The sequence below is a fragment of the Vipera ursinii genome (genome assembly GCF_947247035.1).
Source record: "Vipera ursinii genome assembly, chromosome: 3".
NCBI classification, from domain to species: domain Eukaryota; kingdom Metazoa; phylum Chordata; class Lepidosauria; order Squamata; family Viperidae; genus Vipera; species Vipera ursinii.
Window position 1 is genome coordinate 166,144,736 of NC_139516.1, and position 277,065 is coordinate 166,421,800.

General features: G+C 37.8%; 6 protein-coding genes and 1 long non-coding RNA gene across 22 annotated transcripts; 4 read left to right on the forward strand and 3 right to left on the reverse strand.

The window, feature by feature from the left end:
- Positions 1 to 2,285: 2,285 nt before the first annotated feature.
- RBBP8 (RB binding protein 8, endonuclease) lies at positions 2,286 to 53,491 on the forward strand. 9 transcript variants are annotated; one of them, XR_014492044.1, is made up of 20 exons: positions 12,431 to 12,682; positions 14,693 to 14,911; positions 20,573 to 20,615; positions 23,239 to 23,334; positions 28,818 to 28,930; positions 29,799 to 29,874; positions 30,981 to 31,138; positions 34,133 to 34,183; positions 37,095 to 37,180; positions 38,655 to 38,734; positions 39,247 to 40,060; positions 40,304 to 40,427; positions 41,933 to 42,024; positions 44,747 to 44,861; positions 45,924 to 46,076; positions 46,321 to 46,390; positions 47,529 to 47,625; positions 49,674 to 49,829; positions 51,730 to 51,857; positions 52,946 to 53,037. XR_014492044.1 is itself a non-coding variant. In XM_083358932.1 (19 exons), the coding sequence occupies exons 2-19, from the start codon at positions 14,800 to 14,802 to the stop codon at positions 53,041 to 53,043; spliced, it is 2,520 nt and encodes an 839-aa protein (XP_083215058.1). In that variant the 5' UTR covers positions 2,286 to 2,444; positions 14,693 to 14,799; the 3' UTR covers positions 53,044 to 53,491. The 9 variants fall into 9 exon arrangements, 6 of the variants coding, with proteins under 6 accessions (XP_083215058.1, XP_083215057.1, XP_083215059.1 ...); XR_014492045.1 differs by having other exon boundaries at positions 49,688 to 49,829; XM_083358932.1 differs by lacking the exons at positions 12,431 to 12,682; positions 51,730 to 51,857 and adding an exon at positions 2,286 to 2,444 and having other exon boundaries at positions 49,688 to 49,829; positions 52,946 to 53,491.
- Positions 53,492 to 61,645: 8,154 nt separating this feature from the next.
- On the reverse strand, positions 61,646 to 62,936 carry LOC310638143. The gene is made up of 3 exons (XR_014492048.1): positions 62,867 to 62,936; positions 62,156 to 62,225; positions 61,646 to 61,656 (listed from the first exon to the last, which is right to left on the reverse strand). It is a non-coding gene; the product is annotated as an uncharacterized lncRNA (long non-coding RNA).
- A 1,816-nt stretch (positions 62,937 to 64,752) lies between these two features.
- CABLES1 (Cdk5 and Abl enzyme substrate 1) lies at positions 64,753 to 131,637 on the forward strand. Of its 3 annotated transcripts, XR_014492046.1 has the most exons (11): positions 64,753 to 65,617; positions 86,249 to 86,320; positions 99,311 to 99,403; positions 102,801 to 102,878; positions 108,811 to 108,913; positions 109,221 to 109,377; positions 110,056 to 110,159; positions 115,747 to 115,853; positions 118,430 to 118,637; positions 119,409 to 121,006; positions 129,013 to 131,637. XR_014492046.1 is itself a non-coding variant. In XM_083358938.1 (10 exons), the coding sequence occupies exons 1-10, from the start codon at positions 64,911 to 64,913 to the stop codon at positions 119,547 to 119,549; spliced, it is 1,770 nt and encodes a 589-aa protein (XP_083215064.1). In that variant the 5' UTR covers positions 64,753 to 64,910; the 3' UTR covers positions 119,550 to 121,509. The 3 variants fall into 3 exon arrangements, 2 of the variants coding, with proteins under 2 accessions (XP_083215064.1, XP_083215065.1); XM_083358938.1 differs by lacking the exon at positions 129,013 to 131,637 and having other exon boundaries at positions 119,409 to 121,509; XM_083358939.1 differs by lacking the exons at positions 102,801 to 102,878; positions 129,013 to 131,637 and having other exon boundaries at positions 119,409 to 121,508.
- TMEM241 (transmembrane protein 241) lies at positions 130,355 to 171,120 on the reverse strand. 2 transcript variants are annotated; one of them, XR_014492047.1, is made up of 16 exons: positions 170,980 to 171,120; positions 167,177 to 167,223; positions 164,955 to 165,032; positions 160,764 to 160,845; positions 159,059 to 159,136; positions 157,667 to 157,692; positions 154,994 to 155,045; positions 154,220 to 154,268; positions 153,506 to 153,551; positions 151,888 to 151,923; positions 151,271 to 151,305; positions 149,044 to 149,113; positions 146,857 to 146,950; positions 141,032 to 141,114; positions 134,532 to 136,428; positions 130,383 to 130,564 (listed from the first exon to the last, which is right to left on the reverse strand). XR_014492047.1 is itself a non-coding variant. In XM_083358940.1 (15 exons), the coding sequence occupies exons 1-15, from the start codon at positions 171,049 to 171,051 to the stop codon at positions 130,504 to 130,506; spliced, it is 891 nt and encodes a 296-aa protein (XP_083215066.1). In that variant the 5' UTR covers positions 171,052 to 171,120; the 3' UTR covers positions 130,355 to 130,503. The 2 variants fall into 2 exon arrangements, 1 of the variants encoding a protein (XP_083215066.1); XM_083358940.1 differs by lacking the exon at positions 141,032 to 141,114 and having other exon boundaries at positions 130,355 to 130,564; positions 134,532 to 134,596.
- A 1,890-nt stretch (positions 171,121 to 173,010) lies between these two features.
- RIOK3 (RIO kinase 3) lies at positions 173,011 to 195,164 on the forward strand. 4 transcript variants are annotated; one of them, XR_014491889.1, is made up of 14 exons: positions 173,011 to 173,217; positions 177,385 to 177,506; positions 179,120 to 179,265; positions 179,397 to 179,504; positions 180,081 to 180,190; positions 181,072 to 181,215; positions 182,172 to 182,299; positions 182,633 to 182,821; positions 183,521 to 183,680; positions 186,693 to 186,773; positions 186,862 to 186,951; positions 187,476 to 187,563; positions 193,113 to 193,220; positions 193,797 to 195,164. XR_014491889.1 is itself a non-coding variant. In XM_083357589.1 (14 exons), the coding sequence occupies exons 3-14, from the start codon at positions 177,439 to 177,441 to the stop codon at positions 193,902 to 193,904; spliced, it is 1,440 nt and encodes a 479-aa protein (XP_083213715.1). In that variant the 5' UTR covers positions 173,023 to 173,217; positions 174,484 to 174,599; positions 177,385 to 177,438; the 3' UTR covers positions 193,905 to 195,164. The 4 variants fall into 4 exon arrangements, 3 of the variants coding, with proteins under 3 accessions (XP_083213714.1, XP_083213716.1, XP_083213715.1); XM_083357589.1 differs by lacking the exon at positions 187,476 to 187,563 and adding an exon at positions 174,484 to 174,599 and having other exon boundaries at positions 173,023 to 173,217; XM_083357588.1 differs by lacking the exon at positions 187,476 to 187,563.
- A 6,990-nt stretch (positions 195,165 to 202,154) lies between these two features.
- Positions 202,155 to 228,432, forward strand: RMC1 (regulator of MON1-CCZ1). The gene is made up of 20 exons (XM_083357593.1): positions 202,155 to 202,430; positions 204,453 to 204,529; positions 207,682 to 207,766; positions 209,322 to 209,378; positions 210,178 to 210,264; positions 212,750 to 212,890; positions 213,295 to 213,398; positions 216,068 to 216,157; positions 216,269 to 216,374; positions 217,876 to 217,987; positions 219,698 to 219,742; positions 220,693 to 220,746; positions 221,455 to 221,583; positions 222,037 to 222,143; positions 222,851 to 222,970; positions 223,173 to 223,250; positions 224,914 to 225,018; positions 225,498 to 225,566; positions 226,618 to 226,843; positions 228,242 to 228,432. Exons 1-20 carry the CDS (start codon positions 202,320 to 202,322, stop codon positions 228,319 to 228,321), a joined length of 1,983 nt encoding a protein of 660 aa, XP_083213719.1. The 5' UTR covers positions 202,155 to 202,319; the 3' UTR covers positions 228,322 to 228,432.
- A 260-nt stretch (positions 228,433 to 228,692) lies between these two features.
- Positions 228,693 to 272,039, reverse strand: NPC1 (NPC intracellular cholesterol transporter 1). 2 transcript variants are annotated; one of them, XM_083357592.1, is made up of 25 exons: positions 271,688 to 271,925; positions 259,513 to 259,635; positions 258,224 to 258,330; positions 257,449 to 257,624; positions 255,345 to 255,512; positions 253,569 to 253,818; positions 252,335 to 252,411; positions 251,487 to 251,857; positions 250,619 to 250,845; positions 249,710 to 249,810; positions 249,205 to 249,307; positions 247,580 to 247,769; positions 246,804 to 246,986; positions 245,414 to 245,528; positions 244,446 to 244,573; positions 244,220 to 244,360; positions 243,729 to 243,818; positions 243,211 to 243,401; positions 237,763 to 237,878; positions 237,522 to 237,651; positions 235,852 to 236,052; positions 232,689 to 232,920; positions 231,360 to 231,473; positions 230,487 to 230,649; positions 228,693 to 228,954 (listed from the first exon to the last, which is right to left on the reverse strand). In XM_083357592.1, the coding sequence occupies exons 1-25, from the start codon at positions 271,778 to 271,780 to the stop codon at positions 228,872 to 228,874; spliced, it is 3,873 nt and encodes a 1,290-aa protein (XP_083213718.1). In that variant the 5' UTR covers positions 271,781 to 271,925; the 3' UTR covers positions 228,693 to 228,871. The 2 variants fall into 2 exon arrangements, 1 of the variants encoding a protein (XP_083213718.1); XR_014491890.1 differs by lacking the exons at positions 228,693 to 228,954; positions 230,487 to 230,649 and having other exon boundaries at positions 231,358 to 231,473; positions 232,689 to 232,831; positions 271,688 to 272,039.
- Between the last annotated feature and the right edge of the window lie 5,026 nt (positions 272,040 to 277,065).

The following is a 277,065-nucleotide window of genomic DNA, read 5'->3' on the forward strand; positions in this document are numbered from 1 at the left end:
ATTTTCCCGTGGTTTGCTTCTGCAAATCACTTGAATGTGGCCGGTTTTCCCGCAGTTTCTGCATTTCGTGTTTCGGAACCTGCAGCCTGTGCGGGGGTGATTTCCCCCACAGCTTCCGCATTTGGACTCAGAGTCCCTTTGCCTGTTGGGTCCCTCCCTCAGCGATTTGGCCGGCTGGGACGTTGGTGGTCTTCTCTACTGGTCTGTGTTGTCGGGGCGGTTGGTTCTCAAGGTTGCTCTTCCGAATCAATGGGTGACTTCATTGATGTTGGTCTTGTATTGATAATCCTCCACTCCACCGTCCACAAGGGACCCTTGGTGCATGGATCCGACCGCGCCGTTGCTGTTGTGGGGGGGTCGCATTGTCCGGTGGCTTTGAAAGTTAGTAGCTTGTCCAGGACCTCTTGCAGGGTTCCTGTGGGTTTGGCGATAATTCTGTTCTGCAATTGCTCATATTGGAGCCCTAGGACCACTTGGTCCCTGATCCGCACCTCCAAGTTGTTGTATTTGCATCAGAGTGCGGCTTCCCTCACGGCGGCCACGAAATCCATTATGGACTCCCCTTGTTTCTGGTTCCTGCATTCGAAAATCCTCCTCCAGAAAAGCTTGGATCGTTTGGGTGTGAAGTGCTCCCTTAGCTTTCCCGTGAGGTCTGCATACGACACGCTGGCGACTGTTGCCGGCTGGAATAACCCCACGGCTACCCGGTATACCGCCGTTCCGCTGATGGTCAGTAACGCCGCTGCCTTTTTCCGATCGTCCGTTATGCCGTTGACCAACAGGTAGCCTTTGACTTGGCCGACGTACTCTTCCCAATCTTCGGGGTGCCTCGTGTCGAATTCCCTTACACTGCCAACTTGCACCATGCTTGCCTTCTATGCCCGCAATTCCGTTGCTGCTAGATTTGGCTCTTGTTGCGCTGACGGCTATTTGAATCTCCCGCTCCGCGCGCTTCCGCTGTCACGTCCCTGTTTGCTCCCCTGCGCTACCGTGATCCCATCCTCGTCACCACTGTTATGTCTGGGTGCCGCAACAGATGACTCGGAGACAGGGTTAGGGTAACTCTGCTTTATTGCACTCCACGTGGCCGAACTGGCCTTGTTTGCCCAGGTTGCCCTTATGTCCCCCAGTCTCTGCCTAGCGCTAGCCAACCCGCTGGCTCCATTCTCCCACCTTACAGGTGTCGCCCAACCCGGTGCCCAAGAATTCCCGCCGGCCAGGTGGACCAATCAGGTGGCTGGACAGGTGCCTTCAGAACACTTATGACAAAAAGCCAGATCTTCTTTCTCGCACTACTGCAATTGTCCTTGACTTGGGAAGATGTCTCAGAGTGAGTTGTTGCTGTGATTTGACCATCATGTTCCTATGGCCAATGAATCAATCATCTGGAAGGTCCTTATGAAAGAAGCATTAAACATTCTAGGGATCTAAGAAGAATTACACTGCCACTATGAACTCACTAGGTCAGGAAGGAAATCATATTTGATCAGAGATTGAATTCCTTACAATGTGTATTTAAGGAGGTTTCTGTAGGGCTGTAAAGTGTAATTAATGGAAAAGCTTACAATAGGTTATAGTAGACTGGAAATTAGGGATAGATGTCTATCCACATATAATGATGTTTTAAACAGGTTTCATGTCTTACTTTTACATGTAGTTTTTCTGCTTCTCTGTATATTCTACAACAGATTACACTTAATAAAAAAGCATAGTATTTTATGGCTGCCAGCAATTCAGCAACATGTATAAGGGAATAATTCATGTCTGACTATTTTTCACCATTTAATTTTCAATTAGCAAAAAATGTAATCTAGGAGTAGATTTTGGGTTGTGTTCAATTTGTAAAAATGCTTTAAACATTCCTTAATGTAAATAAAGCTTTCTGGTTTGTTTTAAACTATTCATCAGACACTCCATCTAGGTGCATCAAAATGCAGAGTTTGAAACAATAGGATAATGGTGCATTTGTTATGGTTATGGACGCAACACTCCCTAACTCCTTTGGTAAATTATTTTGCTGGAGGCTACAACATTCTATGTTGGGAGTTGGCGGAGGCGTGAATAATTCACCACTTATGAAGCTTCAGAGTTGAGTTGAGCCGCAGCATGTTGAACTGCCCTTTGATGCCGACTGGTTGAACAGGTTTCTGCTCTACCAAGGAACTGGTTTGACAGGACTGTTATGCCAACAAATTCTGGTATGATTCCATGTTCCAGAGAATGCAGAAACCTGCCCAGCCAGTTAAATGAAAGACATATTAGGTTATCCATTGCACATTGTATATATCTTAGGTGCAGCCGAACTCTTCTCTGCATTCTGTAGCATGGTCCACTGTGACTTTCTCATCCTATATAAGCTTGATGTTTATCAACTTAGGGAAGCTTAATGAATGTCACTGATTATCAAGAACCGAATCAGACAAACCTGTTTCAGTTTTTAAAAGGTAAGTTTCGAAAGTATCAATTTAATACTATATTACTTCTGAAATTTAATTCTGAATGCTGTACAAATGTGTCATTCTCTCTGTGTTTTCTTTGGTGAATATTTCTATATCAGTATATAGTTATATAGTTATGGCTTACATCAGTTTGTAACTTCAATGAGTGATTTTTCATCAGGTTTCATTTAACATTTACATTTCAGGCAAAGGTGATTGTAGAAACATCTCTAAAATTGGAAAATAGTTTTAAAAGATGGATAGCTGAATTGTAGCCTGATCATTGCCTGCTATGATGCAGTGATCCACTGTATAAATTTGTTTGTTGTACTGCAATGTAACTCTTTGCATATTTATTCAGAAGTTCAACTGGTCTTATGCCAAACTGAATAAGCATTACATTGTAGTCATATCTTCTTTGTGTAGAATAGATGGTAACTAAATCAATTTTAGGACAGAAAATTTAAAAAGGAAATGTTATGCATAAAAGAGTTGTTTGTCCTTGCAACATGAGTTCATGTTTGTAATTAATTTTTAATTAATTAACAAATCAGATTTTTATTCTGACAGAAATTCTGACAAATTTTGATTCAGCACATCTTTACAAATTATCCACTAGAAGGGCAGTTTGTCTTTTGCTATTATAAATAGGGGCTGTACACACTGACATTGGGCTCTAAAGTATAGACCAAAATGTAGCACCACCTTTATTTTAGGTGTTTAGGGTATGGATCTTATATATACAGGTAGTGTCATGTAAGAATTAGACATCTTTGAAAACAAAGGCTGTAGAGTCTGGTGACTGATTAACTTGCTGAAGCTAAGTAGTATATTGGCTGAGCTGAACAGAAAGGAATGAAGACAGGTTTTGTCATGTCTGTTAGGACAAAATAACTTTTGTTTAACATAAATGTGACTTTTGTATTCCTCTTTCAACTGTATTTAAAACAAAAAGAAATATACTGTGGTACTTTCTCTTTCTAAGAGAAGTTGTTGTAATGTGAATTTTAGAAGAAACAATTAAGAATCTTTCTAATAACAAGGTAAGTAAAAATATCAGTGTCTATTGGGCAATGTTTTAATGCTTAATTGCTCAGAATATTCTATGGAATCTTTTCAATAAAAAAAATAAGTATAGCCTTGGTCTCTGCAAATATCCAAGTTGATAAACAGCTATTTTTAATTATTCTTTGAGACAATCCCAAATAGCTCTCATTGATTTAGCAGAGAATTGGATACTTAAATCATTTTTTAAAAATATACTAGGCCACTAGTTAAACCATTTTGTAATATTTTAGACAATGTGGCCTCATCAATTTAAAAGCCATTATTCAAAACAGTAATTGAGTTTAGCAGCTTAACCCTATGCATGTTGACATAGAAATTACTCCTACCGAATACAGTGGCACTCCTTCCAAATACAAATGGATAAGATTGCAACCTTATATGCTAATCCAACTAGATATTTATCTTATTAAATTTGAACCACATTTATTTTGGGTGAAAGCCGAAGTGAATATAGTAAGACCTGCTTCTCAGTCTTCATAATACACAGTAGTGCTGCACGACAATGAAAAATTGCAAATAACTACATGGATTTTAATTGATCATACTCATAGGTAATTCTAACTTGATTTCATTCTACAAATGGCATTTTACTGCTAAAATAAACAAAAGAAAAAATATTGATTTGGGAGAACATCCAATATTATATCAGTTAGTTTCCATTTATGAAACAAAATTTTTCTTATCTGTCCCAGATCTGCTCTGGAATGATAGAATGAGCAGATTTGGGGAATCTATTTTGTTGATAAAACAGTATCAGCACACATAACATCTTTTAGCAGTGGAATGGAAGAATATATTCATGGGTTCAAAAAATGTATGATCCTGAATTCTTGTCAGCTCATTTTCTTCTACCTCTGAAAAAAGGCAACAAAACCAAACCCTGAACAAATTCTCTTACATTGTTCCACAGTGTTGGCTATATGAATTGGTAAAATATTTTTCTGCTCCTCAGTGCTTTTAATTTGTAATAAAACTCTGGTATCTACAATTCATAGTGCAATTCTGTACATTTTGACTCAGATATAAATCTCATGCACTTCCAAAAAGCTCACTCACAAGTGACTATAGGGCAGGGGTGTCAAACTGCCGGCCTGCAGGCCGGATGCATCATAGCAAAATCGTGCCCACCCCGTTGCCAGCAATGGCAAAAATGTCTTGACACGTCACGTGACGTTGTGAGTTTGACACCCCTGCTATAGGATTTTTCTGCTTGACTGCTATCCTTTTGTATACATATGTACCATGCCCACCCCGTTGCCAGCAATGGCAAAAATGTCTTGACACATCACGTGACATTGTGAGTTTGACACCCCTGCTATGGGGTTTTTCAGCTTGACTGCTATCCTTTTGTATACATATGTACTGTAGAAGGAAGGAATGCCTCTAGGTAACTGTCAAAGCCAATATTCATTGCAGTCAGACCAGGAAGAAGGCATTAATTTTTTTTCTAACCTACTTACTACAGTATAGAATAAAATCAACCAAAAACATTTGGTATGGGCCCACATTTAGGTATGTAAGGAAAAAGAACAGGCTTAGGATTTTTGCCAAACCTCAGTGCCAGTACATCAATGGATACGTTGTCTGCAGATTTCCTTGTCAAATGGCAGGACTTTCAATTCATCCTACAGCCCTCTTTGTCAGCCTTGGGGCGAGCATACAACTACTACTTCTTTCATGCTCCAATATTACATTTAAATTATAATTAAATATTTGAGTTTTAGATTCAATATTTCTTAATTATAAAGATGTTTTAAGAATCTCTTTGATAAAGCAAAGAGCGCTTTGATAGATTTTAGATCATGATAAATGGTAGCAAATTCTTAATGATTGAATTTTTACTTATTTTACAACCATGTTTTTAAAATGATTACATGCACACCGTACGTCCTTTACAGGCTGTTTGGAAATTTTAAATTTTAAACACCGACACTCCATATGATAAGACAAAACATAAATTGAATGAATGGTTGAAATTTTCATCTGTCAAAATGTCATCTTAATATTCGTTCCAACTGTATATCTAGTTGTGAAATTTTAAACAGTACAAACATCAATAACCAACTTGAGGAAAGTTAATTCTGCATTGTGAGCAGCATGGAAAGCTGTAATGTAACTTATGATTTATTTATTTATTTATTTATTTATTTGGTTTATATACTGCCCTACTCCCAAAGGACTCAGGGTGGTTTACAAGGCAAAATTTAAAAACAATACAATATAAAATTAAAATTAAACTAAGTCTAGCCGCAAAAAATTAAAATCACAATTTAAAAACATTAAACCCCTCAGTCCAGACCAGATAGCTCAAAGAGCCAGGTTTTTAGGTCCCAGCGAAATGAACGAAGGTCAGGGGCAGTCCGGAGTTCCATTGGCAGTTGATTCCATAGGGCAGGCGCGCCCACAGAGAAGGCTCTCCCCCTGGGGTTTGCCCATCGGCAATCCTTGACTGGCAGTACCCTGAGGAGGCCCTCCCTGTGGGAGCGCACAGGACGATGGGAAATTGATGCTGGCAGCAGGTGTTCCCTCAGATAATCCGGGCCCATACCATTTAGGGCTTTATAGGTCATCACCAGCACCTTGAATCTCACCCGAAGGGCAACTGGAAGCCAATGCAGCTAGCGGAGAAGAGGTGTTACATGGGAGTATCGGGAGACTCCCATCACAACTCGCGCGGCTGCATTCTGCACCAGCTGAAGCCTCCGAGTGGTCCTCAGGGGCAGCCCCATGTAGAGAGCATTGCAGTAGTCTAGCCAGAAGGTCACGAGCGCATGGGTGACTGTGCGTAGGGCATCTCGCTCCAGATAGGGCTGTAACTGGCGCACCAGGCGAACCTGGGCAAAAGCCCCCCTGGCCACGGCTCCTATATGAACTTCCAAACTGAGCCATGAATCCAGGAGGATGCCCAAGTTGCGGGCCCTATCAACGGGGGGTAACACCTCACCCCCCATAGTTAACGATGGAAAAGATTGGTTAGTCTGAGATGCCGGTATGCACAGCCACTCAGTCTTGGCTATAGTTCAAAGAAGCAAAGTATTTGGAAAGATACACAATTTGGATTTACCCAGAAGACATATTTTCATATGGGCTTATATTAGTATTCAATATTTTTCACAACAATGACTCAAATATTCTGATATAGAATTCTGCTGTACTAAAAGGATATGAGAACATGGTAAAAGACTCTAGATTCTAAAAGTTAGAACTATAGAAAAATAGATGTTTTGACAATTTGTATGTTAATAGCAGGATTCATGTTTAAAAAAACCATGCCTAATAATTACTTTAAGGCTTTCCACAAAAAGATATATACTGAATAAACATTTCAGTGATTATCCACTTTCTGTTTTTTTGTTCTGATTCCTTAAAGGTTTTCTACAGTAATCCATGGGTTATGAGAACATTTTGCACTAGAATCATTTTCTTACTTACTTTACTTTACTTTTATTAAATTTGTATACCGCCCTTCTCCCGAAGGACTCAGGGCGGTTAACAGGGCATATATAAATAACAATACAAAAATTAAAAAGGAATTAAACAAGTGCCCAATTAAAAATTACAATAACAATAAAAGACCCATTAAAAACCCTAACGTTCCCCATCAGGCCAGGCCAGCTAATTCAAATAAGTGGGTCTTCAGACCGCGCCGGAAGGAGCGAAGGTCCGATGCCATCCGGAGCTCAACCGGCAGTTGGTTCCATAGCGCCGGAGCGCCCACAGAGAAGGCCCTCCCCCTGGGGGCCACCAGTCGACATTCCCTGACCGGAGGCACCCTGAGGAGGCCCTCTCTGTGGGAACGCACAGGGCGGAGGGGAGTTGACGCCGGCAGCAGGTGGTCCTCGAGGTACCCCGGACCCATGCCATGTAAGGACTTGAAGATCATAACCAAAACCTTGAATCTCACCCGGAAATCATTTTCAAATTCCTGGCATTTCTTAGAAGTCTATTTGTGTTCTTCAATGAGAATACAGTAATGACAAGTTATTTCTTGAAAGAAAATGTCCAGTCCCTTTCTTGTTCTGATAGAACTAGTGTTTCTAGTAATGCTAGGAAAGTTAGAAATGTTTTAAATTATTAGCAGTTCAAAAATTACATGCACTAGCAATTCAATGTTTACATGATTAGATTCAAGTACATTATAGACATAATATATCTGAGCCTACTTCATCACATAATCTGAACTGGGTTATAAGAAACTGTTTTTATACTACAGCACCTCTAATCTGTCTAATCTAGTACTGCTACTCTAATTGGCAGTGTCAATGCAACATCCTGGAGGAACTTCTCATATCACCAGCTCTTTTCTTTTTAACTGGAAATGTCAAAGTTTAATTGAGGCCTTCTGCATGAGGGAAGCATGGACTCTATCACTTAACTGTGAATTCCTTATTAGTTAAACAAATTGGACAAAAAGTAGACTAAGATTTCTGGAATGCCCTACATCTTTATGACAGAAAACAAACAGTAGCTAGCAGGAAGACTCACACAAAATAATTGTCTGAAAAAATCCAAGGAATGCAGCATTTTCCTTAAATATGTATATAGAGTGAAATTTCACACAAAAACCTTTATCACAAGTCTAAATGACTAATGGTTACTTGATTACATCAATTTTTAAAAACTAAAACAGAAGAGGCCTCAAGGAGCATTCCTAAAGCATAACCTGATTAAAATACCAATTACATAATACTTAACAGGTATAAAAATATTTTCTAATACTGCTCAGCAAACCTGTTAAGAACTATAAAGTGCACAACTATAGGCTCTAGAAAAAGTTGTTATACATGTTGAGCATTTCATACAAATAATACATGTTGTAGCTGATCATTTGGAAAATGAAGGTTTCAGTCCAAACATTTTGGGTTCAGCTATTATGGAAACAGAGGTAGAGAAACTATTACAGAAAGCAACTGGATCCCTGTATAAGAAGTTAAAAACTCATTCTATGTATACTCTGACAGCAGTATAATGTATGTTTTGTATGTCATCTCTTAAGCTTATTTCCCTGGGAGAGATCTGTTTAAAACATATAAATGATTCCTTCCCAAAAGAACAGTGTATTTACAAAAAAACAGAGCTGGGTGAACAATCTTGCAACTTAAATGAAATATTTGTATATACTTGATGCACTATTAATTAAAAACTTTCACTTGGAAACAATTTGTGTAACTTTCGCTTGTGGAAAATTATTCATACAGCCTATTAATAGATCTTATTCTGGTGAGAACAATTTAGTAAAATAATTATATGAAAATTATTTAGTATTCAGTATTCTAAAATTACTTCAGATCCTAAAATATTTTTAGTATGATTTCAAGTATCATAAAAGTCATACAATGACACATTTATAAAAAATAGAGTAGATTTTAGTCCCAATGTATTTATAAACTTACTGAGTGATTTTCATTAGGAAGTAGTTAGAGATCTACGTTTATTCTGTTATGGCAATAAAGAAATAACAGGAAATAATAGTGTTAGATTTTTTTAAATCCCTACTAAACAGGTCTCCTTGGTAACAAAAAGGTATTGTAATAAAAGTAAACAAGAAGGAAATATCTAAGCCACATAAGTCTATTGCTATCATCAATGTATTAAGTTCTTTAAAATGTCTGAGTTCCTGTCAATATTTGACAAGCACAATAGTACTAATTCTTTTCAGTTTTATTGTCTATGTATGGATTTTATTCCTCCTAGACAAATGACACATGCTGTAGTATACTTCAGTATCGACTTTGAATCCATTGACAAGTATTTTTTTTCATGAGAACTCAACACCAAGCTAGGTGTAAAATGTCATCTCATTAACTGTGAACATCAAACAGTTCACAGCATATGTTTCATACTTCCCTATTTTGTTTCTACAATGAAAACTACAGATAAGCAGGTGGTCATTTAAGTAGATTCAAATAACTCATTTTGTTTGTATATTCATTTCTGATCAAAAGCAGATGTAACTCTATTGGGGATATACATTATATCCCCGCATTTGCAGAAATAATATAAATTAACACATTTCTAGAAATCTAAATTTGGGAAAGGATTATTTACTTTTCTACAGCCAATCTTTAGTGTAACTATTAAGTTGAATATGGAAAATCGAATCTAAACATGATAATTGCAGTCTTTTACAGATATTTTTAAATAAGATCCTGCAATGAAAGTAAATTTACATATGCAACAAATGTTTACATTTACAACTCTTTTCAATTTCATTACAGAAATATATTGATAAAAATAGTTTTCCTTTTTTAAATATAGCTTAGAGGGATAGAAGAAAGCGACTTGAGGAGTGGTGTGGCAAGCCAATAATTTCACTGACAGTATGTTTTACATGTTGTGTATTGTAGAGCAGAGAAATTATATTGTTTTACATTGTGAGCAAGTTGATAAGGTGACTGTCTTATCAACTTTTTAGCTCTCAGAATGCTAGATCTGGGGACAGTGACTAAAGCCAAATACTGTGATGTAAGATTCGGGATCAGAATATGAAAGTATATCTGTATATGGTATATATTGTGCACAGTAACTTAACTACCACCTAGATTATGGTTACCATCTTAAAATGGCTATAAAGGGAATTCATGGGAGCATACAGCTACCAATAGCTATTATCCATGATGTGTAGTTAGTTATACAAGTAGTCCTCAACTTATAACCATTCATTTAAGCGCCCTGTCAAAGTTACAGCACTGAAAAAAGTTATTTACAAACTTGCACTTACAACTGTTGAAGCATCTCCAGGGTCATGTGATCAGATTTTGGGTGCTTGGCAGCATGAATTTACAACAGCTGCAACATTTACTTAATGATTGCCATCACTCTGCTTAATAACTAATTCCTACAACACTGTCAAACTACTTAGTAAAACTGTATTACTACGATACTCATCTTTTCTACCTATCATATTCTTATGACTATAACTTTGTTGCTTGTATCTTACCATTTATATTGTTTTTAGTATCCTAGTATGATTTATGTTGTTTGCTTAGCTAGTATTCTATGACTATCACTAAGTGTTGCATCTTGTGATTTATGATGAAGTATTGTATTTTAAAGTTTATGATGAATGTATTTCATGTTGTTTATCATCATGATTATCACTATTACTTGTATGTACAGAGAGCTAATGCATTGGAGACAAATTTCTTGTGTGTCCAACCACACTTGGCCAATAAAGAATTCTATTTCACTTAACATCTGCAGTGATCTGCTTAAAAACCACAGCAAAAAGGTCATAAAATCAGGCACAGCTCACTTAACCACCTTGCTTAGCAACAGAAATTGTGGTCTAAATTGTACTAAGTTTATGACTACCTGTAATTTTATTGACCGGAAACTGTGGAAGATTAGCAGAAGAGGCCTGTTTTGTTCATGTCTCACCAAAAATCTGACCACTCTAGTAAACAAAATTTAAACCAATCAATTTACATAAATGGAATAAATAATAGATTACATGTAAAAATATCTGAGCATGTTAAACAACTATTACACTATAATTAAAATACCTCTCCAAGATAGCCAAGAATAAATATTCCATGTTTCCTTTTTTGCTCTGTATCCTCCATAGTAATGAAGGTAGTAGCTAAACACTTATAAATCTTCAAAATTTGCTCTATATATACAAGTTGATGGATGGAAGAACTCTTGTAGGAGTACAATGAATCTGCTCTCTATCCTATTCCCAATTGCACTTTGGAGATGCCTTGAGGTCTCCTCTACTTGTGACTTTCCAAATAGGCTTATTTTCAGCACTTAGCACATTGTGTGTGGTTTGTCCCAGACTGCATTGTTTCTCTATTTCCAATGTGCTTCCCCTATTCTATATAAGTCATCTTATTTTCTCTATCCAGCTTATATGCATAGAACACTGATTCATTAAGGCTAGATACCTGTGCATTATTACTCAGGCCTGTAAGCAGCTTTTTTCTCTCATAGCCTATAGCAAGGAAAACTCATTTCTAAGCAAATAAGAAAGCACTTTAGTTTCTAAGAAATGACAATTTGATCTTTCTGTTTAATTTCAAGGCTATTAATGCACCCTAAGCCTTTGAATTTATTCGTTACTTGGAACAGCTGTGCTGGAGGGCAGGATTAAACAATCATCACATCAAAAACTGTATCTGGAAGGCAGTTAAGCCCAATATTGTACAGTATTCCTTAACGTTTTGTAGCCAATGTGCTTTGCCAGAGAAATCTACATTTCTATATTCTTTCGCTATTTTATCTCTTCCCTTTCCTTGAAACTGTTGCCTTCTCTTCTGTATTTCCGCACAAAGCAGCCATTCTAGAGATTCATTTCTTTTGAGGGCGATTGATACAACTAGTTTGCTAAGCTGGTTCGATGATGATATCCATGTAGTCGTGTCCGACCCTTAGCAATTCTACGGGCCAGATCTCTCCACAATCTTCCAATCTTCCACTACTTCTTTGAGTTAAGAAAGTCATTTCGGGCCCTTTTCTGTTTTTTTTTTTTTTAAAAAAAAGTAAAACAGAAACAGAAACAATTACTTGATTCTAAAAGCAAGGCAGAATTTGCAGCTCAGATGCTCATATTAAAACGCACACAAAAGGCCTCTAGTGCCAGGGGTCTTCAAACCTGGCCCTTTTATGACTTGTGGACTTCAACTCCCAGAATTCCTCAGCCACCGTGCCTGGCTGAGGAATTCTGGGAGTTGAAGTCCACAAGTCATAAAAGGGCCAAGTTTGAAGACCCCTGCTCTAGTGGGCGTTCAGAGCTCAGGAGCTCCCATCTGCTCTTCAAGCTTGAACCGGCTCCAAAGTTTCTCTCCGCAAGGCATTCTCGGGGAAGGGTGGAGAGAGAACTCTGCACGCGCCCTGTGACTCGCTCTCGCTTCTTGCCCTTTCTTCGCCTCTTCCTCCCGCGACTCCACAATTGAAGGCCGGGCCCACCACCAAGCTGGACTTCTTCCTCCTGACAAGAAAAGGAGGGAAAATTCTCTCCTTGTATTCAGCCGCCAAAACAGCCTCCGGCCAGCAGGGGCAGCCCGCTTCTTCCGGAAGCCCCCGCGACCTAGTTGTTGGCTCTCCCGCCTCAGGCGGTGGGTCGAGAACGAGCAAACGCCGCTGAAAAGAAAGAAGAAAAAAAAAGAGAGAAGTATCTTTCTTCGCTCGCCTGCCCTGCCCTGCCCTTCGATGAAAAGAACCAACGCCGCCAGGTAACCCCGCGTCGCGGCCCGCCTTTTTGTGCAGCTGCGAGCGGCCGCTGCCTTTTCTCCTCTTCAAAGGAGCGGATTCCCCCTTCCCGGCTCCCCTCGCCGTTGTTCGCGGTCGCAGGGAGGCGCTCCTCCTAGGACCAGGGTAGGCAACCTCGGCTCTCTTATGACTCATGGACTTCAACTCCCAGAATTCCTGAGCCAGCCAAGCTGGCTCAGGAATTCTGGGAGTTGAAGTCCATGAGTCATAAGAGAGCCGAGGTTGCCTACCCCTGACCTAGGGCTTTCCCCGTCTTGAGGTAAAACGTCCCACCGAGCCCCCGTTCGGCGCCCAACGCACCTCCCTGGTTAAAACCAAAGGGCTCCACCGTCTCCTCTTCGGGCAGCCCGAACGCAGGTTTTCCTTTCCGTGGGAGGCAGGGACCGCGCGCAGTCTTGCGCCCGGGCTAATATCGTGGTTTGTTGTTTTTTTTTCTTTCCCCTTGGGCCTTTTTGAAAAAAGCCGCCCTTTTCAAACTCTGGCGAAATAATAGCCTGCCCTCTCCAGGAGGCGTGTTTCGCTTGTGTCGGGTCGTCTGGAGAACTCTTTTAACCGTTGCGTGGCGGGTATTAAATTGAAAGCGATCCCGCTCTGCTTAAAAGAGTTCCCCCTGGAGGCGAAATTACCTCCGTCGGATGTTTGTGGAAGGCGCCGAGTCTCGGGGATAGTAAAAGGAAATATAGTAAAAGGAAGAGACTATTGGAAGTCACTCTGAGCAGTCCTTAGGGATTCGGCTAAAAACGAATCGAGAGTAAACTGTTACGGGCTTAGCTCAGGAAATGCGTTATCATCAAGACGGGCACAACTTTTAGAACAGGGGTCTTCAAACTTGGCCCTTTTATGACTTGTGGACTTCAACTCCCAGAATTCCTCAGCCAGCTTTGCTGGCTGAGGAATTCTGGGAGTTGAAGTCCACAAGTCATAAAAGGGCCAAGTTTGAAGACCCCTGTTTTAGAACTGCCACCAAGGTCAAAGTGAAGACTTTCCCCTGTGCTGGTTAGCTTGCTTATATTTCTTTCTTTTTGTGATAGGCAAGCAGTCTGATCTTCCAGCCAGCTACTTGCTGGTAAGAAGAGCAGGCAAGATAATCTATACCCGAGGTAGGCAACCTTGGCTCTTTTATGACGCATGGACTTCAACTCCCAGAATTCCTGAGCCAGCCATGCTGGCTCAGGAATTCTGGGAGTTGAAGTCCATGCGTCATAAAAGAGCCAAGGTTGCCTACCCCTGATCTATGCAGACTGCAGTTTTGGAGCCAAGGACTACATATGATCAACAGGTTGCAAGTTGCCCAATTCAATCCTAAGGCATTCAGATCTAGGGAATAATGAGGAAAAAAAACCATACACACAATTATATAAGTATTGTAGAAGCGCTATGTGTTTCAGCTGCCTTGAAAATTTTAATTTGTGCCATGCCTCCTGGACATTAGTCACTATGATACTTTCTGCATTTCATTTCTCTGTGAGTTCATTATTTATCAATCGCAATTGCAACTGGCAACTTGGTCGTTAAACAAAGCAGTCACTAAGTGAAACCATGTCTATGCTTATGATCTTACTTCAGCTTTCCTTTGCTTTACAGGCCTGTAAATGAGGAGACTGATCACCATTATAATTCTGATCTGTTGCTAAACAAGTTATTCACTAAACAAGGGTTATCTTTAATGCACTTGGCAAGATGCAATCTACAACTAGCAGAAAAATATAATTAATTTTATCACAGCATAATAATTTATAAAACCTTAATTCTCTTATGTTTCTTCTTGCAACAGCCACTTATGGTAAACTTTTGTTTATTTCTTCAGGAAAAACTTGTCTTTTGAGGACAAAGAAAAGTCAGCTTTCTAATGGCTTCTGTATTGTTATTTTTTTAAAAATTCAATGATTAATGAAGATATAAAGATGATATAGATTAATTACAATAACTATCATTTAATAACTATATTGTAAACATTGTATCTGTCATTGCAGGAATCCAGTTGTCTGGAAAAAAACGCTCCCTAACTGTAATGTGAACCTGAAGAACAGCCAAACATCAAGAACTCAGAAAAAAAATTGAAAAACTATAAACAGATAAAATGAGTGCTTCTGGAGGGAATTGTGGAAGTCCCAATTCTACAGAACCTGCAGTTGACTATTTCAAGGAACTATGGTCCAAATTGAAAGAATGTCATGATAAAGAAGTGAAAGGTATGGCTGCTGTTTGTATTTTGTATTTGGCAAATTAATATTGACAGCCATGGGTTATTTCTAAATTAGCAAATTAGCTGAAAAATAATGTAATTCCTAAGATAAAATTGTTTTTTTAATTTTAAGAATCCTTACTGAGTTCATGTGGTTGGGATTCACATTTTAATATACTGAGTTTTTCATTGACTTTCGCCACGTATATAACATTTGGTGAGATCATATCACAGTGGCAGTCAAGATGAATAGGTATGTGTTATCATTTCAAGTCAAAGTGTGTTGGTCTTATTTGAATGTTTGTTGGTACGTGTTTGAATTTTATTGTTTATTGATTTTTTTCATGGCTTAGTCACATAACAAAGAACTGATTCTAACAGTTCTTATCATATTAGCCTTATATCAATTTATCTTGCTTGAGTTTACCATAAGCTGTAAAGCAGATTGAATACTTTGTAAAGCGATGAAGTGTTTTCCACTTTAATTATTTGAATGCAATTATATTGTACATAGATTAAGCAAGCGGTACACAAGGTAAATACAGTTGAGTTTTATATACCTTTTCTTTTTATATTTAGAAAGTATAATGGTGGATATGATGATTCCAGTGGTGAAGAATCTGATGGATCCAAGATCCACAGTATAATCCTGTAATATCTTTTAAATCAGAAGCAAAGCCCATTATGTTCAGTAGTCAGTCTTACACAATCAGAGATGTGTAATGATAGAATTTTTAACTAGGATATTCCTGTATGCTTAGAGAACTCTCCAAGTTCTATCTAAATAGATCAACAAAAGATGCTATCAGATGCCAAGAATCAAAAAGAAAACTTATGCTATTTTATCTAGCTTATTACCATAGAAAAGTACCATGAGATATTAAGAACTTGTTATAGCAATCCACTAGTAGTGAAACTGATATCATTAGCTAAGAAGATTAGGATCAAGGAGACAGAATAATATCTAAAAGTCTGTCTCATGAAATAATTAAAGCTAGATATATGACATAACAATTAAAATTTACTTAGATATAGATGTCTGCTGAAATATCTGGTTGACATTTGGACCAATGATTACAAAATGCCTGGTGTGAAACAAAACTATTATCTTATTTTTCAAAACTTTTAATAGGTTTAAAACCTATCTGGAATATTGATTACTTTCTATAGACTATTCATTAAATACATTTATAAGGTTTAATTTATTCCACAACTTGAGTTTTATAATTCTGGGATGCTGTCAGCAGAGTACACGTTGAAGTATCACCAGTATAAGATTTGGCAGCCTAAGGAGTATCTACATGTCATGGAGCCACATAATAGAAAACTAAGTATTAAATTTTAAACATTGGGAAAAATGCAGGTAAAATTTCAAAATAGTTAGGAGCTATAATCAAAAACATTACATATACGGTACTAAGAAAAAGGTCTCACTTTGGAAATTTAATGAAGACTAGGTGTGTCAGTACAAACAGATAAAGTGGATTTTTTTATGTTCTGAAACTTTGTTAGTGTGTTCTGTGTAATGCATGGTAAATTTAGAATATGTATGATTTTATCAAAAAACATGCCCAAAGGATTGTTTTTTCAAAAGATGGTGATTGTACAGTAGAAGCATATGGTGATATATAAGGCAAACACAGACTTGTCTGGACTATGTTTCTGAAGTCTATAAATAAGAATTAAAGCTGACTCATGATTTTTAATTTTAGATGTCAGCAAAATATGCTTTATAAAATAAGAGTCTATAATCAGTGAGTTTTGTTTTTTAGTTATGTTTGTCGTATAAAGCCATATTTTATGTCTTTTTTAATTATCTGATTTTTAATAAATATGGCTGAGATAAATGTGATCAAGTAGAAATTATACTATGCTTAATGTTAGTTGCTTTGGCTTAAAATGCACATTTATTTGTAAAAATTACATTTTTCTCTCAGTTTTGATTTGAAACAAATGAACTTGATCAAAACCGTCATTCCGAAAGCAAATATGTGCTAATATAATGAAAAGATTATAAGGGCATGTTTGATGGGCAAGAAAGTTCTTTCTGCAACTTGTGGCATGTGTGGCCTTTCTTTATTTTATCTTTGGAGATCAGAATTAAGCCCCTAAATGGGAAAAAATTAGGTGAAAGACTTACATAGAAGAACTGATAGGGAAGGATAAGCAACGTTTATGTTTGTACAAGCCGGCCTAGCCTGATGGGGATTGGTGGGGTTTTTTATTTTTTGTATTCTTAATTTTATCTTTGGGGTTTTATAATTGTATATCAATTGTTTTAAACTTGGGCAAACATTTAATTTCTTTTTAATATTTGTATTTTGTATTCTACTTTTGCCCTGTGAACCGCCCTGAGTCCTCAGGGAGAAGGGCGGTATAGAAATATTATTAAATTAAATTAAACTACAGTACTCCTTTTTTCCCAACCACCTTAGCACCTTTGCACATTATTTACAATCATATACCTGTCTGCAAAAAATAAATCTCTTGAAATGTGTGTAGCTGACTAAACTAAATGTAAGTAGTCCTTGCATACCAACTGTTCATTCAGTGACTGTTCAAAGTTATGATACTGAAAAAGGAGATACACAACTGATCCTCAAAGCTTCAGCTGTTGCCGTGTCCCAGGGGCCACATAGTTGTGATTCGGACACTTGGGAATTGTTGTGCATGTATAGCAGTTGTAGTGTTGCATGGTCACATGATTGCCATTTGTGATCTTCATGGCTGGCTTCCAGGAAGCAAGTCAATGGGAAAGCCAACAGGAATTTGCAAGTTGCAGTCACATGATCTCATACTTAACAACTGCAGGTGATTCTCTTCCTAACCACTGCATGGTGATTTTTCATTTACAACAGGTTGCTTAATAATAGAGTTGCTAAATACAATTGCAGTCAGTAAATGAGGACTAGTCAGTTACTGAAACCTTGCTCCATAAATAATCCAAATAATTTAATCTGAATCCACTTTGCATCCACTCTAGACTATAATTTAATTTATTTTAATAATGTTTACATAATGAGCTTATGGAAATTTACTAATTATTATAAACTTGTTCTAAACACGTTAATGGGAATTTCAGCTCTTGTAAAAATATAGAACATGCTCTGTAGCTGCGTTGTGGTGCATTTTCTTAGAAGATGCATAGGAGCAATAAAAATTCATTTCATCTTCAACCCACTTGGATTACTCTTCCTTAGATATAAATATCACAAGAGTGATTAATTATAACTGTATTAATGAAAGGAAATGATAATGATTCTAGTTCTATGAAAACCACTTTTTGTCATTTTAAGTTGTTTTCAGTTTGTAGATCATAAAGTGAATGCCAAAATTCTAATTAAAAAAACCTTGTGAACCGCCCTGAGTCCTACAGGAGAAAGGCGGTATATAAGTCTAATAAAATAAAAAAAATTAAAAAAAAATAATTTAATGTTTGAAAATTCCTCCGGAAACATTTCTGGTTTAGATGAAATTTGATCACTTTAATTACAGCTTATAAGCAATGTTTGTTTAGTGACAATTCAGGTTGCTAATATCACATTTTGAAGCAGTAGGCGTGAGCTTAAGTGGACTCCAGAAGATGGTAGAGGACAGGAAGGCCTGGAGGAACATTGTCCATAGGGTTGCGATGGGTCGGACACGACTTCGCAACTAACAACAACAAAAATATCACATTACTAAATACTCTCCGAAACGGGAGCTTCACTGTATTACAGATTCATTCTTTCCGATAGGTGTTGAAAAGGAATAAAATGGAATGATTTTTAGAAATTTTGATCCTGATATCTAATTGTTATCTGGCTGACTGGCTGATTTGAGATGCATGGTTTTTAAACTTATATTTTCTTCTGAAGTAGTTATCAGTAACTTTCCAGTTTGTGACTGTGACATTCAACATTAACATGACTACTGTTTTCTAAATAGAAAACTGAATTTTGAAATATTTACAGAATTGTAATTATTTATTGCATTCAGTAATAACTTACATTACTAAACTACTGTGTTAAGTAACTTTGTATAATCAGGGATAAAATTCTATCTCATTCTGATTTCTTCCTACTGTTGAAAACTGAAACAGCTTTGGCTATCAAGAATCCATGCCAGTACCATTTTTACAAAGAATAATGTCCTGGTCACAATCTTGCTTCACTACTTTTCTTTCTTATATTATATAGTTATACAATAACTGGTTATAATAATTACAGATTACTACAAATTATTGCTGAAATTGGCTTAATGGACTAAAGTGGAGTAAAATCAGTTTTCAGTTGAATGGGACTGTTTAGTAGACCTGAAATCTTACACATTTTTACTTAAGAATATATGTGCATGCATCATTTTCCTCTCCTTTCTGAAATATATAAATATATTTCTATTCTTTATCTTTTTTATATGCAAATACTCTCTAGCACTGAAGTTCCATGTAGTCAGTTTTGACTCATGGAGATTATATGGACAAATTCTTGCTATCGTGATCTGACTCTGATAATAGCCTGTAGCTATTTCAAAATCATTCCAAGAATGTATTCGAACTTGTCCATCTACCATCTATGTTGTACTCCTCTTCTACTTTCCGTAACTTTAGCAAGCATAATAATTCTTTATAGTCTATCCTTTTCTTTTTCCTATGCCAACTGGAGATCAGTTTCTGCTTGCTTATCAACACTTCTAAAGAACAGTCAGTCATTATGGTTCCAAGATTTGGTCTGGCAGTCCAAGACATTTTTTGTAACCATTTCCAAATCCATAATATAGTACAAAGATAAATTGTTTCCAGATTGCACAGCTATAGATTATCACTGGAAACACCAATGTTTTTTAACTATTCTGATCTTTGTTGTAATTATTTAAGTTGGCAGTTGCTTTTCTCTATAGACTAATCTCTTTACTTTGCCAACAGTCTCCCTCTTTGCTACTTTTCAGTCAAGAAACAAATAATGTTTTCAATTCTTTACCATCAGCTGTTAGTTCACACTAAGCATATAAATTGCCATTACCCTTGTTTTAGTAGAAAACAACCAAGGTAGAAGTTACAACTGGTATGATTTTTAACTATCTTCTAGATGGAAAAGAGCTTTTTGTATATGTTTGCTGTGATAGCCAACTGAATCTATTTTATAGGACTATCTCTGAAGTCTATATGCTGTGGCTGATTTCACCCTATAGGAGTGCAGAGTATATGCCTTCCATGCTGTAAGAGCTTCCGTGGTTGACAATTTATTCTTGGACTAAATTTCAGCTATTAGTTTGACATATCATCCTTAGCTTGAGTTTGTGATTCTATCCTATAAAGTTTTTAGTGACAAACTTTGTACAGGTATTCTAACTATCTGGAAAATTGTAGACTTTTAGAAAAAATAATTGGTCTGTAGCTAAAATTGGAAGAGTAATTTTTTGTCTGTTTTAGTTTCTAATTTACCTTTTTAAAATACTTTATTTTATTTTGCTGTTATCTGCTCTGAGAACTGAATAACTGACATGAAAATCAAACCATAACTAAATAAATATTTAAATAACATTTTCTTATACTTCCAGAGAGTACATGGGCAGTTAGTTGGCAATCCCAGTTTCTATACTGTACCTCTGAATGAAAGATCTTCTTTAATTTATCAGATTATAGAAATTTTAAACAAAGAATTAATTGTATCCTGTCTTCTTTTCTTAGGATTATTGTCAAAGATCTCTAAACTGAAAACAGAAAGGTGTCTGTAAGTACCTTGAGCAAAATACTGTTCTTAATTAGATGGTAATAGTTGAGATGGCCACTTTATTCGTGGCCAATTACTAAATATCAAATTGAGAGATGTAAGTTTTGCAAGAAAAACCTTTATAACTATTACCTTCTTAATTCCTGCAAGTTGTTGTAGTTATTGTTATACTTTCATCTTGACCTTTTGATGCATAACTCAAAGTGGCAAACATGCTTAATATTCCTATTTTACCTACAACAGCAGCCCTTAAGGTGGGCTGGGTTGAAAGACTTCCAGGCCCCAAATCATCCATCTTTCATGCATAAGGGAGACCTAGAACTCACAGTCTACTGGTTTCTAGGCAAGTATCTTAAACACTATACCAAATAAATTGGAAATTAAACCCTATTTAATGTACAGGTAGTCCTCAACAACTGTTCATTTAGTGACCATTCAAAATTACAACGGCACTGAAAAAAGATACTTGTGACCATTTTCCACATTTACGACCATTGCAGTATCCCCATGATCAAGTGATCAAAATTCAGATGCTTGGTGACTGTTGCTTTGTCCTAAGGTCATGTGATCACCTTTTGCAACCTTCTGACAAACAAAGTCAATGGGGAAGCCAGATTCACTTAACAACCAGGTTACTAACTTATCAACTGCAGCAATTCACTTAACAACTGAGGCAAGAAAGGTTGTAAAATGAGGCAAAACTCACTTAACAAATGTCTTACTTAACAACATAAATTTTGGGCTCAATTGTGGGTGTAAGTCGACTGTATGTGGAAAATGTTGGGGCTGAAATTGTTATATTAAGAACAACATCTTTTAAAACAATGAGAATCTTTCAAGTAAATGTGCCTAGGATGCTGCTGATTGCACATACCAAGATAGCTGGGAACATCTTACAAAGCATCTGTATAGTTTTGCACAAAAGATGCAGCAGTTTCATTGATCTAAAGAAAGGTGTTTCGTACTAATGTGTATTGTCTTTAAATCTGGAGTATGCCCTAACTTGCATCAGTCACTTAAATATTTGTTTTCTTTTTTGTTGCCAGTTTTGCTAGTAAAATTCTTTTTTGCTTATGTTAATTTATATTAGGTATTGTTTTAGACTTTGAATTAGTTAAAAAGAGAGCTGCCACAAGATATACAGCATATTCAGTTGTTTTCTTGTTAGAAACAAACCTGCTATACTATTAATATTCAAACACATCTCACAAACCTGCTGTTTGCATAACTGAGCCAAATACATTTTAATGCTTAAATATATAGGTAAAGGTAAAGGTTTCCCTGCACATGTGTGCTAGTCGTTTCCGACTCTAGGGGCCGGTGCTCATCTCCGTTTCAAAGCCGAAGAGCCAGCGCTTGTCCGAGGACGTCTCCATGGTCATGTGGCCGGCATGACTAGATGCCAAAGGCGCACGGAGCGCTGTTACCTTCCCACCGTAGTGGTCCCTATTTTTCTACTTGCATTTTTACGTGCTTTTGAACTGCTAGGTTAGCAGAAGCTGGGACGAGTAAGAGGCGCTCACTCTGTTACGTGGCACTCGGGATTCGACCCGCCAAACTGCTGACCTTCTGATCGACAGGCTCAGTGTCCTAACCCACTGAGCCACACTGCGTCCCTTTAAATATATACTACCATTTTATTTTGCTTTGTGGTGTTGGAGAAGATTGTTGAGAGTCCCTTGGACAGCAAGGAGATCAAATCAGTCAATCCTAATGTAAATCAACCCTGACTGTTCCTTGGAAGGACAGATGCTGAAGCTGAAGCTCAAATACTTTGGCCACCAAATGCGAAGAGAAGACTCATTGGAAAAGTTCCTGATGTTGGGAAAGATTGAAGGCAAAAGGAGAAGGGAACATCAGAGGATGAGATGATTAAATAGTGTCATCAACATATGGGCATGAGTTTGGGTAAACTCGGGGAGACACTGGAGGACACGGGGGCCTGGTGTGCTAAGGGCCATGGGGTCGCGGAGAGCTGGATATGACTTAGCAACTGAACAACAAGCCTTTTTGTTTGGTTTGTCCCAGGCCGCATTGTTTCTCTATTTCCAGTGTGATTCCCCTAGTCCAGGGGTAGACAACTCCCAGAATCCCTGAGTCAGCATAGCTGACTAATTCATTAAGGCTAGATACCTGTGCATGGTTCCCTTGATAGACACACATAATAGAGAAAAAGTATTTTTGCTATCATTTTATTCTTCCCTACAGTATTATATAAGAATTTCCATTTTTTCTTTCAGGTTGTTTATAGTAGAGACCCAGTGCAGCTACATTTACGTCATCTGTAATACGTTGTGGATGAAACTTGTTCTTTATTACCATTTAAAGCTATCAGTTTTGTAAGACAGAACTTGTATTCAGTCCAAATGCTAGTACTCATAGATATTTGTTAACTTTGAAGTAACAGGATTTCTCCTTAATAAAACTATACCTAACCCCAGTGCTTTTTTGTAAAAGAAAAAGGTGCTGGAACTCACACATGTCATACAACCCGCCTTGCCTACCGTACAAAGTTCCATCCAAAAAAGGTGCCGGAACTCCGTTGTGAGCATTCTATGACAAAAAAAGCCCTGCCTAAACCCATACGTTCTCAGTTTAAAAATTAATTTTCCTTTATATACAGAGATGCAGCAAGGCTTGATGAGTTCTATGTAAAAAACCAGCAGCTTAGAGAACAACAAAAATCATTGCAAGATACTATTACAGTTTTAGAAGATCGGTAAGTAAGAATTATTTCTTTTTGCTTACAGAATTCAGCTACTTTTTCTTTAGTACAAGTTTAAAGGAATAATCCTAATTTAGTTACAGATTTTATTCAGTAGATAATCAATGATTACTTAGTATTTTTAAAAATTATCTTTAATATAGATTTAATGTTTAACACAACTCAGAATTTATAGGAAACAAATGGGAGAGATTTCATGCCGTATTTATTGGCATATAATAATTTCCAAAAAAGATTAGACTCTTCATATTTTTTCTCACTTCTTTGTAGAATAATTCTTTTATATTTTGTAATCTACTCCTTTGTTTCTGTTATGAAGCAAAGTTCTCTGGCTATAAGAAATTGCAAGCGCTTTTTTGCAATTTCTCACTTTACTCTATCCTTGTAGAAAAACAATCTGTCTAGATTCAAAAGAAATTTTTAAAACAGGTATTTTTTTCCTGCATTTCTGTAGAAATTCAGGGAAAGAAGAGGAATAAATTTATACTTCCACCAAATGTTAAATTCTAGTGAAACCTCCCAAATCTCTGTTTCTAATATTTATCATGCCTGGTGTCAAACATCACATCTGTTATGATTTCCTGTGAGAAGTACATACTTCAGTACTAGGTAGCTCAATTAATCATAATGATGTATCCAGAAAAATTGAGTCTTAGTTCTAAGATATTTCGCACATTTTTGTCAGAGATGTGTATATAAATTACACTGTATAGTGAATGTGAATGTATCTTTTGGAGAGAAAATCTTGTTCTGCAATATTAGGTAGATTTAAAGTTGATTGGACAGCAAGAATTCTGACACCAAAACCACATGTTTGCTTCTGTCTGCATATGCTTATTATATGGAATAAAAATGAAGATTAACCAATAGTTTAAAATAAATGTGCTTACTAAATTCCATTGGGTGTAATGGGATTTTTAAACAAAATGCAGAAGATTATTTTGTATTTGTTGATTTAATTGGATGCAGCAAGTCCAAATATACATGAAATGCTACAGGCCTCTTTCCTGAGCCCTGTGTTGTTCAGCCTTAATATCTTTGATGAAGAAGTTGAAGTGATGGTGATGATGCAGAACTAGGACTGGCTAAAGTAAATAAAGTTTCAAAAAGATACATATTTACTTAAACAGTGGTCTGAAATGAACTGTGTGAAATTAAATCTAACATAGGAAGGGGATAAGATGGGAAAGACATGGTTTAGCAGTAGCATGTGTAAAAAAATCAGAGCACTCCAATAGATCATGCACTGAATATAAGTCAACATTAATGGAGCAGCTAGAAAGGTAAATGCTATATTAAGATATATGAACAGGAATATAGAGTTCAGATCATAGGAAGTAATTATCCTATTCTACTGTGCCTTGCTTAGGCTCCATTTGGAATATTATGTTCACTTCAGGACTTCACAATTTAAAAATGACTTATAAATTGGTGCAAGTTCAGGTGAAGATCACTGAGATGGCAAAAGGAAATTGAAGACAGCCCTGGAGTGAACTGGGTATATTTAGCCTGCAGAAGAAATGACTTAAAGTGGGAAATGGGAATCTACCTCAGGGTTGGACTAGAATGACCTCTGACATCCCGATCAACTATGGGTCTATAATGCCATGTTACTTTTTAATATTTTCTGGTATGCTTTAATTCTATATATATATATATATATATATATATATATATATATATATATATATATATATATATATATATGGATCCTTGGTTTTTCGGGTTTTTCCCCGCATAGAACTAAAGGTTCTTTAGTTCTACGCGGGGAAAAACCCGAAAAACCAAGGATCCACATACAGGCACCCGCGAAAACCTCAGAAAACATATATATATATATATATATATATATATATATATATATATATATATATATATATATATATATATGTATATATATGTAGATCTAGAGTCTCGGGTTTCTTCCCGCGTTCCTTTCATCTTCAGAAAGTTCCTTTCACCCCAGAAATTTTTATAGAAAATCAAGTATTTCTCACAAAAAAGTATTGCAGGAACACATGTTTTGCTATACACAGGTTTATTCCCTTTGTGTGTATTGGAACACAACAAAAAAAGGGAGGAAAAAAAGCAAATTTGACATAATGTCAAACAAAACTCCAAAAATGGGCCGGACAAAATTATTGGCACCCTTAACTTAATATTTGGTTGAACACCCTTTGGAAAAAATAACTGAAATCAGTCGCTTCCTATAACCATCAATAAGCTTCTTACACCTCTCACCCGGAATTTTGGACCACTCTTCCTTTGCAAACTGCTCCAGGTCTCTCTTATTGGAAGGGCGCCTTTTCCCAACAGCAATTTTAAGATCTCTCCACAGGTGTTCAATGGGATTCAGATCTGGACTCATTGCTGGCCACTTCAGAACTCTCCAGCGCTTTCTTGCCATCCATTTCTGGGTGCTTTTTGACGTATGTTTGGGGTCATTGTCCTGCTGGAAGACCCAAGATCTCGAACGCAAACCCAGCTTTCTGACACTGGGCTCTACAGTGCGACCCAAAATCCTTTGGTAATCCTCAGATTTCATGATGCCTTGCACACATTCAAGGCATCCAGTGCCAGAGGCAGCAAAACAACCCCAAAACATCATTGAACCTCCACCATATTTCACTGTAGGTACTGTGTTCTTTTCTTTGTAGGCCTCATTTCATTTTCGGTAAACAGTAGAATGATGTGCTTTGATGTGCTTTACCAAAAAGCTCTATCTTGGTCTCATCTGTCCACAAGACATTTTCCCAGAAGGATTTTGGCTTACTCAAGTACATTTTGGCAAACTGTAATCTTGCTTTTTTATGTCTCTGTGTCAGCAGTGGGGTCCTCCTGGGTCTCCTGCCATAGCGTTTCATTTCATTTAAATGTCGACGGATAGTTCGCGCTGACACTGATGCTCCCTTAGCCTGCAGGACAGCTTGCATTTCTTTGGAACTTGTTTGGGGCTGCTTATCCACCATCCTGCGTTGCTACCTTTCATCAATTTTTCTCTTCTGTCCACAACCAGGGAGATTCTCTACAGTGCCATGGGTTGCAAACTTCTTGATAATGTTGCACACTGTGGACAAAGGCAAATCTATATCTCTGGAGATGGACTTGTAACCTTGAGATTGTTGATATTTGTCCACAATTTTGGTACTCAAGTCCTCAGACAGTTCTCTTCTCCTCTTTCTGTTGTCCATGCTTAGCGTGGCACACACAGACACACAATGCAAAGACTAAGTGAACTTCTCTCCTTTTTATCTGCTTTCAGGTGTGATTTTTATATTGCCCACACCTGTTACTTGCCCCAGGTGAGTTTAAAGGAGCATCACATGCTTGAAACAATCTTGTTTACCCACAATTTTGAAAGGGCGCCAATAATTTTGTCCGGCCCATTTTTGGAGTTTTGTTTGACATTATGTCCAATTTGCTTTTTTTCCCTCCCTTTTATGTTGTGTTCCAATACACACAAAGGGAATAAACATGTGTATAGCAAAACATGTGTTCCTGCAATACTTTTCTGTGAGAAATACTTGATTTTCTGGAAAAATTTCTGGGGTGCCAACAATTTTGACCATGACTGTCTGTCTGTGTGTGTGTGTGTGTGTGTATATATATATATATATATATATATATATATATATATATATATATATATATATATATATATATATATATATATAGTGTGTATATATATATATACGGTGTGTATATATATATATACGGTATATATATATATATATATATATATATATATATATATATATATATATTCTATAGACTACATATATATATATATATATGGTCTATAGACTATATATATATCTCTATATCTATCTCTATATCTATCTCTATATCTATCTCTATATCTATCTCTATATATATATCTATATATATATATCTATATATATATATCTATATATCTATATCTATATCTATATCTATATCTATATCTATATCTATATCTATATCTATATCTATATCTATATCTATATCTATATATATATATATATATATATATATATATATATATATAGTCATGTCATTATTTTTAGTTATGGCTTTACTGAACTAACAGAGCGACCATATTTAGTTAATCATGGCAGGCTAATAAGTTGAAATACAGATGAAACTTTTGCTTTAAGTTTGCCCTTTTCTTCAGGGTGCAAGCAAACAAACCCGAAATCTATAATAACAAGCTTATGAATGTTAGAATGCTATTGGCAGAATTTGCATGACACATAATAAAGATAAACTTAGTGTATCATTCGAAACCCCTCTAGGCTTAAGCTGGTAGAGAAACTTTATAGCAGAATCTGGAATCCTGCTTCACTTAGCCTTGCTCTCCATGAACCCAGATAAAGAAGTTAAATAATTAAAAGCTCCTATTCTCTAAGCATGAAGTCAATAGTAGCAGGCACAACTAGAATTGCTCCTGCCATAGCAATTTGGCCACTCATGGATCTCTTAAACGCCCTATTTGTATCAGTATGTAAAGATTAGCTCCCTCATGGGTAAGGATTGACTGGCCAGCTACAGTGAAGAGAGAAAAAGGTAGTGATGTACTTGTTCTTATGCTGGGCACCCAGAGTTTGCCAAAATAAACGGGCATGCATGCTATGTGAACGCACTTTCTGCTTGCATAAGAGAAGCAGAACTTTTTAAAAGGCTTCCTTTAAAAAAACTACTATTAGAATAATTGCTTCTTGCTATATTACTAGATCAGAAATTTCCATTGTTGTAAATTTGTCACTAGTTCCTTTAAAATATTGCTTATCAATAATGTTTGTTGAACTCTGGGCGAAACCAAAAATAGGTCTTTTTACAACATTTTTATAACATCACATAGGTCATTTCAGATTTCTAATGTCATAAGCCTATAATTTTTTATTAAATAAAACTTTTAAAGTTTTCAGAACATAAAAATATAATTTAATGTTTTTGCTTTGCATTCTATACTTAAGGTATTTGTTTTCCTGCAGAATAACATTAGAACTGAGCTATTGAAGATAGCATTTATATTGAAGGTTCATGTCTGAATATGCCATATTGGACCAGATAATGGCTTTGTAAGGAATTTTTTTCAATAATATCCAGCTATGAATTTTCTGGAGAATATTCAAGAACTGTAAAATAAGCACGTATGTGAGAAGAAATGTTTTTCTCTCACAAATAGTATTTTCTTTACTCAGTGATCACAAACTGGAGTTAACCCAGAAACATGCTTCAATATTTATAAGTATTTCAGTTACTACTACAAAGCAATTATTGAATGATTACTTGCAAGGAAATCCTGCAATGTTCAATAAGTCTTAATATCTTGTAAGTATGCTTATGATTTCAGCCTTAATGTTTGTATATCCTATTAGCCAAATCTTTATAATTTATCATAAGCCCATCTTTAGAGTGCGCTGACTTATCTAGTACTTTCAAAATTTATATTGAACCAAAAACAGATGGAGAAAATACACCTTCTAATTACATAGGTTAAGGGCAGGATTGTGTGATCGTTGTGCAGTAACTGAAGAGCATATGAAGAAGAAACAACAGGAATTTGAAAATATTCGGCAACAGAACCTTAAGTTAATCACTGAACTGAGTGAGTTTTATCATCCTTTTGTCATAATGCCATTGTTTTTGCATTTTGGGATTAGTGTCATTATTCAATCAGAGATAATCCCATAGGAGATTTCTTCATAAAACCACTTACCCAGTAGTAAGCTCAATTTAACTTAATTTAATATACCAGTAGAAGAGAATATTTATAGCTCAGGGTTGGACTGTGGGATCCTTGATGGTCTCTGAGTTTGGTTGTTTTCTTGCTGACATTTTATTAACCAACTAGGATAACTAGCATTGATGATGTTACTAGTTGGGTAATGAAACATCTTCAAGAAAAGAACTAAGCTCAGAGAGCACCAAGGACTTCACAGTTAACCTGGTATGCTTCAAAAAGAGATGTGAGGGATTGCACTATTAACGCCATATATTTTGGAGGATTCATGAAATATACTTCAACAACTTTTCAAAGTTATTAATATAGTAAGATGGAAAGCTTTTATTTGTTTGAGACAAAATTCAAAAAGATTTTACTTGATGTTAAACTAAATTACCAAGAACACTTCATTTAGACTTGATTCAGTGGATACATTTGCTCACATCAGATTTGTATTAAGATATAAGTTTGTTTCAAATTCTGAAGCTGTGTCATGGGAGTGCTCAACAGTTCTAATTCTTAACAATTAAGGAATATTCTGATGTGATGAAAAAGGTAAAATAAAAGATTTATTGCCAAACCTTATGATGAATGTAATTGATTTATAAAGTATTGTATGAAATATTCCATTTACATTATGTACTGTAAATCCATTTAGTGTTATCGTAGTGATTTTATATATATAGTTTGAAAAAGGACAGAGGAAGATAAAAAAACAGCAGAAAATTATAATGCTTTCATTTTATTTCAGTGAATGAAAGAAACAACTTACAGGATGAAAATAAAAAGATTTCCGAAAAGCTTCAGAAAATGCTGCAAAAAATTGAGTAAGTGTCTTTATAAATGTAAAAGACAAAATTATCTCAAAAGAAATGAAAGAGAACTTGTGTATCATATCAAGAAAATACATGGATATATCTGTTTCAGTTATTATTAGTCAAGCTCAGGTATAGACAATTATAAACTTTTTTGTGTGTGCTGGAAAAAAGACATGTTAATGACATAAGCAGAACTCTATAACTTTACCAATAGAGGCAAGTACCCACACTCACTGCAACATTAGACACTCACTAAGCAAAAAAAAAGTTCTACATTTGTAAAATACTGCTAAGTACTTCAATTTTTTTTTAAAAAAAAAACCCTTTCATCTCTGAACTTCATGTTCAAAATATTCAAAAATCCGCTGTGTTTTTCAGTTAAGAGAAAAATAGGAGTTCAATGAATAAATTTTTTAAAAAGGTTAGCACCTTGCTGACAGAATTTCCTTTACATTTAGTTCAATCTTTAGTACTATAAAATATTTGGATTGGGAATATAGTGGAGATGATCATAGCAATACCAAACTGTATTTACTAGATAAGGTATCTGCAATTCTTATCTACAATTCTAAATGAAGTTGGGAAATGACCTCTTGTCATTTCTAGTTAATGCTTTTAAACTTGCATAATTTACAATCTTTATAATCATTTATATGCATACTGCTGCCATACTGCTTTTTTTTAACCAGTATTTTCTTCCATGTTTTATCAGTTGCTCTATGCTTCTTCCAGATTGTTATCTTTGAAGGCTGGAAAGGCTGAAACATTTCTGTTTTCCACCTTTACTGCTGTTTTTTTTCTGAAGTTACTTTCCTGATCATTTCCAGCTATTATGGACTTTCTGATTATTATCATTATTTAATTCATAGTGCTTTTTCATCCCTCTTTCTCGGTAATTTCCCCAGGCATAGGAGCTCTCTTCTTCCTTAATTTCATCTCTGTTTACTACTCTCCTTCCCCAGTTCAGGTAAGAGAAGAAAAAAGGATATGGAGATAACCATTCAGTGGTTATTTGATAACAGACTTTCATTGAGTCGGTCTCCAGGAAAACGAGAGAATGGGGGAGGTTGATGTATTTAGCTTTTATTCATATTGTTCTTCTATGGTTTTCTTAGGGAGCAAGAGGAACATATGGAAGACGTAATTCCAGATTCACCAGTTCAGTCACTGTCACTTTCAATGGTTAATCGAATGCGGCGTAAACGAGAGAATAGGCATGTCCGGTATACAGAACAAAAGTGTACAGATATGGAAAAGAAAGGAACAACATATGGTATAGTTTTTAATAATTAATTTTTCCCCTAAAGTAGTTGGGAATAATTTTAATTTCAAAGGTAACAAAGAACAGTAGTTTTTTTTGTGCTCCTTTTTCCCCCCTGTTAAATCAGCTCAGTATTTAACCCTTGTTTTCAATACTAGCAAACTAAAATCATCAGAATGTAGACATTTGAATATAAGTAGCTCAGTTAAGCAATATTTTCAGTAGTTTAAGCAGCTGTTTCATTGAAATAATACAAATGTATCTTCAAAAATGTTATGCGGCATAAAAAAACAAGTTCTTAATTTTAGTTGCTCCACTTTAAGCATTACATCACCACCTTGTGGACAATACAAGGATTTTAATTTTATGATATCCAAGTTTAAATTAGAACAAAAGAGAATATAGCTGATAAACTATTGTTTAAAATCTTTTAGTCATAGACACACAAGCATACAGACAGAGACGGACAGAGAGAGAGAGAGTTATTTAAAATTGTGATTTTAATAGGTGCTATTTAATGAATAAGGTTAAGGTAAAGGTTCCCCCGCACATGTGTGCTAGTCGTTTCCGACTCTAGGGGCCGGTGCTCATCTCCGTTTCAAAGCCGAAGAGCCAGCGCTTGTCCGAGGACATCTCCGTGGTCATGTGGCCGGCATGACTAGATGCCAAAGGCGCACGGAACGCTGTTACCTTCCCACCGGAATGGTCCCTATTTTTCTACTTGCATTTTTACGTGCTTTCGAACTGGTAGGTTGGCAGAAGCTGGGACGAGTAACAGGCGCTCACTCTGCTACGCGGCACTCGGGATTTGACCCGCCAAACTACCGACCTTCTGATCGACAAGCTCAGCGTCCTAACCCACTGAGCCACCGCGTCCCTTTTTAATGAATAAGCATGTTTTAAATATTTACTCAAGGAGCAGGTAGCAATGGTGGCTAGGAGGGCCAGTTACAGACCTTCATGGATTGGGAGGCCCTTCTCTCATTCACTCATATCTTGGTCATCTCCTTTATGAACTATTACAATTTGCTTTAAATGGGGCTACTATTGAAGAGTATCCAGAAGCTGCAGCTCCAAGGTCTGCTGTGTGAGCTACATTGGGTACCAGTGTGCTTCTGGATTGAATTCAAGGTGTTATCACCTTTAAAGCCCTTCATGGCATGGGACCAAGTTACCTGAGGAACCATCTTTTTTCCAATTGCATTGACCCATCCCACCCAGGCAGGCAGGAAAGGTATCTTATTGACCCTGTTGGTTAAAGAGTTTTGACTGGTAGATTCAAGGAAAAGAGTCTTCTCTGCCATTGCCCTTGCCCTTTCCATATGGAATATCATGTCCCCAGAGATAATGTTGGCCTGCACTTTTTTATGCCTTCTAGAAGAGTGTGAAGCCCTGGCTCTGCCAACTGGCATTGAGTTCAAGGAGTGGCACATAACCTTGGGGTTGGCTGTTGGCTTCAGGGTACTCCCTTCAGCTTTTTTATCTTACTCATTTTTTAACTTATCTTTTAAACTCTTATTTTATTTTTCACTCTGTTTTAAATGTTTTTAGTTATATTTGTCTTATATGGTTTTATCATTTGTTTCAGTAAACCACCCAGAGACATGGATAGTGAGATGGGCAATGTGTAAATTTGATAAATAAATAATGCCTAAGCCTTTAAGCCAGGCTATTATTCATACAGCTAGAGATAAAAATACAAATTGAAAATAATAAAAGCAATTCTCCTATTATGTGTATAGTTGTACTACAAGATGAAATTTTTGGAATGCTTTTATTTTTAAACAATGCTACTTTTTCTTAAATACTTAAAATATACGGTAGTTATGTATTTGAAAATCATAACTTGGACACATACATTCAGTATTACAGCTCTTACGTACAACAGTCACTTTTTTGCCTTTTAAACTGCATAGAATTCTTTTGGATATTCCAGTTTCTGTTCAAATATGCTAGTTTATAATTTAGTTTTTTAAATATATAGTGGGGTTGAAATTGTTTAACTTCAAGTTTTTTTAAAAAAAATCAATAAGGGTAAAATCTATAAGAAAGTAAACCTACCTTGTGATCTAAGGTTTTGTGTTCTTGAAAGCATCTGGTTAACCATTGACAAAAGCAGAATATTTTATTTAATTTTTATATGCTATATTCTAGATTTCATTATATACCTGCCTAATTTAGACTACCAAATAACACTAAGCTGTTCTTTGGTCAGTATCTTTTGTTTAGTACCCAGGTCCTCAAACCTTAAAAGTTCTCCATTGTTTAGGCTTGCATACTTCAGGTACTTCTAAATAAATGCATTTTTTCCCTAGTATTATGAACAGAAAGTAACTTTTTTACAACACAGTTTAATGGCTAATCAAAATATTGAAACCAATTAAAATCTACAGCCATCTGCTTACCTCTGACATCTAAAAGCCAGTCAAGACAAAGAGCACCACTTTAATGGAAATCCAAAGATGTTCAGATTGTTGCATAGAATTTTCAGTAATTAATACAAAAATATTTTGTGGGGGATTTTGAATAGTAGGTTGGTAGTTACGTTGTATTATTGAAGCATAATGTAAATTGTTTATAAAGTACATACTGAATTTGTGCTTTATTGAAATTTGAATCAATACATCTAGTTCTTACTCAGCTATTTTGCTGACTTGTTTACATACAAAAACTACTCAGATTCTCTCAGAGAAAAAGGATTTATGTATCCAGGCCTACTCAGCTTTTATTTATCTATTTATCATTCCAACACTGAGGCTGCCTAACTTCATACCAGCTCTGGGTAGCTTATAGATAGAAATCAAAAGAAAACAAAATATATGAAGAAGAAAAGCAGGACAGTTAACCAGAAACCAAAACCATTTGGGATCTAAGCATGTCAGATTTTTTTTAAAAAGTTTTCTATAAATATTTAAATACAAATTCTGTATTTTATTTTATTTTTTTTCTTTGTACAACTTGGAAATATTCCATTGTCATCCACTCAAAATCATGTTTGTTCTGAAGAAGAAATATTGGTGGCAGATACATGTGATCCACAGTTGTCCCCAGATTCAGGTAAATATCACCAATTTTAGCATTATTTAATATTTAATAACAATTAGTAGCAACCCTATTATTTAATAACAAAGAAATGAATTGTTTAAAGAGATCTCTTATAATTTTTTTTAGTTAGAAAAGAAGCAGATGTTCAAATAGTTCATTCCGAAATATTTTTGAAGAAAGCAGATGGAACAGTAATGCAATTATAGTATATCTTTATGTAAGTTAATTATTCTTAGCTTAGCTGTTTATCTGCCACAAACTTGTCTAGCTTGAGCATTCAGCTGCATAATATTGGAAGGTTATTTTCTGGTATAACTTTTAAGATTTTTATCAACAAATTAAAATTAAGTAGAATCAAGATTCAGCTTTTACTGGAATGTAATTACTATAATTTGCAGTCAGAAAAACTATGTTGCCAAAAATTTACGACATGCTATTATATCTGTGGGGATGCTAAGTTAGAAAAAACTGCGACAGAAATTTAATATGCATATGTTTTAATATTGATCCAGCCAATACTATTTTAGTGTAGTTTAGTGTAATTGATTTTTGGTTAAGAAATATAAGTTAAAATTTAAAATTTCAGGTTCTATGTATATTGCAATAGAAAAAGTTTTATAATGTTTCTAATAAGTTTTTAAACATATTAGAACAGTATTCAGTGTGTTCTAGAGGTTTTTGACACTCAAAAAATTGGATATAGATATGTTATGAGGATATACATATTTGGTTAAGTTGGAAGTTTGTAACAGAAGTTGTGGTGAATATAATCTTGATGATGAGGCCAAATTAGAGCTACTCAGGCAAGTTTTTTATATGTGCCATGAATTATTTAAAAATATTTTTCTTCAAGACATCCCACCAGGCTTCAAGAAGCAATAAAGAACCTCAGCAAATTATTACATCAGCAAAGCAACATGCAGGGATCAAAAGCCTGAATATTTTGTCCCTGCCTCCTTTTAATATGTGTTTTTCTATTTTTTACTGCTTGTATATTTATTTTAGTTCTTTGTTTTTAGCACTTTGGGAGCCAGCTTGGCTGAAAAACAGGAGGTAGCTTTAATAAATACTGATTTCTTTGGTTAGTCACTTAAGGTCAGCTTGGTAATTTGTGCTTAGCAACAAGAGTGATGGCATTGTTATAAAGCATTTTTAAGCTTTTCAGATTCTTCACTTTTCAAGTAGCATTGAAAAACATAATTTTGCAAACATTCCAATAACAATTCTTTTAACATTTCCTTTTAATATCTATATATTAAAGGAACTATTTCTGCAATACATAGACACACATACATAAATTCATAGATGCATATGATGGTGTTCCCTTTCATAGTAAGTAATGTTATTCAAAGGACAGAAGAAGTAAGAAATAAGCAACAAAAGGAACTAAAGTTGTGAGGTAAAAGAAAGGGAAAGGAAATATAGCTAAATCTAGCTCACTATAACATGGTTTACCTCTTTTCACTTTGTTCCTTTTCTTCAATGTCCATTTTCTCAAGGTCACATTTGACACTACTAAGAAATAATCTGTCCTATATTCAGAATCTCTCATCATCTTTATATATCCATGTATATCCATCACTGATTCAATATTTCATCAAAAACAATTACATCAATCATGCTTTTAGATACAAATTCCTTCCTTTGCCTTATGTGCTCATAAATAAGTTTATATGACATATTTGAAATAGCCTTTTCTACACAGGTATACCCCAACAATCCCCACCGTCATTCATTTCTGGTTCTCTAAATAGTTTAACCATTTTTCTGTAACTTGTTTCATTTCTATTGTTTCTTTATGGTTCCTAAAATAATTTTTTCATTCAGTAGAATGGAAACCAGTTATCACCAGTGCTTTTTTTGTAAAAGAAAAAGGTGCCATAACTCACACATCTCATACAACCCGCCTTGCCTACCCTACAAGGTTCCATCCAAAAAAGGTGCCAGAACTCCGTTCTGAGCGTTCTATGACAAAAAAAGCCCTGGTTATCACCAATCTACAAATTAGTACTTTGATACTCACCCATAATCTTTATTATAGCATTCTGTACCTTACATGTTTTAGTACTTTTCATTCATAATTAACCTTACACATGTCTGTACATATTCATACATTCAATTCCATTCCACATCTGTACTTCCATGCATGTATTAATAGATTCAATTCCATTTCATAGGATAAAGCCACTTTGATTCAGAACCATTACTTATTTCTCATTTTCTCTTAATTTCATCAATATTCCACATACTATTTTGACCTATAAATATATAACCTAAATATGGACTACCAAAAATTTGAAGAAAATGTATTGACACAATGATAAGAAAATATTAAATAGTCATAGAGTTCATTTTCAATATTGACATGATATTGATTTTCAATATTGAGACTATACTACTGTACAGTAGATGATAAAACTAATCAAAATGGAGCAAAAGTTTTGATCTAATGAACCACAAAAACTAGTAGCTTCCTGTTTATGACAACTAGTTTTGTTTCTCTAATGAAAGCAAAGCAGGTTAGAGGCTAAAAGAATGAGCTGAATCTAACACTTGGTAGGTCCATGAAAAAATGTGATAATTGCTCTCTACCAGGACTAGTGAAATTGAAATATGCTTATTACTAGATGTTGACCTCATAATACAGATTGTGACTAATAAGAGATGCAAAACCCTAAGTAACCAAAATGGTCATTTCTGAATCAGACTATTAGTAAGAAGAATATTTCAGTGTCCAACAGCTTGTAAATGACTTGGCACAAGATTGTACCAATCTAACCAGTAGATTTTATCTTATTCTTTAGATAGAAGATGCAAAGCTTAAGTCTTAATTCAGTCTATAAAAGATTGAAAAGACCATTACCAAGAATGGGAAAATATTTATCTTATGTATTTTTGCTGATTTCCTTTTCCATTGGTACAGGCAAAGAAGTGAAAGAAGAATGTCCCGATACAATGCATTTTAATTTCAAGGCAGTTGTTGCAGAAACACTTGAATGTGATGAACTTGTAAGTACTATTTTTATGATCTATCACAAAGTGTATTGTGAGAGATTAATTTTCATACAGAAGAGCTTTGTTCCTTTTTCTTATTTCATCTAATGACTTACAAAACATAACACCAGCTGTTAAGCACAGTACATAAAGCAATCAGACTTGTGTAATTTATAATAGATTCTTCTGATCTTTTCCCAAAAAGCTAAATAAGAATGTAGATTCTAAAACTTGTAGTCTACCTGTACATTTTCATTATACCAAGTGAAATGATTACATCATTCCTACATCTCCATAATTTTTTAAACAAAATTACAGGAATGTTTGGCCTCAATTTGCTAGAAAGCAAATTCCTAGAAATAAGCATGAAGAAATAGATACCAATCTTTTTGCACTGCTATATGCATTTCTTTCCTGAATAAATATAACTATTGTTTTACAGTAGTTCCTTAGTTATAGTTTTGGAACATAATTCATTTTTTAATAAGCGTGAACATCGTATAAGAAGTCCTGTGCTCTCAGAACTACGTTTGAGAAGGCATGCTGAGTATTTTTAATACTAGTAGTATCAACAACTGACCAAGTTCTTCAAATATATTTTAACTATATGCAGAACAATTCACAGAGGCAGATAGGCTAATATTCAAAAGTACTACTCAACAAAAGTTTCATTCATGTACTAATTCCTTAGTAATACACAAATAAATTTATTTGCATTTGAAAATTTGGTATAAATACATTTTTAAAACCAAGTTATCAGGTAATCCTCAATTTATAACCATTTGTTTAGTAACTGTTTGAAGTTACAATGGCACAGGAAAAAAGTGACTTATGACCATTACTTAACAACTGTTGCAGCACCCACGTGATCACATGATCAAAATTTGGACACTTGGCAACTGGCATGTATTTATGATGGTTGCAGTGTCCTGGGATCATGTGATCATCTTTTGCAGCCTTCTGACAAGTAAAGTCAATGGGGAAGCCAGATTCACTTAACAACCATCTTAACAACTGTGGTGATTCACTTAACAACTGTGGCAAGAGAGATTGTAAAGTGGGGCAAAATTCACTTAACATCTGTCTTGCTTAGCCATGGAAATTTTGAGTGCAATTTTGGTCATAAGTTGAGCACTGCAAAATACTTGGTTAGGAAGCCAAGGAACAGTTAGATATCATATACAGTTCACTCAAATTTTCAATAGTCAAGGTTCTATATGTACTTTATTCTCCATTTTCCATCCCACAAATCTCACTGAGAGTTAAAATTTTTAAAACAAACTCTATATATGCACATATGATAATTCTGTGCGTTTTACACTGTTTGGGATGATTGTCGTCTTTCAACCAGTTTGTTGGAATGGTCTTAAGATTTTGAATTAATAATATTCTTTGTTCAGTTATATTCACTTTCTTAAGTGAATCAATATTAGAAAATTATATTGTACAATATTAGAATTATTGCTGAAATCATTTTTTTGTTCCATAGGAACCTCACAGGAAACCACTTGGAGCTGCAAGAAAACAATTGGTTCAAGGGTATTATAAAAGTAATAGTGACAATTTAGAGTGAGTCTTCCTTTTTTTTTAAGAATGGAAAGATCATATTCTCCCATGTATTTATTGATACTTTAGGATTATATTTGGATATATTCCTATAAATAATTTAGCCTGTTACATGTGATAAGTGAGTAACTACTAGGAGCATATTATTCTTAAAGACAATATCCGGTTTTAAAAATTCCTTTCCTACAGAAGATTGCCTGCTACTTATATGTTTCTATAATGTTGTTAATGTGTCTTTAACAGCTTTTTCATGATTCCCTAAGTACCTGAGTCTGCTGCTCAACATATGAACCTGTTGTATTATTAATTTTAATCCTTTTAATTCTTACTCATAAATGCTCATACATTTCAAAGATTTTAACTTTTTAAAATGTAATCAGCCTAAATAATTTTCTATGGGAACATGTTATAAATAATAGATATACCAAAATCATTAAACATACTTGCAAGCAAAATGAGTCTTGTTTTGTAATTTCCTTTAAACTTATTTATTTATAAAACTTAATTCCATTTAGATTTTCCAGTCCATCTGAGGATCCTTCTCCACCTACAACATGGGATTCCAAGTTACCTTCTCCTGTTTTCGGGGCGTCTGCCAATATTAAAAATAGCTTAGTTTTCTCCCCATCTGTTTTAGCAGCTGAGAAAAAATCAAATCTGAAAAACAGATCCATCAATAATTCTTCCATTTTAAGATCTGAGAAAGTGAGATCGAAATCTGAAGACATTTCTTTTATGAGCCTTGGGACTGAAATAGCAACAGTTCTCAATCAAGCTTCAGTGGGTAGGCAAGTGGCTTTGAAACAGAATTCAGAGGAACCCATATCATGTGTGACCAATACACATCTGGATAAAAGTGACGTCACCAAAGGTGGCTTCCTTGCATCACAGAAACTGTTAGGGAACAGATGTTCCAGAAGGAAAAAAAATGACGAGAAGAGCAACCATGTAATCCGCTGTGAAAAGGAAAATGCTTTTCCATCCCATGCAGATGTTTCTCCTATTGCCAGAGATAACACGACTGATAAACCTTTGGATCTTTCTGACCGCTTCTCTGATTTTCACTGTGAAAAAATAATTGCTGAAACTTCCAAGATAAAGATGAGGCAGGCAACTCTCCATGATGTTTTTCAACCTCTAGTGAAAGATTCTTCTTCTAAAATCACCAATAGCAATTCCATAATGAACAAAGATTCACAAGAGAATCCCTGCATACAAGAAGCAATACTAAAATCTCTTACCACAATGTCCCCAGTGAAAGAGCATGAAGTAAAAGAGGAAATTGCTAAGTTTTCTAATCCATCTTTGCAAAATGATGACAGTATAAAAGTAAGTATGTGACTAAGGCATTTATTTTATAATTCACCATTATCTGAAATGATTTTTTTTTGAGAAACACTATTAATTTCTTCCTGTAGAGATTTTGCAAGATACATAGGGAGAGTACTTTTGTTTCTGCGTATAGGTTTGATGGTCAAAAGATAAATGCAACTGAAAATAAGCATAGGCAGATAGTAATTCTATACTAAAAATCAGTACCGGTATGTTGTTTATTCTCAATTGTTTTGGCAGGAGACTGCTGGTGATCATGAACCAATATGCAAGAGAATAAGATCAGGACATGGAATGGGTGAGCCAGCATCAGTACTTCAGCCAAATCCTTGCAGGGTGACAAAAATCACACAACTTGAGCAAGGTATCTTTTTACTCATAAATTTATAAATGAATAGGACTACCACAGGCTTTGAATCTAACTCCTTTGCTCGTTGTTTTTTTCTTCTGTTCTGTTCTGTACTGATCTGATCCTCGGAGACTGCCTGGATAGGTCCCTGCAATTTTTTTGGCAAGGTTTTTCAGAAATAGTTTGCCATTACTCTTTCCTAGGGCTGAGAGAAAGTCACTCACCCAAGGTCACCCAGCTGGTTTCATGTCCAAGGCGGGACTAGATCTCAGGTTCTCCCAGTTCTAGCTTGATTCCTTAACCGCTACACCAAACTGGCTATCTAGCATTATTCTCTCTGGTATTGTAATGTAATGTAATACAATACACTCTGGTATTATTGCTGGCATTATCATAACCAAAACATGCTTCCAGATACAGATCTTTGTACAAAAACTATCCTTATGGTGTTTAGAGAACAACTTGCACCTGAACATCGGTGCAATTGTGGGCTTGTACTAATTTAATTCCATTTTATTCTCTTTTTGTATTGTTTTAACTGCCCTGTGAACCGCCCTGAGTCCTTCGGGAATAGGGCGGTATATAAATTCAACTAATAAATAAATAATAAATAATAAATAAATAAAGACAAAGGAGATGGTGCCAGACTTCAGGAGGAAAAGAGAGGAACCTGCCCCACTTTACATTGGGAGGGGGGCTGTGTGGAGAGTCTCCTTTAAATTCCTGGGAGTCTACCTCTGTGAAGATCTTACCTGGAAAGTCAATACAACCCAGGTGGCCAGAAAGGCCCAACAGAGACTCCACTTTCTCAGGGTCTTGCGGAAGAACAGGGTAGAACAACAGCTAATGAGAGCTACTATAGAGAGCGTCCTCTCGCACTGTATTGTGGTCTGGTATGCTGGCCTGACAGCCGCGGATAGGAAAGCATTACAGAGGGTGGTGAGCACAGCACAAGACATTGTGGGCTGTCCCCTGACACCACTGGATGACATTGCCAGGGCTCGCTGCCTTGGAAGAGCAAGGAAAATTCTCAGGGACGACTCACACCCTGGTCGGTACCTCTTTACTCTCCTACCATTGGGTAGGAGATATAAGAGTATAGCCAGCCGCACCAACAGGCTGAAGAAGAGCTTCTATCCATGGGCTGTCAGGCTCCTGAACGGGAAATAACTCTTATGTATGATTGACTTGCGAGGCCGGTGTGTTGTGCAATTAGCTCGCAATTAGCTCACATGGTGTAACAAGATGGTGGGTTTGTTGTCACTGTGAGTTGTGGGGTGGGACACAAAGGGAGGCTCAGCCAATCTCACTGTACACATGTTGTACTTTTGATTATAAAGGTTCATTCATTCTTGCATATTCTCTTAATTTACTACTTGCATATTGTCGTGTATAGGTTTTTACTTTTATGACACCTGAAGTTATAATTATACAGGCTATGATTTGTATTTTATATCTACTGTATGTGTGGAATTTTGTTACTATAGACAGTCATGACACTTAAAACTTTTGATTTCCAGATAAAATACCTTTGGAAAATGTACAATGGAGTATAGATCCAGGAGCTGACCTTTCTCAGTACAAAATGGACGTTACTCTGATTGACACAAAAGTAAGGAATTTTAAAGTTTTGCTCACTGAACACACTTGAATAAATTAGACTCTTGATCTATTAAGAATGAAATAAAATGAAACAGTATCATTTTTTCTTGAAAGTAAATTTTAGACTAAATAAAAATGATGTACATTTAATTATTGATAATGCAAAGCTTTACAGCTAATTCCTAAACATAATTTCACATTGAAATAGTACTTCTTATAGCACAGAAACTGGTTCATGTTATTAAAATCTCTAAACATGTACAGTTAATCCTCACTTAATGACCATTCACAGTTACAATGGACCTCCCCAAAGGGACTTACAACTCGATTCAGAGTTCCTCTCCCCCCACCACAATGTAGTCATCAGATTGCACTTTGGGTGCTCAGCAACTGGCCCACATTTACTTGTTTGTTAAATTTCTATGCCACCCATCTCACTAATGCAGTGACTCTGGGCGCCTTGCAATATAATAACAAAGTTAAAAAGTGCTAAAAAACCCCAATTAAAATTAGAATAAAAGATTAAAAGTTAAGAACCAGGTTGATGGGCAGCTTGGAGGTGAGAATCGTATCTGTCACATCAGCCACCCTCAGGCCAAGTGGCAGAGCCAAGTTTTTAGACTCTTCTGGAAGGCCGGGCGTGTGGGGGCAGATCTCACCTGTGATAAGAGGACAGCAGAAAAAGCTCTTCTCCTGGACTCCACCAGCTGAAATTTTTTAGCCAATGGGATCTGCAATAGGCTCTTTCCACTGAACAAGCAGGGCAAGTTAGTCCCATCAGGGTAAGATAGTTCCTCAGGTACCCTGGACCATGCTATAAAGGGCTTTAAAGACGATTACCAACAGCTTGCATTGGACCCAGGAGCAAACTAGTAGCCATATAGTGGTGTCACATGTGCCACCCAGGAGGCCTCCAGAACTGTCCATGCTGCTGAGTTCTGTATCAGTTGTGATTTCCAAATACTCTTCAAGGGCAGCCCCATGTAGAGCATGTTGCAGTAGTTCAACTGAGATATGACTAAAACATGAAGTTGCATGTTTGTGGCATTCTGTGGCCATGTGACCTGATTTAGGTTGGTTTTTTTTTTTGCTAGAAAAATCCTTCACCACCACCACACCACAAAAAAGTTGTGAGGTTAGGTCAGTCACATGATGACCCCCTTAACTACCAGCATGACTTACAATTGTAATTGTGGGCTCTATTACAGTCATAAGTCAAGGACTACTTGATGATTATCTACCAACAAAATGATATTCCAACTTCTCATCCAAAAAGTCTCCTATAATATATCTTCTTTGTTCTCACCAAAAGTATTATCTCCTTTTTTATATTTTCTCATTTACCACTATGGATATTATAATCCATTAAAAACATGAAAAGTTTTCAAAATATATCTTTGGAAACACTGATACTTTAGAAACCTCCCTTATGAATTTTCACTTATAATCTGCTTGTGATATTTATATGAAAGACTGAATGTAGGAACTCCTTGTTTTAGAGAATTGTATGACGAATATCTTCATTCTGACATACCACTATTAATGTCATCCTTAACTTGAAATAATAATAACAATACTGTATCCAAGCAGGTTTTTTGGCAGCAAATGTTTGCATATCTATCTTACTTATATAGATCATCAATATATATGCAATCCTAATCAGACTCTTGGAGGATTACATTCATGTTAAAAGTACTTTGGCTTTGTAAATGAGAAGAGATACTTCAGAATCTTATTCAATCAATTGCAGATAGGTGCAAACTGAATTGTGCATACCTACACATTATAATTATGGATAAATATTTAAGATATAAGCATAAAGTAGAGTAATTCAAAATTTAACTTAAATTTTATTTTGTATAATGAAATTGCCCAAAGTATCATAATCATAATAGTAAAGTTGGAAGGGAGCTTGGAGGTCATCTAGTCCAACCCCCTGCTCAGGCAGGAAACCCTATACAATTTCAGACAAATGGCTGTCCAGTCTCTTCTTAAAAACCTCCAGTGTTGGAGCATTCACAGTTTCTGGAGGCAGGTTGTTCCACTGGTTAATTGTTCTAACTGTCAGGAAGTTTCTCCTTAGTTCTAGGTTGCTTCTCTCCTTGATTAGTTTCCATCCGTTGCTTCTTGTCCTGCCTTTGGGCGCTTTGGAGAATAGCTTGACTCCTTCTTCTTTGTGGCAGCCCCTGAGATATTGGAACACTGCTCTCATGCCATCCCTAGTCCTTCCTTTCATTAACCTAGACATACCCAATTCCAGCAGCCGTTCCTTATATGTTTTAGCCTCCAGTCCCCTAATGATCTTGGTTGCTCTTCTTTGTTTTTCTGCTTCTTTGAATTTCCATGAAAATATAATTCCATTCCTGTATCAGTTCTAACAAAATTGATATAATTCTCTTCATTTATAGAAGTGCTCAATGAAGTTTATCTGCTACAAACTCCAAATCATTCTTATATTTCTTTAACCTATGAAAAACTGTATGAATTTCCAAGCTTTGGAAAACACAAATATTATTGAGGCTTTGATCAGAATTTGCACAGTATGCAGCTGCTTTGTATGATGCACCTCCAAAAGATTTGGGATTGTTCTAGAAGCTAAAAAGATGAAAAGTATAATATTTGTTTTTAAAATGTTGATTTAGAGTTATAAAATTATAAAAATATAGTTGAATTTTAGGAGTGATATTTTAATTTTGTATATCATTGCTATCTTTAATTTTGTTAATTAAAAGGAAGGAACTCAAACAAGAATTGGGTCAGAGACCCTGGACATGGACCATACGTATATCAGTGATAGTATTCTATTAAGAATGAAAAAGCAAAGACAGAAAGAAGTAAGCAGTCCAGGTAAGTTTATTTTTGTTTAATATTTTTTATTATTCAGATAATAGAGGCATTAAGAAGATAGATCATATCATCTACTCCTTAGATTTGTGATTCCACTCCATAGATGCATCAAAACAGCAATTGCGTCAGGATCACAGTTGATAGGGAATGATAATAGTGCGTGAATAGCCCACTATTTCATTGGAGAGCATCCCATTAAACAGATAAGAAACACAGAGCATGTATAGGTGTGATGACAGAGGAATTAAGCCAGTAAGACTAGCAAAACGAGGAAAGTCCAAAGCAAGCAACTCAGTGGCAATCTTAGGAAAAAATGGCAGCCTTTGGAGCATCCCTTCAGTAAGCAAGACTAAATGAGACAGAACCAAAGGATTGGGAGAGGGGAGGGCGAACCTGACCAGAGTCTGCAAAGAAGCAACAGAAGCCAACTTACTGCATGCAGCAACCCAGGTGTTCTATAAACCAGCTGTAGGAACACAGGACCATAAGTGCTGGGTGAGGAGGGATGAGTAACCACAAGTCTATGGAGTAAAAAGGGTTTTCAAATATAAATGGACTGTGGCTGGCTGCAAGAACTGAAGACATGGGCATAGCAGTCCCGATTCCTATCATAACTGGAGGATTACTTTTAAATTCTCTCTTGCACTATTAGTACACACATTAATTTGGATTTTGGGGAAAAACATTAGCTTTAATAAACTGAGTATGTGTATATGAGATAGTAATCTGTCCACATCATTTTCTTTTGCATCTAGTCTGGTGACATTAAATGCAGTTAAAATATTTATTCATTTATTTGTTTATCACATTTTAAAACTGCCCATCTCCCCCACAGAGGGATTTTTTTACATGTTTAATAAAGTAATAGAATCAAACCAATAGTTAAAGCTATCCCTTTAAAACAATGCTAGGAGTCTCTTAGAACTAATATATAACTTTCACCCATTTTTAAAGAGGAAAACTCAGATGGAAATGTGTTTATATCCTACTAAAACTAATATCTTTAAGTTTATTGGGCCTAGATAGTCATGTCGATTGCTAATACTTATTGTTACTTTGTAGAAGAAGTAAAAAGAGAAAAGGATACCTTAACAGAAATATTTGATCAGACAACTTACGAAGAATATGAATCCTGTTTAGAAGATGACAATCTTCCAGAATGTGACCATAAGAATTCTTCTGAGGAAGAAGGAAAAGAAAAAAACACCATACAAAGTATTTTATTTGTTATTAGACTATCTATAATTCACTATTTGTGGCTGAAGACAAATAATTTCTTTATTCTGAATGCACATAAAAACATTGCTTTAAAAACCTAACTTTGATACTCAGAGAAAATGTATTCATTGTTACAAATGGTTATAAATCTAGTTTTCAGTAATCATTTTACTTCAGTTACATTTATAATTATATCGTATTTTTTCCAGTATTGTTTATGGCTTAATCTATATGTTTTCAGGAGAAGGAGACAAGCAAAATAAAATGAAGCAGAAGGCTTTTGTGGAAACATATTTTAAAAGTGGTGAAAGGTATTTATGGAATCAAGTTTCCTCAGAATATAAATATTAGTTACATTTTCCCACAGATGATAATATGGCAAAATTAAAGTTTAGTTTTAAAGAATTTAATCAACTTTGAAAATATTCCTAAAAATAATCAAATAAAAAATATAAAATATTTTGAAGGGTTATTTTTTTAATTTCACACAAATAAAATACCTCTCTAAGACATATTTTTAATTTTGGAATTTCTCTTCCCCAAAAAATATGTTCAGTAGTCTGCCAAAGTTTGGCTAATATAGGGAAGTCATTCTGATATCAATAGAACTTTAGCTATTCTAATTGTGTCCTTTTTTCTTTTCGTTATTTGTATTATAGCAACCAAATACCGTATTTTCCAGCGTATAAGACGACTTTTTAACCCATGAAAATCACCTCAAAAGTTGGGGGGGGTCGTCTTATACGCCCAGTCGTCTTATACTCCGGAAAATCAGTGGGTGGCGTCTGGCGGGAGCCGGCAGGGCAGTCCTGCGCACGCGCGCACTCCCCGGCTGCTCCTTAGCAGCTGGGGAGTGCGCGCATGTGCAGGACTGCCCTGCCGGCTCCTGCCCGACGCTCTTCCCTCTTGAGGCAGCATTGTTCCCCGGCTCCTAAGGAGTCCTCAGGGATGCTGCCTCAAGAGGGAAGAGCGTCGGACGGGAGCCAGCAGGGAAGTCCTGCACACGCGCGTGCACGCAGGACTTCCCTGCCGCCTCCCGTCCGACGCTCTTCCCTCTTGAGGCAGCTGCTGCCTCAAGAGGGAAGAGCTGGCTCCCGTCCGACGCTTTTCCCTCTTGAGGCAGCAGGTGCCTCAAGAGAGAAGAGCGTCGGACGGGAGCCGGCAGGGAAGTCCTGCACACACGCACGCACGCAGGACTTCCCTGCCACCTCCCGTCCGACGCTCTTCCCTCTTGAGGCAGCTGCTGCCTCAAGAGGGAAGAGCCGGCTCCCGTCCGACGCTTTTCCCTCTTGAGGCAGGGAAGTCCTGCACACGCGCGCGCACAGATTGTTGTCTGTATTGTGTATATTTATAATTAGGGACAAAATCAAATTTTGTCCCATGGATAGCTTATGCAATTTTTTAGCAACATAAAGTTTAGATTCTTGTCTTTCTCTGCTTACATTGCAGAACAAATCTTGTACTGGATTTTCCTCACATTGAAGTTGTGCGGAAAAAAGAAGAAAGAAGAAAATTACCTGGCCACACTTGTAAAGAATGTGAAATAGTAAGTATACAATGGATCTTATACAGGTAGTCCTTGACTTATGACCACAATTGAGCCCAAAATTTCCATTGCTGAGCAAGACAATTGTTAAGTGAGTTTTGCCCCATTTTACAAATTTTCTTGTCAGAGTTATTATTATTATTATTAATTATTATTAATTTTATTTCTATACCGCCCTTCTCCCGAAGGACTCAGGGCAGTGAACAGGGCAATACATATTAAAAAACAAGATACAAAAATTAAAAACGATTAAGCAAATGCCAATGAATAAGTTAAAACACATTAAAAAATAGATTAAAACAGATTAATAAACCCCAACCCAGTTAAGTGGATCATTGCAGTTGTTAAATTAATGACACACTTGTTAAGTGAATCTGGCTTCCCTTTGATTAGGGAATAGCCCAAAGCACATATTCCAGTAGAGAGAAGTTCCCTGAAGATGGGCTCCAGCATGAGTCCAAAAGCTCCGAAAAGTAAATCTCTGGTCCTGATGACTGACCCAGATTCAACCTTTCAAAATTAAATATATTCACATTGACTTATAATCTATCGATTTTTTCCCCTAGAATGGGATTGCATGTCAAATCAAAAATAAATGAACCACCGTACGGCTTAGTGGGAACAGTTAAGGGACCAATATGATAACTACCCCCCCAAAAAAATTATGTGTAAGGTAGGGAGCAACCAGCCTGTGTGAACAAACCACCAACAGTGTTCCAATTGAGTTTTTCCAATTTTTAGAAACATATTACTGAATTTACCATGGAAAATTCTTGTGAGTGTTCCCAATCACAGAAGATTCCTCAACTTGCTCTTCTGATTTCTGGCACCACTGCTGTAGTTCCTTTGTTTTAACTTCAGAAGTCTTCCTTGTGGCCCTTGAGGTCTTTCAGAATTGGGCTTAAGAGCAACTATTCATATAATAATTATACAATTTCATTATTGGGGAGAACATTATATATGAAAAATGTATATATTGCTATTCTCATTTCAGTATATTTGTTTCTATGACTACCTTAAATAATAAGAGATAAATTACTTCCATATGAGAGTGTACATGAAATTCATTTATTAATATTCTGTACAACTTGTTTTGAGGTTATATATCAGTGTTATACTGTACCATGTCTTTCAAAAATTCGGTAATGATTCAATTTTAAATGTTTGTTTCAACCATCTTAAAAAATCCTCAATATTTTTCTGAAATGGAATCTTTAAAATAAGAAACTTACTTTAGTAAATAAGATTGTTGCTTGTGTTTGCTGTTTAATGTACAGCGTTTTAGCCCATGATGAAGCTTAATTCTGTGCTCTAAAACATGCAGAATCTGGAGTCTTGAATGAAGAAAGAAACAGGACATAAAAGCAGCTTTGTGTTTTGTTTTGTTTTGTTTTTTGCCAAGGTCTGTGTGTGAACAGTTTTAATTTCCTGTCCCTGCACAGGCAAGGTTTCTCCTCTCCAGGAACTTGGTTCTTGTTACATTTTGGCAAGTGATTGTTAGTGCTAACTGTTATAATAAAAATAGGAACTTTTCTCACTGCTCTAAAAACGTTAAACATATGGACAAAACATCTAAAGCATTTATTTAAAAAATTGTTCAGCATAAACAGTCCAAAATTAATGTTTTCATAGATGTATGTTGTAATGTCAGCATGTCATGATACCAAAGTGATAATGTGAGAGGCAGAAGAATTCTAAATCAAAATAAACAATACAGGAGAAGTGATGTTTAATTGACTTTTGTCTGGATTAGCACTTCTTTTTTGAATGTTGTTTTCAAAGTTTTAGAAAGAGTTTAGAAAGAAGAAAAAATATGCTACAATATACCATTAAGAATATAAGTATTGTAAAGGCAGCTTTCTATTGCTTGAGGAATTGCTAATTTGGAAAATACATTAACCCAAAAGTGTGGGATTAATTTTGTACCTAAAAACATAATATGCAAACAGCACAAGTAAGAGATTCAGAAATACATTGATAGGTATTGCATTTTGTTGGGTATCCATGTTTTACTACTAAAATATTCTTGATTTGTTACTTATTTCTAGTTATTGTATTTTAGTATTATGCAGGTTTACCAGAAGAAGAAAGAGAGAAAAAACTAGCTACCTGTTCTAGACATCGATTTCGTTATATTCCTCCTGAAACACCAGAACATTTCTGGGAAGTTGGATTCCCTTCCACACAAATGTGTGTTGAAAGAGGTAATTATATAAAGCAATACTATACAAAAATAGGAGAAGTAAGTTTTGTTTCCAAAAGCAATGCAGGAATCTGACTCGAAACAACAAAGGGTGGTTGCTTTAAGAAGCAGAAAATGGAAGTCACGGAAATGGCTTAACTGAACATCTAGGTAGAAAGCAGAACCTCTCCCTATTCCAAGACAATCTCCCCCTTTGGATCTTTAGTTCTGGTCTTTAGGAAGGATCAGTGGCATATCCATCAGTTCCATTTTAAGGACTTGTTAAGAAGGTGACAAAAAACGACCGGAGGTACAGGTGGCAAAGCGCCATTAAGTGAAATACAATTCCTCAAACAGTATCCCTGCTAGGTAACGTGACAATCAGACAGTACAAACCAAATGTCATTTGGAAATTAAAGAGACTAGGAGAAAGCAGTAAAATTGGGGTGGCTCAGTGGATTAGGACGCTGAGCTTGTCGATCAGAAGGTTGGCAGTTTGGCGGGTCAAATCCCGAGTGCCGCATAACAGAGTGAGCGCCTGTTACTCGTCCCAGCTTCCGCCAATCTAGCAGTTCGAAAGCACGTAAAAATGCAAGTAGAAAAATAGGGACCACTATGGTGGGAAGGTAACAGCGTTCCGTGCGCCTTTGGCGTCTAGCCATGCCGGCCACATGACCACAGAGACGTCCTTGGACAAACGCTGGCTCTTCGGCTTTGAAACGGAGATGAGCACCGCCCCCTAGAGTCGGAAACGACTAGCACGCATGTGCGGGGGAACCTTTACCTTTACCTTATGGTGGGAAGGTAACAGTGTTCTGTGCGCCTTTGGCGTCTTGTCATGCCGGCCACATGTTTATGTTTATGTTTGTTTATGTTTATTGGACTTATATACCGCCCTTCTCCCGTAGGACTCAGGGCGGTTCACAAGGTATTTAAAATAACAATACAAATTACAAAAGTTAAGAACAATTAAAATAATTAAATTTAGTCCTTGAATAAAACCCCTGTTAAACTCCGACTTACACAGACTAAACACCAGGTAGGCCTTTGGCAGTCATTCTCTGAAACTAACAAGTCATAAGGTTGGGAAGATAGCACAGCAGTACTCATTTACTCCAGACTAGCATAAGCAGGCAGATCTCCCTCAGTTTCATTAAGAGACTGCAGCAAGAGAACCAAAGAACTACTGATGTAGCGGTATCAGAAAAAGGGATGTGTGAATTCCAAGAGAGGAGCAAGGGAAATGCATACCAGCATATCTAAGCTCATGTCTTAATGGTTGTTCAGGTTCTTTGGGAGGAATCTGTGAAAGAATAAGCCATCATAAAATCCAGATGATTTAAAGATGTGTAAACACCCATTGAAACAGATTTGTTGCAAATGCAAGTATTTTACGAGTGGGAGTCACTATTCATAATTATTAGCTTTTCCCAGCCCAGGACCTTCACACATGGTATCTTACTCTACCTTCAGGCAGCTCCCATCAGCCCTGCACAAAGAATGAATGGAGCGAGCACTGAAGCAAATCAAAAACCAACAGCCTCAGGAAGCAGGGCCATGGCTGTTCCTTCCACCATGGTCTGAGTTTTGGTAATAGAGAGAGACGTCCCAGAAGTTGTGACAAATACCTAAGAGAGGGCATTAAAAACTACCAGAGCAACAGAGCACATGATAGACTTGTCTGTGCATCTTTTACAGTTCACAACCACATCCATGACTTGAGAATGGTGGCACAAAAGGGGGCTATGCTCAACCACTGGGAGGTGATTCACCAATTGAGAGGGGGAGGGTCATGTGGTGCCCTTTACCTTCCTGGGGAATCTACTGTAAATAAAAAAGAAAGCTTTGCTTACACGGAGGTCATACAGAAGAAAACTGTCACCATCCTCTGCTTCTAGAGACTACACTCCCTCTTTTTTCAGGCAGGAAATAGTCAAGGAAGAACCACTGCAAGTCCCTGGCTATTTCATCACAAATTGAACTCCAATAAACAAGGATAATTCTGTTCCACTTTTACAATGATGGCCAGCTCACTGGCTACCTTTTAAAGGTTGGTAATCTGAAGGACGTATTTCCTGCCTGAACAGCACTTCAATTAGTGGCAGGGAGAGTAGATTTGATGGACAGAAAGAATATTTTTTCCATTTGCCCAAAGGCAGCTTGACTGAGTCATTCTGCACAATCATGGTGTCTAAGCAGGTTAGAGTATTTTGGTTTTGTCCATTGTTGGTTATGAATAGGACCTGGTGGAGAGGAAACACTGTATTTTTTGTTTCATAGTTTATATGACAGCTTATTTGAAACTATTATAATACCTAATAATTGCTATTTAGAGATATAGAAAGGGCAACCTTAACAAATGATATTATGCCTATTGATTACCATGAATTTATTCATAATCTTACAGTGCGTTAATAGGATATCACTAATCTTCATTACAGTAATAATAATAATAGCCATTTTTTATACTTTAGTTTTTGAGTATTCACATTCTTTTGGCAATCCTTAACTTAAACCTATTGGTCAAACCAGCATTATCTCCCTATTACTGAGGCACAACTGAATCGAAATGTTGATAATTTATCTATATCAATCTAGTAAATCCATGTATAAAGTAAAAATTGCATAGGCAATCTTCCCATTTAAATTTCATTTTTCAAAACACCATGCTGTAGAAAGCAAACTTTATTAAATTTCTTGAAAAGTCTGCAGAAAATGTGGCATAAAATATCTATTTGCACATAGAAAGTTACCTTTAACATCTCAAAATATCAATCGTCTCATAACAATTAAGCTTATAAATTAACAAATAGCACCTCACTCTACTTGCTTCATAGCTGTGAACTCAGATGTTTTGCAATAAAAGTTCTAAATGAAAGTCAAAACACCTTTATCCCAGTCTTTTAGATCCCAGTCTTTTAAAATAAATTTAAAATGTTTATCTAACAAATTACTTTGACATTTTACTAATTTATTTTTTTATTTTTCAGTATAAAACTATACTATGTAATTGGGTTTTTAATAAAGCTTTCTTTATGATTATATATTGAAATTGGCAGAAAATCAGGACACTACAATTTAACTGTGTTTTTTTTACCAAAACCATAGTGTGGACATTTGTTGTCTTTGTTTTTTTAGGTTATATAAAAGAAGAGTTTGCTCCTTGTCCACGTCCCAAAAGAAGGCAGCCTTATAATGTGATGTTTTCTCCAAAAGGCAAAGAACAAAAGACATAACTGGGAAATAATTTTTAAAACTCGCATTTTTAAAAAATTCATACTTATATGAATTTATTTGAAAGATAAATAATAAAGAGACCTGGGAATTATCTTCCCTTGTTCTATTTGAAAATGATAGCCTCTGAATTCAACTATTTAATGTAAAGAATATATTTGTAGATACATTTTTGTGTCTTGATGGATTTTGCACCTTGTGTGTATTTCTGATCTTTTGGAGGTCTACATTTAGCTCCCTGCAATTAAGCTTGGTGTAAATTAGTGTGATTTCTTTGGACCAAGCAAAGTTGCAACTGCTTATTTCAGGTCTAGAATAGTTCCATGAACTTTAGATGGAACCTTGTAGGGTGCTTCTATTTTGCACTTGATAATTTAAAAAAAGTGTAACCATTTGTTTTTTGTAATAATTTTTGAAAAAATACAATAAAGTGTACTTTCTTAATTATGACTTTTTACATCAGTCCTATCATATATTTTATTCTATTCATGCCCATCTAGAATCTGTTATAGCTTATAGAATTTTTTGGCAAGAGCTCTTACGTGTATGACTTTGTATGGTACTCCCAGAATCCTTGCAGTTTCTTTTGATTACAACAGCAATTGCATACTGGTTCTTGAAACTTCTTTGTTCCTACACAATTGCTCTTTTTTTCAAAAGTATTCCACTTTATCATAATTTATTTTATTTACTTTGTATCACCTGTGCTACATGTAAGGGAATTTAGGATGCAAATCACCTTGTAGGCTCCATTTTGCAAATACTAATTTGTGATGGCAAATCTACCCCCGTCTTGGCCACAATCTTTACCTCTTTTGCCTTAGCAAAGGATACAGACAAGCCTCTTATTGACACTGCCAAGTTTTTCTCATTTCTATCCAGAATCCCTAACTTGTTTCTTGGATTCATAGCATCCTCTCAGCCTCAAGCACATTCAGCATCCTCATCTGCTAGGAATCTCCATTACTCTGCCGTTTTAACATCAGCACTGGTAAACTACAGTTTAAAAGAATTGCCCCACTTAGTCCATATCAGAGCAAAAAGAAAAAGAATAAGGGTCTCCTATTAACGCTCTGATCATAGTTATGGTTAATTGACTATCCTGAGCTTCTACATATTTACCTCTACTGGTATTTGTATTGCTGGATCTACAAATTTAGACCATCTACTCCTTTGGGCCCCTTTCAGAATTGGCCTTTATTTATATGAGGGCACATCTTCACATCTGAGTGGGACTAAAAAAGTTCAACCAATCAATTCAAATATGCAGGGTAGGTGCATATCTTGCTTTGGCTCCACTATTCAGTCAAACCCTGTTTTGCGCATGTATGCACATGTGCACACATTTTTTGCGGCTCCCAGTTTTTCCTTTTGTGAGGGAACCGGTTCTGAGTGGCTCTTTCACTGTTTCAGGTTGCTGACCCCTGGACTAGAAGGTAGGATAGTTCACATATACTCTTTCAAAAAATCTCCTGATCTTCCCATCTCCAGCTTTGGGATAGTGGTTTAGTGATTTTTGCTGCCACCACCTGTGCATAATAAGACTTTCATAAGTTGTTGTCTTTCTGGCAATTAAAAGGTGAAAATTCAAAGGTTGACATGTATAGAGTGTCAATTCCTGGCATAGATATGTGTGACTGAAGAATTCAGCCCTTCCTTGCAATCTCGGAAGACATTTTAATTAAACAAAAAGATAAAATATCCCTTTTTAATTTAAAGCATTACAATTCCAACTTTCAACACCAAAGGAAATAAACACACATCATAACTTAGTAGTCAGCCACTTCTAAATCAGTTAAAAACTCCAAAAGAAATACCGGTAAAAAATTGTGGTTATACCAAAAGATGGTACATTACTGAAAATCACATAAAGTCTATAAACAGAATTCTTTATGACTAGCCTGATATATAGATCAGGACCGACAAAACAATTGTTTAAACTGTACAAAGCAATAAAGAGAATTAGACTGAGTATAGCCCCAAAACAGGAACTAAGCCCAGGGCTTTTTTTCTCATAGAACGCTCAGAACAGAGTTCCGGCACCTTTTTTGGATGGAACCTTATAGGGTAGGCAAGGCAGGTTGTATGACATGTGTGAGTTCCGGCACCTTTTTCTTTTACAAAAAAAGCACTGACTAAGCCCAACATGTTTATTAAAGAGGGAGGCTGGGGATATTGAATGTCTGGGCAGTCAAAAAAGGGAGGCATTATAAGATGTCTTAAAGTGGAACTGTTAGTGGTTTGAAAGGAACTTCAGGACTCTTAAGAGAAAACAGTCCAGATTGCATATAGTCCTTTGTTATATCTACAAGAAAAATAACACATACACTCCCCTTTTATACCTCCCAAGGCAAATTTGCCTTTTTGTTCCATAAAATTCTATCTCACAAGCATTTCTTCCTTTTATGTTCTAGTAAATGGTATCCTTTTCCAATCTGCTCTGAAAAGAAATTTAATCAAGAGTTTGATTTGTTTTTACCCACTAGTACCCACACAGATCCGTGCTTGGAATCTTTTCCTATTGACTCCATACTAATATGAAAGCTTTTTGAGTCAATGATTGCTACATTCTGCTGCTTTCATAGAAAATGCCATTTTTAATAGTTTTGGCTAAGTGAGGGAACTGGGACTTACATTGGAATCCACCTTTCATAATTTTTCACAGGGATAAAACCACCTATCAGTTGTTTTCTATGTCCTAAAAAGAAATTTTTAAATGCTTATTTTTCTTATTCCAGATTTAGCTTGGAAGTACTTCATTGACTGAGCAATTAGTGGTTCATGAAGCAGAAAATACAGCCTGGTATTTGTGGCTCACAATAATTCTATTACTTCTCACTTAAAGAGGAGAAGGAGACAATATCACCATCTGTCCTCATCCAATCTGCCTACCAAATGATTTACAATAATGTACAGGTAACCTGAACTAAAAAAATGACAGCAAGAATTACATAAGAAGCACGGGTGTTTCAGCATTAAAAAGTAGGGTACAAATTGAAGCCTGCCTTGATTGTGAATTTTCTTTCACATATACATAGGGAATCAATTTAAATGTTTATTCTGAATATAAAAAATGTCATTTCTGCTTGTTCACCATCCTGTTTCTAATGCACACTTAATAGTTTAAGGCAGGATAGCTTGATGACAATTATTAAACTTTCACTATGAACTGGGAAAGGTATTCTCATTCACTATTTTCTTACTGCCACTGTTCAGCCCCGCAAACCTAATAAGCGAAAGGGCAAAGGCAGCAGAACGAAAGGAAACACTTAAAAGCTAAACATAAATCAATTTTTGCTTGAATAAAAATTTGATTCCTCGCATGTCTTCATCATCACTACCATCATAAACACGCATAGCTTACAACAATCAAATTACAATAAAATCAATAAAAGATGGCAAACATGACAGACCAGATGGACCAAAGAGAGGAATGTCTCCCTTGCTAAAGGTCCAGGTCTTCGTGGATCTTCTAAGGCAGGGGTGTCAAACTCAATTTCATTGAGGGCCGCATCAGCATTGTGGTTGCCCTCAAGGGGCCGGGTGGGTATGGCCAGGGTGGGTGTGGCCTACTGGGTGGGTGTGGCTAGAGTGCATATGGCCTACTGGGTGGGCGTGGCCAGCTCTACATCGTTCACATCAAGGGTGCCTATGGGGGCCTGGGCAGGAGTGGGCCGGATCTGAGGGTCTCTGGCAGAAGGAGGGTCTCTGGGCCAGGGCCAAGGCAGTGGGGGCCGTTCCCTCACTGTTTCCAGGATGGCTTCGCGGGCCACATGAAACCACTTCGCGGGCCGCATATGGCCCCCGGGCCTTGTGTTTGACATGTCTGTTCTAAGGAGAACAGAGGGGGCTGAATTCAGAACTTAGGAAGAAATTCATTCCAAAAGGCAGGTTCTGCTACAGAAAAGGTATACTTCTGATGTCCCAATAAATGATATCAAAGGGTCAATCTTGCAGGATCAAATTGGCCAGACAAATGATATTGGAGACAGGAGGTGTCTAGATTGTGCAGCTTGGTTGCAGTATTGTAATAAAGAATGCATCCTTGGGAGACTTGAAAGAACAGAGGGATATACCGTTATGGAGAAAATCTATCTATATGGTTGCTAGGAGTCCAAAACAACTTGATAGCACATAATTAGCCTTGGTTTATAGCAGCTAAAACAGAAGCTGAGCTCTCACGACATTAGCTGTAATGTGGTTTATTTATATACTACTAAAACTCATGTCTGTAACTTCTTAATGGGTGAAAGAGTGCATCGTAGGGTGACAATTTTGGAACCAAAGTACCTCAAATGGGCTAGCTTACAGAATGCACTCAAAATCTGGAATCCGTGACTCCCTTAGAATTGAAGTTTGGCAAATTTTACAAATCATTTTATGATATAAAAATAATAAAACATTTATGACATTACAAAATGTCGTAAAGCACTTGTGTTTGTGCTATACAGTTCAACATGGGCTATTTTCAAAGTAGATGCATCTCTGAATATCTCCCTCCCACTCTTTCCAATGATGACAGTAGGGTAGAAGCTCTGCCGTTGTTGAAGGAACTGAGGAATCTGCTAAGGAAATACCTTTGAAACAATGACCCAATGGGTTACAGGTTGCCTAGTTTGCTAATATAAATAATCACAGGCTGTGACTCACTACAAATGGTATTTCCTGTCTGGTTATATGCTATAAAAACCAGTGTAGTATAGAGGTCAAGGTGTTGGAGTAGAGAGACTTACGTCTCCAGATCATCAGTTATGATGCTCACTAGGTAAATCACTCCCTAAGCCCAACCTATTTCAGGGAATTGTTATGGAATAAAACTGGAACAGGCATGCTATGTACATTGCCTAAAGCTTCTGAAGGAAAGAAGGGATATAAATCTAACAAAAAAAGCTATTCAAAATAATTATATTTTTTTGAATAAACTGGTTACAAAACTAATGTGTGCTTCAGGGTAAGTTACAGAATCAGGAAACTGAAATCCAGTATTGATATCTGTAATGTTCTGGGTTCTCAGAATCCAGGCCTACGTTTAGTTTTAGTTAGTTAGTTGCGAAGTCGTGTCCGACCCATCGCGACCCTATGGACAATGTTCCTCCAGGCCTTCCTGTCCTCTACCATCTTCTGGAGTCCATCTAGGCTCACGCCTACTGCTTCAGTGACTCCATCCAGCCACCTCATTCTCTGTCGTCCCCTTCTTCTATTGCCCTCAATCTTTCCCAGCATTAGGCTCTTCTCCAGTGAGTCCTTCCTTCTCATTAGGTGGCCAAAGTATTTGAGTTTTAGCTTCAGGATCTGGCCTTCTAAAGAGCAGTCAGGGTTGATCTCCTCTAGGACTGACCGGTTTGATCGCCTTGCAGTCCAAGGAACTCGCAGGAGTCTTCTCCAGCACCATAGTTCAAAGGCTTCAATTCTTTGGCGCTCAGCCTTTCTTATGGTCCAGCTTTCACTGCCATACATTGCAACTGGGAAGACCATAGCCTTGACTATACGCACTTTTGTTGACAGGGTGATGTCTCTGCTTTTTAGTGTGCTGTCAAGATTTGCCATGGCTTTCCTCCCAAGGAGCAAGCGTCTTTTAATTTCTTGGCTACAGTCCCCATCTGCAGTGATCTTGGAGCCCAGGAAAATAAAATCTGTCACTATCTCAATTTCTTCCCCATCTATTTGCCAGGAATTGAGAGGGCCAGATGCCATGATCTTGGTTTTCTTAATGTTTAGTTTCAACCCAAGTTTTGCACTCTCCTTCTTCACCCGCAACAAGAGGCTCTTTAGTTCCTCTTCACTTTCTGCCATTAGAGTGGTATCATCTGCATATCTTAGGTTGTTGATGTTTCTTCCGGCAATCTTAATTCCAACTTTTGATTCATCTAGCCCTGCCTTTCTCATGATGTGCTCTGCATATAAGTTAAATAGGCAAGGCGACAGTATACAGCCTTGCCGGACTCCTTTCCCAATTTTGAACCAATCAGTGGTTCCGTGTCCAGTTCTCACTGTTGCTTCTTGGCCCGCATATAGATTTCTCAAGAGACAAATAAGATGGTCTGGTATGCCCATCTCTATAAGGACTTGCCACAGTTTGTTATGATCCACACAATCAAAGGCTTTAGCATAGTCAATGAAGTTTAGTTTACGTCATGCTAATTGCAGATCAATTCTGCCTGAAGTCTAAGTTAGAATAAAGTAAACAATTTAAAGTGTGAATGTGATAGGCCACAGCCAGTTTCGTAGGATTGTATGGGTGATTTAGCAAACTAGTTAATCAGCTGAATGAGCTTATGAGCTTTCCTCAAGTCCAAATTACAATACAAATAGTTCTTGTTCAGCAGCTATTCAAAGTGATGACATTGCTGAAGAAGGCGACTTAATATCAATCCTTGTATTGTGGAAGTAGTTCATAGGACTGCAGTCATGTGATCTGTTCCTTGGCAACTAGCTTGGAATTATGTTATGGGATCCCATGGACACATGTTCACCATTTCTGACCTTCAGTGCTGGCTTCTGACAAGCAAAATCAATGGGAAGCCAGGAGGTCACAAATGGCAATCACGTCATAAGTACCGCGTTCCCCCGAAAATAAGACCTACTCCAAAAATAAGACCTAGCTTGATTTTGGGGGGTGGGCTAATATAAGTCCTACCCCAAAAATATGCCCTAGTTTTGGGGCGAGGCACATGCCTAAAACTCAAACTAGGGCGAGAGTGAGGGTGGAGCTACCCCACGTGCCCCACACTCGCTTACTGTTGCAGCCAGGCCTCCCATGCCCCGACACTTGCCTTGTCTCACTAGCCCACTTCTTCTGCAGCTGCTCATTGCCGCTCACATGTGTGTGTTACCCCCAGCTTCCATTTCACCATCAGAGGCCTTCAGGAAATCCCTTTGCAGCTGAGAATGGAGCTCCAGATTGACGCATATGGTGCCTCCCGGTCTCCATTTCACCATCAGAGGCCTTCCATCAATCTGGAACTCGGTTCTTGGCTGTAGAGGCCTTTCTGGAAGGCCTCTGATGGCAAAATGGAGGCCAAGGGGCGCCATGTGCATCAATCCAGAGCTCCATTCTTAGCTGCAGAAGCATTTCCTGAAGGCCCCTTCCAGAGAAATGGAGGCTGGGGTGATGCATAACGAGTGGCAGTGAGCTGACACAGAAGTGGGCTGGCTGATCGGGGCTGTTGGTGCCGTCACCGTGAGGTGAGACTGTGGAAAATACATCCCCCGAAAATAAGACCTGGTGCCTCTTTTGGAGGCAAAAATAAACAAATAAATAAGATCGAGTCTTACTTTCCAGGAAACACGGTATGAGCCTGTTGCCAAGTGTTTGAATTTTGAGTACATGATCATGGGATGCTGCAACAGTTATAAGTGTGAAAAATAGTCATAAGTCACTCTTTTCAGTGCCATTGTAACTTCGAACAGTTACAACAGTTGTAAGTCGAGGACTACCCATATAAATGGCTAAAATGGTGCTATACTTAATTTTATGTTTATAATGTGCAATACTTCTAACAACTTGATAATTTCATCTCTTTTGTAAGAGGTAATATGGAGTTTGATGTTAATGTTTAGCTGATGTAGAAGAAAATTGACAATTTTAATAACTGTCTTTTAGGGTAAGCTTTCTATAATTGTTTTCATTTTGTCTAATATAATAGAAAAATCAGTGCTCACAAGAACACAGATTTGAATGTGCTCATATTCAAATGGGTAGTATGTTCCATACAGAGCACTTTTTGTCCAAGGTTTCATCAGTTATTTATGTAAGATTTGGATGATGCAACAGGGAGTGTGCATATGACTGCAGTTCTTGAAAGGCAGCCAGCAACCATGAAGAACAACTTTCTTGCATAAGCTGTCATGAGTACATTTCTAGTTTTGTCATGAAGATTTTTGATATAGTTCATACATGATATGATGATACATTTCATACATAAGATAATAGAAAAACTTTCTAATGATAAGATCTTATATCAGTGGAAGAGCAGCTTGGTTGGTAATTGTCCTGCTTCTAGTTCCAATTAAACACTCACTCAAATACTGCTATGGGAAATAGTAATTTACTGAAGGCCAAAAAATAACAGCAGATAAGGAATGCAAGCCAAAACAGAATCTCTGAATGAAGTTTGATTAGTGGGTTTTCTTTAACAGGAGCACACTGAAGAATAGTCCAAATCCAGTCCAGAGTTCCAAGATCCAGGTCAGAATTTCACGAGCAGAATCCACATGCAAGTATCACACAAATGCTAAAGGTTAGATAGTTGCTTCCAAGGGATCATGGATCAGGGCTGCTTCTTAAATCAGGATGCAGCTAGCTGCCTCTAATCCAGAGATGCATTTTCAGCTTGGCAAGGAACGTCACAGAAATGTGTGCTCCATTTCCCTCTCTGCTTGCTGGTTGTGGGGGCTGGTAGACCTTATGTCATCATAATCATCTAATTTCTCCTGTTTGATTTGTCTCATATGATTGAGTTTGTTTCTCCTGAGGTCAACATTCCACAAGTTCTGTTGGAGCAGCTTCTTCACATTCAGTCATTGTCTGTTTCCTGGGTCACGACAATATAAATCTCTGCTAAATGAGATTTCATTCCATCAGTCTTTAAATCACTGCACTGGTTACCTGTGAGCTAAAGGCAAAATTCAAAGCTTAGGTCTCAAAGACTTAAAATCTCCCATCAACATCACTGATCTTTTGGATTAATTTCATCAGCTTAGGCCCTATACAGAATTCTAACCATGGGGTCAACTCATACCGGTAGTAGTTATTGCCATACTTAATGTGTCCTCCCCCACTCCCAATTTGTGGAATTCTCTTTCTGGATAAGTGCCTCTGATCCCATTTATACCCATACAATAGCTTAAGACATGGTTATTCATCCAGATATATTATAGATAAAATAACCCCAGCTGTTTTTAATGGGTTTTACATTTAAAAAATAATGAAAGTGTTTAAATATTTCTTTATGGATGATTATTGTTAAGCACTTGCCAATGCAAAATTTATAAAGGTAATTCAAAGGCTTCTTTGCAGCTTTGCAACTGAAAAATCTTGTACTAACTATCTAGTACAATTTACTTGATGAAATAATTTTCTCCTACTCATTTTTTGATAGAAAGCTGCCTTACCCTGAAATAGAAGAGCTGTATTTAGATCATTTAATGTTAGCGTCTCTCCACCTTTTATGCAGAAGCTTTTCTGGAGAAACAAGGGATTGAATGTGGTGAACTATGGGATTTTAATGATCAATGCCAGGCATCTAAAGATTTCTTTCTTTTTCAGAGTTAATAGGTTCTATGTATATCTTTTTTCCTAACTAATTTAGTAGTATTCTACTCAGATTGCATATTAAGATTTTAGAAGCAGCTCAGTTATTCACTTCATTATTAACCCAAAGCATTATTTTGAATTTCCTAGACAGATAAGACATGTAAATGAATAAGTTTAAATATGTTAGTTCAACAAGAGATGCATATTATTTTGCTCCTAAGAGCACAGCTATGGAAACATTATTGCTGATTAAAAAGATAATCTTATTTGCCAGAATACAAATATGTATTATTATAATCATGAATATTAAGTATATGCATTTCTATTCAAAAGATATTGTGAAGTGTGGCAAAGCAGCAGCAAAGGCTTAACTGTTAAGTTCACAAATCATTTCAGGTTAGCTGTTATAGCTGCCCAGACTCAGCTAGAAACAGTTATAGCTGTGGACTGTTGTGATGGCAACAGAAACATTTTGGAGAAGTGAGAAACTGATTAACACAAAGCCTGTGGTTATGATGACATGTAGATGTGGAGAATGTATAGTCTTGTTAGTAATAGCTTTATAATACCTTGTTATCTAAGAGTAAAAATCCATGATCAGCAAAATGCAAAATCAGTAATTTCTCATCAACTGAATCAGTTTTACAGTTTTCATTTTATACTGCAGAAATATTTTAAATAAGACTAGAGGTCTTATTTACAAAAACTACATAGTGTTTTGGGTGCATGCTAAATACCAAAACATGTTGACAAGCTTAGCAGAAATTCTCATCCTGTCTTTTCTTCACCCTAGATATCTTGAATATGCAGTAACAGTGATGTACTTTTCCACTGTGCATTTTTGTTTAGAACTCAATCCATTAGCTGGAAGCTATCTACTGGAGGGTGTAGGAGGCAGAAGAGAACCAAGTAGGAATCTCTGATGCACACAATAAGCTACCACACATGTGGCAGTTTGCCTAGAACTGCCAAATCCTCCCTCAGTCTGAAAGAAATTGAAACATGATTAGTGAGGATGCAAGACAAGTGAAATAAATATTTTATATCCTGAGTTGCTTCTTTTATAAAGGAAGGGAATTGATATTACATCACTGCATATTCTCTTAACCATGCAATAATTTGCCATGTACACCAAAGGTCTGTAATTATAAAGGCATCAAGCGATCTATCTATAATCATCTTTCCAAGAGGAATCCACAAGCCCTGCAGGAAAATATAGGAAGCAGTCTTTTATTGAGTCAGATGGCTGGTCTAATTTCCTACCTGCAAAACATGACTTCTTGTTGTGCTAAATCAGAATAACATTTGGAAAACAAAATGGCCAAAGTTGGGTTTTTCTAACAGCATATAGTACATTATACATCTCCTAGATACAACTGAGAGGAAATGCTTGAAAAATAATTTGCTCCTTTTGTATTTCAGAGTTCACTTTTCCTGCTCTTTATAAAATGCAAATACAAGTTGTCTTGTTTTGCTGCCATGCTATTCCACAGCTGCCACGCTGGAAATTTATTTTGAAGTGTTGTGTATTTAGACTAATTTCTTCTACACATTTAATATAAATGGAGGGAAATAAGCTCACAAGCATTCAGAAGTCTTCCACCAAGCAACTTTCCCTACATGGGTCCCCTTCACCTGGATTGGATTTCAGTGTCCATAATTTCCAGGCACTAATTACAATCAGAGTTGAGGTCCAATACAACCGGAGGGCTCACAGAATGACCACAGTATATCTGGAGTCTTTAATGGACATATTTTATTCTGAAGATATCCCCGAAGAACAAGGAAAAGAATTTCGAAACCGAGGGACTTCAGCCAGTCCTAGTTTCATGGTCAAATTGGGAGTGAAATACAAGTTTAGCCGGCTCAGGCAGGAAAAAGTAGAACATGTTATGTTCACAACGTCTTGGAAGGGCACAGTCGTTAAAAACCGACCGACAGCCCGAAGGAGATTCACCAATTTTTAAAGCCCATCAACTTCTAGGAGATGGCCCTATTTATAAGCTCCTCATGACCATGTGCCGTGCAACACAAGCGGAACTCCACCTTCCTCGCTTCCCCTCCCACTAAGCAGATTGGGGAGGAAAAAAAAGTAGAAGAAAAAAAAGTAGAAGAAAAAAGCTTCCTTAAACCTAGTTTCCTCCTCTTCTCTCCCCCCCTCATTTCTCCTTCCTCCTCCCTCTATCCTCTTCCTCCTCCTCCTGGCCGAGCTTTTGTTTTTCTCCCAAGCTATTTCCCACACGTGATTGCCGTGTTTTTACGCCGAGCGCTTGGCGGGCCGAGTGCACCTATAAACGCTAATAACTTTGGCCAAGGAGAGAAGAAAGGCAGGAGCCAGAGGAGGGGAGGAAAGGAAGAGCGGGAGGAGGGGGTGCATAACTCGGGCGCTCTATCCATGCAGGCAGCGGGGGGGGGGGAGGCGGAAGACATGCCATGCAAGCCAAAAGTCCCCTGCTTCGCGCAGCTGGCGCTCCCTCGCCTCGCCTCAGCTTGCTGCTAACCCTCCGCTCGCCGCCGGGGAGGTCGCGCCTGCCGCTCGAAGTCTCATTCTTGCCCGCTCTGAGGGAGGGACGGAGGGTGGGCGGGCGAGCGAGCGAGTGAGTGCCACAGACAATGGCGGCGGCGGCAGCGGCGGCGGCTCCTCCTGCCGCCGCCGCCGCCACCACCACCACCAGCAGCAGCAGCAGCCCCGGTGGTATTAGCGGCGACGGCAGTACATTCCACCAGCAGCTGGAGCCCTGCTTAAGGAAGCCGCCGCCGCGCATGGACCCGCGGCGCAGGCAGGCTGCTCTCTCCTTCCTAACGAATATCTCGCTGGACGGCCGGCCGGTGTTGCAGGGCGAGGAGGGCGGCGGAGAAAGCGACGACGGCGCGGCAGCCGCTGCAAGGACCGCTTCTGCTGCAGCCTGCGGTATCAGCAGCGGCAGTAGCACGCGGACTCGTCGGGGCAACCTGAGCGCTTTCCAGCCGCCCGCCCCGCAACAGTACGGAGCTTATGCCAGCGGTGGCGGCGGCAACGGCAGCAGCAACGTCAAGCTCATGAGTCCCCTGGGAGCGGCTGGCCAGCCGCAGCAGGGCGAAGGCGACGAGCAGGAGGAGGAGGACGAGGACGAAGATGCCTTTGCTAGCGTGCAGGTGTCCATTGCCGCCGCCGCCGCCGCCCTCCCGGGCTCCTCTGGGACCCCCTGTGCGAGGGGTCGCCTCAACTCTTTCACTCAGGGAATCCTGCCCGTCTCCTTCGCCAGAACCGCCCCGCAGAACTATTGCTGCGTCGAGCAAGGCCCGGTGGGCGCCAGCGCTTTTGAGCTGCAGAGGTCCAGGTAAGTGGCATCCAAAAGGGCCCCGAATGGGGGTGGGTATCTTCAAGAGGAAAAAAAAATAAACCCAGAAGGAAACAAACTAGGGTTTAAATCTTACCCTGAAGCTTTTCGGTAATCTCATTTCTGAGATGTGTGTCACTCTGCACGTGCCCACCTCATATTTAAGGTGTTCCTGGGCTGGTAACTGTTACATTAGGACAGGGGTCTTCAAACTTGGCCCTTTTATGACTTGTGGACTTCAACTCCCAGAATTCCTCAGCCAGCATTGCTGGCTGAGGAATTCTGGGAGCTGAAGTCCACAAGTCATAAAAGGGCCAAGTTTGAAGACCCCTGCATTAGGAGCTCAGGAGAAAGCTATAGCCAGTTCTCAATTTTGACCAGTTATGTATGTATTACTGCAATTTATGTGCCACTTAATTCCAAAAAGGCTTTGAACAGCTGTCATGAGAAATGTCAGGGTTTGAGGCATCTCCAAAGTGTTTCCACTTACTCCAACATGTAGGTAGAGGAGTCAGTTTTAACAGGGTGATGAGAAGAAAATATTTTCTTCATGTTCCAAGAATCTTCTGTACTTTGTGGCTCTAATATTTAGCAAAAAGGGGTTTGAGTTGAACTTCAATGAAAAAAAAGGGATCATGTGCAAATATCATATAAGAGGAATTAGTTGTTATGCATTGATACTGTTGTAATTTGATTTTTCCACCAGTACATATCTGTAAGTTGAATTAGAAGTCTAAACTGTGTCCTGGTTCACAGGTGACTTGTTGCACCTGTCTGGGCTCAGAAGCTAAAATGAATAGGGCTTGGTTAGTAGGTGGATAAGAGACTTAGGAAATCTCAAAGCTAAAAGAGAGGCTAAGGAGTTAAAACACATTAGAAGAATGCAGTGGCAACCTCCTTTGTATTGTAACTAAGAGGATTGCTAGAGCATGGCATGACTTTGCCAGGAGTTGAGTTCCACATGAAGGAATCTGCCTTTTATCTACTATGCACCCATTCCTCTTTAAATAAATTTATTTAGTACAGAATTCTGAAGGGGAGAAGATATTTTAGGCCTGATAAGCTCAAGAATACAAGTATAAAATGCCTCTTAATATTGTTTTCTCTAAGTGTAGAAATGGTTGCAATGTACATCATCCTATTTTGTAAACCCTCTAAAGTACTAGACAATTTTATTTTCTGTACAAAATTTAGCATAACTGCAGGCAGCATATAAATATTAATTTGTAGGCTTCCATGTTAAATTTAGAACTAATCTTGTCCACTATATTACATGAATGGACTTTTGGTTGCACAGTTTTGGTTACTCTCATGCTGTGTGCAGAGTTCCTCCAGAGTAGGCTTGAGAAAGATTGGAGATGGAAGATGCCAATATTTTCTACTTTGACAGATGGGCCAATAACAAATCCCTGAAGTTGCACAATATTGTGACTCAGTCTGACAGCAACAAGACTGCTTCATATATCTCAAAAGACTTGTCCCATCTTCCTAGAGCAAATGTTGACTTATTTTAAGAGTTTCATCTTAAAACATTTAGAGCCCTGAAAGGTAATTTACAATGTGACAAAATACTCTAGTGCAGCTTTGGTAGAGTTTGAATAAATGTATTTGATTTTCCTGTAAAGTAAAATGAGTATGATGAGTTTCATTATTGATTTGAAGACAACTAACCAAATCTTGGCACTAATCTTGAAATCAGGACTTGTATCATTTTCTTATTGTGAAGTTTGGGACAATAATTTCTAAACCTGCCTTTTATTTTATTTATTTATTTATTTTATTTAATTTGTATACCGCCCTTCTCCCAAAGGACTCAGGGCGGTGAACAGGGCAATAAATACTAAAATACTGAAATACAAAAATTAAGAAGAGATTAAACCATAATGCCCAAATACAACCAATAAATACAACCAACTTTTAGGTTAATAGAGGAGTCAATTTTTGCCAATTTCAACCTCTGAAATACCACTCACTATAGATAATCCTTGATATATGACCACAATTGAGGCCAAAACTTCTGTTGCTAAGCAAGGCAGTTGTTAAATGAGTTGTACCCCATTTTAAAGGGATGTGGCTCAGTGGGTTAGGACGCTGAGCTTGTCGATCAGAAGATTGGCAGTTTAGCGGGTCGAATCCCGAGTGCCGCGTAGCAGAGTGAGCGCCTGTTACTCATCCCAGCTTCTGCCAACCTAGCAGTTCGAAAGTACGTAAAAATGCAAGTAGAAAAATAGGGACCACTACGGTGGGAAGGTAACAGCGTTCCGTGTGCCTTTGGCGTATAGTCATGCCGGCCACATGACCACGGAGATGTCCTCGGACAAACGCTGGCTTTGAAATGGAGATGAGCACCGGCCCCTAGAGTTGGAAACGACTAGCACGCATGTGTGGGGGAACCTTTACCTTTACCCCATTTTACAGCCTTTTTGTCACAGTTGTTTAGTGAATCATTACAGTTAAGTGAATCATAGAGTCGTTAAGGAAATCTGGGTTTCTCCCATTGACTTGTTGGAAGCTGGCTGGGAAGGTTACAAATGGTGATCACATGACCCTGGAACAGTGCAAGTGTCATAAATACATGCCAGTTTCCAAGCACCTGAATTTTTGATCAAGCAAGCATCCATGGGGATGCTGCAACAATCATAAGTGAAAATTAGTCATCAGTCATTTTTTCAGTGCTGTCGTAACTTCAAATGGTCACTAAATGATGTTTGTAAGTTGTAACCGTTTAGAAAAGCACTTAGATGTTTTTAATGCTGAAACTACATACAGTAATGAAACCATCAATTAAAATGTAAAGCTATTTCTGCACCTTGATCAGATTCTCCTTTTCTATTCTGTTCCAGTTGTTAAGTTTGGTGACAAATAGAACTATAAGGGAAGAAGCTAGGCTGCTCAACTCTTACTATGGACATAAAGAAGTAGCTTGGAAATTTTCATTTATTCTTCTCTCTCCTTTTCTCTTCGGATGCTACTTGTAAACTGTCATAATGGTTTAGTCCAGGGGTAGGCAACCTCGGCTCTTTTATGACTCATGGACTTCAACTCCCAGAATTCCTCAGTCAGCTGACTGAGGAATTCTGGGAGCTGAAGTCCATGAGTCATAAAAGAGCCGAGGTTGCCTACCCCTGGTTTAGCCCATTATATGGGGGATCTATAATTTTCATTTTTAATAGCATCATAATTTCAAGAAATCATAGTGAAATTAATGAGAAGCAAATCTCCGTTACCTTTCTGAAGTTAAAACTGGTAGACTGCCAATTAAAATAGCACTCATATTTAATCTTTTGTATGTTTTTCTGTTGAGTGTTGATCTTAGTATCTGAAATCTTAATCCCTTCATTTATTCTCTGCTGTTATCATATGTTATTTATGACCTGATGCATTACCCCATCACTTGCATTCTGTTGTTTTTCAGTATTGATCTTGATTTAATGAGAAGCTGCTACAGCCTATTTGTTTAAAGCAGTGTTTCTCAACCATGATGACTGGGGAATTCTGGGAGTTGAAGTTCACATATCTTAAAAGCTGCCAAGGCTGAGAAGCACTGGTTTAAAGAGTAAACATTTTATTTATCTTGGAAGTTAGGAGGGTTGGCCCTGATTGGCTTGGATTAAGGACCATTTGGGAATTCCTAGTCTGTTGGCTGGATGAGGGAATCAAGAAAAATGCTTTGGAAGAAGACTGAATAGACTTGGTAGCAGAAATGGAACAATGTGAAGAAACTTACACAAATGCCATATCCAAGAGCTGAATTTAATTCAAAGCTTCTTTATCTTACCTATTTTAAAACATTAAAGAAAGTCTTCAGTGATTGGTGAATAAATAAGAGCAACAATCTGTAAATTTCCCCCCAAGTGCTTTAAACTTGATTGATCTTAACAAAAATAATTGGCAGAAGACAAGCACTTGGTTGCTACAGTTGAAATCTCAGATTTATATTTGCCCCAGGATATTAAGTAATCTGATTGATCTGGTTAGGATTTAAAAAATGCATGTCAGAAACAAGATAGATGTTTATAAAGGTAAATATGTATTTATTTGCTACAATGTCAGATTGCTTGGATAAGGATTTATATATTTATATTACCGTAGGTTTCTCTCCTTTTTATTGTTCGTGTGTTAATGTCTGGTGGCTGCACAGACAAGTGACTGCAGTTTTCTTGGCAAGGGTTTTAAGAATTGGTTTGCCATTGCCTATATCCTTGGGCTGCAAGACACTGACTGGCCCAAGGTTACCTAGTTGACTTTATGCCTAAGGCAGGGATGGTCCCCTGGTTTCTAGGCTGATGTCTTAACCGCTTCACCAAACTGGCTCTCTTTGTCCCACAGAGAAACATAATTTATTGATGAGAAAATATAGCCATGTAAATATTTCTACTTCTAAAGAAAAGAAAAAAAATGTGACCAGATTCTAGGAGAAAGGTAGTTTTTATTATAAAATGAGCAGTGGTAGGCTGTAGGCTATACCAGGGGTCCCCAACCCCCGGTCTATGGACCAGTACTGGGCTGTGGCATTCCGCACAAACAAGCAAAGCCCCATCTGCGAGATGTAGGCAGCACACAAAACCATGCACCCTCTGATCTGCGGAAAAACCTCTCTCCAGGAAACTGGTCCCTGGTGCCCAAAAATTGGGGACTTCTGGGCTACACAACATGAGAAAAGTTTAATGAATGTATTCGTTAATGTGAAATAACCGATATCACAATAGTCTTCATCTTTTTTCAAGAATATAGCATTTACAACAAAACCCCTGTGAGATGAAAGAGAAAGCATGTAATAGCCTTCATCCACCAAATCATGTTAATAGTAGCACAGAAGTTTAATTTCCCTAGTTCAAATTTAACATTTGTTTGTGATATCCTACTCCTTCCATATTACCAATTCTACCTTGTTTTTGTTTTTGTTTACCCTTTTGGTGCGTAAAGGCTTTAATTATCTCTTTTTAAAACAAAATAGAGCTAAGTTCATGCTCATAGCAAATTAAAATAAAATTGAATAATTTTTGCTTCATTGTGTTTTGGAACTGAGCCATTGTTTTGAAAATCAAGGTGCATGCTAATCCATAATATGGTTTATTTGTTGGGTATAGCATGTTCCGTCAAAATAACAATTACATTTTCTTAATTTGGATTTAGCATGTTGTGTAAACACAGCTGATAAGTCCTTCCAGATTTATTTCGTCTATAATAATGCCCCGGCAGTCATTTGGCATTTAGTTTAAAGCCTTGAAAATGAATTTATTTATTAAAAGATTTATATTCTCTCCTTGTGTAAAATAATTCTCAGGGTTTACCAGAGAGCCCCACCATTATACGATGGATGCAACTCACTGTTATGTGCCATATTTTCTCTGCTTCAAATATTTAATTTGAGCCTAATTTAAGAAAGTTGTTATCTTATGCAGAGTGATATTATGTGACAAGCCAATGTATACTTTACCACTAGTTGTTTGCCAGAGGTAAAACATTTCTACTGATGGGAAATTATGATCCAAAATATGTGGAAGGCACCAGATGAGAGGAAAGGAATCATGGTGACATCTCACTAAAGCTCATCCATCATTGCCAGCTTTGCAGAAATCTCAGGAGATATGTCTTTTGAATGTTTAATTGGTTGAATCCTAGTTCTAGTGATTTTTCATTTTTAATAGTATTAAGATTCTAATTAATTTTATGGAAATATAGCATATAAATAAGCAATTCTTGCCCTTTTGAACTACATGACCAACTGAATTAGATATGTCAGATCTTTTCCCCTCTATAAAATATACTACTTCAGTTAAATGTTAAATAGTATTCAAATTATTAATCTGTTCACAGACAGAATATAAAACTCATATATAAATGAGATGTTCTCCATCTCAGTTCTCCTGTGAATTGTCCATATAGCTATGAAAATAGCATTACATATTTTTCAATAAATGCCAAATCATATTTTAGAATTATTATTTTTCTTTGCTAATCTAGTCATTCTAAGGGACAATTTGTGAATTTCATGTGAACAGATCTGTCATCTCAATCCATCATTGAATGGCAAAGAGTCAACATTGATTTGTAGGAGTCACAATTGACCTTGTTGGTGGGGTCCACAATTTTGCATTTCACTGCTATTTTGGTTTGCAGTGTTGGCATGAGGCACTGGAGAATATTTCTTCTAAAACTGCATTAAGAAAATCTATGTAAATAAGAATCAACACCGATGTGATGACACATAATCGGATCAAAATATCATGTGTGATAGCTGCAAGGAAAAAATCCTTGAAAAATAAAGCAGAAATGGAAGACACTGAAAGTGTTTGGGTAGCTATCTGACTGACTGAAACTCTCACTGCATGATTTTGTTGCAAATTCTGCTTTAAAATTGAGCAATATAATTATAAAAAAAAACAAAATTACTTTCATAGGAGTCTGCAACTTAGTATTAAGTCATTGCCGTTATATTCATGTTATATTCATTTTTCTGACAGGATTTGTTTTATATCAAAAAATGTAGTGTTTTATGTATTCAAAAATTATCTGCTAAATACTAATTGCAGTGACACAAAATGCTACAATTTGGCTTGCATAATCTGGAGGATGCTCCTTTTTTTAGTGTTTTGATACGCATCATTTTAGTTGTTCTTTTCAAAGTAAAGAAACTGAAATGAGCCTTAAGAATAAGAAACTGAAATGCAGTATGTACAGAAGCTATCTTCTCTCCATTTAATTTTTATTTATTTTCCACACATTGTGATGTAATTGTGTATTGCTTTATGTACGTGCTACCTCCTTTTGGTAGAAATATAATTTGAATTTACTGTGATATAAATTCTGTATAAATATGGTTAGAATTCAGCTTCAAGGCATTTTTCCAAAGTGAAAAAAATGATACAAATTAATTATTACTTACAGGAATCTCTCACATTTCTGATTACATATAGAAGAGATTAACTAAATAAATATACAGCAGCTTCTCCTCCTGGAAAAAGTCTTCTGACAGAACCAGTTATGCCGGTCGAAAGCAGAATTGATGTATTTGTTTATTTTGGCTACTGCATGTTCTCATGTGATACACTTTGAAATTATGGAATAGTTTATAAATTATAGATTGTATAATTATACACACACACACACACACACACTCTTATAGATTAGGAACTACTGTTGACTTGAGTGTCTTTTATTTTCATTTGTTCAACTAAGTTTATACACACGCGCACACACACATTTATATTTATATTTTTATTTATTTTTCAGGGCACAATTCCCTAAAACTAAATGATGTAGCCTAATGTATTATTTGGTAACTTGATGTAGTTATTTTTGCACTGTGAACTTTCTTACTATTTTAGTTTACAGTTTCATCCCAATATCAGTCACAATTTAAAGTTAGTTTTATTTACTTTTTCAACTGTATGATATTATTATATAAACCAGGACCTGGTTTAAGAAAAGCTCAGTGAAAATTCTTCTCATTGATTTGAGTAACCAATTAGAATATGTAGCTTACATTGCATAATCAAAATTCTCAGGCCGGGGAAGAGCAAGATCTTATCAATGATGCTGTACTTTGAAGGCACTTAAAAGTAAATACAACTTTGTCTCTGATTGTTAATGTGATATCAGAAACTAGTAGTCTCGTTTTTTATTTGCTGCTTTTGCCATGTTGATCAGATTTGCTCACCCGGCAAACTTGTGGATCACTAATTGCAGATATTGCATAAGGCACCATGTTAGAAGAGACCTCTGATGTATGAGAGAGATTGGAGAATCTTCTTGTTCTTGGTGGGGTCCACAATTTTGCATTTCACTGCTACTTTGGTTTGCAGTGTTGGCACGAGACATTGGAGAATATCTCTTCTAAAATTGCATTAAGAAAATCTATGTAGTCATTAAGAATGAACACCAAGGTGATGGCACATAATCAGATCAAAATATGGGTGATAGCAGCTGCTTATTTGTTAGTAAAGAAAAAATCCTTGAAAAATAAGATAGGGAAAAATGGAAGACACTGAAAGCACTTGGGTACTAGCTATCTGACTGACTGAAACTCATTGCACGATTTTGTTGCAAATTCTGCTTTAAAATTGATCAATAAAATTGATCAATAAACATACTCATTGAACTATTTGTATTTTGTTATGCAGATATTAGTGAATATGTTATGCATATGCTTAAAAATTTCTTAATCTTGAGAATTATTTATGGACTTCAACTCCCTGAATATAGGCTTGTGTGTGTGTGCTGACTCACTGAGCTGAACTAATGTCTTTCATCAAGCAGTTTCATTAAAGCATATTTACCTGCAGTTATACAGAATTTATGTACTCCTTTCACATTTACATATGGCAAAAGTTCACACCTGAATGAGTAAATCTTTTGTTTAAACTAGTGTTACTCAGTCATATATATATATATATATATATATATATATATATATATATATATATATATATATATATATATATATATATATATATAAAATATATATATATATATACACACACACACACACACACACGCACACATTGTGTGTGTGAGAGAGCCTTAAGAATAAGAAGTAGTAGCGGCCTGCACACCTAACAGTGCGCAAATCATATAACAAAATCAAAAATAGTGGTGGTACATTCAGGGCAAGTGCATCTGAGATTCCTTTCATCTCAGCATGTCTAGCTTAGTTCAATGCAACACTTGTTTTGCAGCTGTCTTTCGCAGCACTCTTTTCAAACTGGGAAACTGTCCTATCTGTACACAAATCACTAGTCTACAAAGTCAGATTACTCACCTGTAATCTGTGCTGTTCAGGCAGAAATCATGTGTTCAGCCCTCCTACTCTACCGAGCCTCCAGAGCAGACATGTCAAACACAAGGCCCGGGGGCCGGATCCGGCCCGCAAAGTGGTTTCATGTGGCTCGCAAAGCCATATTGGAAACAGTGAGGGAACGGCCCCCACTGCCTTGGCCCTGGCCCAGAGACCCTCCTTCTGCCAGAGACCCTCAGATCTGTCCCACTCCTGCCCAGGCCCCCATAGGCACCCTTGATGCGAACGATGTAGAGCTGGCCATGCCCAACCAGTAGACCATACGCACTCTAGCCACGCCCACCCAGTAGGCCACGCCCACCCTGGCCATACCCACCCGGCCCCCTGAGGGCAACCACAACGCTGATGCGGCCCTCAATGAAATTGAGTTTGACACCCCTGCTCCAGAGCCTCCACGCTAAACTGAAAGAAAAACTAACCAGTGGAACAACCTGCCTCCAGAAGTGGTGAATGCTCCAACACTGGAAGTTTTTAAGAAGCATATGCATAACATATTCACTAATATCTGCATAACAAAATACAAATAGTTCAATGAGTATGTTTATTGATCAATTTTATTGATCAATTTTAAAGCAGAATTTGCAACAAAATCGTGCAATGAGTTTCAGTCAGTCAGATAGCTAGTACCCAAGTGCTTTCAGTGTCTTCCATTTTTCCCTATCTTATTTTTCAAGGATTTTTTCTTTACTAACAAATAAGCAGCTGCTATCACCCATATTTTGATCTAATTATGTGCCATCACCTTGGTGTTCATTCTTAATGACTACACAGATTTTCTTAATGCAATTTTAGAAGAGATATTCTCCAATGTCTCGTGCCAACACTGCAAACCAAAGTAGCAGTGAAATGCAAAATTGTGGACCCCAGCCATTTGTCTGAAATGGTATAGGGTTTCCTGCCTGAGCAGGGGGGTTGGACTAGATGACCTCCAAGGTCCCTTCCAACTCTATTATTACTATTATTAAGGTAAAGGTAAAGGTTCCCCCACACATGCGTGCTAGTCGTTTCCGACTCTAGGGGCCGGTGCTCATCTCCGTTTCATAGCCGAAGAGCCAGCGCTTGTCTGAGGACGTCTCCGTGGTCATGTGGCCGGCATGACTAGACGCCAAAGGCGCACGGAACGCTGTTACCTTCCCACCGTAGTGGTCCCTATTTTTCTACTTGCATTTTTACGTGCTTTCGAACTGCTAGGTGGGCAGAAGCTGGGACGAGTAACAGGCGCTCACTCTGTTACGCGGCACTCGGGATTCGACCCGCCAAACTGCCGACCTTCCAATCGACAAGTTCAGCGTCCTAACCCACTGAGCCACCGCGTCCCTTTTATTATTATTATTATTATTATTATTATTATTATTATTATTATTATTATTATATAAAATGCTACATTTTTTATTTTCAATTGAAAGAACAGCCACTTGGTGTTAGATCTATGCCATCTATTATGAATGAAGCAATATAGTCACTTTCTGCATTACAGTATGCATAACTTGTTTTCACAAGGCTTCCTGAAACTGCTATAAAAATATAATCAGAATTCCTTTAATTTATGTTAACAGTTTATATAGTAAATTAAATTTAATGGGGATATCATTTGTGTGATTTGGGTAGGGATTTGCTTTTTCCTGCCCTCCCCCCTAATATTTTGTAAAATTGTTAAATGTTAGAATGCTAATAAAGGTTTAAAGGTCCCCCTGTCCAATTGTGACCGACTCAAGGTGGTGGTGTTCATCTCCAGTTCTTAGCTGCGTTTTGTGAGAGATGCTTCTATCATGTGGCCAGCAAGAAAGTATGGAATGTAGTAACCTTTCCATTGAAGCCATACCTAATTATCTACTTGTATTTGAATACTTTCAAATTGCTAGGTTGGCAGGAGCTGGGGCGAGGAACGGGAGTTGATTCTAATACATGAATTGATATCAGATCTGGTGGGCAGAAATGGTGGTGGATGGTAATTTGTAGTCATAGGAGGAAAGATTTCCAATTGCTTGGCAGTAACAATAATAAAATCACACACAGCCTGGTTCTAGGTAAACATTTAGAGTAAATAGAAGTAGAATTTTGAGAAGTCTGTTTGTTGTTCCCTCCTGAGAAGTGCTCCATTCTGTTCCAAGAACATGGTGAAGAAAGGAGTACATTGGAAGGTTTACTTTCTCAGTGATTGCTTGGTCAGATGGGCAAATTGTTGTGTGTCTTAGCCCAGACATGTCAAACACAAGGCCCAGGGGCCGGATCCGGCCCGCGAAGTGGTTTCATGTGGCCCGCGAAGCCATCCTGGAAACAGTGAGGGAACGGCCCCCACTGCCTTGGCCCTGGCCCAGAGACCCTCCTCCTGCCAGAGACCGTCAGATCTGTCCCACTCCTGCCCAGGCCCCCATAGGCACCCTTGATGCCAACGAAGTAGAGTTGGCCATGCCCACCCAGTAGGCCATACGCACTCTAGACACGCCCACCCAGTAGGCCACACCCACCCAGGCCATACCCACCCGGCCCCCTGAGGGCAACCACAATGCTGATGCGGCCCTCAATGAAATTGAGTTTGACACCCCTGTCTTAGCCCTTTGAAGAAGGCAGGGTCAAGAAACAGGCATAGTAGGAACTTCAGGAAAATTCTTTATTATTATGAGGTAAATTAAGAGAATCTTGAAAGACTGTCAGGATTACTTTCTGCCCCATCTTACACCAAATGAAACCAGGGCACGGTTATTTTCAATTTCTTTTTCATGCTTTCTTAGGACTAAGCATTCAGAAAGTTCCTCTTAGCAATTCATTGGTTCCTTCCTCATTCCCAAGGCCAAGTCTACTTTCATTCATGCACACCCACCTTCAGAATCATCCCCCCTCCCACATGCAAAGACCAGTTAAGGAAATGGACACAGAATCCCTTCTCCCTTTCTCCTGCAGGGCAATAGGAAAGAGGAAGGAATAATGGGTATGTTCTCCACCTTGAGCTATTTAGAAAAATTATTAAGGGTGGAATATAAATAAATAATAAATAAAATGACAGAAAAAGCTGGAGAGATATGGAAGGTATACCCTCCTCTCCTGTTATTCAGCAACCATCACTGGAGGCTCTACTGTAACATGAAGCAAAGAGTCTTCTTCATCCTGGGAGTCATTGTCTATTGATAGCAGCAGCAGTTCATGGGGACAAGGTATATGTGGGAAATTCAGATGGAATTGTTGGACACATATGACCTCTATCCAGTGAATTGTAGATGTCCCCTCTTATGTGTAGAATCCAGAATTCGTTCCATCTAGTACTTCTCTTATCCAACCACCAAAGCCAGAGTGGGGGATGGGGAGGGAAGAACAGGTGCAGAATGCAAGGGATATGGCTGTTTCTCTTGAACAAAAAGTAACTGGTAAAATATCAGATGAATCATCACTGAAGCAGAGAATTTCAGACATAAGGCCTGTGGATTAATTTGATGGATAACAGGGAAAGTGTGAATAACTTTGGAATTTTGAATTCAGCTTCTTAGAACAGGTTGGTCAGTTGACTAAATTCTTTTTTAAAAAAATATATTTTATTGGTTTTTTGCAATAACAATCTTTAGTGCTTAGTAAGCAGCGTGTTGTCTGGGTTCATATATTTGAAAAAAACAATTTCTATAATTCCATAATCAATATATTAATAGTATGTTTCCTTGATCATCCCTTCTTCCAATGGTATTCTCCTTTGTCAACATTAGATAAATATAATACTATTTTCAATATATACAAGGTTGTATATAAACATTTTTTTGTGTTTGTACAGATAATGACATCCATATATAACATCTTTTTTAATTAAATTATGTTTCAATTGTATTTGTAAAAGTCATCTTTTAGGTCACTATGTGTCATGTTTTCAAAATTCTTATTTAAACTTAATTTCCCCTCAGTATTCAAACCATTCTTATCAATCATAGTTTGCTCAAAATTAATTGCCTAAATATCCAAACTTTTCATTTACATATCCCATCCCAATATTTTCATATTTCATGTATTATAAAGATACCATACTACTTATATGTCCTATAACATCCACATATAACAACTTTTCTGAACGGCTTGTATTTCAACTATATTTGTAAAAGTCATCTTGTTGAGTCACTAGATGTCCTGTTTTCAAAAATCTTATTTAAGCTTACTTTCCCCTCAGTATTCAAATCATTCTTCTCAGTCATAATTCTCTCAAATTTAATTACCTTTAAATGTCTAAATTTACATACATCATCCCAGTATTTTAACATTTTATATGTTATAAAAATACTATACTACTTATATCTCTTACTGTAGGGCCCCTTTATATCCAAAATTATCTATTCTTTTAGTCATATTCAAACAAATATTTAATCATGTAGTACTCCATCTGATAAGTCGAATCAGATCTCTTAAGTCTAACTTTAGTCTTCTTCATTTGCCATATAGCTTTCCAAGTTAGTATATTCCGCTTGCGAGGAAGTTCCTGTACTTTTGTGGGTGTTGTTGGGAAAGTGAAGGATAGGTTGAGTAGGATGTACGCTTTTTGCCTCCCAGTCTTTGATGATTTTCCTGGCAGCTCTATAATCCATTTTTGTTAAATCTTCTTTCTTATCTTCGAATTTGTTTTGAAGTCCTGTCGGATAAAATATCTTTTCCATTTTCATTGTTGTAGTAAAATCTTGTAGATTTTTTTCTGTTTGTGTTAAGTTATAGTTCTCTTCATTTGTAGCTTCCCTGTTTAAGTCACTTTCTTCTACTTTGTGTTTTGTTATCTGATTTGTTTGTTCACTCTTTATCACTGTTTTCTGAGAACATTTTAATTGTAAGTTTAGATTGAAGATGTGCTCATTTATGTCATCAAAAGAGCCTTGGTGGAGCAGTGGGCTAATGCCTCCTTAAGTAACACCAGCTGCCTGCAATTAGTGCCTCAAGGTTGACTCAGCCTTCCATCCTTCCAAGGTAGGTAAAATAAGGACCCAGATTGTTGGGGGCAATAAGCTGACTTTGTAAAAATGCCGCTTGGGCCCCCCGAAAGCCCTAATAAGCAGGCATATACATAGAATGAAGGCTATTGCTAAGCACATTGATTTGTGCTTCTTAGATTGTAAGCCGCCCTGAGTCTTTGGAGAAGGGCGGGATATAAATGGGATTAAAAAAAATTGTTTTTGATCATATCGTGTTTTGAAATTATTGTCTTTGAATCTGTTGTAGCATTGTGTACTGTTCCTCCTGAAAAGTACTTGTCTCGTTTTGGAGTATTACTCCTGCAGATCTCTGATGTTCCAGGCTAGATCTTTCAGATGGGAATATTTGGCATGGTTTCCTGTCCCTTTTAGATAAATATGCAATATCCATTTTGTCTCTCCCCCCGTCAAATAATCTTTCGCCAATATCACAGTCTCTGTAGTTAGCTTTATCGAACCAGCCAATCTCAAAATCAAAACCACCAAATCTTATATAGTTCTTATCTTTATATATAGATTTTGTAATACAATGCATTTTCAGTTGTCAAGGTATCAGTGAAAGCAGTATTTTATAACAATTCTATTCAGGGGTCAGTTATTAACCAGTCAGAGTTGCAATCCAGAGTGTTTAGCCATCTTGAAGCCTTCTCTAGTAAGTTCCCCCTAGAAGATTAGCCAAGAGAGTTGACTAAATTCTTGAGTGTGAAGAACTCCCTTCCCCTGAGGAAAAAATTTTGAGGGAGAAGATACCTGGAAGCTTCTGTGCTTTTGAATCTTTCATGGGAGCGGTGGCTAGCTCTGGGGAAAGAAAGTCAAGGAAACATTAAGTCCGAACCCAATGTCTGTGGTAATCTCTTCTGGGTGTAGGATGAAATCTAATTGACCAGATTTCTAGGCACAGGCAGTAACTAGATATAGTGAGATTAAGATTCAAGTTTATGTTGTCTCAAAATCATGCCTCACATGTTTTCTACAAATCAGATTTTCTCTGGCACCTAATTGCTATCTTAGATGGAGCTATCCATTTTTCCTTTCTCTTTTGAAGCTTAATCTTTTTTTTTTAAGTGTAACACCATTGGGTATTTTCTTGCCACTGTTTTTGTAAATAAATGTTATAACACAATTTCAAAAAGATGTTTTTTAAAAAGACGACAACCATTTGTCTGAAATGGTTTAAGGTTTCCTGCTTGAGCGGGGGGTTGGACTAGAACAGGGCTTTTCAACCTTTTCACCCATTGTACCACTTTTAGGATATGGCAACATCCGAGTACCACGTCGCCTAGCAAGGTGTCAAAAACTTGATGACCCCCCAAAAAATAAAAAAGGAAAAAAGTGATGAAGTACAGGTAGTCCTTCACTTACAACAGTTCGCTTAGTGACTGTTTGAAGTTACAATGGCACTGAAAAAAGTGCCCCCCAAGCCACAGCTGAGCAAGACACCTGCCTGCACGCCCGGCGGTGCTCTTCCTCCTGTCTGAGGTTTTCATTGTTGTGAGCATTTTTGTTGAGGATTGGCAGTGGGGGTGGGGTGGGGTGGTGTTTTATTCCCCCCGTCTGCTGGATGGTTGCAGCAGGTTTTGGTCACTTCACATGCACCCTGGGACACTGTGACAGTCATAAATATGAATCCGTTGCCAAGCATCTGAATGTAAATCACAAGACCCTGGAGATGCTGCAACATTCCAGCTGATCGCTGCTTCTTCTGGGCTCAGCAGAAGCACCAGGATCAGTGCCGAGCTCCAGCAGGAGCCTGGCACTGATCCTGGCGCTTCCACTGAGCCCTGACAGCCCTGCAGCTCCAGCCATCTCTCACTCAGGTTTGTGCGGTGCTGCCACCGGTGTAGCTCATTCCCCTCCCCTGGTACCACTTTTCTAGGATGGTCGCATACCACCTGCCGAGTACCAATGTACCACAGGTGGTACTCGTACCACTGGTTGAAAAGCCCTGGACTAGAAGACTTCCAAGTTCCCTTCCCAGTTAGTTTCTTGGGAAGTTATAATCTTAAAAGAAGCCTTTGCAGATTGACTGTTAGTTATTAAGGTTAATATACTCAATAAATGTCTATGTGTGTATGTATGTATTATACATGCATATACATACATATTTATATGTGTATATATACACACATACACACCTATAACACTAGTTAAAAAAAAATATCAGGAAATATTAGCAAAGAGAATAATGGTTGCAACATCTCAGAGCGACTGGGTGGAATAGATTCAGTTGGAACAAAACAGACAAGAGTAACCTCTTTTCCATATTGATGGGTGTTGGCATCAAAATGTCAAATGCAAATAAAGAAGGGGCAGAACTTGTATTGTAACATAACAATGCATGTTTTGATGAAATGTTGGCTTGGTACACACATCCTTGATGTTATCTCCTGTATTACTGGCATATTGTTTTAGGACAAATTATTGTCATTATAATTAAATGAAATAAAAAGTCCTCTTTATTGTATACCAGAACACCTATGATTTATGTACTGGTGATAAATATATAAACTTTATGCTCACTTTTTTAAAACTGATGGTATTTGAAAAGGGATTAATGTTCATCGTCTGTCTTTCACACATAATCTTTCTTTTTATCATCTTCCATCATGTTGCATCTTGCTTTTAATATTGTAGCCTATGTGGAGACATGTGATTGACTTGAAATTCTTTTTTGTCCCATTGACATTTCTGGTCAACTTATTTATATAAGAATAATTCTGCAACATTTATTGGTCAGGTTTTATAGAATTACTGAGATAGATTTTTGGAGAGCCTAAACCAGGGGTAGTCAACCTCGGCTCTTTTATGACTCATGGACTTCAACTCCCAGAATTCCTGAGTCAGCATATGCTGACAGGAATTTTGGGAGTTGAAGTCCATGAGTCATAAAAGAGCCGAGGTTGACTACCCCTGGCCTAAACAATGCAGTTTATTAGGAACTTGATCTTGTACTGGCAACCCCCCCCATGAAAAATAAAAGCAGTTCCACTTACTCTGCTGCTTCAGTTTGACCTTTGTATAGTTTTAAATGATTACTGAACAATCAACACTTCCCTAAAATAGGCATAGTTTAATTAGGAGTTTGAATTTACTGTTAGCAACATCTACAGATTTTTGATTTGCTTGTTTGATTAGGCAGTCTACAAATCATTAAGTGGAAGTAGATATTTATATAGGTGCCCAGATAAAATAAGTAATCTGACAATACTGTTAAGTTGCCATACTATTCAGTTGTGCTTGCTCTTTAAGGACAAGTACCGTATGTATAGCACAATTTTTAATACTTTTAAAATTGCAAGTCAAATATTAAATTATTTTACTAAAGGAAATATATTTCTTTCAAAAAATTGAGGTCTCTACAGAACTGGTCATGACCTCAGTCCTGATATGTCAAATGCACAGATGAAACTGTTATTTATAGGCATGTCCTTGTAAATTGTGATGTTTTTGTTTATGTTCTCATGTCTATCTTGTAAAAATTATTCAATTGATGTTTTTGTAATACATTGTAATGATCTCTTGCCCTTTCATGTACTATAGAAAACAAGTAATTCTTTATTTCTATTCTTCTGCTTAAGGCTGTTGAATGGAATATATGGTGAGGGAAACACAGGTCAGATGATCTAGATCCCAGTGCAAGATGAAAGGCGAATTGTTATATCTGAAATTAATTACATGAAAGCTATCATTTGTGAACTAGTGAGTTGTCAACTGGTTGGATAACCCCACACTCAGAGAAAGTAAGAATTTATGGCTTTTTAACATATAGAGTGAGGGAGAAAGTTTGCTATGTATTTGTGATTTTGACATATTGTATGATAAAGTTGGTAAGCTTGGATTATAGGATGTTTTGCATCAATAGGGAGCTGAAGGTTGATTGCCTGAGAGAATAAATAGAAACTTTAGCAAATAGTTCAGCTTTGAGCAAAGATTAAGCCACAGTTGTGTGAATGAGAGCAAAAATTTTGTAATATCTTATTATGTAAAATATGGGGTAAATTTCCTACAATGTAATCATTTTGCAAAGAACCAGGCCAGGGTATCCTAGATTGCCTTTCAATAACATTCTCACTTTTCACTAATTTTTTTATTAAAACAAGAGCAGTTAATTTCTAGTTCTGGATGTCTCTCAAAAATACTTTTATAATGAGCAAATCAGGAAATAGCAGCAATATATATTAGCAACCAAACATGAATAATTTATGGAAAAAAATCTGGCTGTTGGCATAACATCATCTGCAGCTTATGGTGTAGCTGAGACTGGCATATTGTCTACTTGTTGGTATTTGGGAATGGGCCGCACATTATGTCTGTTGCTTTTCAAGTTTAGAATCATTGGAAACTGCAAGGAAGAAACTGAGATTAGATACAGTTCAAAATAAAACACCAGGTTTTTTTTAACATGTAAAATTTAATAAGACTTTTAAGAAGAGCAAGATTAGCAATGGCTAATTCAGTAAAATTTAGTCTTATTCTCCTGGGGCCTTAGGCAAACAATTATTGCAAAGGTAATGGAATCTCTGTTAGAGCATCAGTTTATTTTTTTTAATAATTTATTGATTTCTCAACATTAGCAAGGAACAGTGTGCTTGGCTTTTACATATTTTAGTCCATCCTGGTTCTCTAATTCCAATCATAAATGATATGCAATAGCAACGTAGTTTCAGTGATTACAGTGCTGGAGAACTGTAAGGGTATATAAATATTCTCTTATCAGAAGTGATACATTCCATTTTTCTGAAAGATACTTTAGGGGTATACAGATCCAAATCAATTCGAGCAGTAAGGGCAGAGTTGGATATATCCCCTATATACAAAATCATTTGGTAGTTAAAATTATTCAACTCCTGGCTGAAGACTTTATTTATGAATCCAGATAAATTGCTCTAGTTGTGTTTCAAAGGCACTTAATAGGTCTCCTTGTATTTGGACTGTCCAACTTTCAAATGCCATCTCACAATATGGTTTTGCTGACTACTTCTCAGTCCAATCAGACAAGACTGAGAAAGCTTAAAGCCAAAGGTCTTAGATGTTGCTGCCCAAGATGATACTACCTTCCTTAAATGTCCTTGAAGTGACTGGCTCAACACAAATCACCTCCCAGATAGAAGCGTATTTAACAACTTACATAACCCAACAACAGCTTTTTCTCTAGAGGTTTTTTGGGAACAACTAGATACCATGGTAAGATACTGTATGAAAAGTTTTATTTGAAGACAGATTGTTTGTCTATGATGCACTAGGTGTTGAAGACATCACACATATTGTATCCTATTTGATTACAATTACAGATTATTCTATAGAAAGGACCGTTTACTTAAACACTTATTTAGAAATTAAAAGATATTGGGACCTCTCCCCCAAAAGAATTTTTTACTTCTTATAGAGTGTGAATCTGCATATCACTACCAAGACTGTAATTTTTGTATCAAAGGCCATTTTGATGAGGATAATTACTTAGACCAGATTGGGATTGACTCCATGACTGATGTTATTTCTGTATCAGTTTGATAGCTTCTTTATACGGTCAGACAGCTAATCAATTAAATGCATTTCCATTATTGTTGTATATTTTTATCTCCCATTGGATATTAATGGATTATAAAGAAATAAAAAATATTGGTAATATTTCCAGAAAGTAGTTTTCATACAGTGTTATGCAATTCTGCATTGAGAATGAACCAGTGTACCCAAATGTAGTTTGAGCAAAAATTGCATGGAATTCCATTTTCATAACAACTGCATTCAGATAGCAAATTATTTTCTGGTCTAAATGAAAGATTTTGGCTACGCTTTCCCATCTGTGTGCTTTAGCTCCATTGGACTGTTTCAAAAATTTGCATTAATGTGGTTGTACCTCCTTTTTTATTCTTTCCCTTATATGTTTGTGAATTACTTCATTTCCATGCAAAATAAATCCAGATGCTGATTTAATATGCCAGAACATGACTGCCATTATGTGGATACATCCAATCCATGTTTTTGCTCCTTTTTCATGAGCAGAAAATTGAAGAAAAATTCAACATTTTAAGTCTTAATTTTGCATAATATATAATTGAGTTTCAGTGCTTAATTCTGCCTTGTTTTCCCAATTAGAAGGAGGTTGTATGTTTCATATCTATTGCTTATTAAACTCAAATGTGCTGGTTTAGTGTGATCTGTGAAATAGAAACAGAAATAGCAAGTTCTCACTTAACAACTATGCTGTTTATCAATTATTTTGTACAGTGGTAATGGAAAAGTAACCAATCCTCCCATTTACGACCTTCACAGGTTTGTAAAGCAACAGAAAACTGACATTAGATTGTAAACACAATTGTGATTTCACTTAGCGACCACTTCACTTAACAACCAAATTGATGCTCCTAATGGTGCTCACTAACTGTACTGATTAATGCACAAAACAATACATCCCTCCAGCCAAGACTTTAAACCAGAATCATAACCATGTAAATCAGTTAGGTTGAGGATCCAAAAGCAGAGAAGAGGAGAGAGTGCGGACACAAAGCTTCTTTTGATTGGCAGGTTGTAAACAGGAGATTTTTTTGAAGAACAAATTTTTCTATCAGCCGGTCTGCTTACATTTTTTTTATAAGGTCCGTAACATGATTGTATAATTTGTATGTATCCTATTGTAGGAACATGCTAGAATGGTTTATCTCTAAATAATATCAACTTAGAATTTCTTTAAAAAAATACTATGATTTTATATTGAAATAGGTTGAAGTATAACCATTTTAAAATAGAGGAATTAGGAGAACCAGTTTGAATAAAAAGTATTCTTTTATTAGTATTTTAACAGCATATCTGCCGCTTTATGTCTATTTAGCTGTTGCTATTTCAAACTCCCCAATTTGCATAAGGTTCGAAAATTTAATTTCTTTCTTTTTCCCTTGAGAGACGTCGGCTAATTTCCCAGAGATCTTCACTGGAGACTTTGGAAGACATTGAGGAAAATGCTCCCTTAAGGAGGTGAGTTATTTCTGATTTATACTGTATATGTTATTTTGTCATTCACATATTATGTAATATAAGTGATCTGTGCAGTAACTTACTATAGTGTGAGAACAAAATCCTTAATTGTGTGATATTTCTCAGAATTCATTCTGGTACTAGACATATTTTAGTATTCTTATGCAAGACGATTAAATGGAAAAGCTCAAGGCAGGCATATCTGAGTTCTTAATTGTATGATAAAAGGAATGAGTGGCACTACCCATTATCATGAACTTTAGAGATGTAGTTTATATCCTTTTTCTTCAAAAAAAAAGCCTCAGATTAGCTAAATAACTACCGTAATAGTCAGAACAAGCAGTAATCTGAAAAAGCAAAAAAATCACAAATATAAAAGAGATGTACTAATTCAGAACCGGCACCAAAAAATACAAATGGTAGTCACTGGGCACCAAATCAAATAAAAAATAAGAGTAGGCAAATCTTATTGGGCTGTATGTTCTGGAGATGAGGTAAACTAAGAGCCTTCTGTGATTACTGCTTTCATTTCAGGGGTTAGGAAAAATGTAAGAAAGTTTTGGGAGAAGATTAAGAAAAAGTTAAACTAGTTTTTATTGCACAGGAGTGGATAGCCTTCTATGACTTACAGCTGTCCTAGCATTTCCCACCTCTTTCTGGTGGGAACTGGCCCATGTATGTTAAACTTCATAATCAGAAGAGATTCCGGGACCTCTGGAAAGAAAGGGGTTTGTGCTCATACATCCACAGAATCACAAATTGACCACCCATGTTAACGCAAGGAAGCTGATTTTAGGAAAATGTTTTCTGAGGTTTTCGCGGGTGCCTGTATGTGGATCCTTGGTTTTTCGGGTTTTTCCCCGCGTAGAACTAAAGGTGTAGACGCAACGTTTCGACGGAATCCCATCCGTCATCATCAGGCTGGTGGCTTTAGCTTCCTTCTCCCAGAAGAAGGAAGCTAAAGCCACCAGCCTGATGATGACGGATGGGATTCCGTCGAAACGTTGCGCCTACACCTTTAGTTCTACGCGGGGAAAAACCCGAAAAACCAAGGATCCATATATATATTTAATTATTTATATATAATTTAATTATTTATATATAATTTCTATATTGCAAGTACAAGTAGCTTACATAGCATTAAGAAGTACCTTTCAGAAAAAAAGTCCCTAAAATCTCATAAGATAGAACCTAACATTTACATAGACCATGTCAATTAGATTTTCTTTCTAATTAAAGCACTTTGGTTTTTCTTGTCAAGTTTCTATAAATCCCCATTTTTGTAACATGTTAATTGTTTCCAGATTCTTTCTAGGGTTTAAGGGGGAAAAAAGCTTATCCTATTTACAAAAAAAATGTGTCAAGCATTTTGCAATTAAATACTTACATATTCTCTCCTTACTCCAACTTCAAGTTGAAGCCAGCTGTACTAAATCACACCTTGTACTTATTACCAAAATATAAACGAAGAACATGTGAAGTACTAAGCATCTCCTTTACTAACTGGGTTGTTTTTGTTTTGCTCGTTAAATCATGTTTTATACAGCTTCCATATAAATACTGTTCAAAAGCAATTTTCAGGCTACTTTCTTTTAAAGCACCTATAATTTGTACAGCAAGAGAAAAGTGCTTTGTCTCATCTCTTTTTTATGCTAACTCCAGGGGAAGAAAAAAAAAACATAAGGAAATGAGCTCTAGAAACTCACAAAGCCCTCATAGAAGAAGATTGTTCCTATCTGTTACATGCCTGTCAGTTTTTGTTTATTTAGCATGTTGTTATATTATGTCAAATGCTTTGCAACTCAGCAACATCAAGGGAACAAAAATTGCACCGTTTTCAGTGAGGTATATTTAACACAGTCTGGAGTAAAGACATGACTTTGGAAACTGTAAAAGGAATTTCTAGTCCTCATTCATAGTGAGTTAATTAAGGCAGAGTCTCTTTGAATTACTCTGAATGCTTATTTCTCTGAATGCTTTTTTCTCCTAGACTGTTTATGCAACAAGCATATTATAAAGTGTAAGAGTTTAAGCCTTGAGTGGTAAACTCTGGGGTGATTCTATGATCCATTCTGTTTTTTATTTTAGTTCTTTTGTTGGCTGTCTATAATACTCTCCAGAATTTTCTCCAACTTCAGAGTTCAAAAACATCAATACTCTTCCTATCTTGCTTCTTCAAACTCCAACTGTCACTTCCATAGAGTATCAAAGAGAAACTTATTATCTGCATAATACTGATCTTTGCAGATATAAATATGTCAGAGCCTTTAAATATTTTTTCCAAATTTTCTTTGTTATTTACCAAGAATATAGTGTGATTGATTGATTGATTGATGGGTGGATTGAATGATTATGTGCCATCAAGTTGTTGGCTACTCTTAGCAACAACATGGATTTTCTTTATGGCAATCTATCCCTACCCTGGTCTTTTAACAGTGAACCAATCATCGTAGCAACGGAGTCCCTCCATCTTGTTTCTGGTCATCCTTTTCTCTTTCTTTTCATCTTTCCCAGCACTTGAGCCTTTTCTAGAGAACTAGGTTTTTGCGTAATGTGTCCAACTAGAATAATTTGATTCTGATCATCTGTGCCTCAAGTAGGAACATTGGGTTGATTTCTTTGATGATCAATTTGTTTACTTTCTTGATTATCCACAGTACTCCAAGAAAGCTTCTCCAATACCAAAATTCAAACGTGTCAATCACTATTTTCCTATCCTGCTGTTGTTTTCATAGAATATCACAGGAAAAACCATGGCTTGTTTGATTCTTATCTTTATAGATAAAAATTTATCCCACCATCTGAATATCTTTTCCAAGGCCTTCATGGAAAAAAGAATTTGAGGGAAATAGAATTGCATGAGATATTAGAAACAGTTCTTAAAGTGCAATTTAGACACTTCCCTGGCCAATAATTCTAAAACTATTTTAATGACTTTTGTCCATATCACTTGAAAGCAGAAACCTAAAATTATTAACAGATCCAGAAACAAAGATAATTTTTATAATCAAATATTATTGGAAAAGAGAAGGACTACTACTAATCTGTCCCCAATGTGTGTGTACTTATAGAATTTGTGGTCTACGTCACAAGTCTATTGTGCAGCATTTCAGCCAAACACTATGTAAACTAGGGCAGGAGATTAATCATAGTTAATAGAGTTCTGCTTTATTCAGAAAGGGGTGCTTGAGAACACTGCTGTTCCTGGCTGTCTCTGTATGGATGTGTATGCATAGTCACTTCACTTTTATTGGGAAGGGAAAAGAAAAGAAAACAAGTAAAGTGTGCCTCATTGTTCTAGATCAGGGGTGTCAAACTCAATTTCATTGAGGGCCACATCAGCATTGCAGTTGCCCTCAAGGGGCCGGGTGGGTGTGGCCTGGGTGGGCGTGGCCTACTGGGTGGGCATGGCTAGAGTGCGTATGGCCTACTGGGTGGGCGTGGCCAGCTCTACATCGTTCGCGTCAAGGGTGCCTATGGGGGCCTGGGCAGGAGTGGGACAGATCTGAGGGTCTCTGGCAGGAGGAGGGTCTCTGGACCAGGGCCAAGGCAGTGGGGGCCGTTCCCTCACTGTTTCCAGGATGGCTTCGCGGGCCGCATGAAACCACTTTGCGGGCCGAATCTGGCCCCCGGGCCTTGTGTTTGACATGTCTGTTCTAGATACACATAAAGAATTGATTTCATGGTCTGAAGATGCTTTAACTAAAAAGCTCTTTTTGACATAACTTGCTATCAGTGGTAGAGAATCTGGATTGGTAAAATAAACCGAGCACATTTAAAAGAAAGGCTTGAGTGCTCTGTATCTTATTATTTAAAATTTATTGTAATCTGTCTTGGGGTGAAAGTTGTGATTTGGTATCCAGCAGAAGTTTTATTTGATGATCTAAAGACTAAGGTCTAAAATTTTTCAGAGGAAACTGCTGATCACTGGTAGCTAGTTAGCACATCTCTTCCTATCAGGAACCAGATTTTTTTGGGGGGGGGCGTTCTCTGAAGTGAAGAAAAATTGGAGAAATCCTTGAGTTTAATGCCTCTTCTATTTTTTTTAGTATTGCTTTGGACATGGGGACTTTAATTATGGAATCTGCCATAGTAACTCTTGCTTCCATTGTTTCAAAATAAAAGGCAAAAAGAATCATCAGTTGAAAAATTTGAAATGGCCTCTTCTCTTAGTTCCTGTATTTTGAAAAATATATAACTATTGTTATGTAACTCCCTGTATCATCTTTATGGGCTTAAGTTTATGAATTCATTATTTTTTAAACTGAACTGAAAAGGTTTGTCTTTTCTGTCTTCTAAAACAGAAACAAATGACAAAATGTACCACTTTCCTAATAGTAAAATATTAGTGCACAATTACAAGAATGGATGTGACTGCATGTTCACAATATTAAAAATATCATTATACATTATTCAAATACATGTATAGTTAGCAAAAGAAATAGTGTTTAATATTTCATATCATTTATTTAAGGCAATATTTCCAGTAGTGTTTTGTTCACAGTGAGGCATCTTTTAATTGGAACCCATTGCGATTGCCAAAAGCAATAAGAAGATGTTAACAAGGAGAGCAAATTAGAATTATGGAAATAAGCATAATTAGCAGTATAAAGTTTCCAGAAGGGATATGCAGTTTATATGTTGTTTTGTGTATCTTGTGATCAGTTGTGGTTCAAATGCATGAACGTAGGACTAATATCCACATCAGTGCCAAATTATACGTATTAAAATGCAGTAATATTAGTCTTTTCACTTAAACTTTTTTCTTTTTACTGAAAAACAGCAAAATAGTTTCCAGTTTCTCTTAAATAGACAAAAAGCAAATAGACAAAAAGCAAATAGACAAAACAGCCTTGGTGGAGCAGTGGGCTAATGCCTCCTTAAGTAACACCAGCTGCCTGCAATTAGTGCAGGTTCGCATCCCACCAGGCTCAAGGTTGACTCAGCCTTCCATCCTTCCGAGGTAGGTAAAATGAGGACCCAGATGGTTGGGGGCAATTAAGCTGACTTTGTAATAATGCCGCTTGGGGTGTGTGTGAAAGCCCTAATAAGCAGGCATATACATAGAATGAAGGCTACTGCTAAGCTTGTAAGCCGCCCTGAGTCTTCGGAGAAGGGCGGGATATAAATGGAATAAAAATAAAAATAAATAAATAAATAAATAAAAGCTAACTACTTTTCTTACAGTTCAGCAGTTTGTAGCTCCATTTGTATAAAAATATAGATGTGTAAAAATCCACATCAATAATGCTTATTGTTTAAATAAACACAATATATTTAGAAGTATTACATTTTATAAAATATAAAAAGTTAAGTATTGCATAAATTTCAACTATTTATTTATCAAATTTATATAGCTACCCATCTCACAAAATGTTACTCTGAGCAGAGTCCCATAAGTCCTATAACATTTCCCATAGCTGTTTTCTCCCTTCCCCAACTCCTCAATATAGAACACCCAGAGCATTTTGAGTTAAAGTATTGCCATTTGGAATGTTGATAGGAAAATAGCTAATTTTAGTTGTCCATGCTTGTCTTTAATTATTTTAGGTCTGTAATTTCCTGTTCTTAAGATAGGAGTCTTTCTTTCCTCTGAAAGACATTTCCTTTTCATCCTACAAAAATAAACTAGTCTGTCCAGAAATTAACAATCCCACTTTCAAGAATATTAATTTGTCAAGGCTTTTTGAATGCACCTTGCTAATTAACTCTTTCTTTCCTGCTTTGGCCTGACTCAAGAGTTAATTAGCAAGGTGCATTCAAAAAGCCTTGACAAATTCTTAACACATATTTCCCTTTCCTTCTAGCTAATAAAAGAGAGAAAGAACCTGTGGCTCAGGAAGTTAAAACAACTGCCTAATATATAATCAGCCCAAGTTCGAATCTCAGATAAAGGGTATGACTGACTGATGAGAACATAAGAAGTTCGAAATGATCATCTCAGCCTCCCAAATTCTTTATTAGCAATTTGAATATATATGTGTGTGTGTGTGTGTGTGTGTGTGTTAAATGCTTGTTAACTATTTTAGATTACCTTGCTAGGCCCCAAACATGGGAGAAATCTTTATTTCCTGTTTCAGCCTAACCGAAGGCCATCGACAGGCAGTAGTCACAACAGTGACAGCTCATATTTGTGTAAATTTTTAGATTGCTAACAAAGAATATATATATATATGTTTTCGTAGATTCTCGCGGGTGTCTGTGTAGATCTAGAGTCTCGGGTTTCTTCCCGCGTTACTTTCATCTTCAGAAAGTTGTGGCGACGTTTCGACGAAATCCCATCCGTCATCATCAGGCCGGAGTGTTCCTCCTGCTGCTTCCAGGAGCAATGCGTGGTCTGGCTGTTCCTTTCCTTCCAACTGCCGGTGGGGCTGTGTTCTGACTGGGAGGAGGCGTGGCTGCTTTCTGATTGGGTGGGGGTGTCCTCCGACTGGGTGGAGGCGTGGTTGTCTTCTGATTGAGTGGAGGCGTGGCTGTCTTCTGATTGGGTGGATGCGTGGTTGTCTCCTGATTGGTTGGAGGCGTGGCTGTCTTCTGATTGGGTGGGGTGTGTTCTGAATGGGTGGGGTTTTTTGTTGTGTTGTAATATCCTGAGTGTTGTGATTTGGTGTCCTGAGGAGTGGGCTGTGTAGTGGCCTCACATCATCACCCAGCACAAATAAATTCAGTAGCCAAAACACTAATAACAAGAACCAGACGCCTGGCAGATGAAACACATATACAAACAGAACTACACACCCTGACAGACATATTGACAGCAAACAAGTTCCAAAAAAACAAAATCACCAATATGATTCAGCAGGGGACTCCGAAACAGAAAAACATCCAAGAAGAAGAACAGAACAACGGACGAGCCATCTTGCCCTACATAAAAGGAACAACCGACAAAATCAGTAAAGTACTACGCAAACATAACATCAAAACCGCATTTAACACTGACAGAAAGATATCAACCATCCTGAGAAATCCCAAAGACAAAATAGAAAAATGGAAAACCAGGGCATATACCAAATCCCATGCGCCTCCTGTCCAGCAACATACATCGGACAGACTAACAGAAGAATAGAGGTACGTGTAGAAGAACATAAGAACTCAGTACAGAAGAAAGATCACACATCTTCACTAGTACAACACATAAACACTACGAGACACAACATCAATTTTGAAGGTACAAAAACAATCACCAAAATAGAACATCTCAATAACAGAATAATCTGAAAAGCCATTGAAATAGAAAAACACCCAGACAGTATGAACAAGCGAGACGACACCTCCCGCCTACATGCCATTTGGAAACCAGCATTGATAGAGAAACGAATTTCAGCAAACAAGGATTTAAAAAACCAACAAACAACCCCAAATGCCACCAGCCCCAGCAAGACTCATCCACACCCAGAACAAAAACTCTCCCACACAAAAGACAGAACAAGTCAAGCAAAAGTGCCATCACCCAAGCAGAAGAACGCACACACGAACCTGACTGACCCATACCAGAGATACATAGCAGGTCCTCGAACTCGGAGCCAAACCAAAGCTCTGGAGGCCACTACACAGCCCACTCCTCAGGACACCAAATCACAACACTCAGGATATTACAACACAACAAAAAACCCCACCCATTCAGAACACACCCCACCCAATCAGAAGACAGCCACGCCTCCAACCAATCAGGAGACAACCACGCATCCACCCAATCAGAAGACAGCCACGCCTCCACTCAATCAGAAGACAACCACGCCTCCACCCAGTCGGAGGACACCCCCACCCAATCAGAAAGCAGCCACGCCTCCTCCCAGTCAGAACACAGCCCCACCGGCAGTTGGAAAGAAAGGAACAGCCAGACCACGCATTGCTCCTGGAAGCAGCAGGAGGAACACTCCGGCCTGATGATGACAGATGGGATTTCGTCGAAACGTCGCCACAACTTTCTGAAGATGAAAGTAACATGGGAAGAAATCCGAGACTCTAGATCTACATATATATATTGCTTTGTTGCTGTAAGCGGATTGGTTGGCTGTGATGTTACATCATGATTGGTTGATGGGATTAGGGTTAGGGGATTAGTTGGCTGATTTGTAACATCCTGTGCTGTAAGCGGATTGGTTGGCTGTGATGTTACATCATGATTGGTTGATGGGGTTATTGTTAGGGGATTAGTTGGCTGATTTGTATCGTCGAAACTTTGCCAAGACACCCTCAATCCTACACGGTAAAAGACCCGAATACGCCAAGACCTACATACCTATACCCGTGAAAATCTATGAAAACAAATATATATACATACATATACGTGTGTGTGTGTGTGTGTGTGTGTGTGTGTGTGTGTATTGTTGTTGTTAGTTGCGAAGTCGTGTCCGACCCATCGCGACCCTATGGACAACGTTCCTCCAGGTCTTCCTGTCCTCTACCATCTTCTGGAGTCCATCTAAGCTCACACCTACTGCTTCAGTGACTCCATCCAGCCACCTCATTCTCTGTCGTCCCCTTCTTCTATTGCCCTCAATCTTTCCCAGCATTAGGCTCTTCTCCAGTGAGTCCTTCCTTCTCATTAGGTGGCCAAAGTATTTGAGTTTTAGCTTCAGGATCTGGCCTTCTAAAGAGCAGTCAGGGTTGATCTCCTCTAGGACTGACCGGTTTGATCGCCTTGCAGTCCAAGGAACTCGCAGGAGTCTTCTCCAGCACCATAGTTCAAAGGCTTCAATTCTTTGGCGCTCAGCCTTTCTTATGGTCCAGCTTTCACTGCCATACATTGCAACTGGGAAGACCATAGCCTTGACTATACGCACTTTTGTTGACAGGGTGATGTCTCTGCTTTTTAGTGTGCTGTCTAGATTTGCCATGGCTTTCCTCCCAAGGAGCAAGCGTCTTTTAATTTCTTGGCTACAGTCCCCATCTGCAGTGATCTTGGAGCCCAGGAAAACAAAATCTGTCACTACCTCCATTTCTTCCCCATCTATTTGCCAGGAATTGAGAGGGCCGTATGCCATGATCTTGGTTTTCTTAATGTTTAGTTTCAACCCAAGTTTTGCACTCTCCTTCTTCACCCGCAACAAGAGGCTCTTTAGTTCTTCTTCATTTTCTGCCATTAGAGTGGTATCATCTGCATATCTTAGGTTGTTGATGTTTCTTCCAGCAATCTTAATTCCAACTTTTGATTCATCTAGCCCTGCCTTTCTCATGATGTGCTCTGCATATAAGTTAAATAGGCAAGGCGACAGTATACAGCCTTGCCGGACTCCTTTCCCAATTTGGAACCAATCAGTGGTTCCATGTCCAGTTCTCACTGTTGCTTCTTGGCCCGCATATAGATTTCTCAAGAGACAAATAAGATGGTCTGGTATGCCCATCTCCTTAAGGACTTGCCAGAGATTGTTATGATCCACACAATCAAAGGCTTTAGCATAGTCAATGAAGCAGAAGTAGATGTTTTTCTGGAACTCTCTAGCTTTCTCCATGATCCAGCGTATGTTGGCAATTTGATCTCTGGTTCCTCTGCCTCTTCGAAATCCTGCCTGTACTTCTGGTAGTTCTCCATCCACATACTGCTGGAGTCTAGCTTGTAGGATTTTAAGCATAACTTTACTAGCATGAGAAATGAGTGCAATGGTGCGATAGTTTGAACATTCTTTGGCACTGCCTTTCTTTGGAATTGGAATGTAAACTGATCTTTTCCAATCCTGTGGCCACTGTTGAGTTTTCCAAATTTGCTGGCAAATTGAGTGTAGCACTTTTACTGCATCGTCTTTTAAGATTTTGAATAGCTCAACTGGGATACTGTCACCTCCACTAGCTTTGTTGTTGCTCAGCTTTTCTAAGGCCCACTTCACTTCACATTCTAGGATGTCTGGCTCGAGGTCAGTGACCACCTCATTGTGATTATCAGGGATGTTAAGCTCATTCTTGTATAGTTCTTCTGTGTAATTTTGCCACCTCTTCTTAATCTCTTCTGCCTCTGTTAGGTTCCTGCCATTTTGGTCCTTTATCATGCCTATTTTTGCATGAAATGTTCCTTTCATCTCTCCAATTTTCTTGAAAAGGTCCTCCCTATTCTATTGTTTTCTTCTATTTCTTTGCATTGTTCATTTAAGAAGGCATTCTTATCTCTTCTAGCTATTCTTTGGAATTCTGCATTTAATTGGGAATATCTTTCTTTTTCTCCCTTGCCTTTCGCTTCCCTCCTTTCCTCAGCTATTTGCAAAGCTTCCTCAGACAGCCATTTTGCTTTCTTGCATTTCTTTTTCTTTGGGATGGTTTTGGTTGCTACCTGTTGTACAATGTTGCGAACCTCTGTCCATAGTTCTTCAGGCACTCTGTCTATCAGATCTAATTCCTTAAATCTATTTGTCACCTCTACTGTATATTCAACAGGGATATGATTTAATTCATACCTGACTGGCCTAGCGCTTTTCCCTACTTTCTTTAATTTAAGCCTAAACTTTGCAACAAGAAGCTCATGGTCTGAGCCACAGTCAGCTCCTGGTCTTGTTTTTACTGACTGTATAGAGCTTCTCCATCTTTGGCTGCAGAGCATATAGTCAATCTGATTTCTGTGTTGACCGTCTGGTGATGTCCATGTGTAAAGCCGTCTCTTGGGTTGTTGGAAAAGAGTGTTTGCTATGACCATCGTATTCTCTTGACAAAATTCTATCAGCCTGTGCCCTGCTTCATTTTGTACTCCAAGGCCAAACTTGCCTGTTATTCCAGTTATCTTTTGGCTTCCTACTTTAGCGTTCCAATCCCCCATGATGATAAGGACATCATTTCTGGGTGTTAGTTCTATAAGGTGCTCTAGGGCTTCATAGAACCGGTCAATTTCATCCTCTTCAGCACCGGTGGTTGGGGCATAGACTTGGACTACTGTGATATTGAATGGTTTGCCTTGGATTCGAACTGAGATCATTCTGTCATTTTGAGGATTGTATCCCAGTATTGCTTTTCCTATTTTTTTATTGACTATGAAGGCTACTCCATTTCTTCTGAGGGATTCTTGCCCGCAGTAGTATACCTGATAGTCATCTGAATTAAATTCACCCATTCCTGTCCATTTTAGTTCGCTGATACCTAAGATATCAATGTTTAGTCTTGTCATCTCTTGTTTGACCACGTCCAGCTTTCCTTGATTCATGGATCTTACATTCCAGGTTCCTATGGAGAAAAAATCTTTACAGCATCGGACTTTCCTTTCACCACCAGACATATCCACAGCTGAGCGTCCTTTCGGCTTTGGCCCAGTCGCTTCATTCTTTCTGGCGCTACTAGTACTAGCCCTCTGCTCTTCCCCAGTAGCATATTGGACGCCGTCCGACCTGAGGGGCTCATCTTCCAGCGTCATATCGTTTTGCCTTTTGGTACTGTCCATAGGGTTTTCATGGCAAAGATACTGGAGTGGTTTGCCATTTCCTTCTCCAGTGGATCACGTTTTGTCAGAACTCTCTGCTATGACCTTTCCGTCTTGGGTGGCCCTGCACGGCATAGCTCATAGCTTCATTGAATTACACAAGCCCCTTCGCCACGACAAGGAGATATATATATATATATATATATATATATATATATATATATATATATATAAAATGTGTTTTCTGAGGTTTTCGCGGGTGTTCGTATGTGCATCTTTGGTTATTCGGGTTTTTCCCCGCGTAGAACTAAAGGTGTAGGGGCGACGTTTCGACGGAATCCCATCCGTCATCATCAGGCTGGTGGCTTCTGCTTCCTTCTTCTGGGAGAAGCATGTGGCTGTTTGTTCCTCTTTTTTAAACTGCCAGAGGGGGTGTGTTCTGTGGGTGGTGTGCTCTGATTGGGTGGGGGAGTGTGTTCTGATTGGGTGGGAGTGTGTTTTGAATGGTGGGTGTGTTCTGATTGGGTGGGGGTGTGTTTTGAGTAGATGGGCTGGTCTCAGAAGAAGGAAGCAGAAGCCACCAGCCTGATGATGACGGATGGGATTCCGTCGAAACGTCGCCCCTACACCTTTAGTTCTACGCGGGGAAAAACCCGAATAACCAAAGATGCATATATATATATATATATATATATATATATATATATATATATATATATATATATATATATATATATATATATATATATATATATATATATATACACATACATACACACACACACACACGGGGTGGCTCAGTGGGTTAGGACGCTGAGCTTGTTGATCAGAAGGTCGGCAGTTTGGCGGGTCGAATCCTGAGTGCCGCGTAACAGCCTGTTACTCATCCCAGCTTCTGCCAACCTAGCAGTTCGAAAGCACGTAAAAATGCAAGTAGAAAAATAGGGACCACTACGGTGGGAAGGTAATTTCCGTGCGCCATAGGTGTCTAGTCATGCCGGCCAAATGACCACGGAGACATCCTCGGACAAGCGCTGGCTCTTCTGCTATATATAAATTCAAAGAACAGCTTTGGATGGGTGGTTATTCACTAATAAGCAACATATTGTGTAATGTTTTCTTTAAAAGAAAGCACTTTTTTGCTGTTACCTTGGTTTTAAAATGAATGTTATAATTAGTATTCTTTATATCATCATACCCCGTAAGATATCAACTCTATTGCATTTCTGAGATATTGTTGGCCAAGGAAAAACAAAAAAAGGAGGCAGAAACAATATTTGGAAAATCTCATGTGTCTAGAGTTATTTATATGAGCGAGAATTTTACTCACCCCCAAATATTTTGAAACCTAGAAATGATAACACATACTTTAAGATGCATAATCAGAAAATTCTTGTGAGAGAAAAAAATGCTGTGTTCTTTTGTAATCAGCTTTCTTAATGACAGCTACAGCATAATCCAAGAAGTTTTACAGTATATTTCATTTTTAAATACATTGTTTTATGTTTTTAATGTAAGTTTTTTTTATTTCTGTTATTGCTATAAATTTATATGGAAGGGGTAACTTGAATAATTGCATTCTTTTTTGTGTGTGCTAACAGTTTCAGCTGTACAGAAAGAATTTTAATTTTTTCAACATCATTATTTTTTAGATGCCGGACTCTGTCAGGCTCACCCAGACCAAAGAACTTTAAGAAGATTCATTTCATTAAGAACATGCGGCAGAATGATACGAGAAGTGGCAGGTATTTTGCAGGAAAAAAATGCCATATAATTGGAATAACACATGAATAGAGGAAATGAGAACAGATTATTTATTTTGGGGGAGGGATATATAGAAACATGATTCTAAATTCAGAACTGTACATTTTTCATATGGAAGAACTCTGCAAATAAAATCCTCAGGCAAATTGATGGAGAATTATTTATGTAAGCTGATCAGCAAGTTGAGCTACATGTTTAAAAAATTGTTGTTGCGGTGCTTGCTCCTATGAATTAGAAAGCATGCTTTCTCTGTTATGAACATTGCCTTCTGGAATAACATTGCCCCAGAGATTTTGGCCGACACGACCCTGCTAAACTTTAGATAATGTTTTGAAAATGGCATTTTCCCCAAGCACCCAGACAGGTTGGTTTTGCGCTCATTGTATGTATAATCTGCCTTGCTTATAGTACATTGTTTGCCTTGTTCTATGCAGCTCTATTTCATATTAGCTCGCTTTTGTTTTAGTTATTGCATTGGTTTTAATAGTATATTGCCCATAATCCATGCTGAGTGGGTCAACTTATAGAAATCTAAATTATAAATAATATACATTTTATCTGCCTGTCTATCCATATGTATTGAAGCACAAAATATAACATTTTCAACCATCATGACCATTCCTGTGTTGGTTGGGAACTTGAGGAACACTAACCCAATACAATCGCAGAATACTAACCTGAGAGTAATGGTTTAAAATCTTCTGTGCTGTATTCCATCCATAGAACAAGTGAGCTGGAGACTTATTTGCGGCAGATATCTGCAACAGATACTGAGGTCTCTTCATGCAGTTTCAACAACTATAAATGCTTGTTAGTCTTTATCAGTACAACCTATTTACCGTAGGTTGTAGCTGTGCTAATCTCTTCTGTACATGAACAAGCTTGATTCATAGTAATATGAAAATTAAATCTTTGCATGAAATCAAACTGTTTTGATAGCCCTAGGTATCTAGCTAATAAGAGATATTTACAGGAGTACAAAATGATAGGCATCATTATTCTCAACAACAGCTTGATAAGTTTGCGTGGTCTACAAACATAATAAAAACAGAAGTAATAAAATCCTGTGTTTTACAGTTGAACCAGGAAGTATAACAGGCAGTGGGACTCTTCTATGCAGTAGTGAGTAGTCAACAGTTGTCTTGAAGCTTACTGCTGATTTCAATGATTGAGCAATAGCAACTTATTGGAGTTGAAGACTAGGATCTTTTAAGTATAGAAAGGAAACAAAACGTGAGCACACTGTGCCTGGAATAATTGTGTAAAGAATGTGTGTCTCTTATTTTCTGCTTGAGAAATTGTGAAATTGATAGGATAAATGACCACCTAACTTATTTGATGGTGTACAAATGCATACTGGGCATACAATAGGGGAAGATGTCTTACAAACATTTGGTTTCAATGCTAAAATATCTCTGAATAATTGAGTGGCTTGAAGTCAATCAGCAGTGACTTCCAAATCCTTAGAAATAAGGAACTGTATTTATGAAATCTGCTTCCTTATTTTATCCATTTGTATTGCCAGTTTGCTGCAAGATAGACTTCAGTACATGACTAACAACAGAAGGTCTTTAATTTAGAAGCATTATTTCACAATCAGATTAGAATATTTGTTATATAATAACAGGCAGGCTGGTTTCTACGAAGAAAGATTGTTTTCATGTCTGGTCCAGCAGGGTTGGTTTTGATTGCCAGAGTTTCTTATAGTGAACTATTTCTCCTTCCCTACTATTTGATTTTCCTAGTCCCTACTACCACATTCACAGCGGTATTTCTATTGTATGTGTCCCTTTAAAGAACTTAGATGAAGATTCTTTAAAATCCTTTCCTGTGGTCAACTGCTTCTAATAAGTAAGGCTAGTGTAATACCTTGGGTTTCTTTTGCTAACTTCAATTAGATATTGAACTTTGTTATGAGTAAGCATAGTGCCGTTCAAAAAACTCAAACAGTAGGTAGTAGGGAGATTCTTACTCTTTATTCTCATCCAATCACTGCACAGGTTTTTGCAGTCCAGATGTGATGATCATAGTCATGAACATATGACCAGTCTCTTGATTGCTCTCCTTGCATTTTGCTTTATGCTTTTTCTACTCTTCTTGCAATTAAAATATGTAGTTCATGATCAGCAGTGCAGAGTAATAACAAGTTAACTAAAGGGTGAATGAAAGTTCAGTGTTAATGCTTCATGAAGTACAATTCCTATGGATTAAATGAACATTCCTAAGAGATTAGCATCTAATGTAGCAGTCATTCTGTGTAGTAATTTACTACAGTGCCACCTGTGTTCTCAGTTAGAAACTTTGCAAAATTTCATTGCATACTTTGATACTAGATTGTGTAGTTTGAACAGGTTGGAATATCAGACTATTGTTGTAAGTTTAATGTCTCTTCTAAATTGTAGTACTTTTATTTTTTGAATGAAAACACAAAATAGTGAAGCCATCTGTTTGATGTTAGATTTGGTAGCTGTTAAATATCTGTACTGTCATCTGCTCAGCAGGATTTACCTATTGTTATCTTTATGAACACAGGCAGAAAAAAATCATTTATTTCTCAAACATCTCTGGCACAGCATTTTGCTTTAAAAAAAGACAATCAGGTGTCACATTAGTAGCTTCCTGTGGATTATCTTGTCAGATATTTAAACATAACGAGAGAGACAAAAATATGACAGCTGGATTGGGGGGTTTGCTGAAACTTTTATGGAGACCTGACCCAGGGCCAACTTCTTACTTTCTTATCTTTCTTATCTCCTGCCCAGTCTGTACTTTCATTGTTCCTTAGACATAGCATTTTTAAAGCTCGGTGTTAATAATGTTTACAGTATTCTGTTCTGCCTTGGTTGTGCTTGTTTGAAATACAGAGAATAGGCCTCCCTTTCTCCCACTAATGATATGATTAATGCTACACTCATTCAAAGGACTGGCTGCCCCTTCCAAAAGGAGATGATGAGCTGTCATTGTATTTTACAAATTCAGATGCTTGGACTTGCATCTGATGTTATTAAATGAGCAGGGGAAGATGGATTTTGACATTTGAAAATTCTTTGCCCACAGCAAAATAATAGACAGGCATTGTGATCATGCAGGAATTAAAAGTGTTGTATCAGATCCTGTGAGGGCCAAGTTCACAATCATCCCCAGCCTTGGAAGCTCATTTGGTGATTTGAGCTATCCCTAAGGCTAACCTACCTCACAGGATTTTACTTTGGGGAAACCTGGAGGAAGGAATGGCATGTAAAATACATAGAGCAAAGACAGGAATAGTAGCAAGGTAACATGAAAGAAAAAGAAGAGTGAGAAGTAGGTTTATGAGACCATTCTGAATTGCTGGATATTCTACTCTAGATCATATCCTTTATCTTGTTTGCCTTCTAGAATAGTCCTTATTAGTGGCAGAAGATCCTTCTGCAGCATATTTTCAGTGCTGCCATATCGGGATTGTAGCCATGTTGGGTATGTATACCTTTTCATAGTTTTTTTTTTGAGCATACATTAAGTGTGACTTGCAATATGGATGCCACAGCTGTCATTTCAGGAAAAGGATACCTTAACTTAATAACAATCTCTGCTCAGCTGAAAATTGTTGAAGACCTGCTTGTTTTCCCAGGCCTTCTGGAACTCCAGTTTGGTTTGGTTTTGTGGGTTTGGTTCTTTGTCTTTGGTCTTCTAGTTGTATTTTTTAAAAAATTAGTTGGTTTTTAGCTGTAAGACATCCAGAGTAATTTGAGAGTCAGGCAGCCTATAAATTTGAATAAATATATAAATAAAGTTTGTTTTTGATGGAAAACATTTACAGATATAATTACTTTGCAACATTTGGGATTTGCCTCCTTAGATAGAAAGGGACCCATTATAATCAAGCAAGAAATAGTGATGTGGAAAGATTAGAAATGACCTTGTCACAGTTCTCTTCTCACTCTTCAGTAGAAGAACATTAAGAACAATTCAACAAGGGGTTATATTTCAGGGTAAAAGTATTCTCTATATTAAACATACTTTAATAAACATGTAAATATAGAACAGATGTTCTTCGGGCATTTTATTATTTTTCCTTTTTCTTCTAAAACCAAATATGCTGTAGCACAAAGGATGAATAAAGATTAACAAGAAGCTCAGTAATAGCCTCTGTTTCCTAAAGATTTTGAAGCCAAATTAATTAGAACTGCAATTTGACAATAATTGCTCTCTTTTTTGTAAGATAAAGTAGATTAAAAATGAAAGTCTAATCAGTGCTGGTATAACATGAATGGCTATCCTGTGAACGTTGATACAGTTGTTGAAAAGAGCAGCTGGTTCTGTGTTGAGTTAGCATATGCTCCATGGAAAAGTAGATATCAACCGTCTCACCCCACTGGGACTGGCCTAACCTACGCCCACCAGCAGAGGAAGCGTGCTGTGGGCCCCATCACTCAAGGAATTCCAGCTGGCGGGGTTGAGGAGAAGAGCCTTCTCTGCCGTGGCTTCTGCCCTTTGGAATAACTTAACCTCTGAGGTGAGATCACCTCCCACTCTTCTGACTTTCTGGAAGGGCCTGAACACCTGGCTCTGCCAGATGGATAGGGGCCCCCACGGGAGAGCTTCACACTAGAGGTGGTTGATGACTTCAGAAGTGATCCCACTTCCCCACCCACCCCAACATCCTGTTTTCTCTTTTAACTATAATTCCATTTTTCATTGTTATTTCCATTTTTATTGTTTTAAAAATATTTATACTTTATTATTTTAATGCTTTTACTGCTGTAAACTGCCCAGAGTTTCTTCAAACTGAGATGGGTGGCAAATAAATTTATTAAATAAAATAAATAATAAATAAAGCCAAACAATTGATAAGTAAAAGGTGCAGTTAAAGGTACAGGAATTAGGTACTTGTATGATGCATATTAAAAGGGAAGTTATTCTGACTGCAAATCATCTTCAGGTCAAATTGTAAGTACTGTTAACTGCTTCTTTGCATTTAATTGCTAATTATTACAGTGAAAAAACTATTAACCAGGAAAGAAAGTAGAAGCTAATAATTATTAGGACTGAAGATTTTAGAGGAGTAATTTAAGATTTCTTTGCTTTAGAAGATTGATCATTAATGATAATAATCTCTCAGAGCAACTACTAGCTTTAGAAGAATGATGCTTCTCAATCCTGCAACAGAAAAGGACATAATAATGTACTTACATAGGTAGTCCTCAACTTAAGACTGGTCGCTTAGCAACTGTTGAAAGTACCACAGACCTTCTCAGGCCTTCAGCACTAATGACCCAGATTCAAGCTTCTCCACAGTCATGTGATCACATTTTAGGCACCCATCATGGCATTTACCATGGGACAACTCGCCACAGGACAATTCGAAGCTGTATTAATTGTTTCATTTAGTTACTTTTATTATGGCAACTTATGTTTTCATCAAAATTATTGTAACTCTTATATTTATGGATTGATTTTTATTATATTATTATTGACCACAGTTCTCTTGAAATTAATGTAACTTTGATATTTGTTGAATTGTCCTGTGGCAAGTTGCCCCATGGCAAATTGGCCATGGCGAGTTGATCATGGTGAGTTGTCCCATTGTGTGCAAAGATAGCTTTCATGTAATGCTGTCTTTGCACACAATGGGGCAACTCACCATGATCAACTCGCCATGGCCAAGGGAAACACAAAAATACTGATTCGTTTTTTACTATGGACTGATTCATTCTGAATGCTAATCCATGTTTTTGAACAGTGTTTTTTCTTCACATCACACTGATGTGTTCTCTCTAATCTGGAAGTTTATTGGTTATTGTTATCTTAAAAATAATACGTTGAAATCACACAATCCATGGAAGACAAGCAGTTGAATTTAACTTTGAATAGTAGAGTGGTACCTTGGTACTTGATTGCTTCAAAACTCATTGAATCTGGTATAGATGCATTTTGATGAGAAATTGTTGTTCTGGTACTTGTTGTTGTTTGGTACTTGACACACTGCAATAGGAAAAGGGGGAAGGCTGCAGAGAATGGACAGGAAGTCAGCCATTCTGGAAAGGTCACTGACATAGGATAAGAGACAGACAGAAAGTCCTTCCTGGCCAAAATAACTGGTCATATGGTAAGTCATGTGGTTTGTTTGGCACTCATTTTTACTACTCATCGCGCTTTCCAGAACCAATTAACAATGAGTATCGAGGTACCACTGTATATAAGAGAAAGAACATATTTATAAACATGAACTTTCTTGTATAAGTAAAGAGATAAATTGAAGGATTGAACTGAAAAAATGCACCTGATTTTCCAACCCTGCATCTAGATGATAGAATAAAACATATGTTTGAACAATTTTATTGCCTTGCACTTGTATTGCATTTTTAGCCACCACTGCTCTTCAATTTGCTCTTCAAGCCTTCTCTATTTCTAGTCATCAAGATAGAAAACCACACCATACTATATTGTATAGGAAACATTCCCTTATGATGAACTGGCATTCTTGCCCTAACATCTTAGTAATAATTCTGGCTGGCTGTTTGATGTTGTGATGGTGTTTGTAAATAGATCACTGATAATCTGAATTCATGTTATGAAGAAGAATCTTGATAAAATAGAGAGAAAACAGAACATACTAAAGAATTTCAGAAACTCTAAAAATATTGGCAATGAGAGGAAGACTATTAGAATGATGAACCAGGCCTTGACTTTTGACTCAGCAGTGTTTATTAAAGAATATTTAATGTTCTGATAAGTGATTCCTGTTGCAAGCATGTTACATCTAATTCAAGAAAAGATAAAATATAAATACAAGTTTGTACCACTGTTTCACAATTAAAAAATTAAAAATGAAAGCTAAATGGACACACCTTAACATGAGGTATATTTTAATCAAAATGAAAATAAATGTGATGCAGTGTTTCTCCCTGAGTTCAAATGATACAAAATTAAGAGAAACATTAATGTCCAGCAATCCAGTCACCAGGTATTCTGTTAGAAACAAGGTGTTTTATACATTTTTCACAAAATGAATTTTTCTTTAAGAAGTCACTCTTCAGAAAATACTGTACAACTGGAGAATAAATAAATAATGAATAATAAATTCTTAACTTCTTCCAGATAAGTTGTTACTGTCTTGTGATTTCCTTCTGTTGTATTTACTTATGAGTTATTTCACATGGTTTCAAGTATATGGTTGTTTTAATGTTAATGTTATCTAGAATTTCTACCATGAATGCCTAATAATGTTTGTTTATACTAAGAGATATGAAAGTAACACTATGGCCTCCTAAAAGTAATTTAGGGAACAAGGACAAAACATGTGGTATTTTAGTCAAATGAAATGAATGAGGTATGAAGTAGTCTCAGAAGGGGGACATTTTTATTAGACAGCGAAAAGAAGTGTTTACTATTCCCTTGTGTGTGGTTTTTCCTCCAACAGTAATTGCCAGGATCTTTTATCACAATAATGACAAAATGGTTTAGATCAAGAGCTATTTTTCAAGTATACCATAAAATCTGATGACAGTAGAACATTTAAAATGTGATTTTCAAGGGAAGGGTCTATCCATGGGCATAGTTAAGACCTCCTCTATGTCAGTTACCTAATGAAGCTGTTTTGTAACACAAAACTAAGGTTAAGGAGGCCTTAACTAACCAAAAAACACCCAATTCCCTTTAATTAAGTTCTTTTTTTCATCATATTTTATTTATTTATTTATTTTAATTCCATTTATATCCTGCCCTTCTCCGAAGACTCAGGGCGGCTTACAAGCTTAGCAGTAGCCTTCATTCTATGTATATGCCTGCTTATTAGGGCTTTCATACACCCCCCAAGCGGCATTATTACAAAGTCAGCTTAATTGCCCCCAACAATCTGGGTCCTCATTTTACCTACCTCGGAAGGATGGAAGGCTGAGTCAACCTTGAGCCTGGTGGGATGTGAACCTGCACTAATTGCAGGCAGCTGGTGTTACTTAAGGAGGCATTAGCCCACTGCTCCACCAAGGCTGTCATTCAGTGGCTTGATTTATGCTAAGGTAAAGTTTGCTTTATCAGTAAGCTGGCTTTACATATAGAAAACAGTAAATCATGACTTTTAACCTTATTTATAAATTGAATTTGTTTGCTGCCCGTCTCATAGCAAATGATTCTGGGCATTTAATTGAATTTGCACAGAACACTAAGCAAAATAAAATAATTCACACCATGGTTTAGCCTGATCTGTGAACCCAATCAATATATGCTCCTCTGGCTATAGATACATAGGTGTCATCAGCCAGCAACAATATAGCAAAATGGTCATGTGCTTTGATGTCTCAGCACAAGCTCTGGCCTTTCATACTTGCATCACAATGTTGCATGAAGAGGTGGAGTTGGCATTCTAGTCATTTGTTTCCCTGTCCTTGTATAGATATGAGCCTTGGTGGAGCAGTGGGCTAATGCCTCCTTAAGTAAGTAACACCAGCTGCCTGCAATTAGTGCAGGTTCGCATCCCACCAGGCTCAAGGTTGACTCAGCCTTCCATCCTTCCGAGGTAGGTAAAATGAGGACCCAGATTGTTGGGGGCAATTAAGCTGACTTTGTAATAATGCCGCTTGGTGTGTGTGTGAAAGCCCTAATAAGCAGGCATATACATAGAATGAAGGCTACTGCTAAGTTTGTAAAGCCGCCCTGAGTCTTCGGAGAAGGGCGAGATATAAATGGAATTAAAATTAAAAAAATTAAATATCCCCATTTATTCCAGTAAAGGGAAATATCTGTAGGCACAAAGGAAATTTTTAGAAGAGTGTTTGCTATTTCTTCAGTTAAATGGAAAATATTTGTGAATAGACCTACATCCACACAATATAGTTCCTAAATTCATAACAATTTTTAGAAGAATTCATGGTTGTGGTATTGATATGTAACAGGATTTCTTTGGGGTTTTTTAAAGGTTTTTTTATTTTTACTGTAAAAATAAATCATTTTCCATTTTCAAGTATATAGTGAAACATTTAGTAAAAATATTCCAGATATGTAAATATATTACTGAATTTTTGCTGTTGTTTCTTTTGCATTTCTATCTATAACTTGCACAAAATGTAATCTATTTAACCCACTAAAATTACTATAACTTGGTAGCAAAAAACAAAATGACCAAGATATAGTAGCAAAGAGCTACAAGTATTTATTTTAACTCCATGTTGTCATCTGGAGATAGCAGACGTTATGAATGGCTGTTGTGAATTAATAGATTCTATATTTCTTCCAAACATTTCCTGACCTTGACTGAAATTTTACATGAATTTGAAGATATTTTATTGCATTCTTTATTTCCCTCATTTTTCTCTTGCACAAAACTATAGAAATAACAAACGGTCATTTTCAAATTCAGCATTTCCACATAATTCTAAAAACTATATTCATTGCTGATTTTATTTCACAGAGATATGAAAACAGAAGGTGGAAGGCAATGTCATTCTACTGCAGGTGTTTGCTTGAAAGATATAGTTGGCCTTGAAGGTGTGGAATTAGGAGCTAATGGAAAGGTATGGGTACTTATTCTTCAAAATATAATCTCTGAAATTATAAACTACATTCAAATTATCATCTTTGGAGAAATGAGTGGTTATTACTAAACAACATTAGATTATTCAGTTCATTTGTTAATTTATGCTAAAATTATTAATCCTCTTCCAGAGGGAGTAAGCTTCACTGCATTTAATGGAATTTACTGCTAACTATCGATATAGTCAAGCTGAATTGTGTAGAAGTATGTTTCTATAAATAGCTTCCTGTTCATCTTCTATGATGTGTTCTCTCAACTTGAATATTTTTTCTTTTCTTCTTGATTAGACTGTTTCTTATACCCAGTTTCTCTTTCCAACCAATGCATTGGGGGCACGGAGAAACACGATAGACTCGACCTCATCCTTTTCACAATTTCGTAATGCAAGCCATCGTAGCCTTTCATTGGGAAGAGCTAATAGCACCCAAGGGAGCATTGATACAGGTAGCCTATTAATAGTATGTGCACACATGATCTAATTGGCCATTTATGAACTTATGTCACAAAGCTACTTTGAGTTCATTCTACATACCTCATGCATTGTGTTTTTCCTCTGTTATAGTATGAAATCAAATCATAATATCATTCATGAATCTTGCAAGAGCTGTTGATATTGATGGGACGCCTTGCTTTAGCATATGGCCAAAAGCTAACGCATTTTGTGACTAAGCAACTTTGCTCATTCTAGTTGCTCACTTAGTGTAGCAAAGCTATTTGTAGATCAAGCATTTCACTAATATTATACAGTCTCCAGTAAGTTTATTTTCCTCAAACATGATGTGAAAAAATATCTTAGTTTTGTTAGCCTCTACATTGATCTAATAATAGAGCTGATATGAAATTCATGGTTTATCATTTAGGAAGCCTTCTTTTTCCGATTTACATCATGTGATTTTTTTACTTAACATTTCTTGTACCTATTTATCCACTGATCTACTTTAGCTCTTTTCTAAATTGTTATTGGAAACTATATCAGCTTTATACCCTAGCTCACCCCATTTAGTATTAAAGATTTCAGATACAAAAATGAAGGCAGACAATATTATATAATTTGACTATCCATTTGACTGCTGCTGTTTTAGGTCTCATGCAGTTGCTTCTTTTTATTAATAATCTTCATAGGCAGTGACTTGGGAGATTATACTGAGTACAACCCTGATCTTCTAGATGATCCTCAGTGGCCATGTGGAAAGCACAAGCGGGTACTGATATTTCCTTCCTATATGGTGAGTATAATACTCAATAACGTGACAGATAGTTACATTTCAGTTATAATAATTGGTTATACTTCTGACTTTTATGTGGCTTGATTACTATTATGTCTGTGGATAACAAATTATTATGATTGTATTGAAATTGGAATAGCACTTGTAGAACTGTGCTCAAAATGAAAGAAAAGGACAGTGAAATATTACTTGATTTTTCTTCATGCTTCAGCAACATCAAGTGTGACTTAATACATTTTTATGGCATAGCTGCTCTCCTGTTTTCTTATATGCCCTCTATTACTCTTGAGATACTGCTTTTCTGTTTATCGGCATCTTGTAATATTTCATATTTCAACATCCATTTAGATTTCAGAAAATTCTGCTGCTGCCAAGAGTTATAACTCACCATTCTTTAAAAGAAAAACAATCAAAATGCTGATATTGAGAGCCAGTTCATGTGATATTCCAGCAAATCATACCATATAGTTACAAGCTGGACATCCAACAGTGTACATAGGCCTAATTGTGATAATGAGTCGTTCCATTGTAGCTACTATTACATGCATTATGTGTAGATCTATTTGTATAAGCAGTTAGTTATAAAACTAACTCAAATTGTTTGGCTTTCTAGTTGTCAGCCATCAGGAGCAGACTTTGAGGGTGTATATGTGAAAGAAAGCTGCAGGGATGAGGAGAAAAAAAAATCTTGCACAAGGAGGTTTTGACTAGCATGACAATGAATTCTGCTCACTGTATAACAGCCAAAATAATCTGCAACATTGAGGAGACTACAGTTATTTTAATTGATACATTTCGGAAGGGTGCTGAACTGAGAGTGGCCCTTGTGTCAGCATGGAACAGTTTGTTCCCTGTGTGCTGAAATCTGGTTTGTAATTAAGCAGTCATTTGTTGGCAGGCTTATGTCATTACAGCTTGGCAGCTGCAGCCTTATAAAATTGTTCTCTTTCATGGGTGAGGACAGAAACATACATACATACATGGGGTGGATCGAAGTAGAATATACAGAATGGTCTGAAATAGTGGTGAAAACCATCTTTTGTACAATGTACTCAAGCATCCCACTCTTGCACTCTTGTTTTCATAGTTTTTGTTCCTAGTCTGAGGAGTAGAATTATGTTGGCAGTCTAACAAAATCAGGACTGAGAATTTGGCAAAAAAAACCCACAAAATTTTAAAATTTGAGGCATTTGGATTTATTCAAAGAAATGTTCCTTGATGGCACTGCGTAAGTTTATGGAGCATACTTTGGAAGGGAAATTATATAAAGTATTTCCACTAGTCATACTAAGAATATAGCACTCCGGGATGTATCATTTCAACAGTGGTTTAAAAGGGAAACAACAGATGCAAACTGTGTTTTCTTTCTCTCCTAGTTGTTTCTCAAGGAATATGAAATCTCTATGCGTGGGGTTTGAGGAGCAGGAAAATAGATTGTAGTTGCTGCTAGCTAAACCAATCTATGTCTAGGTTAAAAACAGATTTTTTTGGCAAAGCTATGTATTTGTCAGCTTGTGTACTGAGAAATACATCTGTTTACAATCTGGCAGAAGGTTATATTCCAGTGTAGTCCATTTTATCCATTCCATTACAGAATAGTTTGTCAGATGCACGGGGAAGAATATAATTTACGTTACCTCCTGCAGCTCCATCTTCCCCTGCTTCCAAATCTACTCTTGTAGATTGAGAATGTTTCCAACAAATGTTGAGGAAGGACATTTCTTCAGGATTCTGAAGAAGGAAGAACAGAATGGAAGGTGTATCAATAAATGACATTGGATTTCTCCTGAAGTAGCTTTACCTGGCACTAAATTATACAACAGCATTTAAGATGATGAGGTACCCAAGAACTGACACAGGCAAACAGTCCTGAAAGCCTTCTGCTTGGGATAAAGTGATTTTTTGAAAATTAATACATTGCGTTATTCTGTCTTTCTAAAGTGCCATAGAGGAGTGAAAACTCTGAAAGAAATTTGGAAGCTTTTCAGACTTCATGCAAGGGCAATATCACTGAGCAATCCGTTAAAGTAGGCTGACCATTTTAGATGTCACATAAGCTTGAAAAAAGATCTCACTGCTTTAAGAAATCCCAGCACTAAAATTAATGGAGCTTTTAAAGAAGCATCACTTTATTTCAGGCTTACCTAAATATAAGGATGGTATTTATAGACAAATTTCTTGCACCATAGCATGTCTGAATGCTTTGATGTTGATTAATTCGGAAAATAAAGAAATAGTTGTGCAGATCTAGAAACCTCTGCACGTAGCTTACATATAGGATGCTTTTTTAAATTACAGTTTGTGTTTCATCTTTTTCCAGCTTGAACATTATTGAAAAAAATTAGGAAACTACATCCAGCATTTGATTTTGCTTCAGGTTGTTTCCAACTTACTCAGGAGTTACTTAGAATTGCTTTCATAGTCAAGAAATTTTCCGTGGTGACTTGTCTCAATAGTGAGTTACAGCAGAAATTCAAAAGAACTTAAATTGAGCTGCAGGGGAGCACCTCATATTTAGTTCTCCATTCCACTGAAGGGGATTAGTCTGCTCGCTATGTCTGGCTGAACAGTTGAATGTTTGCCAGGATAAATAGCCACCAGTTCCAATGGACTCTGGCCAGCTGTTCTTCATTTAAGTGCTAACAACATATTTCATGTCTTCAAAAGTAAACAGTCTACCACATTCAACACTGTTTAGGGATGAAAAACTAGGCAGGTCATTTGATATTTTTTTGCCCTTTATATTTTAAAGATTAATACAATTTACAGCTGTACTCTGAGAAGTTTTGCATACTTCAGCGCTTCATAAAGAATCTCTGGCAACTCTGTTTTGCTCTTTCCCCCAATAATATAAGGGCAATAATCACAGATGTAGTAACACGTGTTATTTATCAAATTGACTGCAGGGGCGCTACAACTCCCCCTTATCACCCCAGGACTGTATCTTTTGGCTGCCCTGCACAGTGGCACTTGGCAGCCACAGCACTGGGACTACAGCTGAAGCAGAGGACCATGGCCTTCAGCAGTCTCAGCCAGCTGCCACTACATCTGTGGCTTCTACTTCAGTTCCAACGTTACAGCTGCCACTGATAAATGCTGCCTCAAGCCTCACATCACAACCTGGTGCCCCAGCACCATTGTGCAAAGCCCCAGTTTCCTTGCTGTTCTGCACTCCGCAGGCTGTGCTATGCCCCGCTGACCTCCACAGTTTTCCTCCTGCTGCTGACGAAGTGCACCCAGCCTAAACATACTGTATACAAGGCATCTGTTGGCCATGCTAAGCTTTTTTCCCCTCACTGATCATGCCATTCTTTCTCCAGATCACATGCATTCTTCTGGTTCTTTGGAAATCTTCCAGTTCCCCCAGATCTTGCAAGACTGGCTGCACTATTTGGAGAATGGCAGGAGCCCAGTTCTTAGAAGGCCTCATTCTCCAACTTGCATGCAGCATTTCTTCTCCAAATAGTATGTCTCTTCTCACAAAATCTGGGAACACGAGAAACTTTCCAAATGATTGTGAGAATGGAGCACGCGGTTTGGAGAATGTGATAGATAGATAGATAGATAAATAGATAGATAGATAGATAGATAGATAGATAGATAGATAGATAGATAGACAGACAGACAGACAGACAGACAGACAGACAGACAGACAGACAGACTTTATATGAGAATTAACTATAACCCATAATTGTTAGTGGACAACCTGAACCTAAGCACCATTGAAGATACATGTATCTCTCTTGATTATCTGAGATCAAGGAGGACCCTAAAGTACAAGCTTGTTTCTTTAGAGGAATAAAAATACAGGCCTTCTCACTAATTCTCAAACTTGAGAGCTATTTGTATATAGCAGTTGTCAGATTCAGACTCAGTGTATTGATCTATATCCAGCCCACCAGTGTATTCACCAGTGAATTTCTCTTAAGACAAAGTGAAGAGATAGAACTGATGAACATAGTAATGGCATCACAATCCAAATCATGGTTCTCAGTGGCTTCTCTAGTTGTGTAGGAGTAATGTGGCAGAACCAAAGTCACTATAAATCCTGCAGGTAGGACTAGTATCATTGAAATAGGGACCCCCAGTAATTAATAAATAAGGTGCTTCTGCAACATGGAATATGATTCCCAACAGACTACCAATTCCCGTCTCTACTGTTATACATAACTTGTAGTATTTAAAACTATAATCAGGGTTGAAGCTGATAGATTTAGAAATGGATTTGGATGAGAGGTTAGCAACCCATGGCTTACAGAATGTATGCAACATACCAGCTGCAAATTGGCAACTTCTTAAAGCAGACCTTCTTAACTATCTCAAATTGTGAGATAGATGGGGGGGTGACGGGGGGGGTGTGAGAGGGAGGGAGGGTGGGTGGAGATAATGCTTCAAGCAATAACACGTTCAATGATAGGAATTTTTATGCACCATGACTGCTGCTAGCCTGCCAATGATTGTTCTGATATTGTAAAACATAAATTATGTAGTTAGAAGTAAATTGTATTGCAAATTTTTGTATTGTTATTTTTATTTAGGAGTACTCTGAGTATTAAAAATTATTAAATGAGTTCCTCCTGGGGTAGAAAGTTTTCCTAAACTATCCAAGATCATGCTATTAAAATATACCAGAATTACCCCTTTTCAGTAGCACAGTTGTAAGGGGATTTTTTTTGGAAAATAATAAAGTACTTTTGCTAAACCTCTGTTAGGTTTAATGCATCTATTTTGTACTAAATTTTCTCTTCTCCCAAGAATCCCTGCCACTTTCATAACAACACAGTATTACTGGCTACTTTGAGATTCTTTGAGGAATCTCATATTTAAAAAAATATGACTTCTCTGTCTATAAAGAAGGTTGCTTGCCTCTAGTCTGAGTAATTGGGTTCCTAAAGGTATATGTAGCTAACAGGCCACCATTTTTGGTAAATCGTATGAGCTGTGATAGAGAAGCATCAAGGAATAGGCCTGATCGCTATGGGCATCTATTCAATTGCTTAAACTATAATTATAAACTAGATCCTATAAATCTTCAACTACATAATACTTCAGTAGGGTCTTGTAACCACTCAATCTGGAGTGTACACGAGTAACTTTACATTCAAAGTGCACTGTGGTTACTGTAAATAGTCAGCTTCCAGATTGGCTTGAGCAAAACCTTCACAACTTGCAAAAATTCTTCTGAGCACGTCTCTGAAGAATTGTTCCCAGCAATAAAACTCAGAGTAGCCTACATGCAAACCTACTGCTGCCCCTTGCTTTTTGGCCCAGCCGATTGTGAAAAAGTAATTAGTAATGTATTTGTATATGTGTGTGTCCATGCATGCCTGCATCCACATGTACACTATTTTGTGGATATTGATAAGAAATCTTGAGCTTATGAAAGCCTATGCAATGATATTTATACTGATTTTAAAATGCCACTAACTGCTTTATTGTTCTATGATGAAACGGATATGCATTAGAAAATAATTACGGTACTATGGTAATTTTTGAAAAAGAGGAAAAGAGAGGGGCAGAGATTCTACTACCAAATGGATATTAAATCTTGTTTGTAATTAGTAATGTATTTGTACATATATTACAGACTACAGTCATTGATTATGTGAAGCCATCGGACCTTAAGAAAGATATGAATGAGACTTTCAAGGAAAAGTTTCCTCACATCAAGTTGACACTCAGTAAAATAAGAAGGTAATAACCCCAGGGAACTACCCTTTGATACATTTGGTATAGGGAGGTAAAACATTAACAGGAGGTTTTCTGCAAAGTGACTTTTAAGGACACTAAACCATCACCTGCTTCCTGATCAGGATGTTGAGTAAATAAGATAGGAAGCACATGGGCCTAAGTAGATATTATTGATTTGCAATGTTTTAATAATTAACTATAAATACTGAAAGGAAAGTCATAAGGGAGGTGAGGACTTTTGTAAAGGCAGTAAACAAAATAGAAAAAAATTCCTATTGGATAGTTGAGTGACAGACAAAAAATTGACATTCATTAACAGGATGAATTGATGGAACAATTTATCCTAATTGCATTTTATTAAAGACTGCTTAGGGATTGGCAAATAGGTCAGATATAATTTTTCCCATTGTTCATTTTTCTCAATTTAAGTTCATTCTGTTGTCGTTCTATGTGAATTCACAGCTTCTGGGGGTTTTTTCGGTGTTCATCTCTGACAAAAACCCATGTTTTCCTGTGAATGTTTCTCCTGAATATTTTTGTGACCAATTTACTTTAGTATATTTTACAGCACTTTCTGTACTGTACAATTTTAAGTTTGAAAAAGTGAAGATATAAATAATCTTTTCAGTTGACATGTATAGGCAAGATAATTGGCAGATTGTCTTCAGTTGTTTGTAGTATTATGCAAAGACTTTCCATGTTGCATATGTGTATATATGTGTGTATGTACATGTACATATATTATACATATACTGTACATGTACATATACATCTGTATCTGTAAACACCCACAAGTGCATGTGTGCACGCAAACACACCTAACAGAGGAAAGGTTATAGAAAAAATATTTTTCCCTATATAAACATGTATAAGAATAGATTACCATGACTAAGTTCAGCAGCATGTGACCCTTTGCCTCTTTTCAAAAGCCTTTGCTTAGGGCTAGTTCAGATTTCAGGCAGGAGCCTTTTTTAAGGCCTGCTGGGCAGGTAAAAGAGGTAAGAGGGGAAGAAAGGGAATTGCAAAAGATCAAAAAGAGCATTGCAGGAAATATAAAATGTAGAGAGCCAGTTTGGTTTAGTGATTAAGGTACCAGGCTGGACACCATGAGTTCTAGTCCCACTTTAGGCCTGAAAATTAGCTGGGTGACTGAGCCAGTCAGTCTTTCTCTGCCCCACCCACCTCAGAGAGGGAAAATAGGAGAAGGAAAGAGTATTAGGTATGTTCACTGCCTTGAGTTATTTATAAAAAATAATAAAGGCGAGATATAAAGTGCATTTCTTGCTTTTCATTTTTTGTTGACGTGCAAATCCCACTGTTACTTTTCTTTTTTAAAAAATCCCTACTTTTAACATCCTCCCCCTGCTGTGCTGCCTCATTGTGTTGATAGTGTTCCTCAGAGGGATAAGTGAAGAATGTTGGGAGTGTGTGCTGTTATTCCTAGCAGAGTCACCCAAGGTGTGCAGGTCATCTCAGCTGCCCAGGTAAATTAATTACACACCTACGTTGGGCAGCATTGATATAGGAAGATGCAGAGATAGATGGTCACTTTAGTGATATTGGCAAGGGTATCATTTCATACTGCATAGTTGACGGCAATGATAAATCACTTCTGTGTTTTTACCAAGAAAATCACATGGAGAAAAAAACATAAAGTCAATCAATACTAACGTAGATTGAAAAAGAAGCATTCATAGACTTATAGTTAGGCAAATGTACAGATGTAATTCTTTAGACTAAAGGAGAACAGAGAAGTATTTAAACAGAATAGGAGAAAAATCCCTGTAAGAATTGTTCAACAGAAACATAGAAAGAGGTGGGTGGATTCATAGGTTGGATAGATCTCAAAATGATTATCATTTTTGATTAGCGCTAATCAAGTTTAATCACTGGTTTCAAATTTTGATTACTTGGTTACTAGAAAGGCCATTCTCCATTTAGATGATAGGAACAGCTATAGGAAATCCACTATATATAGTTGAGGAAATACATGGACTATATCCAAGTTCCAGTTAACCAGCTGGAATGGTTTCAGCATATCACATACATTTATATACCTCTTTTTTACAGTTTTGCAGTTGCACTGGGGAAAGTATAACAAGAGCACTTCTTGCCTTGGCCCTCACATATTTTCCAAGGAGATTCACAGCATGCAACCCAAAGGCTAGGTGTGGCCTTCAGCCTGGAGAGAACAGTGAAACCCTATTCTGGAAGGTAGAGTAGGAACAGCAACAATAAGAAAGAGCTGTTAGACTAGAATTTCTACTTGCCAAATAGTCTTTTAAGCAATTCAATCCCTTGCTATGTTAGTTACTTTACCTAGAATCTTGCCTTGTCCAGCACAATTAAATTTGAAGATACCAGGCATATTACTGTGTAAATAGTTATGATTTCAAACATGGACGTTTCAATGTTCAGAAATTCAGAAGACATAAATAATTACATGTACTAAGAATAATGTGCAACATAATACTACAAATATTTCAGCTATGTATATTTAGGCAAGCTTTCTAAATTACAGACATTGTTATTATCTTCAGTTTTCTTTGGCAACATAACTACTTCCTTTCCTCTTTCAGCTTGAAGCGAGAAATGCGCAAACTAGCTCAAGAAGAGTGTGGGTTTGAGGAGCCTACTGTGGCTATGGCCTTTGTCTATTTTGAAAAGCTTGCTCTCAAGGGAAAACTCAACAAACAAAACAGAAAGCTCTGTGCTGGAGCATGCGTCTTACTAGCTGCCAAAATTGGCAGTGACATCAAAAAGCATGAAGTCAGGCATCTTATAGATGTAAGTATCTCTGGCAACTAGTTTTTGCCACAAAACGTAAAACTGAAGAAGTATGTCTCTGATGAAGGGGTTGTGTTTTCTTCTGTGGTCATTACATCAGGTAATACCTTTGCTTGAAAAAAACAATTAAAATGATCCAAAAATTCTATTTTGATAATGTTGTTGTTAGTTGCGAAGTCGTGTCCGACCCATCGCGACCCTATGGACAACGTTCCTCCAGGCCTTCCTGTCCTCTACCATCTTCTGGAGTCCATTTAAGCTCACACCTACTGCTTCAGTATTTAGTATTTAGTATTTGATAATACTAATACTAATAGTAATAGTAATCATTAAATTGGCATGCTCTACAACTCCCAGAAACTCTGGGTGGTTTATAAATTTGTGCAAAACCAAAATGAACACATAACAAAAGAGTAGAGATGACAGAGCATGCAACAAGGAAAAGAAAGAAAGGTCAAACATCCTTACCAAACATCCTGGGCAAACATTCATGTCTTCGGGGCCCTTTAAAATACCCATGGGGTGGGGCTTTTCAAATCTTGGGAGGAAGCTGATTCCAGAGGACGTGTGCTGCTATGGATAACATGCACTTCTAGGGTCCTGGTGTGGTATTGTTGAATTGATGGAAACTGGAGTGTCCAACCCTGACTGCTCAAACCAGTTGGGCAGATACTATTTTAATGTATAAATAAATTTAGGGAACTTATTGTAAGTACTTTATAACAATTAGTATCCTAAGGTACTAAGCTGTAATTGTTGGCTATGTTACAGAAACTGGAAGAAAAGTTCCGCTTGAATAGGCGAGAGTTGATTGCCTTTGAGTTCCCGGTGTTAGTGGCCTTGGAATTTGCTCTTCATCTACCTGAACACGAAGTGATGCCACATTACAGACGTTTGATCCAGAATTCCTAGCAAAGGCTACCCTTCCAAGAAGGGGGAGGGGTTTAAAAACGATGGTCTATTTTGCTCAGAAGAGCAGCAAGTTACTACTGAAAATGCAAAAAAGAAGAAAAAAATGGGATGCAGATACCCCAGTGCCCTTTCTTCTCTTTTCAATGCAGCTTTTCAACCAGATAGTAGAAATAAAACAGTGAATTCCTTAAGACTTCTCAGGCTAGATAAACTGTTTAACTACTAAGTGCAAATGTTGAATGAGTTCGCATGTGAGTGGACAGTGGGTGGAACATTCATACAATTCTTTGTGGACCAAAAGAGAACTTCACTGGGTTGCCCAAATAATTCACGAAAGAATGAGGAGTATTAGCACCTTTCTTTTACACTTTTTTTTTAAAAAAAATGATCCTGTTGATGACCCACTTGGAACTGGATGCTTTTCCTACTAGAACTGATGTCCACCTAACAAATGGATCCAAAACCAATGATGGGTTGTGATTGATATTGTCACTGTGTCAACAATGTGCCAATCTATTTTTGTAACTGTTATTGAAAGTGCACTTTTCCTGGTGGGTGGGTAGACTGTTCAGTTGTGTATAAAATATTGGACAGATTTGGAACCCAATGGCAGCCTTGAATCATTGCAGTGATATTGTTTACTAAAGACCAGAGGACAACTTTTTTCTGTTTGCTTTACGAAAACTACTGGAAGAGAGACACATGGCTTCATTAGAGTAAGCTCAGATAGTATTTTGCAATTCCTGATTATTTGATTACCCCAACACTAACTTTTTTTTCAAGTTCATAGTACTTTAAAAAAGCTACATGTACAAGAAACAAATAACTGATCTTATGTTTTCACCTTTATATGTGATGCCATTCAGACATTCAAAACAAAGATGCTGTTATATGAGGATTTTGTTTTAGGCCACATGCAAATTTATAATCACTGCACTTTCCCCTACATGTAGATGGTTAGATTTGCACTTGGTAATGTTGGTAATTTGTACTCTATGTTAGAGTGCATTCCAAGTTACATTGATGATGCTCTATGTTTAAGCAGTGTTTTCTAAAACCAAGTTGTACTGCTGAGGGCATATTCAGCAGCAGCCTTGGGCCCTCATAGTAGATGCATACCTAATGTAAGATTTTTTTATTGTTGAACAATTATTGTTTTCATTAGAAATGACTGTATAAAATCAAATTTAAATTAGGGGCCATTAAAATTGCCACTTTTTCATACTGCTCTGAAATCTTAAAAAAAATTATAAACCGCATGTTCATAAAATACAACATGTAAGCTGAAAAAAAGCAGACTTGTCCTAGACAAACTGCTCAATTTCCATGTATTCTGTTTTCTAAATAAATGTATGTATGCATAGATTCTCTCTCTCTCATACACACACACACACACACACAGATCTGCAAGATGACAGCTGGATGGACTTCATAACATGCTATAGAACAAACATCAGGTAATTAAATTACTATTTATATATATAGTTTATGCTCATGTCCCACTTTTTCCAGTGCTGATTCACTTGGTACAGACTATGACTGGCTCAATAATTAAAATAAAATCAAGTGTTTATTGTTTGTCATGGAATGCAGATTAATTGAACGACTGTTTTATTCTCGTTCCTCTTTTTATTAGTCATTAGCATTAGGATTAAGAAAAGTGGAAGTGAAAATACTACAAGAACAAAAATCTATTGCCTTAAATTTCAGATATTGAAAAAATAGAATCTAAGGCTTCAGACTTAACAATAGTAGACTTTTATTTTATTTTATTTGATTAATGGGACATTGCCACCATATATGAGATCTACTACTAGAGTGGAGTCTAAGCAAACCATATTATGTGATTCAGAAACTATACTTCAGTTGATGGAACCTACATTTTTCATAGTCATGTCATTGATGATTATACTACTGCTTATGATTAATTACAATTCTAACATCTTTCTTACAGAAATATTTTTACCAAAGTAGGTCTCATGTGCTTTTGCATGTTTTTCTTAAGAATTTTGCATTTTTCTTGTAAATTTCATTGTCATTTTCATTCCTCTAATCCAGGGGTGTCACACTCGCCGTGTCATGTGACATCTTGCGACATATGACTTTTTTCCCCTTGCTGGAGCTGGGGTGGGCACAGTTTCTGTGTGACGCATCCAGTCCATGGGCCGGCAGCTTGACACCCCTGCTCTATCAAGATTGTTATGCGTTTTGCTTCTGTCTTCAAGGTTATTATCTATCTCACCCAATTTTGTGCCACCTACCTATTTGATAAGTATTTTTTCCCATCTCAGTCCCAGTCCTTGTGCAAATATTCAAGAGTACTAGAAGCAAATCTGGACCTTATGGTATTCTACTCTGTACCTTTTTTCAGTGCAATTAGTAATTTCTATAGTAATTTAATTAAAGATTATAATTACAACAGTAAAAAAAACTAATGCAAACTGAAAACATAGAAGAGTATAACGTTGTCATCTTCTCTCAAAATGCAACAAATGATTTCTTCTTCCCATAGCCCATGGGTGTCAAACTCACCGCGTCACGTGACATGTTGCAGTGTATCGTGACTTTTTCGCATTGCTGCAGCTGGGGTGGGCATGGCATCTGTATGATGCAACCGGCCCACGGGCTGGCAGTTTGACACCCCTGCCATAGCCCATCTCCTCTATAAACAAATCCATGAAACATTATCATTTCAGTCCTGATGTCAGCAAAGGTTCAATAAGGGTTAACAAAAATAATATATTTTAACTTGGTCAAATAAATCAACCTTATATTTCTTATTTTTACTTCTAACAATTTTGATCTTTTAGTCTCTTCAAATAATAAAGAACTTTCTTTTTTTGCCCCATCTCACAAAATTCTTCAAAATTTAACGTTTTTTTTTTGAAAATGCAATATAGGAATTCAATATGCTGTGAAACTTATCATCCAAAGGTTCATAATAATTGATAAGTGGTTAACAAGTAACTTCCAAAGGTGATTAGAAAGAGTTCTTTCCACCTTTAATATAACATATAAGCTGTACAATACAATTGAAAAACAAACTGAAATCTTTTTGAGGGAAAAATAATAAAAAGTAGAATAATGTGGCTGCACTACTCTTGTAAATGGTGATGTGGCTGTGTTCAGAATTAATCAACCACACACAAACTGATGTTAAATAATTCAAACCTGCCATCAATTAAAGTGACACTGATCAAGCCCATATAAAGTTCCAGCTGTGTGAGTAGGATTTTCTCAGTTGCCTTTTACAACATGGTCTACAAAGAGATCTCATTGTTGGAAGGTATCAGTCAGGAGAAGGGTACAATTCCCCCCCCCCAAAACATTGAATATACCGTGGAACACAGTGAAGACAGTTACCAACAAGTGGAGAAAATAGCACAACAGTGACATTACCAAGAATTAAATGTCCTTCCAAAACTGATGAAAAACAACCAAGAAAACTAGTCAAGTTGTCAAGAAGCCTACAGCAACATTAAAGGAGCTGCAGGAATTTCTGCAAGTATGGGTTGTGCACTACATGTGACAACAATCTCCTGTATTCTTCATATGTCTGGGCAATGGGGTAGGGTGGCAAGATGGAAGCCTTTTCTTAAACATTGAATTCTGGCTACAGTTTGGAAAAAAACTAGAGGCAAAAGCTTGTGGGGAGGTGTGTTATGGTCTGATGAGACCAAAGTTGAACTTTTTGGCCATAATTCCAAAAAGAAGTTTTGGTGCAAAAACAACACTGCACATCACCAAAAGTACACCATACCCATAGTGGAACATAGTAGTGGCAGCATTATACTTGGGGGATGCTTTTCTTCAGCTGGAGCTGAAGCTTTAGTCAAGGTGGAGGGAGTTATGAACAAATCCAAATATTAGTCTAATTTGGCACAAACCTTCAGGCCTTTGCTAGAAGGTTGAAGATGAAAAGGACTTTCACGTTTCAACAGGACAATGACCCAAAGTATTCCTCTAAATCAACACAAGAATGGCTTCACCAGAAAGGGTTTGAATTGGCCCAGCCAGAGCCTGGACCAATCTGTGGGCTGGTCTGAGGAGGGCCTGTGCACTGGAGAAGCTCTCGTAACCTGACAAATTTGGAGCACTTTTGCAATGAAGAGTGGGCAAAGATTTCCAAGGCAAAATGTGCCATGCTGATAGGCTTCTTCCCTGAATAGGGTCATAAAATCAAGAGGTGCTTCAACAAAGTATTTTTATGCAATCATATTATTGTACATTTTTATTGTTATTTTTCCTCCTAAAAGTTTTCAGTTTGTTTTTCAATTGAGTTTTTAAATGTATATGTTATATTAAAGGTGGAAAGAACTCTAAAGTGATTTATACAGAGCATTCCCTCTCCCCCACCTGGGTACATCCAACCATCTTTCACTCCTGTTGTGCCCAAAGTATGTCCCTCTCAGGAAAAGAACTCAGGCAGTCACGAAAAGGGTCAAAACCTGGCCAGTGGGTGCTCTCAGTCAGTTCCAGGACTGCTTTGAAACCACTGACTGGAGTGTATTCAAAGATCAAGACCTGAATGCATACACAGATGCCTTACTCTCTTATATTAAAACATGCACTGATAGTGTAACAACAGAAAAGTGCATTAGAGTTTACAGGAACTGCAATCCCTGGATGACTGCAGAGGTCTGAACACTCCTGAAAGCCCGGGATTCTGCCTTTAAGGCAAGGGGACAGGGACACATACAGAGAGGCCAGGGCAAATCTCAGAAGAGGCATTAGGATGGCGAAACAGCAATATAAATACAAGGTGGAGGACCACCTAGCAGACAACAATCCGAGGCAAGTGTGGCAGGGACTGCAGCACTTAACCAACCACAAGGGCAGTACGAGGAGCACGGTTAACACCAATGCCTCATTGGCAGAGGAGCTGAATATCTTCTTCGCTCGCTACAAGGTGAAAAGACCAGAACCCGTAGCCTCTGCTGGCCGGCCTTCTGATTTTCAGCAACTCACCCTATTTGAAGACCAAGTGAGAACTGTATTGAAGGCTGTGAATCCCAGCAAAGCTGCAGGGCCAGATGGGGTGCTGGGGATAGTGGTTAAGAACTGTGCCAACCAATTAGCAGGGGTCCTGACAAGGATTTTTAACATCTTGCAAACGGCATCTGTACCATCATGCTTGAAGCAGCTACCATTGTCCCAGTCCCAAAGAAAACTGCAGTTCCGAGTGCCTGAATGACTACAGACCTGTTGCATTAACATCTGTAGTCATGAAATGCTTTGAAAGACTGGTTCTCCAATATCTCAGGACATGCCTCCCACTGGATTTCAATAAACATCAATTTGCTTACAGTGGGAACAGGTCGACAGACGATGCCATAGCTACTGCTTTACACTCTGTAGCAAGTCATCTTGAGAAACCTGGAAGCTATGTCAGGATGTCTTTTTGATTATAGCTCGGCTTTCAACACCATTTTGCCAAGCACTCTCATTGAAAAGCTGACTGACTTGAAATTTTCCCCCTCCATCTGCGATTGGATTCAAGACTTTCTCAGGGACCGGTTACAAACAGTGAGGGTTGGGTCTGCTTTATCCACCCCCCTGAAGCTTTGCACCAGGTCGCCACAGGGCTGCGTGTTTAGCCCCTACCTGTACTCACTGTACACACATGACTGTATCATCCGACCCATCTACTGCGATAATTAAGTTCGCAGATGATACCACCGTAGTGGGTCTTATTACAGGTGGAGATGAGACAGCATACAGGGGGGAGGTACAAAAACTATCCATATGGTGTTGCAACAACAACTTGCACCTGAACATCGGCAAGATGAAAGAGATGGTGCTAGACTTCCTGAGGAAAAAGGAGGAACCTGCCCCACTTTACATCGGGGAGGACTGTGTGGAGAGAGTTTCCTCCTTTAAATTTCTGGGAGTCTATCTCTGCGAAGATCTTACCTGGAAAGTTAATACAACCCAGGTGGCCAGAAAGGCCCAACAGAGACTTCACTTTCTCAGGGTCTTGCAGAAGAACAGGGTAGAACAACAGCTAATGACCCTCTTTTACCGCTCTACTATAGAGAGTGTCCTCTTGTACTGTATTGTGGTTTGGTATGCTGGTCTGACAGCCGCGGATAGGAAAGCATTACAGAGGGTGGTGAGCACAGCACAAGATATTGTGGGCTGTACCCTGACACCACTGGATGACATCGCCAGGGCTTGCTGCCTTGGAAGAGTGAGGAAAATTCTTAGGAATGATTCACACCCTGGACAGTATCTCTTTACTCTCCTACCATCAGGTAGGAGATATAGGAGTATAGCCAGCCGTACCAACAGGCTGAAGAACAGCTTTTATCCACGGGCTGGACTTTTGAACGGGAAATAATTTTATAAACTTTATGCATGATTGACTTGCGAGGCCAGTGTGTTGTGCAATTAGCTCACATGGTGTAATAAGATGGGAGGGTTTGTGTCACTGTAAGTTGGGGGTGGGGGCATGAAGGGAGGCTCAGCCAATCTCATTGTATACATGGTTGTACTTCGACAATAAAGGTTCATTCATATCTTGGTTTGATATGTTTACATTTCAAAAATCTGCCATTTTAATGAGTGTATAGAATTTTTATATCCAGTGTATTCTCAGGAGATTTAAATCTACTATTTAAGGAATAGTGGATCATTATTTCCACAGCAGGTTCTTTCAGTATTAGAATTTCAGCCATGTGAATAAGAGCAGTATGTTCCTTGAAGTTGTTGCCAAAACAATTACCTACATCTCATAATACTATGAGAAAATCCAAAGGTCACAATTTTCAAAATCCAAATCTTTTTTTTATTATGAGAGACCATGTTTTTTTAGTATGGAAGATAATCCTTGCAAAGAAAAATCTTTCATAATTAATTAAGGCAATCTTTATTTTGATTAATGATGTAGAAGTCCAAGACAAAGCTGTTCCGTCACTGGATTAGGAAACTCCATTCAGCTATCTAAAATAGTCACTTCTTTTCATTAAAAGGACTCAGAATTATTCATTTACATTTTGGATGTTTTCTAATGTTTACCTATAGGAAAAAATGCTGATGTGTTCTAAATAATACTAATAATTAGGACTGCTAGAAAATTATTTTTTAAAAAATCTTTCATGAAATAGGCTTTCATAGGTATTTACTGTAGGTGAATTGATTTTGCACAGAGTTTCTTTGAGAAATTGAAGGATGTAGAGGAAGTTAAGTACAATTTCATAAAGCTGTCCTTCAAAAACAATTGTTTTTACTAAGAAGGTATATTTAGAAAATACATTAACATTGAAAGTACAAAATATGTAATACAACAAACTCATTGGCAAGAATAAATTCTTATTAAAACTTTTTTCTTAATAATTTTCACTATATTCTCAATAGAAAAAAATAAGCATATTGAATTAGTTTTTGCTTTTGAACCAAATACTGGGTGGTTGTATCTCATAATATTGAAAATGTCTATAATGATACATTAAATTACAAATAATTTAGGCCATAACAGAATGCAAAGAACTTATACTTTGCCTGCACACATTTCCAGATTTAATTGCAACAGTAGTTTAATTAGAAACTTCCATTGGCAGAGACTTCACCCTAGATCAGCATGGATTGTAGTGGAATGGCACAGAACCTTTGAGGCATCTTAATATTCTGAGGGAAGGCAAAGCCCCCAAAGCGGATGGAAATTGACATGGTATGGTTGGTTGAGAGAAAACTGAATTAAATTTAAGGTTATTTAAATTCAGCATGAATAATATTGAATAATGTTATTATTTGTTATCCTGTAATAATCTGCAAGTGAACCTTGATTTATTTATTATCCTGTAATAATCTACAAGTGAACCAATCAGGACTGGAATCTCAGTTGTTGAGCAAAGTCTACTTTGGTCGCACCCAAGGCTTTGGAGGACACATGTAGTCCTATAGTTTTTAGACAGTGCATCCTAGGACTAAAGGGAGTAACATAATAGCTTAATGTCTAACGTTTCAGTATATTTATGTATACATACCAATTGAATAAGCCTCAAGTTTGAGGAAGGCAGTAGACCATCTACTGTTTTTCATCTGGGTAAGGGTCCCTACAGATCTACAGATGTGAGTATAAAGCAGTGTTCTTCAACTGTGGCAACTTGAAGATATGTGGACTTCAATTTCCAGAATTCCCAAAATTGCATACTGGCTGAGGAATTTTGGGAGTTGAAGTCCATTTCTGTTCAAGCTGCCAAGGCTGAGAAACTCTGGTGTGGAGATTTTTTACATGTTTGATGGGGAGAGGCTTAAAAACTTTTGCAGAGGACTTCTATTATGAATTCCATCAGAATACATGCAGTATTTATCATGTCTCAAATGTTTGCCTTCTAGGAAGAAACACAGTCATATGATTTTGCTCATTTGGGAGTCATAGTTCTAGACCAGGTATTAGCCTAACTGTAGCTAAACAGCATTTTTATTCTGAATGTAATATTCAGATTCAGAGACCTGCAAAATGAGGTTTTTCTGAGATATTAATGAGGTTAACGTTGTGACTTGTCTCTCTAAATTGACAAATTCTAGCAACAAGATTGCATAAAAGTATCATAGTATTGGCTGAATTATTTCACTTTTGGGGTGATGTAGTGTGTATTTGTTTTTTGTTTTTTTGGTGTGGGTTTTTTTTTTTGCTTTGAATAAATAAATCAAATGATTCAGTCCTGTTGAGGATTTGAAAAATGGCAGTAACATAAAGGTCAGCTTACAACTACTATTTGAGCCCAAATTTCCTGCTGCTAAGCAAGACAGTTGTTAAGTGAGTTTTGCCCTATTTTATGACTTTTCTTGCCACATTTATTAGGTGAATCACTGTAACAGTTATGTTAGCAATGCAGTTGTTAAGTGAATCTTGCTTCCCCATTGATTTTGCTTCTCAGAAGATTGCAAAAGGTGATCACATGACTCCAGGACACTGCAACTGTGATAAATATCACTCAGTTGCCAAACATCTGAAGTTTGATTGGGTGACCATGTGGATGGTGTGATGTCGTAAGTGTGAAAAACGGTCATAAGTCACTTTTTTCAGTGTTGTTGTAACTGAATGGTTACTAAATGAATTGTAAGTTGAAGACTATTTTTATCTTAAAGCCCCATAACAAGCCCCTTACCCAGATGATGAGCATTTTTGCTCAGCAAAAATATTTTGGGATAAGAGAGATTCAAAACCAATATTTGTTATGGAAAGAGCCTGCATTCAAATGAAGCAATGCTGCAGACTGAATTTCAAAAACTATGCAACATCATTGTATTTCCTTGTACATATGCAAAGTCAGAACTAATTACAACATACAGGTAAGTATTATACCCCATATGTAAAAATATTTAGATAGTAATAATAATCATAAGTGAAAAAAACAGACTAATGTTTAATGTGAGATTCACTTTATTTTTCATTCAGTGCAACTAGTGTTGCAGATGTGCTGATCATCATCCACATTTTTACTTTTATTTTCCACAGAATCTTTGGCGCACATCAGATTCTGGGATGGACAGTTTTTTAAAATTTTTATTCTCAGATGGTTTCATTTTATACAGAAAGTAGAACTGAATGCGATGCGATGCTCTTTGGTGGAAATTGAACCACATCCTTGCTGGTTACCATTCAATTCTAACAGTCAACATTTGAATATTCACAGTGATCTATCTACCTCGCCAAAAAGTACAAAGGACCCATGTTGGAAAAGACCTTCCAATGAATTATTATTTCTTTTCCAACTAAGTTGAAATCTATTTGCTTTTGCAAAGAGACTCAAAAATGCCAAACCACAATATACTTATAACCCTGTACCCACGGGAAGAAAAATTAACTTAGCTAGTATGCTTACATTTTGCCCATGGCGGGGCAAACTGGAGATCGCTGTGTTCATATATAATATACAAAAGCATAATGTGACTTGGAGTATTGTCTGAACCCAACAAATGTATCTTGTTAACAGTTTAACCAGATGTGAATCAATAATAGAAGGTCTTGTAGGAAAATAAGCACAAATGATTTTGTGTATCTGAGTTGACATAACTAGTGTTGTGTAGTCAGACGAGGAGTAAGTCTTCAAGTGTGCTTATCCTATCAGAGTGACTGATGCTCATTTATTTATGAGTGGTCATTTATAGTTGGGTTGGGTTTTTCTTGCATCCAATATTTCCCTCACAGCAGGTTTGTAAAGGCATGCTAGCTGGGGAATTCTGGGACTTGAAGTCTGCACATCTTAAAGTTGCCAAGTGTAAAAAAAAATCTACAGTATTAACTGCATTCTACACTGGTTCAGTAAAACAAAACATAGCACTATTGCATGTGAGGGTCAGATCATGTGAGAGGTCATTGGAGCTGTATCACTGCCCCCCCCCCAGAATGTATGGTACTGTTGCTTGCCAATGGGTCCATTCCTCCCACACACTTTTGTGGCTGACATCTTGCCATGCAGTATCAGGAGGAAGATAAAGGAGCAGGAAGTAGAGCATGTTACCTACAGGGTGATGAGGAACATAACTACTGTTTATCTGTGAAACATCTGAGGTAAGAATATCTGCAATGCAGGGCTTCATGAGGTGGGGTATTAGGTTATCTATTCCATTCTTTGATAAAAGAATCTGAATAGAGTGCTACAATTAGAAGGTTGGCCCTGGGGAAAAAAGTAGGGAATGTTTGGATAGTACCAGAAAAGTTTCAGTTTAGTAATGATCGTTCATTTTAGCATAATATAAAAAAAGAATCAAATTCATTTTTATGCATTGCTATTAATAGAAGATATGGCTTAAAAACAGGAACAAATCGAATTAATCCTACTCTGTCCTATAGCTGATGCCTCAGTTTCATTGTGAGTATTACTTATTGTTGAGAAAGCCACCATGGGACTGCACTTGTTTGCCTACATGTCTTCATTAATTGCTTATTCTTAAAACAAAAATTGAACAGTCCCATTGAAGAGTCATTTTTCTCACTTGCCAGTGTTCATGTACCAGTCCTTTCAATATAAAGAAGCAAGACTTCAGCAAATCCAGCCAGCAAAAGACTGTTAAGAAAGGATAGCAGAAACTGTTAGCAAACATTTGCTAGAACCAACACCAGAAACACATAATTAAGACAGCATAACTCAAAACTAAGTTTTTTCATCTTGTTCAATAATGGAAGCAAGCATGGATTGGGTTTGCTGAAAATATGATCCCATCCATATTCCATCTATAAGACTCATCCACCAACCTTAGTGGTTATGCCCTAGGAAAGGTACCAACAATTGGGAAGGATAGAGTTCCTTCGCCTGAGACTTTCTCCTAGACTGTCCTTTCTTCCCAGTTAAATCCCGGAAGGACTGGCCACTGATTAATTCAGGGCATTTTGAAATATTAGTTTGGATAAAAGTATAGGGAACACTCAGTATGCATGCAGTTCACTGTCAGACTCTTCATTGTGAGCATGAGGAAATTTTGGCCCTCCAAATGCTGTTGAATTATAAATCCGTGCAAATCTTGGCATCGGTTATGCAGGCTAGTGAAGCTGGAAGTTGTAGATCTGGACGACTAGAGCGCCCCAATTTACTGGCTTAATATGTACTCTTAATTGCTCTATTTAATATTTACTCTTAACTACTCTATGACTATACTGTAATACTTAATCCAAAATTCCTCTTTCATCCATTTATTTTAAACTGCCACTGTTGTACAATTCTCATAATTTAAATGTGGATAGACCTATGAATATGTTTAAGATAGAACATTGCTCTCAGTGGCTTGAACGAAAAGACCCTGTACGTTAGCAAAAACCGATTATCTGTATAAATGGGGAAAGACACCTTCAGCACAATGTGATTGTGGGGCTCCCCGACAGACTATCCAACATATAGTGAGGGGATGCACTAATAGAAGATACCCAAGAGATTTTAAGGACTTCCTCTGCATAACAACAGCAGCTACTGACTGGATCTCCAAACTTGACATTAAACTCTGAAATGTTATTTCTGTTTTCCTCTTAGGTTTGATAATTGCTTCTTTTTTTAAAAAAAAATAGTTTTAACTGTTCTAACTTGTAAATATGAAGTGCTTTTAATTCTGTGTGTGACCAGCCATACGCTAAATAAATAAATACTACTTATCCATAGTGCTATTCATAAGTCACAAATTCCCTCCTTCGTATTGCTTGTAGTACCAAGAATTTTCTTGAGGGGAGGTAATTTTCTCTCAAAAGAATGGAATTGTGTGGATTAATCCAAATATGACTAAAAATGCAGTATATTTTCATATTTGTTTGGGATAGTGGTTAAAGTGCTGGAGGAGAATCAGGTGTACCTGAGTGCAAGTCCATTCACGTGGGGGGATACCAATACCTCTCTCTCAGTCCACTACCTCACAGGGTTTTTGTGAGGCAATATGAGGAGAAGGAATGCTACATATATCACCTTGAGCTTCTGGTGAAAAGCAGGACAAAAATCTAGCAAATGAATAAGATACAATTCAGACTCGCTATCTTGTCCTTCCTTCCAAGAAATACTAAAGCTGCAGATCCTTTCTTTAGGGTTACAATAACCCTGTGATGTGTGAAGGCTGAGAGGAGGGAAAGTCAATCAGTAAAGTTTGCTGCTCTGCAGCTAAGATGCAAAGACTCCCCAATCTAAGCTTCTATCTCATCTTTTACTTCTATCTTAGTTTTAAAGAGAATTTATATAAATTATGTATTTACTGAAGGCTACTAAATAGGTTTGGAAAGAAACCTGCACAGCACCTTGGGTGGATCACTTGAATTTCCTGTTGTGTTTCTGTAACACTGCTAAGGGACGCGGTGGCTCAGTGGGTTAGGACGCTGAGCTTGTCGATCAGAAGGTCGGCAGTTTGGCAGGTCGAATCCTGAGTGCCGCGTAACAGAGTGAGCGCCTGTTACTCGTCCCAGCTTCTGCCAACCTAGCAGTTCAAAAGCACGTAAAAATGCAAGTAGAAAAATAGGGACCACTACGGTGGGAAGGTAACAGCATTCCGTGCACCTTTGGCGTCTAGTCATGCCGGCCACATGACCACAGAGACGTCTTCGGCTTTAAAACGGAGATGAGCACCGGCCCCTAGAATTGGAAACGACTAGCACGCATGTGCGGGGGAACCTTTACCTTCTGCAACACTGCCTGTCTTCCAGGGGTCCCTATCACACCTGCCCCAAAGGTACTTCTCCAATTCTGGCTTTTCATATTCCAGTTCTGTATATGGCATTTCCTGTCCTGTATTAATGTGACCAACAGCATAAGCTGAACAAAGGATCTCAGAGGCAGCCAGGTTCAAGAGGTTCATCTTTTGTCTCTAGAAAAGTCAGTCCATGCATCATTCCTCTTGAGCAAGAGCAACAGATGGCTTTAAGGCTACTCTCTCATTCCTCCCCCTCAAATGCTGCCTCTGCTCTGTCTCTTCCACCAATTCTATGTTACAGCCTTATATTTTAGTTCCCTGATTTGGTTTTTTTTTAAAAAAAGCCTCTTTTACAGCTATATCCATAAAACAAATCTTTGTACAATGTATAAGTAGAAAGTCCTTTTTATATGGCAAGCTAGCAAAACTAGCTTTGGATTTGGAGCGTATTATATTCTTTTAGACTCTTAGAGTTTCATTGCTTTTGCAAATCATACAGACACCTTTGTTCCTGAAATATGATTTTTAAGATTGGTATTATATAAACAGTACCATTCTTACGCCATAACATACTAAAATCATTATTCATTGTAAGCGAAGGATAGACTGGAAAAACATAACTCTGGGAGGTAGGGAGGAGCAATGGTGAGATCAAAACCCATTAGAAACATCTTGTACAGGCCCACTTGGGAATAAGTCTTACTGAAATTCAGCAAGGCATATTTCTTAATAAACAGCATAAGCTTGTGAAAAGAAAGCTTTCGGCATCTATTGACTGAGGTAGAAATTAATGACCCTTCACAAGTTCATGAGCCATCTGAACATAAAATGGTTCCTTCTGGGTCAACCCATCAAGTCTAGCAGAATAATTTATTTTGTCCCTTAGTATCTCTAGAAAAGGATTCCAAGGAGTAGTCATGGTGACTAATCAAAGCTTTTTCTCCATGGATTTAACCAATTTCCTATTTAAGGTAGTACCTGTCATCTCATTGTGCAGAACTGTATTCCAAAAAGTAATTTCCTGTTGGTGAGGAAGTTCCTTTGCCTTGTCTTTGCTGCCATAACTACTAACAATTATGGTTTATATCGAGAAAGTTCTCTATCTTCGTTTGTTTTGGTGTCTTCAAGTCGGTCTTGACTCCTGGGAACTACTTGCAGTTTTCTTGGCAAGAGTTTGGAAGTGGTTTGCATTGCCTCTTTCCTAGGGCTGAGAGAGAGTCACTGGCCCAAGGTCACCTAGCTGGCTTTGTGCCTAAGGGAGGTCTAAGACTCCTAGTTTCTAGTAGTCTGGTATGTTAACCATTAAACCAAACTGGCTCTTTTTTTCCATACCAGATATAATTCATGTGCTTTGATTGCTAAAAAGGCCTATTAAAATTAATGGGAATTATTCCCATTTAAGGGGGAGTACCCAGGTCCATCATTTCAGAGAAGACAACACCACTTTAAACCTATAGCCGTTCATTGGAGGCCCATTGTGACTCTTATCCTCTGAAGTGCCAGGATAGCTGGGGCAGCAGTGGGAGAAAAGGACAAGAAGTAAAAAGAGAAGACTAGGGAGGCATGTGGGCATAGCTTATCCATCTCTGACATATAAGGTCAGTGGGGTTTCTCCGCTAAACAACACAGCTTCCCGATTTCCTTTGGCTAACCAGTGGAGGCGTACTGCTGGTGGTCTTGGTGCTTTTATTTTAAACTAGGTCCTGTTATAATGTACAGCATCAGTTCAATACACCCTTCTCTAGTTTCATAAAATGCTCTTTGCAGCTTAACCGTGGTTTGGCAAGAATGACCAAGTCAGACGAAACTAAGGAAGATGGCTTAAAAATTCAAGAACCTTTTAAATAACCACAACCCTCTGTCTAAAATACATACCAGCAGGCAGTTGGTACATTCACTACAATTTCAAAGAAGAACGGTGACAGACCAGCTGTGATAACCTAGAAAGACAATGAGACAGAAAGCTGGTTGTTGCAATAATCTTTTAATTAACCCCAAGAATTTACAAAGGGTTAGGGCATAGGTGTACTCAGGGTGTGGTCTAAAAAGTCAAGACAGTCACATGATGCAATTGATGCTTAAGTGTGGCAGATACCCTACGGACATCCCTAATCCAAAGAGAGTGAGGATAATATTTATCTTTATTTCAAATGGTTTTTATATATATAAGCACTTTTCTCAGATTCCTTGGGCAGTTTTGTAAGAACATACGAGTCCTGCTGGATCATGTGAAAACCTCATCTAGTCTTAACATTTTTTTGTCACCCATCAAATGCATTTGGGGTTCCCTGAGAAAGTGTCTTTGACCTTAAGGTAACCTGGGTCATCTTTTTGAAGAGAAAAAAAATCTCACAACAGAAATCTTGTATTGAATGAACTATAATGTATTATTATTACAGGTAGTCTTCATTTAACGACCATAATTGGGTTGAGTATCTGAGTCATTAAGCAAAGCAGTCTCTAAATGAAACTGCAACTACATTTACAGTTTGACTTCAATTTTCCTTGGCTTTATAGACCTCAATAGGTTGGTGAAGTAATTTTTTCATTATTGTTATAACTGAACGAACATTAAATAAGGTAGTTGCTAAACTAGGACTGCCTGTATTATGATTTGGAGGAGTGTACCATTTCAAAAGATGAGACTCAAGTTTCAGAGATGTGTTCTAATAATCAAACCAGCCACAGGAACCAAGAAACTGCTCTTCCAGATAACCAAGCAGCAGTTCCCCTACACAAGCTTGGTGATCTTTGACTGCTGTGATCTCATGCTGTCAGCCCTGATGGAAAAATTGAACTGCTACACTTCTGTCCTAGCTGTAGTGTATCTGGTACAGCAGCAAAGCTAGTACAGTATTTCCTTTTGCAACATGTGAAATGTTGAGCCAGTGGGAACGCTAGTTTCAACCCATCTCCTAGATCAGGAGTCCCCAACCTTTCTGGGTTGGTGACCCGGTGGGAGAGGGAGGGGCACACACCTTACACACACATGCACAAACGTGAATGTGGCCACACTTGCATGCATGTGCACAAACAGGCCACGAGCATGTGCACCACGCGAACGGCTGAGCATGCGTGCAAGGCTCTCGGTGATGCCGGCACCTATGGGAAGCTTGTGGCGCAGCCCACGGTGATGCTGGCACTGGCTCAAAGATTGCACTGCCAACCCTGCCTGCTGCTCGTGCAGTTACCACCCGCACAAGCTTCATAGCAACGCCGCTGCCTGCGCGATACTAGTGGTGCTGCTGCTGCCCGCACACTTTCAGCAACTGTGGCACGAGGGGGGGGTGAGCACGCATGCACATGTGCATGCACTGCCCAGCTACACACACGGCTCGGTGGCCAAGAGGCTACAGCCCAGTAATGGGCCGTAGCCCATAGGTTGGGGACCTCTGTCCTGCATCCTGCAGTTGAGGCAACAGTTAACCTTCTTTCCAGTGGTGGGATTCAAATAAGTGAACAACCGGTTCCCTGTGTGGATGCCACTTCTGGAAGTCCATTCTGGGCCTGGGCAACAAAAACTTAGCTACCAGTTCTACCGAACTGGTGCGAACTGGCTGAATCCCACCACTGCTTCTTTCCCTCTCCCAATTTCAGTTTAGATGATTTATCTCAGGACCTTCCATTGCAAGGCAAGGAAGAAGAGAAAACAAGTAAAGCAGTAGTAAGGCCTTTTGTAGCCAGCTAGCTCTCTGTCAAAGGAAGGACAGAAATTCACGACAATTTCACTGCTGCCCCAGAAAGTAATTCATGCTGCAGTCCTCCACTCCTGCTGCAACAAAAAACAACATAGTTTTAGCCAGTGTTTCTCTCTGTCATCAACTTCATGATGAGCTGGGGGATTCTGGGAATTGAAGTCCATGCATCTTAAAGTCGGTGAAGGGGAGAACACTGATTTCAACCATTGTAAAAAGTGCCAACCCCTTCATGGATTACTGCCTTGTCGTGGCGAAGGGGCTTGCGTAATTCAATGAAGCTATGAGCTATGCCGTGCAGGGCCACCCAAGACGGACAGGTCATAGCAGAGAGTTCTGACAAAATGTGATCCACTGGAGAAGGAAATGGCAACCCACTCCAGTATCTTTGCCATGAAAACCCTATGGACAGTACCAAAAGGCAAAACGATATGACACTGGAAGATGAGCCCCTCAGGTCGGAAGGCGTCCAATATGCTACTGGGGAAGAGCAGAGGGCTAGTACTAGTAGCGCCAGAAAGAATGAAGCGACTGGGCCAAAGCCGAAAGGACGCTCAGCTGTGGATGTGTCTGGTGGTGAAAGGAAAGTCCGATGCTGTAAAGATTTTTTCTCCATAGGAACCTGGAATGTAAGATCCATGAATCAAGGAAAACTGGACGTGGTCAAACAAGAGATGACAAGACTGAACATTGACATCTTAGGTATCAGCGAACTAAAATGGACAGGAATGGGTGAATTTAATTCAGATGACCATCAGGTATACTACTGTGGGCAAGAATCCTTCAGAAGAAATGGAGTAGCCTTCACAGTCAATAAAAGAGTAGGAAAAGCAATACTGGGATACAATCCTCAAAATGACAGAATGATCTCAGTTCGAATCCAAGGCAAACCATTCAATATCACAGTAGTCCAAGTCTATGCCCCAACCACCAGTGCTGAAGAGGATGAAATTGACCAGTTCTATGAAGCACTACAGCACCTTATAGAACTAACACCAAAAAATGATGTTCTTATCATCATGGGGGATTGGAATGCTAAAGTAGGAAGCCAAAAGATAACTGGAATAACAGGCAAGTTTGGCCTTGGAGTGCAAAATGAAGCAGGGCACAGGCTGATAGAATTCTGTCAAGAGAATACGATGGTCATAGCAAACACTCTTTTCCAACAACCCAAGAGACGGCTCTACACATGGACATCACCAGATGGTCAACACAGAAATCAGATTGACTATATGCTCTGCAGCCAAAGATGGAGAAGCTCTATACAGTCAGTAAAAACAAGACCAGGAGCTGACTGTGGCTCAGACCATGAGCTTCTCCTTGCAAAGTTTAGGCTTAAACTGAAGAAAGTAGGGAAAAGCACTAGGCCAGTCAGGTATGAATTAAATCATATCCCTGTTGAATATACAGTAGAGGTGACAAATAGATTTAAGGAATTAGATCTGATAGACAGAGTGCCTGAAGAACTATGGACAGAGGTTCGTGACATTGTACAACAGGTAGCAACCAAAACCATCCCAAAGAAAAAGAAATGCAAGAAAGCAAAATGGCTGTCTGAGGAAGCTTTGCAAATAGCTGAGGAAAGGAGGGAAGCGAAAGGCAAGGGAGAAAAAGAAAGATACACCCAATTGAATGCAGAATTCCAGAGAATAGCTAGAAGAGATAAGAATGCCTTCTTAAATGAACAGTGCAAAGAAATAGAAGAAAACAATAGAATAGGGAGGACCAGAGATCTTTTCAAGAAAATTGGAGAAATGAAGGGAACGTTTAATGCAAAAATGGGCATGATAAAGGACCAAAATGGCAGGGACCTAACAGAGGCAGAAGAGATTAAGAAGAGGTGGCAAAATTACACAGAAGAACTATACAAGAATGAGCTTAACGTCCCTGATAATCACAATGAGGTGGTCACTGACCTCGAGCCAGACATCCTAGAATGTGAAGTGAAGTGGGCCTTAGAAAAGCTGAGCAACAACAAAGCTAGTGGAGGTGACAGTATTCCAGCTGAGCTATTCAAAATCTTAAAAGACAATGCAGTAAAAGTGCTACACTCAATTTGCCAGCAAATTTGGAAAACTCAACAGTGGCCACAGGATTGGAAAAGATCAGTTTACATTCCAATTCCTAAGAAAGGCAGTGCCAAAGAATGTTCAAACTATCGCACCATTGCACTCATTTCTCATGCTAGTAAAGTCATGCTTAAAATCCTACAAGCTAGACTTCAGCAGTATGTGGATCGAGAACTACCAGAAGTGCAGGCAGGATTTCGAAGAGGCAGAGGAACTAGAGATCAAATTGCCAACATACGCTGGATCATGGAGAAAGCTAGGGAGTTCCAGAAAAACATCTACTTCTGCTTCATTGACTATGCTAAAGCCTTTGATTGTGTGGATCATAACAAACTGTGGCAAGTTCTTAAAGAGATGGGAGTACCAGACCATCTTATTGGGCTCTTGAGAAACCTATATGCGGGTCAAGAAGCAACAGTGAGAACTGGACACGGAACCACTGATTGGTTCAAAATTGGGAAAGGAGTCCGGCAAGGCTGTATACTGTCGCCCTGCCTATTTAACTTATATGCAGAGCACATCATGAGAAAGGCAGGGCTAGATGAATCAAAAGTTGGAATTAAGATTGCCGGAAGAAATATCAACAACCTAAGATACGCAGATGATACCACTCTAATGGCAGAAAGTGAAGAAGAACTAAAGAGCCTCTTGTTGCAGGTGAAGAAGGAGAGTGCAAAACTTGGGTTGAAACTTAACATTAAGAAAACCAAGATCATGGCATCTGGCCCTCTCAATTCCTGGCAAATAGATGGGGAAGAAATGGAGGTAGTGACAGATTTTATTTTCCTGGGCTCCAAGATCACTGCAGATGGGGACTGTAGCCAAGAAATTAAAAGACGCTTGCTCCTGGGGAGGAAAGCCATGGCAAATCTAGACAGCACACTAAAAAGCAGAGACATCACCCTGTCAACAAAAGTGCGTATAGTCAAGGCTATGGTCTTTCCAGTTGCAATGTATGGTAGTGAAAGTTGGACCATAAGAAAGGCTGAGCGCCAAAGAATTGAGGCCTTTGAACTGTGGTGCTGGAGAAGACTCCTGCGAGTCCCTTGGACTGCAAGGCGATCAAACCGGTCAGTCCTAGAGGAGATCAATCCTGACTGCTCTTTAGAAGGCCAGATCCTGAAGCTAAAACTCAAGTACTTTGGCCACCTAATGAGAAGGAAGGACTCCCTGGAGAAGAGCCTAATGCTGGGGAAGATCGAGGGCAATAGAAGAAGGGGACGACAGAGAATGAGGTGGCTGGATGGAGTCACTGAAGCAGTAGGCGTGAGCTTAAATGGACTCCAGAAGATGGTAGAGGACAGGAAGGCCTGGAGGAATGTTGTCCATAGGGTCGCGATGGGTCGGACACGACTTCGCAGCTAACAACAACAACAAAAAGTGCCAAATTGCAAAAACTGACAGAGTATCTTTTCACCTTCACAATACCAGGAACCTATTAGGAAAGGTGCTTTTGAAACTGGCCGAGTTCGCCTCATAGCGACTACTTGGATTTCATTTTTTACAAAAACCAAATGTGCATAACTAGTACTGAAAGTGTGTGTGCACGTGTTATAAATTTATTTAGTTTCCCTTTTGCGGAAGGATTTTTTAAACAGTCTCCAGGGAACCAGGGCCCTGATGGAATGCCATTTTTTAAATTGTCTGCTTGCAAAGCATCTTGATTCCTGTCCCTTAGGAATGTCCTGAAATGATATTTTTCAGAGTCTATGGAATTTGGAATACAAGGGTGAAGGGAGGAAGACTGTCATGGCTTTGCCTTCACAATGTATTGGAGATACACAAAAAAATGAGGGGCTGGAGGGCATATGGAAAGAATCCCTTAAAATAGCCAAAAAACTCAGGTCAGAAAATTGAACTAAGTGGTCAAAATCTTGAATACTTAACACAGCAACACTCCCTTGTTTGAATGTGGTTTATTTTAAGCACAGGGAGTAAAGGCAGCCCACCCATTAGCCCTTTTAAGAACTCTCTCATTTGAATAACTTCCATCGCAGCTAAACAGTACATATAAAAACTATAAGAATGGGATTTGTCCCCCACCATCCCATTTTCCTTTTGCATCGTTTCTTTTAAAGTGCAAGATTGAAAAAAGAGACACACGTGTTTTTAAACATTGATTTGTACACTCAGTTTAAATATAATACACTTTAAAATAATGAATCAACCAAAAGTTGAATTCAAATTAGTTTTTTTTTAAAAAAATCATCTTCATGGATCATAGGGTGCATTTTAAAAAAAAACAACAACCGGACTTTTGGTATTTTTATATCTGCTTCCCCGTGTCTTTCTTTATATTTAGATTAATCTAAAAGCATGAATTTCTTCAGTTTTTGTGTAAAGAAAAGAAAAGAAAAACCAACTGCCAGAGGTTCAAAGTATAACAGCTACATGAGTCCGGGGCATCACAGGCTTTAGCATTTTGATATGATGTCATTTTTTCTGTCAATAAACTATATTTTCTCAGTAATTACCTAGTCCCCAAAGTCAGATTGCAAAGAACCTACATTCGCTGAACCCCTGCCAAGGACAGATGCTATTTTCCCACAAAAATTGTTTTTTTCTGACAGGTTTTATAATGTTTTTTGTGAGCAATCATGGCTCCAATTACCTGCCAAATCCAAAGTGTTTCAAGTCCGTAATATTATCAATTTCACTACAGAAAACTCCTAAGGAAAGATTCAGAGGTTCAGGCTACAAGTAGAAAAAACACATAAAATCAAGTTTTCTATTGGCCATGTAAAACTGACTACAACAGACTAAAGCTGGACCGGCAGATAAAATTTAGACTGAAGTTAAGATTAAATATAATATTTAACATTTATTAAAATTAATAAATTGGGAAATTAAAGTAAGGCACTTTGCCAACGGTAGAAAGTAGAAGGGGAAAAATAAATTCTGAATTCTCTTTTCTCCGAGTTACAGGTAGCATGAAAGGACTGATTTCATTTTTAAAAAACTCTTATCAAATGCAAGAATTATGCGTGCATCTTGTATATGTGTGCACATGTTGTAAACAGAAAAATAGACTTAAAAGACATGCAGTGGCAACATGCGTCTGGCAGGTCTCTTGATTGCAAAACCCACATCTGTGCCATAGTTAGGTGTGAATGAGGAAAGAGGGAAGGCTCCACATTAGGTCACCAATACGAACTCTCAAAGCTTTGAATAAATAAAACATTGACAAATTTATATTGTTTAGCAATACTCAGGAAGATAGTGGCACTTGGAGCAGCACAAGAAAACTATTTGCTTAATTTCATTTGCAAAAAAGAACATTTCTGTTCATTGTTATTTATTTAATCATATTTGTATAGCCACCCATCTCTCATGAAAGTAACTTTGGGTAGCTTACAGCATTTAATTAAAAAAACAATATTTACATTATGCCTCGGTTGTTCTTTCAAATATTGCTGTGCATTAAAAATCGTTATTTATGCTTATTTTCCATTTCTAATTTAAATTTCAGGCTGTTATTGAGATAGTATAAAAAAGCAAAAAAAAATTGCTCCTAAGCCTGATTTAAATAAAGAACAAAATGAATAGCTTTGCTGATCCTGTTCCATGTGTCCCCACAGCTTTTTTTTTATTCTGTCACTTTTGCAGTATGTCTGCTGTTTCTCAGATGATGTAATGGAAAAGCAAAAAGGAAGGAATGGGAGTTGTGTAATGCTTCATTTTTCCTCATAAAGATTGGCAATGCTAGCTCTATGTTGGAGAACTCTGATCCATCCACTTCTTACCTAGTTGTTATTTTTAAGGTCTTCCACTGCAAATAAACAGCTGGTCTAAATTTCTCCTGAGCCTGGAGTGGGCTTAAGATCTTGAGCGCTTCTTTTCCAGCACTGAGACCCTTCATAGGTTATGTGCCTGTAATGTGGAACTGACCCTTTGTATAATTTCTTTGATAGCTAACTCCAAAGAGGAAACATCAGTCAAGTATTATTCTTTTTGGTTGGAAAAGCAAATTTGTTAACATCTACTCAATTTATTACTGCGTTACCTGTTGTATATCACAATTGCTGTTATCCGTTAAACTTACCGTATATAATAATAAATTAGTTTTCAAGGTGCTACCATAATCATAATAGTACAGTTGGAAGGGATCTTGGAGGTCATCTAGTTCAACCCCCTGCTCAGGCAGGAAACCCTACACCATTTCAGACAAATGGCTGTCCAGTCTCTTCTTAAAAACTTCCAGTGTTGGAGCATTCACAGCTTCTGGAGGCAGGTTGTTCCACTAGTTAATTGCTCTAACTGTCAGGAAGTTTCTCCTTAGTTCTAGGTTGCTTCTCTCCTTGAATAGTTTCTATCCGTTGCTTCTTTTCCTGCCTTCGGGCGCTTTGGAGAATAGCTTGACTCCCTCTTCTTTGTGGCAGCCCCTGAGATATGGTAACACTGCTCTCGTGTCACCCCTAGTCCTTCTCTTCATTAAACTAGACATACCCAATTCCAGCAGCCGTTCCTTATATGTTTTAGCCTCCAGACCTCTGATCATCTTTGTTGCTCTTCTCTATACTCTTTCCAGAGTCTCAACATCTTTTTTACATCGTGGTGACCAAAACTGGTTTGACATTTAGGTATTATAGGCAGCTGAACCAAGCAATGTGGTAAATACAGCTGGGATAAATTAATGTCAACTTTTCTGGCAGCCTAAGTTTCTGGATCATGTATGCTAAGTCAGCTTGCTCAGCATGGTTATTTTATGTTTAATTTTATTTTGGGTTTCTTCCCTCAGCCAGCTATTTTTTTTAACCCATTTGACTTCTGACAGAGTCCTGGCAATATTATGAGTTTCTCCAAGGATTCAAAGGAGAACTAACACAGATATGAATGTCTTTTCCTTGCTCTGGCCTATATTTCTCCCATTATCTTCCCTGTCCCATAGCTCTTACTCACCCTACCAAGCCCTATTTTTCCAACTAGAATTACGCCAAGAAACAGGAAATAAGGAGAAGTTATCAGATAAGATTTGGCACCAAGGACAAACTTGAAAACCAAACTATTCTGAAAGAAACTCTAGGTTATTGCACTGAATAAGAATGCAAACTGTACTTGTGACATAATACTTTCTAATTTCAGTATCTTCTAAATCTGAACATTTGTTCACATTCAGTCATCTGGCATATTTGTTTGCAAATTATTTCCAGACCAATTCTTGTTATTTTTCCCTTTTACTGTCTCCATGAATCATTGTTCAGCTTATACCAAATGACTATAAATAGCTTAAGGGAAAGACTAAATAAAAACCTTGGCTTGCCAAGGTGGGCACAGGAAAGAAGCTAATTATACAGAGAATAATTCTCAATTAGGTTTTTACAGATTCTGGAACTCGCTCATATTCCTTCATTAGAAGCAGAAATAACATTTGAAATGGTAAAGAGGAAGACTCATTACAAGTAATGCAGTAATGTTACAATTATGGGTAACTTGGCAATGCTCTATACTTTCCAGCATTTTATACAATAATCTGACATGTAACCAGAAAGGAAGAAAAGATCAATAGCTCCGGGTTGCATGGTGTTGGAAAGGACAGGATTGCTATTGTCACTGTTACTATTTTTTATATTTTGATTCCGTTTGTCTTCTATTGTAGAGTTCATGGTAAGAAAGGAAGGTTTCTAATATGTCTTCCAAACCATCTTAGCTTCAGCAAGATCATAATGCCTTCAGATCATGGTCTTAATTATGTCTACAATGATTGACGTGTGAGAATGACCAGTGTGGACAAACTGATTGCAACTCTAATTTATATCAAGGTAAACACAGTATTAAGACAAGGATGAAATATATCCTGTATTGCAGTTATCATATCCTTCCTTAGATTGTTTTTCTATAGGTTTTAACTGCAATAGCTCATTTTGATTGTTTTAATCTCATGAGAGAAATTGTACTTTTGCATACCAAGGGCACATCAGCATTAAAAAAGAAGGAGAATTATATAAAATACAAGTGTTATCAAGATTAGTTTGAGGACTCTGCATCAATTTGAGTACTGGATAATTAGTGCTGGATGCCTCAAAGTTATTATCATGTCATCTCTATGGAAACAAGCAGAAAGTCTACATTTATAGCTGCAACAAGTCCTTTGTATCAATACGCTCTATACTCCACATCAGGTATTAAAATTGTATGAAAGTTGAATGTTGGCTTTGGATATAACTTAGGACCAATGTTCACTATTATATTCATAGACCAAAGTGACCTTTTCAAGACATCATTAAATGGAATCAGTTACTGTTGCCCTTACCATTTTTGTTATAATCCTGGGGAATGTATATATTTGCCTAAACCATTTTTGATTGAAGAAAATGTCAGGCAATCCTTGGACAATAGGTATTTTTGTGGCCTCTGTATATTGTGCTCACAATAAGCTTGCCTGGATCATGAATGAACAAAAATCCCTTCATTCCCCCCACCAGAAAATAAAGGAATCTGCCAGCCTTCTCCTCTACCACCAGTCCTTACATTATGTCTGTATGTATTTCTCCACATTTGCTTAGGTGTTTGGGGAAAAAATCTGACAGGCAGTTATATGAAAGTCATAATGAGGCAAGACTAATTACTAAAAAAAATAACCAAATATTCCTACATATATCAGCTTTGTAAACAAAGCAGTAAATCTACACACAAATACCTTCTATTAAGCTTTATGAATGTTGGCTTAGCAGAAAAACTATGTACATTTTTTGCATTATTAATGATGCTCAGCATTCTGAATGATGGTAGGAAGATGCTTTATACATTTCAGCATTTTATACAATAATATTACACATAACCAGAATGGAAGAAAAGCCACAATAAAAAGTTAAGAGTCAGGGTAGGTTGAAGAACTTATAGTAAAGACTTACAATGCCCTTTCGTTTCATATGGAAATTAAATACTGAAATTGAATAAAGATCCTGTGGGGGTGCAGTGAGAATTTTCACCTTCCATGATTTAAAAAAAACCTCACTACACTCAATGGCTGCAGAAATATGGCTGTGATTTCCAATGTAATATTACCAGTAATGTGGATTTCAAAGAAAACCCATTTTTTGGCTTTGGGGAAAATCTTAATTATGTAATAATAATAATAATAACTATAATAATAATAGAGTTGGAAGGAACCTTGGAGGTCTTCTATCCAACCCCTTGCTCAGGCAGGAAACGCTATACCATTTCAGACAAATGGTTGTCCAGTCTCTTCTTAAAAACTTCCAGTGTTGGAGCATTCACAGCTTCTGGAGGCAGATTGTTCCACTGATTATTTGTTCTGTCAGGAAAGTTCTCTTTAGTTCTAGGTTGCTTCTCTCTTTGGTTAGTTTCCATCCGTTGCTTCTTGTCCAGCCTTCAGGTGTTTTGGAGAATAGGTTGACTCCCTCTTCTTTGTGGCAACCCCTGCTATCATATCACCCCTAGTCCTTCTCTTCATTAAACTAGACATACCCAATTTCAGCAACCGTTCTTTATATGTTTAGCCTCCAGTCCCCTAATCATCTTTGTTGCTCTTATGTGTACTCTTTCTAAAAGAGTCTCAAAATCTTTTTTACATCGTGGTGACCAAAACTGGATGAAGTATTCTAAGTGTAGCCTTACAAAGGCATTATAAAGTGTATTAACACTTCACGTGATCTTGATTCTGTTCCTCTGTTAATGCAGCCTAGTACTGTGTTGGCTTTTTTGGCAGATGCAACACACTGCTGGCTCATATTTAAGTGATTGTCCACTAGGACTCCAAGATCCCTCTCACAGTTACTACTATTGAGCAAGATACCACCTATACTTTACTTGTGTATTTGGTTTTTCTTCCTAAATGTAGAACCTTACTTTTTTCACCATTGAATTTCATTTTGTTAGATAGCGCCCAATGTTCAATGATCTGTCAAGATCCTTCTGTATCTTAAGCCTATCTTCTGGAGTGTTGGCTATTCCTGCCAGCTTGGTGTTGTCTTCAAATTTGATGAGTTCCCCATCTATCCCCTCATCCAAATCATTGATGAAGATGTTGAAGAGCACTGGGCCCAGAACAGAGCCCTGTGGAACTACACACTTCTCTCCATGTAGATGCAGTTCCACAGAGGACCATACGCTGAGTATGGCCGGTCAGCCTGCTACAAATTCATTTGGTGGTAATGCTGTCTAACCCACATTTTTCTATCTTATCAAGTACTAGGTAGAAAAATGTGGTACAATGTGGTAGGTAGAAATTCTGTTCTATGAGATCTCAAAAAATAACAGTAATTTAAAAAAATACACAAAGCATATTTGTGGAAGATCTATATATAGTTTGATAAAATCTGTGAAGGAGATGGACATAGTAAGAAAAGACTCTTTTTATTGTTTTATTACATTATAGAAACAAATAATAGTACTATGGGTTATTAACATTGTAATGAGTAAACTAAAGAAAATGTTCATTTAAATTTTTGAGTAATAGAATAGTAATCATCTTACCTTTGCTAAGAAATTCCAAGTTATATATTGTCCTGAGGAACTGCTGCTTTTAAGTTTCATAGTATGTAAAGTCAGAAGAAATCCCAGAAGTCCACTGTGGTGAGTAGTAGAAAAATGTATTAGTTGAGGTTTTGTGTTCAAATAGGATCCTTAGAGATAAGCAGCAACAACCCTATTTTGCTAACACTTTTCCATCACATATGGAAAGCTTTAAATCAGCTTTCCCAATATGGTGTCTTCCAGATGTATTGGATATTATTTCCCATTATTCCCAGCCAGCCTTGCCTTTGGCACTATGTTAGGGAAAGGTGCTTTGGATTCCATAAAGAATCCCATCGAGGAAGGCAGGATGAGGAATTTCCTCCAATTCCTTCTCCTTTGCAGTAGTACCATTCTAATTCTGGAAAAGACTGTGGTAGGAGAAATTAGGTTACAAGAAGAAAGCCCAATCAGCAAAAATTGCTCTTCCTTTTTGCTGGCAGGAGCATTCCAGTGCCAGAACTTTGCTTAAAGATGCTTTGTTTGATGGGGACAATTTCTGCACCAGAATACAATAGTCTGCCCATTTTTAAACCACAGTTCAAATTTTATTCAGCTATTTAGCTCATTTTAGAGCAGAGGTCCCTAACCTTTTGGGTACCAGGGACAGGTTCAGTGGAGAGAGGTTTTTCCGTGGGCCAGAGGGTGTGTGGTTTCATGTAGTGCCTGCATCCCGCAGATGGGGCTTTGCTTGTTTGCGCGGCCCGGTTTCTGGCATGCCACGGCCCGGTGCCAGTACATGGACCAGGGGTTGGGGACACCTGTTTTAGAAAGTCACTATTTTTCAGGAGGCAATTCTTGTAATGGAAAAGGGCCAAAATACAAATGTGATGGTATGCTTCTATGCTCAAAAAAGGTAGTCCTTGAGTTACAACCACTTGTTCAGTGATCATTCAAAATTATAATGGCACTAAATGAGTGGGACTTGTGACCTGTCTGCAAAGTTGGGGCTGTCACATTGTCCCAATGGTCACTTGATTGCAATCCAGGTACTCTGTGCCCAACTTGCAATTACAATAATGTAGTGAAACACAGTCATTTCACAATTTTTGACATTCCCTGCTGGCTTCCCCCAAGCAAAGTCAATGAGGAAGCTGGCAGAAAGTTGGATGTTGGTCCCCCAGTTTTTTACCTACCTGGACTCCATAGGGCATGCTTCTGGCATCCCCTGCAGTACCTGCAGCCCACCTGCACTCAAAGCCTGCTTGCAGTATCCATCCTCCCCCACTAGCAACACTTGTGCACCCATTGGCATGCTTGTTTAGGATTCTGCTGCTTCTCTCTTAATGACCCACACAGCGCTAGGGTTATGACAGCACCAGGACTGCAGGATTGCCATCATTAAGTGATGCAGTCACGTAATATTGCGCTTTACAACCTACTGCTTAGCAACAAAATGGTCCCATTTGCCATCAGGATTAATAAAGTTATTTTTAACTCAAAAAGTATCTGAAGAATGCCTCAACAATGTCAGGGATGGAGATATCAGCTGAGAAATCTTGAGGATCCTTTAAAATATTACTAATAGTTGGTTCAATCTAGCAAGAATACCTTTTAGAAGCTTACTTCAACCAAACTGAGTGAAGGGGCAAAACGATTTAAAAATAAACATTTAGAGTGCGCCCTGTGAGCAACAGTAAATGAACTCACTTCTGAACAGACATGTGTTGGGATTTTGATCTAATGCACTTCAATGAACTTCTCCTGTGTTGGTGCCTTTCATGAATGCTGCACTATAATTTGTATAATCAGGGCTTTTTTTCTCATAGAACGCTCAGAACAGAGTTCCGGCACCTTTTTTGGATGGAACCTTGTAGGGTAGGCAAGGCGGGTTGTATGACATGTGTGAGTTCCGGCACCTTTTTCTTTTACAAAAAAAGCACTGTGTATAATTACCCACCAAAAAGTTATGCAGCCTTTTGCTGCAAATAATCCTATAATTTATTCACATAATGTTTGGCATATTTTGAAAAAAAACATTTGGTTAAATTTCAGGTTAGCATGATGCATCATTGCGGACCAATAATTGAATGCTTTGGACCATACTTGAACCTAGAAAAAAAGAAACACCTTTAACAGCTCATCAAAAATCTAGTAGTTTGTTTCTCACGTATATCATAAGGTCTGGCTTGTATCCTGAAAAGTTACCTGGCAAGGCAACTGCTGTGAAAGATGTAAAAGTACAGGAGTGGAAATTCCAAGGCACTGAAGAGATCACCTAAGAAATAAAATCATATTTTTAGTTTTTTAAAAATTGGCACCAGTATATGGTTGCTCTGTTGAAAAATGGACAGAATAGAGGAATACAACATTGTAACACTGGAGTTGAATTACTTATTTTTGGTTTTAACATGATTTTTATCACTTCAGGAATTTGTCACTGCACTTACAACATTTCATTCTCTTTCTCATCAATCTGAAATCAAGTTGTAAAAAAAAGGGAAGAATGCCATTTAAGGAGCATGTTTGCACTTTTAAAATGTTTGTATTTTCCATAGAAATTCATAAGCAAGAGTCCCATTTATAATCATGGTTATTCAGGGAATAATTTGTTTTCCGCTGAATATATATATGCCCCATGAGTTTCTTGTCATAATTGTTAATCATTGAAGTTAGTAACACAGTTAGGTAAATCCAGCTTCCCCATTGATTTTGCTTGTCAAAAGGTCACAAAAGGTGATCACATGACCCTGGACACTGCAACCATGATAAATACATGTCAAGTGTCCAAATTTTGATCATGTGACCATATGAATGCTGCAACAGTCATAAGTGTGAAAAATGGTCATAAATCACTTTGTCCAGGGCCATTGTAATTTTGAATAATCACTGGATGAATAGTTGTTAAAGGACTACTTGTAATAAGATCCTGCAAGATTTAGAGGTGTTTTTCACTATCTTCCCCTAAATAGCAGACCAGAAAACATATGGTCACCGGGGAAAATTAGGAATAAGTATGAGAGTTTATTGAAAAGGCTATAGAAGTTGATTTATTTTTCATCTGCCTATGTTATCATTTCTTCTTCATCTGGGAGAATCGGGGTAAATAAAGGCCCACTTTTTTTGGGGTGGGGGATTGCTGATTCTGTGTTTTCTTTAAAATGGCCTGTCCTAACATTTGAGAGACTCTGGGACATGCAGATTCAAAACATCTGGAGAGAAGACCACTTCACAATAGCTAGCTTGTTTTTGGATAACCGAATAACAGAGTTGAAAGGGACCTTGGAGGTCTTCTAGTCCAATGTTGTTGGCTAAGAACCATAGCAATTGTAAACTAAAGACCTGTCTTTTTTTTTCTTTTTCCATTTAAATATATTAAGTTCTCAGAGAGTGCCCTGACAAGTCCATGAGGTTTCTTTTTTCAGAAGTGGTTTGCCATTGTCTCTTTCCTAGGGCTAAGCGAATGTAGCCAGCCCAAGGTTACCCAGCAGGCTTTGTGCCTAAGGAGAAATGCATTGTCTCCCAGTTTACGCAAAATTTGAATGCTGTATATTCTACAAGTTGTTTTATTTCACAATCTTTGGAGATCAAAATTAAAAGACTAAATTCTGTTTTATAGTATGCTAGAAGTAAAAGTACTTTACTGGCAAAGCTGAACTCTCTCCTTTGCAGACCATCAACAGAAAGAAAGCTATCCTTTTGGGTTGGATTGATCTACAATGTTCCCAAAAAACTCTTGATGATGAAGTAGTGTTCAGCATAAAGGAAAAGACTTAGAATTGCTATTCTATAGGCAGACAGGAGCCATGCTAGAGGGCAACGAGGGCTGACACCTTGAGGAGTGGGCCTCTGAAATGCTGTAATCAAACACAGTAGACAATTCTGATTCATAAAGTGAGCATTAAGTGTTATTTGTCAGTTGAGATGCAATGATGAACAATTTCATTTTTCAGACTCTCCTTCACATGCTGAGCTGCACTCCTTGGCCTCAACATCAAACTCTAATGTGCACATATTCACAACAATATTAGCAGTGAAGAAGCTATACATGTGCAGCTCCCAAATCATGCAATATCAGAGCATCTCAGGATTGGATTTTGGGCTATTTTGGGATTAGCTAAAACTTTTAAAAGGAATAGAGTCCTGAGTATGTAAAAATGATTCATATGTGTAGTGGAACCAGGGCTTTTTTTCTCATAGAACGCTCAGAACGGAGTTCCGGCACCTTTTTTGGATGAAACCTTGTAGCGTAGGCAAGGCGGGTTGTATGACATGTGTGAGTTCCAGCACCTTTTTCTTTTACAAAAAAAGCACTGAGTGGAACACACAATCAGACTAAATTCTAAAGTAGCATACATAAAGAAATAACACTGGGTCTGAAAAATGCACACACACACACACACACATATACCAATTATAATTATTGTTATTTTACCTGTTGGGTGGGATGCAAAAGCCAACATCACCACACTAGAAATAAAAGATATAATTAATTAGTATTTTAATATACCAACAGATAACCCGTTATTTATTACAATAACTTCCTTAATCTAGGACTCTTCCAGAAACCTTCAATTTATCTAAAAATATTCTCAGGGGGGCTGTAGGCTCTTTGACTTATTTTCTGATCCATCTGGGTATCAGAATTCTATAAATACAGCATGCTTCTATATTTGTGAGTCTAAGATTGCAGAAAGACATTTGTTGCAAATGTAAGCAGCATTCCTGAATGTTGACAAACAGAAAAATATCCATTTTCTAGGTCCATTTGATCCTCAGTATAGATTCCATGGAACGCAGCATGACTGCTCTGGGGCATCACATTATATCGCATTCAATTTAGAATTCACTCCTTTTTTATAACTGGCTGATAATGCCTAGAAAAATCGCATTGTGTTTCCATCAAAATATAATTAAATAAAAAATAGCATTAAATAAGATGAATGAGCAATTTGAATATGATAGATATAAAAATTATTCATCTTAATGTATGTACAGTTATGAGGGGATGGCAGACATTCCATATTTTTCCTTAATCAAGATATAATGTACCTGAATGCATAGTTTATATATTGTTGTTCAGAATTACTAAGGAGGGAAAAAAAAAGTCAGTTACTTTAATGTCAGAACTCTATCAAACATTGTCAATTACTCCTTAAATAATTAAATATACAAACATACACTTTTGACATTAACTTTTAATTTATTTCAATTACGAGATTTCCTGAGTTTGATTTAGGCAGGTCCTTTAATCTGACAGATACATGTTAGCTTGACTGTATATTTATTGTGTGACATCTAGAGTTGTCTTGGAGATGAGGATGTTTCACCAAGGTAATTAAATAGTCATGGTGGGTAGCTAACAAGAACTGGCAGAAGTTTAATCAAGCTTATCTTCCCATCATTTCTATGATAAGGTGACAGAAATTGCTAGAGTAGTGTTTTGGGTTCCAGAAAACTATAGATCAGGCTTTCCCACACATTTTTTACACTTTGATCTAAAATATGCATTTTTTTCCTTCATACTAGAAAGAGAGATTTTTAATTGGTCTATGGAATTAGAAAAAGATTGACAATTTTTTTCAGAGGTTGTCCTTACTCAAAAATATAGTCATCTGTAAATTATGTATATATATTTCAATTATATTTTCAGGGAGTGACCAATTATTTATGGAGCCTGTCTTATCTCTATACTTTCTGTTGCTACTGACTTTGGCTTGAGAGATGGACAACTGATCTGGATGAGCAGGATGCATCTGTTGAAAGTGTCCTCCTATTATGAGGTGTAAAGGGAAGAGCTTGATGGAGAGTGTTCTTTATGCGGACTCCCCTCTTTTGGAATAAAGTGACTCCAGAAGCAAAGGTGGCTCCCATGCTCATTACTTGAAGGCAAATATAAATTTTGTATTTTTGGAATGTCTTTGAGTGGGGACTGGTTGTATGGAGTTCATGAAGTCAGAGAGATTGTTACTGTTTTCCATCAAATTATATATCCGTTATTATGTGTTAGACCTTCCCGTGCCTGGAGTCCCTCAGAACTGAGGCAATCAATAAAGTTTATTACATAAATAAATCTACTCATGTCTTTTGGGCTCTAGAGATTATTTAATTACCATAATGAATAGTAAGAATCTTCTGCTGAACAATACTTCCATTCATTATATCTGTTTCTAATAATGCTATTCTTTCAAACCAGGTTTTTCTAGATATGTTGGGACCAAAAGTAACTTCTGGAATTTTTAGCTACTACTGGATAGATAAAGTAAGGTAAAGGAGTCCTTGCAGATTTTACTTCGCTAGTTGTTGCTGACTATAGGTGATGGTGCTCATCTCCCTTTCGAGGCCATTGGGCCAGAGCTGTCCAAAGACTTTTCTACAGTCACGTGGCCAACATGAAACCTCAGAGTGTGGTTGGTACCTATTTATCTAGTGGATAAACTGGCCAAGAAATTTTGAGAATTTTAGTTCCAATACATCTCAAGGGTATCAAACTATGGAAAGTTAACCTATACTTGCAAAAAGCAACCATCAATTTCTTCCTTTTGTCTCCTTATTAATCCTTCTTAGTCTTTTATATTAATTATATAAAGAGCTAAAGAATAAAATATTTTTCTCCTCCTCCAGACCAGCTAGTGTTATTTTAAATAATTCATAGTCATAAAAAAATCACCTTAGAGAATTTGGTTTCCACAACTTGTAAAATACTTTGTAAGCACCTGTAAAAGAAAAAACATGAAGTCGGAATGTTAATACATTTTTCATCCTCTGGTACAAGGAACAATTTCAAAAAGGGAGACACAGAGCTATGGTTAAAGATCTACTTGCCTATATAAAAATCCAAACCTTCTATAGCATGGGTGTCAAACTCACGACGTCATGTGATGTGTTGCGACGTATTGTGACTATTTTCCCATTGCCGGCAATGGGGTGGGCACAGTTTTTGCATGATGCATCTGGCCTGTGGGCCGGCAGTTTCACACCCCTGTTCTATAGCAGCAAAGTTATTTCAACTTGGGTTGCATTTTGTATTTATAACAATCTTTTTTCCTAACTAGTACAGTTTAAATTTCTTTTTCTAATTCTGAAATTACAAGAATTGTAAAAAACAAATTCTCTCTCCCACTTGATTCTGTTAATTTACTTTTCCATTTTCACAATGCTATATAATTCAGTGTAAAGTTGGACCAAACATGGACCTTTGGAGAGGACATACAGTTTTTTATTACACGATTTTCTATTCCAGCAGAAAGTAACAAAGACAGTGCTTATGTAAGCCACCGGATACTGTATGGAGTAAAGACAGAAAATTGAGACTCATAGCAAAGAGGAACTATGTGCAGGCCAGAAAGTTTAACTATTTTTTGCTAATTTATTAAAAACTTACCAACACATAGTAGGTGTACGACGGCCCAAAAATAGCCATGTATATCAAACTGCAAAATAAAACATCAAAGTGTCCTTGTTTCAATTGTGACTGTTACATTAAGGAATATTTTAATAAGTAAAGCATCTTATGTATCACTTCACCACACCAACAATGTTATAGTTTTCATAGACAATTATATAGAAAAAGCAAAACCAGCAATCTCATCTTTGGCCATATTTACAATAAACAAGCCTAAAATACTCCTAAAAGTAATTCTAAAGAAATTCTCATGCATTAAGAATCAGATAGAGGAAAAACCTTCTGTCGCAGAGAACAAAAATTCTGAATAAAGTGCAAAACTGTCCAAACTGCAGCAAGATATAAAATGGAGAGGTGCTGAGGAACATTGTATTAAAATGCATCCAATTTCAGAGGGGTGTGTCATAAAACACATGTACACAGTGAAATGAGAAATTTAAAATACCCAATGAAAATAATATTCTGCATATGTTTGAAGTTATTGAACTTATTATTGCAATATGCAATATCCTTAAAGGACCATAAATATATTTGCTTTTTACTGACTTGCTTACCTGAAATGCAATGGGCTAACATGCATGCCGAATGGAGAACTCTGGGAGTTGAAGTCCACACATTTTAACTTGCCAAAGTTGAGAAACTCTGTTCTAGGTTAAATATTCCTTAGTTCAAACCATTTAGTGAAGTTCATTCTGTCACTATTTCAGGCATCTGTTACAAGAGAGTTCCTTTTCATAGTTGAAAACAACTAACCTGTGGGTCATAGAATGGAAGCCCCCCTGCAGCCAGCAAAAGAATCAGCACTCTGCAATTAAAGATAAAAAGGCCACTTAGCACCAGAGATTCCAAGAAATTATGTTTCTATTTCAAATTGTAGTTAAAAATAATATATACTTTTTATGTTAACATTTCTTAGTCTTCCTTCCACTAGATCAGAAAGTACATATGTCACTCCTGCCCCATTTTTTTTATCCTCATAATAACCCTTTGAAAGAGTATCTAGTCCAAAATCCCCAAGGGATCTGGTGGCTGATCAGAGATTTGAGTGCTAATTTATGTCTCAAAGTTGCTCTTTGAAACAGTAACTGGACTGGGTTTTTTCCCCCCGAGGAAGAGAATCTCCACAGACGCAAGTGCTAATGTACTAATTTAATCAGCCTGGCTTCAATATCATATTTATTATTGTGTATGATCATTAAAACATGGAAGCAAAAGTTGGACTTTGAAGAAACAGGACAGGAAGAGTATTGATGCCTTTAAACACCTTTGCACTTTTAGTGTTGTACAAGATCATGAGAATACCATGCGTAGATAGCCAAGAAAACAATTTGACCAAATCAACCTAGAGTTGTCACTTGAGGCGCAAATGACCAGGCTGAAATTATCCTACCTCAAACACATTATGCCAAAAGGTTCTAATGCTGGGAAAGGTGGAAAGAAGGAGAAGTGGAAGACAACCAGTTAGGTGGACGGGTTCAATTACAGTGGCGATCAGTGCGCAGAGGTGATTATATGCCTCTGTTTTTTTCATTTAACATAAATACTGCTCCTAAACAACCTTAATTTTAAATTGTTTGATAGAATGACCTATTTTAAAATGAAATGATTTTTTTTTGTCTGACTACCATTCAGACAAACCCCCAAACTTACGAAATCACTATTAGGAAAAGGAGTCCGATGATCCTAACAGAAGATATTTATTTATTTTATTTTATTTTATTGAATTTGTATACCGCCCTATTCCCGTAGGACTCAGGGCAGTTTACAGGACAGTTAAAACCATGAAATACAAAAAATTAAAATCAATTAAAACAATTAAATTAAATTCAAGCCCCAAGAGTAAATCTAAAACCCAGTTAAATTAACAACCCCACAGTCTGGACCAAACAGATCAAAGAGCCAAGTTTTCAGGTCCTGGTGAAATGAGTGAAGGTCGGGAGCAGTCCTAAGTTCCGTGGGTAGTTGGTTCCATAGGGCAGGCGCACCCACAGAGAACGCCCTTCCCCTGGGAATAACCCGCTGGCATTCATTAACCAGCGGTACCCTGAGAAGGCCCTCCCTGTGGGGGCGCACAGGACGATGGGAAGATGATGCCGGCAGCAGGTATTCCCTTAGATAGTCTGGACCCAAGCCATTTAGGGCTTTATAGGTCATTACCAGCCCAGGGACGTTAATAGCTTTATGGCGTTCCATGTTGGCCCATTCATATTTCTTGCATGAACAACAGGCGCCAGTGATATCCCATATAGGGATGGAAATATGTGATACCTTTTCCTTTTTCTAAAGGGTTATGAGAAATCAGGGCCTTACCCATTCCCACAGGCAAATAACCTCCCTGAAATTGCTTTCAATTTTAATTGTATTAAGGAAAATATACAAATATACAAAGTCCTAATCAAATGAATTCTCAAAGGTTTCTTAAATGAGCTTTCTCTCCCCTGCTGTTCTCTTGATAAATTAGATGAAGCTCCTATAATTTCTATCTGGCCTGACAATCAACTCCTATAGGACAAAAAGTTAGGAAAGGCTGACAAAGTTCAAAGTAGTTTGAACTTTTTTACAGAGCAAGTAAAAAGCTGTTTCTTGTTTCCAGCAGGTTCTTTTTTCTCCACTATATTTATATCATAGTTTTTTATACTTTGGTATACCTAAACAATTGTCAAGGTTGTTTGAAACATTTTTCCTACTTAAATATAATCACATAATTAGAGAATAGAAAATGTATTATTAAACTACCCTATCAAATCTTGACAGATGCAAATGCAAATTGAAGCCCAGTTATAAACCTGAAAAAAGACTGTTCTGAAACAATAATATTTTGAACAATTGTATTTTTAATTATAGACACTACATTGGTCATAGGTTTTAACAGGATTGAAGTTAACTAAGCAAATGCCACATACATCGCAACCTACATACACCGCCACGTACATTGCAACCTGCACTCAATTAGTGCAGTTAATAAATTTTACAAAAATCATTTGAATTTGCACAATTCAAAGTGATATTTCTATCACTTTGCTATACTGGTTGGGAAATTCTGGGAGTTGAAGTACACGTTTTTCAAGTTGCCATTGTTGAAAAATACTGTTCTAATGTACTATTTTCCATAGAATCTTCCTTTTCTCTATTTTGCACACATGAAAATGAGCAGCATCTGAACCCCAACCTCAATTGCACAGGGGCTCGCCTCAACTGCACACACATTAACCTTGCATTAACTGAATTCTGAGTTGCATTAAATGTGATCTGGTAACAATTTACAATTCACACTAAATTGAATGCTGCATTGTTCAAACTTCCACTAATCACAACCAATATATGATGAACACTCCTAACTCTTTATTAAATAGACGATCAGCTGTTCATGTATTGTCTCTGTGGAATTCCATACATATCCACATTGGACAAACATTGGAAACTTACCTGCAGAATTTTAGGGCAGAGATCTGCTGTTAAGAAAAAAAACACAATAATTTCAAAAAACTCACCTTCAAAACACGGTTAATGAAAGAAAACTTTACCATGCACTTGAATGTCACCTGTTTTCTGATAGAATTTCATTTATTGTGATTTCAGTAATAGAAGGATCAAACATATTTTACCTCACAACCAGGAACAGTTGCTAAGCTGCGAGAGTAACTAGTTCAAAGATAACACTTATTCAAAGATTTCAGGCTGTGTTTCCCTAGCATTGTCTCCAATATCCTGGACTGGCATCCAGTTGTCTATAGATCATATATATCTCATAATTTTTTTAAAGTAATCTCTAGAGATCCTACATATCACTATTCCAAATGCTGGTAGCAAACTTTCTATCACCAGCTACCCAAATAAATGAAAGAGAATGTATCCCCCTCCAAAGATTATATCTATCTCACATTGAGGAATAGAATGTTGAGCAGATGGAACAGTTCCAGTTTATACTTATGCAACACATGTTTTATATATAAATAATTATCAGTATTAAACATCATTAAATGTCCATATATATAGTTTGTATTTACACTAAAATGTGTGCAGTGGACATCAAATTCAGCTTAAACATTTTGTGTAAGATTTGGCAACCACTTCCTGGTGATTTTATGGAAATTCTAGGGATTTCAGGAATTATTATGAAAAAGACTTATGACTGTTCTAAGTTACTCAATAAAATTTTTAAAGAAGGTTTCAAGCTGGGAAACAGTTCCTCTGGATGCTGGACAGATGGAAAATAAAAGAGAGAAAAACTTCTTGAATCAAGGTCAACTTCTTTCAAGCACTACCACACCCCCGTCTTGAAAAGAGGCCCTCATCATTTAGAAAACTCAGGAGTGGACAACACAAAAGGCTTCAATAAGAAAAGGAGAGTGGGAGATATCAAGAAGCATATAAGAACAAGGCAGTGCCATGATTAAAATACAACTCTTGTAACTTCAACCTCCTCAAAATAAGCTTTGCTTTGGCAAAATCACTTATGAATCTTCAAAATAATATTTATTTTATTAAACAAATTTATATGGCTGTCCAACTCATATGCAGATGACTCTGAGCAGCTTACATTTAAGTAATACAATTTTATTATCATATGTAGTTTTCCCTTCACATGCTTTCTCTCTTTCTCTCCATCTCTCATACACCTTTATAGGTTTGCTGTAAATATACCATCTCCTAGAACAATTACATTATTTGAAATTAATTTGCAAAAGTATTGTATATAATACGTGCATTCATTAATGTCTGAAATATTTAGCCTAAGAAAATATAGTTACAGTAACAAAGGGACTAGATAAACCTGATATACAGAGATATAAAGGCCATTTAATTAATTCTCCATACCTCTTTCTGCACTGAGGCTTCCGCTCCATAAAATATAACATCTGCAGCACTGTGTAAGGTAAGAAAGATAGGAATTGGCTGCCAGGAAAGAAAATGGGACCAACAAAGTTAGCATTGCAGACACTGTAAATCAAGCTGCCCATCACCTTCTGCCCATCTAATGGCACTAACATTTGATAGGACCCCTCAGAGGTTTTCCTTCGGTTTCAGTTTGCTACACACTTGAAGACATCTAAGTTAGAAGAGAGGAAAGCAGACTTCTTTACACTGCCCTGATGCTCAGAGCTATCACACGGCATCCCTGATGGGAGGAAACATTGCAGTGGTTATAGGCCTGCCTCCATCTTTGAAAGAGATGTTATTGTTGTGACTACAACAGGGCCATTCTTACTGAAACGGAGGGAGGGAATTGTGTACATATAATACCACAGATTTTCCTTAATGACTCATTTTCTTATTCCAAAAATGGAGTGGAAACATGGAAAGTGTGAAATACTTAAAGTCTAGACAAATAAACTTATAAGAAAATATTTTTAGCTATGAGGTCTCTTTGAAGTGTTTTTCAATATTTCGACTCTAGCAAATGTTTTCAACAGACAATATATTTGTTCTTCTGTTATTCTAAGTTAACAGAAGATACAAAACATGCTCAAGAGTGACTAAATCTAAGAGACTGCAGCTACAAAAGTTTCATTTTAATTACCTGGGAATTTGTAAGAACCAGTATTAAAAGAAAACAAGTGAACAAGGCAGAGAGATAACAATCCTTTCATCAGAAGCAGGAAAAGAAAAGAAAAAACAGCTCACAGCTCCACTGCTGGGCTTGTTGCCATTTTTGTTGCTGAGTGAGAAGGAAGATCCATGGCTAAGCATAAGTTTCTTGAACTAGTGCACAATGAAAGGAAACACTAGAATAATGCTATCCTAGGAAATCTGACATCAGAATTTACATTTTTCCTTTTCTGTAGCCAAATCAACACATTTACACAGACACACACACACCTTTCACCTCCCTAATGCCATTGGCTCTCCATAGGGCCAAGAGAAATGTTTTCCTGCCAACTATGGCTCCAGATTGCCTAGCTCAGCTAACTTTCACCAGATGTTTATTGTCTCTCATCATCATTTTTAGACCTTTTAGGCTTTAGGAAAAGAAATTCAGTATGTTGGACCAATTAATTTTAGTTCCCATCTCTCCAAATCTATCATCTGATCAATTCATTTCAGCCAGATGAGGATCCATTTCATTACAAACCTCAATTCTTAGACAAAGGAAAAGCAAGCAGGCCAACATATGCCATTAGGCCCTGATTTGACAGCAGCATTCTGAATAATATCTGTGATATTTCAACTGCTGAAATCTCCTTTGTGATGCTTCTTGGTCTGAATCCTTTTATGGGTGGGATAATGGGTTACTTTATGAGCGATATGGGACTGAAGGAACATCTTTCATATTAATCCATGCCACGCATATTCAAAAGATGGAGTCAAATTGCACAGATTTTCTGCAGAATTGGGAATTAGAAAGGGAATTTACTGTTTACCGTTTGTGCAGTAAGCCCTATTATGACTTCTAGAACTATTCAATTTTCAGTGTTCTACATGTAGTCTTTAACTATGGTAATATTAATTACTTCAACCTTATATGACATTTGTAGTGAAACATTAATAAAAAGGCATGCCAAATACTATTTGCATATCTTACCAATCTAGATAAGGCCCTGGAACCTGAATAAATAATACCCACAAAAAGTGCAGAAGCTGGAAGCCATGATAATACTTCAGACCTGTAACAAATAAGCATCATCATCATCTTTCATATATTTTCATGTCATCATATTCCATTTATGAACAACCTCAGAGGGCATCCTTTTTTTTCCTGAATAAAAATAATTTCAGCCAAAGAAAAATACAAGCATCGCTTTGATTAGATGAGAATAAAATATATAGTTAAAATAAATCCAAATAGGTATGGTCTCTGAATACTCCAGTAACACATTGATCTGTGTCTGCATTTTCTTAATAACTACTTTATTATTATAAGTATGTGTGTGTATGCATAAAGTGTGAGTGAATTCAAATGGCCTTATTAATATTGATATGTTTTGAAAGTGCCTTAAAATATACTTGCAAGAATACTGTGGAAGCAAATAACAATTTATAAAACATACTTTATATTATAGTCAGAAAAAAGGGCAAACTGTTTTAATAAAATAAAAACATTTGATTGATGTTTAATTGTTGACCATACTGAAAGTACATATGATTTAAATCCAAGGGTTATGCATAAATCTAATTTAGCTGATTGCTACCTGATTTATAGTTCAAATTATTCATTAAGATATGCTAGAATCTCTTAATACTCTACAACCAGATAAGCTTAACCATAAGTTTGAATATTATCATCCCTTTTAAGGACATTGGTCCAGATAAATTTCCTTAGGACCAATCTAGCAACAGCAATTACACAGTTGGTAAAATCCAATCAGATGCTTCCTTAAAATATTCAGAGTCATCTGAGCTGGGAGAAAAATAAAGCAACAGGCTTGAGAACAAGACCTCCATAGAGATCACTGACCACAGTGTGAAGTTTTAAGAATCCTTGGCCATATAAGAAGCAATGGAAAAGGGCACAAAAGTTGTTCCCATGATGTAACAACTGAATTCTGTACTGCCAAGAGGGTTGGAAAGAATGTCTACAACTACAGGAAATGCTTTAGCAGCAATCCTTCTTATGGGCCAAATCATACAAATGGTGAAAATCGGAGTCTGCTATAATGACTGTAGAAGCTCTGGGCTGTATATTTTTAACATGTAAGGAAGAAATATGTAATATTACACAAATAGAAAGGGTCACTGTATCAGTGACTTGGGGATGACAGATCAAAACTGCAGTTCTATTATTACTTTTTCACAATGAAACTTGACAATAGCTGTTCAATGAAAAAGAAAATCAAAAGTATCAATACTTTTGTTGTATCCAAACAAAAAGCAATTCAGGCTTCCTTTGTTAATGAACTTAAAAGCCAAGTTCATTTAGAAACTATTTAAGGTTGCTATATAGGTGCCTTCTTTGCCCGTCCATTCAGAGGAACAGAATGGAAACGAAAAGCTTCAAAGAATATACCTATATCAGAGCAAACTATCAATTCTTGGATATTTCAATCCATGCTATACTTATAGAAAATAAATTATATTATAAAATGATGGTTTTCAATGTTATTGCAATTAATACAGAGAAAATTAGTAATGTAAAAGATGATAATTAAACTGAAAATTAATTTAAAATTCACAATTCTCCCAATTTCACATTACAGCTCAGCAACAAGTATAAAAACTGTGGGTTATAAAAGAGTATACAAAATGTATGAAAAGAACTACAAAGATACAATATTAGTTTTTTAAAAAACAAACAATTGCATATATTTTAAAAAAATCCATCCAGAAAAAATAATTTCAACTAATCAAATATAACATGAACAGAAATAAGAAACTAAGAGAAATCCAAAGTGGCTGATACAACCATTCCTCATTCGTAGCATCCCTAAAGGCAAAGCTTATTTTGAAGAAAGCAAATGGCAAAATGGTTGACGAGAGGAAAGAACTCATCACTTAAGCACTGTCTCAGTGATTATGTTTGACATTTCTATGTTCATTCTTCTTGAATTGGATTATCCAGTTGATAATCAGAGGGACTGTGGGACAAGATTATGAAGGCTGTACGGTATGTTAACTGTCAGACAGAAATATAGAAAATAGAATACTTTACAGTATAAATTTTATAATTTTCTTCACACTGATATTAAAATTTTGGAATAAATTAACAATTGTTTACATACAATTTACTCAATTCTGAATATGAAAGACTGCAATACATGCCTGGTGGGACAGTCTTTAAACTCAAGATTTATTCAAATATATTTACTCTTCAAAGCACCTCTGTGCTACAGTTACAAATAGCAAATGTGTACCCGAAATAATTAGTTCACTTGTTCAGTTACACAGTGATACACTCTAAAGCAAAATTCAGCAATCCATAAATTGGATTGAGGTTGTAGAATGAACACTCAAAACAGGAATCCGGAATGAAAAGTTGATCATGGCTGATTCAAAAATTAAGAGAGAGCAATTTTGTCTATATTGTCTACATTCCCTCAGAAAAAAAAAGTTTCTTATCATTGAGGCGTTTCATTAATACATACAAATCTGCTCAATTCTCAGGGAGGAACTGTGTCTTTTAGCATATTTAGCTAATGTACTGATGGAGAATTCTACTTACATATAAAAATCGAATTGGTCTCTAAGTCATCTATGTAGCCATTTAATTGGATTACTGCTATACACACTACAGTACATAGAGCTGCCTTTGAAGACTAGAAGTTAGTAAGCCTATGCAGAGCAGTCACACAGAGTGCATTACCAAGTGTGTTAGTTAAAGTAGATGTCTGATGTGGAAGATTCACACAACTGTTTCAAAGCTTTCTGCCACTACTATTGAAAGTCTACGACCTTTTTTGGTAGACAGGATTGCTTTAACACAGAGATAGGAAGTGAATTTTGTCAAGTATCTTTGCTTTGCACAATACTAGAAGTAACAGCCTGCAAAGAATTTCAAAACGTTTTTGATAATCAAAACTCCTCTTATGTATTGTCTGCATGCTTATTTGTCTTTCATCAAAAGTGATGATGTTGACTTTTATAGTACACAAATATTCTCTTCCTTTCAGATATATAGAACATAGATGCTTTTATTGCTGAACTATGGCATAACAATCGTTATTCTCTGGCTTAAATTACACTGACATCTAGTGGGGTAAAACTCATGGCTCCAAATCTAAAAAAATACAGTAAAGAAAATGATGAACAAAATGATTGGTATGTTTTGAAATATCACCAGTCAAAAGGCATTGTGCATATTTCAAACTGCAGTATTTTTCATGGAACAAAGCATGACAAAAACCCAGTGAAAAAACATGAAAAAATTGTAAAAGGAAGGAAAAGTTATCCAGACCTCTCTTAAACCCCTAAAATGAGATTGTTAATAAAAGTATGGAAGCATCCAATGTTGCAGCTTCTTTTTTAAAACAGATTGTATTAGGGTAAGAGAACAGAAGTTAAATATCTGCTGCACAAAATTATGCCACAATTTAGCATTTTATTTGCATATAAATAACTACGTACACCCACCCATATTTACTCTCAGGTATAACTAAAATGATAATGCTGACAGAAATCAATATGAATCCCTTACCACCTATATGATGTTTAAAAATCTGAGTAATTGGCTAAAAATTAATTTCATATTTCTAAGGTAGCCAGCATGAATTTATCTTATTTAACATTAAACTTGATTTTCTTTCCCTAGGGAACCCAGCCTTCATGAAATAATAAACTAAACTAATAAATATTGCAAAGAGTTTTTCACTGGAATGTTGCTGACATTCAAGAAACACCGTTGTTATGTTTGTGAGTGATTTTAGCTCTAGATAGCATCTGACATTCAAAAGCTGGTTTTCATGGAATTGAGAAATCTACTCAATGTTTATGGGAATTTCAGTGGTAGAAAAGCACCCACGGTGCATATATCATGCAACATACTTAATCAAAATAGGAATTATGAATTTAGGAGAAAAATCATAGATAACTGTGTCAAATGTATCAAGATGGCAAGGATGACATGATCAAATCTCTTTTGTTTTAGTTTTATTGCACATAAAACATCCCAATAACGAAAACAATTTTAAAAAAATGTCTTTTCAAAAAATTCCACTTCAGAATACAATCAAAGTATATGGTAAAATAATCTCTCTCTCATTGGATATTAATCTAAATATTGTACTTCAGAGTCTATTTATTAACATTGGTTTATTTATTTACGCTGCACTTTCATCTATACCTTGAACTGCTGCTGATCTCAACCCAGCCAATTTTCCAGGAAACATGTAAGAGAATTCCACCAACAAGTGTCTGCCACCTGCAATTACAACACACGTAAAAAAATATAAGTTAAAGAATGTGTAATGGAGGCTCCTGGATTCTGTAAAATGTATAGGATGTGAAATTTCAGTTTCTAGCAACAGAAGCTTTATGCTTTTTTTAAATCTCAGAGTGTGCTGCTGTTGCCATTCATATGGATTCCTGTCAGGTTTTTTTTTATTATTAGAGGGTTTTTTTCAGTTATTTGGGAGCTTAGGAACAAAGCTATGCATCTAATTTAGTAATGTAGGAGCACTTAGGACTTTTGATAGGAGTCTTTCCTAGGCCAACACTGAATATTAGTGGTAGAGTGTGGACAAGTTGCTTGGAAAGCACATGTCCAATAATGAGCACATACACTTCAATAACCACTTCTTATCAAAGAACATATGTTTGTAAATGACATAGAAGACATTTTTATATTTCTACCACATGTGATGAAAAACTGAGCCCTTTCTTCTGGGAGTATGTAGATTAAATTAAATCATAAGGTTGGTACACTGAGTAAGAACCAAATGGTTCTTACTCAGTGCTAGGCTGCATTAACAGAGGGATAGAATCAAGATCACGTGAAGTACTAATACCATTTTACAATGCCTTGGTAAGGCCACACCTGGAATACTGCATCCAGTTGTGGTCACCACAATGTAAAAAAGATGTCGAGACTCTAGAAAGAGTACAGAGAAGAGCAACAAAGATGATTGGGGGACTGGAGGCTAAAACATATAGGGAACGGTTGCTGGAATTGGGTATGTGTAGTTTAACGAAGAGAAGGGTGAGGGGTGACATGATAGCAGTGTTCCAATATCTCAGGGGCTGCCACAAAGAAGAGGGAGTCAAGCTATTCTCCAAAGCACCTGAAAGCAGGACAAGAAACAATGGATGGAAACTAGTCAAGGAGAGAAGCAACCTAGAACTAAGGAGAAACTTCCTGACAGTTAGAACAACTAACCAGTGGAACAACCTGCCTCAGAAGTGGTGAATGCTCCAACACTGGAAGTTTTTAAGAAGAGACTGGACAGCCATTTGTCTGAAATGGTATAGGGTTTCCTGCCTGAGCAGGGGGTTGGACTAGATGACCTCCAAGGTCCCTTCCAACTTATTATTATTATTATTATTATTATTATTATTATTATTATTATTATTATTATTATTATTATTATTAAATAAGCAATATGAACTAAAAGACCTTAGATACACACAATGACAAATACATTTCAAACCATTTTCCTCTCATTTTTGTAAACAGACAGATGAGAAAAAGTCTTGTTTTATTAGTTTTATTAAGATACTGGATCCATTTAATCCCCCTATAGTCAAACATCTTAACTATATACCAAAAGCTCTGTAAGATTAAGAATGGCTTGATTTTTTCTTCTTCCCTATTCACACGTGTAACTGCACTCATTCAGTTTGAGTTAATATGTGATGAAAGACACCATAGGCTTAGCAAATTGTATAAACATAACAAACAGTGGCTTTATAATGAACCATGGTTGAGTATAGACCTACCATATATGGGCTGTTACTGCTAGATAGTAGTAACAAAGTTAGAGTTTTCTGTATCTCTGCTGCAATTTAATGTTGTTCAATTTTTTTCAGCTTAGATATGAAGCCATAGCTTAGTATGGCATGCAAACCATGTTTGCACATCACATCTACAGACCAGGATAATCTTGCTTATTGTGATCAATAGAAATGAAAACATATCATGCATGCATTATTCCCACAACTTACTGTTATTAAGATATAATATTTATTTATTTATTTATTTATTAATGGGACTTATATCCCGCCCTATCTCCCGAAGGACTCAGGGCGGCTAACAACAATAACATACAATAAATACAGAAATTAAGATAAAATTAAAATTAAAGGCCTCTGTACAATAAATTAAAATTAAAAAACAAATTAAAATAAATTAAAAATTAGAGTTAAAAAATTGGAAACATAATATAGCCTGGAGGATCAGCAATCAGGCTTACTAATAGGAAATGTAGTCCAGAAGGATACTAGGTAAGCATAATATTGTAAGAGCTCTCCAGGTGAGGAAAAATAGCAATTGGAAAACATGCAGTACAAAGGTTCAATCCCCATTGATTAAATACTTCTTTTTTCATGCATATATGAAATTATGCTTACCCTTGAAAAAGTGTTGGATAGGTGAATTTCAGGACAGATAGGACATACTGGAAAAATCAGAAAACACAACTTTATATATTATTCCTACACACGAATGAAAATATGTTTTATATAAATCATAGCATACTTTTATGACCCAATAGGCATAGTGGGAATGTGGACTGGAATCATTCACCCAAAAGAGCTGCCATTACGATTATGGACAGTCACAACTCCAGTAAGGTTGTATCTGCTCCTTATCACTTTTACTAGGTGTTATCTTTTCCCCAATAACTTTATTGAAAATTATATTATACAGATAAAACTAACAGTACAACCTACATAGTAGAGAAATATATTAAAAAGTAAAACATTAAGAAGTACAGAAAAAGAAGAAAGGGGGAAGAAAAAATAAAAATAAAAAAAGGAAACCTCCATCTCCAGTTGACTTTAACAACTTATCAGTATTTCTTAAAGCACAACCAACACATCTTCATCCCATACATTACCCCAATTTCTATAAATCCATCTCTAAAACCTCATCTCTCTACATTAATCAGCAAGAATCCATTAAGGCTTATCAGAAATAGCGTAACTGTTACAAACTATGTCTGTAACACCCGATTTGAATCCTTCCTTTCATATTTATCTCCATTTAAACATATACCCCCATTTCATCTCAATTAAGCAAAATCTTTAAAACATCACCCAATCCTAGTTTTAAAAAAACCATTAAATCAAGTGTGTATTTTTTTTCTTCTTTGTCCCAATAATTTTTAAATTCCTCAAAAGAGAATTCTAATATTCTAACAAATTCTCATGCTTTGTCTCTTCTCTCAAAATTCTTGGCATCTTTGTCAAGTCGCTTTTGTAATTCCAGTATGGCAACTTTTAACACTTTTATAGCATGTTTTAATTCTTCTGTAAAGGTAAATAACTTTAAAACTTCCATTCATCATGTCCCAAAAATATATTTTAAGGTAGCCATCTAGTGTCCAACTTTCAAAATCTTCATATCAATTATTTTGAAGTATAAATACAATTATTTCAATTAACTTCAAAGTTTTAAATCAAGCCCATCTGAGTCTTAATCTATTTAGAACTTTCTAAAGCAGACATGTCAAACACAAGGCCCGGGGGCCGGATCCGGCCCACGAAGTGGTTTCATGCGGCCCGCGAAGCCATCCTGGAAACAGAGAGGGAACGGCCCCCACTGCCTTGGCCCTGGCCCAGAGACCCTCCTCCTGCCAGAGACCCCCAGTTCTGTCCCACTCCTGCCCAGGCCCCCCCATAGGCACCCTTGATGCGAACGATGTAGAGCTGGCCATGCCCACCCAGTAGGCCATACGCACTTTAGCCACGCCCACCCAGTAGGACACGCCCATCCTGGCCACACCCACCCGGCCCCCTGAGGGCAACCGCAATGCTGATGCGGCCCTCAATGAAATTGAGTTTGAACCCCTGTTCTAAAGCCAACGTTAATCATCATTTTGCTGTATATTTAAAAATACTTTTTGTTACCGTACGTATGTTTATATTTTTAATTAAACTTTTTTGCTTTTAAAGGATTGAGAAAAACACAGCCAATGATTTCAATAAAATTTGCTGGTCTGAATGTTCTTGAGCTTTAAAAAAAAACTTTAAAAAACAGCAAAAAAAACCAAAAAACATCAAATCCATAGAGATTAAAAGTTGATCCTGTCAAACTTAAAGTTCATACAGGCAACGTTAATGGCTGTAAGCACAATGAAATCCTGCAACTCCCAGCTAAGTGCAAGCCAACTGCAAAATGAAATTCCTGCAATCTCTTCACAAAAACCCCCAGCTGTCTGAAGTACCTATTGCAATTTCTCCTTATTCTGGAGAGATTTTGGCAGCCCAAATTTTGAGGACCATATTTGGGGACCATTTTCAGCCTATTCTAGAAGGGTGACAGTTGACTATGATGGCTCACTGAAAATTCCTCTTTTCTTTCTTTTCTGGTTTTTTCCATAGACCTCACTGGCCTAAAAAAGTTTTATCATTTTTATTGGATAAAAAGATGTAACCTAGTAGTGAACTAGAAATTAGAAGCTCATGAATTCTGATTCATCCTTAGGCACAAAAGTTGGCTGGGTGATTGTAAGTTAATTATATTTTCCAACACACCTCAATGGGTTGTTGCTTTGGGGAAGATAGGAAGTGGGACAATTAGATGTAAAAAACAAAGGCAATATTGAAATCTAATGAATAATTGTGTCTGAATGATATTATAAAGACATACTTCATTTCCTGGGTGTATCCTCACTTTGTTTTGAAAATTGTATTTGAAAATGTAATACTGAGAGCATTCATTATATTATCATAAAGTGACCATGGACAAGCCACACGTATTGAAGATGGATGTGGCTTCATGCCCCAAATTAGAAGCCAATACGGTAATTGTCTAACATAAAATTAGAAGCCAGTAATTGACTAACACAGCATGTATTAAATGAACACATTCCTCTATCACAGAATATTTAGATCTACTTTTGTGAAATGATGAGACAAGTAATCAGTTGTTAAGATACAGTAAGAGTATAAATTTAAGGTGAAGATCATGGAATGCTGATTCAGTATAAAGAAAAATAGTGAATAACTGATAATTGACCATGTTGTTTCAGAATATAAAGTGAGCAAGGCCACATTTTGAAGGGAGAATCATCAATTGTATACATGCTCCCTTCATTACTATACTGTAGAGTGGTCATATCAAAATTATCTCCCAGGAGATAACAATGGGTGTGTGTATGGACCCTTAAAAAGAATCAAGTTAAATAGTGGAACCAATTATTCACAGATTTTGGCTGGCTTCTTTTCCCTGAAAATGTTCAGAGACTAGACAGCCATTTGTTAAGGATCCTTAATTTGAATTCCAGGACTGAACTGGGCATTGGACTCAACTCAATGATTACAAGATCAGTATTAATTTCATAGCTTCTCACTCTCTCTCTCTCTCTCTCTCTCTCTCTCTCTCTCTCTCTCTCTCTCTCTCTCTCTCTCTCTCTGTGTGTGTGTGTGTGTGTGTGTGTGTGCTTCCTAAAAATTGAGATAAAAGGCTATTTTCATTATATCTATATTAATTGACCAATAATTTACCCTATTGACTTCACTTTCCAGATTTACATTGAACACTGAACTATAAACTAACTATATGAACCTCTCAATATACTAGGGTGAAATGTGGTTGGTTGGTTTGAAGTTCAGAGTGTCAGACTCAGCTAGAGACAGTTTTTCTTTTACTAGGGCATTTGACTTCTAGACTGTAATCACTATCTGATATTAAGTCCCACTGAAAATCGGAGAACTTATCTTCCATTCAAATTGTGCATTTTTGTGAATTAAATCAGCTGAAATCTTCCTTCACGGACTGTCCCCTGAAGACGGTGGATTTCCCATTGTTCTCTTCCCCAATTCTCATTGTCAGGCAGGACGCCGGTTGGGCTGAACCAGGGGTAGGCAACCTCGGCTCTTTTATGACTCATGGACTTCAACTCCCAGAATTCCTGAGCCAGCCAAGCTGGCTCAGGAATTCTGGGAGTTGAAGTCCATGAGTCATAAAAGAGCCGAGGTTGCCTACCCCTGGGCTGAACGAAGGAACCGCGGTGTTCAAACACAAAGATTTCACAAAAAAGCGAACCTCTACAAGCAGGTTTTAATCACGGAGAAATACACCTCGGGCAACCCTTGAACTCCTCTGAAATGTTGGAATCCCAAGCAGACCACCCCAAACCCAACCAGAGGAAAAGGAATACAGAATGGGCAGTTTGTAATACTGTCGTTGGTAGCTCCTCCATCCTCACCTTGTTGGTGAAATAAGAACTCAAGTAGAACAAACAGAAAGCAAGACCAGTGGCAGGTCTCTTGAAAGGCATCAGTCAAAGCATGTCACCAGGCTCGGAGCAGAGAGTTAAAGCATCTCCGTCTGGCTGCATGTGGCTGCCATAACAGGGACACGTCGCTGATGCCTTTGCTCCAATGAGCGCAAAGACAAGGAGCCGAGGAACAGCCTTCTTAAAGGGGCAGTGCTCCCTCTAAGTCAGGGGTAGGCAACCTTGGCTCTTTTATGACTCGTGGACTTCAACTCCCAGAATTCCTGAGCCAAGGTTGCCTACCCCTGCTCTAAGCCGTATTTTTCAACTAGACCTAGGAATTCTGGGAGTTGAAGTCCGCATATCTCATTGTTGCCGGGGTTGAGAAATACTGCTCTAGAGCAGTATTTTGGTCTCCGGACCCCTGAAAGCCAGTTGGGTTTATTGAAGACAACCAAAGTTAATGGATTATAACTATTGATATATACTGCATTAGAAATTAAAATAGAAATGTAAACATATTTATTTATTTGACTTTGCAGACTCCCTGAGACGCCCAGATGGAGTCTTGAAACTGCTTCTCCAGAGCAAAGAAAGTGTCTGTATTCCAGCTGTTTTCAGAAAGGACTTAGATCAAAGGAATAGATTGGCAGAATATAGCTGATATTTGTGAAAAGGCATGCTGTCTTAGAAACTTGTCAGCATAATTTTGACTAAGTTTTTCAAAATGCAAAATGGGATATGATAGAATTAGAGAAAACAATGGAAAAGACAAGAAAAAGTCTAAGGTCCTACATTTTTTTTCAAAGGCTGAAATAGGACATCAATTCAAAATGCCTGTGATTTTTTCATTAGACAAAAGCAACCCATCTTTGAGGAACTTTAAGACATCACTCATCTCTACTTGAACTCCATTACAAAGAGAGAGACTTGTGGTTTCTCCAAAGCTACAGCTTTATTACAGCCAATATTTTGGTCTATTAAAATTTATTTCATCATGTATGCTGATTAAATTAATTTAATTGTAAGGTTTTTTCGCTGTTTTTGCTGCCTCTGGATACCACTGCCCGTCTGTTCCTTTATATTATTTTAATCGTAGAACTAATGTGAGCAGTGCATAATCCAACACTTTTTTTATTTATACCTTTTAACTTGACATGTTACATTTACGATTCAGGGAAGGTGAGCTACAGTGTCTTCCGGGTCCTAAAATTAAAGCAGTGTGAAGAACAGTTCGTGACACCGATCAGCATAATATTACACTAAAACCTGTGGTATCTTTGCTTCATTCGTGTTTTATTATTTGATACTAGTAAGAGCTTTTTCTCTGCACGTGTGTACGGAAAGCTAAAAGAAGTCAAATACTTCTTGATTAGGAGGCTAATCAAAACAGGAAAAAAAAGAGGTAGCACTAATGGCTGTTCAGCCTGCCACTCATTCCCTGGTTCCTAGCCCAGAGAGTAAACGTAACACAGTTGTACTAACGCAGGGGTAGGCAACCTCGGCTCTTTTATGACTCATGGACTTCAACTCCCAGAATTCCTGAGTCAGCTAAGCTGACTCAGGAATTCTGGGAGTTGAAGTCCATGAGTCATAAAAGAGCCGAGGTTGCCTACCCCTGTACTAACGAAACTCCTTTTGTGGAGTCTTTGGTGCTCTATGAGCTTTTACTCAAAAGCACAAAAACCGCTTTTTGTTTTGAAGCCATTTTTGCAACCTGATGACCGTTTATTCCACTGTTCCCTGATCTGGCATCTATTCAAGCTCGGGCAGGACTCGAGCCGAAGAAGGAAGATTTTTTTTTTAAAAAAAAAACCATTTTCCGAAAAGAACGAAACATCGAAACCCCCTCGAAACAAACGCAACAGAGAGGAGGAGGAGGGAGAGAGGGTGGGATCCATGGCGGCAAGGGGGCGGGGAAAAGAAAAGCGACCTTCCCAAAGAGGAAACGGCTCATCCGCTGGGCTGGATGAGCTGGGCTTTGGAGCCAATGAACAGCCGCCGCCGACTAGTTAAGGGGCGGGAGAAGCTTCGGGAAGTTCCTGAAGCCGGAAAGAGATCCATTCCGTCGTTTTTGCTCTCCGGTTCTTGCTGATTATTATTATTTTTTTTCCTCTCTTGCGTGATTTCGGCTTGCTTCTTTCTCCGCCCAACATGGATCCCGTCGGTATCGCTGCTGTCATCCCTGCTGCTGAGGCCAGTCCCAGTCCAGCCTGGCCTCAAAGGAAGGTGCGTGGGGAAGGGCAGGAGGGGGTTTGTGACCCGGCGATTTCCCAAACCTGGATTGGTGTGGGGGGGAATCCCATGATTGGAACCTCCCGGAAGAGAGAGGACAGCTGTTTTTAACGCGTGAACGTCTGAGGCGAACGGTTTGCGGGGCGAAACCTTGGCGTTCGCAGCCTTCTTGCCCGTGAGGGGCAACCGTGTGTTTTTTCTGCTGTGTTACTTTTGGATGCAGCCTCAGCCGGCCGAAGATGGATGACCTGATTCTTTAGGTCCCGCTGACTTCGGGGTTTCCCTCTTCCTTGTTTGACCCGTAGAGAGGCCATCTTTTTCTGTTAGAGCTTTATGGCTCTTCGTAGTTCAGGGGTCGGCCACCTCGGCTCTTTTATGACTCGTGGACTTCAACTCCCAGAATTCCTGAGCCAGCTATGCTGGCTCAGGAATTCTGGGAGTTGAAGTCCACGAGTCATAAAAGAGCCGAGGTGGCCGACCCCTGTCGTAGTTGATTAATAAACGGATATTCAACAGGTGCAAGTCAGCTTTGTATAACATGGTAAAAGGTGACCAGAACTTGGCTCTTTGAGCTGTCTGGCCTAGACTGAGGGGTTTTTTTAAAACTGGGTTTTCAAGTTTTAAATTTTTAACTTTGGGCTCTAAATTTCATTAATTGTTTTGAATTTATTTTAACTTTTGTATTGTATGGTTTTAATTGCCCTGTAAACTGTCCTATGGGGACTCAGGGCAGGTATATAAGTCAAATAATAAATAAATAAGAGGAGGCATCTTTCATCTTTTACTCTTGGTAATACAAAGCACTAACGTCTCAGGAAAGACAAATTCTAACTTTCCCAGCAGCCACCAGGGAATCTGAATTGGGCCATGTAAGATTTCCCACTCTTAATTAATTCTGAGCTCATTTGGGGCTTTCTTATCCCAGTATTTGGGGAATGGGAGATAACCAGTGATTGTATCTAGAATATTACAGTAATATCTAAAGGACTTGGATTATAATCATCCTTTAAACCTTAACTTCACCTTTACTGTCAATATATCACAAAAAATGGAATGGAGAAAAAACACTGATATTGTTTTAAATTGGAGGACAAGTGGATGTAAAGACTTTTCTTCCTTTTAAATAAAAATAAATGCGCTAAAGAGGCATATAAAGGGATGACACTTTCACTTCTGTGCTGTACTGTGTCTTAATATACTTGTAGTCTTTGTTATTATTGGATAAAGCTGAATATATCTTCATTTTGTCCTTTATCAAAGTAAGTGTACTTCTAAGGCAAAAGTTGCCCAGGCTTAACATGGATAGAGATCCTTCAGGAAGTATACTTTTAAAGGAAATATTTCCTCAAAAATGAATTTTGCTCTAAGGATAAAAGGTAACTACTATAACTGAATTTAAGTTTATAACCATATATTTTAAATTCATTTAGAGCCTCTTGTAATTTTTTTATTCTTCACAGTTGAACACTTTAAAATTGAAAAATGATATGAAATGTAATCTTTGAGATAATGGGCTAAGATGTATTTTTACAAAGAAAAATTAGATTTCTGTTTAATCTTATTCTTGAGCAGATATATTCAAGTTAATTTAAATTTTAAGAAGTTTAAAATTATCAAGCAACAAGAAATCATAACTCTTTGGCTTATAAATGATTGGTAACACAGGACAACAGTTTGCTTTCCGAACACTTTCAGATGTATATTGTAGATTTTTTTAACCTGTAATTTTACCCATTACATCCAGTTTTCTAGAAATCTTCTGTTTTGCAGTTTCTTTTTAGATGTATTTCAATTTTACTACTTTTTGCTTGCATTGTAAGATGCTTTGGTAGCTTATGCATGTCCAGGCATGAAGTCAGCATATTGCATAACATTTCTGGATCTGGTACAACTTGGGCATGCCTAGGCATGCTGAGGCTGAATGGATGCTGCCTGGAAATGCTATAAAAGCAGTTCACAAGCACAAATGCTATTCATTTTGTTGATATCAGTTTCCATGTATTTTTATGCAATTGTTTCAAGGCATAGCATTGTCTATGTACATGTAATTTACATAAAAAGTAAGCCAGTTATAGACTTGCTGTAGGTTGATTGGCAATGGCAGAAATGTCTTGCCAATGTCGAACAGCCATAATACATTTGTGGTGAGTATATGTTGTAAGCCTCAAAGATGCACCATGACTGGACTAAGAAAGCATATGAACTGTACTTTGGTGTAAGATTGATGATCAAGACAAGGCCTGAGTTCCTCACATTATTTGTGCAAGATGTGTTGATCTTAGAGGTTGGCTCAAAGGAACTTGGAAGACAATGCTATTTGCTCTCCCAATGATATGGCAAGAATAGAATGATCACGTGACTGACTGTTACCTCTGTTTGAATAATGCCACTGCTAAAAATAAGAAATCAATTAAATCTGCCTTTAGCCAGGAGTCCAGCGCCACATGATGACAATCTGTCAGTATCAAAACCACCACAGAAATATAGCTTAGGCAAAACAGATGAAGATTCTGCAATGTACCAGTCAGGTAAAAGCAGTGACAATGATACGGATTTTGAGTTGTGTATATCTATCTGGTGAATCTCATTTCATAATACAAACTGATCAGGGACTTAATGTTTGTCAAAATCAAAAGCAGAACTCCTGGGTTCAAGACTGCAAGGGTGATGGTTGCTGTCATATGGTATGAACATTTCTGTCTTTCAAAGCTTCTAAGATGATTTAACCAATTTCTGTACACAGGTATACAATCTAGTTTTGTATTGATATTGATGGTTTGGGTTATGAGCATAACCCACTAGTATGGTGTCATTTTGCTGATTATCAGTGTTAAGTCTCAAGACTATCTTGTTACACAATGCTATACATTTGAAAGAAAGTACAAAATATGGAACACCTTGTTGAAGCTCATCCAGTTCATCAAATACAACTGGAATATCTGTGGAGATATAAAATTAGTGGCTCTGCTGTTTGGAATGCAGCCGAGATATACCAAGTACTTTTATTACATATGCGAATGGGATAGCCACGCAAAAGATTCACATTACATTAAAAAGAAATGGCCACTCAGGAAGAATTTGGTTCCAGGACAGAATATTGTGGAACATAAACCGCTTGTTGACCTGACAAAGATGTTTTTGCCTCCACTTAAAACTTGGACTGATGAAAAATTTTGTGAAAGTGATGAATAAGGAAGGAGAAGGTTTTCATTATTTGAGACAAATATTTCCAGGAATATCTGATGCCAACATCAGATACCTGGTCTACACATCAGATACCTCATGAATGACAACCAGTTCAAAGAGCCAGATAAAATTGCTTGGAAAGCATTGAAGGATGTCACAGAATTTTCTTGGCAACTACAGAGCACCAAACTACATTCAGTTGGTTAGCAAACTTCTCACATCATACAAGACATAAAGTGCTGAAGATTCATTTTCTGCATTCATACTTGGACTTCCTTCCCAGAAATCTAGGTGATGAACATGGTTAAAGATTTCACCAGGACATTATCACCAATAGAAAAAGAATATCAGTGCAACTGGAATCCGTCAGTGAATACAAATGAAAATACGCAGCAAAACACTTATAGCCCTATTGAACTCATGCACTGTGGCAGAAACCTTATGCAATTAAATACATTATAGTCATTAAAAGTTAATTTCATATTTCACAAAATTCCAGTATTATACATTAATTCTGAAATTATCTTTGTGTTCAGTTTTAAGGGGTCTATTATAATCACCAAAAAATTTTCAGGAAGCAAAGCTTTTGCAAAAAAAAAATGTCCAACGTAATTTATATTCTGAAAAGCAGTAGTGACAAAATAAATGTTTTTTCTTAATTGTTGGGCTCCTTTGTATACATACGAAAACTGTAGAGAAATGTGTGTGGTGGAATCACTGGCTAAAGGAGAGAGAGCCCCTCTACAGAAAGTAGAGAAAATTTTTGCAGTTCGGGGGAGGAAGTGTCTTATCAAAGTCAACCCATAGGTATATAGCCACGATTTCCCAAGGGAAGGCAGACATTCTGATGAGATTCTTGTGATATAGTTGATCAACAATAAGATGTCTACTTGGGACTATTCATGGTGGTGGGTATGGTGGCTTGAACCTGACATTGTATCCTCTGTTGATCAATGGAATGTTTTATCTTTGCAGTGCCCGTGGGGAACTCCTGAAAACACTACAATATCATGTTCTCTTGCTGATGTCATGAGTGAACAGCTAGCTAAAGAGCTACACTTGGAAGAAGAAAGTGTTGCTTTTCCAAAAGTTGTATCGTAAGTTGAATAGCTTTCCATTTTCATATGGTACTTATATATAATTGGCACAGTAGTTGCAATTCTATGCACTCTTGTCTTGTAAGTCTGTTTTAAATCATGCATATGACTTTACCAAAGCAGTAATAACAGCAATTCATAGTATTTTAGGTATTTTTTTCCTCATTTGTACCAGAAAATTTGCAACTTTCCTTGCTACTGCCATAATTGTAGCCTTCTGTAATCTTATAGCTGTGAGATTATTACAACCTCACATTTTGTAGGCGTTTCCCCAAAGAAGAAGATAAACTGCTTCCATACTTTGAGGAAGTTTTATTTCAAGTGGAAGGAATGTTATTCATTCACAATTGCATGTTGTATAGAAATTGGTTGTATCACCTAGGATTTATTGGAAAAGAGGAAATACTTCTTGTGCCTTGGGTATTAATCTGTAATAGATAGCAAATCAGATAGGGAAGATGGCAACCCTGAGTTCTTTCATCTAACATAATAGTTTTTAAAAGGAAGAAGTAGTTTTCTGCAGTCTTAACAAAAACCGTACACAGTGTAAACACTCGCTAAACTTCATTCTCTTTAAGTAGAGGACAATTTCAAGTAGGCAACAACATGCAGGAAGAAAGACATCTGCTATTACAATTTATAATTTTCACCACAGGAAACTCAGTTCTTTTACTCTGCATATGAAAGTTAGTAGAAACGGCCTAATTTTTCCATTGAATGAATATAACTTGGTCTGCTGATTCCCTAGCCATGGAAAATTCTTGCCCATCATTTATTTATCTATCTTCTGGTAGAGATAAAGACTTCAAAATAGCTCATTGTGGGGAAAGATCTTGTAAATGTAATTGCTTCCTATATTTTGGGGCAGTTTCAATCTGATAGTCTACCATGCAGTTCTTTGTAGTTGTTGTGATTCAGGGTCAGCCTGTGGGTTCGGCAGTTGAGTTGGATGACTCAGATGAGGGGGAGGAGGGGGGTGTTGAAGAACTTGCTGATGAAGACTTTAAGGCTCCGCAGAGCCCCCAGCCAGGCCCCTCCTACCTGGTGGAGACCCAGCTGTGTGAGCCTGACAGTGTGGATGAAGATGACCCACAGCTGGCCCTGTTCAAGGACGCCCGACGCAGGAGGCAAGCAGAGGAAGGCTGTGGGGCTTCTCGGAAGGAGGCAAAGAGAGGCCACGCCCTGAACTCTTTATAAAGGGAATGTTTGGGGAGGGCTGGTTTGCTGAAAGCAACCGCTCCAATAGTGTTTCAAAGCTCCTGTATCTTGGTATGTGTTTTGTTTGTTTTTGTAATAAATTTGGCAGACGTATTCCAGCCTCTTGCCGTTTATAAAGGGATTGCCTTTTCTGCAAGGCCGGTAGCAGGCTGGTACAGAACAGTAGTAATCCAAATGTCAATATTTAATTGAGTATAGCAGTATTCCTTCTGCATCAGTTGGGTTTTATTCATGCTGTTTGAAATTTATACTCTGCACTTGGGGTTACAACAGAAGCTATACTATCCTTTGATTTTGTATTAATGGCTGCTATTCAACAATATATAGAGAAATAGCAAATCTGAGTTGGTATTTCTTTGTTGCTCTTAATGTTTTATTTTCTGTTATTACACCAGGATTATTGATAGACCCTTCATGAGTGGAGAGAATGTTGATACTTCCAGTGACCTAATGCTGGCACAAATGCTGCAAATGGAATTTGATAGAGAATATGATGCCCAACTTCGGCGTGAAGAAAAAAAGTTCAACGGCGATAGCAAAGGTTACCTTGCATTTGCCGTAATTCCCTTGTTAGAATAAAGTTTATTTCTCATTCATCTATGTCTTAATCTTCAAAAAACAAAGGTGGCAGATTTTTTTAAAAATGACATACATTTGTTTTTGATTCTCAAGTGTCCATATCTTTTGAGAATTACCGAAAAGTGCATCCTTTTGAAGACAGTGACAGTTCAGAAGATGAGGTTGATTGGCAGGATACTCGTCATGATCCGTATAAAGCAGGTAATTTGTGGAGTAAAAACATTTCAAGATATTTGGCAATAAGGTCTTGTGATGAGTATGTTGTCTACTTGATTGTTTTATAAAAAGTAAACAGTGAAGCATCCATGTTTTATTAATACTAGAATATTTGATTAGTATACATTATAAAGATATAATTATGACCTAAGCAAAAGGCAAATTCTTGATCCACAGGGTTTGGTCTACATTTATAATGAGAGGAAGGAAAGAAAACAGGGATAACCCCAGTGTGAATAAGTTTTATTTGTGAGGATTATAGAACCATTTAAGCAAGGGAAGAGAGCAGTTTTTAAAAGATCTGTGAATGGGCTGTGTTCTTTAGCAACATTTATTAACAATTCTGTAGTGAATAGTGACAAAAATAGCTTCCTTGAAAGCTTTCTTACTTAAGTAATATAAAGCTGAATCAGACTTTCTCAAGGGGAACAGCTTCCTAAGCATATTGTCACTTGGATTTCAGAGCATAGAAGAATTTATAGACTATGGCTAAAGAAATGGTAACGTACTTTTGCTTTTGAGATATTGTACATTTAAATGTAATGTTCTGCTTATTGATAGATAAACCTACAACTACTCCAAAAAAGGGCTTTATAGGAAAAGGAAAAGATATAACCACCAAGCATGATGAAGTTGTATGTGGACGAAAGAACACAGCTCGGATGGAAAATGTAAGTTCTAGACAGATAACTATTCTGTTACTGCAGCCATTATGAAGGGAGTATTCACCTTTTTGTCCCTTTATTTAAGAGAGGTTCTTACAGTGATTTAGAAATATCAGTATGAATTCCTGCTCCAAAAAGATGGAAAAGAAACCCGAATTTATATATTAGCTCTTAAAATTAGAAACTTGCCTAACCAGTTAAGATGTTCTGTTAAAATAATGGCATGGATAGAGACAGTCAAAGGTCGGTTCTGTTTTAGCAACGGGAATGAAATAAGTTGATTTTGATTTTGATGCAGTTTGGATTGATTATCCACCTTTATGTTTGTTTCCTACTTTTCCACCCAAAAAGATATTCAAAGCAACAAAATAAAGTATAGGGGAAAAAATGAAAATTCAATTTAAAGTGTAGATTCCCAGGGTAATAAATAATTAAAAACAATTGAAGAGGCAAATTCAGAGATTTAAGGTTTGACAACTTTTCTAATTGTGAAGAGAGTAAGGATCAATTGCAGTTATGAAGTAGTGTATTTCAGCAGTGCAATGAAGGCAGAGCATGTATATGCATGATTTTTCTGCGTGCTTGACAAATGGATGACTACAAACCAGAATACCTTCAAAAGAACTTCTACTGCTGGTTCTCCTCTTAGTGAGTCTATGAGTTCATCATCAAAAAGGTTGTCCCTTAAACAATAAGTTTGACATTACACTTGTCTCTTTTTCCAAAATTTAAATTTGTTTTTAAATTTAAAATTGGGTAAATAGGGAGCATACTTAGAATTATTTAATTTCAGTGATTCAACTCTGAATATAACAGCATGTAGATCCATTTTTATTTAAAATAATGATGAAAGCTAGTTGCTTATCAATTTACATCTTTGTTTGCAGTTTGGACCAGAATTTCAAGTTGGTGATGGAATTGGCATGGATTTAAAATTATCCAATCATGTTTTCAATGCCTTAAAGCGGCATGCATACTCTGAGGAACGCCGGAGTGCCAGGCTCCATGAGAAGAAGGAACATTCTACCGCTGTGCGTTTTGGTGACTCGATCAAATGAAATAGTTTTATATTTTCCTATTGACTCAATCAAATGAAATAGTTTGATAAAGCAGAGGGTTTACAACAAATAATTGAGTACATGAAGGAACTAAGAATTCAATAATAGAATAGTGGAATCATTATAAAATCATGAATTTGATTGTCCCTCAGAAGTCATGTAATCCAACCCTTGTTTGGTAGAGGATCTGCTAAAATATTTCAAACCAACCTCTTAGAAAACTTCCAGTGAAGGGGAACATGCATCTGGCTACTCTCGTGTTTCTTCCTTTATCTCCAGAATTCTTGGCCTCAGACCACAGTGCATTACATTCAGGGGGTTCGCCACGCTTTGCTTTTTCATTAGTTTAATGCACTTCCAGTGAGAGTCTTTGTCAGATGTACCCACATGGGTAAAGTCATTAATGTGAGTAACGCAGTCTGTGTTTGAGGAACTCAGTCATAACACCATCTGAATAACACCATCTACAGGGCCAGTGGTTTACTTCCAGGATCCTGTTCTCTTTTATGCCATGGCCCAACTGGAAAGATTGAAGAGGACACTAGTTGCGCTCACCCATCATCTTTGGAATTCCATTCAAAATCTTCTTTGGCATCATTGCTTGTCCCCACATGTCATTAAAAGACATAGTTATCAGACTGTCTATCAGTCCTGGATACAAATATCTGAAAGACATTTCACTTCCCATGATGTCATATCAAGTCTGCACATTACAGCTTTGGTTCCTATCAGTAGGGAATTGCTCAATATCACAACACAACTCTTCCTTTGATCTTGAGACATTGATCAAAATAGTTTTCGTTTGTGGCACTCCTGTAAATTGGAAGAGCCTTTTGTTATTTGTACTGGTCAGCAAATTTAAGAAAACGCCTATTTGTAAAATATTTGTTCTGGGTCTATAACAAGATACTCCATTTTTTCTTGTGTAGGAAAAAGCTGTAGATCCTAAAACCCGTCTGCTTCTGTACAAGATGGTCAATTCTGGAATGCTTGATACCATCACTGGATGCATAAGTACAGGAAAAGAGTCTGTGGTATTCCATGCATATGGAGGAAGGTATACTATGGTATCGATAATCCCTAAAGATAAAATTATTTTAGAGCAGTGCAGTAAGTGCAATGGAACTGTCTTGCATCTATCTTGTTCCCAGTTCTTTGCATATTATGCAATGAAACATTAAGATAAATACATTATTTATAACTTTAAATTTAAGATACCTGTAAAAGTAGCATATAATGTGGCGGGTATCAAATATTTCAAAGATATGTGATAGTATCATATTGCATATTGTGAATAATACAAATATTCCAGTCATCTGTCTGTTTGCAGCTTTAAAAAATGAGTTTGTATGGCATATGTCTAAACTCAAGTGCTTTGTTTTTTCTAAAGTTTGGATGAAGAAATCAAATCAGTTCCTTCAGAATGTGCTATAAAAGTGTTTAAAACTACTCTTAATGAATTTAAGAATCGTGAAAAATATATCAAGGATGAATACAGATTTAGAGAACGTTTCAGTAAACTGAATCCACGAAAAATTATCCGCATGTGGGCTGAAAAAGAAATGCACAACTTAACAAGGTACAGAAATGGATATATATAAATACAATGTAGTAATTTTTCATTCGCACATTGTTGGGAATATATGATTTAATACTTGATTGGTTTTAGTGTTGTATCAAATCTTAATTCTATAATACTATGCCAATAACCATTATTTTACATTTTTAATTATACTAATATATTTTAGGATTAAAAAATGGTTAGCATTTATGAAACCTAACTGATTATAACCCATTAATCAACAAGTTTCAAAAGTTTTTTTAAAATATGGGGTGCTTTTACAACTTGCGCTAATTCCTGAGTAAAATTAATTACCACAGGGTTTTTCAAACAACAGTAATGGACACACATCCCCAAAAATGATAATTTAATTTATTACACTGAATCAGGCATAGCAGGAAGGAGTTAGGCTGCAATTCTGTTTTGCCTCTACAATTCATATCAGGCTGGCATAGGTGACATTGGAGTCCTGTTGAAATACCCTCTTGGATTTGCTCCCCACTTTGTCTGAACAAGCCAGCTGCAGGTTGCTTAGAGCAGATTTTGACAGTGCATGCACAAATTGTATTAGCTATTCCATCTCCTCCTGTATAAATTGCCCTTGACCTATTGGGGAGTTGGAACCCACAATTTGAGAAACCCTGAATTATGTTAAAGGTAATGGACTTCATAATTAGACATTCATCGATGTATTAATGTTGTTTTTCTTCTTTATAGAATGCAGAAGGCAGGCATTCGTTGTCCACAAGTTGTTAGCCTAAAAAAGCATGTCTTAGTCATGTCTTTCATTGGTCAGGATCAAGTCCCAGCTCCTAAACTAAAAGAAGTAAAACTCAGTAGTGAAGATATGAAAAATGCCTACTATCAAGTTCTTCATGTAAGATCAATGTTATATGAAAATAGATCCAGTAGCAAGCTTCTGCTTGCAGAGTAATATTTTCCTCCTTTCCCCCCCATTTTTTACCTCATACACGTGAATGCAGATTTGTTTCTGAGAATCTTCTTAACACTGTGGGACATCAGTGGTGTCTCTCTGGCTTATTGCTGAATATCACATGTTATAATGTCTTGTTTCAATTACAGAAAGATCTGACTGAGATATGTTAGGCATAAATGTAGAATTTGAAATAAAGGAAGTACTCAGTGAACTAGCATAATGGAAAGCATTCAAATGGGAAGCACTCCATTTTACAACATTGGGCAACGTTGTCTACTGGAAGGCCTAGAAGAGCTACTCAAAAAGTTTTCATAGGTTGTGCCCTGTACATGAACATTCAGACAGAAGGTTTTCTAGGAATGTGAGCAAAAATGGTTTTGCGCAAACCTGCAGAGACAATCTGGGAAATCTTTCCAAGCAGCAACAACCAGACTTTTCAAGGGATGTAGCTGCCTCAGTACTTTGTGGAGATGTTAAGAGGCTTTGTGAAGGGTCTGCAGCTACCTCAACTGGGCATACTTTGTCAGCAGAGGGACAAGTCAGCGTGGTAGTGGTGGTGGAGTGCAAGGCCTGAGGTGTAAAGGGCCATCCGATGCCTCCACAGAGCTCACTTCATCAGCATGGGTGAAAGAAGACAACAAAGATTAGCTGGAGGTGATAGCGGTGTAAATTGTGGCCCTACCTGGACCGAGATGTCTTGCGCACAGTCACTCATGTGCTCGTGACCTCCCGATTGGACTACTGCAATGCTCTCTACATGGGGCTGCCCTTGAGGACCACTCGGAGGCTTCAGCTGGTGCAGAATGCAGCCACGTGGGTTGTGATGGGGGTTTCCCAATACTCCCATGTAACACCTCTACTCCACGAGCTGCATTGGCTTCCAGTTGCCCTCCGGGTGAGATTCAAGGTGCTGGTGATGACCTATAAAGCCTTAATGGCTTGGGTCCGGGATATCTGAGGGAACACCTGCTGCCGGCATCAAGTTCCCTTCGTCCTGTGCGCTCCCACAGGGAGGGTCTTCTCAGGGTACCGCCGGTAAAAGATTGCCGGCGGACAATACCCAGGGGGAGGGCCTTCTCTGTGGGTGCGCCAGCCCTTTGGAACCAGCTGCCTGTAGAGCTTAGGACTGCCCCTGACCTTCGCTCATTCCGCCAGGACCTGAAGACCTGGCTGTTCGAGCTTTCTGGCCTGGACTGAGAGTATTAACTGGGGTTTTAATTGTATTTTAATTGTAATTGGGAGTTTTAGTTCAAGGTTAGTGTAATCATTTTAATTGTTTTTAATTTTTGTAACCTGTTTTATTGTTTTTAAAAAACCTTGTGAACCGCCCTGAGTCCCACGGGAGAAGGGCAGTATATAAGTCTAATAAAATAAAAATAAATAAAATAAAAATAAATTGGAGTGCAGAGTAACAGGGCTGGTAGAGTGCAAGGCAGCCAAAAAGGAAATGATGGAGGGAGGGGAAACAGGTGGGGAGAGTTGAAGCACACGTTGCAGTCATAAATATAGATGCGTGGCCAAGCATGGACATTTTAATTACATGAACCCGGGGGTGCTTCAAGAGTCATAATTTCGAGGACTGGTTGTATCATTGTAAGTAGCATTTATTTAGCACTGTCGTAACTTTGTACAGTCACTGAATGGTCATTAAACAAGGACTACCTATACCAAAGCATTGCTTAGAATGCACTCTACAGTCCTAGGGGGAATTATGAAATTAAAAGATACACTACCACCTATGAAATTAAAAATAAGTAATGAAGCTTAGTAGCATTGAAGGGAAAATAAAACAGCCTTTCCCAACATAATGCTTTCTACTCACAGATCAGAGAAGTTTGATGCAGATCATGGAACCACTGAACTTTGAAGGCACTGGTTATGAGAATCCGTTTAGAATTACAGATGGTCTAGTTAGCAGGAGCTAGATTTGGAGAAAATAATGAGTAGGGTACTTTTAAATATGTCTGATGGAAATACAGAGTTAAACTCATTGCAAGTCAAGTAAGATTGACTGAGTCAATGTCAATTCTGCAACTACATAGATAGATTTTTCCAAGATAATATAATTGGGATGAATTTTCTGAGCATTATTATTTAGCTATGTTTTGTTTCTTCTTTCATACCCGCATTTCTTTTTAGAATTGCAAGTAGTCCTTGCCATAGGACCACAATGGAGCCCAAGATTTCCATTGCTAAGCAAGACAGTTTTAAGTGAGATTTGCCTCATTTTAGGACCTTACCACAGTTGTTAAGTGAATCACTGCAGATATTAAGTTAGTAACATGGTTTTAAAGTGAATTTGACTTTCCCATTGAGTGGGCTTGTCAAAAGGTTGTAAAGGGTGATCCCATGACCCCGGGACGTTACAACCATCATTCCTACATGTCATTTGCCAAACATCCAGATTTGATTACAGGACCATGGGGGTGCTGCAATAGTCATAGATGTGAAAAACGGTCAAGTCACTTTTTTCAGTGCCATTGTAACTTTGGTCACTAAACAAATGGTTGTAAGTCAAAGAGTATCTGTTATGTTATATCATTTATGACATGTACTGCACTGTATTATGCTGTACTGAGTTATAATGTGTTATACTATATTTGATTTCTGGGTGTTATACATCATAGAACATAAAAACAAATTAAAAGTAATTAAAACAATATAAAACAAATATAGCAGTAAGTAGAACTGTAACCATGGGTGTTAATACAGCCAAGAAACATGACCCTTAAAACACTCAGGGCACACAACCAAGTCTTCATGGCCTTCATTGTGATCTCTGAAGGGAGAATGTTCCAGAGGGCAGGGGCGATGACAGAGAAGACACATCCCATGGGCCCTGCCAGCCCCATAACATGCTCAACCTGCTGTTTTGAATTGAAGAGAGAGAGAGAGAATTTAAATTTCTATTTGTGTTTTATTCCAAAAATATTACTTGCTGTTTTCTTCCAGATGATGCAACAGTTATTTAAGGAGTGTAATTTAGTACATGCCGACCTGAGTGAGTACAACATGCTGTGGCATAGAGGGCAGGTAAGCTAATTTTAAATGGAAGATGCTAATTTGAAATAGACCTATCTGTATTTTCCTTAGCATGCTCAAAGTGTAAGTTTTTTTACAGGTCTGGTTAATTGACGTCAGTCAGTCTGTGGATCCAACACATCCTCATGGACTTCAATTCCTGTTCAGAGATTGTAGGAATGTTTCACAAGTAAGATTTCTGCCTATCTCGGTCTTCAGTAATTGGACCTGTAGTGTTGCATTAGAATAGTTTGTGTATGAAACAAGTTTTCCCAGCAAAAATACCAGCATATTTTTATCGTATGCAATTCTTGTCAAATTGTATATTTCAGTGAATCCCTCACCGTACAGACACAACCTCTGTATACATAAAACTAAGCGTAAAATCTTTCTGAAAATTCAAATCCATACTTACTTTTTTGGTAGTTCAGTTTACAGATTTCAGCTAAGAAACTAGTAAATATGGCAAGTGCTAAAGTTTGGACACCCTTTCAATCTAGTCAGAAGTAAAAGCATCCAAACAGTTATCGCAACCAGCTAAAAATATTTCTATTCTTGCTTTTGGAACTTTTCCCACTCCTTTGCATATTTTTTTTTGCTTAGAGATATTCTTATACTTTCTTCCATGCACTGCATGTTTGAAAGTATCTCTGCAGATTTATTTTATTTATTTATTTTATTTTAATCCCATTTATATCCCGCCCTTCTCCGAAGACTCAGGGCGGCTTACAATTTAAGCACAAACCAATGTGCTTAGCAACAGATTATCAATAGTATTCAGGTTTGGAGACCGTGAAGGCTTGTAAGTACTTTATTTCTTGTAAGTACTTTATGATTGATATGGAGATATATTCCAGAACATTGTCCTACTGAAATATCCACTCTTTTCAGCTTGAAGCCCTTTCTTATTTGTCATAATTATGTTTTGTAAAACACATGTCTTTTTTCACAATGGGGGTCTAAATGTCAACTTGTTGAAGTAGAGGTAACTTGCATGTCCAGCTTAAGGATTATTATTGCAAGTTCATACATTCATAAAGAAATACCGTATATACTTGAGTATAAGCCGAATTTTTCAGCCCACTTTTTGGGCTGAAAAACTCCACTTCGGCTTATACTCAAGTCAACAAAAAAAAAGAACTGTCCCTTCGTTCGGAACAGGCTGCTGAGAGAAGGGAGCGGCAGAGCCTTGCAGAGCTGGCGGCAGTCCAGCGTTGTTTCTCCCCCTCGTGGGTGCGTGTGTGTGTCAGACCCACGGGAATGGCTGGTAGGGAAGCGGCATTCCGGCATTCCCCCCCCTTCCTGTGTGTCGAGCCCACGGGGCTTGACACACAGAGAAACGCAAATGCCGGACTGCCGCCACCTTTACTAGCCATTCCTGCGGGTCTGACACACACACACACACACACACACACACACACGCACGCACGAAGGGGAGAAACAACGCTGGACTGCCGCCACCTCTGCCAGCCCTGCAAGCCTCTGCCGCCCCGGCGTTGGTGGTCGAGCTCTTCGGAGCCGGCAGAGAATCTCCCGCAGGAGGAGGTCGCGGCTTTCTCTCTTGCTTCGGACTGCAAGGATTTAAACTCCAGGAACAAATCCCGATGGAAGTTTTTTTTAAAAAAAATACTCCTCCGGGTCGGACAGGGGACCCAGGCTGAGGTCTAGGGGTAGTGGGGGGGGGCTCGCAGACATAGATGGGCTCAAGTGGAAGCCAAGCAGCCCTCCCGAACCTGGGCTTCTGGACGGAGCAGCCGGTGGTGCGTTTCAAAAAGCAGAAAAGTTGGATTTTGAACTTTTCAGCAGCGCATCTGCACCCGCTGCTTTTATGACCGACCTGCCGTTTCCCCCCCTCCCGGTCCTTTCCCCCGTCCAAGCGGACGCTCCAGGCTCTTTGGGGGGGACGGGCAGGCGGGGGGGAAGGAAGCGTGCCGAGGCGCCGCTCACCTGCGATCGGCGAGTGCGCTGGACTCGGCTGCGTGTCCGGCGGAGGGTTCAGATCATTCCGGGCCAGAGCGGCTTGGCGGGCGGGGCCGTTGGGCAGGCGGCGTGGTGCAGCGGGGGAGTCAGGGCAGCTCTGCCATGGAGCAGCTGGGGTGGGTGGGTGGGGGGAGGAGGAGGAGGAGGAGGAGGAGGCGGAGAGGAGCGAGCGAACGAAAGACAGAGCTTCCGGTGGCTACCGCTGCTGAATATTGCAATGAGCCGCCGTCTCCCTATGACCGCTGGCGAGGGGATTTCATCAGAGCACGCAATCGGGGCTCCCCCTCGTGGGTGCGTGTGTGTGTCAGACCCACGGGAATGGCTGGTAGGGAAGCGGCATTCCGGCATTCCCCCCCCTTCCTGTGTGTCGAGCCCACGGGGCTTGACACACAGAGAAACGCAAATGCCGGACTGCCGCCACCTTTACTAGCCATTCCTGCGGGTCTGACACATACACACACACACACACACACGCACGCACGCACGAAGGGGAGAAACAACGCTGGACTGCCGCCACCTCTGCCAGCTCTGCAAGCCTCTGCCGCCCCGGCGTTGGTGGTCAAGCTCTTCGGAGCCGGCAGAGAATCTCCCGCAGGAGGAGGTCGCGGCTTTCTCTCTTGCTTCGGACTGCAAGGATTTAAACTCCAGGAACAAATCCCGATGGAAGTTTTTTTTAAAAAAAATACTCCTCCGGGTCGGACAGGGGACCCAGGCTGAGGTCTAGGGGTAGTGGGGGGGGGGCTCGCAGACATAGATGGGCTCAAGTGGAAGCCAAGCAGCCCTCCCGAACCTGGGCTTCTGGACGGAGCAGCCGGTGGTGCGTTTCAAAAAGCAGAAAAGTTGGATTTTGAACTTTTCAGCAGCGCATCTGCACCCGCTGCTTTTATGACCGACCTGCCATTTCCCCCCCCTCCCGGTCCTTTCCCCCGTCCAAGCGGACGCTCCAGGCTCTTTGGGGGGGACGGGCAGGCGGGGGGGGAAGGAAGCGTGCCGAGGCGCCGCTCACCTGCGATCGGCGAGTGCGCTGGACTCGGCTGCGTGTCCGGCGGAGGGTTCAGATCATTCCGGGCCAGAGCGGCTTGGCGGGCGGGGCCGTTGGGCAGGCGGCGTGGTGCAGCGGGGGAGTCAGGGCAGCTCTGCCATGGAGCAGCTGGGGTGGGTGGGTGGGGGGAGGAGGAGGAGGAGGAGGAGGAGGAGGCGGAGAGGAGCGAGCGGATGAAAGACGGAGCCTCCCGTGGCTACCGCTGCTGAATATTGCAATGAGCCGCCCTCTCCCTATGACCGCCGGCGAGGGGATTTCATCAGAGCACGCAATCGGGGCTCCCCGCCCCTCGGTCCTGCCCAGATGCAGCAGCAGCAGCAAGACCACCCCCCCCCCACACACACACACCTCCGGTCTACCTTACGGCCTGGTGACTTGACCCCGGGTATAGATCGGAAAGAAGGCAACAGACCTGCAGAATCGCGGCGGCGCCCCCGGAGAAGCCTACCCCGAGGCTGCGGCCGATTTTTCCTTCTCCAGGCATTTTTCCTTCTCCAGGAAGTCCACCAGTCATCAAAGGGCCAAGTTTGAAGACCCCTGCGTCTACGCGGTATCTAAGAGCCGCCACCACCACCACCCACTAACCTCTCCACGGTGCCCCACCTCTTGGCTCTTCTCATTGCTGGAGCTCCTTCTCAGCGAAGGGGCAGGAAGGTCTGTTGCCTTCTTTCCGATCTATCCCCGGGGTCAAGTCACCGGGCCGTAAGGTAGACCGGAGGTGTGTGTGTGGGGGGGGGTGGTCTTGCTGCTGCTGCTGCATCTGGGCAGGACCGAGGGGCGGGGAGCCCCGATTGCGTGCTCTGATGAAATCCCCTCGCCGGCGGTCATAGGGAGAGGGCGGCTCATTGCAATATTCAGCAGCGGTAGCCACCGGAAGCTCTGTCTTTCGTTCGCTCGCTCCTCTCCGCCTCCTCCTCCTCCTCCTCCTCCTCCCCCCACCCACCCACCCCAGCTGCTCCATGGCAGAGCTGCCCTGACTCCCCCGCTGCACCACGCCGCCTGCCCAACGGCCCCGCCCGCCAAGCCGCTCTGGCCCGGAATGATCTGAACCCTCCGCCGGACACGCAGCCGAGTCCAGCGCACTCGCCGATCGCAGGTGAGCGGCGCCTCGGCACGCTTCCTTCCCCCCCCGCCTGCCCGTCCCCCCCAAAGAGCCTGGAGCGTCCGCTTGGACGGGGGAAAGGACCGGGAGGGGGGGAAACGGCAGGTCGGTCATAAAAGCAGCGGGTGCAGATGCGCTGCTGAAAAGTTCAAAATCCAACTTTTCTGCTTTTTGAAACGCACCACCGGCTGCTCCGTCCAGAAGCCCAGGTTCGGGAGGGCTGCTTGGCTTCCACTTGAGCCCATCTATGTCTGCGAGCCCCCCCCCCCACTACCCCTAGACCTCAGCCTGGGTCCCCTGTCCGACCCGGAGGAGTATTTTTTTAAAAAAAAACTTCCATCGGGATTTGTTCCTGGAGTTTAAATCCTTGCAGTCCGAAGCAAGAGAGAAAGCCGCGACCTCCTCCTGCGGGAGATTCTCTGCCGGCTCCGAAGAGCTCGACCACCAACGCCGGGGCGGCAGAGGCTTGCAGGGCTGGCAGAGGTGGCGGCAGTCCAGCGTTGTTTCTCCCCTTCGTGCGTGCGTGCGTGTGTGTGTGTGTGTGTGTGTGTGTGTGTGTGTATGTGTCAGACCCGCAGGAATGGCTAGTAAAGGTGGCAGCAGTCCGGCATTTGCGTTTCTCTGTGTGTCAAGCCCCGTGGGCTCGACACACAGGAAGGGGGGGGAATGCCGGAATGCCGCTTCCCTACCAGCCATTCCCGTGGGTCTGACACACACACGCACCCACGAGGGGGAGCCCCGATTGCGTGCTCTGATGAAATCCCCTCGCCAGCGGTCATAGGGAGACGGCGGCTCATTGCAATATTCAGCAGCGGTAGCCACCGGAAGCTCTGTCTTTCGTTCGCTCGCTCCTCTCCGCCTCCTCCTCCTCCTCCTCCTCCTCCCCCCACCCACCCACCCCAGCTGCTCCATGGCAGAGCTGCCCTGACTCCCCCGCTGCACCACGCCGCCTGCCCAACGGCCCCGCCCGCCAAGCCGCTCTGGCCCGGAATGATCTGAACCCTCCGCCGGACACGCAGCCGAGTCCAGCGCACTCGCCGATCGCAGGTGAGCGGCGCCTCGGCACGCTTCCTTCCCCCCCCGCCTGCCCGTCCCCCCCAAAGAGCCTGGAGCGTCCGCTTGGACGGGGGAAAGGACCGGGAGGGGGGGGAAACGGCAGGTCGGTCATAAAAGCAGCGGGTGCAGATGCGCTGCTGAAAAGTTCAAAATCCAACTTTTCTGCTTTTTGAAACGCACCACCGGCTGCTCCGTCCAGAAGCCCAGGTTCGGGAGGGCTGCTTGGCTTCCACTTGAGCCCATCTATGTCTGCGAGCCCCCCCCCACTACCCCTAGACCTCAGCCTGGGTCCCCTGTCCGACCCGGAGGAGTATTTTTTTAAAAAAAAACTTCCATCGGGATTTGTTCCTGGAGTTTAAATCCTTGCAGTCCGAAGCAAGAGAGAAAGCCGCGACCTCCTCCTGCGGGAGATTCTCTGCCGGCTCCGAAGAGCTCGACCACCAACGCCGGGGCGGCAGAGGCTTGCAGGGCTGGCAGAGGTGGCGGCAGTCCAGCGTTGTTTCTCCCCCTCGTGCGTGCGTGTGTGTGTGTCACACCCGCAGGAATGGCTAGTAAAGGTGGCGGCAGTCCGGCATTTGCGTTTCTCTGTGTGTCAAGCCCCGTGGGCTCGACACACAGGAAGGGGGGGAATGCCGGAATGCCGCTTCCCTACCAGCCATTCCCGTGGGTCTGACACACACACACACACACACACACACACACCAGGAAATCGAGAGCGCAGCCTTAAGTTAAAGGTGGCGGACGGGCCCGAGAAAAAAGGCTGCAAAACTCCGATCTTTTAAAGCGTGCGGTGTTGTTGTGTTTTTTTTTTCCTCCCCCCGAAAGTGAATGCCAGCTTTCCGTACTAGTGTATTTGTACTGCCGCGAGTGACAACTGACAAAGCTTGCCGGTGTGATCTTGATTTTGGAACTGATGAAGTCTGTTAACAGGCTCAACTAAGATGGCAGACGTGTCGAGCTGAGCTCCGTCAGTTTGGTGTGGTTTGGTGGTGAGCTGCTGCATTTCCCAGCCTCGGCTTATACTCAAGTCACTAACTTTTTCCAATTTTGGGGGGTAAAATTAGGGGTCTCGGCTTATATTCGAGTCGGCTTATACTCAAGTATATACGGTATATATTAGAAAGCTTACATCTCTGGGTATCTAACAGATCTTTTTTTTTTAAATTAAAAGTTCTTTCAGAAAAGTGGTGTACCTGATGTACTCAATGAGCGAGAACTCTTCAATGCTGTTTCAGATTTAAACATTGCAGCTGAAAATGAGGTGGATTTTTTAGCTCAGGTAAGAGTGTTTTACTTGCTTGTTTTTAATGAAAGGTGGCTTTTTTAAAAAACAAGATTTTATTCTAGTGTTGCTGGAAAGCTCTGTGCTTTTGTTTAAGAAGATAAAGAATCTACGATATGATTTGGAATAACTTAGGAGAAGCAGTAACAGTTCTGAGAGTAATTTCAGACTCAAAGTATTGTGCTGTCATCTGTCTCAACAATACCAAGCTCTTCTGAAGAAAGACTTAATAAGATGACAGTTCCAATATCAATAATTCTTATGGCTTTTTTTTTGAAGGAATGGTTTCTTATAACAATAAAATTCGCTTTATTGCAATTTAATATAGTACTCGGAGTTTGAGACATTTGAGGTGCTAGGGATGAAAAATACTGTTATAATCCTTTAGAAAATCAACAGATGTCAGTAGCTTTTTAATTTAGTAAGTTGAATCCAAGCATATGCCTTATATGTTCAGTTTAGTACTAACCTCTCATTTTTAATTTGATAACGCTGAAAATGGAAATTCAACAAATCAGTTTCGAATCATCTGGGAACGCTATGTACTTTTATTTCTACATGTTTTCTTTACAGATTGAAGCTTTGGAGAAGATTAATGAAGATCATGTAGAAAATCACGGAAAAAAAACTTTCTTATTTACACATGGTGATGGGGACCCACCAACACTTTATAAAGAATAGCACTTTGCATTGATCTGAAATATCTTTTTGGTATCTAAATTTTAGAGCAGTGATTAAAAGTCAACTGCCAAAGGCAATGGGGTATGCTCAGATGCTGTAAATGAAACATTCAGGGAATACACAATGGTGCTTTGATGTATTTTAGAAAAGTCCACAATTAGTCCATTGGAACTTAATTGCATACCTTTGTAACAATGAAAATAATTTCATTTTCTGTTAAATCAGATTTTCAGTAGCAAAGTATGTGTGATATAAGTAAGATTTCAAAACAATGTAATACTTTCAGATTAAAACACCAAAGTGTTACACATATGAAGGTAAGAGAGATAGATCTTTTCTTGCCTCCATTGCTTCTTGTGCTTAAATATTGATATATATTTGAGATTCTGAAAATAAGTTTCATGTTTTAGAATTGACTGACATTACATTATTATCCAAAGTTGATTATTTTTACAAGGAAGTGGCATGGAGAAATTCTTAATATTTAACAAATGAAACCTATGTTAAACACTAAAAACAGTTTAAAGCTTTTCTATAATTTTTATACACAGTATTGGCCTGCAATTCGACTTTAAATTTTAGTTGTAATACAATTCTTCACAAAGGTGTTATTAGATAATCAGTAACCAATATTTAATCTTTTATTACTTAAAATAGTGCTTAAATGGAAGATAATTCAATATCTTTAAATAAATCTGAATTATGTGAAATGAGTGAAAAATACACAACTGAATTGTCTCTTATATAAACTTGAGGTGATTGTAGATTTTCAGTATTTTCAAAGGATTCAGAGAATATCATTTTTTTAAAAAAAAGTTCATTTAACATAGTGTCATGTGTAATATGGTATGACATAGTTTGTACAACCACTTAAAAAATAAGCCAGCAGAACCAAGTTTGTTTTATCATATTTCTCAGAATGCTGCCCACTTTGTATTTATATGCACAGAGACTGAGTGAAATTTGGATTCATTTGTCCTAAAAATTGTCCCTATGGGCTTTGTGTATAAGTGACAGAATTCCCACATTTGTGTTTTTTAGAGAAATAATTTCTATCTTGCAGTGTAATTACACTTAACTAGATGAGAATTATTTAAGAAGGCCAGTATAAAATGAGATAATTCACTGATACAGTTTTCTTTTTAAAATATGTCATCCATTATGTTATAACAAGATACAGATGATGTATATAATCTGTAAAAAGCCTTGTTCCTTTCAAAATGGGAGTAAAAATAAAAGACATCAGATCTTGTTCCTGAATTAACATCTGTTCTTGTTTTGTGCCAGTAAGCATTTAAGTTTTATTTCAAAATCAATATTTTGCAATATTTTTACAGTTTCCCCAAAGATGTGGTAACTTTCAGCTATTACTAAACAGGAAGTAAAATAGGCACATCTGCCATGTGTAGTCACCAAAGCCCACAAGAAGATAAAACATTTGTCAATACAAGTATTGGTAGTTTGTTGATTACGACCATTCATCCAGCAACTATTCAAAGTTATGACAGTGCTGAGAAACTGGTCTTAAAACCAGTCCCCACACTTAACGATAGTCACAACATCCCTATATTCAAAATTTGGGCACTTGGCAATCGGCCTTCATTTATGACTGTTGCAGTGTATGCAGACATATTCTCATGCCGTACATGAATTGCCTCCTCTTCAGCCCTTCCCACCCATCTATTTCCACCATCACCCCATCTGCTTTTTTGGCCATCCTGTACCACGCAGCCAAGATGAAGACTTCACTATGTTTTGCTGCCCCCACCCAGCAGTTCTGCCTCCCTGTCCTCCATCTTGGCATTCTGTTCCTCCTTGGCATGGCCTGCCCTTTGGACTTACTGGTGTCAGCTAGCCTCAAGCCCCCATCATGAGGGCTCTGTTGCCACTGCACTCAGAGGTAACAGCAACTGGTGGAGTGACTGCCATTGGTGGTATACAGCAGTGTCCTGATCTAAGCCATGCTGTGCAGAGTAGACAAAAGGGAAGAACTGGGGGAAGGGGTGGAGGGAATTGAAATGGAGGAAGTTTTTTTTTAAAAAATTCCATTTATATCCCGCCCTTCTCCAAAGACTCAGGGCGGCTTACAAGCTTAGCAGTAGCCTTCATTCTATGTATATGCCTGCTTATTAGGGCTTTCACACACACCCCAAGCGGCATTATTACAAAGTCAGCTTAATTGCCCCCAGCAATCTGGGTCCTCATTTTACCTACCTTGGAAGGATGGAAGGCTGAGTCAACCTTGAGCCTGGTGGGGATGCGAACCTGCACTAATTGTTCACATAGGGCAGGAGAAGCAAGTAAGCATCTTTTGGTTTAGTGATTCCTTGAAAGCATCTCTTGTCTTGGAAAAACCAAGGCTTGGAACTGGGAGGGACCAATGGATTGGATCAAGGTGGGAGCAGTCAGGAGACAGGAGTGGTGATCACTAGCCACGTCAGCCTGTTTCTGATAAGCAAAGTCAATGGGGAAGCTAGCAGTGGGTCTTAAGTTATGGTCCCATGAGGTCCTTACCTAACAACCAAAACTGCTATTGCTAAGCCGTGCAGTCACGTGATAGTTCACTTAACCACCACTTTGCTTACCAGCGGAAATTCCAATCCTAAGAGTTTTAATCTACCAGTAATGCGGGAATTCTGAAGACTTAACATGAAACATTTCAAAATGTGGAAAATATTATTTGTTAGCCCCTTGAAGGTTGAAATGCACTAGATTCACTAGTACCAAAGGATCTATGGAATGAATATGCAGATGTTAATAAGGATGAATGTGAAAAGAGGCTGCCAAAAATAAAGAAAAAGAAGAAAGCAAACTGGGTACATAACAAATGGTGGAAGATGGAAACAAACACAGAAACAAAGAACATCTTCCAGAAACCGATAGGCTAAAGGATACCAATATAGAGAATATAGAATATGATTCAAGGAAAATTTTAAAAAAGAAGGAATATACTGAAATAATGTACAGTTGAGATGTCAATATCCAAGATGCCTTAGAAGATACTCCCTACTTAAAAGAATCTCTGATAGAAGACAAACTATCAGTACTCCAGTCATTACTAAGTCAGAAGGTACAACAATTGATGGTATATCCTCAGAAATTCGGTAATTCCTCAGAAATTCCTCAAAAGATTCTAACTATACTGTGCCAGCAAATCAAAAGTGTCAGATTATTACAAGCAATCAGGCTATATAGCAATACCAGAGTAAAAAACCTTAACACAATAGAAGTAGTCCTTAATTTACAAATGTTTTTTCAGTAACTGTTCAAAGTTAGAACCACACAGAATGAATGGTGATTAAAGTTCTAGCAATCCAAGCACCTCCATGGTCATCTACTGTATTCTGGATATTTGGTGATCAGCTCGCATTTACAACTGGTTGCAGGATTGCTATTTGTGACCTTTGTCAGCTTCTCTAGAAGGTCAATGGGTCAGTCTCAGATTGCTGGTATTAGTCTCCCCCCTGCACATCCTCCCTTAGCCCCTCTGTGCTCACTGTTCATGTACCCCTTCCCAACTGTTCATGTAACTGTTCCCAAGCCTTGCCACACCTTCCTTGTGCTCTTGTGCAACTCTCACACCTATCTTGCAGACTCTTGTTCACCCTCCCCAAATCTTGCCATGCCTCTCTTGCACCATTGCATATCCTTAAGCCTCACTGCACCTCCCTTGCATCCTGTACACCCTCTCTGACCCCTACTGTACTTCCCACACACGTGCCCTCACCTACCCAACCTCAGCCATTTACGTGTCTATTAACCTGCTTGTGAGCTGCCTGGGGTTCCAACTTCCTGAAACAGTGGGAAGTTTAATTATGCCTGGGACTGCAGGGATTTCTGTCACTAAGCAATGTGGTCATGCTTTATAACTTCATTACTTAGTGATGAAAATTCAGATCCCTGCCATAATACTACCAGTATGCAAATTATCACACAATAAAAATTAACATGTAAGTACAATAATGTGAGTACAATAATGCAGATTAGAGTCCTACATGAAAATGGAGTTGCCAGATAACTCAAGCTGGCTTTAGTAGAAGCCAAGAAACAAGAGGCATTATTGCTGATGCATGGTGGTTAACTGAAAAAAAATCCCAAAAAAGGTCAATACATGCCTCTTTATTTATAGAAAGGCATTTGATTGTATCAACCATATCAAGCTGTGCAAAATGCTTAGGAGAATGAGCACCCCAAAACATCCCATTGTTTTCATGTAGACGTCTGAACAGGTCAAAACGTCAGTCCAAACAATGCATAACATGTCAAAGAAAAAATTGTCCACTAGTGTCTTTACTGTAATCTTTGATACTTTGAATTCATTCTTGCATGATGTATGTCTGTATAATATTCATGTAGCTGGATTATTGATTAATACCTTTATAGAACTGAACTGTGCAAATTTATCTGCTGTCTCACAATAACTTTTTAAATCCAAGATTTTATCATTAATTGGTAGGCAAAAGGAGCAATAACCCAGGAAAATACCATGGGTAATCATAAAAGCAAATGGTATCGGCTTCCGGTTTGCCATTGCAGCTGCCACGGCCGCTGGAAGACAGGTTACGTCTTCCGCATTCGGTTTCGCTCAGATGAGGGACCCTGGAAAGGGTCAAAAGTCACCCTGTAAGGGCGACAAGCAAGGACCCCCGCTTGATCACAGGAGGGCGGCAGCCCTTCTGCTCGATCCGGGGCAGCCCTCCAAACTGGCAGAGGAAAGACCGGCCAGAGTAATATGGCTCATCACTAGGCTGCAGACAGCCAAAGTCAAACTTACCACCAAGCACTTTGAAAGCAACGGGGATGAAACTGGGTGAGATCTGATCTTCTCTTTACCCTAAGTACTTTCTTTTCCTGTAAAAGCTACCTGAAGTATCTTTCCCCCTGTGAGGAGAGAGGGAAGGGAATTTCTATCCCACCCTCTAAGAATAGCGGTGACTGACTACCCAAGGGAATTAAAGCACTAAAAGAACAACTTTAATCTAATTGGATTTATATGTTCCTGAAACTTGGCAACCAAAATTTTTCCTATTTTTATTGGAAACTTTTGCTTTTATCTACAAAAAAGAAATAAAAATGGAAAATGGATTATAAAAATTTTGGACTTAAAAAACCTTAAATGGCATCAGTGACATCTTGTGGCGAAGTTTGGTATTACAACTTATTTCCTAAAAGAGACTTGGCTCAAAGCCTAGCCCTAGACCTTAGATAAGACTCTTCTGACCTTGGCACACCTGTGAGAAACTCAGCTGTAAGAGAACAGCTGGGCAACATAACTGGCCTACCTGAACTGTGAATGTAAACCTTTACTGACTTTCAGAGTTATATCTGGGGAATTGCCTTCCTACCTATTTATAAACAGGTGAAAGAGATGGATAAAGAACAGAAAAGATCCTTTCCATGTTGAAAGCAATACATGAAACCATTATTTCAGCTTGTGATAAAATAAGACCTAACATAAAAGATCAAGATGCCAGCTTAGATACACAAACCCAAACTTTGACTACAACCAAAGAACTAACAATGCAGAAGATAATAGAAGAAGTGGAACAAGCAAATATTAAGACAGAGGACCCAACTGACTAACAAATACAGTTAATGGAAAATCCAGAAAAGGGAGTGACAACACTGAAAATGATGATCTAAAAGCCTAGTTTTGCCTAGTTGGCAAAAAAAGAAAGCCAGGCTGAAGAAAATTTGGGTTTTGATTTATTACAGGGGATTTCATATTAATTAGAGCAGGGGTGTCAAACTGCCAGCTCACAGGTGGGACACATCATCCGGAAGCCACACCCACCCCATTACCCGCAATGGCAACATAGTCTCGATAGGTCTCGCGATGTTGCATGACGTCACGAGTTTGACATGTCTGAATTAGGGGGTTAAAGGCAAAAGCTGAGATGAGGATTCTGGTCATTAGATTTAAAATATTTGGAAATTAGTTGAAAATAAGGATTTTATCTGTTTAATATTTAAAAATTAGACCTAAAAGAAAACAATTATTATGAATATGTTTGATTTATTGATTAACCCAGGTAATATATACAATGGTTTTGATTTATTAGAAGGATATTGTATTATTAAGTAGATGATTTAATATGGTGGGAAATAGATAACTTTTAGGAAATAGAACAAGATTATATTCAAATAGATAAAATGTGTATTTTGGATATTAGATTCTGTTATGAATTGATAAGGCAAATCTTGGTTACCTAAAGCCTGAAAATTATAATTAAAGGTTAAATTGGAATATTGATGGGAAATTAAAAATTGGAAAAAAATTAATAACAGGATATGGATTGTTTATGAAGATTGAATGTAAAAAAAAATTAATATCTTGTTGTTGCAAAGTTGTGCCCGACCCATCGCGACCCCATGGACAATGTTCTTCCAGGCCTTCCTGTCCTCTACCATCTTCTGGAGTCCATTTAAGCTCACGCCTACTGCTTCAGTGACTCCATCCAGCCACCTTATTCTCTGTCGTCCCATTCTTCTCTTGCCCTCAATCTTTCCCAGCATTAGGCTCTTCTCCAGTGAGTCCTTCCTTCTCATTAGGTGGCCAAAGTATTTGAGTTTCAACTTCAGGATCTGGCCTTCTAAAGAGCAGTCAGGGTTGATCTCCTCTAGGACTGACCGGTTTGATCGCCTTGCAGTCCAAGGGACTCGCAGGAGTCTTCTCCAGCACCATAGTTCAAAGGCCTCAATTCTTTGGCGCTCGGCTTTTCTTATGGTACAACTTTCACAGCTATACATTGCCATACGTATAAGCTAAAAAATTACTGATAAATGTAAAAACTCTAGGGAGAAAACTAATGCTAGGAAAAGTGGGATAAAGGAGGACGACCAGCAGCAAAGTGGATGCATTCAGCTATAGTAGCAACGAATATACCGTGGGAAGAGCTCATTTTCTCATCATGAGGAAAGTTTGTATGGTTGTCGATCTGGTGGCATTAAGTTCCATGGGAACTTAGTGTGCACAGATGCACCAGCTTTAAATCTTTTAAAATTTAATTCTTAAATCAATAAAAATAAAAATAAATAAAATTCTTGTTTTTAAATAAAAATTCTTGTTTTTATTATGTTGTAAACCGAGCAGATTGCCTGATATTAAGATGGGTGGAATATATATTTGATAACTAACTAAATATTCAGTGACATGTTAATTCTACACGTCCTGCTACTATACAGAGAAAGAGATCAGCCTCCCCAGCTTTAGAATGCCAAATGCCAATCTCGACAGCTGTTCCCTCTTTGCCGCCTACAGAAGGCTTTTCAACCAGTGGTACGGGTACCATCTGTGGTATATTGGCACCTGGCCGGTGGTACGCGACCATCCTAGAAAAGTGTTAGCGGGAGAGGGGAATGAGCTGAACCGGTGGCAGCACTGCACAAGCCTGAGCGAGAGAGGGCTGGAGCTCGGAACTGATCCTGGCGCCTCTGAGCCCAGAAGAAGCGCCGATCAGCTGGAATGTTGCAGCATCTCCAGAGTCTTGTGATTTACATTCAGATGCTTGGCAACTGATTCATATTTATGACTGTCAGAGTGTCCCAGGGTCATGTGAAGTGACCAAAACCTGCTGCAACCACCCAGCAGACAGGGGGAATAAAAGCCAAACACCCCCACCCCACCCCTGCTGCCAATCCTCAACAGAAATGCTCACAACAATGAAAACCTGGACAAGAGGAAGAGCGCCACCAGAGAGGCAGGCAGGTGTTTTGCTCGGCTGTGCCTTGGGGGGCACATTTTTCAGTGCCGTTGTAACTTCGAACAGTCACTAAGTTAACTGTTGTAAGTCAAGGACTACCTGTACTTTATCACTTCCCTTTTTTTTTGGCCATCAAGTTTTTGACACCTTGCTAGGCGACTGGTGGTACTCAGATGTTGCCATAATCTAAAAGTAGTGCAATGGGTGAAAAGGCTGAAATGAAATGAAATGAACCTTTATTGTCAAAGTACAACTATGTTGTACATTGAGATTAGCTGAGCCTCCCTTTGTGCTCCCACCCTGGCCTAGAGCCCTAGACCAGGGGTAGGCAACCTTGGCTCTTTTATGACTCGCGGACTTCCGGATTTCCTGAGCCAGCCATGATCGCTCGGGAATTCTGGGAGTTGAAGTCCACAAGTCATAAAAGAGCCAAGGTTGCTTACCCCTGCGAGACGTTTCTGTTCATTGAAAGGCGTACTGCGCCTTTAAGGACCGGTAGCTCTCTGATCATGCGCAAGAACTGCATAACCAGGAAGCGGTTGTTCGGTGCCGAGAGAGAGGTAGAGTTGTGTGTCTACATGCCCTCACGCGGAAACCGCTTTGTGGCGCCGGGAGGGGGGCGGTGAGAGGAAACAGATCGGCCGAACATCGGAGCGTGGGCGAGGGGTGCGCGACGCTCTCTCTGCCCGTCCACCGTTCTTCCACTGCTGCCATGGCGACGACCACCAGCGAGGACTATTACTTGGCGCTGTGCGCGCGGCCCGTGCAGTTCGAAAAGGCGAGCCCCGTTAACTGCGTTTTCTTCGACGAGGCCAATAAGCAGGTGAGAGGCTCAGGCCGCGGAAAGGGGCGGAGTCTTATCCCTGGTTCCACACACGCACACACACACACCCCGTCCACACGACCTGCTTGTCGCGCGGTTCATCCTGCCCTTCCTTCGGCTGGACCAGAACGTTTCTGTATCTGGTTTCTTACTCTTCCTGCTCCGTCGCAAAGACCCCTGTAATTGCACGGTTGGACGGAAAGAGGCTTAAATATTTAAAAATCTTATTAGGAAAAGCTGGCAAAAATCTGCATTTGATCCACTTGCGTGTTGCCTGGGTCGTGTTGGAAAATGAGTGATAAAACAACATTGGATGATATTTGTACCGTCCATAACTTGCGTAGAGTTACAATACTAGCAGGCAACTATTTTATGTTTGTATATATGTTTTGCATATGGATGGTGGGAAAAAGTTCGGTTATCAGATTGTTCTCTTTTTTTAAAAAAAACGTGGGAAAAAGTTCTTTTTGCAGATAGGTGTTTCATAGGCAACAGTCAAGTTGTTTAACATCTTAGTTTTAATCACAAAGGTAAAACTCGTGGTCTCTGACTGGGGTTGATTTTAACCCTTTCCTTACAATTTTGTCTTAATATGAGAACCAAAATTAATGAGGTTTTCCCCCCCCCTCACAGGCCGAATTAATGTATCTAAATAAACGTCTTGTATATCTGAGAAAATTGACTTGAGTGCTTTCACATGATGTGTCCTGATGTACTATTTTGCTGCCTTCACGTGATGGCTTCATGTGATTTTGGTCTCAAAGGACAACTGAGAATCTGATAGTTCTGAACTGTTTTTTTTCCAGTTTTGTGTACTTTGTTCTGCACTTTGCTTAGAAAAAAAAAACAGAATACTGTTCCCAGGAATAAGGAGTCTGGAGTCATATGCAGCTCTCAGCTTAATTTTGTAGAAAGCAAATGGCTTGTTCAGATTTTGGCAAAAACCATCCCCAGCAAGGAATGGGAAAGAGGAGCAGAGTAAAAATAGGGCAGCTTGGGTGTCCTCCTGGATTCACGGCTCAGTTTGGAAGATCACATAGGAGCCGTGACCAGGGGGACTTTCGCCCAGGTTCACCTGGTGCGCCAGTTATGGCCCTATCTGGACCGAGATGCCTTACGCACAGTCAGTCATGCGCTCGTAAACTCCCGGTTAGACTACTGCAACGCTCTCTACATGGGGCTGCCCTTGAGGACCACTCGGAGGCTTCAGCTGGTGCAGAATGCAGCCGCGCGAGTAGTAATGGGAGTTTCCCGATACTCTCATGTAACACCTCTTCTCCGCGAGCTGCATTGGCTTCCAGTTGCCCTCCGGGTTAGATTCAAGGTGCTGGTGGTGACCTATAAAGCCCTAAATGGCATGGGTCCGGATTACCTTAGGGAGCACCTGCTGCCAGCATCAGCTTCCCATCGTCCTGTCCGCGCCCACAGGGAGGCCCTCTTTAGGGTTCCGCCGGTTAGGGATTGCCGGCGGGTGATTCCCAGGGGGAGGGCGTTCTCTATGGGCGTGCCCGCCCTTTGGAACGAACTGCCGATGGAACTTCGGACTGCCCCCGACCTTTGCTCGTTTCGCCAGGACCTAAAACCCTGGTTGTTTGAACGTCTGGCCTGGACTGAGGGGTTTTAAATTAAATTAATTTTAAATTTAAATTTTAACTTTGTCTTAATCCTGTGGGCTAGTATTAATTTAATTCTATTTTATCTTTCCTTTTTGTATTGTTTTAACTTGCCCTGTGAACTGCCCTGAGTCCTTAGGGAATAGGGCGGTATATTAAATAAATAAATAAATAAATAAACATTTTCTGATTTCATCACCATTACTTCTGTCATTTTATCAATGCATGTCCCCTAGAATTATGTGGGAGAAACACTTTTTAAACTTGGTTTAAAAAGAAAAGTTGTCTTACACCTTGTTTAGCCTGTTAATATTTAGAATATCTTGTGGAAAACAAATTCTATTGTTTTGGAGATAAAGAACTTTTAAAGTAGGCTCTAGCTTGAAACTGAAACTAGATCTCTGTTTAGGTTTTTGCTGTTCGATCTGGTGGAGCTACTGGGGTAGTAGTCAAAGGCTTGGAAGACCGCAATCCCATCTCATTTAGGTGATGTAAATGCTTCCTGAATGCTGTTTTTTTTGACAGTTAATTGCATTGTGTTGCAAACTTTTGCAAATACAAATATACTGTTCAAAGGATATTTCTTCTCATTGTGTCTTTCACTGTGTATTTTCTTTAACTAGTAAATAACAACAATGATTTTAAAATACACAAAACTCAAGAATAGGAATATTATTGTTTTTATCTTGAGTACATGTGTTAGTAAACTTGATATAGTAAAATGCATGTAATTAGAATATAATTGAGAATATATCAATATGCAGTTTCCAATTTATTTGATTCCCTATTTAATAAAATTAGTTTCATAAAGACTGTTCTACTGAGTTGTTCTGACTAAAATAAAGAGTTCACATAGAATAGAACTCTGACATCCTGCTAGGATTTAGTCTACACGAATGATTGGGCATGCAGGCTCTTTGAATCTGTATGTATATCACTATATCACGTTGATTAAATCCAGCATTGTGGGCGCTTATATAACTTGTGAATATTAGAAGTGGGGCAGTCAAGCATAGCTTTTGTTTTTACTACACAGAAAGCCTTCTGTGCAAGAATGTAGTGTTAATCCAACATAAAGGCTTTTCTTATTACTGAAAAAATATCCTTGTAGATGTAGAAGATTCAAAGCATAGAGAAGGTCTGTTTGTACTTGTTTTCATTTAAATCCTCACAGATCATAACAGCTTATTTCATTGAAACTGGGACAGATAGTGGTTGTGACCTCTAGCAAGAGTAGTCAAAAGCTGAATCCCATACATAATTATCACATATTTTTCTCACATTACCTTTTACTAAATTACTTTTTAAGCTGGTGCTTAAATACTGTTAGCTTGCATAAAGGAATTTGATCATAACTATGTTTTTAGGTAATAAGAATGGAAGGATTAATTTAATTTTGAAAAATTATATATGCAAACATTTATCCTATTTTTCCCCTTGTGAAATCTTCAATTTGACTCAGCCTTGAAATAATACTTCAAAATAACTTTGAATGGGTGTTGAATACTTAGCCTTCTCAGACCCCAAAACAAATGCATCCTTTCAGTTTGTCCCAGATGTTTTAGCAGCTATAATTTATTTCTATTCAAAAGTGAGGTCATTGCAATTGTGGGATACTATTCACATAAATATAGTATCGTCCTCATTTCATTCCACAATGTGGAATTGTTCATCCTCTTTGTAGAGCTCATGGGAATGCAGTATAGCTAAACACAGAGAAACATAATCAGAGAGTCTTGCACTTTATGCTATAGCACCGTGGTGGCGAACCACGCACACCATCGCCCCAGTCCTAGGCCTTCAGCTGGGTTTTATAAAACCTTTTCGCTTTAGGCCTCCGCCACCGTGTGCAAAAAACAAAAAAGGTTCAATCAATCAATCAATTTCAACTTCTCGCGGGGAAAAAAAGATCTCGCAAAGTTGGAATTGATTGGTTGAACTTTTTAGTCCCACCCAGTCTGCCGTTACCACTGCAGCCACACCCACCCAATGGGCCATGCGCACCCAGTGGGCCATGCCCATCCAGTGGGGCATGCCCACCCAGTACCCGACAATAAATAAGTGGGTTTTGGGTTGCAATTTGGGCACTTGGTCTCTAAAAGGTTCGCCATCACTGCTATAGCATATACTGCAACATGTTGACATCTTGCAACTCAACATAATATTTTTTCCCACATGTTATCTCTTGTTTTTGAAATAACTAATATAACAGCTGTCTATATATTACAAAAGCTCTTGTTGTGACTTTTAACTGGGGGAAACAATGCATCATTTTTGAACCAACTTATAGAGTCCTGAGGACTCTTGAATCAATGCTTGAGTATGGAGGAAATAAAATTTGGGGTCATGTAATCTCCATTTTTAGTGTTTCATGGCAATTTCTTAGCCAGTCTCTCTCCCTCACTCAGCAGCAGTCACTTTCCTCCTGAAAAGGGAAGGGAAAAGAAAGGGAGAAAAGAGCAGAGAGAAAAGAAAAGAATCAGCGTGCAACCTTCCCGGCCCATGCTACCCTCTCATGCCTTCCCCTGACACATGCAGCACCTCTTATGCACCTCCATGCATCCTTCTGAGCTGCCCATGTGCCTTCCCTAACTCATGTGGCATCTCTTCAGCATACCCACACATCTTCATGACCCACCTCCCATGGATAATCCCTGACTCATACAACTCTGACCCCTATGCATTCTTCTTGACTCACTTCCCCATACCTTACTTGACACGTAGGGGACCTCTTACACACCTCCATGACCCCAAAGCACCCTTTACCCACACTGCCTGCCCACACGCCCTGCCCTCTTGTATAGCACCTCTCATACACTTTGAACACCCTTTCTAATCTATGCTGCGCCCCCCCCCCCGCCATGAGCCCTCTCTGACCTGTGCAGCATCTCTGGTGGATACCCACACATTCTTCCCAACTCATATGGCACCACTCGTGCACTCCACATAGCATTTCTGACCAGCACCTCATACAACCTCTTGCTCCCTTCCCCACCGGGCAGAAATCACTTTCTTTTGGCATTGGACTTGCAACTTCTTGCTGGTTTCCCCATTGACTTTCTCCCCATAAAATTCTCACAAGCAAAGTAAATGGGGAAGCCAATAGGAATTCTAGGGAAGGGAAGATGAAACCAGGAAGGGGAAGGAAGGAAGGAAGGAAGGAAAGGAAGGAAGGAAGGAAGGAAGGAAGGAAGGAAGGAAGGAAGGAAGGAAGGAAGGAAGATAGATTTCTGATGTTTCCTGCCAGTTTACGACAAGGAAACTCAATGGGGAAGATAGTCAGGAAGTCAGAAGTCACTTCTGCTCCCACTGCTCTTTTGCGGTGATTCTGTTTTCTCTGTTTAGGTAAAGAAATACCTCCAAAATGATGACCCAAGAAGGCACGGGTTGTCTAATAACCACTAAACCTCACTTCCTTTGGAATGAACATGGATATTAGGGATCGGCAATCATTCCTCCCCTTGTTTAATTTTATTAAACTTCAAAACTATTACCATTAATATTTTAAAAAGTACCTTCAGATAATTTAAAGTAATTTCTACCAGTCCAGGCCAGCATGGCTGTTGCTGAGATACTGTAGAAATTAATCCAAGACATGTCCTGTATCTAAAATACAGAAATGAATTCTATGTTTATAGAATGGAAGACAAAGGAGAAGTGAAGTGCATCAAGTTTTCTTTGGGCAATAAAATACTGGCTGTTCAGAGAACACTGAAGAATGTGGTAAGAAATATCTTTCTTAAAATGGGAAGAATCTTTAAAAATATTGAAACACAATATACTACTTATCATTTTCTTATTATTAAATAAATTATGTTAGATGGTTGGGCTTTGTTTTTGTTTCCTTTCCCCCTTATATTTGTTCATATTTTTATTACTGTATGTGCATAGTACTCTGAGATGTGATTGTTTGAGAAAGGAATACATAACATAATGTTAATTAGAAATAGAAATAGCTAGAAAAAAGGTAGATGAGATAAACTTCATTTATGTAGGCAATGATCTGTCTATAAGGTAAAGGTAAAGGTTCCCCCGCACATGCGTGCTAGTCGTTTCCAACTCTAGAGGCCGGTGCTCATCTCCGTTTCAAAGCCGAAGAGCCAGCATTTGTCCGAGGACGTCTCCGTGGTCATGTGGTCGGCATGACTAGACGCCAATGGCGCACGCTGTTACCTTCCCACCGTAATGGTCCCTATTTTTCTACTTGCATTTTTATGTGCTTTCAAACTGCTAGGTTGGCAGAAGCTGGGACGAGTAACAGGCACTCTGTTACGCGGCACTCGGGATTCGACCCACCAAACTGCCGACCTTCTGATTGACAAGGTCAGCATCCTAACCCACTGAGCCACCGTGTCCCTGTCTATAGCTAATAGTAATTATGAACTTATTTGGAGCCAATTCACAAAATAATACAACATATTGGAAGTATGTGGGAATACTTCTGATCATTTGTCTAGTCCAGGGGTAGGCAACCTTGGCTCTTTTGTGACTCGTGGACTTCAACTCCCAGAATTCCTGAGTCAGCTTTTTTTTTTAAAATTCCATTTATATCCTGCCCTTCTCCGAAGACTTAGGGCGGCTTACAAGCTTAGCAGTAGCCTTCATTCTATGTATATGCCTGCTTATTAGGGCTTTCACACACACCCCAAGTGGCACTATTACAAAGTCAGCTTAATTGCCCCCAACAATCTGGGTCCTCATTTTACCTACCTCGGAAGGATGGAAGGCTGAGTCAGCCTTGAGCCTATGCTGGAGCTATGCTAGAGTTGAAGTCCACGAGTCACAAAAGAGCTGAGGTTGCCTATCCCTGGTCTAGTCCTTACCAGCTAATGCTAGATTCAGTTTGTAGGGTCTCCTTTCCAGAGGGAGAATTATACAAACAAATGGAGTCAGAATTGGCAATGAGTTTTATGAAATCTATTTGAAAAGCTTTCAATTCATCCATTTATATTTGCATCTTTGAATTATGTTATATTTTATTAAATGTATTTTCTCATCTATTTTGATTATTACCTTTTTGCTTATGTAAACTTTCATCCTTTCTATTCCATTTGTATTAGAGTGCAAAGATAGTTGAGGAAAATGAGATGGAAATATTGAAGCAGAAAATATGTTTATAGATGTCTGTGTATCATTCTTTTGAGGATATTAATAGTCTGACATTTTGCAGACCCATGCACTCAGACTGATGAAAATCCACATGTTAGTTATGTCTTATCTCTGCATAGGTTGAGTCTACAAATATTTTTAATTGCTTCTGTTTTTCATGTCATTCCAGGATTTCCTGAACTTCATTCCAGACTGTCCACAATTAGAATACACTCAAGAATGTAAGGTACAGTAGATGTAATAAAATACTAAACTTCATATTGAAGCATTCAGTATTTGAATAGTGCAACGTCTACAATACCATTATCTTAGTATTCTGAACAGTTGTAACTGCAAATCATTTAAATGCTTTAGATGTTAGGTTCCCTTCTTCCCAGTCAGTGTGCTAGCCTGAAACAAAATGGCCGTTAGGAATGGTTACTTAAGTTTTGCAAGCATAAATATATATACCGGTAGTGGGGAAAAAGCTTGTCAATGTTGTTAGAGGAGTAATAATATTGCTTAGCTACAAGAATTAAAATCCTTCTACCCATAGTTAATCAACTGCTAACAGAGTGCCTTATGCACTCATAATCTTAAGACTGGGTAGTTATAATGTGCTTTTCTTGGGGCTGCTTTGGGAATTGGCCTAGATAGAAGCTGCGTCTAGTGTAAAAATCTATAGCTAAGCTGTTGAAGAATGTCCAAAATATATTCACTTGTTCCAAAAGTGCTTCTTTGGGTGCTAATATGCTACAAAACCATTGAAGCTGCTTATGTTGGTATATAAAATCTCTACAGGATTGTATTTTTATTTATGTATCCACTCGGACAAGATCTACAAATATTGTCTTGACTATATTTGCCAGAAATTTGCTATATAGCAAACTGAGGCAGGGCATTCTTAAAATTTGTTGTGCTGCTTTTTAAATATTTAAAAGGAAAAGTAGAATAGATTTTAAAACGACATATATAAACTGGTTTTACTTTATATGACAGTGTATGTGTAATTGCTTATTTCAGTTAAACACTGTTTTTTATTAAAGACCAAGAATGCCAGTATTTTAGGATTCTGTTGGACAGGCTCTGCAGAGATCGTTTTTGTAACAGATCAGGGGATTGAGTTTTACCAAGTAAGTAAAAATATACATACTTTTTTAAAAAAAATCTGCTAACTTGTTTTATGGTAAAGGATAAAATGATTTTATAGTTCATTGTGGGTAAGATATTTTTGTTTTGGTCTTGTAAAATCTAGTTTAATTTCAATTAACTTCTCCTATACCTAGTAGAAATAGCTTCAGTTTTTTCAAGGAAGATATTGTAATCTGAAAATGAACCTTTTTAGTTAAGTAATATTTTAGTAATAAAAGGTCATTGATACTGCAAAAAAATTAGACATATAAGATGTTTGCTGTATTACACAAAATATCTCTACTACTAAAATTCAAACACTCAAAACAGTGTTTGACCTTCAATTGGGTGAAATTGGAAGGTATAGCACAACAGTTATTAAACCAGTGTAATGGGCTAACTTACAGACTGTTGGGATCCATGACTCCTGTGGGTGTGAAATTTGGGGAAATTGTTGCTGCTTCAAGTATAGCTGGGCTGCCACAGTCAGCTGTGGTCACGTGATCTTCATTTCCAGTGTTCCACAACGGCTTCCCATAGGGCAGAGGGAAAGCCAGCAGGAACTTTACATCGTGACTGCCACTAGCAAAGCTTTTGGTTCTGGGAAGGTGATAGGGAGAGTTGGAAATCGAGAAGCTGGCAGGGAAGGTCACAAGTTGCTCAGGTATCTTCCCCCCCCCACCACCACCTGTGCAACCTTCCCAGCCTCTCTGCACTTGCTCTGCAACCGCCAATTATGCACCTACTCACTCCCCGACCTGGAGCAACCATTCACCTGCCTGCTGAAGAGGGTAGGGGTAGAGAAGGGAGGGAGGGAGGGAGGAAGGAAGGAAGGAAGGAAGGAAGGAAGGAAGGAAGGAAGGAAGGAAGGAAGGAAGGTTTTCAATGCTCCATACCAACTTCCCACAAGGTAACTCAAAGGGGGAGTCAACAGGAAGTTGGGAGTTGCTCCCATTCTCCCAGATTTGCTCACCTGTTGTCATTTTATTTTTCTGTTTTGTCTGAAATGATGACTCAATGGGTCACAAATTGTCTAGCAGTATAATAAATAGAAGCCATTAGTAGAATTATGCAAATTTACATTTGCATTACTAAAGCAAAGAGGGGACCAGATTTCCTCAAACAAGCAATTTTGATGGTGTTAAAGCAACTTCTCTAGGCTCTTTTTAATTTTTCCCTTCACCACTGCCGGAAAGCTGCAAGATTCTTTGCAGCATGTATTGAAGTTGCCCAGCCTGGATGATTTCAGGGTGTGCCTCTCTCTCTCTCTCTCTCTCTCTGTGTGTGTGTGTGTGTGTGTGTTCCATGGTGACCATCTTTGCAAATACTGCAGGACTGTCAGCACAGACAGAACACATTTCAACTGTCTGCAGTTAGCATACCTAATGGGATTACCTACAGTGCTGGCCAATACTGTCCAGCCTGAAAGACCTGCAGTACATACTGAGAGGACTCCAGAGGGCCACCTTTAATTGAAATTATCTAGCCTGGAAGCATTACAGTCAGTGATGTGGGTGAACATTCCTGTCAGCCTTTTCTTTCAGCTCAAGTTCTGGAAGGAGCTAAGACAGTCTGCAGAATGGAACCAGGCAAACAATGGATCACTTTGGTTCACTCTTAGAAGTGAGAGGGCTATGTTGTTTCATGAACCAACCTCAAGGTTGTGTTTTGTTTCAGCCTGCAATCAAGTTTGTCAGCCAGTCCAATGGTCAGAGTTTCAGGGTTTCCAAGCAGAAATCACAACACAGAACAAGAGATCAGAGAGTTGTTTCCAAGATCAGCAACGGCACACAAAACTCCAAGCATTCAGCGCTTGTTCCCGACAAATGCCCCTCCCCACAGCGTCTCCTCAAGTCTCAGTCTCCAGGTGTGCCTTGTGGAGAGGGGCGGGCCCTCTCCTCCCAAGTAGTTGAGCCTGCCTGCGTTGTTCCCTCCTTCTCTCTGTGCTCAAGGATCAGGAAGGGGTGGCCCTTGCTCATCACCTGAGCTCTGTCTCTCATGTTCACCCTGTCCCAATCCTGAAAGGCCCTGGCCTGCCTCAGCCTGCTCTTCTTCACATTCCTCTGAAGCCAGAGACACCCCTCCCTTGACCTCCATCGGCACCAGTTCCAGCTCATTTTTCTCAGCAGATTCAGGCTCAGATTCAGATTCGGGCGTGACAGTAATATACTGCAGTTCTGACTGATAACTGGAGGAAGTCCATGAGGAGCTTAGAGGTCACATAAAAATAATTGTTCTCTGCTACTTTTTCTAGCTGTATTGCTTCTAAAAACAATAGCCCAAATCAGCATCCTGTAAGAACTTTACAAAAGTAAAAGTGCTGATTGTTTAAATTTGCAATCAACTGGGGAATCACCCCATGGCAGCAAATTTCAAAATCAAAACTTTTTTTTTTAAAAAAATTATTTTATTTTAGCAGTTGTAAACTATGTAACCTGTTTGAAAATATTTAGTATATTGATCTGATTGTCAACTTTATATCTTCAGGTATTACCAGAGAAACGAACTTTAAAGCTTTTGAAGAGTCAGAATATTAATGTAAACTGGTTTATGTACTGTCCTGAGAGCTCCGTCATTTTGTTGTCAACAACAGTACTTGGAAATGTTCTCCAGCCATTCTATTTCAAGGTAAAATAACATTACTGCATTCAGTGCAGTTTTTCCATGATTACTTTGCACAGTTGCCCCAAGATTTGTTAAAGGTATTTATGTTTAATATAAAAGAAATAAATTTCAAATTGTTGTAGTCTAAAATAAATATTTTAAGTAAATATACTATTTCAAATACCCAGCTGCAAATTAGTTTCACAAATGTTGCATTAGGAAACAAAAATTGTAACGTTGGGTTTTTTAGATGGGTTATACCGCATGCGAACTAAAGCACTGCAAAGAAAACAAAACAAAACAATTGTATGTGGATTTTTTTTTACGTTATATTTTGCTGGAACATATTATACAGTGGTAAGAAATACAATGAAATGTGAAAGAACTATATAGAATTAAATGCAGTACTGAAAATACTTTTCACATAGGGGGGAGCTATGTCAAAGCTGTCAAAGTTCGAAATTGAATTACCTACAGCACCAAAGTCCTCGAAGCTCAGCCTTTCTGAAAGAGATATTGTTTTGACTACAATGTAAGTATATTATTGTGGTTCCCCCCCTCCTGCCACGGGTTGCTTTATTTTCCTTTTTTCTGAGCAATAGATTGTCTTCTTACTAAAAGACACATGGGGGGTGAGCTACTACCCCCCGTAGATAGGGCTCGCAACTTGGGGGTCCTTCTAGATTCACAGCTCTCTTTGGAAGAGCATATTGGAGCTGTGACTAGGGGGGCTTTTGCCCAGGTTCGCCTGGTGCGCCAGTTGCGGCCCTATCTAGACCGGGATGCCTTGCGTACAGTCACTCATGCGCTCGTGACCTCTCGTCTAGACTACTGTAATGCTCTCTACATGGGGCTGCCCTTGAGGTCCACCCGGAGACTTCAACTGGTGCAGAATGCAGCCGCGCGAGTTGTCTTGGGGGTTTCCCGATACTCCTATGTTACACCTTTGCTCCGCGAGCTGCATTGGCTACCGGTTGCTCTCTGGGTGAGGTTCAAGGTGTTAGTGATGACTTACAAAGCCCTTCATGGCATGGGTCCCGATTACTTACGGCAACACCTGCGGCCGGCGTCAACTTCCCTCCGTCCAGTGCGCTCCCACAGAGAGGGCCTCCTCAGGGTGCCGCCGATCAAAGAATGCCGATTGGTGGCCCCCAGGGGGGAGCGTTCTCTGTGGGCGCGCCAGACCTTTGGAACCGCTTACCGGTCGAGCTCCGGATGGCCCCCAACCTTCGCTCCTTCCGGCGCGATCTCAAAACCTTCTTTTTCGAACAAGCTGGCCTGGTCTGACGGGATGGGGTTGGGTTTTTATAAATAGTTTTAATTTTAATATGTATTAATTATTATGGGCATAATGGTTTAATTGCTTTTTAATTTTTGTATTCTGTTTTTTTATTATGTATTGCCCTGTTCACTGCCCTGAGTCCTTCGGGAGAAGGGCGGTATACAAATTAAATTATTAAATTATTAAATTAAATTAAAAACATAACCATTTTCTTGGTTAGCAGAAATGGACTGCATTTGAAGTAACTCTTTTCTCAAATAACTTGAATAGAGTAGAAAAGAAATGGGAAAAGTAGGAAACAAAACTAAAATTCCCAATCCAGCACCTTATAACAAGTGGAATTTTTTTAAAAAAAAAAACGCTTTAAAAATCATATAAGTTATTTGTAAGAATAGCTTATAATAACAGAATGATCTCAGTATCACTTTGAAAAGATGAAATATATCCATCTGTAATTTATTCAAAAAAAATATATAAAAATGCTTTTTAATTTTCTTATGAATTATGTAACAGGCAAGAAAGCCGTTTTGATCTCGCAGTGAAGGTGTCTGCTTAAAAGTAGGGAATGCTGAATTTTGTCTTGCCTTAACAATGGAAGCTGGATTCCATTTTGGGCCAGTCATTCTCTTTTAGCTCTAATATGAAGGCAAGGCCAAACATCAAGAGAAACACGTGCAGGCCCCATTGGGTAGAGAAAAGAAGATGGCTTCTAAAGTGAGGAAGGAGCCAACTGTTGTTTCTGTTCTGTACTTTGGGAGGAGATGGAGAGGAAAAACCTTCCATTCTAACTCTTGAAAGAGTGCGTCTTTTCCACGTTCAGAATAGTTCCCATTTGGAAAATGTTGCCAGAAAAACTGCATGGACTTTTCCATGTAATCTCCAGGAGTTGAGACTGACTCAAGATGCACAAACACAAAAGAGAAAGTACAAATATGTGACAAAATTCTGTTTATAAAAATAGTATCCATTAGCTTCTGTCAGTTTTCTTTCACCTTGAAGCAGATTAGTCTCAACTGGTGGTTATTTTTGAAGTTTCTTACTTAATGTCATAGATTTATGTCCCATTTGTTTTTTCTGTTCATTGAAGGGGAACTTTTAATGGTCTCCCATTGAAATCAGGCATCAGTTCCCTTTTCTGGATCATGTATAAGAACTGTGATATAAGAAAAGCTTTTTTTTCTTCCATTGTCAGTTTCCAAGGCACTTATAATTTATGTGTGATACACTTCCATGTAAGAACTATATGAAAGAGAGATGAAAAATTGATGGAAAAAATAATGTGGAATATAAAAAAGGGACAATGAATTGTCCCCAAGGAACTAAGATAATTTTTTTTGGTCTAATATCTTTAATAGCATTTCAACAAAGGGTATGTACATTCAGAATAGTCTAAAGTCACCCAGCCAGCATTCATCCCCAAGGTGGGACTAGAACTCACAGTCTCCTCATTTCTAGGCTAGCACCTTAACCACTAGTTCAACGTAGCAAATTTTCTTGAAGCTTTGAAGCTCACAGTTACTTCCTTTTATCTAGATTTCCATTTGTTCCCTGGGGTTACAATAGGAAGAAATGTAAAATCTTATTTGTTTCCAGCTTCTGTTTAACAACATTTGCCCATTTTTCTATTTCCTTTTGTTTAAAGTAGTCAATTCCTTTCTTTAACAAGGGGAGAACTTTGGGTAACTCTCTGTATGTGAGGAATAGACATCTGTCCCCCGTCTCTGTGGTTTATTGCTGATGTCTGAGCATCTGAACTTACCAGATAGCACAATGCATTCACAAGAAATGCCTTTAGTTTCTTACACTATGTATTACTCCATTGCTTTCTGCCAAAATAGCTTGTCCTGAAAGAAAATAGTATGATGGGACTATATAAATGTTATCTGCTCAGAAGTTAAAAATGTATTATTTTTCTTTAGATATGGGCAACTTTATGTTCTTTACTTGAGACACCACTCAAGGACTTCAAACAGTACTGGAGCTGAGGTAGTTCTTTATCATTTGCCAAGGTACATTTGTTGGTTCTTATTCTTTTCAGCTTTCATAACAGAACTACTAAAAAGTGACTACTAATGTTGTTGATTAACATTCTTTTTCTTTCCCAATTAATGCTACTGCAGGGAAGGCTCCTGTAAGAAATTACATATATTGAAGTTATATAGAACTGGGAAGTTTGCACTGAATGTTGTGGATAATTTAGTAGTAGTTCATCATCAGGACACTGAGGTACTACTATTTCTCTGCATTATATTTTTGGTAGCTCAAGATATCTATTTTAGATTCTTTTGCATAGTTTTGCTTAAAATACATTTGGAAAGTACCAGGGGCAATTCTTTTCTTAAAGACATATACTCTGTGTGTGTATATTTTGGCAAAAAAAAAAAAGAAGACTGGGTCTTATTTTTCAGGAAACACAGTTGTAAACAAACCATTCGAGACAACTGTTGTGAAACAGGAAATTATTATACTGATTTATTAAAGTTGAAGACTCATGTTAATATGACAGTTGTGTAGGGTTTGTTTGGTTTTCATCCTGGCATCCAAGCAAACCCTGACAAGACTGAGTAGCTGTCTGATTTAGGGCTCACTGGATCCAGGGTGGTTTTTTTTCTTTTTGTTTCTTGGATGGGTTTCACTACCCTAAACAGAAATGATGTGCAGGAGACTCACAACTCCTGCTCAAAGAATAGGTTGCAGCCATGGCCAGGAAGTTTTTTTTTGCATAATTTCAATTTGTGCATCAGTTGCACCCCTTCCTGAACCATGAAGCACGGGCAGTTACATGCACATCTCATTGCACCCATGTCACCCTTCTATGAGCTGCAGTGGCTCCAGTGTGCTTCCACATGAAATTCAGGGTGTTGGTTGTTATCTATAAAGCCCTCCATGAAATGGAGCTGGGTTATTTAGAGACTTCATCTCCCTGTTGTTTTCAATTGTCCCATTATATCCAACAGGAGGAGCATGTTCTGGGTCCCTTCAATTAAATTGTCACCCTATGGGACTTCAGACTTCAGCCTTTTCTGGCTTAATGTCTGCCTCTAGAATACCATAACCCTAAATATCAAATTGCCTCAAACTCTGCTACCTTTTGTAAAGCATTAAAGACTGGGATATGCTCTAGGGCCTGAAGATTATGAGATTATAGTCTGTTGAAAGATTTCTTTGTTAATCTTACTGGGTTCATGCTTGGTTGAAGATTGTTGGTCTCCCCCCCCCCCCCCCCCAAGTAGTATTGTTTTTTATAGTTTCAGTATGTTGTAATTGCCCAGAGTTGCTTTAACAAGATGGGCAACCATGTAACTTGATTAAATAAATAATGTTGGAATGAGATACTATCTTGGGCTTTTAAGGTATAGAGTTAATATTCAGGTGTTCATAGAGAAGGAAGTACTATTGTAATAAATAAAATAACATCACTGGATGCAACTCAGATTTGGTTTACTTAAACAAATACAGCGGGCAGAAAGTTTTTTTCTTTCATATTTGCCATGGCTTTTCTATAGGATTAAAGATCTGAGAAATATGCAGGAACAGACGGAACATAAACAGAAGAATATTCTCCATATATATTTATATGCAGTTGGGATTAATTTTTAGGATAGGATCTTAATTCTTACTATTATGCCAAACAGAATAAAAAGAATCACCATCATTTTGTTGTTTACTGTATGGATGTAGTTTTGCTTGAACACATACCATAAAAAGATTTTTGGTGTTTTTTTAGACTTCTATTATATTTGACATCAAATTAAAGGGGGAATTTGATGGTACAATTACACTGCACCAGCTTGTACTTCCACCTCGATCCATACAACCATATCAGATTCCTGTGGCAGGTACAGAATTGCATTTTTTATATTGCCTTGAAAATGCAAATACTGCATATATCTATAGTTTTGAAGATAGAATTGCTAGATTTTTTATTAATTAAAAGTTATGTTCAACTTCCGGTTTGCCATTGTGGCCGCCACAGACAATGGAAGGCAAGCTCCATCTTCTGCATTTGGTTTCGTTCCACTGGGGAAATTGGAATAATAGGGAGACAACTTAATGAATACAAATGGGCTAGTAGTCCTTCCAAAAAAATGACAATTAAATGGTATCCTTTATTTCAAATAACATATATAATAATAGAGGAAGATGTATTGGCCGATCTAAAAGCACTGATATGGAAGCCTCGTTGGCAAAGGAAGAAAGCCAGAATAAGGCTGAAGAAAATTGGGGTTTTGATTTATTAGAGGGGATTTCATATTATTAATTAGAGGGTTAAAGGGAGAAGTTGAGATAAGGGGAAATCTGGTCAATAGATTTAAAATATTTGGAAATTAGTTGAAAATAAGGATTTTATCTGTTTAATATTTAAAAATTTGATGTTGTAACTTGAGATTTGTACTAAAGATTTTGTTAGTGAACTATTGATTAACCCAGCTACCACGTTGCTTTTTAAATACTTAAATGTAAAATTGGAAAATTAGTAAAATAATATTTAAAAAGTTATGTTCCAGTAATCTTAATATTTCATTTGAGTGTATTTCTTTGTGTAATAAGTTCATTGTATTTACTAAATGTAGAACGATAAACAGAAATGAGCAATATTTCATCTATTATTCTGGTCTTGGGATAAAAAAGCCTAAAGTTATTGCTTATCATAGCTGTTCTTATATTATTTGCCCATGGACCATGTTCTTTTTTAAAAAAAACTTTTAAGTTAAGAGGTTTGGAAAATAAATACAAATGAATTTTGTACAGAAGTTTGCTTTGAAGATAAAACGGTACTTTATATGCATAGCATCTGCTTGTAGCTCCTTCAGGCAAGTATGGTGTTTCAGTTCAGGGGACAATCATCACAGGAAGACTCAGTTGCTTTAAGCAAACTGAAGGTTGCTACTCTGTTTTGAAAATTGGTATTTTGATCATGCACCAAATACATCTTTGCCTTCAAAGTACTGTAGAATTTTGTGAAATTGTGAACTCTTCCCACGTGCGTGCCTAAGCAGTGGGTAAACTTTAAATTTGCATAGAAGCTAAACCATTTTAATCTATGATTTGTGTCATAGTATTCTCCAAAGTTTGGGATATAGGTGCTTTATCTTTGTTATGAGTGTTCTTTTGGATTCCTTTCAGACCTCTAAATTAGTATAACTCAATTAAGAAATGAACTATTTGTCTTCCGAACAATTATCAATAGTTGTTTCGTGGAAAAAGTGCTAGAATCCTAAAACAGAAAATTTGCATTGAAGAAAGATGTTACATTTTGTAAAACAATCTGTATTCACCGAGTATAACATTTATGAAGGTTGAATTTGCATTGAATATAATTCATAAGCTGTAAGTAATATTTTAAAACAATTAAATATTAAACTTTTGGAAAGTTAGCCTTTGGTTGTGTCTTACTTTCTGCTTTAGATATGACAGTAACCTGTGGGCTAAGGACTTTAGGTTTAGCATTCAGAGTACACAGTTTGTTGAAAAAGTTTATTTCTGACAAACATAACAAATAATTTCCTTTCTAATCCTTATAAATCACACCTTTTTCTTATTTGCAGGTCCGGCTTCTGTAACCAATCAGTTTCCAGTTCCCTGTAAACTCTGTATCCTTGAAATACAAAGCATAGATCTTATTTGTTCTGTGGCAACATATATTTTTTTAATATCTGAAAGGAGCACAACTGAGTATCTGTGCTTAACAGGAAGCTTTTTTATTTTTGAGGAGTAGAAATAAATAATACAGAAATAATGCACAGTGCTGTTTAGCAGAGTTTAGATATAACAAAATGTACTTTTTGCATTAGATTGTCATTTAAGATAACAGTATTTTAAAATGCACATTGCACAGATGTTTGTAATTCTATTCAGATTTAGCAGATGTTCTGCTTTAGTTTTTTTTTAATCCCATTTATATCCTGCCCTTCTCCGAAGACTCAGGGCGGCTTACAATCTAAGGCAGAAATCAATGGATACACCCTTCCCACCAATCTATTACAGTGAGAGTTTATTGTGTAGTTTTGCAGCCTGTAAAATCCTATTGAGCTATATTTTGAAATTTATTTGCATTTAGTGTGATTTGTTTTCAAAAATAAAGAGTGAAGACTAATTTACTAGGTCCTTGCTAACTCTTTGAATTGCTCCCAGAAGTATTTGATAATATTTGAGTATATAGAAAACTTTGCAAATTAAGTTTATATGGAATTTTTCACTTTCAATGTTCTTCTAAGAGACTTTGGCACTAGTAGCTTCTTTCCAGGTAATGACTTCTATGTATTTGAGAAATTTAACACTTGATGAATTGTTGCTTTCTTTCCTTTTAAAAAGCAGACCCTTAAACCATATCTTACTGCTTCTTTGGCATAAAAGTTTGACAGATATTTTGCTGGGGCCCATCATGTGCTTAAAGAATAAATATCCCTGTCTTCTTTAGATAGAGAAAAAAGTTGTATGCCTCTTTGAGCTGTTACTCAAAGTGGCTGGTTGCATAAACAATTTAAACTTTTACCGAAGCAAAACCCATTGGAGGTTGGTAAGAGTTTTGCTTAACATTTAGATTCATCATCCTGGATTGTCTTTCAGCCTGATATTATCATTAGCGCAAGTGAAGGTATGAAAGTTTCAACATTCATTTTTAATCAGAGCATTGGAATGTTTGTGGGTTTATGTTATGGCATTAATGGGACGCTGAGCTTGTCGATCAGGTCGGCAGTTTGGCAGGTCGAATCCCGAGTGCTGTGTAACAGAATGAGCGCCTGTTACTCGTCCCAGCTTCTGCCAACCTAGCAGTTTGAAAGCACATAAAAATGCAAGTAGAAAAATAGGGACCAATACGGTGGGAAGGTAACAGCATTCCGTGTGCCTTTGCCGTCTAGTCATGCCGGCCACAGGACCTCGGACAAGCGCTGGCTCTTCAGCTTTGAAATGGAGATGAGCACTGGCCCCTAGAGTCGGAAACGACTAGCACACATGTGCAGGGGAACCTTTACCTTACCTTATTATGGTGTTAAATACGCTGATGCATAAAATATACTAATTAGATACCTGATGTTAAATAATGTTATCTTTCAGACCATAGCTTTGATAATCCCTTTCTTTGCTATTGGCTATGCCAGATAGAATTTATAGGAGTTGAAATCCAAAGTGTCTGCAGAACACAATGTTGCTTATTATCAGAATGTAGTGATGAAAGAATTCAGGTGAAATACTTCATTTCCTATTAAACTGCAATCGGTTAAATCTCTCTCTTGAAGTGAAGCTTATTGTGGTACAGTAGATCAGTTATGACAGAAATGTACTCTTCTTTTTTTTACTGTAGGTTATCTCTGGAATCTGCAAATGAAACTTGAACCTACGGTAAATCTTTTGCCAGACAAGGGAAAGTTAATGGACTTCCTTCTGCAACGAAAAGACTGCAAGATGGTTATTCTTTCTGTGTGTTCACAAAGTAAGCTTCTGTTTCAGTTTGAGGAAGCTACTGTGAATCAAAAATTTCAGTGACATTTTTAAAAAAGCCCTGACATACTATAATGTTTCTCTACAAAGTATAGTATACTGTTAGTAATTAGAATACTATACTTTGTAGTATAGTATAATAATATTTGCTAAGAGTATTTTTTGGGATATGAAATAATATGCCATATGCAATTTGAATAAAAACTTACCTACAAATATTATCATGGTATCAAGTTTGCATTCTGCTATTGCTACATTCTGTGACTTTCCTTATTTTACATCAGGCATGTCAAAATGCCGGCCCATGGGCCGGATGCATCACGCTGAAACTGTGCCCACCCCATTGCCAGCAATGGGGAAAAAGTCATGATACATCATGCAACATCACGTGACGTCGCGAGTTCAACATGCCTGTTTTACATGTCCCTTGTGTGTTCTATTGCAGTGTTAAATGAACCAGAAGGAGGCTCGTTGAGTGTAATTGCCACTGTTTTTGACAAGCTCAATCACGAATATAAGAAATACTTAGAAGCAGAACAGGCTTATACTATGGCAAGTTGTGAACACTATCTTATACATATTCTTTGGTTAGCACAAATTCCTTTTTATCATAAATATGGTATTGATTTACCTTTTTTAAATTAGATCACTATATTATTATCAATGTGAAAGCGTCAGTGGTGTCCACATAGAAGAGCCTTTTTTTAAAAAAAAATTTCTTGGATGTGGCAGGTACAATCCACTGATCTGTTGTTACTGGTTATCATCCTCTACACAGTGGCTACTCTGTTATCATTCAAAAATGTCACTGTTTTAAGGTGAAAGAATGCTATATTATACAAGGATGATTGTGAAGCAAATTCTCTTGCATTGTAACAATATATAAAATTTAAAATTCCCTTCTGCCAGTAGCATCCTCACAAACCCCTACTGGAACTGATTACATCACCCTTTATTGTCAAAGTAGTATGCTTCGCTATACTATTATCATTCAGTTGGAGTGTCCCAAAGCATTAACTGCTTAATAGCAAGTCTCATTATTGCAAAAGCACTTCAAAATGTATTACATTTGTAATAATAGTGTAATAAAACACTTTGAAGTACCAGTATATATTTTTGGTCACAATTCTTACTTAATATATACTGGTTTAACAATATTATAAACCCTAGGTACAAAATTACTTTTAAATCTATTATTTAGTGATCTGTTTCAGCTAAAGTGCATGATTTAATAAAATGTTCCTGCGCTTCTTTTGCAGGCATTAGAAACTGGACAGAGCAGAGGCAATCCACCACCAAAGCGCCCAGTCCGTACACAGGCAGTTATTGATCAGTCAGACATGTACACTCATGTTCTATCAATCTTTACAGAAAAAAAGGTCAGTTAATAGAATTCTGCTTTAATTACGTCACTGTTCATATTACTATAGTTGACATGATTAAAAGTTTTGTAATAAGCTAGCTAATTTGCTAAAGCATATATGAATTCTGAATAGCACCAAATCACTATTTAAATACAACTCAAATCCAAATTCTGTAAACTTATTTTCAAAGATATTTTTCCTATTCTTTTCTAATAAGGAGGCCCCCCACAAGTTCACTATTGCTGTTGTAATGGAGTATATTCGCTCACTCAACCAGTTCCAGATAGCTGTTCAGGTAGGTACTTGAAAGTGTCATAATTTGAAATAGCTTTTGCTAATTTTTTTTTTACTATTTAAGTTATCCAGTATGTTCAATATTAGTTGAAACCTTGAAACCTCTTCAAAAGTCATCTGAACAAAGATCCCTGCATAAGAGACAAACTTCTGTAAGAACAGAGAATTGCTTGTCAACCTAAATACTAAAAGGTTACACCAGGCCATTTGAGGTTTATCTGTTAATGTCAAACTCCAGGAGAATTCCCCCATTTGGTGCTACAAAGAAGAGCGCAATCTGTTGCATATCAGAGGTATTTTACTATATTTATATAATCATAATATATCCAAATTACCTGAATTTAGTTCATTCACTCCCAACCATGTTCCAGACAATGGTTTCAGAATGCTGTAACCTCTGTGGAAACAATATTTGAATTTGAATTTTATTGAATTTATATACCGCCCTTTCCCGTAGGACTCAGGGCGGTTTACAGGGTATATAAAACATAAATACAAAAATTAAGAGCAATTAAAAAAGATTAAACTAAATCCCTGAAAAAATATAAAACCCCAATTAAAACCCCAATTAAAACTCAGCCTGGGCCGGAAAGCTCGAAGAGCTAGGTCTTCAGGTCTCGGCAAAATGATCGAAGGTCGGGGGCAGTCCTAAGCTCCAGAAATACAGAAATCTGACAATCCAACATTGCTCATCCAGCAAGCATTGGAAGAACTTCAGTTCTGAAGTTTCTAAGACCAACAAATTCAGAAGAAAAAGGTCTGATAGTATTGAAAGCCCCAAAGTGATCTAGGCATGAACCAAGGCGGTTGCTCTTTCTAATTCATTACCAGAGGATCAGTCATTTCTTAAGATGGCCAAGATTGTGCCCATTCCAAAACTAAGCCTGAAATTATTGAAATAAATACAAATAATTGACATAATGTAAGAATACATGGGGATATACTGGACAATGGAATCAGACTTAATGTATACTGCTCAAAAAAATAAAGGGAACACAATATAAGACATCCTACTATTAAATACAGTACACTGTGTTGTTTAAGTGTTCCCTTTATTTTTTTGAGCAGTATAGATTATATTTTCTACCAAGGAACAATTTCTGAACTATGTGAAAAGTTAAGGCATGCAAATAATTTTTAATTGGTCTTTCAGCTGGGAGTCCTAATGCATATAGGTTTTGCCTCAAATAACTCTTGGCAGTCATTAAATTTAAAACTTCCACTTTTGCCACTAGTTCTTCATACGTGTACAATTTTGCAAGCATAAGCAATGTTTATCTGTAAAGAAAATGTACAGGCAGGAGAGTAGCTATATAAAATGTCTATGTTGCTTTCATGCCAATAGGTAATGGCAATTAAACAATTAAATTTTTATTTATGTATTGTAATTCAGGAGTTTTCTAAAATTTTATTTATGTATTTATTTATGCATGTATTTATTCAGCTAACTTTAGTTGTTGGAACTGCCCATTTCAAATTTGAAAAGTAAAAGTGTAATACACATGCAAATGCATTTCAATAAAAAGACTAATTTATTTTGGATCTACTTCCTTGAAATGCTTTCTACTATACGTTTCTTTCAAATTGAGGTTTAGCTAAATGTTTATACATTTGATGAGTTATGAATAGTTTCAGTATTGAAATTTCCCTGTTTGTCTTCTTAGCATTTTCTTTATGAATTGGTAATCAAAACTCTTGTTCAGCACAATTTATTCTACATGCTTCATCAGTTCCTACAGTACCATGTTCTCAGTGATTCAAAACCTTTGGTGAGTAACCTTGCATACTTTAAATTGCTTCCATTTTTGCTTGTATCCCTTCTCAAAAATCTCAGCAATGTGTAGGATTGTCCTGTTTAGCCCCAGATCATGTCATTTGCACCATGTTGTTGTTAGCTGCGCGTGTCCGACCCATCGCGACCCTATGGACAACATTCCTCCAGGCCTTCCTGTCCTCTACCATCTTATGGAGTCCATCTAAGCTCACGCCTACTGCTTCAGTGACTCCATCCAGCCACCTCATTCTCTGTCGTCCCCTTCTTCGATTGCCCTCGATCTTTCCCAGCATTAGGCTCTTCTCCAGTGAGTCCTTTTGCACCATAGAGAGGTTGAAAAATAATGACATCAACACATTATCTTCTACTGTGTCCTAATATGCTTTGTTGCTGAGCAAGAATGATTTACTAAGCTGCTTTTAGTTTAAGAGCAAATTGTGAAATACTAGATAACTGATTTATTTCTTATTTTAGGCTTGTTTATTGTTGTCTCTTGAAAGTATTTACCCACCAGCACATCAACTCTCCCTGGATATGTTAAAGGTAAGTAGACAGAGGAAGTGTAAATGTGCCATTTTCTTTCTTTGATTATGGGTAATTATGGTAGAGGTAAAATCTACTAATTGCCCAGTTGGAATTAATCCAGAGAACTTCATAAGGAATATTTTGGGCTTCCCCCAGGGCAACCTCATTGCCTATTTAAAAACAGAGGTAAGGCTACCTTCCACCTCCATTCAAATATGTTGTGCATTGCTGGGGCACTATAAGAAATTAAAAAGCCTTCAAAGATTCTATCTGATCAAACTCTGTTTTTTTCCATTCCATTCCATATTTGAGAATCAATTGGACCAAATTTTTGTCACATATACTATAACTGTATTTCCTACCACCTTTGGGAAAACCTGGCTCTTGAAACAGAAAATATTAAAGAAAGGAATGCCAATAAAGATGCCACTGGAGGACAATTATCCATTTTCATTTTAGTACATTCATAAAAAAAACATAGCATCTCCTCCTAGTATTTAGTTAATGCAACCATTGCATTGCTTAAATGGGCTTTAATATCTCTTCACCTGCAGATTATGTGATCCACATACGTCATTTTGTATCCCCTCTATTGAACAATTTTCTGTGCCTGTGGTGTTTGTCAAGTGAAGAATGTTATCCATTATGTCCTTCGCTGTCCCATTTACAATGAGATCAGGGCCAAATTATTGATAATAGGTAAACTGAAGGGCTGAAGCCCCCCAAAATTGAACCATCTTATTTCCAACTGCAGCAATCAAGCTGCTACTTTTGCTCTGCTCTCATTTAAACTTAGAAATACTTAAGTTCTTAGTTGTAGCTTTACTTTGCTGTACCCTTTTTAGATTCAATGCTCTTTTTATTTCAATTTATTACATTTTATTTGTTGTCCGTCTCTTTTTTAAAACAACTCTATTTGAAATTATTATTTTATAGCATGCTACATGTTGTAATTTATGGTTGCAACAATAAAATTACTAATAACTGTAGTAAATAAAATAAGGCACCCACGGGAAAGAAGTCTTATGTATGGTTGGCAGCCACTTACTGTCATCATTTGTGCTTTCAGAGACTGTGTACAGCAAATGATGAAATAGTAGAAGTTCTGTTATCTAAACATCAAGTACTAGCTGCCTTGAGATTTATAAGAGGAATTGGTGGACATGACAGCATTTCTGCTCGTAAATTCCTTGATGCAGCAAAGCAAACTGAAGATGAGATGCTCTTCTATACCATATTCAGGTTTTTTGAGCAGAGAAATCAGCGAATACGAGGAAACCCTAGCTTCACCCCAGGTAAACAGCAATTTGATACGCATATAAAGAAAGTTGGGTCCTCTTTTTATTTTTATAATATTCGAAGTTCAAAGCTAATAATCCTGCCTGTTAAATTGTTTCAAACAGGGCCTCACTAATTTCCTCATCTTTCATCAGTAGAGAGAGGTAATAGTTTTTTTTAAATAACTGCACAGTCCTGCAAAATTATAATGTTTAAAGATAAAAAGCTACTCCAAGGATAGAATAGTAAATTTTACCAAATTGATATAATGTTTTGGTAATTTTTTTTAAAATAAGTTAAAAAAAGAAACCAGGGTCTCTCCAGAGAAGGAAAAGAAAATGAAACGTAGGCCACTACTACTGCTTTTTCCTTGAATAAAATTTAATTTCTGAAGGCACTTGTAGGCACAATTTTGTATATTGAAAACAGTTATGACAAATGGGACCTTCTGAAGCTTGGGAGAAAGATAACAGTTACTAAAACAGCTGGAACATTGTGATGCAGTATCAACATCTGTAAAAAATATGCAAGATCCTTAATTGGAAGAAAAAATAGTCTCACACTATTTGAATGTTGACTTCAGTGCAGCTAGATGGTATGGAATTATAATTATATTTTAACAGTGGGGTTAATAGGTCAGTTGGAGATAGCCTGCTACAACATTGTAAGAGCTGTAAGTCTTGTGGACTTAGAAGGAGACATTTAGAACTTACCTTTATTTAAACTAAAAGGTGCTTTGTCATTTTTATTACCACCCAGTAATGAATTTGATAGGACTAGAAGAATGTGTCTAGTTATTCAGTAGCACTTCATCTCCCTCTAATCAAAATCCTTGTCTTTTTTTGTTTCTTTTAAGTTTTTTTGCAGGAAAAATATCCCCATATTCCCATTTCTAAATCGGCAAACGATTGTTAATGCTCCCTTCATGCATGCAGTTCCACACTACCAGGGGCCCTCGTGCATTTCTCAATAATAGCTTTAACTATCAATAGTTTTCAAAATCAAAATAAATATCAATATCAAATCAAATTATAATTGTTAAATTTACATAAAAATACATTTTCTGTGGAAAGTACCTCAAAGATAATCGGCACCTTTTTCCCCCTCAGTGTTCTTGATTATGCATAAAATCTACTTTTCCTAGTATTATTATACAAAAATCATAGCATAAGGTATGTATACAATGTATTGTAGCCTATATGCATCTACTTTACCCATTTGTTTTCTGTTTTTATACAATTATTTTGTGATCCAGCTTCCCAGTTTCAAAATTTGGGGCATGTTGTAGTAAGAGAATGAAGCAGAGGTAGCTCCTAATGTTGAATTTTTTTAAAAAATATTAAGAATATACTCAAGCATGATTCCTCAAGATGTCAGAAATAACACTGATTACATTTTCTATCCTTCTCTTGTAGGAGAACACTGTGAAGAGCATGTCACATTTTTTAAGCAGGTTTTTGGAGACCAAGCATTAATGAAACCTACCACTTTCTGACATAGTAAAATTGTTTCAGAATAAGGATGTATAAAGTTAATTTATTACATTTATGTACTTTTACTTTTGAGCTACAAAAGATCTATTTTATAATAAAGTATATATACAGACCCTTTGGCAAATATTAAAAATATTACAACATTTTAACAGATGGCTTATTTTTCTTCTAAAAATAAAGCCAAAAATTGCATTGTCTTGCATTAAAAAATTATCAGTGGTTCAACAATCTAATCTCATACCAATCACTTTTAAGTGTTACCAGGAATCTATTTATATTGCAAATCAGTTTCCTTTCCAGGAACAAAAACTAGAATAAATTACTATTTCTCATTAATGTTTCTAGTTTAAGTAATACTGATAAATACTGATATTGATATACTTCTTCCTGAATCCAAACTGTTCAGAATTACTGTTTTTCTTCCAGTTATGCAGAAAATTAATGAATCCCAGTAACATTTTACAGTTGTGAGATGGTAATCATAGAAACTTGCTACAATTTATAAGTCTTCAGCCAGAATTCAGAGTCCACTGACCACTTTGTTTAAAATGGCTAGAAGAACAGTAGTTTTTCTCTTTCTGTACCTTTGTTCCTTTCTTGTGCTGCACGAGCTTTAGCTTTATTTATTGAGGGTCCTATAGAAGAAAAATAAAAATGCTGATTTTCTTTCTATATTTTATTAATTCAGTAATGCTAGACACTTGTGATGCAAAAAGATGGAACAACAAACATGACTATAATATGTTGAAGCATCTTACATACAAATCAAGTAAAATTTTAAAGTCATTTTAACATTAGCCCACTGCCTTGGTGGAGCAGTGGGCTAATGCCTCCTTAAGTAACACCAGCTGCCTGCAATTAGTGCAGGTTCGCATCCCACCAGGCTCAAGGTTGACTCAGCCTTCCATCCTTCCGAGGTAGGTAAAATGAGGACCCAGATTGTTGGGGGCAATAAGCTGACTTTGTAATAATGCCGCTTGGGGGGTGTATGAAAGCCCTAATAAGCAGGCATATACATAGAATGAAGGCTACTGCTAAGCTTGTGTAAGCCACCCTGAGTCTTCGGAGAAGGGCGGGATTTAATTTTAATTTAATTTAATTTATTAATATTTCTATACCGCCCTTCTCCCGGAGGACTCAGGGCGGTGTACAGGGCAAGAATAAAACACAGAAATTTACAAATGGAAATTTACAAATGGGATACAAATGGAATTAAAATAAATAAATAAATAAACATAATGATTACAGTTAAAATCGTTTCTACTCCTACTGGTCAAATTTGAAGTTGATACCACAAATCAGAGTTTAGCAGAATATGGGCTGGGTTCATTTATACAGGGGTCCCCAACCCCCAGGCCGTGGCTGGTGCTGGACTGCGGCCCATTCCGAACCAGGCCACACAAGCAAGTAGGCAAGTGTGCTTATGTGCACAAATCCACTTGCGTGAGCTACAACTATGTGCACCCATGTGCACTCATTCGAGCAAGTGGCAGGCACATACAGCCATTACTCGTGCTAATGAACTGCATGTGCAAGTGTGCTCACCTGCTTGCACGGGAATCGTCCCCTCTCCCCCACCACAGCAGCAGTCCACAGCAAAATAGCACAATGCCATAGTTTATAGAATAAGGTACTGTGCACATGTTAAGACATGGTTTACATAGAGGCACAAATACAAGCTAAAAACATTAATCTAGCATGATGCATAAATCCTGCCACAACAAGCTAGTTTTTTCTTCTATAACAAGGAATTTACACATTTTGATCCTGCTTAAACTTTATTTCTCAAGATGTTACCTAATTAGTCCTCCAATTTCAGAAATAATTATATGAACACGGCTTATTTTAAATTAAGTTAAAAATTAATAAATTTGTTAATTCATATTTCAAAAAAATACTATGCTAGGGATTTTTTGGTATGCCATTGTGGCACGACAATAAGCTAACCCTCCCACCCAAAAAACAAAAACAATACATATTATGCCTTACCATGAGAAACCAAATCATTCTTTCAGTCTCATAAAGAATAGTGGGTTTGCGCATGCCCAAGTGGTCTACTTTGATGAACCAGTTTGTTTATTATGTTAAATAAATACATCACAATGTTAAACGTAGCCTCTGCGGCATATAGGTTACTATATCTGAATCAAATTCAATTTTGACTTACCTATGTAGCTAAGTAGGACAGGAAGAAATATTAGACCATGGGTTGCTCCAAGTAGCACCATGGCCAAATACATCCTGAAGTAGAAGATCTGGAAAATCTGAGATTTGGAAAAAGCAAGCACCACTATTCCTCCAAATTTTGTAAGTGTAATACCACTGAAAACCTATTGAAATTTTAAAAAAAAGTAACAAATCTAGCATTGTCCTGTTATAGACAACATACCCATTCCCAACAGATCAGAATTATTTTATTTTTACATTATTTTTATTATTGGCATCATCAATAGCAACAATATATCAGCATCCTGCCTCCTGCATGGCTAGCAAACAAGCTTCTACTCTTATCAACAAGTCAGGTTGGTAAGTGCCAGTTCATTGGGTTTTGCAATAAAAATGTACAATCTGCACTAAGATACTTAATGACAGAAAACTCGTTTTCTTCATTTTCCTGGTGTTCCTACTTTAGATGACTGTTCTCACAAAAGAAAAGGAAAAAAAAAGATCTCCAATGAATGTTGGAGATGAATGTTTTTAAGGAGGATACCACATCTCCTCTCACCATTGCAATTTTGCCAAGGTTCAATAGGAAAGGGGGAGACAAGCAATGGAATGGTATATGCACGTGAAGTCTGGTGCATATGGACAGTACTTGATCTGTAGTCCTTTGGGTTAAAATGATTATCTACCCAAAACTTTTAGTTATAATTACAAACTACAGGAAGAGATAAACTTTGCACTACACAGATGCACGGTGTAGATTGCATCTATATGCTGACACATTGGTTGCGTACGGGCCATGAGTTGTGAAGACAATTGGGCCCAATTCCTGTGGTTTCTATTGCCCCTGACAAACAGGATACAAAATACTACTTACACAGCTCCCCATTTGGGATAGTGCTTCCTCAGCACGCTCTACTCTTGTTGCTTTTGTACTAATTGTGAATGCTCTTGTCACATGGCTACAAAACTCAACAGAGATGCCACAACTCTGCAAAGGAGATAATGAAGATATTAGGGTGTTCTACTGTTTGATAAAGTATAAGGCATTCAAATAAATGGCAATTAAATACTTATAGTTAAAAATTGGTATATGCAAAATAACACAAAAAGGGAATAAGCAGAAACTAAATCTGCCATAACAAATTGAACGCAACAATAAATGCAGCAAGTCAAATTATACTGTATACCAAGTACCTCTATCAGCTTCTAGAAGTTATCACCAAATAGGCATTCTTTGTAGAAAAATCCAGTTTAGAAATAATTGAAATATGAAGATGGGTTTTAAAATATCACAATAGTTAACAGTGGATATAAAAAAGGGTAGACCCTGCTATTAAAATGCCAGGTGTTTGAGATGTAAGTGAAGTAATTTATCTTCATGTGATTTTTTCTTCTTTCTTCTGCCTTTTTCTTCCTCTTTTATCACTTTGAGTGCCAAGGGAGATCTGACTTTTTACATTTCAAAAAACTGGCATTTTAACTGGGCTATCTAGATTATTTAATAAGTGTTTAATTGAATGTTTTGTTACCTCTAAATATTGGTTTAAACCAATTATTCTAAGCATAGCACATATTAAGTCAACTATTAAGCAGTCACAAATAAAGATACATTATTGGTGAAGAGATATCAAAACTTGATTCCCAAAAGTTAAAAATCCTTAAAAAGAATTATTGAGAAAGAACATTTTCTCTGAATAAGGGGGATGATTGGTAGGCAGGAAACCATGTGTTGCAGAATAAAATGTGAAAAGTGGGCAATTCAGTCTTTTTTTTTTCTTTTCAAATTTTCAGTACCAAATCTGTAGAGCTGAAAAAGCAGCAAACATTTTCTAGGTTTAAAATTCAAAACAATTTACAGAATCAATTATTAACTTTATTTATTTAATACATTTTTTTTGTTGGGGCATTGGTAATAGATGCTGCTATACACAACATTATCTGGCTAAATCACTGAAGTATGGACACCAAGTCTAGGACAAATCTTGTCACTGTATTCCAAAGAGCCTAAATGATTTGGTACCGTAATGGAAACAGAAAGGCCAACACTTCCTTTTACAAGGAATGAAGTAAGTGTGTCAAGCACAGCATGTATTCTTTTGAGCCTTTAAATCCATTTTTAAGGCTATAAATTGTACAGAATCTAAGCAGAATTTGATTTGCACCAAAGTTTTGTAAACTAGAATTAAAATGCAGGTAAACTTACCATGACAAGGTTTACTAAGGAAACTGCATTTAAGGTGATATCCCACAGCCACATCACTCCAAACATGTTGACCAGTATCATAGCAATAGTGAGGGAAACAATAATGGCAGCCCATATTTCAAAACCAAGCAGCACCATAGTTACTATGAATATTGATCCAAGGGAAATGCCAAGATTAAAGATGGTGTCATTCACAATTGTCAAATATTGTTCATAAAAAACATAGAACAAGCTATGAAGAGAAAGATAAGTAAAGTTAACAAATTTACAAACGATAGCTTTCTACCACTTAGTTTCTAAAAAAAGGTCACTTTCTACTTTTTTCCAAAATTGAAGGCAAGAATGAAAGAATCTAATACATTTGTCCAGCCTTAAATCACAATGTTGTATTCCAATTTTTTAAACCTAAACATAGGCTTCTGTAATACAAACATATATTTGAAATGTAACTTTATTTTTAAAAAAAAAACAAAGGGCACAAAGTACCATTGTACAGGTATTTGTAGCTAAATACGTACCCATTTTAGACTATCATTGTGAGAGCTAGTTTGGTGTAATAGTTAAGGCACCAAAGCTAGAAAGCAGGAGGCTGAATTCTAATCCTGTCTTAGGCACAAAGCCCTAGAAAAGGGGCAATGGCAAACCACTTCTGAAGAACCTTGCCAGGAGTCAAAAACTGATTTGAAGACACATGCATACACAAAAAAGGACAATCGGTAGTTTCAGCGTTTCAACCCAAATGGAGGGCTTTTAAGGAGAGATCACTCTGATCTCTTTGAGAGAGAAGAAGTCGCTGTGTTCAACAGCCCTTGATCTTTCTTTTGCTTTCTTCCCGTATTGATGAATTTTCATGGCTTTGAACATACTGTTCCCACCAAGTGTTTTGTACAACCCAACTCATTTCTGGAATGCAGCCTCTGGCAGAATTCTTAATGTGTGTCATTTGACCTGGAAGAATTTGTACACATCTTTGGAGTTGGGTATCATCAGTACGCTGATGATACCCAGCTTTTTATTTCGACCCCAAACCACCCCAGTGATGCCCTCGACGTGATGTCCCGTTGCCTGGAGGCAGTTCGGGTCTGGATGGGGAGGAACAGGGTTCAACTCAACCCTGACAAGACCGAGTGGCTATGCGTATTGGCATCCCGGGATATTCAGAATATTCCATCTCTTTCTACGGGGGGTGAGTTATTACCCCCCGTAGATAGGGCTCGCAACTTGGGAGTCCTCCTACTCACAGCTTTCTTTAGAAGACCATATAACAACTGTGACTAGGGGGGCCTTCGCCCAGGTTCGCCTGGTGCGCCAGTTGCGACCCTATCTAGACCGGGATGCCCTGCGTATGGTCACTCATGCGCTCGTGACCTCTCGTTTAGACTACTGCAATGCTCTCTACATGGGGCTGCCCTTGAGGACCACTCGGAGGCTCCAACTGGTACAGAATGCAGCCGCGAGAGTTGTGCTGGGAGTTTCCCGATACTCCCATGTTACACCTCTGCTCCGTGAGCTGCATTGGCTCCCAGTTGTCTTCCGGGTGAGATTTAAGGTGCTGGTAATGGTCTTTAAAGCCCTAAATGGCATGGGTCCGGCGTACCTTAGGGATCACCTGCTGCCGGGATCAACTTCCCTCCGCCCTGTGCGCGCCCACAGAGAGGGCCTCCTCAGGGTGCCACCGGTCAGAGAATGTCGTCTGGTGGCCCCCAGGGGGAGGTCCTTCTCTGTGGGCGCACCGGATTTGTGGAACCGTTTGCCGGTTGAGCTCTGGATGGCGCCCGACCTTCGCTCCTTCCGACGCGATCTGAAGACCTACTTGTTCGAACAAGCCGGCCTGGCCTGATGGGTGATGGGTTTGGATTTTAATATTGTTTTAGTGCATTTTAGCTTATTGTTGTTAGTTTTGGGCACCTTGTTTAATCTTTTTTTAATATTTGTATTCTTGTATTTTTATATGTTTGCCCTGTTCACCGCCCTGAGTCCTTCGGGAGAAGGGCGGTATACAAATAAAATAATAATAATTATTTTATTATTATTATTATTATTATTATTATTATTATTATTATTATTATTAATAATAATAATAATAATAATAATAATAATAATAATAATAATAATAATAATAATAATAATAATAATAGAATGAAGGCTACTAAGCTTGTAAGCCGCCCTGAGTCTTCGGAGAAGGGCGGGATATAAATGGAATTAAAATAAAATATATTATTATTATTATTATTATTATTATTATTATTATTATTATTATTATTATTATTATTATTATTTATAGCAACACTGAATAATTCATAAGATTAGGTCCTGATGCATTCTAAAACATAGTGTATTTATGTGCCCTTAACTGGGCATTTTCAGAAACTGATTATGATGATCACATGCTATCAAGTCATTGTTGACTCCTAACAACCACATAGATTTTCTCCATGATGATCTGTTCCTAACATGGTTCTTCAGCTCTTCCAACTCATACTCATTGTTGCTGTAACTTAGTTTATCCACACTGCTGCTTGCTGTCCTCTTCCCTTCCACCTTTTGCAGCATTATAGCTTTCTCTAGATTAAAATTACTTAATGTCTGCTGATGATGGCAGTAAAAGCAACAATTTTGCTTAATTTGTTTCCCTTTGATCATTTTTGTTTTTTTACACTAAAGGCACCAAAAATGATGTTTCTCCACCACAAATGATGACAAAAAAAATATTTTAGGAAGAAAGACAAATACTAAAAATTACATATTTCATTTACAGATTAAAGACTGATTGACAAAAACTGGGTAAGATTTTTTCATTTGTGACTTTAGTTTTATAAACTGAAGCCACAAAACGTCAGTCAATCAAGCATTTAGGAACTAATCAGAACAAAGTGGAACACTTTGAATACAATTCTAAATTAGTATTATTGCTTTATTTGTAAACTGTTCTATCTCTGCACAGGCTTATTAATATTTTCCTGTTTTAAAAAATACATATATTGCACAGAAAAAAAAAATTGGAACACTATCACCATTAAAAATTTCCCCCTATACAATTTAATGGCAACTTCTGAAGAAGAGGCACTATTCAAGGATTGTGTTCTAGTGTGCATATATTGCATAATCTAATTCTAATTCTACGATGTGGGATAATTTTCTGGCCATAAAGGAATTACTGTACCTGTAAGGAAAAACTTCAGCATTTTTTTCTTTGTGGACCATGACTTCAGTAATATTGTTTGCTATAATCCGTGCTTTTTTCAATGCATCAATAAAGTCTGCTGAGGTTTTTAGCACCGTATGGTAAGTCATGAAGTAAGTGGCTCCAATTTCAGAAGAGTTGTGTATAAAGGTGACTGCAGAACTATATGCAGCATGTCCTCTTAAAAAAGAGAGTAGTACAGTTGGCATACATCAAAAAGCTGCTGAGTTCTTTCAAATCAACCAACTAATAGGCATTTCAGTTTATTATCTTATTAGGAGATGCTACAGTTCAATATTTACTAAAAGTACACAATACAAAGCAATAGAATGCTGATGTCAAAGCAAAAATATCTGACTTGCAGCATGGATGTATTCAGGGAACAAAGCTGACAATGAACATTATGGGGCTGCATATCAAATGGTTTGATGAAATCATAATAGATTTAATGCATCGTGATTTATCACTTGATTATGTACTGTACATTTTTTTCACATATTGAATCAGACTAAATAGTCTATAGTTTCTTAGATCATATTTTTTCTGAAGATAGGACCATTTATCCAAAAGTATGAACTGTAGCATTTCATCTGTTGGATCTCTATCTAAATTATTTCAGGCAATTTATATCATTTTGACCAAACCATTAACTATTTCATTCGGTACCATAAGGTAACATTTATCTGGTTGTAGAGGTTTTACCCCATACAAGAACAGTACATAATCCTTGACTATGTTGTTATGAAGCTTAAACTGTAGTACTGTTCCTGTGCATTCCACTTTATAATTAAGTGAACATTCTCTTTTCAGAGAAAAATAAAACTGGCTAGCTTCACCTTTTCATTTCATTTGTATTTTCTCTTCTTCATAGTCAGCTACTATGCTGATTCTTTTTATTTTGAATGTATCTGAGGAGCTCTTTTGTTGTTATTTGAAATTAACAAAGAGTTTCAGCTTTTTAGATTTTCTGATGTAAGGGTCCAAATCTAGTCTATCTATATGTATTCTTTCTGGATTTTCAACTCACAATACATGTCCATTTGTTCACTAAACCTTTAGTATGGATGCATTGACTTCTGCTATTTTCCACAATTGTATGCAACCGTATTTTTGCTGTTTCCTTTTTTTTGGGAACTCCCACAAATGTTGAGCTCCTTTTCCCACTTGCTTTTTTTGCTATTAAAGCCCGCCAATCATTTTTATTTTAAGTTTAAAGTACAAATTTGAACATAAATAACATAATAATTTCATTATTCATTTCATGCCATTTCGAAAGTTCTTAATTTATTTTAACAGAATAGTAGATTAACAGAGAGGAAAGGACCTTGGAGGTCTTCTAATCCAACCCCGTTTAGGCAGGAAAACGTATAATAATTTATAATTATATAAATTTATAATTTATAATTATATAATTTATCTTCCCTTTCAGTTGCTACGTTTCCTTCTACATGGAAATTATATCCTTCAATTGCTGTGTTTCAATTAGGGCAATAATTATGCTAAGATTAAATTATATTTATTAAGTAATATTTGCCTACCCAAATTTAAAATTAAAGTTCAGCTTTATTTTGCATTTCTAGTGCTGTGAGCATTATTATATAGACAAAGAAAGCCAGGTATTTTATGACTCAATGTCCTTCCAAACATACCCTTTGCCACATTTTGGATTAGGATTATCCGAGAGGAACATAGGGAGAAATTTCATGAAATCTTCACCCTCAGGTCTCTGTTTTCCTTCTTTGGTCAGTGGCCGGCAACGCACACATGATGGATTGACAACTGTATAAATGTTATTGGGAAATATTCATAAAATTAACATTTGTCTTCATTCATGTAAAACTGATTTGCTTCAGATTAAATACTTCATTAAACCTTGAAATTCAGTGGTACCTGAAGCATTGCAGAATGCTCCAGTGGTGTTATAAGTTCTGCAACAGGAAGATTGCGGCTTGACCCAGTCAAAGTAGTCATCAATCCAGGAAGAAGGTGCATAGCCAATTCTTGTACTAAAATATGAAAATGGTACCATCATTTGTCAAACATTTTCAGGTACATTCTATACAAACTGCATATTTTTTTAAAAAAAGTATTCAATGCAGATACCGTAAATTTTAAAAATATATGGGTGGTCCTCGACTTATAACAGGTTGTTTAGTGATTGTTCAAATTTACAATGGCACTGGAAAAAGTGACTTATGAATGTTTTTCAAAAATGACTTACCACCATTGCAGCATCCTCATGGTCATGTGATCAAAATTCAAAGGCTTGGCAACTGACTCAGATTTATGAAAGCTGCAGTGTCCCAGGGTCATGTGATCCCCTTTTGCGAACTTCTGACAAGCAAAGTCAATGAGGAAGCCAGATTCGCTTAACAACCATGTTGCTAACAATTGCAGTGATTCACTTAACAACTGTGGAAAGAAAGGTCATAAAATGGGGCAAAATTCACTTAACAAATATTTCACTTAGCACAGAAATTTTGGGCTCAATTGTCATATATTGAGGAATACCTACAGTGATGGCTGAAACTGTTGGCACCCCAGAAATTTTTCCAGAAAATCAAGTATTTCTCACAGAAAAGTATTGCAGGAACACAGGTTTTGCTATACACAGGTTTATTCCCTTTGTGTGTATTGGAACACAACAAAAAAGGGAGGAAAAAAAGCAAATTGGACATAATGTCAAACAAAACTCCAAAAATGGGCTGGACAAAATTATTGGCACCCTTAACTTAATATTTGGTTGCACACCCTTTGGAAAAAATAACTGAAATCAGTCGCTTCCTATAACCATCAATAAGCTTCTTACACCTCTCACCCGGAAGTTTCGACCACTCTTCCTTTGCAAACTGCCCCAAAATATCATTGAACCTCCACCATATTTCACTGTAGGTACTGTGTTCTTTTCATTGTAGGCCTCATTTCGTTTTCAGTAAACAGTAGAGTGATGTGCTTTACCAAAAAGCTCTATCTTGGTCTCATCTGTCCACAAGATGTTTTCCCAGAAGAATTTTGGCTTACTCAAGTACATTTTGGCGAACTGTAATCTTGCTTTTTTATGTCTCTGTGTCAGCAGTGGGGTCCTCCTGGGTCTCCTGCCATAGCGTTTCATTTCATTTAAATGTCGACGGATAGTTTGCGCTGACACTGATGCTCCCTGAGCCTGCAGGACAGCTTGCATTCCTTTGAAACTTGTTTGGGGCTGCTTATCCACCATCCGGACTATCCTGCATTGCAACCTTTCATCAATTTTTCTCTTCTGTCCATGACCAGGGAGATTAGCTACGGTGCCATGGGTTGCAAACTTCTTGATAATGTTGCACACTATGGACAAAGGCAAATCTAGATCTCTGGAGATGGACTTGTAACCTTGAGATTGTTGATATTTGTCCACAATTTTGGTTCTCAAGTCCTCAGACAGTTCTCTTCTCCTCTTTCTGTTGCCATGCTTCGTGTGGCACACACAGACACACAATGCAAAGACTAAGTGAATTTTTCTCCTTTTTATCTGCTTTCAGGTGTGATTTTTATATTGCCCACACCTGTTACTTGCCCCAGGTGAGTTTAAAGGAGCATCACATGCTTGAAACAATCTTGTTTATCCACAATTTTGAAAGGGTGCCAATAATTTTGTCCAGCCCATTTTTGGAGTTTTGTTTGACATTATGTCCAATTTGCTTTTTTTCCTCCCTTTTTTGTTGTGTTCCAATACACACAAAGGGAATAAACCTGTGTATAGCAAAACCTGTGTTCCTGCAATACTTTTCTGTGAGAAATACTTGATTTTCTGGAAAAATTTCTGGGATGCCAACAATTTCAGCCATGACTGTATATTTCGGAGAGGGAGAACTGCATTAGAAATTGTTTTTCCAATCCAATACAGAAATGTTTTGCAGTTTGGACTTCTAGGGAAGAATTGGCAAACTAAAGATGGCTCTTCTAAAAGCAGAGTTAACAGTGGTGGAAAGAAGAGTCAGTGAATAGACCAGGTATTTATTATTCCTCTCCAAACGGGAGAGGACTTGAAATCATCAACAAGTACTCCAGATTTTTGCTTCCTGCAAGGAGATTACAAGACAACCGTCTCCAGTGGGTTTAAAGCTCTGGGAGATGAAAGATGCTCAAACCACAGTCCAACACCTTCAAAAGGACACTGGGTTTACATAATTCCTTTTCTAATCAGTTTTGGAAAGTGATTGTTAACTTGCTTTGAAACTACAGATAGTCTTCGAATTACAACCACAATTGAGCCCAGAATTGATGTTGCTAAGTGAGAAATTTGTTAAGTGAATTTTGCCCCATTTTATGATTTTTCTTGCTACATTTGTTAAATGAATCACTGCAATTATTAAATTAGTAACAAGATTGTTAAGTGAACTTGGCTTCTCCATTGACTTTGCTTGTCAGAAGATAGCAAATAACCCCGGTACACTGCAACCATCATAAATGTGAACCAGATGTCGGCTTCTGGTTTGCCATTGCGGCTGCCGCAGCTGCAAAAAGGTGAGCTCTATCTTCCACATTTGGTTTCGCTCCGCTGGGGGGGCCTGGAAAGGGTCAAAAGTCGCCTGGTAGGGGTGATGAGCAAGGAGGGGATCCCCACTTGATCCCTGGGGGGGCGACAGTCCTTCCGCTCAATCCGGGGCAGCCCTCCAAACCGGCCCATCACTAGGCTGCACACAGCTGAAGTCAAACTTACCACCAAGCACTTCAAAAGCAATGTGGATGAAACTGGGTGAGATCTGATCTTCTCTTTACCCTAAGTACTTTCTTTTCCTGTAAAAACTGCTTGAAGTATCTTTCCCCTTATGAGAAGAGAGGGAAGGGAATTTCTATCCCACCCTCTAAGAATAGCGGCGACTGACTACGCAGGGGAATTAAAGCACTAAAAGAACAACTTTAATCTAATTGCATTTATATGTTCCTGAAACCTGGAGACCAAAATTTTTCCTATTTTTATTGGAGACTTTTGCTTTTATCTACAAAAAAGAAATAAAATTGGAAAAAAATTATAAAAATATTGGACTTAAAAAACTTTAAACAGCATCAGTGACATCTTGTGGTGAGGTTTGGTATTACAACTTGTTCTTTCCTAAAAGACTCTTGGCTCGAAGCCTAGACCTTAGATAAGACTCTTCTGACCATGGCACCACCTGTGAGAAACTCAGCTGTATGAAAACAGCTAGGTGGCATAAGTGACCTACTTGAACTGTGAATGTAAATCTTTACTGACTTTCAGAGTTTATGTGGGGAATTGCCTTCCTATCTCTTTATTTGAGGAATATTGGTTACTATATGAGATGATGAAATACCTTGGACTATAAAATCTTGCTTGACAAACAATTTCAACTATAAAGACTATATATAAACACGTGAAAGAGTTGGATGAAGACCAGGGATCCTTTCCATGTTGAAAGCAATACATGAAACCATTCTTTCAGCTTGTGATAAAATAAGACCTAACATAAAAGATCAAGATGCCAGCTTAGATACACAAACCCAAACTGACTACAACCAAAGAACTAACAATGCAGAAGATAACAGAAGTAGAACAATCAAATATTAAAACAGAGGACTCAATTGACCAACAAATATAGTTAATGGAAAATCCAGAAAAGGAAGTGACAACACTGAAAATGGAAAAGACTTTCTATATAAATCAGAAGAAATTTGAGAAAGAAGAACAGATTGAATGGAAGACAAACATATCAGTACAATCATGGGGAATTGGAACAATAGGGAGACAACTTAATGAATACAAATGGGCTGGTAGTCCCTTCAAAAAAATGACAATTAAATGGTCTCCTTTATTTCAAATAACATATATAATAATAGAGGGAGATCTATTTGACGATCTAAAAACACTGCTATGGAAGCCTAGTTGGGCAAGGAAGAAAGCCAGAATAAGGCTGAAGAAAATTGGGGTTTTGATTTATTAGAGGGAATTTCATATTATTATTTAGAGGGTTAAAGGGAGAAGTTGAGATAAGGGGAATTCTGGTCAACAGATTTAAAATATTTTGAAATTAGTTGAAAATAAGGATTTTATCTGTTTAATATTTAAAAATTAGACCTAAAAGAAAAAATATTATTATGAATGTGATTTATTGATTAACCCAGTAATATATATAATGGTTTTGATTTATTAAAGGGGATATTGTATTATTAAGTAGAAGATTTAATATGGTAGGAAATAGATAACTTTTAGGAAATAGAACAAGATTATATTCAAATAGATAAAATGTGTATTTTGGATATTAGATTTTGTTATGAATTGAGATAAGGGAAATCTTAGTTACCTAAAGACTGAAAATTATAAATATTAAAGGTTAAATTGGAATATTGATGGGAAGCTAAAAATTGGGAAAAAAATAATAACAGGATATGTATTGTTTATGAAGATTGAATGTAAAAAATAATTAAGATGTATAAACTAAAATTTATTGATAAATGTAATGATGTTTTTACTGAGTTGATATAATAAGAACTGCATTAGCTTAATACGAGACAGTAAATGTTAAGGAAAAAAGAGAGGAAAAATTTGATGTTGTAACTTGAGATTTGTACTAAAGATTTTGTTATCGAATTATTGATTAACCCAGCCACCATGTTGTTTTTTAAATACTTAAATGTAAAATTGGAAAATTAATAAAATATTTTAAAAAATGTGAAGATGTCAAGCAACTAAATGTAAATCACATGACTATGGGGATGCTGCAGTAATCATAAGTGTGAAAAATGGTCATTAGTCACTTTTTCCAGTGCCACTGTAACTTTGAATGGTCATTAAACGAATTGTTGTAAGTTGAAGTCTACCTGTATTAGAAGCCTTTGGACTGAAAACACCAGATGGGTTTCCTTCAATCCTTAGTGAAAGAAGTTTTAAATAAAAGTTCAAGGATTGATGAAGGGACAACAAAATTTGACTTACTAGTACAGAATGAAGCAAAATATTTTAACACTGAACATACTATTTTGGAACAATGGACTCAAAAGTTTTATTTTAAGAGTGTCTGCCTCTATAGATAGACTTGTGTTTAAAAGCTGCTGTGAAAGAGGAGCAGGTTTCATTGGTCAAGACTGACACTAATTTGAAAATGGATTTAAAAATGAAAGGCTACAAGAATGATATGGAAAATGATGCTACGTTGGACATAATATCTTAATCAAAAAGGAAATACAAATAATAAATCAAGAGTGCAACCTGGATAATATTCCTATATTGGACTTACACAAGAGGCTGTTTAATCATGAGTCTAAATAAAAGTTTGTTCCTATTCTAACAGAACATTATTTGCAAGAGAAAATATTTAAGGAAAAAGGAAAATGAATACCTACTAGTTGCTAATCTCTGCTGCATCGAACACTTGTTGTATCAGAGAATTGTTGTCACATCCCGTTCCTCCACAGACCATATTTTGCTCATCTAGTGTTGTATAATTATGCCCTTCTTTCAACACAAAATATACTGGAGGACCTGCATGCAGGTATTTGCCAAGATCGTTGAAGTAGACTATCAAATATGAATCCTTATTTTAAAAGAAAAAGAGAGAGAGAATACAAAAGAAAGGAGAATAAAGTTAAGAAAATTATTTCTACAATCTTCTCTCTATATATAGATACATATATATAATGCTCAAAAAAATAAAGGGAACACTTAAACAACACAATGTACTGTATTTAATAGTAGGATGTCTTATTTTCTGTTCCCTTTATTTTTTTGAGCAGTATATAAATCTAGTATCTATTTCTTTTATGCACAAATAAGGAGCTGTGATTCTCAGAAAATTCTTAGGAAATTTTTAGTATTTCCTAAGTAAAAAAAGAGTAGGAGTACAAGAAGTTGAAAAACTTACATCAGGCATTGATAATCTCTGATCCAGGCCAATCTCAACTTTGTTGACAACTGCTATGCTGAATGATAACACACCCACAAATATAGATATCTGAAATACAGTAAAGTCTTGTTTGTCTCACAAACAGCATTTATCTAAAACCTGTTCAAGATTTTGATTTACATATTTGAAATCAGTGCTGCTATAAAATATACTGTAGCTCTTCGATTTAAAGGTTAAAACAGTGTCATGGTACACTAGCAATAGGGTGGAAGAAATATTTAACATGTTTCTGTTACAATGTAAATGTAAGCAAAATTAACATTAATCTGTTCAGACTACTGAACTGATTTTTACTATTCTGAAAACCAGTGAAAGAAGAACAAAATCTGCATAAAATTAAATACATTTGTACCATTAAAAAAAATCTCATGATTGCATTTAGATTATTATTTAGTTTAGATATTTTAAATCAAAAAGAACTTTAGCTGCAACAATGAGGATGTACGTACAATAATTGGTCTCATCCAATCTTTAAGAAGAAATGGAGAATAAATGTTTTTGAAAAACTTAAACAGCATGCTTTTAGAGTGATGGAAACTACTGGTTTCTTCATAACCTTTGATACAGCACAGGACATCACATTGATTATTCTGGAATATAAAATGCCAAAATGAATGTGCCGCTAAAATAATGCTTATCAAAAACAAATATGAAAAGAGTTTATAATGATCTTACCTCTTGGCGCTTAACATCCAAGCCCAAGAGACTTACAAAACAGGTAATCTGCAGAAGAAAATCAATAAAGACAGCCACTGCAGCAAAGAGGGAGAATGTACGAACCGCAGGCATAGTAGACAAGCTCCCTAAAGGAGAAAAATAAACAGATGCATTTCATACTAACTCTATACAAAAGAATATATCCAAACATTTATGTACCACTTCCATAAAATACCAACCCAATGTTTAAAAGTTAATTAAGGTAAAATACTTTCATTAAAAAGGAAAGAAAATACTAATCAGTGCATTTCTACAATTCATGAGAAGTTGCTGATGAAAAAATAGTGTTTTTTTTCCAAGTGCCTAAGCAATATACCAAGATGACAAGCACTACTACTTCAATAAAAGAGTAGGCATTACCATTGCAATTTTTTGCCAAATCCTGGTTTCCCATGAAGATATTATGCCAAGACTCCCATAATATAAGGGTGACAAAAAATGTTTCAGTTTACAGGCGATGTGTTTAGCCTTAATGGCTCTTTCTAAAATCTCAGCATTTAACGGAACAGATACTATAAACTCAGAAATAACTTGAAGAAATGAAATCTATTCTATGATTTCATTCCATAATATATCCCTTTTCCCAACTGTATCAGAAACCCATTTGGTGGAAAGTAAAAATATGGGTACTATTCAGCACAGGTGTTCATAAACAAGAAAAGGCTGATTAATTAAACATTAAAATAATGTTTCCATGTGTATCAAAACTTTGGCAGTTTATATTTCACCAGTTTTGGCATTCTACTCAAATGTATTTTACCTGTTCCTCTTAAATCACCACTGTTCACTGTGGGGTTGCTGTTGATTTTGAAGAATTTGGAAATAATGACTTTACCTATTCTATTTTTTAAAAATACTGGTCATGGAGTAAGAGAAAATAATGAATTCCAAAATCCTAAGTACAATTTTTTTTAAAAAAAACTTACCTAGGAAAAAAGCCACTGTCTCTGAAAATGAGGAAAGAAACATGGTAGGAGCCACCTCTCCAAGAATTCGACCAATCTGCTTATCTAAGGTTTCATCTTGAAGCCGTTCATCTCTCTGAAATTATAATTAACTCATTAAATCAAATTGTGTGTCAGATCTATGATATAAGTTTTAGTTAAGAAAAACTAGAAATATGCTTTCTTGCCAACCTGCAAAGGGTCCAGGCTATCCATTTTTGTTTTAAAGTTCAGTAATATATTTTATATCTATATGGTCATTTAGACCTACATCAACACTCATATGCATGCACGCACACTATAAAAACTCTCATAAATTCTAAAATAGTACAAAAACCCAAAATGAACAGCAATGTATCATTGGCCACACTGTTTCTCCAACCTAACCTAGAGAAAATATTGGTTTCCTTTCTGAGAACAGGCAATCATCGTTTTCACTGCTGTAGCAATTATCTTATTTCCTGTCTAGATGAAATGCAACACAAAGTTTTAGTAAACAAGACCAAATTAATCCCTCATTTTTAGCCTTGCTATTAATGGCTTTACAAAACCCTTGAAAGGGATGCTTTCTAAGGTTTATCAACATGGATACCCTTCTGGAAGGATTAAAACCCTTCCACCCTGGAATGTATGGTATTTTTTTCCACTTCTTGTTGTATATCTGTGTATATACAGAGAAAATGCTTTTTCTGGAACTATAAGAATTAAGCAACTGCATGTGCATATGCTACACATATATGTAGCATATGTAAATTTGAAACATCCCTTTCAAATACTTGCCATGCTTGCTATGAATCATGGCCACTAATTTTTCCTTCCCATAATAGATACCACTTGCGACTATTCTGTGCCAGGGAGCTTGTAGACATGAGGGAAGTGTCAGCAAGCATACTCTTGCACCATGTTGAAGAGCAGACTGTTTCCCAAAGAGGTCAAATGGGAGCTTTCCAGAAAGCCCACATAGTATTCTCCTTGCTTCCCAGAAAGATATTCAGTGCCACCCAAATATTATTTAAAAGGTTAGTGTATTATCATTCTTAACACATTATTGCAAAAAGCCAAACTATATTTATTACAATGGAACCACCATAGGGTTCTGGCTCCTTGGCCAGAGGCTTCGAGGCACAGTTCATCAGCAGCTTCAAAAAAGGTCTAAAGTTCAGTTTTCAGTATTTCTAGATAAGTTGTAAAAAGCTTCCATCCACACCTTGGGAGAGCTACTGGCAATAGAGTGAGCTAGACAAATTATCATTTTCGCTTGTATTTCCTATCCAAGCCAAATAAAAAATCATAGGCTAAACAAACCATTAATTTATTCCAATAAATTGTGCTTATGCAAATGTCATCTTATTATACACATTAACAAAAATACCTGTAATGTCTGAACAATAATGAAAATGTTGTCCACACCAACAGCCAGCACCAAAAAGGGAATGACTTCAATAACAATTAGTGTTAGAGGGACTCCAAAATAGCTGAAGATACCCAAAGAACATGCAACTGAACTTAGCACTATCAGGATGCCAGCAATGCCCAATGAGATCTTTGAATCCACCTAGTAAATAAAGACAACATACATTGGAAGCCTTTTTAAAATTTTCTTTTTAAAATATAATTACATTTTAATAGTTTGATTTTCAAACCAGCTGTACTTTACTATTTGTACCAAAACAAGCATGTAATCTATTTAAAGAAATATAAAGTGAATAGGCAACATCAAGAACATCAATTCATAACCCAGGAAATATGTAATATACATGCATATCTCTTTTACTTAATTAGGAAAATTATTGTTCTGAAACATGCTATCTTCAGTACTTTTAAATAACATATATTGTATAAAGCAATTAGGGAGCTCCCCATGTGTATCTCCATAAATTTTCAAGAGAAAAACTGCTAAAAATTATTAGATAAATAAATCAGATAATTTCCAGAAGGCCATAAGGGATTTTTTACAGCACATATGGGTGTGAAGTTCTCTGACACTGTATGTTATCCACCTGCCCTACTCTTAGCTGTTACAGAGATAAATGTTCAAAATAATAGGATAAAACTAAAACTAAACATTGTGCATTTTAACTAAACTTGCAAGACACTGAACTGTGTATTTTGCTACAGAAGAATTTCAACAGTTAAAAAGATGCATACCATCAATCTAGAAGCACTCTTAATATGCCCAAGAGCGATGGAAATGTACAGAAACATGACTGCATAGCTAATTACAACAGTGTGGACATCACTGTTGCTTTCTCGATTTATTTCATCTTCAATACTACGTTCAGCAGAGAAGGAAATTCTTAAATTTGGGTTGTCATAGTTTTTGACAAAATTGATAAACCTGAAAAACAGACAAGAGTGTCAGTCATTTTTAAGAAAGCTAGACTAACCAATTTCTATTAAACACAAATCTTTGAGCAAAATGTGCACAAAATTGTTTCAATATTTTATTGTTAAATTGTACCCTGCATTGACAATATATACTAGTTTTGGTGTAAGTTCCTACATTTCTTACGTTTAACGTAACATGTTTTTTCAGATATTTCAAATTAAAACTATCCTTGATCTACCCAATTAAGGCTTTAAAAGTGAGATGTATTGGTTGTAAGTTTAAAACAAGGCTTTGTATAATATAATTCCTATACTGAAAGAACTGAAAAATTTATTAATATAAAAAAAACACATGTTTTATTTCTGAATAAATATTCAGATAAATAAGTACCGTATTTTTCGGACCATAAGACGCACTTTTCCCCTCCCAAAAGTGGGTGGAAAAACGAGGTGCGTCTTATGGTCCGAAGGTAAGCGAAAACACTTGTCTCCCGTTCAGTCAACGCAGTCCATCAGCTCCATTGGAGAGACGTGATTGAATGAAGACATGGAATTCTCCGCCCTGCCCCTGTGATTGGTCGGCAGGGGAGGAAATACGGACGTACCTGCCATGCCTTCTGACTGCCGCCCCCTCCCTGCACGCGCACATTTTCTTTCTTTTACCTCGCTGCTAAAGAAATAGTTTTTGCTAAACTAAACCTCATAGGCGACTTGCCCCAGCAAAGCCGTGAGGAGTTGTCCCTGCAGGTTTCTCTGTGAAGTTTATTGGAAGTGATTTCCCATTTGCAAGATAATACTGCTAATTGTTTGAAATTGCTTCGGCATCTTAGAAAACCTATCCAGGGAAAAGAAACTACCGGTACCTACCTTCCTTCCTTCCTTCCTTCCTTCCTTTCTTTCTAACTTTCTTTCTTTTTCTTTCTTTCTCTCTCTTTCTTCCTCCCTCCCTCCTTTCTTCCTTCCTTCCTTCTCTTCCTTCCTTCCTTCCTTCTTTCTTCCTTCCTTCTTTCTCTCTCTCTCTTCCTTGCTCCCTCCCTCCATCCTCCCTCCTTTCTTTCTTCCTTCCTTCTCTCCTTTCTCTTTCTTTCTTTCTTTCTTTCTTTCTTTCTTTCTTTCTTTCTTTCTCTCCCTCCCTCCCTCCTTCCTTCCTTCCTTCCTTCTCTCTCTCTCTCTCCCCTCCTTCCTTCCTAGTATACCGGTACTATTTGGTTCAGAATATTTTTTTTCTTGTTTTCCTGCTCTAAAAACTGGGTGCGTCTTAAGGTCAGGTGCGTCTTATGGTCCGAAAAATACGGTATTCACATTATAAAAACATGAAGTAGCTACTTTATTTTGGAGCACTTAAAATATTGCAAAGCATCTAGTAGATCTAGAATCACTGAACTTCAATTTCAAAAGTTTACAAACATTATTTCAGATAAACCTAATTTAGAAAAAAAACTTACTCCTTTTCCCAGGCTAAAACTTTCATCATCTTTTCTGTGTCATTGTAGTAATTCTTGACAGGAAATGTAATCACAAGTGCTGTGGCATTATTATAATTTTCATCTAAGTATTTAATAAAAGAATAAAGTATATGAGGAACTATTCCAAACACACACACACACACACACACACACACACACACAAAATACAAAATAAGGGTACCAGTTCAGGGTTATCAAGCTCCTCACTGCTTCACACAGGAAATGAAGCTACTTTACTTGTAAAAATAGATGGGACAAATAGCATTTTGAATCTGCTTGAATTGCTGCTAGCACATTTAATTCTCAGTAGCCAAGAGCAGTAATTTTTTAGTTATAATGTCCTACACATTATAACACAACATGCTAGCAAATGAATATCAGCAGCAATTTACATATCTGCAATACAGGGACAGTATAAAAAAAAGTGAATTTACAGGCCTCCTGCTTACTTCAGCAATAAAATCAACAAATACATCATACTTACTATCATATCCTCCCATCACCAGCCATGGGAAGACAGGACCACCAAATGTCCCCAAGCAGGGTTCATGAAGAGAGGTTGTGTCATTCAGAGATGCTGGAGCCCTATCAAATTTGGACACAATGTTATCAGAACTGTAAGCTGGTATTTCTTATGACAATATTGCAGTAAATTACATTCACTCATAAAGACGTGGCTTTACAGAAGACCTTTCAAGAGATGTACACAAATTTTAGAAATAAATATATGCTCAATCCAAAAAAGTCATTTATTTCAGTTTTAATTTAGAAATTATTGAACAATATTTTTTCAAATACAAACTTTCAAAATATGCCTTCATCTGAAAATTTTTAGGGCACAGTAGTTCATTTTATAAATTCATATTTAGATAATTTGTATTACCTAAGAAGTACAATAATACATTGAAAAGTATTTTGGTTTGATTAGTACATATGCTTCAATAAATTACATTCTGATCTGGTTGAAATGATATTAAGAAAAGTCCCAAGAAAGGGAATTATAGTTAATCTTAAAGTAAGTCTTAACTCTTGGGCAAATTCATCCTTACCAATTATATTTGAAGATTGAATTCACTAACTGTGCTACCTCATAACTATTTGTTTAGCTTTGGGTGGATATTTATTTATTTAAAAATGTATAAGGCTACCAAATTCATGTGTTGCAAGTCTGGGCAGCATACAACATAGACAATAAATTGAAAGAAGAAAAAAGCAAAGAAAAATATTTATCAAACAAACAAAAGTATTACTGGTTTAAATAAGTCATTGATGAGCCTTCAAGGCAGTTAACCAAGTTTACCAATATAAAGAAAAGAAAATCAGCCTAACGCAATTTTAACATTACAAAAGTATGTAATCAAGAGTCAGGGATGGTATTTTTGACTGGGCCTACCTGACACAGTATAAGAAGTGAGAGTGGAAATCGTCATGGATATAGTATTCATCACTAATGTTATAATCTAGGACAGAATGACTGTTCTGGAAGTAGTTGAGAACACTCAGAATAGTACAGTTGTTATTGTAGGGAGCAAGAGGTGCCAGGCAAATGTCCTTCAACATAACAGTTTCATTTTGATAAGATGCAGTTATGTTTTCAATACCATTTTGCAAATCTAGTACCTGAAAATATGAGAATAAAAATATATTACTTAGCATATCAATGGCACAGAATATTTTCTCTCCATATGTTTCTTTAAGGTATGATAGATGAAGTGAATTGTAATCAACATTTTAATTAAAAGCAAGGTATCAAGCACAATGAGCCAAAGTAACTTTTCAGCATTCAAATTCTGAAAAAAGTACTTTTCTTAAAGAATCAGAATCAATTTAAACTGACAAAAAATACAATATCACAGTATCACACTACTGAAAAAGTGTGTGTGTCTGTGTGTTCTGCTAACTGAATATAACATTTGGTGAGCTTTCTAGCAAAAAAGTATGCTTTAAATTTCATATTCACTTAATCTTATAATTTTCCCTCCACTAATCCTGTCCTTTGATTTGAAAGCTATTTAAATCTATGACCTATCTTAGTTTTTATGCCTTTTATTTTCCACAAGCAATCTCGCCCCAAAGCCTATCAGCTCTTATTCTATCACAGCTCAGTCAAAAAAATACCAGTTTTCACTTATCTCATTCAATAGGAAAATGGTTGGGTTCAACCTAAAGGCTCACTAGATACTCTGCTGATCAAATAGAAGAATATGCATTTAACTTGTAGCTATGCTAACAGAATATCAATATATCAGTTCCTATATTACCTGATGCAAGATAGGTTTTGTAAGCGGAGGTCCAAAAGGAACGTCTGTTCCTGAAGGATATGGAGAATAGATCTCCGGAGTAGTATTCACCGCCTGAATAATGATTTGTTCAGTACGGAAGAAAGGTCCAAAATTAGCATCAAAGTATTCCTTTTCTCTCCGAGCTTGGCTATTTGGGGCTGACCACAAATCTACAGGATTTGTAGTTACTTTGAGAAATGCCAAGCCTGAGGAACACATGGCAATGATAACCAAGGAGAACAGAATAACAGGTCGTGGGTTCCGAACACAAAAAGCTCCCCATGATGTAAATGTAACTCTTAAATTATTCTCAAATTTCTCACCAAATCTTTCACACCAAGTAGCTTCTCCTGCAATGACACAATCATAAATATTAAATATCATACAACTGCCCAAAATTTTTAATTAGACATGTTTTATTGTCTTGTTATTTTTGAAACTATGAATTGTAGGTATCAAATTGTTTTTTTCTTTTTTACTGTAAAAGATCACAATAGAGGTATTTGATTTGACACGATCACAATGAATAATTAAGATTTCTGTCTCCAATATATTTTTATGCAAATTTGAATGTTTTCAGATTAGTGACCATATACATAATTATGGAGTGTAGGCTTTTACACTGGCAAAATGGAGTTGGACAGAAGAAAGCAATTTTACCCTCTAATTATTTGTCATTGATAGCAAATAAATTATAATGAAAATCAAAACAGTTCAGAGCATTATGTCCCATAATAAAGCATGCAATATTAGCAAATTAACATTTGTGGATGTTATTTCTAGAAGAAAACACAAATATATTGGTTCCTTTATATTGTAGAACTTACCAGTATTTTGGTGTGAATTAACAGAATAGGCAATATTGCTGTCAATGGGTGTATATTCAGAAACAAAATATCTCTTCCTGTAAATTATATAAACACAGACAATGTAGCACAAGCAAGCATTTTTACATTAATTTATGTAATACTGTAGATAAACTATTGGTGTATTTAACCAAGTATAATTGTATAAAAAAGTATAGGCATCGCTTATCAAATTTAAATTACAATGTGTACCTGAAAAGTAATTATATATTTCAGCAACACACCTGCAAATCTGAAACATACCTCCAAATCAACCATGAAGTAATTACAGGAAATAAAGTTTTTAGAATGTTCTACACAGTCTACAGATTTTATTATTATTGAAACTTAGGGCAGTCAAGGAGATCTAAGAATATTTTTCAGCTAAAATAGTCTGAAATGAAGAGTGGGGAAAAGACAATCCAGCTGGAAGATAACTGAGAGGGCCTTTATCTGCCTTTGTTTCTTGTTTTTTTGAAGTGCCTCACTTTTAGATGACTCGGTATTAAAAACCATGAGATGTATCATGATGAAAACCTGTCTAACCTAGACAACTTTTCAAAACATCAATTTGTAACTAAACCGAAAGAATGTTACATACTGCATTTAATAAGGCCTTTCATCCTGACCATCCTCCTTTTTCAGCAAGAAATTCGAAAGGAAAAAAAATTCCACGGTTATTAAGAATGATTCTAAATTATGCTTACTCAGCCCACTTTCTGATGGCTCTGTATTCAGAATCACTAGTAATACAGCTGAAAGCACACTGGATTTATCCACACTGAGCAAGGCTAACATTCTGTGTAAATCAACACTAACAAAAAAGAGATCTCAATGTAACCCAACTGCTCACAGTTTAAGAATTCTTTCCCTCATCCTGTATGATTTTGCCAAATCTGGTTATGTTTATAGAGTAAGTGATCAAATATATAACATTTTGTTTTTATTTAATTTATTGATCACATCTAGAGGATACTCATTTCACTCATAGAGTGATTCTGTGTATGAGTGGCTACTATAACATCATCTATATTTACTTTTACATTGGAAAAAAATTCTTAGAGAATATGAAATGTTAACAACTACTTAACTGAAAAATCATTAGTGAAGAACAGAAGTGTTTCTAAAAGTGATGCTGAACAGTGAGTAAGCAGTTAATAGTATATGAACAGTTTTGGAATATTTTCAGTGTAAAGGATTTTAAATGGCTATTTACCTGTAACACCAGACACCACAAACCACTGCAAAGAAAATAAGAAGGAATGCTGTGTAGGAGATCCACATAATAACACACATGGCATCCAAACCAAGCAAAAGCCAAGGGGCAGGAGGTGGAGGCGGCTCTGGTTTTGGGCCACAGACAATGGAACAATCTTGACAACTACAAGGTCCTGTGATATCATCCACAGACTCATTGCAGCCTATGGTAGCATTGTTCATAGGAATCATCCCATGGATAGGTACATCTAACAAGGGAGAAGATAACATTTATGAAACAAGAATGCAGCATTAGTTATGTAGATATAATCTATTGCTTTTTAAATGAACTCATGAGAATGTGTTTATAGTTTGTCAAATTCAGTTTTGTGTCATTAAAAATAAAATAATTCAATATACCATATATAAACCACAAGGTTCACATATTTTAAAAAATGAAATAAAGTGATATAAAAGAAAATAAATAAGTTCTAAAGTGAAATATAAAAACTACATTTATAATAGTATAGAACTTAGCTATTTTATGAAGATATTAACAGGCTATTCTTCCAAGAGAAAGTATACTACCTGCTCCTCAAGCCAATCTAAACACTCAGTAAGGTAGTGGGAGACTCATAAGCCTGGAACACTATTATAAAAAGCACAGTGCAGCTGTACATGAGCAATTTTTCCCCAATAGCTTTATCCTTGCATGGGCATAGGCCCTCCAAGAGGGAGGCAGTATTACACCTTCCCTCCAGCTTCTAGAGCAGAAGTGGGAATGATGGCTCTTTTATGTGGACTTGTGGACTTCAACTCCCAGAATTCCTGAACCAGCATGGGAGCTGAAGCCCACAAGTCATAAAGTGGCTTTTGTTCCCCACGTCTGATCTAGAGGATAAGACATCAAACCTCACTAGATTAAAGGAAAATGAGCAGAATGTTAAAAAAAATGTAAATGAGATCTCCACTGGCTCAAGATTTTAAACCTATCTCAACATCCAAATCAAGAATTCATTATTTGGCAACTAGAAATATTTTTCAAGGCCACAGATGACGTAAGATTCAGTTCAAAAGCAAACTAAGTCCTTGAGGATACACTGTTTCCAAGAAAAACAAATCTATCAGCAGTATTATCTATCAACCAAACAGAGGGATCCATTCTAAAAGGACCTCCACTTTTATCCAACACTTTCAACAATGAATTTTCATTCAAGGTAAGACCACGTTCCAAATAGAGAAATACATCAGACACACAGTGAGGAACACAAAGCAAGGTTCTTAAAACATTTTGATTAAATTACTTTCAGAGTATTCAAATATTTATAGACATATAACTGTGCTCTATATAAATGCAAAAAATTAAACTAGTAACACTACATCTAGTATATGCAATCATACAAAAATGATTTCTAACTTTGTAAGACTGAATCTATCAAAGTAGTTGCTTTTGAAAAATCTTTGTTATTAAGAGGAAAATCTATAAAATATATTATGAACATATATTATAACAGAACACAATACTGAACATATTTTGTTGCAATTAGAAAAAACTGAAAACATTAACAATTTTGTTTGATATAACTACATTCAATCAAATCAAATCAAATCAATCAATGTCAGAATATGTTCTTTTGCCTTTCCCCCTTTTCTATGCATTTCTGTTTAAATAAAGGGTAAAGAGAAATAAATCTGAAATTCAAGTGGAATGCTAAAACTATTTATAACATGAAACTTCAGCATCTACTAGATTGCACAAAAACTAAATGTATATTAAAATGTCAATATTTCCTACCTGAAAATATTGGAATTATGTTGAAGGGAGCCTGACCATTATCTTTGTTAAACATATACTGAATCCAATTGGTGGCATTACAGTCTTTAACATCTTTCCCACACAACAGACCTAATGCCTTAATATTGCTTGATGGAGCCTCCACATCTTTGCAAGCATTATACATATCTGGAAGAACAATTTTAACACAAAAATTACAAGTTGATATACTCAATTATAAAAAGAGGATTTATTATATTGAGTCAACAATAGTAATAGAGCAACCCTAAGATTGTTTTGAGATAGCTAAGGTAATTCTGACATTTCAAGCTTAACCGGTTTCACAAATCCTCTCGCTCTTTTCTTTTCTTTTTCTCCCACACCAAGTCTTTCCTCACATCTCTTGATGAGCTAAAAATAATTTGAGGAAGGAAACTTTATTTCTAATGACTTTTTCACAATACTGAATGATGCAAAACAGAACTGTGCAGAGATATTTTACAAATTCTTTTTTAATTTTTGTACTCTGTATTTTTATATGTGCCCTGTTCACCGCCCTGAGTCCTTCGGGAGAAGGGCGGTATACAAATATAATAAATTAAATTAAATTAAATTAAATTAAATAGTCTTCAACTTACAACTACAATAGAGCCCAAAATTTATGTTGCTAGTGAGACAGTTGTTGCCTCATTTTATCACTTTTTTTGGCACAGTTGTTAAGCGAATCACTGCAATTGTTAAGTTAGTAACGCAACTGTTAAGTGAATCTGGCTTCCCCACTGACTTTGCTTGACAGAAGATTGCAAAAAGTGGATCACATAACCCTAGGAGTCTGCAACCATCATAAATATGAATCAGTTGCCAAGCATCTAAATTTTGATCCTGTGATCATGGGGATGCTATAATGTTTGTAATTGTGAAAAACGGTCACGTCACTTTTCCATGACGTGTAACTTCAAACGGTCACTAAACAAACTGTTATAAATCTAGGACTACCTGTATACAACTAGTTAAACACTAGTACAGTGTTTGTTGGAAGTTATGACGGTATTAAATGTGTGGTGGTTACGACTGTTCCTCAAACGTTTGGGCCATTCTACTACTCCCACAGTCTCACGATTGCGATCAGAGCACTTGGCAAGCAGCTCACATTTAGAACAATTGCAGCATTCTGCAGTCACATAGTTGCAATTTGCAACCCTCCTTGCCAGTTTCCTATAACAAAGTCAACAGGAAGCCAGCAAGGAAGATATTACAGTTGTTCAGGTAAGTCTCCCCCACCTGCTCAACATCTCTTCCTCCAGCCATTCATGCATGTTCCCCCACCCAGCAGTAGCAACCCCAAGCACAACATGTTCACCTCTCACCTCCCCTACTTGCACTCTTGTGCATCCTCTCCCATCAGCAGCAATGACCCCAAGCCCTGCTGCAGTTGCACCATGCTCTCCTGGCTACCAGCGCACTCCGTCGCTCCCTCTCCCACCTGGCAGCAGCCACTTGTCTCCGTGCCAGCCTGTTTACGTGCCCTCTGGAACTCTCAATTTCCTTCTAGCTTCTGCCCACTGACTTTGGTTACTGGAAGCCTGCAGCAAGCTGCAAGGTGGCGGACTCATGATCCTCCCTTAACAATGGTAACAAGGACTGCAGGGATTGCCACTAAGCAACTGGTCATAGAACATCACGCTTTGTGACATCACATAGCAATGGAAATTCCAATCTCAACTGCCATTGTAACTTGAGGACGTGTGTCTCTGTGTGTGTGTACATATGGACATGTATATTTGTTTGCTAATTTGCTTTTGATTTGCCAAACCAAGGCAAAATAAATGTTTCATCAGTCACATTTCCACTAGTATTAGAAAATATTAATGCAAAGCCTGATTTAAATAACTCGATTTATAACCAGCAACTTCCCAATTTAAATTAAAAATTAAACCTCAGGACTGATGCAAAGAACAAAATAATCAGTTCAATAGCTAAGAAGATTATGAGTGCATTTTTCTTTACCTGAATTATAAATGTGCTTATACATAAATGTGCTGTTAAATTTATAGAATTACAGAATTCTTTATAAATCTAGACAATGAAAAAAATTAACTGTACTATATTATTTATATTTTCTTACCATTAGCAAATTTTTCTCCAATATAATATTGCAGCTCTACGATGCTGGTTTTGTTCTCTTTTGTAACAGGATCAATATACAGTGTTGTCTGAGTAACATTCATAAATTCAGACTGATGAGGACTACAGCTTAGCTCACAAAACAGATTTATTAAATTATGAAAGCATGAAGGACACCTGAAGAGAGGCAATACTGATGTTGTAGCATATGTATATAAAATAAAGCTCATATATATTCTCTCTCTTGAGAGAAAAGTAATATTATGGCTCAAATGTTTAAATTTAAATTATTAATAAACTTTTGGAATGTGTAATTTCAAAAATTATCAGTGCTATAGCTATAATTTACCCAAAGACAACAAATATTTCATATGTGAACAATACACAATATACTAGACTTAAGTATATTTGTTCATATGTATAATCACTGTTTATTCATGCTGATTAATCTCAAATAGCAAACAGAGGCTATTTTATGATTTTTCTATACATACTGAAGCCAAAATACCATACATATTCAGGCAATATAATACAATATGAAAAAGTAATCAAAAATATATCTACTACATAAGCACTTCATGTAATTCAGCTTACTGGAAGTGATTTAGTATTAAGAGCAAGAAATCTGTTATCATCAACTCTTTCTAAAACACTTAAGACCAAAATAACATTATGTTTTTAAGAGGCATTCCTTTGTGTTTTCTTATGAACAGAATGCCTATTCTCCCACAGTGTATTTAAAACAATCTATACAATCTCCTTATATCTCCACATACCTGGAAAGAAACTGTAAAGGTAGCTCCAGGTTACTTTTCAAATCCTGAAGTTGCCGTACGTCACAGCAAAGGCTAACATTCTCAAAGAAAAAACCTGGACAGAGTTCCTTAATAAAAAAATGAATAATTAAAGAAGTACTTTTAAAATGACAAAACAATATGATTCTACTGCTACTGGCTTCAGACATCTGACTTAGAAAACTCCTCATGATTTCAACAATATACAGTGGGTATAAAAAGTCTATATACTCATTAAAACATCAGGGTTTGGAGAAGTAAAAAAATCAGACCAAGATTAATAACTTCAGAATTTTTTCCAACTCTAATATAACGTGTAAGCTGTACAATTCATTTGAAAAACAAACAAATCTTTTAGAGGGGAAAAATAACAATAAAAACCTTACAATTGTGCGGTTGCATAAGTATGCTGTTGCTGTGTTCCGTACTAACCAATCACATTTAAACTGATGTTAAATAATAGACAATACACACCTGCTAATAACTGAACTGACTCTGATCAAGCCCATATTAAGTTCCGATTTATCTTGGTCTGATTGTTTTACATCTCAAAAACCTGGCATTTTAACCAGGCTGTGTAGACTTTTTATATCCACTGTGTTACCAGCTTACAATATGGCAACAGTCATTATTAGTTTATAAGTAGAACTGTTAAGGCATAAGATGTTCTACCTATGTAGGTAAATCAGAACATCTCAATGCTGTTTGGCACAAATATCCCTGCAGATAAGTTCCTTGGTATTTGCTATGGAAATATGCCAACCTTTGTATCTCACCTATTGGGGGAAGAGGGTGTTTTTCTTAATGAACTTTTAATTTTAAGGGTGAAAGTGATATATTGCCAGGCAAAATAGTAGAAATAGCTACAGTATGTGGTAAACCTGAACAGTAAATATGATGTCAAATGATATGACAGCTGTAATTTGAGGACTATTTATAAATACAGTTTTTCATTGTCATTGTAACTTTGAACAGTCACTGAATGAATGTTAGCCAAGGACTATCTGTACTGGTCCTAGAACATTTCTTACTCTCTAAGATAGAATAATACATTCTTAAGACTAAGTCCCAAAACTATATAACACCAAGCACAGAGAACTAATCTAAATAATCAAGACCATGGTTTAATATTAGCTTATCTGCACGCTGATTACTTGTGCTAAGGCACATGTAAACATTTTAATTAGAAAAAAACCCCAAACATTTTACCTCATTTCCACTAAATATTTTTAAGAATCCTTTAATAAAAATGTAATTAATCAAAGACTTACTTGCACTAAATCATAGCCATCCTTTGGTAGTGGTATTGCTGAGCCATTATATTGACAATTATACCTTTTGTCTCCAGAAGAAATTCCACATTGGCCGTACCATATGCAAGAGCCTGAGAATGCCTACATATAAGGGGGAAAAAACAATTAATGTTAATCTGGTCAAGAAGCAGATTTAGTTATCAGACCTATAAAAAAGTAACATGTTGGATTATTTCATAAATGAAAATACCAAGCTAAACTGGCTAAACAGTAGATATTAGAAAGCTATTTCTATTTAGTCTATTTATTTTTTTCTTGTTCTATTTATTTCTATTGTTTAGTATAATCGTGTAATAGGGCTCCAATATGCTACATCACAGAATGCTTGTGAAAATTCTCTGAGTTTCAAAATCAGACAACTATGTGACATTGGGAACATGGAACAAATGGTGCATGTTTAACTTATGCACCAATATTTAACACACAAAGAATCTCAAACTCAAATCACCTCAAGGAATACTTGAGAAGAAACCATTTTGTACACTGATACAAAAATTTCTAGTGCAGGGGTGTCAAACCACCAGCCCACAGGCCAGATGCGTCATGGTGAAATCGCGCCCACCCCATTGCCAGCAATGGAAAAAAAGTCGTGATACGTGACACGTCACATGATGTTGCGAGTTTGACACCCCTGTTCTAGTGAATCAAAAATGAAGAAAAAAGTTTTGTGGTATACCATCAAAGTTAAATGTATTTTAAAAACACCTTATAGAACAACTTTCCTATATTTTTCATCATTTCCCTGTGTCTACTTGGCCTACGTCAATGTGTGCAATTATAGACAGGGTTGATAATAACATTAAAGATAGACATCTGATGGATGACTGTTGCCTGGAGAGCAATCAGGAGTTCATTATAATACAAACCCAGTATTGTGTTGTGGTTCTGAAACGCATGAAGACGCCAGGCAGAGGAGTAGAGCATGCAGCTCTTTATTGGTGGTAGAACTGTACTGCCAAATCAGGGTTACCTGTGCCCCTTATATACCTGGCCAGGTACGCATTCAACCAATCATTTCAAACCTCAGATTTCCTGCCGAAAGCTGATCCCTGTCACAGCAGTTTCAGTACGGCACCACCTGGTGGTATCGGCTGCGCAGCTGCTGCAACTGTTCTCATTTAACCCAATACATAACACCCGGTGCAGGCCAAATCCTACCACCACTTACTGTTTTTATGTGTTTATCTATGTGGGGTAAAAGCATTACTTCCTCCCCATTCTTCTCTACAACAAAAAAGCTTTAAGTGGGATTTCTCTTCTACCTGACAGAGTCTCAGAGAATGAAGGAACAAGTCTATTATGGCCAGGGCTGGGGTATGTTTCCCTTGCACTAATTCTCCTTGCTATGACCTTAAGGCAAGAGACTGGCCCTATGCCTGATCAGGACAGGCTAAGGAATGCCTGCACTTCCAGCTTCCACTGAGATGCCACCACAACTAGCCTGCCGTCTAGTGTCATTCCTTTTCATTACAGCTCTAGAATGAAGTGCAGAATTTGTGTCTGTGTGGTCGACTGATGGCTCCTAGCACCTTAGTACAGGGCTTAAAGTATAGTTGCAACTGAGCTGCTCTGCACATGGACAAAGGCATGCTTCCCATTCTAGAGTTACAACAAGGAGGAACTACAGCAGAGACAACAGCAAATGTCCCTTGGGACTGTCCTACCTGATGCCAAAAGTATGTGCCACTTTTCTGTCAACTTAAGGAAGATCAGCAAGCTACCTACTATCAGTTATTACTTTCCAAAACTGGTAGTCAGTTTGGTGTAGTGGTTAAAGTATCAAGCTAGAAACCAGAAGGCTACGAGTTCTGGTCCCACCTGAGGCAAAGATAGCTGGGTCACTTTGGGCCAGTTGTTTTCCCTCAGCCTTAGGAAGGAGACAATGGCAAACCATTTCTGAAAAAACTTGCCAAGAAAATTGCAGGGACATGATTGAACAGAAGAAAAAAAATATTAAGCTTCGGCCACACAAAAAGAGCCAGTTTGCTCCAGTGGTTAAGACCCCATACTAGAAACCAGGAGCATTCCAGTTCAGCTTTAGGCATGAAAAATTGGCTGGATGACTTTGGACCAGTCACTCTCTCTCAGCCAACTCGCTTCATAGGGTGTTGTTGCAGGAAAAGTAGAAAGAATATTAATTCTCTGTCTTGAATTATTTATAAAATAAAATAAACGTGGGATTAAAAAAAACTTTTTAAAAAGAGCTGTATATCTACATACCTTGTGAGTTATGAGTTTGAAATCTCGGACAAATAATAGAGGGCATGTGATAGAAAAACCACAGGAGAAAGGGTGCTTTCCAGTTATAGCATAACATCAAATGTATATCTGCAAGTTGGACATAAGTTATGGATTTGTACTCAAGTTAGTGATCTCTTGGTTCTTAGCGAACAAATCAAACTAAAGTGGACAAGTAGGAAATGCCACTGACATAGAAAAATGAGACTTTCAAGGATGTGATTACTACATAGGCTTCGTAGATTAGTTCCCATGCAATTAAGGGCAACGAACTTGGAAAAGAGATCAGTTAAAAGAAAACAAGGTGTTACTGAAGGAGAGATCCAGTCCTTGAATGATATTACTCATGTACCAAGGATATTGCTCTGGACTTTCAATTGGAGATGATTCAGACATTGGAAATACAGAGAGATTGGTAGGTGGCAGGTATATAGCCCCCATGGTGACTTGCTTTTCTATTACAGTTTAGATAAGCCACTAGGTAATGCTGGAGGGGGAAGCAACAACTGTGCTCCATGTCATCACTAATGACACTAAAATGTAGTTGGCCACTCTGGAAGCCAAATTCTGGTTGCCAGTGGCAGTGAAGTTGACAATTGCCAAACTAGCCTACTCAGAAATGCCACCGGACAGCCAAAGCACAGGGATCCAATGCTTGGAGTGTAAAACAAAGGGATTTAGAATTTTGCAGGAATATCAAGTACCGTATTTTCTGGCGTATAAGACGACTTTTTAACCCATGAAAATCTTCTCAAAAGTTGGGGGGTCGTCTTATACGCCGGAAAATAGTACATAAATCAATCGAGTGCCCCCATTCTTGTAAAGCAACTTCAAGCCTCCTTAGTCCAGTCCCCCCTCCAACGTGACTCTCCCTTCTCACCCCCAAGAGCCTCTAAGCCCCTTCCCCTCCGCCTTGCAAACGCCAGACCCTGGGAGCGGCAGGAAGCCCCTCCCCCTCACCCAAGCGGCATCTGAGCATAAGCAGATCGCGCCCTGCTACCTGCTATCTCTCCAGGCAGTCTGGAGAGCGGTACTTGGTGGCCTGGCGCCCCTCTCACCCGCAGACCATGCAGCGGCCCTCGCCAGCCGGCCTCGGCATGGCCGCCCCAAGCCCGGCTCTCCAGCGCGTTTTCCGGGCCCGCCTGGCCAACCACCTCCTGGGCAGGGCTTGGCTCCAGACGCGGCGGCTGCTCCGTCTGCAAATGCACTCTCAAAGCCGGATTGCGCTCGGTCGTGCAGGCTGCCGAAAGGCGGGGACTCGGAGTTCCTGCGGTGGTTGCGGCTTCTGGCGTGCCGTTTGCAGAGTTTGGCCTGGAAAAGCGCGTCGTGTGAACGCAGCTCTTGCGTTTATTCCAAAGGGTGGGTGGAAGGAAAAGCCCCTTTGGGCTTCAAAAGGGAGGCTTTGCACCATCTGCATCAGACGGGGCTGAATCAGGCTTGTGTCGGACACTTGGCAACTGGCATGTAAGTATTTTCCAGCGTATAAGACGAAAAATCTTGAAAATCTTCTCAAAAGTCGGGGGTCGTCTTATACGCCCAGTCATCTTATACACCGGAAAATACGGTATGTACCAATAGACGTAGTCCACTTAAATCTAAATAGCACCAGACAGCTAAACCAAATTGAAGTAATGAGAAAAGATATATCACCCATTAAAGAAACTAGAGACCTGGCTTTCTTAAACAGTCACTGAACTCAGCTCTATGAAAGTCAAGGCCATCTCTCCTATTCAGGTTGCTACAAAATTCCCCTGTTCCTATGCTTAATTTAGTTGTGAATTCCAAAAGTTTGCCTTTTTAAAAAATAGTGCTGGCTGGGACACAGGATACTTTCAAGAGATCAGGCTCTCAAGTGCTGCCTGAGAGGAGCTCTTGGCTAAGGAATACGGCTCTCTCCAGTAGCTAGTTCTTGATCGACTCTGCTGCTACTGCCCTTTCTCTTCAGACCACATGATCCACAAACAAGCAAATACCCTTCCCTTAGCCAGAAAAAAAACATACAGCATACTTTCACTGTGAATAACACCGGATTTTCTTCCCCAAACTCAAGTGATTTCCTTAAAAAAATATATCACTATTTCCTTTTTTTTTGCTTTTTGTTCATTCGTTCTGGTTGCAACCTCTCAGCTTTATCTTCTCCTTCTAAACATACTGGAGAAAACTTGTACTACTTTCTAAGGGAGTTGGATAAATATAGGGAGTTTATTAAGGGGAATTGGAAAGTCCTGTATTTAAAATAGCCTACTATTGTATAAGAGGGACGCGGTGGCTCAGTGGGTTAGGACGCTGAGCTTGTCGATCAGAAGGTCAGCAGTTTGGCGGGTTGAATCCCGAGTGCCGCGTAACAGAGTGAGCGCCTGTTACTCATCCCAGCTTCTGCCAACCTAGCAGTTCAAAAGCATGTAAAAATGCAAGTAGAAAAATAGGGACCACTACGGTGGGAAGGTAACAGCGTTCCGTGCGCCTTTGGCGTCCAGTCATGCCGGCCACATGACCATGGAGACGTCCTCAGACAAGCACTGGCTCTTCGGCTTTGAAACGGAGATGAGCACTGGCCCCTAGAGTTGGAAACGAGTAGCACGCATATGCGGGGGAACCTTTACCTTTACTATTGTATAACTGGGTAATAAAAAGTACCATGCAATGATTTCTCAAAGGAAGACATCTTATAAATATCACATCAGGTTACTGCCCAAATGGGTGGAGAGGAAAAAGCTATCATAAACCTGTTTTCCCTGTCTTACCATGACAGAGCACTGGGCTCTTAAATCTAAGCAGAAACAACAAGCTGAGGAAAAATTGCAAAAGCTAAAAAGCTGATGCAGGGATTGCGCTCACCACTTAAACTTTAACTTGGCATCTAGACAGCCAATATTCTTTGAACCTCAGGTCTCTTTCCTCAGCAAAAGTGCACATTGGTCTTCTAAAGTGTGTTTAAGGATTGCAGAAGCGTGGGGGAAGCATGCAGACTGAAGATAGCTCAGCTGTTATAAGACCAACCACCATAGTAAAAAGTGGAGCTGTTGTATGGAACAGCTCCTTGGAACTCCTCACCAGATCAAGAAGAAAATGAAAATTGGCAAGTTTCCTCCATAGAGAATTTTCCTTGCAAAAGAGATCATAAAAGAGCAATCTCCAGCAGATTTCAGAATTCTGGGGTGAAGATTGGAGGGGAGAGAGAAATCATCTTGCCTAAGCTAAAGTACAATAGCTTTAAATTGGACAATTAGTTCTTAATTAGGAATTTGCTTATTATTAACCTTCCAAATGTTAAGAACCTTCCAAAAGGCATATTATGCCAAGAGAATCCCTTCTACCTGGTATAAAAGAAGTTTTATATAAGTTTAAGGTTTGAAAAGTAAAACTTTGATTTTTGGAAAACAGCACAAGGGGAACTAGAATGTTGAGTTTGGAATTTTAGAGGACCAGACGGACTTGAAAGAATATTTCCTGAGGGAGTTAAGCAGATAGTTAGAAGGGACTTATCTTGGATTTACAAAAGGAATAGCTAAACTGATCAAGCTGTTCCTGAGAAGAAACAAAAACAAAATGCTAAGATATCAGCTTGTGGGACACTATTTGACAAGATTAAAGATGAAAAAAGTAAACGAAAGGAATTCAAAGTGGATTTATTTGATCCATATTAATATTCTAATATTATGTTGTGGTTTCCATTAATTACCTAATAATGGAATGTCTTTTTGACCAGGATTGTACAATGAGGCCTCACAAATCCAGTTTATCTCTGGAATGACTTGATTTACCAGGGCACATTCCTATTACAGACAATCCTTGACTTGCAACCATTTGTTTAGTGACCACTTGAAGTTACAATGGCATTGAAAAAGTTATTTATAGCCGTTTCTCATGACTGTTACAGTATCCCCACAGTCATATGATCAAAATTCAGGCACTTGGCAACCCACACATATTTATAATGTTTGCAGTGTCCTGAAGTCATATGTAATTACCATTTTCAACCTTCCTAGCTGACTTCGGACAAGCAAACTCAATAGGGAAAGCCAGATTCGGTTAACAACTACAAGCACTTAACAACTACAGTGCTTTACCATGACAAAAAAAATCATAAAATTGTGTATGACTTACTTAACACCTGTCTTGCTTAGCAGTAGAAATTCTGGTCTCAGTTGTGTGGTAACTTGCATACTATTTATATATACACTCAGCTTGATTGGTATCTTACAGAGACCACTTATATCACTGAATGTTAGATCCCTTGTTTACTATTTCACCATTATATCTGCAGAGTATCCAAGGAGGAAAAATTATATTAATATATGATCTAAGGTTACAATTTATATAAGACAGTCTGATCTGATCTTCCTTTTGAAAAAAAAGATCTTCAATTTCTGAATATAAGTTTTACAACCATAAAATAGCAACCTATTCTGTGGTTTTCCACTGGATATCTGAAAAGTGTGAAAGGGGTGGTTTTCCCATATGTCTACTTTTGAAGCATTTTAATTATTTCATCTCCCCCCCCCAGAAATGCTCCTGTATAAATGCCACTATTGTAAGACATGCAGTTAACAAATATTCTAGGACTAGTTAAAGCCAGATATCCCCATGCACTGCAGTCAAGATGCTAATCAAAATTGTGAATGAACATAAAATCTACTTAGAATTTGATTTTTTTCCTTTAGCTTTTCATGTTTGTAAAGGCAGTGCTCAACTGACTATGGCTCACCTCACAAAAGGTAAGCAAGGTCAGACTTTGTTAATAAACAGATGAGGAAACACTAAGAAATATCAGCACTATAGGGGCTTAGCAGTCAAAGAAAAGAATGTAGGAAGGGCTCTCCCTGATGGATCAAGCAGTTAAAACTGCAGCTGGATGTTTGTACTTTCAGACATACAAGATTTTGTTAATATAGTCTCAGAACAATTGTTTTAAAATAGAAAATAAATATCTGCCTACTCATCTTTCAGGGATAGGTAGATGTTGTAAACTTGAGTCTTCCTTTCGAATAAATACAAGTAAATGCTTGGCAAATTATTGAACTACATAAGGTAAAGGTAAAGGTTCCCCTGCACATGCGTGCTAGTCATTTCCAACTATAGGGGGCGGTGCTCATCTCCGTTTCAAAGCCAAGAGCCAGCGCTTGTCCGAGGACGTCTCCATGGTCATGTGGCCGGCATGACTAGACACCAAAGGCGCACAATTTGCAGTTGCTCAAAAACCCTCCTAGCACCTGCTCAGCAAGCAGATGGACCCCAGGATAGTACATAGAGTCTGTCTGGAACAGTCCAACCTCATCCAGGATCAACATAATTTTTTGTGTCAGACTAAGCTCAAGAACAATGTAGAACAATTCAGCCAGAGTTCAGTTATATCTGCTTACGCACAATAGACAAAATCTTGCCAAACTAAACCCTTATTACTCTCAATCTAATGGATATTAAATTCTAAGATGGCGGCGCCTGGAATGGCTGCAGCTGCATTGGCTCTTGAAGGCGAATAGTTTTGGGAGGGATAGTAAGGGCTATAGGCCACATGATCAGGAAGATTTTAATGTGTTTGAGCAACATGGTGAAACTAAGGTAACATACGACATATGACCCACAATCTTTGCTGGCCTGGCGAGTTTCTAGTTGTTTTGGAACTGCTGGTGAGACCGTTAAAAGTCGTTGGCGCTGTTTGCATTTGTTCTACCAGCAGCAAGATCTGACTGCTGGCCTAGTGATGGATTGTATTGCAAATCAGGGCTGTTTCCAGAGGAGGCAGAGGAAGAGAGGACCTGGAGCTTATGGAGCGAAGGAACTGGATGAGGCTGTCGGCAGGCCCAGAGGAAGAGAGAGAGGCTTTTGGAGGAGTTGGTGGCGGCGGCAGCGTGCTCCAGGGGTGAAAAGAAGCAAGGCCTCTTTAAGGAAAAGGTGGAAGAGTCAGGATCAGAAAAAGGAAAGAATACAAGCTAACTTGAGGGCTAATCCACATGGAGCCCCATTTCCATCTGTCCTGTTTGCCATCGTTCACTCCCTAGAGACTAAAATGGACAATGTGAAATTTGAGCGGGCCCCAAACAAGGAGTATATATCGGAGGTGGTGACCCTTTGAGAGCTGTATGCAACGAAATTTCATTTTGATGTATGCCGATTGGTGTACATTCAAAGTGACAATAAAGTCATCATCATTATATATCTGGGAGATCTAGGGAGTCATCCTTACTCTCTTCCTCTGCCTCCTATCAAGCTCCAGGTCGTGCTGCCTCTTGTTTCACCCCTCTTTTTGGAATGTGTTCCCTTCTTCCTGGGAAACTGCTGCTTCACTGTAGTTCATTACATCAGCTCCCCCTCTGTAGACTCTGACATCCTGGAATCTGAAGGCCCCAAATCCCAAAACCACTTAGTCTTGCTAGAGTTGAGCTGAAATCTGTTGTACTATGTTGTAAATCCAGCCTTAGAAATGAAGCATCTGAGCCTAGTATTATACAACATGTCCCAGTAATAGAGGTGTTTATATATGAAGACAAGTGGCATGGACGTGCATCATTTCCCCCCAAGTCTAAAGAACCATGATAATTCTGACCATGGTAGAAATAAATTGTGCATGCAAAATAATTAAAAATTCTATCAATTCCTAGTTAAGTGAGGACCACAAGCATCAATAAACAAGGACTTTACATGATTGTGACTTCTAACTTTCTGCCGTATTCCCAATTGACTTTAATTTTGCGAAACTGGCAGAGGCCATAAATCATGATCACATGACCTCAGGATGCTGTGAAGGTCTGAAATCTGGGCTAGCTGCCTAATGCTCAGAACATGATGCAGAACTTCAAGGACTGAGTGTAACTACTACTTGTTCAGCACAGCACAAGTTCAGACAGTTACTGAACAAGTGCTAATTAAATGAAGTCCATCTGTAATTGTCTTTTTTCAAGGCTATTATATCAAATTTTACTAGGCACAATTATCATCCTATTACAACTGAGATATTAAAAAGTAGGCCTGTGCTGTAAAATATGATTCCACAGTATCAATTGAGGCGTTTCCCCAAGTATGTTAACAAATATGGAACCCAATAATACATTGACCAACAGAAAGTCCTTTCACCCGCTCTGCAGCTTGCATTATATGTACATTACTGAAAATATGTTTAGCATATGTCTCTACAAAGAAACTCCACAAAATAAATAGTTCATATAAAAAGCAGAAGAGGTAGGTGTAGAAAAATCTGCAAGACAAGGTACCATTGATTCAAAACAATGGACATATCTTGCTCATTGAAAATGGAAGCAAAGTATCCAGTGAGTTCCTGCAATATACTTTCTGATATGCTCTACCTCTTTCAGTAAAGCAAATTTTCCATTAAATATTGCCAGTTCCATAAAAGCATTAAGTCACTATCTGTTCCATCTGTTCCTTTTTTGTCTACGAATATATAGGAAATCAAGATAAGAAGGCGACGACAGAGAATGAGGTGGCTGGATGGAGTCACTGAAGCAGTAGGCGTGAGCTTAAATGGATGGTAGAGGACAGGAAGGCCTGGAGGAACATTGTCCATAGGGTCGCGATGGGTCGGACACAACTTCGCAGCTAACAACAACAACATATAGGAAATCTATTTTACTTACACAGATTACAGGCATAGTCTGTAATAAGCAGCAGCCTACTAGAAATCAACTTTACTCTTGTGGGATTTCCTCTTCGAAACAAACCACAGAATTTTAGAGTTTCACCCAGCATGGGAGAATGATGGTAACATCTGTGCTCCAGCCTGAGGCCCAAAAACTGGGTTGAAACATTTCTATCCCATTCTTAATAATTTTGAATGCCTTATGGATACATAACAGGAAGGGATCCTCTATAACTAAATTTTATCATCACTAAAATAATTTGGTTTTTATCAGAAATCTTCCTACTAACTCCACACCCTTTCCTTACCTTGTATGCCCCATCTTCCTTAGTACTGGGATGAGTCAAGCAATCTGCAACTTCTAGAAATTAATCACTGATTATTGACCAAATGAATATGTTGATGTATAGTTACGTTAGACTATGATGAAAAGGCAAAATTAAATATATTCTGAAGCACAGTCTAATCACTTCAACAGAATAGTCTACTGCTATCTTCCAGCAGGTGAATATATCACTTGCAGAAGCAGGGAAGTTGTAGAATACTTTTACCTACACAGAGCACTTTCATGATCAGCCCATATAGATTTGAAGTATAACAGGGAAACAACTATATCATGGATTATGGCTGTAACAAATTGTAAAGGCGGTTAAGCTTATTTTCCTTCTCTGGGGACTGTCATCTGAGGGAGATAGGCAGTTAAAAATACAATATATAAATAAATCACATTTCTGAAGCAAAAAAATCTGGAAACAGCACTTTTTTAAGCTAGCTGTTGTTGCTAGAATGCCCAAAATAAATAGTATGTCTTTGAAAAACTAGGCATTAGGCATTTAACTAGAGTCAAAGTGCAGAAGATACTATGTTTAAATTCTCCTAAATGTAAAAAAAAAGGAATATCACAGAAAGGTCATCCTAAGAGCACTAGTGCAGTAAAACTGACACTGGTTTTAAATAAGTACAACCATTATCAGACCATCTACTTGTCTACTTAGGTGTCTTGAAAAGTGACATCTTGCAAGTTACTTTCCCCAAATGATCTTCCATTTTTATCTGCTGTAAAAATATAGATCTTAAAGAGTTGGATATTTACAATTAATTCATTTGGTTATCTGTTGCATTGTTAAATTGTTTTTTTTAATAATCTCTATGGGAGATTCAGTATCTCATATTGTGAACACTTCAATACTTTTAAAAAAAATTAAAGTGGATACAATATTTTCACACAAAAAAGGTCAATTATCTTTGCAGAAAATAAATCATCAAGCAAGCGACAATGGAAACCTTCCTCCACACTTCATCCAAAGTAACTGAAACTGTTTCTGAGAACCTCCTTGTGACACACATCCAATTTTCCTTAATATTCCCCTTGTTTCCTATTGTAAACATATAAGGCATTCTAAGCAGATGCAGTTGATACAGGGACAACATTTAGCCTTCCTCTGTGTCCCTCCACTTCATTCCTGTTCTTGCATTCACTTTGTAGGTTTCAGTAAGCTGAGTTAAAGCTGCAATGTATATTATGCCATGTGCATTGCTGAATTATGTAATAAATTACAATGATAAACTACAAACTGCTTTCCAATTCAATGTAACTGTTAAGTTCCACATATATACCGGTAGTATACCACAACCTATATTTTGCAGATAACTACAACCACTCATAATTAAAACTCTCATAAAACAGCATCGTTCTTTTTCATTCACACCCTCGGAATTAAGATAGCAGCGTTTGCTTTTGATTCAGTTCACTAATCCCAGGTTATTTCTGTCTGCCCAATTTTCGGTTCTCTGCAATTGCCGAGACACAGTTCTTAAACTCAGACCCATCTTCAGGAATGTCACTCCGAAATCAAACTCTCCATAGGCGTTTACCCGGGAAAAGATGCGACTCCAATAAGCTGTGGAGTTTAAACAAGGCTTATTTTCAAGTAAACACTTAAGGCACTTGGAATATATTAGTCGTGCCTTTTGCCAAAGGCTGCTTCGTAGGAGTAGGAGTCACAGTTGCAGACGCGTCCACCTCACCCGCTTGCCTCCCCAGCAGATGGAGTGCGTAACTCCTTATCTCACTCAACAGGGCTGGTGCAGAATGAGTTTGTGGCGGGTGTCCAACCCCATCCCGGGACACGAAACTGGAGGACGCCTCCATACAGCACATGCCGGCCCCGCTTGAAACAAGCTCAAGCCACTTTCCCCTCCCTCCGTCAGGCTCCAAAGGCTATTCTCGGACCCGCATCTGCACCATCTCCAGATTCGCCTTCTCAAGCGCCACTCTCCGCTCGCTCGCTCGCTTACCCGGCCGGGCAGAAGGGCCAGTAAAAGGACGGCGACGCACAGGCCGCAGAGCCTCTCACAGCTCTGGCCCCGTAAAGTAAACTGATGGCGCATCTCCGGAGAAACTGGGGCCCCTCTCTGGCTTCGCTTTGCCGTCAGCTTTTAGGAATCGCCGGCGAGGCTTGGCCGATTAGTCGGAAGTGTGGTTGAGAAGCCGGAAGAGCCCGTCCCGTCGCCTACTGGTTTTTCTACGCGAAGCGTTGCTAGCGCTCGTGAGCAAAGCCTCCGGAGGGAGTTACCGAGACGTCTTTCTCCTCCCCTCCGGAGTTGAAGCCGGCAGCCGAGACGGCCGGCTCCGCCTTCGTTCAGAGAGTCGTTCGGCCTTCTCTGGTGAGGTGACGCTTTCTCGTTCTCACGCCACCGGCACGCGCTACCCTTCGTCCCTGCCCACAAACACGCCCAGTTCTTTGGGGGACTCGTTTCGGCCCGTTCCCCGAGCTCAGCCCTTTGGGTATAGCTCAGGGGTCGGCAACCTCGGCTCTTTTATGACTCGTGGACTTCAACTCCCAGAATTCCTGAGCCAGCTATGCTGGCTCAGGAATTCTGGGAGTTGAAGTCCACGAGTCATAAAAGAGCCGAGGTTGCCGACCCCTGGTATAGCTGCTCAAAAGTAAGTCTCGCGGACTTCTGGCTGCCTTACGGTTCGGATTGCATCTTCGCGTCGCAGCCGGTTACTTCAGTGTGACGGGGTCGTGTGACAGCGATACGCCATTTGAAGTATTTCCGTTAAAAAATATATATGAAATGAACTATTGCCGTTCATAAATCAGTAAATATCAAGTATTTCCATTAATTCAGCAATCGAGAAATAGGTTGCCCGCTAGTACTTAAGAGCAGCCGTGAAGGCCTTGCAAAAGACATTTAAGTAGCCAGATTCCTATATATCTCTGCTGATTAAAATTGTGCAAGCCATTTCTCTTTTGTTACCGTATGGAAGTGAAAGTTAAGACTGATGGAAAGCATTTTTGAACGTTGGGGTTGGAGAAACTCCTGAGAATATCATCATAGCCAAGAAAACAATCCATTGGAACCATCAATGAGAGCAATTCACATTTTTCACTTGAGGTCCACGTTATCGGGGTCAAATCGGTAATTTCCATTAAAAAAATGCAAAATAAATTGTGTTTATGATTAAATTTCTCAAGGGGGACACTTCTAAATTGGTGTTGCAACATGACTTCCTTAAAAATAATGTCTTTTTTGTTCAGAACCTGAATTGGAATCCAATGATAGCAATTTGAGTCTGAAATATGAAAACAAACAGCTTTGTGAGATTTTCAAGAAGAAGCAATTGTTTTGAAAGCTTGTTCATCATGTGATGTATCTGGCCAGCAAACCCATGTGAATCTAACTCATCTAAGTTCAGTCAATTTTTTTAACAAGTCATAGGTTTGTTCTAAAAATCTTTGTTTAAAAGTCATTTCTTGACTGGCTTGGATATCTCTGTTTTTTGTTAGTTTTCTTTGTTGTACAGAGCTGCATGTACAGCTAGTATATGTGATGTATTTATGTATAAACATGTATGTTAAGGGCTTGCATTATATGCATATGGATTTTTATTCATAACTAATTTGCATGTACATTTCAGCATTTCATAAGAGGAAAAATTAGCTATAAATATATAAAATTTGTAATAGGATCTATGATCAAATGTAAGTCTGAAAGTTCATATTACTATTTGAATATTCCTGTATTCTAAAGATATATATATATAAATATATATATAATATATATATATAATATATATATATATATATATATATATTTGCACTTGTATATCTGTAATCTACTGACAATTCCCACAGTCACATGGAATTCTACAGAGAAATAACTTCATACAAAAGTAATTGCATCTGAAGAACCGTCAATCATTTTATTTATAATTTGTTTCAGTACTGAAGTTTAAAAAATATGTGAGGAAAAGCCTACTAATATGAAGGATTCATTTTGGTTAATAAACCTAATAAGCAGTTTCTACATACAGTATTTTCCAATATTTTTGGTAAACACTGCTAGGGTTGCAAAAATTCTGACAATTTCCAGATGGCACCAAAGATGTTAATGTTTTCTTTATCTGTTTGTTGTCATCTAATAGTTGTCCAGATTTTGCAGATTTCCTCTGGTAGCATTAATTTATATTGCTTGCAGAAGTTTGTATCAGCATTCATACAAGATTTTTAACAAGAGACAAAACTTCTATCAGTGCATATTTTTATAGAAGTGAACCCAGCTGATTTCAATGCAGTTTTTTCTAGATACATATACATGTGGCCCATACTGCACGTTCCTGTTCTTAATAGAATTTTAGGCAGCCCCATTGTATGATAGAGTTTATCAGCTGTGTTGCAGGATACAATAGGCTTTACTGGGGTTGCAGCACAGATGAAATTTTGCCTAATATGTTGTTTGTGTACATACTGCTGACCTATAGTGGCATGATTAGTGTTGTAATTGTTAGTATTGGATAACAGACGTTTCTAATCTGAATCTGTCATCTGACTCAGAATGAATAAACAGCATTCAGCACCTATGGCAACCAAAGTATTTCGCAAACCTCAGAACCATATGCTGATAGACATGAATTGCTGAAAGAAAAATATTTCACATATATTTCATTGGCTGTCAAGAATATAAATAATACAAATTTCAGAGCTATAGCCAAACCTATAGATTTTCCAGTCCAATCCATTTATAAGATTCCCAAATCTTCTGATTTGAAATATTCAGTATAGAGTAGAATGAAGCTTACAAAGATTTGAATAAATATAGATAATTCTGCAGCAATGAGACCACTGACAACATGCATGAGTCAGTATGTTATAAACATTGTGGAAACCTTTGTTTGTTTTTGTTGAAAAATCCTTTATGTCAGTTTTGTATTTTTCCATGATTTATAACTGTTTTCCAGTCTACTCTACATATATATATTGGATCCTGAGTATGTTTGGTTGGGAATAATATCGATGCTCAGAGGATACCACTTTGGAGAAGATTGATTTATGGGACACTTAATTTTTTTTAATTCTCAGAAATAGTATAACACTTGCCCCGTTTACATTTAAAATGTCTCCCAAATACACTTAAGAGAAAATAACATTTTAAAAGCATCATTACAATTTTTTTCTTCAAATAAAATGACACTAATTGGATTTTGGCATGATGAAAATTCCACAAAAAAGTTAGCAGTAAGAAAGCTTCATCAATTTACAAAGGTGAATTGTTGGGTATATATAATAATTTAAATTATAATATCAAATACAAAATACACCTACTATTATCAGGTCTGAACATAGCAAGCTTTAGGACTTTGGCATAGAATTTAGCAAATATATAGTGATTTCAGAGTACTTCCCTGTTAGGAAAAAAATTGAAATACCATTGGTTAGAATAGTCAAGCAGTCTTATTTGTTAAGGTTTGGATTAGTTGAGAGCATAATTTCTTGTAAAATCTACGCCTCAGAGAGACCAATTCTAAAGTTTCAATTTCTTCAGAGGCATTGGAACATGATCTGTGCAAAAAGGGTATCTGATAAATATAGTTACATCCATAAATGCAGAGGGAAAGGTACTGTAGTGTGTTCTAGAAAAGGCTTAGTGTGTCATTGGGAATAAGATAACACTTTCCTTGATCCATTGTAAAATTGGTATAACCTTGGGGCAGCTGCAAGGTTATTCTACATCATACTTAATATGGGAACCACAGTGCAAGTGCTTTCCCTAATTTCCTTTGAAGCAGTTTATATATTTTGCAATCCACAAAAGGAAAGAGCAGACTATGACATTTGCTGCTAGATGACCTTCGAATATAGCATCTGCTTGCAGTTTTAAAGAGGTCAAATATGTTTTTCAAGCAAATCTGTTTATCCTTAGTTATGCTGGGACACTGCAGCAGATAACAACCAGAATATTGCAGTTAAGCATTTGTGGGTAGGTATGGTATGTTGAAGAAAGCAACCCGAAGTGCTTCTCATTGGGCAGCAAACATAGAACAAATACCTCTTGACCTTAACACTAATCCTATTAAAGTCTTTTGCAAACTGAAATCCGGAGATGAATGTTACTTAAATAATATGATACAAAGAAGCCCAGACATATTTGTTTTTTGTATGCTTGCATTAGATGTCCCTTATGAAAAGGCTTCTGAGGAAAAACCCTGTGTAATGAGGTTATAGTAGATATCTAGGCTATGTTAGATATCACACATTTTAATGACATTTTCATAGTATATAGCTGGACATATGGTTTAAACCAGGGGTGTCAAACTCAATTTCATTGAGGGCCGCATCAGCATTGCGGTTGCCCTCAAGGGGCCAGGTGGGTGTGGCCTGGGTGGGCGTGGCCTGCTGGGTGGGCGTGGCTAGAGTGCGTATGGCCTACTGGGTGGGCGTGGCCAGCTCTACATCGTTCACATCAAGGGTGCCTATGAGGGCCTGGGCAGGAGTGGGACAGATCTGAGGGTCTCTGGCAGAAGAAGGGTCTCTGGGCCAGGGCCAAGGCAGAGAGGGCTGTTCCCTCACTGTTTCCAGATGGCTTCGCGGGCCGCATGAAACCACTTTGTGGGCCGGATTCTGGCCCCCGGGCCTTGTGTTTGACATGTCTGGTTTAAACCCTTTAGGAACAAAGGACTCTATCTCATATCAGAAAATATCAATACAGGTAGTCCTCAGCTTACAACAGTTCACTTAGTGACCATTCGAAGTTACAACATCCCTGAAAAAAAATGACTTGTAACCATTTTTCATACTTAAGACCATTGTAGGTCACATGATTTACTATTTGGATGCTTGATAACTGACTCATATTTATGCCGAGGCTGCAGTGTCCTGAGGTCATGGGATCAGCATTTGCAATCTTCTGGCAAGCAAAGTCAATGTGGAAACTAAATTCACTTAACAACCATGTTACTAACTTAACAACTGCAGTGATCCATTTAACAAACGTGGCAAGAAAAATCGTAAAATGGGGCAAAGATCACTCAACAAATTTCTTACTTAACAGCATAAATTTTGGGCTCAGTTGTCATAAGTTGAGGACTACCTGTATGCCCCCATATTTTTTGTCCAATTTAAAAACATACTTTTATGATAAATAGGATGATGTATGACACAAACCCCCAGCATCATTATTATAATGTGTTTGGGATCTGTAAGTGTCTCACTGGGATGGTGGGCATATCTGGGGAATATTTTGTCTTCTGGTTAAAATATTGGCATGGGGTGAGGTATCAGCAGGCCAAGTAGAAAATGTAGTGGAAGTCTTGACCTGGTATCTTCAATCATGAGGGGTTTATAGGGAGAAATAGACTTAGGTTCAGTTATAGAAAGATAGAGAAAATACTG

What these genes read in the sequence shown, in the direction of transcription:
- RIOK3 (XM_083357588.1), top strand. Translation starts at nt 173,143, where the DNA reads ATGGATCCCGTCGGTATCGCTGCTGTCATCCCTGCTGCTGAGGCCAGT. An exon ending in TCATGATCCGTATAAAGCAG is followed by an intron (nt 179,505 to 180,080) that starts GTAATTTGTGGA and finishes GCTTATTGATAG; the next exon opens with ATAAACCTACAACTACTCCA. An exon ending in TTCCATGCATATGGAGGAAG is followed by an intron (nt 182,300 to 182,632) that starts GTATACTATGGT and finishes TTTTTTCTAAAG; the next exon opens with TTTGGATGAAGAAATCAAAT.
- RMC1 (XM_083357593.1), top strand. Translation starts at nt 202,320, where the DNA reads ATGGCGACGACCACCAGCGAGGACTATTACTTGGCGCTGTGCGCGCGG. An exon ending in CGCAATCCCATCTCATTTAG is followed by an intron (nt 204,530 to 207,681) that starts GTGATGTAAATG and finishes CTATGTTTATAG; the next exon opens with AATGGAAGACAAAGGAGAAG. An exon ending in GTTCTTTATCATTTGCCAAG is followed by an intron (nt 216,158 to 216,268) that starts GTACATTTGTTG and finishes ATGCTACTGCAG; the next exon opens with GGAAGGCTCCTGTAAGAAAT.
- RBBP8 (XM_083358932.1), top strand. Translation starts at nt 14,800, where the DNA reads ATGAGTGCTTCTGGAGGGAATTGTGGAAGTCCCAATTCTACAGAACCT. An exon ending in TAAGTTAATCACTGAACTGA is followed by an intron (nt 28,931 to 29,798) that starts GTGAGTTTTATC and finishes ATTTTATTTCAG; the next exon opens with TGAATGAAAGAAACAACTTA. An exon ending in CACTTGAATGTGATGAACTT is followed by an intron (nt 37,181 to 38,654) that starts GTAAGTACTATT and finishes TTTGTTCCATAG; the next exon opens with GAACCTCACAGGAAACCACT.
- TMEM241 (XM_083358940.1), bottom strand. Translation starts at nt 171,051, where the DNA reads ATGCCTTTCAAGAGACCTGCCACTGGTCTTGCTTTCTGTTTGTTCTAC. An exon ending in TATCCAACACTTTTTCAAGG is followed by an intron (nt 165,033 to 167,176) that starts GTAAGCATAATT and finishes TTGTAATTGCAG; the next exon opens with GTGGCAGACACTTGTTGGTG. An exon ending in TATATAAACTATGCATTCAG is followed by an intron (nt 151,306 to 151,887) that starts GTACATTATATC and finishes TTTTATTTCTAG; the next exon opens with TGTGGTGATGTTGGCTTTTG.
- CABLES1 (XM_083358938.1), top strand. Translation starts at nt 64,911, where the DNA reads ATGGCGGCGGCGGCAGCGGCGGCGGCTCCTCCTGCCGCCGCCGCCGCC. An exon ending in AATGATACGAGAAGTGGCAG is followed by an intron (nt 99,404 to 102,800) that starts GTATTTTGCAGG and finishes TTTGCCTTCTAG; the next exon opens with AATAGTCCTTATTAGTGGCA. An exon ending in CGGGATTGTAGCCATGTTGG is followed by an intron (nt 102,879 to 108,810) that starts GTATGTATACCT and finishes TTTATTTCACAG; the next exon opens with AGATATGAAAACAGAAGGTG.
- NPC1 (XM_083357592.1), bottom strand. Translation starts at nt 271,780, where the DNA reads ATGCGCCATCAGTTTACTTTACGGGGCCAGAGCTGTGAGAGGCTCTGC. An exon ending in GCTGAAGTTTTTCCTTACAG is followed by an intron (nt 232,921 to 235,851) that starts GTACAGTAATTC and finishes TTCTCTTCATAG; the next exon opens with CTTGTTCTATGTTTTTTATG. An exon ending in CCTTAGTAAACCTTGTCATG is followed by an intron (nt 231,474 to 232,688) that starts GTAAGTTTACCT and finishes TCTCCTTTGCAG; the next exon opens with AGTTGTGGCATCTCTGTTGA.